A 249,312-nucleotide genomic window follows, 5' to 3' on the forward strand; every position below is an offset into this window, starting at 1 on the left:
TATTATAAGTAATAACCTTTAGTTATTATGATATTGATCTCATTTAAAGATTTTCTGAATTTTATCCTAAAATTCACTTTATACCATTTCAAAACCCTGCTTATTTGCCACCACCGTGACTAAAGCAGGTGAAAGTAAGCCTTGTTTAAATTTGCTTTCAGACAGATTTTTCCATTTTTCTGCGAGACAGACTATGTGTCAGCATCGTAAGCTCTGAATGTGGCACTAGAGCCACCCAAAAGCATGTATTTAACAGCTTGCTTGCCACAGTCTTATAATGGGTCATTATGAATTTGATTTATGATGAGGTTTAGCCACTTAAAGTTTCCATCATCAGCTGATCGCACATTGCACATTCTCCAGAGTCTAGGCCGCAACCATGCAGCCTCATCGTCACCTCATTCTCTGTACACTGGACAGGCCACTAGACTAGAATGACACTACTTAGGGGCCAATTAGAGGGTAATCAGGATGTTTAAGCATTTCGAGAGGGTGGCAAAGGATAATTGCAAAGACCACAGTGCAGGGACCGTCAACATGCCACAGAGTTGCTCCAGACCCCGCAGTAGTGAAATCAAGACCTGGCTGCAGTTCAATGCGGTCAAAGGCATGTGTGTGGAATGTGGGACCCATCTGTTTAGGGCCCACTTCTCTATTCAGTAATGTCACTCCTGGTGTTTCTCATCTACATCAGTGGTTTTCAGATTTTACGTTGGGCATCAAGTGGGAACCCGACATAGTAAAAAAAAATATATTTATTTATATAAATAAATAAATAAAAATGTCCTGACAATGTCATTTGTATTCCAAAACCGCTTGTCCTATTAAGCCTATCCCAGCATTTTTGGCCATAGGCAGGGAAACACCTTGGATGCATTCTCAGTCGAATGAACGGCTAAGGCTAAGTTTACATTTTTTAAGTGTTTTGAGATGTTTGTCCATGCTGACACCTCTGAAATGCTTAAATCACTTTGCTGTGTGTGCAGAAAACATCATAGCCACTCACTGAAATGATACAGAGAGACTAGACATAATAAAGTTCTCTGCCCAGTTTTCTAAACAGGTTTTAACTGAGGATATGTCACATAACCTGTCCATGCTGACAGAAAGTGTCAAATAAATGAACATGCAAAATCTTAGGTTTGAACATATTGCCTTTGACATTATCAAATAAGACTAATTGGAAAAATGCACCTTTACATACATTTTGCAAAACATTACTTAACCAGCTCCAAATGTATGGCTTTTCAACATGGTAAACCTGTGAAAAATCCTGTGAAATACAACTCATGACACTCAATAAAGAGCTTAAAGACTTTTAGAAGCAAGCTAAAATGTTATGGCTGCTGAAGCAAATGCATTTTTATATTGTGTTTGCTCTTGTTAAGACTATTGGTTAGATTCAGGGTACGGTTTAGTGTTATGGAGTATGATTTAGAGCCCTTAAACATTCTTTAAAACATTCGTAATCCAAAATCGAATTTTATCATGTTTCTCAATTTCTTAGGTTTCCAGGTGATGGTGACAGGGGATATATTTTTCAAGCAGTGTTTTCTTTCATCCCAGTGGCCCGTAGGACACCGACAGGCTTTAATAGGGCTCTCAGGGCCAAAATAACATTGTAACATAAATAAAGCAGCTGTGGTCCTGACTTGTTACATATACTCCTCTGTGGAGATATTTCTGACCTACACTTGGGGTTAGTGTTTAAAGCAGTTAGTAACTGTGATGTTTAGATGAAGACATGAGTCTAATCCTCTAAATTAAAGATGTGCTCTGCAATATAAACACAATCATCTGTAATAAGAGAGGACACAAGAGCCATCATAAACCATCACTATGTCATCTCACACCAGTTAAACGATAAACACGGCCATGTTTCTATTTTTGTGCTTATGAATCTTCATTTTGAAATTGTAAACTAAGAATTCCTTTGATTGAGGTGGCATGTGTCAAGTCAGTCAAGTCAAGTAGAAAGTATTTATTTCTTGTGCTGTGCTGAAAATAATGTACCTAATTTGATGTTCCTGGTCACAAATGACCATCCTTTTAAAAATTGCTTGTAAATCTTTCATTATGCTGTATTATCAGCAAATCTTGCATTCAATCTTTTTGTCAGCTTGTTCTCTTTCAGGTAGCTCAGGCTTTGTATTTCTTTTTGGAACTGACTGGTTGTAGGCCCTATCAATCTGAGCTGATGCACCTTGATTTTTGAGTGAAAAAAGAAATATTTGTGTAGAATTTTGACAATGTTTGCTCAAAAACTGAGGTGCATACACTCAGATCAATAGAGCCTGTGACCAATCAGATACAAAAGAAATACAAAATCTGTGCTTAATGAAAGAAAACAAGTTGATAAAGTCTTTATCCAAGATTTGGCAATATTATAAAGCGCAATGAGAAATTTATAAGCAATTTTTGCAAGCTAGTAATTTTTTACTGGGTATTTTTAAATGACCATTTTTGAAGTAAAATCCTCTCTGAGTCAGAATGGCTCACTGTCACTAACGTTACATTCTTAATCCTTGAAATTTCCTAAATCCTTCTTTATTATTGCATATACCAAGAACTACAGCTTTGGACATAGACTTTTCTAAACCCACTGTGGTAAGGTCTTTAATATAATGAAACCTTGAAAGACATTAGGTGTCCTTTCAAGCTTTGCTGACTATAGCCGGGTTTCCATCCAAGGTTGCGAATTTAACTTAAGCGCAAAATTGAAAATAAATTGAAAATAAATGTGGTCATTGCTTTCGGAGGTGGATACTGCTGTTTGGGGAACGCAGTCTTGTAAAGCCCCTTTTCACAGTGAGCTTCCGGATAATACATGGGTAATGTGTCCCGGCAATTTTTCCCGGATCGTTAGATTTTGGTTCATTTATTCTGATTTCCCAGAATCTGTGCGTGCATTCACACACAACCCGTAAAGGCCCTGTAACGACACATGACATCAGGATGTGACGTGTAATGTATGAATTGAAAATGCTAGGCACATTAACTTTCACTTAAGCTGGTGAACGATCTCAGCTTCAGCGCGGATAGTGACATGTGCTTCATTACAGTTTGCACATATTTTTTCGTTGCGAACGTTGATCTGCCTTCAAAACACCCGGTAAAAGTCGCACGATAACATGAATCATCACTACGACCCTTTACGTCATTGGTTCTGGCTTTTGTTCACACAGAGCTCGTTCCGGGACTGAACCCGGCAATGTTACTAGGTCCCCAACACGGGATCGGTCACGTAATCAATCCCGGGACGTGTTTGCGTTCACACAGAAGGTGATCCGGTAATTTTCCGACAATTTTCCGGGACCAACGTACAGTGTGAAAGGAGCTTAACAGGTCTGGGGGGCAATTATACAGAAATACGTTAATGACAAGACTTTGCTTGGACATTTCAAAATGACCATAACATTGACCATATCACATGACTTTTTTAATGCGCATGGAGGTATTTACTCAAATGTTTCCATCTCCTTTTATTTGCATTAACCCTTTTTCACACAAGTCAAAAACCACCTCAAGCGAGCGTAAAAATTATTTTTTTTTTTGCAAATTAAGGGATTTTTATTCAAAATTTGCCATTTCCATCACTCGTTTCCGATGCGATACTTCAAAATGCGCATAAAAACAGGGTGATGGAAACATAGCTAGTGAAGCATTGCCACTCCAGTCAAATCCCCAAATTCACACTTAATGCTTTGCATTGGCAGGCACTTTGCTCTTTTTCATGACTTTGTTATTTAATTTGACAGCAAAGCCATGTAGGGAAAGGAGCAGAGGACAACCACACAGATTCTGAAGAGGGCAATTATTTTAGAATAACTAGCTGGTGTTTTAAAAATTTATTTTGAGGTGATGCAACATATGATTAGCTAAATATAGCATGTTCTAATCAGAACTCCTCTCCGAATGCATTTAATTCCCTTCAACTGGACATTCTTTGATATGGAATGTCTGATGTTCTTCCTGGCGAGAGACAAATGGATTCACTAATTGTATTTAAAAAATCCTCATTTGAAAGATAACAAAGAGAGAATGCCTGATAGCCTGGACAATCTGCCATACTTAAAAGACATTGAAGCAAGATGATAATGGGCAGCACTGCAGCGAAGTTCCCGACACACAGACCGCAATGCTAATGATAATTGATGTCACATGTTCTCCATGCTCTTCCCAGAGACAGAAGCTTAAAGAGGAAAGCCAGATATTTGTGTCCTGTCCTCAAGTCTCCCACTTTCCTTCCGCCTTGGTGCCTTCATCTAATTTGTAGGTTGAATCATGAAAGCATTGTGATAAATGGGGGATTATGGTGGATGGACCGGGCATTAATGAAATATCAGGAGGATTAGTGGTGACATAAACTGTTGGGGGTTGCAAGGGCTCAAGGAGCCCCAGTTCTCCTCAGAAGAGCCCGTTGAGGGGTCAAGAGGAGTGTGAGTGAATTAATTGGAGAAATGCAAGGCGTGGTCCTCCTTTAATCCTCTCAACGTCTCATGACTGGCTCCAGTCCACACCCTCATATGTTTCCTAATCAGCCTGACTCACCACTGAAGCACTGGAACGATGGAAAACCGAGCGTCTGTAATGTAGTAATAACAGAGTTTGACAGATCTTATCATCAAGCCACAAGGTGACTGGTGATGTTTGAGAGGGGGCTTGGAGACAATGCATGCGGAAAAAGGGCTTCCGGAAGAGAGATCTTCAACATCAAACGACTGGCCGTGCACTTAGACGTCCTCTGTTGAGTCATTTGTTGATCTATAACTCACTCTGGACATGCTCAGTGGGGGACAAGGCTGTGTGGAGCCAGGGAGACATTATAAAGTGTTGAAGGAGACTAGATTGAGATTCATGGATAAATAATGATACAGTCCAGGTTTGGAGAATTAGAGCCTGTCCAAATCACATCACCATAGAGGGGGAAAACACATTTTTGAAACCATTGCATAATGCATACAGCGTATGTGTTATTTTAGTATCACTGAGATGCTATTATAGTTTTTGTTAATATTTTAAGAAATTAATTTAGATTTTTATATTTTCTGCTTATATGTAATGTTTTAGTATTTTTTATTTTTTTTTTTTTTTTTTTTAAATATGTCTGTATAGCGTTCATTAATTTTTATTTTAGGTTTAGTTGTAACTAAAAGAAAATGATAAATGTTGCTCAAAATAAAATAAAGTTCCTTCATATTTAATTTTCATTTTTTAGTTAACTATAATAATATTTAACACTCATTTACGACACTACACTACACACACACACACACACACACACACACACACACACACACACACACACATATATATGTATGTATAGTGCCTTAAGTATTCATCATTTTTTTCATGTTTTGTTGCCTTATGTTAAACTGCTTTAAATTACTTTTTTTCACATCCGTCTAGACTCCATAGACCATACTGACAAAGCAAAAAGAATTGTCACAACTTCGTAAATTTCTGAAATAAGTACATTGCATAAGTATTCATACCCTTAACTAAAGCACCTTTATAGTCTCAAGTTGTTTTTTTGTTTGATTCGACAAGCTTTGCCCATCAGCATTTGGCAATCATCTGCCATTCTTCTCTTCACCTCTCAAGCTCTGTCAGGTTGGATGGGGGCAGATGCGCATTGTCAGGTTTCTCCAGAAATATTTGATTGGGTTCAATCCCAGGCTGTGGCTGGGCCACTCAAGGACATTCACAGAGTTGTCTATAAGCTACCTGAGAATAAAAGCTCACAGTGAGAATAAAAGTTACGCCTTCTTTCTTTGCATGAACATTTGGGCGGCGTTATGCAAATCTTCCCAAACAGTGAGGTAGACATGTATGGGCGTGTTTAAAAGAGGTGTTTTAGGAGGGCGTGGTCGAGTCTTAACTTTTATAAAGAATATCTCTTTGGGTTTGAGACTTTAGTCTTTGCAATTTTAGGGATCTCATCTTTTCACAAACAGCTTGTAACACTCCAAAGATATAGGAAAACTTGAAATTGCATCATATGCGATTCCCTTTAAGAAGTGTGCCTTTCCAAATCAAACCCATTCAACTGAATTTGCCACAGGTTAACTTCACTCAAAGTGTAGTAGCAGCTACAAGCAATATAAATGCTCCTGAGCTAAATTTCAGTTGTCCCAGATAAGGTTATGAATACTTAGGCAATAGAATCATCAAGTGTTTTATTTTTAATACATTTGCAAAGATGTTAAAAACCTGTGTTTTTGGTTTACCATTATGGTGAACTCGTAATCCAAAAGGTTGTGAGTTCGAGTCTCGGACCTGCAGGAATTGTAGGTGGGGGGAGTGAATGTACAGCGCTCTCTCCACCCTCAATACCACGACTGAGGTGCCCTTAAGCAAGGCACCAAACCCCCAACTGTTTCCCGGGCGCTGCAGCATAAATTGCTGCCCACTGCTCAGGGTGTGTGTTCATGGTATGTGTGTGTTCACTGCTGTGTGTGTGCACTTTGGATGGGTTAAGTGCAGAGCATGAATTCTGAGTATGGGTCACCATACTTGGCCACATGTCACATCACTTTTTTTTTTTTTTTTAACTAAATTTTTAAAATGATGATAATAATATAAAGTGTGTTTATGTTCAGAATAATTTAGAATGCAAATAAATATTGTACTATTATAAAGAAATAATAATAAAATGTAGATTTTTATTACGAAAACATATTATTATTCATTAGTTATTATAGCAACGAAAACAAATAATTATTATTGAAAGTGGTAGTAATAATGTATCATATAAAAACAATATGGTACATTTTGTTAAATAGTAATACACACTTTTTTGTATCTAATATGAAATTGTCATCTCATAAGCTTGTTGTTCTACTCTTTTCATAAGAAACTAATGAAACAATGCATGAAAGCATACCGTCCTCTATACGCCTGAAAACAATTAATTGAAAAAGCCTTTCCTTACACAGCAGGAAGTGAGATTCATATTGATCATTGTAGATGGTCTAGACTCATGTTACCCAGGCCAGACTCTCTCATACGGGCTGAAACCTGATCCGGAGCCAGCATGCAGTTGGTGGCAGACCTCCTGGCACCAGAGCAGAGAGGGCCCAAACTCACAGTGCTGCAGGGAAGGCCTGTCATTAGAGGAGCTGACTCCAGATCAGTGCCGTGATTAATTATCCAGCTCGGGAGACACCTTCAGTCAAGCGCCTGTTAGGGTCGACCAAACTCTCTGGTCCTCATTACATCGCCGCTTGGCTTGTAATTTGCTGTCTTCTCTGTCAAAAGCTGTCAGAGGACCTCCAGACAAACCTATAGGTGTCTCCGCCACGTTTGGAATTCTGCTGGAATTTTTGGGATACCTTTGGAGGACACTAGTGGAGATTTATGTGCTCTGTGGTGTGTTTGTCATACTTTTAAACTACTGACATTATGGGGGGTTAAAAAGATTCATTGCACCAATTAGAGTTGGGCGGTAGTGGTGTGGGGGGGGGGGGTACCTAAGCGTACTCTTCCCTCGGGCTGAATGAAGACGATTGGCGGGCCAGATCGGGCACGAGGACCGCTAGTTGAAAAGCCCTGCAGTATACACACACATATATTATGTAAACAAAAACTTTTATTTTGGATGCGATTAATCATGATTAATTGTTTGACACCACTAATATATATATATATATATAATTATATATATATATATATATATATATATATATATATATATTTATATCCTCATATATATGTCCTCATTTGTTAGTCGCTTTGGATAAAAGCATCTGCTAAATGACTAAAGGTAGGCTAAAAGTAATATATATATATATATATATAATTTAAAATACTGAGTCATTGAATGAATCATATCGTGATTCATTCAATGTAATTTGATGTAAATCTATTCTTGACCGAAAGATACAATTCCCATTTTAAAAATTCCATGTTTCAAGATCAATGCATATGCATAGGCAGAATTTCTAATGAATGCATTGAGAAAACAAGTGAATCATTACACCCCAGATGATATATACTGTATCTGTATATATTTGTTTTTTATTTTTATTAAAAAAAGCATGGCTTTAGCAGCTTCCCAGTAAACTTTAGACCCAAAACAGACAGTAAAAGCCATTATATAATAAAATAGTTGTACTGTTGTCAGGCAACCTTCAACAACTAAACTTTGTGTTTTCTAGGAGAGCCCCCTTATAACAAGGTTCAACTGGACTTGTTTGGGACAAGTCTGCTTTTTTCACTTTACATATAACATCAAGCAGTCTATCATGGTATAAACGGTGCAGAACCATCTCAACACTAAAACAAAACAAAAACACTTGCGCAAGAGTTTTGAGTGAGAGTGTGGAGTCAGACTTGTTTCCCGTAAGGCGAGTGTCTTGAGCAGGCCTCTGCGGGTGTGAATGTCTGTGTTTGTGTCAGAGGAGGGTAATGACAAGGTTCCTTGCAGCAGATGTACAAGCCGTGCCCAGGAATGACAGCAGGACCGTCTTGTCAGTGGCGTCGCTCCTCTGAGGACCATCCGTGCAATTTCTCTTATTACAAGGCTAGACAGGGCACACAACAACCACAAAAAATAAGCAATTACATTTAATTAGACAACAACAACCCAAAGACGGTCTCGGACACAGCGCTAGCAAATAAAAGGAAGTGTGAGGCGACCGAAGAGAGTATAATGAATGATAGATCAAAGTCCAAAGCTAAATGGCTGTTTCATTAGTGGAGTCACAAAATTGCATGATTTCTTCAAAGCGGAGAGAGCAGAGATGAGATGAGTAAGATAAAGGGGAGTGGAGAGATAGAAAGAAAGAAAGAAAGAAAGAAAGAAAGAAAGAAAGAAAGAAAGAAAGAAAGAAAGAAGGAAAGAAAGAAAGAAAGAAAGAAAGAAAGAAAGAAAGAAAGAAAGAAAGAGCGAGAGAGACAGGACAGAAAAGTGAATGATCTCAGAGCAATTTTAGAGAACTATCCTTCTTGACTTAGTCACTTTAAAGTGTAAGGGTGGAAGTTCTGATGTAAAATAACTTTTAATAAAGCAAAATGATTGCCGTATGTCTGTAGATTACAAGCCAGGATGCTTTGGCAGTTTGTGCTAATTTTGTACATTTTTGAAGGCCAACCTGGAATTTAGAATCACCCTGGGTCCTTTGACAAAACCCAATGGGATGTTGTCATAAGCTCTGTGACCAACAGTGTTGTGCAAGTTACTTCCAAACTGTAATACATTATAGATTACTTGTTACTGTTATTTAAAAGTAATTCCTTACCTTACAATATTACTGTCTCAAAATTGTAATATGTTACATGACTCCTGTATTACTTTTGAGTTACTTTCTCCAAATAACTACAGAAGTAGAATGTAAAGGGTTAGTTAACCCAAAAATTAAAACTGGCTTGTGTTTTACTCACCCTCTAAGCATCCTAGGTGTATATGACTTTCTTCTTTCAGGCGAATCCTGTCGAAACTATTTAAAAAATTGTCCTGGCTATTCCAAGTTCTATCATTGCAGTCAGCGGGAGTTGAAGTAGAACAGTCCACAAGTCGTTAAATAAAGCGTGTGCATCCATAATAAAACGTGCTTCACACGGATCCGGGGGGTGAATAAAGGCCTCATATAGTGAATCCATGTGTTTTTGTAAGAAATATATCCATATTTCAAACGTAATAAACCCTTTTCTATCACTTCTGCCATCTGTCATACGCCGAAGCCATGCCGGCAGATAACGCAGCACGTATGCATTGCATGATTAGTGACAAACGCGGAGAGAGAACTAAACAAAACAAAGAAAAATGTTGGAGAATTTCGATATAAGCCAAGCGGAGGCTGTTTTTCTTTTGCTAAAGTAAGGAAACTTTGTTTCCTTTGCTCCTATAAACAAACTTGCGACACTAGCATTTCTCAGAAGCGCGCGCACTGCGCATACATGCTGCGTCATCCGCCGTTCCGCCTATGACAGATACCAGAAGTGAGAGAAATGTGTTTATTACGTTTGAAATATGGATATTTTTCTTATTTGCTGCAGGAGACCTTTATTCAACCCGTGTGAAGCACATTTTATTATGGATGTGCACGCTTTATTTGACTACTTGTGGACTGTTCAATTGCAACAACCGCTGAGCTTGAAATAGCCAGGGCAATTTTTAATATAACTCCGACTGGATTTCGTCTGAAAGAAGAAAGTCATATACACCTAGGATGCTTCAAGGGTGAATAAAACACAGGCTAATTGTCATTTTTGGATGAGCTAACCCTTCATTCTACAATGACAAAATGTACTGCAGAGCATTTTACTTCCGGTAGAGGGCAATATGGTGTAACATAATGACTGTGGGCTATCCAGGCTACGTACAATATAGCTTAAAATTTGCAAAGTGTAGGCTCAAGACAATGTAAGAAAGGATGACAGCCAGAATCACAAACGATCCAAGTCTGTTAAAAGTATGGTAGAGGTAAAGTGATTATCTGCCAATATCCTAGAATAGCTTGGGTCTATTCATATTAGACACAACAGGACTATATGTGAACTCTAATGCAATGACAAGATGCGCATACTTCCATCTCATGCATGTCTTCTGCCATCTTCATCCAAAATCATCCTGCCCTCCCACCATCGCGACCCAGGGCTTACAGCGAGCCGGGCGGAGCTAATAGCCTTGGACATTTCGAGCACAGAGGCCTAAATTATGCTGCGTTTCCTCTGTTGGGCCAGTAGCCTCGCGGCACTCCTGTACAACCCACCCTAAACACGCTTTCACTGGACGAAGTCACACACTTCAAAGTTCAACCAGCGAGAGGGAGAATAAATGAAATAATAAATCGCTAAAATGTCAAAAGTTGTCGTCTATTCTTTATTTACAAACTTGGACACCATACGCGGCTATTGACTGACCACGAACAGGAAATACAACTTACTTGAGGCATTTTTGATTCTCGTGGTCTTACTTTTTTTTTTTTTTTTTTCTTTAAACAGTTACATTTTGGGCTAAAAGTGTGTTGTAACGCAAACATTACTGAACATGTACCAAGTAAAATATTACTGAAAAATTATTAGTAATGCCTTACACTACTGCGTTACAGCAAAAAGTAATCTGTTACTGTAATGCATTACTTTTGTAACGCCTTACTCCCAACACTTGTGACCAACAACAGTTAGGTACTTACGCCTTTTCTTCATCATGATAATGTTTACAAATAAACACAGCTTTTGTGAATTTTGAAGCATAAATACACTTGCCAGAAGTAAAAAAAAAAAAAAAAAAAAAAAAAAAAAAATTAATAAGGCAATAAACAAGGTAAAAAAGACATTTTCCCTGAAAGTTTGAGTTTGAATAGTTTAAACACTACAATGTTTTAAAGACTAGTGGGAACATGAAAACAATTTTCATTTATTTTAACTTGAAGTACTAACATTTAAATTAAAACAAATTAAATGAAAATTCATAAAGAAATGTACACACAAAAAAAAAAACTAATAAAAATGACTAAATCTTTTAAGTGAAAACAGAAAATATAAAAACAAAATTTAATTCAAAATATTAACAAAAACTACAACATTATGCCGATGATAATAAATTATCACAATTTCAGAGGAAGTATCTTCAATTCTGGAGTTTTCATTGTGTTCATGAATGTTGTGAAATGCAGTGATACAGAGCAAGTAACATTCAAGTGACTGAATTATATATTTTTAATGGTTTTAGTTGATAACCCTGGTTGAAATTGCTCCTGAAAATAATGAACGTGTTTGTCAGGATCCCAGAAAACCTTCTGTTTGCTGTTCATTTAATCTTATTTGAAATATTACACATTCAACAGTAACAACAACAATCTTCAAAAGACCTTCCATGAGCATTAAATTAGTTCCTCATTAAAAAAATTAAAAAAATAAAATAAAATTGGTAACACTGCAGTATGACCAATTCTCACTCATAACTAGTTGCTTATTAGCACACCTACTGTGTGTATATATATATATATATATATATATATATATATATATATATATATATATATATATATATATATATATATATATATATATATATTAAAAATAAAAATCTAATGGCTGTTTGTTAGTACACATGAAGCACATGTTCTGCAATTCTTATATTACACATATACACATATTTAATATATAAACATAACAGATTTTCTTAAATATATACGTGCATCGTTAGTAGTGCTGGGCAACAATTGTGTGTCATGATTAATCATTGCTCAGCACTATTAACGATTAATAATCAGCAAATCATTAGTTTATTGAGGCAAAAGTCATAGTTAATGGTTTCTTAATTTTGACCTTAAAATAAAGTTTGACTAAAAATTCTATGGCTTCACCTTTTCTAGACTGATGACTGAAACCTTGTATATTGGCAATTATCGTGTTTGTTGCCATCTTATGATGAATTGCTTGTTGTATTCCTTGACTGTAAGGTGCTTTGGACAAAAGTTTCAGCCAAATAAATAAATGTAAATGTAGTAAGAATTTTTGGTTTAGTCTAACCAAGCCAGTAGTTCTATTTTCACCAATGATCAGTACTGAGTATGACAATCAATATTTTCTAGAAATATTTGTATTAAGTAAATTTTCCAGATTCTTTATATATGATGAATTGTTTTAAACCGATCAGTGCTTGAAATGCCATCATTCATACTGATAACTGAAAGGTCCACAGTTGTGATTTTTCTTTCCTACTGAAGCACAGCTAAATGCTCAACTCAGCTTTATGCTGAGAAGAGAAACTGTTCTCCACTGGTTGGCAGAGATTAAAACCGCAGTCCTCTTCTTCTGTTGTTGTTATTGCTGCTGAATCTTTGCACGCTGTCTCTGCCACTCTGCATAATACATTTGCCTGGCTTGCTCCTAATTTCCCAAGCTTCTCATCACTGTCAGGGAGTTCCTGTTTGATCTGGGAGACACCCTCCCTCTTTTTCTCTCTCTTTCTCGGCAGTCTGCAGCCTGGGAAAAGCCGCAGCGACACGGCAAACTGTCACTGGCTGGCTGAGGGGGGAGCGCTCTGAGAACATGAAAGACAAACAACCGCGGTCTGCCGCTGCACCGCTGTCGCCAGGCCTGCCCGTCTGTCTGTGGGGATCGGAGGTCGGGAGCTGGTGCTGCCGTTGCTGCTGCAGTGGGAGGCCAATTTCTGGGTGATCTGAGCTGCGCTGTTTGGTTGAGCCTGACCAGCAGGTCTGGGAACAGCCTGACTGCAGCTTTCACTGGTAAATAAAGCTAGTCTTCTCCCAGACTGGTTTAGAGAGGTTTTTGCTTTTAGCTTTCAGCTTTCAGATGGGAGACCAGAGGCGATCTTAAACATACTAACACCAACCATCTTTTTTGTCAGCAGGGTTGGACCATCAATATGCACATTCAGGCAGCTAAGATGTAGATGAGGTTGTTTCTTCATCAGAACAGATTTGGAGAAATTTAGCATTATGTAACTTGCTCATTAATGGATCCTCAGCATTGAATGGGTGCCGTCAAAATGAAAGTCCAAACAGCTGATACAAACATCACAATAATCCACACCCAATCCAAACTGATGTATCTGACTAAAATACGAGTCCTCTATCCATACTCTATGTGACGAGTGGGGCGGGGCCGAGAGCCGTGGGAACGGAGCGAGGCCGGTGGAGTGATTGGGAAATGATATATCCTCGGATATCGTCCTCTTTTGGAAGGCCAAACGAAGTAGTTTCGCTTTCACAATGAAACACACAGCGTCTATACGGCATGGCGGTGGCAGCAACAACAATACTACAATGAGAATAAAAGGCACATCTTCTTTGCGTGAACTTCTGGGCGGTGTTATGCAAATCTTCCCACATACTGACGTAGATATGTAGGGGCGTGTTAGAACGAGCCGTTTCAGGGTGTGTGGACGAGCCTCAACTTTTATAAAGAATATCTCTTTGGATTTGAGACTTTAGTCTTTGCAGCTTCACAGATCTTCTTTATTCACCAAGAGCTTGTAACACTCCAAAGGAAAATTTGAAATCACATCATATTACCCCTTTAATTGTGATGCTGAATTTCTTCAAATCTTTTCCAATGAATAAACAAGGTCATCTACATCTTGGATGGCCTGAGGGTGAATGTTCAGTAATTGTTTAGTGAGTGAACTATTCCTTTAATATGAGAAACAATGAAAAAATATGGTTCCTTGATGGGAGATGCCCTTGGCAGCCAATAAATCATTGCACAGAACACACTGTGGTTACAAGCCATGTTTATTCTTATTGCAAATTAAGCTGTATTGAACAGAGTCTGGGTACTATTTACTTTTACATTCTTGAAAAATTTGGTTCTTTGAGTCAGTGGTTTTATGAAGAAACTTTAGCATCCATGAAACCTTTCCATTCCACAAAAGGTGGGAAAAGGTTCTTTATAAAATATAACTGTTATCCATTCTTCTTGAAATCTTTATTTTTAAGAGTGTACTTTGCAAAAGTTTTGATTGGAACCCTCCAATTTAGAACCATTGGAATAAATTATTCATGATTTTTTCCCTAATATGGCCCAAAACATGCAGAAAACAGGTGCATAACCTGCATTATATGCCCCATAACATTTGAATAACAAATCTTCAAGTTGTTTCCCAAACGGACCCAGAGCATCTCAGAACAGTGATCTGTACCAGTCTGGCTGTGATGAGAACCAGAGCCGGGCAGGACCAAAGCATCTCCGGCAGGGCTTTACTAGCTTGTTTATCACCTTTTGACAGTAATAGGAAAGCAGTCATCCCTCTTTCCGCACCACTCCTTACTCTCAGACAGACCATTTATCTGCAGTAGAGCCCTATTCAGAGTCAGACCCTTGACTAAACCCCTGTCTCCTCTGTACTGTATATCTCACTGTTCAACTGTGTTAGGTGAACTCCTACATGATCGTGAAAATGACTCTGTATTAAGCTGAATGCTGCAAGACTTCATACGCGATCTGATATTTTTTTACCCTTTAAACCTGTAAGTTAGTAAATAAGTAAATAAATAAGTAAATAAGCAAACCGTCCCCCTTTAAAACTGTAAAGGATTTTCAGTATTGGTCTCAGGTTGTTGGACTCCACAGGAATGATATTACAACATATTTGATATCATTTAATGTTGGGCTTGTATGTATGTATTTAATGTACTAATGTTGGACAATAGTAGTTAGTATAGCTACAGTTACTTTACAAGTATATACAACTATACAAGAATTGTTATATAGTTAGTTTTATTAATTTTATAATATCAGAAAATCTGTATACATCTTCATGAAACCTTTGAATTCATGCACACAGTTGGAAAATGGTTACATAAAAAAAAAAAAAAAAAAAAAAAAAAAAAAATATTCTTACTTATTAGATATTTAATCCAGGACTGTAGAAAATATCCTCACATTTGGCAAAATATCACTTGTGCATGTTAGAAAAAAAAAGAAAGTATTTTCGGAAATGCTCTCACACTGGTTTTGGGCCATTGACCATTATTATTGTTGAAGCCAGTCATTAAATATAAGAATTATACTGGCAAAAAAAGCAATCCATATCTTGTGTTTTCATGAGTGTTAAAAAAAAATAAAAAAAATAATGAGGGGTGCTTAGTTGTGAGGTAAACTTCATTTTACACATTTCTGGTGTCTGAAACCACAAACATAACAGGATGCTCCCAAAACTATGTTTAAAATGTCTGGCATTCACTTGAGCTTTCAAGACCCATAACATATGGGTCAATTATCGAAATAAATGATGGCGTTTCAAGCATAGTCATCATTCGAGTGGTTTACACAAACCGTTGTTATCTTTCCACCAACTCATTCCCAGTAGTGCCGCCTGCGTGTTTTGCGAGAGCGAGCAGGCGTCAGCGTAAGTGACTGGAGCTCAGGAGACCAGCATACCAAACACAGCTGTGCTTATGCAGGGGGAAATGCCACAAACATCCGATTGCTGCAGTCTCCATCCACACACACACTCTGTCACAACGGAAACAAGCACTGTTTACTTGGAGGCTTGAGATGACAATATCATGATTGTGTTATTGAAACAGGGCTTTACAGCAGAAAATGTGGTCAAGTTGACACATTAACAGACCAAACGTATCATTAGACATCCATTAGAGACTTTTGAAGCTACAGACCAAATTAAACCCAAAGCAAGATGTAAAGGAGGATAACAAACCATGTTGCTTTGACAACTAACATTAACAATTGGTGGCTAATGCTTAAAAATTCAAAAAATAAACCAGCACTATACATTTCCCACGGTATTTGATTCACATAAAAACTTACATGTTTTAGTGGGATTAATTGTATTTTTAGCTTTTATTGCAACTAAAACCAACTAATTAATTATTTTGAATATACTGTATTGTGTTAACCCTGCATTGTGCTTACACATTGTATTGTGCTACATTGTGTGGTGCAGCATTAAATTATAGAAAATATGTTGCTAATATTGTGGAATTTTTTAGAAATGATCCAGTTTAGCAATAAATAATCTGTTAAAACATTTTGGAGCTTTTTTTTTTTTTTTTTTTGGCAAATATGCCAATGATTCAAGTCACGTCAAGTCATTCAATAAAGCCAACTCTTTTACAGGCTGCTCTATTCAAGATAAAATTACTGGATGAGTTAACCTGTTAGAAATGAAGACTGACCACCAAAAGGTAAAAGTCAGCAGAAAATTGCCAAGTAATGACTGTTCAGCCTTTATTCCTGAAAACAGAGCATTCTTTAGAGGAGCATTACAAAATTACACAAGCACTGCAGATATAATGGCATTCAGAACGATCAAAAGATATGAAATAATTTAGCTATTAATAAAGCAGAGAGCTCACAGATATAGTGCTATGGTAAATGTAAGACTGAGACGAAAACCAGCACCCTTAACTCTAATGGGCTGCTTCTTTATAATTAACCTGGGAAAGGTCACAAATCAAAGAGTCTCATACAGCACTGGCGCCACAAACGCTTCTCTTTGACCACTAATGGCTCCAGAGAGAGTATGTGTCAACAATGCTTAGCCTCTATTTTATCATTTATAATGCTAAATGGTATTATTATGCTAACATTCATAATAAACATAATTAACATTACTTCTAATAGGTGTCTATGTAATTGCCTAATCGATTGAAATTCCTTGTAAAACTGACCCACAAAGCATTTAAGCCACATTTGCAAATATATCAATGCCAGAGGTGCTGAACTAGAGGTTTTCCAAGGACTAACTTCACTTCTGAGCCATATTTGGATGTATGAAGTCAGTTCTCCTCACATTCACCCAGGTGTCCTACTAGAGGGAACCACAGTGGGGTAGTTTATAACATGAGCATGAGCATGATTTACTAATGTTTGACATCCACAAATGGACACAATCCATGAGTTCATGCAAAAATAAAACTTCTGTCATCATTTACTCAGCATCATGTTGTTTCCAACCATTAAACAGTGTTGCCAACTAACCTTTTAGACCCCTTTAGCAACTTTGGTAACGGTTCAGATTAGGGAACACAGGTGTTGGGAAGGTTACTTAGGAAATGTAATAGGTTACAGATTACAAGATACCCTATTTATGCTACACTTGACAGAATGAACTTATTCACTTTTTGAAGTGTAAAAAATTTTGAAGATGAAAGTCCTATTGTCACAAGTTCACCAGTTCAGTCAAGAGCCCAGGACTCAATTTCCCAGCATTCCCCTTGATCCAGACCTGCAACTACTTTTCAATCAGAACACTGTCAGTGTTCCTCATCCCCTCACTATAAAAGCAGTCACTCCATCATCGTCTGGTTTCATTTGTGGTTTTCCATACACCATTCCTACCACCGTGAATCTCCTGTATCATCACGTCTGGTTACCCATCTTCAGTCCTCCAGCCCATCACTTCACCAGCCTTCTAACTAGTGATGGGAAACCGAGGCTTTCTGAACCGTTTGAGGTTTTCAAGAAATTGAGCCAAAAAAACGTTCCATTACTCTAAGCTTTTAACACAGTGCGCATTAGCGACATCTACTGGTCAGACTTGGTTTCTCCACCAAATCTAACAAAACATTGTGGGGCAGAGGATGGTTTTGATCAATAATATAAAATGTACAAGTGTGTAATTATAATTAAAAATTGATGTGAGTAGTAGAAAAAATATTTTGGGTGAGCTGTTCGGGGTCTCTGAGACCCCAGCTATAGACCATGATAAAATACAATAGAGGTGTGATGTGCATCTAGTTTCTGTTTGGTGTTGAGGTTATTCTAAACTATTCTACTAAATCCTTAATAAGTGTACAAACACACGCACGACCAAGTCAATGTAAAGTCAAACACAAGGGACATGCGAAGCACCGATTTTTTCAAACCAGCTGTCCCGACCTTCCGATACTGCATGACGTTCGAAGCTTCAAACATCATCAATCACCTGGTATTGTCATTTTGATACAAGCATCGGCACAGTGTGTGATACAATAGTGCTTTGAAAACTGCACCAGAGCCTCGGTATCAATCGTCCCATCACTACATCCAACCCTTTGAACAAATAGGGCTCTTTGGATACATACCAGTCTACTCACCTGCCCTACTATCACTCTGCCTGTCTGTCCTTGACACTACGAACCTGGAAAAGAGAAAAGAGACATTATCATCAAGATAAGTGAGACCATTCTGCTCCTCTAAGTTGTACACTTATCTTAGTTTGTTTTTGTTTGCCCCTGGCTTTGTCCTATTCCGTTCCTGAAAGGGAGTCAGAGACTTTCATTTATATCCCCCTCAGTTTAGTTATGATGATTATTGAATTCTGAACTTACCTTTTTTTTTTTTTTTTTTTTGCAGGACTCCTTTTGTTGAATAAATCTACATTGAGTTACCTTACCTGTTGTTTCTACCAGTCTGTTCCCTGACAGAAGACCAGACCACATTATATGGATTATATATTAATGACTCTCCAGAGGAGTATCTGCTCCTCCATTTCCGCCAAAAAGGGCTCTGGACTCTGGAGAGTTATGTGGAGAAGTTTGTGGAGCATGTCCATCAGGTGAGTTTGAACGATTTTGTTCTGAATCACGTTTTGCTGAGTGGGCTGGATGACGATCTGCTAATCATCCTTATACTTCCGCATGTTTATGAATTGTCTTTGGTGGATTTTATTAATCGAGTCCTCGGAGTAATGGGTTCCAGTTTCTGTGTTAAAGAAGCAGAGAAAGACTCACGTGATGTCTTTCCAGTTCCATCCTATGGTGGGTGGATCGCTCCAGCTCACCCCAATCCCCACCTGAATCCTCCACATTCTTAGTCTCTACTCCAAAGTTTCCCAGCTGCTCCACTCCAGAGTTTCGAAAACAACCGGCTCCAGAACACACACTCAGCCTGATACTTTGAGGAGTTCGAATCCACTATTTTCACACTACAAGATGGCTACAGACCCCCAAACATATCCACAGTTTCCCATCATGGCTGCCAACCTTCAGTCCTCACCCATCATGGCCTTCATTGCCGAATCATCACCCATCATGGCCGCCAGTCCTGAGTCCACATACAACATGGCCGCCAACCTTCAGTCATCACTCATCAGAGCCACTGATCTCCAGTTATCACGCATTGTGGCCACCGATCATCAGTGTACACCTATCATGGCCGCTAACCACCAGGAGTGCAGCTATGTCTTCGGTTGAATTACTTGCCCACATCATGGCCAAGGAGAGTCGTTCCTCCTTCAGTTAGATTAAGTCCCCTCGTCACGGCCAGGATTGCCATTCTATCTTCTGTTGGATCCAGTTCCCTCGTTACGGCCAGGAGAGCCATTCCTTCTTCAGTCGAAAGAAATTCCAGAGTCATGGCCAGGAGTTCTGTTCTGTCAATTTCCCTTGTCATGGCCAGAAAACAACAGCCATCCAGACCAAACTGACCCAGCTCTCTGTTCCTAGCTCTGTCTGTCAGTGGATCACCAGCTTTCTGACAGATAGGCAACACCTAGTGAGACTGGGGAAATTCATGTCAAACAGCCCCTACATCAACACTGGTGCCCCTCAGGGCTGCGTTCTCTCCCCACTGCTCTTCTCCCTGTACACCAACGACTGCACCTCTAGAGACCCCTCTGTCAAGCTCCTGAAGTTTGCAGTCGACACTACAGTCATCGGTCTCATCCAGGACGGTGACAAGTCTGCTTACAGACAAGAGGTTGAGCAGCTGGCTGTCTGGTGCAGTCTTAACAACCTGGAGCTGAACATTCTCAAAACATTGGAGATGATAGTGGACTTCAGGAGAAACCCCCCTGCACTCCCCCCACTCACCATTATAGACAGCACTGTGGCTGCAGTGGAGTCATTCAGATTCCTGGGAACCACCATCTCTCAGGACCTCCCTTACCAAAAAGTAGTATACTTCAAGTTTATTTTATTAAGTATACTTAAGTAAAGTTCAAGTATATTTAGACTTTTTGTAAGTAGAAGTCAAGTATACTTAAATGTCATTTTAAGTATATTTCTGAGAAGTACATAAAACCCATTTCTGAGAAGTATATAAAAAGTAAACTAAAAGCATACTTTCCTATTTTTAGTTTAAAAGAAGTATACTAATAGCACACTTGAATAAACTTCTTTTTCGTAAGGGCTGAAGTGGGACAATCACATTGACTCCATTGTTAAAAAGGCCCAACAAAGGTTGTACTTCCTTCGCCAGCTGAGGAAGTTTAACCTGCCGCAGGAGCTGCTGAAACAGTTCTACTCAGCCGTCATTGAGTCTGTCCTGTGCACTTCAATAACTGTCTGGTTTGGTTCAGCTACAAAATCAGACATCAGAAGACTACAGAGAATGGTTCGGACTGCTGAATGGATTATTGGTGCTCCCCTGCCCACCCTTCAAGAAGTGTATACATCCAGAGTGAGGAAAAGCGCTCAGAAGATCACTCTGGATCCCTCTCATCCAAGTTACCCCCTTTTTGAACTTTTGCCATCTGGCCGGCACTTCAGAGCCGCAAATACCAGGACAGCAAGGCACAAGAACAGTTTCTTCCCCCAGGCAATCTACCTCATGAACAGTTAAATGTTCCCCACTTATGCAATAAAAAATGTGCAATATCCTTATATTTATTTGTTACTCCTCCACCCTAGTACATCCCTGCATCTCACTCTATTCTATTCCATTATCATCTGTAGCACAACTGTTCATACAATTTATTTTTATTTATTTTTTTGTCTGTATGTTGTTGTTGTCTCTGTGTACTGGAAGCTTAGGTCACTAAAACAAATTCCTTGTATGCGCAAGCATACTTGGCAATAAAGCTCTTTCTGATTCTGAAAAGCTGTTCCTTCTGCTTTGGAAAGAAATTCCCCAGTCTCGGCCAAGAAAGCCTTTCCTTTTAATGAAATTCAAATCCCTTACCTCGACTACTGTACTCTTATGGTTGTCCACTCCAGAGCGCACTCCAATGTCCGCTGCTCCAGAGCGCCCTCCAGAGCTCGCCCCAGGGCCTCCTGAATGGCCGTCGCCACCATGGCCTCCCGAGTGGCTATTGTTTTTACCGGTCTGTTCCCTGACACCTATGGGTTTGTAAAGACAATTTTTTTCCTGAGTGAAGTATCACTTTAATTTTCAACAGTATTGTCTTGTAAACCCAACCAATCTGCATCATGAACTTTAATTAGCAATGTTTCAGCCAATTCAATTGCAAAGGCTAATACTGAATGAAGGTCAAATGACCGACATGTTAAAAAAAATCATGATGCAATTTGAATAATGTGCAAAATGTATAATTTTTTTAGTTTATATTGGACTTTTATCCATCACACTGGTGAAAGATTTGAGTGTGCCAGGCACTATGTGTCTTTATTTTCACTATATATTTTAAGCCCAAAAATACTTCCTTGAAAAGTGAATGACTTTCTTGAAAATAAATGCCACTTGGTTTGATATTTTTATATGACGCAATGACATTCATACATCATATTTCATATTCATTCACTTACATTCATATCAAATAGTTGCTGACTGTTCATTGGGGTCCAGAAACTGTTCGGTTACCCACATTCTTCTAAATATCATCTTTTGTATTTAGCAGAAGAAATAAATTCATACCAGTTTGGAACAACCTGAGAGTGAACTATCCCTTTAAGTGTCCAAATACTTTTTGGCAGCCAATGTATTTCCTGTACTTGACCAATAAAGTTTATATTGGCAGGTCTAATAATGTCACCAGACCAGCTATAAATTCTGCCATAACTAGATGATCACTTTGCCAATGTACTGCAAGTTAGGCTACATCACAATAATCAGAATACAAAGATCACAGATGCTCAGTAGGAGCCCATCTGTTGAGTCATTTGAGACTGGGTAATGATGTTCGAGGTACTTTAATATGTGCTGGGGAGACTGGGTTTGGCTGGACTGACTGATAGCCTCATTAGCATTACAGAGAGATCAAAACAGACCTGATGACGGACAGAACAGCCCACTATTGTTTCCCTATCACAGCACTGATTGATGGGAGCAGTGCTGCCTGAGGATGTGAAACACTTTCTGTCGATTGTAGGCCAGCATGCGATAAAGTGTTAGACACTTTTTTGTGTGTCAGAAACATGTTGGCTTCTGACTGCCAGTCAAAAAAGTATTAAAGGGAAATTTCACCAAAAATAAAAGATTCTGTTGCCATTTATTCACCCTCAAGTTGCTGAATGGCTTTCTTTTTCTTTCTGTGGAACATAAGCAAAGATATTTTGTGAAATGTCTCCATGTTTTCTTTTTTTGTCCAAAGGCTACTTAAAAGGTTCTGATTACGAACAATCTTCAAAATATCCACAAAATGAGGGTAAAATGATGGTAGAATTTTTGGCTATAAAAAAAAAAAAAAAAAAAAAAAAAATTGGGTAAACTAAAAAAAAAAAAAAAAAAAAAAAAACCTTTATGTGGATACTCCCTTTGGTTTTCTTAATGATTTAGAGGGTCTGCTGACATTTAGACATTAAGTGCGTCTTAAGTGCCTAAATACTTGAGATATTTAAATACACCACTCCTATTAAGACTATCATTTCCAGTATAAAGAACCCATAACAAGAATAAAGCTTTCCAAACACTCCTAATAAAGACAGAGGCTCACACATCATAGGACAAAGTAATTGGGCATGTGACGTTTCTCATGGGTAAGAAATCTCAGTACAAATTTCTTTGCTTTGATCATATGTTAGAGACACAAACTAGTCAGCCGCCCAAAACTAGAGTTCAAACCTCAGAACGGGGATGTTAACGTCATTTAACCAATGTCATTTTAAAAAGCGGCAGCGGCGCCAGGCTCCGCACTGCCATGATAAACGGAGAATAAAGCGTAGAGATGCAGCGGGACATAAGCTCTGAATCCCACCGCAGTCGACCGCAGTTCTGAGCACTCAGTGTTTAACTGGTGTTGCATAGTTCAGAATCACCACACTGAGCTGGCAAGCACTGGCCTTCACTGTCCAAGGGCCGTGTTTTCCTGTGGCATCAGATAAAATGACTCCATAAAACAACAAACTCAAACTCCAGCAATTAGCTGAAGCTCAACTCTAGCTAGTAAAACATGACTGTCGTGTGGGTTCAGGAGGCAAATGGCAACATCAGCTGACAGGGTTAAAGGTCAGGGTCCTGGTTTGAGCCAGTTATGATTTATGGTTAATCATGTTCCATAATCTAGAAATTGTAACAATTTATATGGTAGAAGAGGCAAAAACATTATTGCTTATTAAATGCACACTCCAATGTTCAGTTGACCAGAACCGGTCCACTTTTTAAGCAGCCTTTGTTTGTTCCTTTCATTTTCATGACATAAAAAAAAGACAAAGACAAAAAAGACATAAAAAATTATTAAATAATAATAATAATAATAATAATAATAATAATAAATCTGACATAAAGACAAAGGTGGTGTAGGTTGTTCACTCATCATTTTCTCTTCTTCATGATGTTTCACATTTATTTCTGTGAGGAAAAAAAGATATTTTGAAGAATGAGTAAACTGTTTGTTTGTACATACCAGTGTTATATTATTATTATTGCTATATTATTATGGTTTTTATTTAGAATTTAATTATATTTTCTATTTTCTGTTTTCACTTCAATTTTATTTGTAGTAATTTTGTTGTGTTTTTTTTTTTTTTTTTTTTTTTTTATTGTCTCATTCATTTAATTAATTAATTAATTAATTTATTTATTTATTCAGTACTTCAAGTTAGGCAAAACAAAAATGAGAAATCTTTCTCTGGCAACTAGCTGAAATAAAATAAGTTTGTTTGTTTATTTATTAATTTATTCTTTTTTTTTTCATTTGATGTTTATTTTGTTTTAAGTAACACTTTTTATTTTTTTTTGGTTTAAATTTTAGTTAAGAAAAATAATAACCCTGGTCCATATTGTGAAAAAAGATTAGATTTTCTAATATATCTTGCCAATGCTTTATTGAGACATGATTCTGGTATTAACTAGACAAAAATATTTAATATCGCTAAAACAATTAAATTTATACAGCATGACTATTTCTATTGGATAAATCAGGTAGAAGCAGCTCATTAAGTTAACAATTGCAGGTAAACACCTTTTATAGTGTGAATTAAGCTAGACTTGCAGGGATAGGTTTAGTGCCTTGTTTGTTTCACTGACACTGGGGTGGGGTGGTAGTGGCAAAGGACAAATGGGTTCAATACTTGATGACATACAATGAAATTCTGTTCGGGTAAGCAAGAAAAAACAGAGAGGCAAATCAACACCCGCAGAGGGCTGGCGAGCACACAGGACTTCTGTTTGCTCTCAGCAAGCAAGCAGCGAAAGAGACGCCGCGGTTTCTCTCGCGCGCTCGGCCCTCACTGAGGCTTTTATGAGAGCAGATAGTCAAATTCTCATTTCAAGATCTGCGTTTAACCTCAGTCCAGCAGGCGCTTGTACCGCAGAGCTCCTAACTCCTCTCATCTCATTTCTCTTTAACTAGAGGCCCCGCTGATGCCGCAGTGCACATTAATACTCGCAGGCCGCTAGCCAAGCAACGCTGTGTCGAGCTCCATGGCTGATTCATTGCAGAGAACACCCAGTAGCTAAAGCACATTTAAAGCACACTGGAGGGATGGGGCATTACTCCAGGAATTAGATTTGCAGCTTTTGTACTACGATAAAACCATAAGTAACAGAAAACAGGCATAAACACAGTCATGTCATTTCTGTGAAATTTGGCCCTGTCAGCTGTACTCAGCCAAAATGAATCATGATAAAACACAAACAGGCTGCATGATAAATTGGTGCATTTAAAGTGCATCTACAAAATTTTATGCACTGTGTAATAAGCATGTTTAATCCTTCAGTGCCAGGTTTTTATTTCAGAGACTGAAATAAATATGGTTTTAACACAGTTTTTTTTTTTTATGTAAAACAAACTTAAACCTCCAAACATGGCCTCCTGCAACAAAATAAAAGATCTATATACACTCACAGGCCACCTTGTTAGATACACCTATTCAATTGCTTGGTAAAACAAATTGCTAATCAGCCAATCACATGGCAGCAGCTCAATGCATTAAGGCATCTAGATGTGGTGAAGACGACTTGCTGAAGTTCAAACCGAGCAACAGATTGGGGAAGAAAGGGGATTTAAGTGACTTTGAACGTGGAATGGTTGTTGGTGCCAGACGGGCTGGTCTGAGTATTTCAAAATCTGCTGATCTACTGGGATTTTCACGCACAACCATCTCTAGGGTTTGCAGAGAATGGTCCAAAAAAGAGAAAATATCCAGTGAGCGGCAGTTGTGTGGACGAAAATGCCTTGTTGATGTCAGAGGTCAAAGGAGAATGGCCAGACTGGTAAGAGATGATAGAAAGGCAACAGTAACTCAAATAACCACTCGTTACAACCAAGTTCTGCAGAATACCATCTCTGAATGCACAACACATCGAACCCTGAAGCAGATGGACTACAGCAGCAGAAGACCACACCGGGTGCCGCTCCTGTCAGCTAAGAACAGGAAACGGAGGCTACAATTCGCACAGGCTCACCAAAATTGGACAATAGAAGATTGGAAAATGTTGCCTGGTCTGATGAGTCTCGATTTCTGCTGCGACATTCAGATGGTAGGGTCAGAATTTGACGTAAAGCACATGAAAGTGTGGATCCATCCTGCTTTGTGTCAACAGTTCAGGCTGATGGTGATGGTGTAATGGTGTGGGGGATATTTTTTATTGGGCCCCTTAGTACCAAATGAGCATTGTTTAAACGTATTGTTGCTGACCATGTCCATCCCTTTATGACTACAGTGTACCCATCTTCTGATGGCTACTTCCAGCAGGATAATGCACCATGTCACAAAGCTTAAATCCCCTCAGACTGGATTCTTGAACATGACAATGAGTTCACTTTACTCAAACGGCCTCCACAGTCACCAGATCTCAATCCAGTAGAGCAGCTTTGGGATGTGGTGGAATGGGAGATTCACATCATGAATGTGCAGCCGACAAATCTGCAGCAACTGCATGATGCTACAGTATCATGTCAATATGGACCAAAATCTCTGAGGTATGTTTCCAACACCTTCTTGAATCTATGCCATGTATCTAATAAAGTGTCCAGTGAGTGTATATATGTACCGTATACATACATACATACATACAGGGCATACATTTATATTAGTGATTTATACTGTAACTGCAAATTCCTGTCTGCTTTGTTTTTGATTAAACGATTTGTAATGCCTATTGTAATGAAAAATGAGGAAAAATAGCCAGTTGAAAAAAGCCAAATTTTAAATCTGTTTTTCTAAATTAAGTAAGCATGATAAAAACAACAACAACAACCAAAAAAATTTGTACCATTTTAAAAGTACAAACAAAATAAAATGTTACGTCTAGCCTTAACTGTATTCTGTGAATGTGCGAGACTTCCGTGTCATTAGCTCCTGTAGGAAAATAACGAGAAAAATAACAGTGTGCAGTGAACGGTTAAACTGTTTTCACTACAAACCAATGTGTTCATAATTCAGATAATACATTAACATAATATGGTAAGACACACTAGTTTGCAATATCCAGCAGCAAAACAAGCTGTTTTGTACAGCTGAAAATAGCTGGAAGCGAATGACATCGGAAACCAGACACTCTTATGGGAAAAGTAAAGGTGGATTAAACAAATAATAATAACTATAAAAACAACTGAGGACAATGTTTCGGCTGTTGACAGCAAGTATGGATTTGTTTACGGATTGTCAACTCCACTCAACAAATGTGACACAAAGCGGGAGTTCTGACAAGCGTGCCGGTACAAACAGCACGCATGACGGCAAATGAAGGACCATACTACTTTTTTCTATAGTCCTGTGACATGCTATATTACTGGTTTTGGTGGCACGATGGCCAAGGCATATCTTCAAATGTCTGCACTGGAGCCGTGCCTGATCAACCCCTTCATTACGAGAGCCAGACTGCCAAACTTATATTTTTCTATATGCCCTGCCTTTCAGAAATAATAAAATGCTTGGGTGGGATGCCATCAATTTTTTCCCTCTCTGAGAGTATGCGGCATGTTCGCAAGTGCAGCAGTGTGTGCTTCTTTCTTTTTTTTTTTTCGTTAGGATGATCACAAACATCTTTCAAATACTAACTTGCTCTGTATGTATATAAATTACACAGGAAGAGGAACACTTAGCATATAGTTTAGGAAACCAAAAACTAGCCAAAAAATGGCTCCAAATATACACAGTTCACAAAAATAGTTACTATGTCTGGTTTCACATTGCAAGTCTCATGAATTAGGCTGCTACGCTACTTTAGGCCTTCGGGCCACAATATACGCCTGTCGCTCGTGTCCAACGAAAACAAAAGCACAGTCTTTCAGACAACAAAGGCATCAAGATTTAATAACTGCAATCAAAACAATCTTCAGCTTGACACTGAGAACTTCAGATGTATTCTCCATATTCAGTGCATTTAAAACATGACCACAAACCCATTAACCACTGACTGAGGCCAAACTGGCTGGCTGGGAGCTCTTGGATGGCGGCCAGTGGAGTGAAGGTAAAAAAGTGTGTGTGTTTATGTATTTAGTCCTTTTTAAAGACATGCTCACACACCCTGACACTTTACATTGGCTCCAGGATGTGCAGTTTAATACTTTGAAACGTTCTCTCTGTCTCTGATCTGACGGTTAATTATAGAATTTTAAATATCCATGACGCGTGGGCAGGTACCCGTAATAACATACACGCCAGCTTGTAATTATTGACTTTATTTACTTTTTGGATGTTTGTTTGAAATAATGCACTGCTGGTATCGTGATCTGGAGATCAAAGAGCTCAGGACGTTATTAACATGTGCTCATCAGGCAAGGATAATCGTTTAAAGTGTAATTACTTTGCCAAGCCCAAGATAATCGTGTTTTTCTTGCTCCTGGCATTTTTAATACTATGATTCAGATGTTAGTGTGTCCCCCAAGGGCTGTTTGATGGAAGACAAAGAATTACATCTCTATTCATATTCAAGTTTTAGGCTGATGGGTTTTCAGTTAAGTAAGGGTGCCAGCCTAATTGAGACTGACAGGAATGAACATGTTTCTTGAATCAAGGACAATTATTTTAAATTACTAATAATTCAAAGTTACATAGCTGTCAATGTCAGAAGTTTTAATAGCACAAATATAAGATTATCGTGCCACCTAGTGGAGAACCCTTTTACTGCAACAGTGGACATTAAATGCTGCTTTGATTTTCAACAATTGGACACTTATGCCCACTAGTGGCAAAGATAAGAAAAACACGTGCTTGTAGACATGAGGGAAGATTTCAAGCGTCTGTTTCTCACACAAAGGCATTTTATTATAGAAAACATTGAAAATGCATCAAACGAGTCATATGTGCTACTTTTATTGTCTCGTGTTATCATTTTTGAAGATCGACAGCGTTCATCAACATTCATTTTAAAAGAATGGACAAAGCAGAGTCAACATGGTACTTGTTCCAACGAAAGAGATAAAGTCGTACAGAAACGACAAGAGTGAGTAAATGATGTTCATTTTTGAGACAATCGCGTTTTGAAACACGTAAATACTTAAACATGCATGTATTTTTATGAAAATACATTTTCAGAGAAGGAAATATTTTCAATAACAAGTTAATTCATTTTATGGCTTCACACTCGGTAACCTCGTTGTACCTTTATTCTGACACTCCGTGATGGATTATGATAGCTAGGGTTCTGGGTTGTTTTTAAAGCATCATCTGATGAAACTAATTTGACAGGAAATTGAAGAGAGAGGATCGCTGGTTAAGGTCACAGTGGTAGCGAAGGCAATTTCAGAGATGGACGTAAGTGTGTCCATGGGGAAATTGTCTTTGTTTCCCTCTCTAGTGACCCCTGTGTATTCGAACTTTGGTGTTTCTCTGCTTCTGCCTTTAAATGTGAAGTGTGTCGTTTCTGTGCCACTAGCGGCTCTGAACAGAATCAACATTTGTTTGTTTCTGTCCAGGCCAGTTTGGCAGGTTTGTGCAAATCCAATGTTTTTGTAACATCCTGACTACTTAAATGCCTTGCAGTAGCCAAGGTTTAGTGTTTCTTTACTTCTGCCTTCAAAGCTGAAGTGTGTAATTTCATCATGATGACTGGCAAGTGAAGTGACTTTGGGCACTGGTTATTTTTTATCAAAGTTTTAGCATAGACATATTAATTAAGGGTAGACTATGGAAGATTTCCCATTTCTAGTTGTTCTTTATACCGGATTATGTTGACAGTTCATTAAACCACATTTTAAATATAGTGTCTTTAAAGAATGAATATGGATTGGCTGTTTTGTCAACAGATGCGCTACTTGCTCAGATGAAATATTGTCTTCTAGGACTTTCTTCTTACTATCAGTGTTCTGGATGTAGCTAGTCTGAGCTTCTCTGATTTAAGATTAATGACAAAATAAGTTTAGACCATCAGATTCATTCACACAGAATAAGAAGCACATATAAAATGAAAAATGTACAAAGTAACATTAAAGGGGTCATATGGTGCGATTTCAAGTTTCCCTTTCTCTTTGGAGTGTTACAATCTCTTGGTTCATAAAGAAGATGTGTAAAGTTGCAAAGACTAAAGTCTCAAACCAAAGAGATATTCTTTATAAAAGTTAAGTCAACCACACCCCCCAAAAAATGGCTCATTCTAACACGCCCCCACATGTCTATGTCACTGCTTGGGAAGATTTGCATAAGGCCGCCCAAATGTTCATGCAAAGAAAGAAGGCGTGACTTTTATTCTCACTGTTGCCACCGCCACCATGTTGTAGAGACACTGTTTCATTGTGAAAGCAAAAATACTTTGTTTTGCCTTTGTAAAAATCAGTGGTTAAGTTGTATTTGCAACACTGTTCCAGAACAGTTCAACCCAAATATTTAGTGTGCAGCACATTTTATGGAGGACTGTTTCCTGATTCTGGGAGAGAAGACTACAATGCCAGCTGTTCTGACTCACATACTAAGTAAGTTTACATATGTAAAGGATTTGCCACTGATGATTCAAACATGAGTTTTGAGCAGTGTAGAGCAGCTGTTCTCAATTCCAGTCCTCGCGCCCCCCTGCTCTGCACATTCTGTATGTTTCTCTTATCGCTTCAGACGTTTGTTCAATTTGAACGTAAGTGCCCTGCGAAGTGGACATCACAGGATATTCTGCTATGATTCCAGTTCAAAGTGAACGTATACAGTATTTTCCATTCAAAGTGCATTGAAGTGAGCAAGATGTGAATTTAAATTGTATTTACTTACAGAGGTGTATGATGTCACACTTGTCTGTGTGTGAAGACGTTGCACAGTGCAAATCCGTGAAGTGAGGTAAACTTCAACAGATTTCCCCTGCTCAGGGAGTAGGGAGCAATGAACACTGTGTAGGGACCATGTAAATGGGAACACAGTTCATGCACGGAGGTCACTTCTAACGAGCTGATTATCTGAATAAGTTGTGTTAACAAAGAGAGACAGGCAAAATATGCAGAGCTGGGGGGCGCGAGGACTGGAATTGAGAACCGCTGGTGTAGAGTAGCCCTTGTTGTTTGTCATTTCTCCGATCACAAATGCAGACGATGCAACGCAATGCGTAAAAACACAGTATAAGTCATTATAATCTGTAATTATGTCCCCACTGGATGCAACAAATGCCTCGTTTGTATTGGGTTTTATTGTTTTTTCTTGTGGCGGCGGTGTTCTGACCGGGACACGCATCACAGTATGATGAGGGGCGTTAACATTTCTGTCACACGCTTGAGGCATTCAGCCAATCACAAAGCACTGGATAGCTGGCCAATCAGAGCACACCTCACTTTTCAGACCGATGAGCTTTGTAAAAAACAAAACAAAAATAAAACAGCGTTTAAGAAAGGCGAGGCATAGAGGAGCAGCAAAAATGTACAGTATGTGGAAAATAATGTGTTTTTTGAACCTTAAACTGCATAAACACATTTCATTACACCAAATACAAAAAAATAATGTTATTTTTAGCAACATCATATGACCACTTTAATAGTTGTTTCAACTAAAGATGTTGATAGTGTAACTTCAAGCAAAATGATGTGCTTTCTCTTTTCATTATATTAATGAAAATAAGGATAAATGAAAAGGTTTTATACCAGGAATGTTTATTTGATGTGCACGTGTCTCTGCCTCGTAGAAACAGTCAAATATTCAAAGGCTGCACAATGAGAGCAGTTTCTGCCTTGCTTATAACAAAACTAAAGAATATAACAGCAACAAAAGTTGTTCTCTTGAGTTGGGCAAGTATCTGTAACAGAATGTGACCACATACCAAATAATTTTGTTTTGATATAACTTGGTATAAAAAAGCACAAAAATATAGCACTTTCAACTCTGTTGCAAGTCCATTCAAATGACTGTGGCATTAAGCAAATGTACAGTCCATAAGTGCACATTAGATTCATCACAATTATTTTTATTGATGACTATTTACCAAAAATACACTTCAGCAGACATTTGATTTTGCCTTTGAAAATATAAAAAGCACAAAAAAAAAAATGAAAGCATACAATACATCTGTAACAAAATACAAAAAAAAAAAAAAAATACAAAAAAATACAAAAAAATAATAATAAAAAGCATGAGCAACAATCAATGGGCCAGAAATATAAGAGATTTTTATGAATGCAACAATCACTGAGAAGCTCATTGTTCAGGGCCATAAAAAAGCAAATATAATACTGAATGAAAGTGCAATTTCATAATTTTATGCTGCAGATTCATCGCCCAAAAACCTTGTTCTTTAAGACAATAGAGCATCTGCATGTCAAAAGTCACAGTTTTGTCATTGGTATGTGCAGGTTATTCCAAGGCCCCATCCAGAGCTCCTCTTCATCTGACTGGGTGCGGTCACTATGTGATCCTAAAGGGTCCCTCACCTCCTGATTGTCTACTGTGGACTCTTGTTCATCCCCATTTTGTGTTCTTTCACCCCCTCCTTTTGCCACATTTGATTTTGAAGCTATACTCTCTGGGCCTGTAGTGCTGGAGGCCAGGGACCCACTAGAGGGCCTGGTTGTGAGGTTCTGTTCACCTACTGAAGCGCCTGTGATTACAGGGCTGTTTAAAGGAATTCGCTCTTCGTGTGTGACAGCAAGTTTGTCTAGTTTCTTAAAGTGCTTTCCCAGTCGTATTGGAGAGTTGAGCTTGATGTTGTTGGTGTGCACGACACGTCGTGTCCGGATTATTGAGCCATTCTCGGCCAAGTATATGCTCCCATTAATGTTGCTGTGGCTATTCACATTAGACAGGCGATTCCTGTGCGATTCTGGTGCACTTTCTTCTCCAGTTGAACTGGTCTCATATTCACGGTCTACAATAAGCTTGATCCTCTTTTTTCTACCATACTGAAAAAAAAAGAAAATGGGTGTGTAAAATGACAGCTTAAGAATAACAGACTTTTTATTTTTACACAGCACACAACAGTGGCCAAAGGAGGAAAGTCTTCTAAAAAAGGTACAAGTAATGATATAAAATTAACTGTTGATTTAATTAGTTTATTAGTAGTGTGCATAAAAGTCCATCTAATGAAAAAAAAAAAAAAAAAAGAAAAAGAAAAAATCTTTATTGCTATTTTTATAATGGCACTGTGTGATTTGTTCCATTTTTCATATATGACAAATATTGGTTTGCTTATTGGAAAGATTGTTATAAAGTGTTAATTATCAAGATAACTTAATCAGAATAAATAAAGCAGGTTTGATGAATATTCAGTTTAAACATTAGCTTCCCCAGAAGATTCCCTCCTGGACCACAACTGCTCTTCATTAAAAAGCAAAACAACCAACACACACTTAATGTCCCTTCATGAGTTCATTAAACGTAATGTGCTCATGGACCCAATGTCACTGGATTACAGGATTTTTAGAAAACAACAAAAACTAACCTAATTTTGATCTGAACATTAATTTTGAAGGGTGACCTCTAAAGGTAAGACCACAGATGAAATAGCATGCATGTTATTCAGCAAAGGTTAAGGAGAAATGCCAAGCTGTGCTCAGCGAGAGGAAAACAACCAGAAGAACTCCAACCAGACGAAGGCATTCAGAATGCCAATAAAAAGATCAACCCAAGAAATAAAGGCAATGGCCAGTCTTACTGAATATATCAGAATATAATTCAGGAGTCTCCAACAGTCTTCGTTGTGTTTGAATTAGACTCCTCATCCTCCCCGTTTACTTTAAGGTTTCTTGCTCCATCTGAAGAACTCGAACTACCACCTCTTTTTGGTGTCATTTCTCCTTCTTCATTCTCATCTATAGGTGAGAGTTTGTCAATCTCTAAAGCCTTTGCTACACTACTGCTTATCATAGAGAATCTGCTCATGCTGTGGAAGTTTGAATCATGTCTTCTCTCCAGATAATTACTGCTTTTAGACCTAGATGACCTTGGATCCTTACTTTGGCCTTCTTCAATCTGCCCTCTGTCTTCCTTATCATCCTCATCCTCCTTCAGGATGGTCTCTTCTAATGTTTTCATGTGTGTGGATGTAGTTGCAGGTTCTGAAGATGATCTGCTGCTCTTTCTCTCGTAGGTAGAGTTTACTGATTTCTGGGATGTTATGCTGCTGTGTCTGGGCCGAGAAGATCTGACAGATGATACTGTTCCTCTGTCCTCCGATTTGACATTTTCTTTTCCACTGCTATCTTCCTCTGAGCTTAACTCGTTCTCCGTCTCCGATGTTCTCTCAGTGTCTGACTCTTGCTCTGTCTCTGTTTCTTTTTCAGTCTCTGTGTCTTGGTCTGAATCTGATTCTGTCTTTGACTCTATTTCAGTGTCATCTAGCTGAGTTTTTGTTTGGCTCTCCCTGTCTGAATCAAGAGGACTCTGGTCTTGATCATCATCAGAGTCTAAACTACTCATATGTGCTCCTTCTTGGAGTCTGTGTGGATGGTAAGGTGTGAATGACATGGTACTTTCAGTGTAAGACTGTTGAATGATGTCTTTCCTGCTCCTACCTCTTTCTTGCTCACTTTCCACACTATCACCAGGGATTCTCTGTGATTTCCTTTCTGACTCGCTGAGTGACCAAGAGGTTGGGATGCTTCCATTACTCCTATGATCTAAACTCCCGCTAATGCTGCTCAGAGAGTTCTTCTGAGTCTGCAGTGTTTTAAAGATGTTCATCTGACTCAAAACTTTGCCAAGTCTAGTCTTTGCTGAAGGAATGGCTTCTTTAGTCTGGAAATAGTTGCCATCAATGACCATGCCATTGTCGACACTGTTTGAATGTTGCATTGTGATTGCTTTGGGGTCATCAGTACCTCCTCCTTTCTTCTCAGGAACTGCAATCGGAAATATTCTATTGTTCTTCCATGGAAGGTGGAATGGAGCTGGAGCTGGGCTCAATCTTCTGTCAAATATTTGGCCAAGTTTTATAGGTTCTTTGAGTGAAGGTTCAGCCTTTGAGCTGTAAGGGTGTGTGATGCCTCCGACTAGTCCAGGCAGGTGATGCTCAAGCCTTGGAGGTTGGTCTCCAAAAGCTTGTCTAGGGGGCCTTCGTGGAGGAGCCTTGCCAGGAGGGGGAGCCGGCTTTCTGCCTTGCCTAGCAACCTATTACATTGATATTAGTCCAGGTTTTTTAATCATTCAGAATTTTTAATCAACAGTTCAGATCTCCCATCATCTTTGTGACTTTACATGACCCATGTCAGCATTCCCCAATGCACTGAGAAAAAGTTTCAAGGTACAGTCTTACCCCCAGTACCACGTTGAATGCAAATGAATTAACATGACTGGCTGCTGACCTTTCAAAGTGAAGTCATGGTTGGTGTCAGCAAAAATCATAACATGATAGAAGAGGGAATGATGCCATGAATCAGGAATGGGCAATTCTGGTTTGGAGGGCTGCTGTCCTGCAGAGTTTAGCTTCATCCACAATCAAACACACCCGTCTGTAATTTCCAACTATAGATGGAGCAAAACTCTGTAGGAAAGAATCCTGAACCCTCCAGGATGGGAATTGCCAATCCCTGCTCTAGATGGTTACCCATGTTCTACAAACTGACCATAAAAAAAATCGCCCCAACCCTGCACCCTGAAGAAAATGTGCTCTTGTGTGAGGGCCACCTTTTAGACATTACTGACTGATTATGTGTTATCTGTTTACATTGCAACATCATTGAAAGCATATCAGAACATTTTTGACTTTTTTCTTTCTGCAGTGATTCAAAGTAATCAGCAGGATTTTTTTCTGTTCTAACTCCGGTTTCACACTGCAAGCGTGAGCAGCACATATTTTTTTTTTGCCGTCCATGTAAATCAATGAGTGATTTCACAATGTCAGCAGCAGTGCATGAGCGTCGAGCAGAAGCGTATCGTGAGCTGCAGCACTGGTTTCTGCGCCAGGTCTATTTTTGCTGCACTGCTCACGCTCGATTAAAGTGACAGCACACTTTTGATGGACAAAATAAAAAGGATTTCACACAAAACGTGCTACAAATGCACAGAACAACAATGCCTAGTGTGTTTTAACACAAATTGGAGTATGTCATGAAACAAAATGAAGAATAAAAAATATGTATAGAAGATTTAGCCATTTTAACTTGTTTTTAATTTTTAATTGCCATAAGTATTATAATTTAAAACATTTTATCAAACTCACAACAAACAATTAATCTTGCTCAGGATCTTAAGTTACAATGGAGGAGGCTATAAACATAAGAAATTCATTATTCATTCATTATTGACAGCTTCTGTAAATATTATATTCTGTAAATATTGCACATGTGTTCATTTACGATTGACGTGACAAACTTATGCCTTTTATTTATTTTCAGTTCCACAGTTACAGAAACGGAGCTATAGACACAATAAATGCACATGAATCATACTGACATCTTCAACATTCGGCCTAATAAAAATATTATAAACGCTCAGCATGTTCACCTTGGTTAGAAACACACCTTTTCATTTTTAAAATGAATATCTATGAACAAATAATGACTTAAACATAATATTTTCACTTAACAATTAGCTAAAATAGAATGGATATTATATTGCTCCAGGTCTTCAGTTACAAAAATGGACAAGGCACAAATGATAAACAAGGACACAAGATGAAAACAGACACAAAAAAATCTATAAATCATTTACACCTTCTAAAAAAATATAAAGCTTTAAATTACGATTGGCTAGAAACGCATAGACTACTTTTTTTTCAGCGCTACATAAATAAGAACTTAAAACATTTTGACATTCTTACTTAGGCTCACGATTAGTTAAAATCCAATGAATAATTCACATTTCTCCCAATCACTTACAAAAACGTAGCTTAATCACAAGTAATTTACATAAAGCATATTGACAGCTTTTATAATAGACATGGAGCTTATGGACACACACTGAGCTATAACTAAAAAAAAAAAAAAAAAGTATAAACAGCACGTTCTTTATTTGAGTCTGACTGAAACAACAGGAGCTGTTTTGTTTTTTACCATTTACACGCGAATCCCCATTTTAACACACTTTCAAGACTTCAAAACATTCAAGTGTATGACTGACCAACCTCTAAAGACAAATTTATAGTTGTTTTTGTAAATAAAAATAAATATTTAGATCAGCAGCAGCTACTCTGACCATGTACAAACACTTCCAGTGAGAATACTCTGACGCATCTGCAGCTGCAGTAATGCTGTAGTTACGCTCACGCTTACAATGTGAAACAGGCATAAGCGCAAATATCTTTCATTTGATTCCACTACTTTTAATGTGCACACTTCTGTTTTTTTGTTTGTTTTTTTTCTACCTTGCTATTTGCAATGCTTTTCAAGTGAAGGTCAAGGTGCCAAAAGCACTGAAACCCTGACATGAGTCATGTGTTAGGGCCTTAAGCTAGAGGCAGGATAAAAGTAACTTATTAAAAAAATACTGCATGTTGTATTGGTTTAAATTAAGAAAACAGGAAAAAAAAAAAATAATTAAATAAATACAATTTGATACCTCTGCCTCGGATTCATGTGGGCTGTAGTAGTAGCTGCCATCATCTTCCATAATCACCTCTCCATATTCATCATACATCCCTGTTGGAGAGATCAGCTTCCGTCGACTCCCATACTGAGTAAAAAAAAATATTGTATATACCTCAAACACACACACACACACACACACACACTCTCTAGTATTCCTATCATTATGGGGACATTCAATAAGCGTAAACACATTTCAGAAATTTTCATTATGAAAACAGTATAAAAAACATTGACGGCCACAGCGGGATATTTGTTAACATTTTCTCTAGTTTTAAATGAAGAATGTCATCCTTGTAATTAACCTGTGCTGAACATGGATGAAAAAAAAGTCCAAATGACAGTAAGATTAAATGAAAAATAGTGCATGATTGGATATGGGATTCAGAACATCGAGTTCTAAGTTGTCTCTCCTATTTCTTTCTTTACCCCAATTGCTAACACACACCAGTCTGGTTGACATTAGCAGTGGACAGTGCTGCTCTCTTTTTTGCAAAGATGTGACCAGACAGAGTGAGAACAGTCGCTTTCACACGGTACCGTTGTTTGCAGGTGTAGCCAGATAATTTTTGTGCTAGAGGTGCCAAGGTTGGGTCCCTTGCGTGTCCAGACCACCATTCCAATGGACCAGTCATCAATGGAGATGCTGGGCCTCACCTCTGTACCGATCCCACAGTCTGTCTGGTTCTTCATCATCTGAATCTGATGCAGCAAAACAGAAAGTGCATCTTCTTTTTAGGTGGACCTGGCTCAGGTTTAGAAACGAGGCTCAGGTTTGCTGGGCACTCTCCTCTTTATATCAACTTTCCAGACTTCACTCCTTTCAGATCTGGGAAAACATTTCAGATCCTCTGGGGTCAAGCGCGGCTGTTGCCACTTTCAACCACTGGAGATTGGTGCTTTGAGTTTTCGCTTTGATAGGTCAGAGTGAAGGCCCGCTTTAAACCGGAGCACATACCTGGATCATCGTCAGAACCAAGTCATCAACCGGGAACAAATGACACAGTGCAGGCAGGACCGCGGAGCAGGATATGTACTGTTCTCTCCCAACAGCTCAGTCACATATCTGCCAAGCATAAAGCTCAATCAATTACCAGTTATTAAAAAAAAAAATATTGATTAAGCTCCAGTCAAAAACCAGCTTTTAGAGCATGGAGGCCTTCCTCCTCTTCATCTTAGTGCTTTTCATTACAGATTAAAGACAAAAGCAATATCTAATTGAAGACCAAATGATTAAAGAGAGACTGCTAAATCAGTCACATTTTAATTTTCAACAAAACAAATTCAAAGGAATATTTACTGGTATCAAGGAGGTGTTTAAAGCTGTTTCTCGAAGTGTTGATCAGTAAGTTTCTGGCAAACATGGCCTCTTTGTTGATTCAAGTGTTTTGCAAAAAAGCCGGGTATCTTTGAGAGTAGTCTTGCAAACATCTTGGACGAGGGGCTCCTGTGGCTGTCCCAACTCCTCCCTCAGCAATTCAGCTGCATTTGCTGGACTATGCTTAAAATGTATAACACCTTCTCATTCACGGAGTGACATTGTTCGATCTTTGTAAACTGTGCGCAACGCACGGCATGCTCATTGGGTTGCTGCATGTCATATTACGGGCACTGCCCCCTTGTACAATTTCCCACTGCTCTGCAACTAAAAATTGTTCGGTCAGCATTACAAAGTGCCGTTCAGTGTTTAAAAAGCAAACGAATGCAACTTCAGGTCTATGTGGTGTGCACAATAATTTGGTTGCTTAGACGTCCAATGATCCCAATTCCACAGCATTTGCATCTCGCAGGAGATTGATTTAGACTTCATAAAGCTCCTCTATAAGCAACAATTGTTCCTACCGTGTAAGCCGGTTCAGTACCAACCTGATTACATTAACCCGAATCTTCAACAATGGCTGGTGCAATCAGTTGCCATGGCGATTGCTGTGGTTAACTTATTTTTCATCCAAGGGTCTGCTGCGACGCCCGCACTCAGGAATTTCTTTGGCGGGCAATGAATTGCACGGGGACTCACCCGGGGTCGCCTGGAGGTGGTAACTAGACTAACGTGCTCGATGGTGCTGAACTCCTTGAAACAAATATTGTACCTTAGTGTTGTCAACTGGAACCGTCATTTTTTTTTAAAAGTTAAACAGGTTTTTAATAATCCGGTCTGTTTCTATAGAGAGTTCGGGGCTGTGAGCAGACCTGAAATGCGATAAAAAAAAAAAAAAAAAAGAAAAACGCGTTATGGAGCGATTAATGTTAACGCTGACATATTCGTATTATGATTATTTTTAGTTTTTTTCTGTTACAAAACTGTATTTCAAACCTAGACCTCATGCTTTAAGCCAAATTCTTTGGCTGGAAGATTTAAAGCAAATCCAATAAGTAAGATTTAGAAACATAACCTTATAAAAAAAAAACTCCATAAAAGTCCCCTAAAAAATAAAAAAAAAACCAAACCCAAAAAGTAACATAAAAAAACAAAAAAATATAACACTGTGTCCAATATAAGATTTAGAAACGTCATGTATGAAAACAGAACCTTCGATTAAGTTTTGAGTATTCTTGGGGTAGGCAGGCTATGCAGCTTAGCCCAGTTACCCAACAAGCTTTCAGGATTATATTGATCCTTGTGAGTGGAGGAGGAGACTGCTACTGATCACATATATAAAAAGAACATAAAAACCAACAAAAAAAACATGACTAACAACAATTTTACAAAAAATATCTTTGACAATCAACAAATAACACCAATAATTCAAAACATCCATCCTAATATAGATAACTACAAACCTACAAATCCAATACTCACTAAATATAAATAGCTTCCATATGGACAACCTAGACCAAAAAAGAAAAAAAAAAATCTAAAAATATTAAAGCAAAAAACAAGAAAAAAAACTAAAAGATACCATAAAGGAATAAAATAAAGTCCTAGAAATCGTACAAACTGATTCATTAAATTCAGCAGGCTTGACACATATCTTAAAAATTTTATTTGGGCCAGCAGCACATTTCGGCCAATGAATTCACACTCACCCATGGTCATAATTATAGTAATCTTGTGTATAATAGTCCTGTCCTGGGTCAATACCAGACTCCATAGAGAGTTCCTGTGAGCAGACCAAAGAGTTATAATTCAAAGAGTGCTTTAAGCCAAATTCTTTGGGGAAGACAGGCAAAAGTACTGCCTATTACAAAGAAGAAAAAAAAAAAGAATTTCATGTAATTCGTCATTGAGCGTTATGGATATATTAGCCACTTCTTGAGGTGAATGCAAATACAATTTATATATGTTTGTCAGTCAAATTCACTTAAAGTATATAATATATAGGAAGAACATTATATATTAATTATATATACTAATATCTATAATATTAGGATGCCATATTTCATATAATAGATATATATATATATTATAGATTTATATACTAGAGCCACGATACAGCCTCAACCGTTAACAATTTGGCTGTGAGTATAAAAGTTGCAATTCTCTATAAAATAAGTGGTCTCAAGAGAGAGGGTCGAAGCAACTGCTGTTGCTGCACAGCATTCAGCAGAGAAACAGTACAGAAACAAGAGAGAAAAGGAGGGATATTACATTTCTGAATCTAGGAGAATGAATGATAGAAGATATAAAATAAGTACAGCTGGATCCACAAGTCTGTGATTACACTGAAAATAAGCAACTGAACATCTGAATTTAAACCTGAAATGTAATAAACATTTGAGAACGTCTTTGTACAAAAGATCAGATTTACTTTAGAGAAAAAAAGTTGTTTTAAATTGTGTTCATTGTTGTTGTTGTTGTTGTTGAAATTACACTGATAAAACAATTAGTGTGAAATAAAAATAAATAAAAACTATTAAGTTAGAAAAACTGAAAATACAATAATTTTTACAAGTGTTTTCAGACTTTTGCACCCCACTGTAGTTTTTAAGGAAGAAATCACTTGATTTGTTTACATGCAGAGTTTTCAAGAATGTTTTCCATTAAAAAAATAAAAATAAATAAAAAAATACTAGAGAGTTTAAAGAATTATATGGTAAAGCACTCAAAAGTTAAAGCTTACATATTTAGAAACAACGTTATAAACATTATTATTATAAAGCAGATAGATCTTAATTCATAATTAATAATATTAATTCTAGTTCTTATTTAAAAAAAAATAATATATATTATCCACTCAAAACACACTTTGGAATTTATAAAATCGAACCTCCTGAGGGAAATATACAGGTGCATCTCAAATTAGAATGTTGTGGAAAAGTTTATTTATTTCAGTAAATTAACTCAAATTGTAAAACTCATGTATTAAATAAATTCAGTGCACACAGACTGAAGTAGTTTAAGTCTTTGGTTCTTTTAATTGTGATGATTTTGGCTCACATTTAACAAAAACCCACCAATTCAACAAATTAGAATATGGTGACAGGCCAATCAGCTAATCAACTCAAAACACTTGCAAAGGTTTCCTGAGCCTTCAAAATGGTCTCTCAGTTTGGTTCACTAGGCTACACAATCATGGGGAAAACTGCTGATCTGACAGTTGTCCAGAAGATAATCATTGACACCCTTCACAAGGAGGGTAAGCCACAAACATTCATTGCCAAAAAAACTGGCTGTTCACAGAGTGCTGTATCCAAGCATGTTAACAGAATTTTGAGTGGAAGGAAAAAGTGTGGAAGAAAAACCGATTCAAGAATTTGAGTGAACTTCACAAGGAATGGACTGAGGCTGGGGTCAAGGCATCAAGAGCCACCACACACAGACGTGTCAAGGAATTTGGCTACAGTTGTTGTATTTCTCTTGTTAAGCCACTCCTGGGGTGTCTTATCTGGGCTAAGGAGAAGAAGAACTGGACTGTTGCCCAGTGGTTCAAATTCTTCTTTTCAGATGAGAGCAAGTTTTGTATTTCATTTGGAAACCAAGGTCCTAGAGTCTGGAGGAAGGGTGAGCTCATAGCCCAAGTTGCTTGAAGTCCAGTGTTAAGTTTCCACAGGCTGTGATGATTTGGGGGTGCAGTGTCATCTGTTGGTGTTGGTCCATTGTGTTTTTTTTTGTTTTTTTTTTTTTTTTGTTTTTTTTTTGAAAACCAAAGTCACTGCATCCGTTTACCAAGACATTTTGGAGCACTTCATGCTTTTTTCTGCTGCCCAGCTTTTTGAAGATGCTGATGTCCTTTTCCAGCAGGATTTGGCACCTGCCCACACTACCAAAAGCACCAAAAGTTGGTTAAATTACCATGGTGTTGGTGTGCTTGACTGGCCAGCAAACTCACCAGACCTGAACCCCATCGAGAATCTATGGAGTATTGTCAAGAGGAAAATGAGAAACAAGAGACCAAAAAATGCAGATGAGCTGAAGGCCACTGTGAAAGAAACCTGGGCTTCCATACCACCTCAGCAGTGCCCCCAAACTGATCACCTCCATGCCACGCTGAACTGAGGCAGTAATTAAAGCAAAAGGAGCTCCTACCAAGTACTGAGTACATGTACAGTAAATGAACATACTTTCCAGAAGGCCAACAATTCACTAAAAATGTTTTTTTTTTTTTTTTTATTATTATTATTTTTTATTGGTCTTATGAAGTATTCTGATTTGTTGAGATGGTGAATTGGTGGGTTTTTGTTAAATGTGATCCAAAATCATCACAATTAAAAGAACTAAATACTTAAACTACTTCAGTCTGTGTGCATTGAATTTATTTAATACACGAGTTTCACAATTTGAGTTGAATTACTGAAATAAATGAACTTTTCCACGACATTCTAATTTGAGATGCACCTGTGTGTGTGTGTGTGTGTGTGTGTGTGTGTGTGTGTGTATATATATATATATATATATATATATATATATATATATATACACACACACACACACACACACACACACACAGTATAACCCTATATATATACAGTACAGGTCAAAAGTTTGGAAACATTACTATTTTTAATGTTTTTGAAAGAAGTTTCTTCTGCTCATCAAGCCTGCATTTATTTGATCAAAAATACAGAAAAAAAAATGTAATATTGTGATATACTATTACAATTTAAAATAATTTTGTTTTAAATTTATTATACTTTAAATTATCATTTATTTCTGTGCTGCACAGCTGAATTTTTAGGATCATTATCACATGATCCTTTAGAAAATCATTCTAATATGATGATTCATTATCAAAGTTGGAAACAGTTCTGCTGCTTAATATTTTTTTCAGAATGTGTGATACTTTTTTTAGGATACTTTGATGAATAAAAAAAAAAGAAGCTATGTTTTTAAAATATAAATATTTTGTAATAACAATATACACTACTGATCAGTAATTTGGGGTCAGTAATATTTTTTTTCTTCCTTTTTTTTAAATAAAATCAATACTTTTATTCAGCAAGGATGTGTTAAATTGATAAAAAGTGAGTAAAGAAAATATATTATGAGAATATATATTATTATAATTTTTTTTTTTATTTTGAATAAATGCAGTTCTTTTTAACCTTTTATACATCAAATATATTAGACAGCAGAACTCGTTTCCAACACTCATAATAAATCAGAATATTAGAATGATTTCTAAATGATCATGTGATAGACTGGATGTTACATGTGACACTGAAGACTGGAGTAATGATGCTGAAAATTCAGCTTGCCATCACAGGAATAAATTATTTTTTTTAAAGTATATTCAAATAGAAAAACTATTATTTTAAGTTGTAATAATATTTACCAATATTACTGTTTTTTTTCTGTATTTTTGATCAAAAAATAAATGCAGGCTTGATGAGCAGAAGAAACTTCTTTCAAAAACATTAAAAATAGTAATGTTTCCAAACTTTTGACCTGTACTGTATATATTTGAGATGTTATCAGCAAGTCAAACTCCAAATTGACAGATCTAGCCTTCAGCAATTTTACAGATGAGATCTTGATAAAATACTTATTTCTTCTGTCATCACTGTCCCTATCAAATAGCATCAACTGATAAAAATGATGGTCAATAAAACTGTCTCAAGATGAGACATCATTCAAACAATGCAATTCCAAAGAATAAAAATACATACCTCCTGATGCCCGTAGCCTCTCCTGTAAGGAGATAACAGTATGGAAATAAAGTCAGTAAAAATGTTTAGATAAAACCTTGATATTTCATATCTAGAAAGTGTTTTAATTTGTTATCTCAAACTGGACTGTCAGATGTGACAAAGTCTTTAAATGTTTAGCATATTTAATGCATAAGATGAGACAGCGTTTCTTTAAGATAAGGTTTCAAGGACAATGTCTGTTAAGTTTTTGCAAGGTTGCCTCAAGCTCTGATAAATTATGTAGAACTGAGAAGAATTGAGCACGTATGTGTGGATAAATATGCAGATATACAGTAGTCTGAAACAAAACTTTCCGTGAGTATTTCACCTGGAAACTTCCTCACCATTGGATTCTCTGCAGGGAATGGGTTCCGACAGAATTAGTCCAAACAGCTGATAAAAACATCACAATAATCCACAAGACATATTTGTTTAGAACAGTTCTGGACTATTTTTGCTTTTAAACGATGCTTGATATTTGCATATTTCTCTCCTGATTCAGATTAGATGACTTTTTCACAAGATAAAGCAATGTTTTGGATAAAGGACTCATATTTTAGCTGGTTAAAAAGTCTTTATGGATTTGTTTGATGGATTTGCACCATGATGTTTTCGTCAGCTGTTTGGACTCTCATTCTGACGGCACCCATTCACTGCAGAGGATCCACTAGTAAGCACTGGTGTAATGCTACATTTCTCCAAATTGGTTCCAATGATAAAACAAACTCATTTACATACAGTATGGGATGGTGAGTATTATTATTAATAATGGGATTTGTGTTTGGGGGATGTTACTCTAGGGGTCAGTGGTGAGCACTAAGTGGCAATGAAGCTCACAGGCCTCATTGCATAATGAATCTGTGTTAACACCACTGATTCAAAGCAGACAATAAGACAATGACATGCCCATAAAGTAGAAAAGCTAGACACTAGTTCGCTGCAAGGACAAGTGGCACACTGTTTGTTTATCACTCCATGAATGTTAACACCCTTTAATGACATTAGACATTATCATGTGTGACCATGCTTGGCACGCAAAGACAACCTAAAAACAAACAAACAAACATTTGATTACACTTTATCAGGTGTGTGTTAGGAGTACAAAGGTTTTTTATGGAGACTGGCCAGCATTTCCTAAGTGGCAGGACCATTTCACTGAAAGCGTAGCAAATGAAATTCTCTCCAGGCAGCAGATCAGCAAGAGCAAATTACAGCAATTCTTCCCTGATGTGGGCATAATGAGGGATGCAAATGAAGATTTATCTCTTAACGATAATATGCGACTTTCAAGGGACATTTGTTTTGTTGACTTTTCCCTCTGGACGATGTGAGTGTGTTTGCAGGTGTAATGATGTGTCAGTCCTTGAATGAAATATGATATATTACATATGTAATTATAATTGAAGTATATAATTACATACTAATTATGTTATATAGTTATATCAAAGTCAAGGTACAACTGCATTTCCATCTCTCTTTCTCTGTCTCTTTTTTTCCCCAAAAAGGAAACTTACCAAAGCTAAATTAAACCTGCTCTGCTATATTAATTATCTGATCATCTTTTCTCAAGGTCACACAAAATAATTAAAAGATTAAAAATAATTTGCATTAGCTGGCATGTTCTATTCTTTGTGGAGTTTATGTTAATTAAAAGTAATGGGAGCCAGTACCACCAGTGATAGCATATAGAGAAAGGTATTACAAAGGCAAAAATAAAAACAAATCATTTAAAAAAGATTTTGATTATGAATAACATAACAGGATAAACATCACTAATATGTCAAGAGACCCTTCAAAAAAATCATATTTAGAATATAGAAACTGTGTATTCATGATTTGTTTTATAACTATACGTTATGTAGTTAAATGTAGTTATATTCTGTACTTACTGTTTATTGCACTTATGGTTAGATGCTAACTGCATTTCGTGGCCTTGTACCTTACATGTGCAATGACAATAAAGTTGAATCTAATCTAAAATGTTAGAAAGTATTTTAAAAGGGCTGCACAAAAAAAAATCACAATTACAATATGCAGATTAATTACATATAATCACATCAATATGTGATTAAAACGTGTTATCATGTTATAGTTTTGTAATTAAACAATTAATTAATTTGTTGACAGCACTAATTTTAGACATGCATTCTTTTCTGAACTGCAGTTTGACTTTTGCCATCTGCTTTGCCAGTGTTTGAAACGTTGACTAAACAGACAATATTAGTGACAGATGAATCTTGTTTGATTGTGCTAATTTTAACGCACAGAGAGCTTCCCTCCTCCCTCTGATTGCCATAAAGATGTTTGTTTGTTTGTTCCCTAACACTGTTAATATGTCATGATGGTACTGCTAGTCCTAATGGAACATGGCGCTACAGATTAGAAAAACAAATCATGATATGAGATGGGAAAGTATGGCTTGATGTGGGTTATCTGCGAAGAAAATTTGGGTATTTACTAGTTTTAGTAAATCATCACCATCACAAAATAAGTTCTAAATGGTTTAATACATATTAGAAAGAAAATAAAAATTACAACATTTAGTATGAAGACCAAATCGGAATTCAAAAGGCAAATATTGACGATGGTTTTTGAATCTCTTAAATTTCTTTCATATAATAAAACCAAAAGTACATAGCACACATAACAGTGAGGTGAAAAAAAGGTTGGAGTCTATATTAAGGGTCTGAATTTATAGCAGAAATTTAATAGGGTAAGAGGTTTAAAACAAAGCCTAACCAGAGTAGCGGAGTCAGGTACAGTGCTGCCCACTGTAAATGCAAGGTGCAATCATTACAGAAACAGAACATGAACAATTTTCAAAGGTCATTGAGACACTTCTGAATATGCTACAGCACAAGAACAAAAACAATATGGTATAGCTGTCTACTGCTGCAAGTCAACAATTATCGGATGTAATGGTGCGGCATCCATCCAGAAGTATCATAACAATTAAAGCTGGGATTAGGAGGACATTTGCGGAATCGAATGCAGCGTGTTTCTGTTTAAAAGAGTAAATGGAGGACATATCACCAATCAGACAAGCTCTCTCTTTCACTCACAAACATGCTGCACTAAATTGATTTAGCCGGCAATTACAAGCAACTTGACGACTCAGTTGCCTCTCAAACCTCCTAAAGTGTGCACAGTCACGTATCATAAAGCCATTTAAAATTACAACAAACTGGTTTCTCTTCAGTGCTTTTCTAATCCTTTCTAGCGAAGGCAATTTTCACATCTAGCACAAACAGTTTGCAGTGAATGCTTGCACTGAGAAAGACACATTATACTATAACAGCTGTACTTAAAAATTAATTGATACAGTCTTCATACAATAAAGACTGGCATCCTTTTTTTTTAATTCATTCTGTTTACTTTCACATAAACGACTGTGCTTATATTAATATCCTGTGCCAGATATTGCTGAAAACTGGTAGATAGTGTAAATGTGTCATTAAAGCTTTAGTTCACCCAAAAATGAAAATTATGTCATTAATGACTCACCCTTATGTCGTTCCATACCTGTCAGTTAGAATTTGTTGAAGCATCAAATATACATTTTATATTCGATGCTTCAACAAATTCTAACGGACCCTGTGATGTCACATGGACTACTTTGATGATGTTTTTATTACCTTTCTGGACATGGACAGTATACCGTACATACATTTTCAATGGATTGTCAGAAAGCTCTCATACTAAATCTAAAATATCTTAAACTGTGTTCCGAAGATGAACGGAGGTCTTACGGGTTTGGAACGACATGAGGGTGAGTCATTAATGACATAATTTTCATTTTTGGGTGAACTAACCCTTTAAGGCTATGCTAATACAATTAACAAAAGAAAACATGAGGAAAAAGAAAGAAAGAGAAATAAGAGATTAGTGCATGCAGTGTACCTCAGAGAAAAGCTTTATTGAGGACATTTATCCCATCCAGTGACAGTAACATATAGCCCAATGTTAGGGCATATGAATTGGAGAATTTCTATAAGTAATAGTGTTTTGTGTTCTAAAACATTAAAATGCCTGTATGAAGGTTTATCTCAACTAAATAATAAAACACTCTTGCAAAACTTATTAAAAATACAAAAACTTTAAAAGCACAAATATTTAATTTTGTTATACAGTAAGATGAAAGACAACGATAAGACAAAAAAATGACAAGAACGTAGTGATAAGTCTAAGGGGCCATTCACACAGGACACATTCTTGAGCTGGTGTCGCTGGCACCATACTCTACTATTTGAGGTATAGGAACACCTTGCCTATTGTCATTTCTGCTTAAGTGTGCCGCAAAAAGTGAAGCCGAAATGTTTTGATCACCCCCCAGGTGGCTGGTCCTGAATAGGTCATAAACCCTGCACTCTCCGTGTGACGTGAGTGGGACATGAGACAAACTAAATAATTAAATTTCCTTTCAAATATTTTTTTCCCAAAGATGTTTTTTGTAATTTTATTCAGTTTTACCACACTGATGTAAGTTAAAGAATTCATTTTTAAATAAGTTTGGTTTTAGTTAGTTATGTGATGCTATAAAAATGTGAGTGTGACATCATGATTGACAGCTGAGATTGACAGCTTCTCTAAACGAACTGAGGCACAAACTAGTTGTATTTACCTTATTTTAACACAAGCCTCTTGTACAGCAATCAGCAGACAAAAAATTGGAGAAGTCAAGCTAATTAGAAAGGGTCAGGGGCATGTGCTTGCGATTGACTCTGCGGGTGTGTGGGTGGGATGTAGCTCCACTTTGCTCACTACTGCACAGACTCGGGTCCCGAGTTCACTACTGCGCAGTCTCAGGTCCCAAATCAGCGCAATATGTCCGCGCCCTATTGGGACATTGACGTTTTAATTTTCTTCAATGGAAGAGAGTGGAGGTGCACCGTCCATCTTGTTTTTTTTTTTTTTTTTACAGTCTATGATTCTGCTGCACTCTAGCAAAATGCTGTAATGCTAGAATGCATCCTGTGTGAACCGCTTCTAAGACAGTAATAGCAACATGGACAGAGAGTGTCACAGGATAGTGGACTGAGAAGGAAAGCATTTCTCTTGCTCCTCCACTAGTGAGTTCATGTTTGGATTGTTCTCTGGTGCTGGTATTTCTTGTACAGGCTCCGCCTCTGACACACCAGCCTCTGGTTCGACAGACACTTGTGGTTTGGGAAGAATCTTCGGTGGGCGCTGCTTTTTATCTATTTGACTGTACATGTTGGCAATGGATTTCTCTATGTCAGCTATGTTCTGGATGTTCTTAAGGATCCCTTTGAGTTCCCTCTTGGGAGGCTCGGGCTCGGGCGGTGGTGTGGGCCGCAAGGACACCGGTCGAAGGGATTTGACTGAGGGAAGAGGAGGAAGGACGAATGGAGAAGGAGGTATGGAACGGGAAATGGTTGGTGATAAGGGAGGTGGGAGAGGAGGAGGAGGTGGAGGGGTTGGATGGGGAGGGTCTGGTGGGGATGGAGGGACAGGAATGGATTGGGGTGGGGGACTGGAAGGAGGTGGAGGTGGTGGGGGACTGGAGGGAGGTGGAGGTGGTGGGGGTTGTGGAGCAGGTACATCTGGTGGGTCTGGGATGATCTCCACATTGACCTCATAAGACTCCACATCGGGATAGGTAGTTATTCTGCTGAACTTCCGCAGCACTGGTGGAGTGGGCTTGTGACTAGGTGGAGGTGTTCCGTCACTCTGGGTAATGATTATTGCTGGGGGTCTGCTGTTATGTCCCATGACTGAAGACTGTGGGGTCTCAAAAACAGAGAGAATAATTTCGGAAGGGAGTGACCCAAGAGAGTCCTGGCCTTGCCTCTGCCTTATGTCCTGCAAGGCCTGCTGCTCAAACTGCCATGCCTGCTCTTTTACTGTCAATTTGGGCTCTGGGTCTTCGTCTACAAGCCCATCAAACCCATCAATCATCTCCTCACTGTCCTTAAGGTCGGACTTCAGCAGTTGCAGCTCCCACTGAACTGGATCCATCGCCACCCTTCTACTCCGTAGGGCTTCATTGGTCTCACACTTGTGCAACCTAGAAGGTAAAGTCCAGGCATGTCCTGAGCCTGTAGATGGGAAGCGCAGGATGGACTTTCTCAGACCACTCATGTTTGGTGAATACATGCCCAGGTGGTACCTCTGATTTTGGTGCTCAGGGCTGCTTAGGGTGCCGTCATCATGGTACAGGGGATTGGTTGTAGTAAGAGGGTTCTCGTCAGAAAGGAAAGTAATGTTGCTTTCTGACTTAGGCAAGTTGTTAAGCAGAATTCCATTAGCGTTGGACAGCTTGTGAGCAGTGATGGCATGGGAGGCAAATGAGCTAATGAGACGCTGCTGATCGCCGTCCTTCAGAACACACCTCTTAGTCCTGCTTTCAGCATAACCGCAAAAAGAGACAAAGATTGACTTAGATGATATGAACACCAAGATAGACGGGGAATTAGGAGGGACGCCAGCTACAAAAAGCACTTGCTTGGAATGAATTTAGTACTAAGAACAAAATGCTAACCAAATCCTAGGCAAACACCCAAAACAAGTTTTCACAGAACAGCGCTAACACAGTGCCAAGCTAATATCAATACTGATCAAGAGAAAGACAGCTGATAACAGTGCTAGACAACTGGAAGCAAAGGATATTCAACATCTTTGAGAAACTATCACAAATACAGCTATACCTTACTTACAGTATAATTTCTACTTGAAACTACTTGGGAAGTTGACTACTATACACTACTATATGAAACACAGATGACTCCCTACTTACTTAGATCTGATATCCAAGAAATGAGAAAGAGAGACAGGGGGAAAAGACAAATTATATGAGTGAAATTAGCAAGACGTGTAATAAAGGTTACACTTTGAAAAAAGGGAAACCTGCCTAACATTAGACACAATCATTACAGAGAAATTAGTCTAAGGGGTCTAATAATGAAAAACTTTACTTGATCTTTCGAATTAAAATGTGACATCACAACAGTTTGCACAATACAACTCTCCACATTACTGTCCATATTTAAACTTTAATGTTGAAAACCAGTTCAGTCATGATTAGGACAATATAAGTAGGACAGACACTATTATGTTATGACAAAAAAATAAGCCAGTTTAATTTTAAGGGTCAGGAAGAGGGTAGAAAATGTTCCCATAATACTAAATTTGGGGCTGGTCACCAAAACTGTCTAGGAATGTATTACAGTATATCAGATGGTTTTCTACTTATCATTCCTCTCCACTGGGGGTATATGGAAGGCCCTAGAACTGTATGGTAAAAAGTAATTAAATTAAACAAGGAAGATAAATGGTCTTGACAGTTTTGGGGTCAAAGGTTACTGAACACTTTTCCAAAAAAAAACAAAAAAAAAAAACAACTACAAACCACTTTTTGATATTCCGAAACCTTCGGGATGCAACACTATGAATATGGCAATAAAAAAGCCACATAGGATTCATTCTTCCAGAGTCCAGTCTTCATGATATTTGGGTTAGATGATCTTTAGACCATTCCTGATAAATGTGGATCTTTGATATTCCATAAAAACGTTCCTGTAACATGCTATGAAACGATAATCATGAAGACAAAAACAGGATGGGAAGCTGTGTATTGCTTTTTACTTTGAAAGCTTGTGATGTTGGGACCACACCCTGAAGGTAACAAAAGAGTTTGGTGATCACCTCAACCTATAGGTTCAAACTTGCGAACTTTTTATGGAAGGCCTGTACTTTTGCATTACCCCTAATGTGTTAGAAATCCTGGCACAGGTAAAAGAATAAATGGAAATGACCTTTACAAAAAAGGAATATTGCCATTGGGTGGAATTTTACCACCCTGAATAGAAGCCCTAGCTTTGTTAAGCTATAAAAACAGGTTACATTAAATCATATCTGTAAATCGTATAAGAGTAATACTGCAAAAACTCTGTGCAACTCTTAATAGTCAAACTAGAATTTTAATTTACTCAAATGATTTTTCCACACACTTCTTGGTCCAATCATACAACTACATTTTGTTAGATTTACTATTTAAACAAGAAAGAAAATGCCAATTTGGTTAGAAATATAGACTTAATTCATAGCCATGAATAAAAAGTAAATATATCCTGTAAAACCCATTACATATTAATAATTATTCTGAATCAGCCAGTGTTTTAAGACATTGACAAGTACATTATAAAGTGCAGAAGGTATAAAACTTACATGGTGCTGTCACCGAGTTCTTCATACAGATTGTTGGTGGCAGCGCCTCCAGATTTGCCAGTGGGAAGTGCCATTTGAATCCTGGCTGTTTTTGCACACTCTGCCTGTCGTCTTCACATGATGAAGTCAACAAGTGGAGCAAAATAAAAGCAATATCTTATATTATGAAAGATTTATGAATTATACATGCACTCACCGATCAAAAACAATATGTTTACAGAAACAAACAAATTTTTGAAACCATATAATTTTCGTCATTGCATATATTTTTTTTTTTTATTATTTATTGCATTCTTTGCATTTTTATTTATTGCAAAGGTAATATTTGAGAGTTTGATGGTTATGTTTATGTAATGAGTGCCTGTGAAGTGGTTTGAGTTTGTAATTTCATAGCATGCTGTCCTTAAAGAACACTTCTAATGTTTTTGAATAATTCGGTTTTGATCTTTTCTTTCAAAGTGCAATTTTACAAGAATGTTGGAATCAGTTTTATATCCTCGGGGGATGTGACAGCTTAGGGAACAAAAGCTATTCTTTACATAAGTTGTGTTCTAAGCACTTCTGTTCTGGTCCTGGGAAATCAACAACCCTTTATCTTTCCCTGGACATTTAGCTTTTTTGGAGTTTCTGAGACACAACAAATTAGATCAGTGGTTCTCAACTGGTGGGTCGCCGACGGCAAGAGAAAAAAAAAATAGTATGCATAAAATGGAATAAAAATAAAATGCAGCTAACCATATAATCTTTCATAGTTAGGAGTGCACAATAAAGAGGCATTTCTAAAAGGGGAAGACACTGCTTTTCAATTGTTTTTATTTATTTATTGTGGATGCCAATGGTCACATTAAATCAAATGGTACTTCAGCTCAAATTTATAGAAGCTAGTAATATTTTGGCCAACATGGACAGGTAGACAAACAAAACTATGAAAAATACAAGATGCTACCATCATTAGTGCCGTCAATGTCTTTTGTGCACTGAATTATTGGCTGTTGAGAGCATAAACATTAAAATTCAAGATGCATTTAAAAACCAAACACTCAAACTAGGTTTTTATTTATTTATTTATTTTATATATTGATATATTCCACTATTGTTGATTTACATTGTTGCATCATTGACTTTTGTACACTTAGCTATTTAGGTAGTGTTGAGTTGCTATTTGATATCCAGTGTAAAACCTGGGCCTTTAAGCCAAACCATTTGAGAACCACTGAATTAAACAATCCTCGAGAGAGGGAAATGGTTAATATATATAACCAATATATCATTAAACATGCATGTCTCAATACGATACTTACTCTTTGAATCTGAAGTTGATGCATTGTAAAAAGAAAAGAAACAATCTATATTAGACAATGACTCATAACAACATGGATTTACTGCACAGCAGTAAGAATCAGTAACGTAAATATATATATATATATATATATATATATATATATATATATATATATTGGATTTCAGCCCCAAAATGTAAAAATATTTTATCTTCTCCCCACAAATATGAATTATATTCATGCCAAACGAAACCCTCAATAATTCCTGAATGATTCTCCTATCTCTAGCACTGATCATGTCATTTTATTCCACATGGCACTGGCTCAGCTGGCACAACATGTAAAACTCGGCCCTTAACCACAGACAGCTTCTTATATTTATTTCTCATGGCCTTAATTAATCTTCTTTCACACTGAATAAACACAAGACCAGACAGTTCCCAAAGGTGTTACCACTGTGAAAAGAAAGAGTGCATATGTTCCTCTGAAATCCCAGTGGATGGAAGCTGCCTGCTTAACAGGATGTTTCAACCTTTACATTTATTTATTTGTTTGCCAAGCGGAGAAATCTGCAGACTGAATAGTCTTCCCACTTCAACCTCATTCCCACACAGGGCATAAAAGCAACACTGTGACATAACATTCCTATTAAAATCTAGCTGGAAAATATGCAATGAATCACAACAGAACAATTGGTTAATGGCTAATTTCACTAAATATTAGGGGTGTGCGATATTTATCGTCTATGAAAATATCATTATTGTTGTTTTGACATTATTATGTAGCAAAAAATAAATAAATAATTAAATAAATAATTGAATTTTAAATATTTATAAGATATGATATAGTTAAATAGGCAATATCACACAAGCAAGAGTGCCATCTTCCCGATCACGAAAAGTTGTATTGATTCTATACAAAAGTTCAACACACAAGAAGCTAATACTGAGTGAGTTACATTTTAGGCACAATTATGTCTGTTGTTTTTTTCTTATATACTCAATAATAAACACTGCAATGTTTCATTCCTGAATAAATCTGTTTTGGAATGAGTCATCTGAGTCAGTGATTCAGTGGTCAACTCATAAAGACAGTTGACTGCTTTATTTCTAAATGAATCAGCTGTTTTGAACAAATTGTTTAAATGAATGATTCAATGAATCACTTATTAAGAGAGGGGCACTTGCCACCACCTACTGTCGGTTTTAGTGTTATATTTATTTATTTAAGACAGGCCTAAACCAGCCAAGGTACCAGTACAAAAACACACTCCGCGAAAAATCCACGATATAGTTTTTGTCAATATCGCACACCCCTACTAAATATTAATATTAAATGCCATTTGATTTAATTAGATCATGAAATTTTAGGCTACACTAGACTATGGTGGCAACACTCACTGTCGGTAGGTAATGATGACGATGAGGATGGCCGGGATACAGCACATGATGATGATGACGGCCAGGGCCAGCAGGGCTCCCTCAGTGTATCCAACAGAATGAACCGCCTTCTTCACGCTCTCCACCACATCCGGCGTACGGATCTCAAGAATGCGTCCTCCGCGACCTAGATAGGGCTGGAACTCCTTATTGATGTCTAATAACTTCCCATCTAAAAACCTGTAAAAACCACAGGAACAGTCACATATAGTATGTGGCCTCGCATATGCTATTGAACTAGTTCTGCAGTGCAAGCCACGTAAATCTGGCAATGAAGATCTCATTTGCCTTCCAGCCAGTGAACAACTGAGTGAATGAATTCAAATTCATGGGCCAAACTTTTACAATAAAGTATAAAATGTGTCTTCTCACTTTTTTAGTGTAATGTAAATGTAATTTGCTGATCTTATACTTACATTGGCTACTATAAAGCACAATAGTACCATTCACCCTGCTGACAGTTAAATAAAACAAAAGACTGAATGTTGTCAGCCTAAGACCTTAGACCTAAGGAGTTTGGAAGCACATACAACAGCCTACAATTCATGATTTGCCCATACAAACATTAGAAACTGTGCTGTCTGAGCACGCTAATTACTGTGACAAAACAGACAATCTGGCTACGGATTTAACCACAAGTCTCATTTTTATGAAAAATTAGAAAATGTCTAAACAAACATAAACATATACTCCATCTGCTTTATCATGCTGCTTAGGTGAAAAATGGAAAAACAAAAAATACACTATGAATATCAGACTATCTAATGGCTAGGGGTGGGTGGTATCTCAAGTAATGCTATGATAAATGTTATACCATGTTAATTGTGTGTATAATTGTGTATGCAGGAAATTGAGTGTAAAATAAAAAAATAAAAAATTACACTGAATGGCCATTTTAACCATTTTTTTTTTTTTTGGCATAATCCAATTGAATTAAATACTTTACAAATGAAAGGTAATTAATATAATTTGATTGGTTATTTATTTATTTATGAACCTGATGGACACAAAACAAATAATGAATAAATTAGACATCAGTGCAAGCTGGTATTTAGCCGAAAACAAGCCAATAAATCCAACATGTATCATAACTAGCTGGTAAAAATGACTCATATTTCTATTTACAGCAATGACAAACAAAATTTTGGGACACAATTTGGGGAGATTTTTTTCTGCTTGGTGTTGGATTCTTCAATCCCAAATCATGTCCACTCGATGCACCATCAACATCCTTGCTTTGACATTTTTGAGACGTGTAGTGCTCTGCATTTTTGCATTACTTGTCTAAATAATATAAAGCAGTTCTTCCCATTTACTGTATAGGTGAAAAACACATCTATATTCCAGTGTGAAGGGTAGATGTATCTCTAGCAGGTAGTTGCTCAGATGTGAGGGAAAGGTCAGGAGGTTAAGAGAAAGAAGAAGTTTGGAAGGGTAAGTTGAATGGGAGGAAGCACTCACTTGAAGAGCTCCTGTCTTGAGAGAGCTCTGTTGGTCAGAGGGTCGATTGCATAAACCATCAGGTCAGATTTTGAGTAGTCCTCCTGTTCATAACCCTCGCCAAAACGACGCGCTCCAATTGACTCCACAACAACTTTAGCTCCTGGGATCTGGTCCTGGACATAGCGCTCTAAAATCCTGCATCGAAAGACAGAAAATAACAGACCGAAAACAATAAATTCACAAACAAACCAAATACATTATATCCACAAAAAAAAACTTTTAATATTTCTAAAATTCTATACAAACATGCTTTTAATGACTGTTTTCACATAGGGCACATTCTCAAAACTATGGACACCTGTTTCTAATAGTGGAAAAAAGTATTTTTCTTAAATATTTTTTTCTTGCAATTTTTGCTTTTACATCTCACAATTCTGACATCGTTTTCTCAGAATTGTGTGATATAAATGTGCAGACTTTTTCCCCAATTGCAAGTTTATCTTTCTCAATTCTGACTTTATAACAAGCAACCACGAGTTACAAAGTCAGAATTGTGAGATACAAACTTGTGATTCTACAAAAAAAAAAAAAAAAAATTAGATTTTGACGTTATAATTGCATATTTATTTCTCACAGTTCTGAGAAAAAAAAGTCAAAATTGCAAGTTATAATTAGGAGTTACAAACTTTCAATTAGGAGAAAAAAAGTCACAATTACCTTTTTTTTTAAATTCAGGGAAGCAGACATGGGTTTTAAAACAAAACAAAACAAACAAAAACAAACAAACCAAAAAAAATTCTTACATACCAAAACAAACAATTAATGTCAAAACACTGAATAAAACTTATTGTGGGGAAGTTAGAGGGATGCTGCATCAAAATATTTGTGTGCTAATTTAAGAGCCCCAAAGCCATTAATTGGTGGTTACATATCAGAGGAAATAAGCTGACAATCAATTTCCACACGATCGCTAACATGCCCAACAAACGCTAATTGCAGTAATCACCATAGCCAGAGACATAAAACAGAAAAAAATTACACAAGAGCAACAATTACTCAGTCTAAATATACCACAAGTGCTGCAAACCCCTATATTAACCATGTTTGTTTGGCTGCACAGAACAGAAACTGTTTTGAATGCAGAGGTACAAGGAGGACAAATACAAAACAAGGCTAAAATGAGTTGTGTGAGACAGTGTCACTTCAAAGCTGGTGTCCTTGTCTTCCTGTAGGTGTCTTTATTTCCCCTCAGCTCACATCTCAGAGCAGCCAGCCCTCCTCAGCCAATTACCTGCAGTGCCTCAGATCCCCCCCCCACACACACTCCTTCACAACTGTCGAGGTGAAATAAGAACATGGGACAAAAAAGAACAGAAGCTGGAATGACTCTACTTGGAGGAAAGGAACAAGGAGCAGATTTGCTGGGGAAATAGCCTGACAAGAGAGAAAGAATGAGGTGGTTTGGGAAAACTCGGGCTGTGAGTTCTGTTATCTGAGTGTGTTCCCACTTGTGTATATACTAGGAATTGAAATGTGTTTATGTCTTCATATTTGCACTGTAATATCTCAACAGGGATGTCTATGTGAAAATGAATATTTTGTCATCATTTAAACAAGTTGTTCCAAAACTGAATTAATTTATTTCTTCCATGGAACAAGAAGGAGAAATTCAAGAAATTCTGAAAAATGTTCATGCTGCTATTTTCCATATGAAGGAAATAAATGAGGATAAAAACATTCTAAAAGCATGATAAAAGTACTCCAATTGACTAATGAGCTATGTTTTCATGGTAACACTTTAGTTTAAGGATCAATTCTTACTAATTCTTACTTATTAGTTTTGTTGTTAGCATGCATATTACTAGAATATTGGCTGTTTATTAGTACTTATAAAGCACAAATTAATGCCTTATTCTGCATGACCATATTTTAGATTGACTAAATATACCACATACCTAACATAACAACTACACTTTTAAAAATGATGGGTTAAATACAACCCAGCACTGGGTAAAATATGGACAAACCCAGCAAATGGGTTGTTTTGACCCAGCATTTGGGTTACTACCCAGAAGGTTGGGTTAATCATTTAACCGCTGGGTCAAAACAACCCAATCGTATAGTGCATATATAATGAATATAGTCGAAGGCCATCAATAAACTATAGAGGATCATTTTTTATCATTTTAATTGAGAGAAAGGCAAGGATAAGTGCTATACCATGGCTGAAAGAGGAAAGTGGGGGTTCTGGTTATTCTGCTTTTGCCGCAGATGTTACACAGTGTAACTATATAAGAGGGGTTGACAGAATCAAGCAGCCCACTGATTTATCCCCAACATAAACATCTGCACCCGCAGGAGTCAAGTACTCATGCGTACATTACAACTTCAAGCGGCTTCTCCAGCTGCCATGAGCGTTGTGTTGGGGAGTATGTCTGGGTGAAGGGTGTGTTTGTATAGAACGCATTACCCAATCAGCTGATCCTTGTTTTGCTCAACTACAGTGGGCGGCACGTTGGATACGACCACCTGCATGTCCAGCTGGTTAACCACTGACACCTGGGAGAAAAGACAAAAATAATCTCTGGTTATAAAAGAGAAAATTATAGCATAGAATGAAGGCTCTGAACTGTAACATTTTAAATATATGCCATTTCTTTGATTGATGAAACTGGGAGACAGGAATGAGTTAAAAAGGAAACTCAATTAATGGCAAATCTCTGCTTACTGTACATTAGAAATAAAGAAATACATAGCATATATCAACCAGCAATTTATAGATTTGTTTATATACACTTGTGTTGTTATACTGCACTAAAAAAAAAGGATCACTTGTTTGCAGTGCCACTTTATTGGATGTTTTATATCTAATGCATTTTTAAAAAAAAAGCAATGCAAGGAAAATTCTCTCATCATTTACTCACCCTGCCATCCCAGATGTATATGACTTTCTTTATTTTGTGAAACACAAACTAAGATTTTTAGACAAATAATCAAATCTAAATTGATCTAAAAATCTTGTGGTTTGTGTTAAACCGAAGAAAGAAAGTCAGATTTTAAATCAAGCTCTGTACTTTAAGAACAGTCTATCTGGCATTAACTAAATGCCCTTACTTCTACATCTTTAACTTGCAGGTTAAGTACAGGTTGAAGATATTGAGTTCTATTGAGAGATTGATTTATGGGTTTAAGTACTGCTGGAACCCCTCAGCCCACCAAAAAAATCAATGCCTCTTTTGCATCAGCTTTGGACGTTCTTCAAGAAAGCTTACAGGGACTGCATTTTTCTAATCAAAATCAGCTAACGGAGTTGCTTCTGCTGTAAAATCACATGATGGATTGCATCTCAAGACAGATTACTGATTTAAACTATAATCAATCTATTTAAACTGGCTTGGGATTGTGTATTTAAAGTGTGTTATTTCTTTCCTTCTTACAACACCAGAATTGCCCTGATTCTGATGCCACCTAATCATTCTGGGTCCTTGATCAAATTCTATGGTACATATTTTTGACAACATTATGATTATTATTATTATTATTATTATTATTATTATTATTATTATTTGTCTTAATTAACCCAAGTAACATTTATTAAAACAAAATGCTGTTCTGGATTTGTATCTTTAACCAGGGACTTTCAAACTGAGGGCAATAAGGGAGTACTAGGGGGTCCATGGAAAAGCAAAAACAGTGGGTAAAAACTCTAAAAAATATAATAATAAATAAATAATTTAATTAATTAATTAATTATTTAAACAAAATTAGTAAATCAATCAAATAAATATATTAACAAATAATTAATTAATTGAAGTAAATATAAACACACTATATTAAAATAAATAACAAATACTACAGTAATTATTTAAATAAATATAAATAACTATTACATCTCACAGTATAGTACCATATTGAGCAGAAAAAAATAATGTAATGTAATAGAAACTGTTAGACAACAGTAAAAATAAAATTTTTTCGCAGTATAAATTGAGTCTTCACCCAAGGGGGGGCTTCACCCAAGGACAGTCTTATTTGGTGTCTGTGGCTTAATTCCACAGATGTGAATGAAAGTGAAGACATGATTCAAAGTTAAGTTCAGAGAGCCAGATGCCAAATTTATGACTGATTTAGTGAACAAGGAATCAAACTGACAACTTCATGACTCTTTTTGTGAGACTTTTTTTGATTCGTTTAACAGAACCTGCTCAAAAAAGTATCTTTTTTTTTCACAAGTCTGTCATTTGAATGAGAAATAGACACTCAACTTTATGCTGCTTGATCACATACGTACCACCACTTGAGCGCTGCTGCTGAGTCCCTTCCCGTAGTCATCGGTAGCAACCACGTCAAATTTGAAGTAGGAGCGCCGCATGTTTCTGTACATGATGGCTGTCTTAATTACTCCTGTGAAGGGCTCAATGACAAAGCCATCTTTCCCGTCAGTAGTTGGGGGGATAATCAGCCTGTACAGCATGGCACTGTAATTCCCTGTGTCCTTATCCACAGCCTGTCAGATACAATAGAGCACAGACATGCTAAAGAGAGGAACAGCCACAAGCTACTTATCACCTACAACACTCAACCTCTGCCGTCGCATGCACTTCCACTTCTGGCCTTTAAGGGGCGCTCCAAGCTCCAATTTCACAGCACCGGCGTCACTTTGGCTCCGTCTCAGCTGAACATTATAGCACTCCATTGCAGTGACAATGATTTATAATGACTTTTTACAAGAGAGGGGAATGGGCGGCTCCACGGACAGCAGGGTGCCCCAGATCAGGCAGAGTCATTAACACAAATGAGACTTTTTCCAATATGCCTTTGAGACCGGTTTCAATAAATACAGTAAGTGTGTATTAAAAGCCCTTGCAAACAAAAGGTCCATCTTTTAAATGGTCGTTTAGTGAGTCTGAGCATGGACAGAGTGCACAACTCAGCGGCAGAAACCTTTGATCGCCTCTGTGGCGCAGATCTTGAGTTGAAACTGTGAAATTGAATTTGTATTTTAACAATAGTCTCCTTTTCTTTTCTTTCTTTGCATCTCTATCCCAGATGAAACTCATGGAACATCAAAAAGTTTCTCAGCAATGTTTCTCAGAAGGCCGCTATTTTTCAAATATGTATGGAAGACCCGTTTCAATGGACACAGTAAGTGTGTATTGAAGGCTCATGCAAACAAAAGATCAGTCTTTTAATTGGTCATTTAGTGAGGCTTAGTGTGGACACAATGCACAACTGACATAAAACTTTGATTATCACTGTAACAGAACTTGAGTCGAAACTGTAAAAATGAATTTGCATTTCCACAAAAGACTCTTTCTCCGTTCATAATGTTTCTACCTTAGATTAAACTGGAGGAATATCAGAAAGGCAATATTTTCTTAGAAGGCCAATATATTTTTTTTCTAATAGACCCATCTCACTTAATACACGTAAGTGTGTATTAGAGGCATTTATCGAGGCTGAGCGTGGACAGAACACGCAACTTGGAGTCGAAGCTGTGAAATCGAATTTGTATTTCCGCACAAGTCTCTCTTTTTTTTCTTTCTTCTTGTTTCTACCTCAGATTAAACTTGAGGAACATCAGAAAGACAGTGTTTTCTCAGTATGCCAATAGATTGCTTAAACTAATTATCAGATCAGGACAGAACAATGGATGCAGGGCTAATCGGAGAAAGCGTTTCCACAACACAAAGCAGTTCTTTCACAACATCCTTGTCCTTAGGGTTGGCAGGGCTAGGAACGGTTTCAATTTTCTCGCCTTTTTCCTCCTCAAAACTATTTAAAGAGGGATTTCAAAAGTAGATTAGTCTAATCTACGAACCCCTGAGCTGCTTGAACAAAAATCCATAGTAAGCGATTTCTGCGACACCTGAGAAATGGACAAAATGCGTAATTGTGTATGTCAAGGCAGCTTCGACTTCATATCTCAGATGTTTCTTTGAGTAAACAGGAGACATTGATGATGGTAATCTGTATTCACAGTGAATGTGACCCTATAAAACCCTGGACTTCTGCTGCGTGGCTTAACTCAGTCTGGCTAATAAGGTCTCCTTGAACGAATGCAGGACGCCAGGCACCCGATAGCATCGCTGTCGCTGTTCTTTTAGTCTGTACATGAACTTAAGGCAGGGTGAAGCCATATGAGGTGAATCCCTGTCTGAGGGACAGCATGTGGCCCGCATGTCTGATTTGAGTAACACTGAGGTAATTACATGGACGACTTTTACAGGTTGTAGTTCTGAGGCCAGAAACGTACTTACTGCACGCAAGTACGTAAATGTAGACACTTGTGGAATACATTGCAATTCTGATACCACAGTAAAAATTAATATATGATTTTAAACACTTTGAAGTGAAAAGTAAATTAGCCTTCAAGAATATCTGAAGAAAATAAAATTTTAATTATTCAAGACAAGAAAACCATAGTATATAAAAAAAGAAGAGAGGAACCAATTACAAACAACTGAACAAATAAAAACAACAGAACAAAGACACTAATGAAATCAACAGTGCTTGGGAGTTTGCTGGGTGTTTAACACAAATAAACGGTCTGAAACTGAAAAAAAAAAGTAATTAAATGGAAAAATTTAATTATACACAGATACTTAAATAATTGTTAAAGGGGGTTTGTAATTAAAATGAATAATAAGCTTTATGTATGTTCAGAAGTGAAAAACCTATTAAAAAGTTATCCATCCAGGAGCTGTTGTTTGATTTATATTACTGACACAATAGAGAGTGACAGGTCTATTGTAGAAACATTAGGAATATACTGCTACTTTTCAAATTCCTAGCACTTCTGTACACAAGAGATAGTGTCAAATCTGTGCCATTAAACTGGATTACCAGTTATTATTTACAGTAGGTATTTAGCCATAAACGTAAAATTTATGAAACTTTTACTATGCCATGACAGGAGTATTTATTATTATTAATATTATTTTTACAAATATCTGCTATAGTGCAACACTTCAATACTGAGAATTAAACTGGTGTATTATAAATCACACAGAAATGTATAAAAGCATTGGCAAAAGTCATTGTTAGGCAGAAAAGTACTAGTAAAGACAAAGAAAACAAAGGCAGAGGCACAGCATCTGGAAAAGGACAGTTTGTGCTCTAAGAGAAAGCCTGGCTGATTTATGAGGATCTTTTCCAGAGTATGCGGTGCCCTTGTCCGTGCTTTTGACAGTTGTGTTGAGATCTGTATCAGCGGGCCACCGCAGCCATGACATTTTAAAAGCTGTCTCAAGATGATCCAATCTTTTAGACCCCAGCTGGGCACACTTAAGCTCCTCAGTCAAGACTAGCAATCTGATCACCCAGAGAACAACACCTCACATGGACATAGGAACCGACTCACTTCAACCACCAGCACAGGGGAAAACTAGCATAACACATCCTCTTTTCTATGATGAATTCCTAGCGTTTTTCCATTCCAATCACTTAAAAATCATTCTGATTCAGACCAGTTCACTACTGAATCATTCAGGCCAATGTGAATCAAAAAGAATCAAAATAATTAAATTTTGCAAACAAGTTTTTTTCTCTATGCAAGAGCAATAGCAAACCACTGAAATTTCAGAAAAATGTATATTCACCAAAGACATGCCCATGACTTTTACAATTTGATTAATATCCATGACTTTTCCAGGCCAGGAAAACACACTTTTAAAACTCCCTGATATTTCAGGTCTTCCATGACCGTGAAAATGGTTGATTTTCTCCTGTTGAAGAACTGAATTATTATTCAGTGCTGTGCAGCTCGGAATTGCTTCCACTGGTGTTGGACTGACATTTTATCACATGTGTAGGAACCAGTCAATTAAATTACAATTTGCTTTTAATCCTGCTCCTGACATTCTGATGCAATACGCATCACTTAGTGAACAGATCCTTGGCTTATCCATGTGAGTGCTATCTGAAGCCTCGTGGATAGAGTTACAATCCTGCGGGAGAAGACACTTTACCTGGACCTGTAAAACAGAGGTGAAGGTCTTGGCATCCTCTGCAACCCCACCGAGGTAAAAGGGCTTAGTGAACTCAGGAGGATGGTCGTTCTCATCGTGCACATCGATGAAGACCTTTGCTGTGTTGCCTGAAAAAAAAAAAAAATTCACTAAATTAAAAATGATGATCAAATGAAGTGAGGAAAAGCATACAGAACATCCAAGAATATCTTATAGCATGGCTCAGTTTTTTATATACAGTAGCTTTTGAAATAAAAAAAAAAAAAAAGATCAGTGAAATTTGTGATTTTATATTTTGATAGACATGTAATAATCATGATCAACAGAAGAGATAGATCTTATCTTCTGTATTGAAACACATCAGAGTCAAAATGATTATGGAAAATGAAAGATTGGATGGAGGCAGCTCTGAATGCGAGCTTGCAGTCAATTGAATGATTAGCAGAGTTTAATCGGACTAAATGATTGGATAATGACACCGTTTCATCAGATGTCATTTTTGATTAAAAATTACAAGTTTAGTTTTACATTTATTAGTATCATTATTATTATCATCATTTAAATGCATCGTTCACAGTAAGGTCCATTATATGCATTTAGAAAATAGGATGACATTTTGACAAATGCAGTCAACATAACAGTAATTCATTTTTTTTTTATGTCTTAATTAAAACATAGCTTTTAACTACAATGAAGTAAATATCAAGTCAAAACGTGTAAAAAAGTATGATATTTTTGTATGATTTCTCAATTCAGAGGTAACAAAAATGGCATTAAAACTTTTCAACTATTCATGTGTTTAAAAATACCTATTTTTCATGCCAGTTCTCAAAACATGCCTCGGAGCTATTACAATCAAATTCAGGAGATCATCAAAACTCTGCTCTTCACACGCAGTTTTGCACATCTAAGCTGCTGAAGTACATTTCTATATGGAGCACAGCATTTCTTCATCAAGTCCTTCAAGACTATCATCTGTCACTTCTCAAAGTAAAAGGCAGAGTCATATTTTGTGGGGGTATGAGAGCAACAACACGATTTATCATCTGACAGACTTCAGCGCTCATGTGCCAAGGGGTTTCCAGAACCTTCTGCTCATTTCTGCACAGTCACTCCGAGTGGAGCGCTGAAGCATCACAGCGCAGAGCAGAAAGGGGGCCGTTGACCACTGGATAGCAATGAATCCAACAACAATGAATAAAAATAGGAAATTAACCACCTGAAAACATAAAGGAAGTATTTTAAATAATATATTGACTTTTTGTAAGGCTTTTGTCTGCTACTACAATGTAAAGTCATTAAATTCTCTTTATTTAGAGACTTTTCTCAGCGAGATATTGATCTATGAAAACATTATGATTAATTATATTAATTAACCTGCATATGATGCAATTAATTTGTTTTAAATCAATTCAAAACCCTCATATTTGTGTGATTTCTCCATCTAGATATTCATGAGACCCATGATGTCTTATTTAAAACAAGGACCTGACAGCTCTCGCAAGCACACTGACAAGATATAATTAATTAAAACTTGCATTAAACAATCAATTAAATCCACTAAGCTGACAGATTGACTGGACGCAACTAATCTTTTGATTTTATCACCAGGTTTGCGTACTTGGAATATTAAATGAGAAAAAAGAAATCAATATCCATAGCTGTCTAATCTGGTTAATCATGAATTGCTTTTCTCAAATAACGATTTTCCATAATCAACTCCACATGGAAAAGATGGACAAGCAGCCGCCCATCCCCCATGTTAACGGAACACGAGATGACAGGAAGTCATTTACACATATTTTTATTACACTGAGATGGCATGCTGGGAAGGAGGTGTTTTATTCACTCCAAAATAAAAAAGCAAAAACTCTCTGAACAAGCTTTTAAGCCACATACCATGTCCCAGGGTCAAAAGCAGACCCATACGGAATGTTCTTTATTTCGGATAATTTGACTGATGTGTTCAGAAATGTGTTCGAAAATTCCTTTTAACACATTTGATGGTTAAATCTGTTCTGAATTTGAGTTAAGTTATTATTTTAGAGTAAAAGGGTAAAGGCCAGTTCACACCAAGAACAATAAAAGGAAAGATAACTATAACTATATTAGCGTCCACACCAACAGATAATAACATTCTGTTTATTATACGCATGAGCTGCAGTTTTAATCATCTCTATTATAGATCAGTGGTCATAACCCTTCTTTTTTAATGTTTTGTTGCTCTGATATTTTCCTCTTTTTTTATCTTCTATTTCTCTCTATATATAATCAATATGCTAATATCCATCCTGTGCACTCAAACTGAGCGCTCTCTTCTCTCTCATTCATAACAAGACACGTCCCTTACTGCTGATTGGCTACAAGAGTGTTTTGGGACATGGTCAAAAGCGTTTTTCAAAAATTACTTAGTGCACCTTTAAATGCTTGCACTGTTTGACTGTCAATGTTTAATCATTCATTAGCCGAAAAAAAAAAAAAAACCTTCTGACAGTGATTCCATTGATATTGTTGCTCTCTTTCATTAGTTGTAGTGTTAACTTCTCATAGAGATTCATAGTTATCCATGGTATGAACGGGCATTAAAAGCAGCCTCACTTTTGGATGGGGCTCGTAGGTTGGATGACACCACCCTCATGGAGTCGGCTTCCACACGGAGGACGTAACTGCTGTTACTCTCGTAGTCCAGCGGCTTGGCAGTGCTGATAACTCCAGTGATGTTGTTCACAATGAATTCACCTGTGGCAACAGGAGAAAGACAGCAGGTTTGTTTAATTGCTGTTTTACAACAGCTTCACATCGAGATACACACAGAGTCAGAATTATGCATTTGCATCCTTACATATTTATTATAGAGTAGGAGACTTGAGTGTCTGAAAAAAAAAATATAATAATAATTATTTGTGGAAAATATACACACTAGCAAACTGATTGCAGAAATAATATACTTTAAAATAACATAGACCTACTTAAGTGTAAATTGAATTGAATGTTTTTGGATGCTTAATTGCATGCTATTTATAATTCATTTACAACGTGCTGTAGTTTAAATTCGTCTTAAATGCAATTTGTTCTACTTAAAGAGTGCTTTTTGACCCACTTAAGTAGGATTTAAGTACATCTATATATGTAAATTCATAACTACTTTTGTTTTTGAAATATGGCAAAAGTGTACTGCCAAATACTGACAAGCATTTATAATAAACTAAAATATACTTTTGTATATCATAAATTACACTAATAAAAATGAAGTCGCAATTTAGTATATTTAAAACCAAATTAACTTGTTAATTTGTATTAAATGCCAAGTTCTGTCATGAAACTCTAGATGGCACAGGCTGATGGGTCATTAACGCAAACTGATGATATTCCCAGCATTAAACTGCTTGGCACATGCTGATTGGTTCATGGTGCATATGCAGCTAATAAGCTTACTGCTTTACATTTAAAGGGCTGGTTAGCATTCACTGGAGAATTTCGCAGCACGCTTTCAGAGTTCCTCTGAAACCCTCCACCTTCCCCAGCTCCACCTGTATAAATCTTTTACGGGTTATTTTATGTTATCCATGCTATTCATGTCTTAAATACTGACAGCACCATATTGGCGCATGTATTTGCAGTATCTAGTTCCTGTACTTATAATTATACAATAATCTACAAGAACAGCAATAGCCTAAAGCAGCAGCAGATCTTTTTCATCAAGACCAAAATACATTAACCTTGCCATATCCATTACCATGCTAAAATCTTCAGAGAGTTGTAAACTAAATGTAAAACAAAACGCTACAGTTAAAAGTACTTTAGTATGTTAGTCATATAAGTGAACTTTTTTAAAGCACGACAAAAGATTAAAACAATGTTTTAGAATGTAGTTTAAACTTTTATTTTGCCATTTTTACAAAGTACACTTTTTTAAAAGTATACAAAAGTGTGTTAAGAAACACATAGTCATTGAAGTGTACTTTAAGTACACTTAAATGGTCCTATATTTAATTAATTAATTTATTACCTGGAAACACACATTCAGAAGTACACATTCAGTACAGTTAAGCGCACTTCTTTTTCACAAGGGATGAAATGAAGTACCTTTCATTTTTAAAGCATTCTCTAGGTTTTATTCACAGGATTATCCAAAACAGGAATTCCAATATGGTTCTTTACTATATAAACAATTTTCCCATTGCCTTTACAGGGGTCAAAAACCGACATTGTCATCTATACCTTCACCATAATATGACATTACTCAATCAGTAATTCTTGGCTCGGCTAAGTCTAGGTCTTACAACTCATCCTCTCCCCACTTCTGTGTAGCGTGTCGTTAATGCACTTAGCTATATTGGGATTTCAGGTCCAGAGTGCACTACCCACCTCTTGAGTCTCATTAACATTCATAAAGGATTAGCTCTGATCTTGGGTGATGTCATCGCATCAAACGCCTTGGATCCAGGCAGTTTGAAGGGTGGAATGATTACCTTATTCTTCCTGGCTTTTTCTAGTTTGCGCTAATGAAAACAGCCCTTTGATTACATATCTACGCTTCTTGATTCTGCTTAATGAGAATGTACCGAAACGATTTCCCCATCGCTTTAAACCAGCGCCAGATGTTTTCAAATGTGATTTCGGCTGAACACATTCTGAACAGAGAGGATTTAATCACGCACACCTCCCTCTTCCTGCTCTCGCTTGCTCTCCAATGACACACAGTAACAGGAAGTGCGCTCCTTCAAACGAAACCTTCTCTCTCACTGAGCTTTTGATAACTTGCAGCTGACAGCCACCTAAGAAACACCGTCTAGGAGTCTGCAGGCTGTCATTATCCAGAGCTTGATGTCTTACAAACTATAATTTATTACAATACAATAATATCTAGCTCATAAAAGACCAGTGTGACATTTCCCACAATCTTGTCTTTTGTTTTGTTTTTTTCCCTGAGGTTTCTGAGCAGGGAATAAACCATAGTCTGGTTGAACTACAGTATACTCTTGTATGTATGAGAACTGCCAGTGATGGTTTAATTGCATGCACTTTCTGGATCATTTTGGCACCTTATTCTTTAAACAAATTATGCAAATCTGGTTTACGCTCACCGCCCTCATTTCCATCGATGATGGAGTAGACGATGGTCTGGTTTATGGCTGCCGCCAAGATGACTCCTGCGACCGTTCCCACAGGGACATTTTCGCTGACCGGAGAGAACCTACACATACAAAGTGCAATGCATTAATGACGAATCACAAATCATACACAATAAAACAGTGATTCTGGTGGGTCATGCCACCAATATGTACCAAGTTTACTGTGAATGTAAAAGTAAAATAGACCAAAAGTAACTATTTAAACTATTTTAAATTTTAATAATATTGTACAATATTACAGTTTTTACTGTATTTTTATCAAATTAGAGAATCCTTTCAAAACATAACTTTTTATGCTCACCAAGGCTGCATTTATTTGAAAAAATACAGTAAAAACTGTAATATTGTACAATATTATTAACTTTTCATAAAATAAAATTCTTAACAATCTCAAACTTGTATCTATTTAAATTGTACTAATGAATTATGTAAAGAAACAGAACAATAAATAAATAAACAAATTAATTTTTCTGTATAAACTGTATATGCACTTTTTTGGCATTGACCTTGGCTTTGCTAACTCTTTACTATATGAGCTACAGGCAATGTTTAAAATTACAGTACAAAAGCCTGAGGGTAAGAAAGGTTGGAAATGGGCATTCAAAACCGTGCATTACAAGAACCGCTGAAACTGCATATAAATTAATTGACTAACAATCTTTTTTTGCTGCTTGATATAAATGCACAGGAGGCTATGCAGCACTATCTAACTGAATTAAATTTACACATATAGGTCTGGCAGAGAATCAATGGACAGACAGCATGATTACTTCACAATCTGAAATCAGGCGCTCAGCTTACCTGTTTCATTTTAAAAAACAAACTCAATTAATTTGAGCTGTTAAGGATTCCAGTTAATAATTACCAAGACAAAATTCACAGAAATTTAATCAATCAAGAAGTTAACTGGATCACAGTGTTAATTGGGCATCCTACACAGTTGCTAAACTAAGCAGAATAAAGAGTGTTAATGGAAAGCATGTGTGGGAGTGAGCAGATCTTTACCTCAGATAAACCCAACAGCAGAACTGATCCGTAATGAAACATATGTTCGAAATCAGCTGTCGCTTTCCAAGCACAACATACAACATCACACTTCAAATCATATTTTAGAACCAGTGGGTGAGAAAAGCATGATTTGGACTATTGACAAATAATCATTTTGAAAGACTTAGGAGTCACTGTGGCTTTCAGAGACAGTGTGGCACTTTTTCCTTCTGGTATTAACATTCACTTCATGCAATTTTAGCACAAGTGGGCAGTGCTAGTTTGGGATCAGTTGTAGCGGTATTTGGCCATACAATATTGGGTTCGGGCACCAGGGGTAAAAACCATCACAGTGATTAGTTCAGTTCTGATGTAAACCTGCACTATAATATGTATTATTAAATCAAGACAAGGAACAACCAGGCAATAAGTTGTAACTCATGTCAATTCCAAAAGGTGAACAAGCAAACAAACAACAACAATAGTTCCAGGCCAAGGAACATTTACTTTACCTTTTAATACCTTACACATTCATAACAATGGGTGATTTATTTCAGAGTAGATAAGCATATAAGTCCACAAAGTAATGATCAAACTCCAAAATTAAAAAAATAAACCTTATGAAAACATAATAAAGCATTTAATTTAGAAAAAATGAAAAAGAAAAAAAAAAACTACCTTTTCAGATTTGAATTCATCCACACTATAATACGCCTCAACTAATGCACATTATAGTAGACTTCAACATATGCATGTTATTGTAGACTTCTGCACGTGCATATCACTGATGACTGTCACACAGTAACATATATCTGTCATTAAAGAACTTGTTTTCAAAGCAAAACTGCAAAACAGCAAAAACTGTTTTCAACACTGATAATAATAAGAAATGTTTCTTGAGCACATTAGAATCAGCATATCAGCATATTAGAATGATAGCGAAAAGATCATGTGACACTAAAGACTGGAGCAATGATGCTGAAAATTCAACTTGGTCATGACAAGAAAAAATACATTTGAAAACATTAAAAATAGCAAACAAGCTATTTTAAATGTTATATATAAATTTCTCAATATTGCTGTATCACATGAATGCAGCCTTGTTGAACTTCATGTTAATGTTTGTTTTCAAATAGCTTATTAAAGCTACTAAAGTTAATCAGCCAAAGGCAGCGAGTGTTTTTAAAATTATTTTTCATGTCAATATTGTTGTTAATATTCCTTAATTACCAATTTTGTATGTGTGCAATCTAAAAGGCCTCTGGTGAATCTAATTAGTAAATTCCTGCCTGCCTTTCATTTTAAACAAATATTAGTTATTAAAGCAGCATAAATTAGATTTTGGAAATTATTAGCTCCAGAAAGGTGCATGTTGGTTAATAATTGAGGAATGATGATTAAGAGTTATAACAGTTTGCCTTCACTTTTGTCAATTGTACCTGCCTATAGTGAGAAAATTGTGCAGTGTATAATTCAACTGGAATAATTTAGCTAGGTCACAGGAAGAAAAAGAAGAAAAAAAAAAGAAAATATTATTTCAGTATTTCTATTTCAAAATGTAATGTATAATGCATTTGAATTTTCAAAAAAACATCTAAAGACTCATCTTTTTCGCCTGCACTTAACTAACTAATATTAGTACTTTTTTTTTTTTCTTTTTCTCTTCTATCATATGCCAAAAAAAAAAAAAAAAAAAAAAAAAAAAAAAACTGGCTACATGTTCTGTACTAGACTAACTGAGACTTTTCATATAAATTGTATACCGTTGTTGTTTTCTCGTTGATCTGATGGTTTCTACTGTTCTCATTTGTAAGTCGCTTTGGATAAAAGCGTCTGCTAAATGATTAAATGTAAATGTAAATATATATATATATATATATATATATATATATTTTAAAATAGAAAAAATATATAAAAATAAAAAAAAATTATTTATTTTTTTTTTTTTACTAAATCTAACAAATATCTTAAAAATTGTAAAAAAGATAAATAATATATATATAATAAAATAAATACAAATAAAACTTGGACTCAGGTAATATTCATTCATTCATTTTAATTTTCTGTGGACCCCCAGCACACTTTCAACAGTAAATTCATCAACATATGTGAAGAAAATTGCATTCATCAATCCATTTTAATGTTATTTTTAATGTTTTAATGTTCTTTTTTTACACCATCTTCAATGGTTAGTCTCTCTATTCAGTCTTCTTGTTTCGACCTCAATCTTTTTACCCAACCCAGTCTTTTTTACTCACCACTGAACATCACTGAACAACATCACCATCACTGTATGCACCTACTCTAGGTGTCCAGCTCAGCATGACTCGTCCCCTCTAGACTCCAAAAATCAGCACTTAACACTGGACAAAAACAAGCCAGTGTCATGACACTGCAAAACTACCAGCCTCTCTTCAAATGAAAAAGCCTTTCCGCTGCTTTCAAAGGTTCCGCCTGCAGATTAGCCGTTGACCTTTTCAAACTATTTGCGATCAGTGCGTTTGGCAACCGTGTGGCATACTGTGTCTGTCCTTTCCAAACAAGAGGTAAAGGGCAAATTTCCTTCAGCTGAACTTAGGGTAGGGAGGCTTGCTTATCTTCCTTCATTCAAAAGCAACTTTCACTCAGGCAGAATACATTAATACTTAGATAGCCGCACATTACATGCACAGCCAGTGTACAACAAATGGGTTTGTTTGCTCCTGGATGGGTTTACAAAGGGCAAATCTATCTTCCCCCAGAGTGTAGTACTTCACTAAGCAGATCTAGACACCCTCAGTGAGGCTAAGTGTGGATTAGGAATGTCAAAAGTGACGGCAATTTGGTCGATCCAAAAGTTAAATAAATAAATAAATAAATAAATAAATAAATAAAAATAACAGTGTAGTACTAAGTTTCAACTTAATTTGGTACCCACTGTCTGTCTGACTGACTGACTGACTGGTAGGTTCTTTTCAGCACTTATAATCACATTTATTTGTCTAAATTCCTGTCTTGTCAAGATATTAATGTAAGGGGAGTCAGTAAGATTAGTACATGAAAAAAGGTGGAACTAAAATATCCTTTAAAATATAATTTATTTCTGTGACGAAAAGCTGAATTACCATCAGTCATTACTTAGTAAAAAGTGTCACATGATCCTTAAGAAATCATTCTAATATGGTGATTTATTATTAGAATTATCAATGTTGGTAACAGTTGTGCTGCCGAATTTTTTTTTTTTTTTTTTTTTTTTTTTAGGGGGGGGGTTACAATATTTTTTCAGGATTCTTTAATGAATAAAAAATGTAAAAGAACAGCATTCATTCAAAATATAAATATTTTCTAACAATGTAAATCTATGCTATCACTTCTTAACAATTTAACACATCCTTGCTGCAAAAAAGTTTTATTTTCTTTAAAAAAAAAGAAAGAATAAAAATGTACTGATCCCAAATTTTTGAACTGTAGTGCATATTGTTAGAAAATATTTATATTTTAAATAAATGCTCTTCTTTTTAACTTTTTATTCATCAAAGAATCCTAAAAAAAGTATTACAGGTTCCATAAAAATATAAAGCAGCACAACAGTTAATAAATCAGAATTGATAATAAATCAGCATATTAAAATGATTTCTGAAGGATCATGTGACACTGAAGACTGGAGTAATGATGCTGAAAATTCAGCTTTGCATCATAGGAATAAATTCGATTTTGATGTATATTAATATTAATGCAACCTTGATGAACAAAAGAAACTCTTGTAAAAAACATAGCTATATGCCATGGAGTTTTCGTTCATTCCATTCATATTTATACTCCACAGTAGCGTGTAGAGGAAATGTGGAGACAAAATTTCCTCTCTGAGTTTGGGCATTTTTTCATCTAAAATAAATTTATTGTCCGCTTAATATTCAAGCATTTTAATGCCAAATAAAACAGCATTTTATCTTACATTTGGGGCTATCAATAAGAAACCAAAATTATATTTATATGACAATTTTTATAAACATTTATGGATTAAAACTAATGACACACAAATACTCATCAAGTTATGCATTTTTAAACATTTTCACATTCTTATTCAATTTATTTTGGAGGGCAGTGCTGCCCCCTTGCCTTTTCTGAGATTACACCTGTTATATTAATATTTCATTTGAAGAGCGTGTTGAAAAGCATATTAGTTTTAGTTGTGATATTAAAGTTGGTTTTGGGAATCATGAAATTTCACTGGTATTGGTATCGACTACTGAAATTTTAGTATCACCACAACCTTGATAAGGATATCATGCTTGAGGGTCAATGGCAAAAACCGACAGATGAAGACATGAGAGGAGAATAATAATGAGGGATGGTGCTTCGAGATGATGTGCAAATGACATAAAAGCTGGTGAAGGCAAAGAGAGATGAATAGCTCCACTTGAAAGCTCGAGCAGCTATAAACTCTCAGCTGGTCTTGTTGAAAATGTCGGCCTCATTTACATTACATAGCATACTTACAAAAGTTTACTAATCACATGCACAAGTGTCCTGAAACAAGATAAGGGTGTACGAGAGATAAATTATTGAAAAAGCTATGAATATTTGATGAGAGGCCCTGGTGAAAGAAACAGACAAAAGCAAATCTGGTAAAGCATCGCGGTTTGATTGACCCGTTCTGGGATAAAAGCAACAAAAGCTCATTGAGATGATTAATGGGAAGCAGGCCTCATGGCCGCCTTCTATTCTCTCTCAAACGGGTGACGGACAAACATAGCCAGAGCTCTAAACTAGACTGCGACCAGAAACAAAGGTGCAGGGTAAGTGCAAGGAGAACAGAACATCTTGAAGAGTTGTATATTAAAGACATTAAATAGCTTTGTTTATATAACTTCAAGTGCTGCAAGGTCGCAAACTTTTCAGAAACAATACAAATGCGCCATTTAGCTGTTTTATGGCCCTAATGGAAGCATTACTTTTAATTAAGGGAGATGATATAGTTAATTATTACACAGCTCTGTGGAATACTTGATTCTGATTAGTTAGTCATGCCATCCAGCGGTATGTTATTCCCAGATAACAACCGCCAAATTGAAAAACACACCACTCATCCGTGTTCTACGAGTTATCTTGACTAGAGGGTCAACCGATTGATTTCGGAATTACGTTTTACCCTACTAGAATTGATGCCGGAAAGTTATCATATTCATAAGTGCAACAAGTCATTTGGATGTGAAAGTAGAAACATGTTGAATTCAGACGAAACTTCTGTGCTGATAAATGCTGTGTGTAAATGCGTGTGTTGATCCGACAATATCCTCCACGATGTCATCGTTCATGGCCAGAGCACTCTTAAGAGGTTAGGAGCAGCAGGCTGTGTAATATGTGTGTCTTTTATTTTATTCTTTTATTTTGTTATCACTATGGCCATTTGACTTATAGCAGTGTCCAGTGTTTCCTATACATTAAGTTATTTGTGACAGCTCGTCACTATATCAAAACCACCGCAAATTGATTTTCCTAAAGGCTTATACTTCGTTGAATAAAATGAACACTTCACATTTCAGAATTAAAATGCAGCGTGGTTGTTTTTATATGAAAGTATCTTTGAAAAGAACCGACTGTCTTCAGAAAAGCTTCAATCACATCTTAATTAATTACAGCTGTTAATGCCTGATAAAGTAGTGTTTGTGAGCAGTGCTTATTTGATTACAGCTGTTACCAGGGAAACCGATATATCTCTGCTCCAACAGCGCCTCCTGCTGGCAGAGAATTAATTTTGCAGTCTGTGGGAAACACTGGTGTCTGTCAGTAAACATAAACAAAAAGCGTGCTTCAGAATTTTTAAGCCATGTATTATTACTTTAAATTGGGCTACTACTACTATTACTATCTTGTACCCTGCAATAATAATTTGCTTAAACTCACTTTTATGAGATGAATGGGAAAAAAAAAGAAAAAGAAAATTGGCATCATACATTGGCTGCCCTGATTTCTAAATATCTGCATTGGCATCGGCCAGTGAAAAACCCATATCGGTCGACCTCTAATCTTGACCGGTACTACTTGTATGTTTATATGCGAGTCACTCCACTATCGTTGACTGGCGCCATCTTGTGACTGAAAACACCACCAAGTATTACAATGGAAGACTTCACAATTAATTTCAACATATATGGTAAAAACAAATCTTTTTAGCCATGTAATAAGCAGGGTAATGTACATCCAGCTGGTTGTTATCTCACAATAAACCCCTTCCGGCTGATACAAGACCCCTCCACTTCGCGTCGGGGTCCTGATCACCCTATTGGGGTTTATTCTGAGATAACATCTGGCTGGATGTACATTATCCCTTACGTGTCACAGTGTGTGGATGCTGACTTTAAAAGGAAAATTTTGTTTTTGTTGACAATAGGTGTTGATAATTTATATATCTGCACAAAACTATAATTCGGAGGGATGGGCGGCACATTATAAACAAGTAGGTCTATGCTGGAGAAAACTATCATTAGCATTGACATTCATCTCTATAGCAGTTGCTTGGCTGCCCCCCACTGCAGACAGACTGAATTCAGCCATCTTTACTAATGGGAACTGCAGAACTTTTTGGCCTAATCATCTGATCTGTAAATGGCATGTGATTTATTATAGCCAGCAAAAAATGACATCATAACTGTAGAGACTGGATTATGGCACCACAAGAAAGTTCATTCACTAGACTACAAAGCAGACTATTTCATAGCTTTAAGAACCCTCAATACATACAAACATACTGACTATAAGTTACAGATTTTTTATGGAAACTTCGAATGATGTGTTCTGTGTGCCAGATGTTTGTACTTGTATTGTTTCTTAAAAGGGTCATAATTTTTTTTTACATTTTTATTTTGGACTGTACTCTGTGTTCTCTGAGGTCCACTTATAATGATTTTTACATCTAAATTACTTTAACAAATCCCCCTCATCAGAATGCTCTGTTTGAATAGGCGGGACGGATTGTAGATTCTGAAGTAAACATCCACTGCTATGATTGGCTTGTGTATGTTTGACAGACAAAGACTGTTTTTTTTTTCTTTCACTTCACAGCATCTTGTTGTCTTCAGAGCCATCGTTTGGTTTCTGCATAGACCTGCGAGTTCGCCTCCCTTTGTAAACACTGTGCGAATCGGTCGGCGGGGCTAAAAGGACACTGTTGTCGATCTTCTTCTGTGGAAGCGATGCTTATCCACACTATTACGTCATAGAATAGAACATTCAAAAAGCAGTTGTTTTTGCAGATCACCTTCAATATAAGCTGTTTTAAGGCTAACAACAAAGTTTTGAGTTTTGAAACTTGGACAAGGTTTTTAATAGTACAATGACCTCTTATATGTCAAAAGATGGTTTTCTTAGTTCATGACCACTTTAAAGTGCCCCTATTATGCCATTTTTATGGTTCCTAATATTGTTTTGGGAGTCTCCTACAATAGGATTAAATGCATGCAAGGTCAAAAAAAAAAAACCACACTTTTGTTTTCTCAAAATATGCATTTAATATCACCTAAATTTCCAGCGTTTCTCAAACGATTCTTTCGAAGCAGTTCAAAGATTCAGTCTCTCTAAACCCATCCTTTCCATGAGCCTACTCTGCTCTGATTGGTCAGATGGCTCAGTCTACTGTGATTGGTCTACGGTACACATCTAGTGTCGGAAATGATACGCCTATTTCAAGATTTCTGTATTTTGAACACTACATAGAAAATATAAACATCTATTATTTATCATACTTACAGTTTGTGATTCAGTGGAACAGTTGGTCCAAATGAACAGGATACTGATCTATCTTTCAACAAAAAGCGTTTTGTGAATCCCACTTTGAACTCCCCGAGATTAGAGAAGCAGTCGTCAGTAGAATGATGTGTTTGTAGGCGGGGTCAAGTTATTCACAGCCGGCCAACGTAGAACATAGGCGCGCATTATGCAAATGTTCTACCCGGGTGGGATTCGAAATACTAACGACTCGTTTCAGCTGTACAGAGTCAATTCCTTATTTTGGAAGATAATAACTTTACTTATCGTGCACTTTCGGCTTTACAACTTTGTAGATCGTTTACATTCACATACAGCTACATTACATACTGCATGAAAGGCAATATTGGAAATGGCATAATAGGGGCACTTTAAAGTTGGCATGAAACAGAAAGTGTGGTCATCTGTTCTTCCCTGTTGTGCTTGTTGAGTAAATTGTCATTGTCATTGGCTATTTTTTAATAGGTATAAGTATTTTGTAAATATATATATTTAAAAATATTTTAAAGCATAGTTCTTTTTTTTCATCCTGATCAGTTAATATTTGCACATTTTGTAATAGTTGCATATTAGTCATATATATATATATATATATATATATATATATAGCCTATATAAATACTGCCTTTTTATTACTGCGTTACATTTTTATTGTTTTTATTCCTCTATTTTGTTCAAATCATTACCTTTTTTTCAGATTTTAAAGCAAGAATTTACCATAAAAGTAATGAAAACTTTCTTTTAGTTGTTAGTTAACAAAGGATTTAGCATACCGCATCTCAACAACACCTGAAAGAACAGCATCCAGGACTCACCCACGCAAATACCATATCTCCAAAAGCAATTCAAAACACCCAAGCATCGAAATTAATGTTTTGAGATGATGATAGATTATTTAGCACAAGCACAACTGGATCTCACCAAATGAAATGTCATTTTGCATAGTCCTAGATTACATGTTTGTAGATGTGTATGCTAACTACATTGTGATGATGCATACCACAGAATCTAAAAGACATCTCAGTTACTTTCATTATCAAGTCAACAGCATGCCAGAAGCAGTGGGGCTTTACATGTTAATAAGCAGCACTGTGCTAATGGTGTGATTGTTTGTTTGACCCTGAGCTGGTAGGACGGCATAAAGGGACCGCCAGTGTCTGCATACTAATCCTGCAGGTGCAGCAGAGACGGGGAGTCCCGCACCGGCCAAGCGCTTCCATTACCTCTGCAAGACTGGAGGTGAAGGCGACAGGAGCATCAGAAAAGAGCTCCACATGTGGCTAATTGGAGTCCTAATGCAGCAATTCATGGCAGATTACATTTCAGCAATGTGATGCTTCAGCTCACATGAAAGCGATACACTGTACAACGACCTGACAGCGTAACAGCTCTTCAGATCAAGGGATGCAATCGTCAGCCGGCACTCCAAACTAAACTAGTCTCAAAACTTGCTGCTCTCCACCTGCGAGCCCAACGCTTTTGAACTGCGGCGAGGAGCAGGTTATTGTTCGCAAATCTTCAAAAAAAAAAAAAAAAAAAGATACTAAAAGAAGACCATCAAAGTCATTTGTTTCTGTCGAGAGAAGACCTTGGTGGTCTCTAGTGCTGTCCACATGACTTTACCCACAGAAACTAATCATACTTTTGTTCAGCAGCGAGTACAAGTGCTGCTCATTCACTGCCAAATGAAGCCGTGTAAAGAGGATCCCAATCTGCACTCCAGCATCGAAGATGATGGAGAGAGAACTGTAGCCGCATGATCGATGGTCTCATCACATATCCACATAGAAAGGCACCCACTAGTGTACAGGACCCCGAACTTTTGCAGAGGCCAAATAAATTCTGCATTTCTAAATACATTTACACTGGAATCACTATTGTGAGTAGAATTCATCAAGCACTTGAAAACTGAATACTGATTCTAACACTCAGCAGACAGAAACGTCATAATTTGTGTCAGGTCTAAACAAATGACACAAAACCAGAAAGCTGAAAGTAATGCAGGACACAGTTTAACCCTGTGATGTATGACATATTGAAATATATACAATATTTTTTTTGTTGTTTTTTTGTTTATTTGTTGAGTATCATATTTGATACATCAGGATTTTATGGCTCATGATATAGTGAGAATATTTTATTCAGAGGTCAAAACTGAGCCAAAATTTATAATTTGGTGTAGTTTTTGATATTTATATGGCCATAAAGAAGATGAAATTCTGTTAGCTTCTGTTAGTTATTTAAATCAGATATTTTTATATATAAAAAATATAGACTACTTTTATAAAATGCATATACATATCTGTTGTCACTTTTCATCTTCCAATAATGTATTTTTAAGATGATATTTAAAAGCCTCATTTATGATTAAAGTTCTGTAACTTTTATTGTGGCGGCAAAACATGTAATGTAATGCAATGCAATTATGATTGAGAGATGAGCAAATAAGTGCATATTTGATTCTCACACTATTTTTCTACAAAACGATGCATGGATAATCAAGTTAACCTAACTTGCTTCAGTCTAGCAAGTGTTCATCTTGAAATATTGCTAACAATATAAAAGTTATTCAGTAAATTGTACAGTAAAAATACATTTTCATAATTAAGATTTTTAGACATTAAAAGGCTTCTTGCTAAAAAATCTATCAATCAGATGAAAGAAGACAGAAGTTTTGGTCTTGTCAATAATTTAGATGTCTTAGAAATTTCTGCATCAAATATGTTACATTTAGCTTTATAGAAATTATTAATGGGCAAAATAACAGTAAAAATAAAACAAGGTTGCAGATTGACCCAGATTACACTGTTTCTGTCAGCTTCACACCTGCTATGAACCTTTTTTTTACCAGAATTGAAAGCATGACACTCAGGACACACAACATCTAATTTAAACATTTGCAAACCAACCTATAGTCTCAGGTTTATCTTGAGTAGCTTTAATGTGAAATCATTGTTACAAGATTCAATCAATATAGGTGAATGCACTGCGGCATTTAAACATGAATGTTTTTAAAGCCCTTCTTGTAAAGAAGTGTGAGATGCCTCCTGCAACCAATTTTACTTAATCTACATAATCTAATGTAGTTTAGAATGAAACAGGACAATCAATAATAAACAAGTGGACTTGATTGGATGAAATGAAACTATTGGATCATCATTCAGAATGGAGCAAGATGGTTGGTGGGCAAAGAGATTCTTAAAGAAAATAATTGTTTATTGAGGCAGAGTAGGTAGACTAGGTAGAGTAGGTAAGGTTTGTGGATGGTAAGATTTGTTTTCATATTTTTGAAAGATGTTTCTTATCCTCACCAAGACTGCATTTATTTGATTAAAATACTGTAAAAACATATATTATGAAATATTATTACAATTTGAAATAACTGTTTTCACATTTATTTGTAAAAAATGTATTTGAATATACATTTAATGTAATCTATTTCAATGATGACAAAGCAGAATTTTCAGCATCATTACTCCTATCTTCAGAGTCACGTGGTCCTTCAGAAAACATTGTAATATGCTAATTTAGTGATTTTTATAAATATAAAAAAACAGTGCAACAGTTATACTAAGAAACAGAATAAAAAAAGTAAAATAAATCAGGTATCTGATATTCTGCAATTCACACCAGGGGGTCGCAACAACATTCATTTCATAAGCATATTCAGTGCAGATAAAGTTGATTCTAAGCATTTTTTTCATACTGCAAAACTAAAGTGGAAAAAGAATTGATACAAACATTCACAAAGTAAATGATACAGTGATGGGTGTGATTGTCAAAATGAAAAACAGAAGTGGCAGGGTGCTCGGCTGGTGATTTAGTAGAGTCACAGAGATTCATTAAGCATTTTTATGAGATTAGACGTGCTAAAATGCATAGCCTGCACATTTTAGTAGGAAAACATCAGAAAACTCTATGGCTGCTAACAAGCATGCCACAGAAATACAGTGCTTTGTTTTTGTCTAATTATCTTTTTATGCCATAATTTCACTCTTATTTAGCCATTATCAAATATGCTTTGTTTTTCATGCAGTGAAGGGAAACATTTTGGAGTGCCACCCTCATTATAACTGAATGCAATGCAAAAAAGACACAATATATATAAAAAAAAATAAAAATAAAAAAATTACAGTGAAACTAACAGACTTAACTTCCTAAAGAAATAGTGCTTTTTACCTGTGCAAAAATGTTTTTATGTGTTAAGGGTTTATTTTTTTTATTTTTCTGGTCTCACAGCCTGGCTAAGTTGGACAAGTTATTGTGCAATTGGCTGGCAAGTCATTCTTCCAGAATGCAGAATAGAGCATGTTGCTAACAATGCCCTAGTCATAGGTTTGATTTTTAGGAAATGCATACAGTACATTGATTATACCTTCAATTCAATGTAAGTTTTTTTGTATAAAAGTGTCTACCAAAATGCATAAATGTAAAACCATTGAATTAGAGTGTTGCAAACCAGGTTGTTGGCCAGTAAAACACTCTCCCAATGTCTATCGCTTTTTTGGCATGCTTATTTGTTTTTAATTTTAGAAAACCCAAAAGTGATATTTCTGGTGACTGTAAAGGGCCTTACATACCAAGAGTGAAATTAGTAAGCCTCAGGCTGAAGAAAATACCCCTGCCTCTGCACTTACTCATAATTTCTCTCAACATGGGGACAGGAAAGGTGTCAATGAATAAATAGGAAAACAAAATAACTTGAAAAAGTAACTCAGATACTCTGTCTTAACTTGAATTAGAATGCAGAACAGTATCACAGTTGCACCAGCCTAACATTCGATCGTCTCTCCTGCATTAACCCTATAACTGCCGGTGCAGCACAATAAACACCAATTTCACAATGATTTTAAAGTCTGTGTGCTACACTACATTCTATAATTATTAAACGAAGTATTTAGAATAACATCAGTATACAATAATCGATACATTCTTAGGAAATAGTGGGTTCACAGGTAATTATCAGAACTACTTCAGTAAACAGTAATATTGTGCTTTACCTGGAAACCTAAAGCTGCACTAGGTATACATCACATATTAGCACAAAAACTTTTTTTGAGCACTCAACTGAAAATGTATACAAAGTATCAATCGTACTTAAAGGTTATGGTTCGGAGAGCTTGTTAGTCCAAATTAAGAAAATTAGAAGCCAACGAAGATAAGAGCCAAGACTAGAGAATCTGTCCTTGGTAAAATGACATGCACACAACAAAAGGTTTGAATTGTATTTCTGTGGTATCCTTGAACACAGCGTCTTCTTAAACATAATGTAAGCACACTAACTAGGGGAAATATTTGTAGGCTTGTTAGACTCTGTTCGTATTTCGCGGGCAGGCGGGGATTATGCAAATGTGTTACCCAGTGACGTATACCGTAAACAGGCAAAAGATTCGAAATATGATGACTCGTTAAGGCAATTAAGAACAGACTCTCTCTTTTGAGAGACAATATCTTTATTTATCATGCACTTTTTTGATTAACAACTTTGCAGATTGTTTTCATTTAAGGATATCTACATTATAAACTGCAAAAGAGATATTTTTCAAAAACATGTATGACCTGCTCTTTAAATAACAGAGAGTGACAGCAAGATATAGATTTAACAGAAAAGTGAAGCTACACCTTTTTTACAAGATCATCAAACAACAGTGGTAAGTCAGAATCATTTATCAATCACAGTGAGTAATATATTCTCCTGCTATTTGCACTGCTTGCCACATGTACATTTTATCTCTCTTTGTCGGCGACGAGGGATACACGTGTTAAATGCAGGGAAATAGTTAGGCTGACAGAAAAGATTTCAGAACTAGAGACTCACATCCAAACTTTAATTGAGGACAGTAAGAATGTGAGGGCTGTAGATACGGCTTTGGATACAACTAGCTCATGGAGTCCTGTACATTGTTTGGTTCTGGTTACAGAGCCTCCGCAGCAGGGCGACTGGGTGACTGTGAGGCAGCATAGTCGTGGATCAAAACACCACACTTTCGTTCCGATCAAAACATCAAACAGGTTCTCCCAACTCAGTGACGCACCCACTGAGAAACCTAATGAAAGTGCTGTAGTTATTGGTGATTGCTACATTTTTAACAATATTTTCAGTATTCCTCAAAGGGCGAACTTCAAGTATGGTGTGGTGCTTCATATAACATTATCCAGGGAAACAAGTGTTAATGATAAATCCCCTATAATATCTGTACTGGTTACTTCATATAACATTATCCAGGGAAACAAGTGTTAATGATAAATCCCCTATAATGTTTGTACTGGCTACTGTATACAGGCCACCAGGGCTCCATACAGACTTTATTAAATAATTTGCTGATTTTCTGAGTTAGTGCTTGCTGCAGATAAAGTTTTAATTGCTGGTGATTTTAATATCCATGTTGATAATAAAAAAGATGCATTTGGATCAGCATTCATAGACATTCTGAACTATGTTGGGGTTTTCTAAATCAAACTATAGATTTAATACTGATTTAATGTTTAATATGGAGGAATGGCGGGAAAGTACCCTATCCTACAGAAGTGGTTCTCAACTCCAGGCCTCGGGACCCGCTGCTCTGCACATTTTGAATGTTTCTGAATCTGACACACTCAGTTCAGTTCATGGATCTCTCTCCTAATGAGCTGATGATCTGAATCAGGTGCGATAAATAAGGGAGACAAACAAAATGTGCAGAGCAGCGGGTCCCGAGGCCTGGAGTTTGAGAACCACTTACGTACTGCGTGGCGGGAAAGTACCCTATCATACAGAAAAGCATTAAAAACTGCTAGATCTGATTACTTTTTGTCTCTTTTAGAAGAAAACAAACATACCCCCAGGAATTGATTCAATACAGTGGCTAAATTTATGAAGAATAAAGCATCAACAGGTGTTGACATTTACCAACAGCACATTATTAATGACTTTATGAACTACTTTTCTTCCAAGATCAAAACTATTAGAGATAAAAAAATATAACCATGCAGCTGTCAGCTACAGTATCACATCAGATGGTGCGCTATAAATCCCCTGGGGAACAATTCCACTCATTCTTTACTATAGGAGAGGACAAATTTTATGAACTTGTTAAATCACCTAAACCACAACATGTACGCTAGTCCCTATTCCATCAAAGCTCATAAATGAGGTGCTTCCAGAAGTCATAGATCCTCTTCTGACTATTATTAATTTGTCACTGTCATTAGGATATGTTCCCAAAACCTTCAGACTGGCTGTTGAGCCTCTCATTAAAAAACCACAACTTGACCCCAAAGAACTAGTTAATTACAGACTGATCTTGAATCTCCCTTTTCTGTCAAAGATGTCAGAAAAGGTAATATCCTCACAATTATATTCCTTAGAGAAAACTGGTATCTGTGAGGATTTCCAGTCAGGATATAGACTGTATCATAGTACTGAGACTGCACTCATTAGCATTATAAATGACCTGCTCTAATCATCTGATCGTGGTTGTATCTCGCTTTTAGTGCTACTGGACCTTAAAGCTGTGTTAAACAGTATTGACCACATCATTCTTTTAAATAGACTAGAAAACTTTGAGTGGACGTGCATTAGCATGGTTCAAATCGTACCTATCTGACCGCCATCAATTCATAGCAGTGAATGAAGAGGTATCATATCAATCACAAGTGCAGTATGGAGTACCTCAAGGCTCAGTACTAGTGCCATTACTTTTCACGTTTACATGTTACCCTTGGGAGATATCATCAGGAAACATGGTGTTAGCTTTTACTGTTATGCTGATGACAATCGGCTCTATATTTCTTCATGGCCCGGTGAAACATACTAATTTGAAAAACTAATGGAATGCATAGTCGATATAAAAAAATGGATGACAAATAATTTTTTACTGCTAAATTCTGAAGAAAAAAAAAAATACAGATGAGTTAATTATCTGACATAAAACCTCTGCATGTAATGACCTAGAACACTGTCTAACACTTTATGGCTGCTCTGTCAATTCTTCATCATCAGTTAGGAAACTAGGTTTGCTATGTTATAGCAATCTTTCATTTGAAAGCCACATTTCTAGCATTTGTTAAACTGCATTTTTCCATCTCAAAAATATATCTAAATTACGACCTATGCTCTCAATGTCAAATGCAGAAACGATAACTCATACGTTTATTACCTCAAGGTTAGATTATTGTAATGGTTTATTGGGTGTTTGTTCTGCACGCTTAATAAGCAATCTCCAGCTGGTCCAAAATGCAGCAGCTAGAGTTCTTACTAGAACCAGGAAGTATGACCATATTAGCCCGGTTCTGTTAATACTGCACTGGCTTAATTAATTATTAAACATTGTACAGATTTTAAAATCTTGCTAATTACTTATAAAGGCCTAAACGTTACAGCACCTCAGTATTTGAGTGAGCTCTTATTGAAAGAAAAAAAAAAGTCGTGACATTCGCAAAGTATGGTAACCCATACTCAGAATTGGTGCTCTGCATTTAAGCCATCCAAGTGCACACACACAGTAGGGAACACATACCATGAACACACACCCGGAGCAGTGGGCAGCTATTTGCTCCATCGCCCGGGGAGCAATTGGGGGTTCAGTGCCTTGTTCAAGGGCACTTCAGCCATTGGTATTGAGGGTGGAAGAGAACGCTGTTCATTCACTCCCCCAACCTACAACTCCTGCCAGCACTGAGACTCGAACCTGCGACCTTCAGGTTACAAATCAGACTTTCTAACCATTAGGCCACAGCTGCCATGACCTCCTTCAAGCCGGAGTCGAACCAGTGATCTGAATCTTATCACGCCAGACCATGTATACTTGTCTGGTTGTTTAGCTGCATTTAATTCTGAGGAATTAAATTCAGTGTTTACCTGACTATGAGAAGTTAGATATATCACTTTCGATATGAACTGTATCACAATCCAGACCGTGTATACTTGTCTGATTGTTTGATAGCATTAAATTCTGAGGAATATAATGACATTTATCTCACTTTGAGAAGTTATAATATATATACTGGAGGGGCTGCTGGGCCTCACCCAGCACGTTTACGAAGTGCGTGGATGCTGCTCAAATGGCTCCACTGTGACTGCGGGGTATCCGCATACTAAATTATATCAACGATTGGTTGATTTTAGCTCAATCAGAGCAGATGGCGGTTCGATGGAGGCTACATTGCCCACATGGGGGAGCTGGGTTTGAGACTGAACACCAAGAAGAGTGTATTTTCTCCAGTTCAGAGAACCACCTATCTAGGCATAGTGTGGGATTCGACCACGATGCAGGCACGTCTGTCCCCTGCTCGTATCGAGTCGATCCTCACATCAGTCAAGAGAGTCAAAGAAGGCCAGTCACTCACTGTTAAACAGTTTCAGAGACTGTTAGGTCTGATGGCAGCTGCGTCCAACGTGATAACTTTTGGCCTGCTGTACATGAGACCCCTACAGGGGGAATCCACTTCGTACTATCAAGGTCACGCGGTGATGCCTCCGTGCCTTAGACATGTGGAAGAAACCTTGGTTCTTGAATCAGGGCCCGGTGCTGGGAGATTCTTGTCACCGTGTAACGCTAGCGATGGACGCATCCCTCACCGGTTGGGGTGCGGTCATGAGTGGCCACCCTGCCCGCGGTCTGTGGAGCGGTCGCCATCTGACATGGCATATCAGTTGTCTAGAGATGCTAGCTGTGCATCGAGCATTAAAATACTCCTCCCAGATCTGAGAGGTCACCATGTGTTGGTGCACACCGACAACACAGAAAAGCTCTCTTTTCACACATATCAACCAGCTGGGAGGATTGCGTTTGTGCCCCTTGTACAAGCTGGCACACCAGATCCTTCTGTGGTCCCAGGACAAACTTCTCTAGCTCAGAGCAGTATATTTTCCTGGGAGGTTGAATGTTGGAGCAGACATACTGTCGAGACAGGGGCCGAGGCCCGGGGAATGGAGGCTTCACCCCAAGGTGGTGAAGCAGATATGGAGAGTTTTTGGACCTCTTTGCGACTCAAGAGACATCGCAATGTCCCCTCTGGTTCTCTCTAGTTCATCCAGCTCCTCTCAGACTGGACGCTATGGTACAGACCTGGCCGAGGCTCCATCTGTATTCCTTTCCCCTATCGCTCTGCTCCCTAGAGTTCTGGCGAGAGTACGCCGGGATGGGGTTCGGCTGTTATTAGTAGCCCCGTTCTGGCCAGGCCGAGTATGGTTCTCAGATCTGGTCTCGCTCCTCGATGGCTCTCCATGGGAGATACCGATCAGGACAGACCTACTCTCACAGGCGCAGGGCACGATAATTCACCTTCGCCCGGAGTTGTGGAAACTGTGGGTGTGGCCCCTGAGGGGGCACAGCTCATAGCATCCAGTCTCTCAACCGAGGTTGTTGAGACCATCCTCCAATCCAGAGCTCCCTCAGCGAGGAAACTGTACGCCCTGAGGTGGAAACTCTTCACCTCATGGTGCAGAGCATGCCAGCTTGACCCAGCTAACTGCTCAGTTGGTATAGTTCTGGAGTTTCTACAAGCCAGGTTCTCTGCAGGGTTGACCCACTCCACCTTAATGGTTTACGTGGCGGGCATTGTGGCCTACCATGTCCCTCTCGGTGGAAAATAAGTGGGAAGACACTGGGTTGTGCTCCTAAAGTTCCCTCGGTCACACCACAACCGATAGTACTGCAGACCTTCTGCCCTCCTCCCTTCCGGGAGTCTGACCAGAAGAAGCTAATTGTATGTATCCAGCTCGAGCGCTGAACACATACGTCCACAGAGCTGCCCTGTGGAGAAAGATGGACCAACTGCTGGTGTGCTATGGTCCCCCTAAAAGGGGCTTTCCTGCATCTAAGCAGACTCTTAGTCGTTGGATAGTCGAGGCTATCAATGTATCCTATGAGTCCTCTGGTCTTCCCCCGCTGTTGGGAGCCAAGGCTCACTCCACACGGGGTATGGCGGCCTCCAAGGCCTTCTTAGCAGGTGTATCCATGCTGGACATCTGCAATGCTGCGGGGTGGTCCATGCCCTCTACATTTGCAAGATTTTATGGCTTAGACATGCCAGTTACTCCAGGCGCTTCCGTTCTCTCGTCCTAAGCTGTGCTCTTCGGATACACACTAGGCAGGGATTTGGTTGTCTGGCAGCGTGGGCACCTCGTTCCCCATAGCGTTTCCGACGCAGCTTGAGTTCCTGAAGATGAACGTCTCAAGGTTATGCATGTAACCATGGTTCCTCGAGGCCTGCCGGCACTTGCTGGTATTCGAAGCTGACGCCAGCTGCGCGGGATGTGCTTTTATAGCTTCCTGGTCGCTAACGTCACCCCGCCCGTGAAGTCACACTCTTCCATTAGACAGATTACACACGATATTCAGAGTCGCTCACGCTAAGCGCGTTCCCCATAGCGTTTCCGACGCTTTTTGCTATAAAACAAATCTTATTCTTCTTGTTCTTATTATTCTTCTACCAATCAATAGCTATATAAATTAGTGGTGCATACTTTTTCAAGCAATGTCTCATGCTACTGAATGACTGTATTGTGAGCAGGTAATTATTGACACAGAGTTATCTCAAGTCCACCCCTAGATGATCCCCCAAACCAGTTTCCTGAACCACCAAAACCCGGAAGATCAGAGGAGCTCTAACCAGCCTTGTGTTCACCAGACTGGGGCAACAGACACCTAGCTAATGTGTCCGCAGGCAGCAATCAAGAGCCCGCGGAGGGCTGCGTCTGAAAGCTATTGTTATTCTCACTGTGCTGCAGAGCTACTATTAACTATGACTTTTCTGCAGCCCTATAGGACACAACATTAATTCAGACCTTCGGCCAAGTCTTTTCATCTCTATGTTTCGATCTCTGTAGCTCTGGAGCTCTTATCAATGGATAAGGATGTTATCAAGGCCATTTTTAACCCCATCGGTCCTTGTAGCTCATCAAAGTCTGCATATTACTGGCACTTCACTATAAAGCTGTTAATAAATAAAATTTTGATCACAGATCCATTCACAAAGGTGGTGCTGTTTTCTTCTGAATGTACCGTACAGATGAATAGACTGTATTCAGTAAAATAAGCTTCAATGTTTTTATCATTAAATCAATCTGGGCAAACCGGTGCAAGTGTTATTTGCCTCGGAATTCATCTGAATTAAACTGATTACCCCTTGTGTAAAAATATATTAAATACGTAATTTAAGAAAGCAGCAGTAATGCATTCGAATGGAGTGCAAATGTCCTCTGAGGAAACAACAGTGTGTATAAAACAAACTTTACCTTGCAGCTATTATACATATTCATAAAGTCTATGATTAAATCGATGCTGATGGTTTTATATTGAATAAAACTACCTGAAAGGGGTTCTTTTTGTGGTGCTTTGCTGATATTGACCCTATTTACTTTCAAAGTACATGTTCATGATCTTATTGTGCATGATCCACAGGTGAATGTTAATCCAATATGAAAAAAAATTGTTTTTTTTTTTTTTTCATAATCCTCAATCAAAACAGGATAAATGACTAGACAAGACATGAAACCCTCAATAGAGCATAAAACTACATTTGTTTGATTTCAAGTGAGCTTTCTGGTCATTCCGCATAAAAATAGATAAAATTTCATGCCTCACAGGACCATAAAAAAAAAAACATATTATAAAACTCACAAATAAACTGACATATTTTGCATTGCTGTTCGCCAGTATCTAACTTTCAGATTTCAAGCACGGTTTCCAGGTGACAGTACTCAACCTGTTGATGATATTCTGGAAGTCTACCGCAGTTGCAGAACAATATATCACAGCATGAAAGGACAGGGCAATCATGTTTTCAGGTGTTTGCTAACCTGTACTCCTCCTGCGTGAACACAGGAATGATGGACGGCTGCAGGACAGTGATCTCCACCAGAGTCTTATTGAACTTCACCGGCTCCCCATCATCATAGGCAATAACTGCCAACTGTTTGGAAACATGAGAAAATCAATTTTAAGATAAATAAGGGGGACTTAGAATCAGCACTGGGTCAAGTTCTGTCTGAGTTTTAAAAGCCAGTTTAGAGATATAGATTTTTTTTTTTTAAGTGTGTGTATATGTATATGTATATGTATATGTATATGTGTGTGTATATATATATACTGTATACACACACACACACACACACACACACACATACATATGTACATACTGTTCATATACTGCAGTTTAAAATCTTGCATGAAAAGACTTTTAAAATTATTGTTCTTTCTCTGTTTGCAAAGGGGGGCAAAATCTGTTTGCGAATGGAGCAAGAAAATTAAACTGCATTCAATATGTTATCTGAGACATTTACAAGTCATATACATGACACAAGTCTTATGTCTGCACAGTGGCCTTGTGGGGAAAGCAAATGCACCAATTTATTGAGAAGTCAGGCCCATGTTCCCATCCTGGTTCCCTCTTTCTTTCTTCCATCGATTTCCTGTCGTACTTCCTTTATGTTTACCAATAAAATGGCAAGATTTTTTATTTTTTTTTGGTTTGGTTTCTTACTATAAGGATGTTAATTTATTTTTATTTTTTTTTACTGGAAAACAAGTCAAATTATATTAATAAAGGATTTCAAATCTGCTTTCTTTTTGTATGACAATATCATCCCATAAAAGACAAAAATGAGTGTATAAAGCAAAACATTAATATAAATCATTTTATATAATCAACACATTTAAAATTGAACAAAGAAAACTGTCTTATCATATGCTTTCCTTGTAAACCTCCAATTCAATGAGAAAAGTGAGTCTTTTCATATCTCAAAAGCATTTTGAACTTGGGCACAAATGAAGTTATACAAATGGCAGATAATAGAAGCAGATGAAGATTGTTGAGAGATTACTTGACATTATGTTCAATGTCAACGAATGTGATTGTGCACATGGACTGATGTGCTACTGCTTTAACTGTTGTGTGTCATCTATTTTCATTAATGTGTCTGTAAACATCTAACATCTGGGGAACCTACTGTATGGCCAGAAAAGCTTAAAACCTGCCTGAATTCGGACCATTAATAAGAATGAGTGTATCTGAACTGACCATTGAGTTTTGTTCAGAAAGCACTCTAATGTATCAGGCGGTGCAGCGATTGCATCTAAATCAATCTGTGAGATGCATAAAAATGATCGACGGCTAGTTATGGCCTGCGGATTGCTAGTTGACAAGCCCTGTGTTAAGAAAAGATTGTTGTGCACTTACACTGAATTTAGTGTTGGGCTCCTCATTCAGATTGACCCTGGTGAGAACATTGCCAGAGTTCTCCTCCACGTCGAAGATACTAGTGCTGTAAGGAAACTGCTCCAGATCCACTTTATAGTGAACCCGACTGGCCGCTGTACCCTGAAAGATAACAAAAAAACTTAAAACAGAAAACAAAAATACCCTTTCTGCCCCAACTATATCAATATTTTCAATAAAAAATATAAAATAAAACGGTTTTCAAAAAGATAGAATGTGGTCATTATATAAATAATTCACAATGACTGCTGAATTATTTGATGCAAAGCACAAATTTTCAATGATGCAATGGTAGTTTTGTGTTTTCTGTTCTGTTGAGGCTACACAATTACATAACTTTTAAGCAGAACAGATTTTTGAAAACTAGAAATCAGAATCATAAATTGTTACAGAGAAGAACTGAGCATCATACATCAAACAGCTGAAATTCACATACTACCAGCCTTTCAAGTCGCTCTGAACACAACAAACTCATTTAGAAATATGCACCTAAAAGTATTTTTTTTAGGAGATAAGTCACAAAAGAACACAATATGTGTTCTAAAATTGGCTCAAAATACCAAACGTGAATGTAAAATAAAATAAAATAAAAAAAATCATGATTTTGATTGGCTGGCTCTGATTTTGGGCAACACAGTCGACTTGTCCAGACTATAAATCGAGGCAAAGATCTGTGCTAAACTGCAAAACTGTGAAATATTGTAAACATTTGGAAGCAACATGGACAAGTAATATGGCACTCTAATGCAGTTAATCCTGGAATTACTTATAGTTGCGTGGTAGAAAATTAGCATGGAGTGCTTGAGAACCAATCAGAATGAAGAATTCAATTCTTGAGTGGTATAAATCAAGATTTCAAGTCAAATCTTCTAGGTGTTAAGTTGCAGGCATGTTTAAACCTAAATCTTTCAAGCAATGGTCAACTTAAATTCTGCTGCTGAGCACTCTTAGCAGGATTCAAATGAACCTGACAGACTCAATTTGCTTATTTTATTCTGTCCCACCTCCCGCTGCAAATTTCATAAGTTATGAGTATGTGAGATCTGATGTGCAGCATTGGCCTGGGGACAGAAGGGTTGGTAACCCCGTTGTGATGGAGATAATTACGAGGGTGATTCCAGGTGAGAAGTGGAGCCTGCGGGTGTGCCTGTCCTCGTAAAAATGTGTTGAAAAACCCATCCATCCACCCACGGGTGGGACAGCACCACACATAGTGCCGGTCAGGGCATGCGTTTTGGTGTGAAATCAGACTACAAATGGTTTTTCAGCTCACTCCTGTGTCTTCAGGGTGTATGGAGAGGATTTGAGTCATGGGGCTTTCGAAAGCACAAGGAGTTATACCACACTGTGTTTTTATCAAAATAGCAGATCATTTACATTTCCTCACTGCTCTTTTAAAATCCTGAGGAGTTTGATTAACATCATTCTCATTTCCTCCTTTTTTTTCTCCAGTCACTTTGCTTTAATATTTTATGTCTTTTCAGTTTGAAGACACTCTATAATTGCTAATGTGATTGCAATCATACCCAGAAAGAGTCAGTGCCTTTTTTTTAACACAATGTATTAAGGAAAGCGTGGCAAAGACATATTTAAATATGATTTATTTTGGTGTGGGTGAGGATGGCTAATGAATAAAACACGCTGATGGGCTTTAGGATATATCAGATGCAAGTATAAAGAGCCATCTGACAGATGCTCAGAGAAAAGGGAAAAGTGGAGAGAGTTGCCAGAACCACATTGATAGACAGCAAAACAAACCTGGTCACCAGCGGGCTGAAGAGATATTATAAATAAGAGCGGCTTTTTGCGAAAAACAAAACCATTATGTGCCAGTACACAATAACCCTTGAAAACGATGTTTGCTGAATGATTGCTAAGCAGGATTGAAAAAAAAAAAATGGTTGAATCTATATATTTAATTCGCCAAGATAACATGCAAAAAACTATCAACGAGATTGAAGTGATTTACGGTAATGCACTGCTTTGGATGTGGTCAGAGTGATGACTTCTGCCTGAATATGTGCAAAAGGCTCTCTCAGCCATGTATTAACTGGCTGGGAAGTAATATGCTGTCAAATTAGCTTTGAAACATTTGCTCACTCAAAGATTACCATGTAAAATATTAATAGTGATAATGTTAATTGCTTAACGTGCAAGACGATAACAAAGCCTTCACATGAGAAAGTGTTTCACATGAGAAAAAAATACGGCAAATTAGTATGTAACTATCTAACTTAGTGAAAATCTCACAGAAGCAATCTGTGTGTTTTGAGCAAACAAATGGCAGGGCTGAACTATGGGTAGGGACTAGCTAGAGGCCTCCAAAGCCTCAGGGTGCATAGTCTTAGACTGCCAAAGAAAACTGAACCAGGGCCCTTGGCTCATTAACGGCAGGCTAACTATTAGGGCCCCCTCAGGCACCTCAAAATATATAATGCGAGCTGACCAATAAGGCTTCTGCTTTTACAGAGTGAAACTAGTGACAACTAGAGCTCCAGGGTCCCTGGGCCCGACAGTGTATACAGGTTGAGCTGGCTACTAGGGCTCAAGCGCACATAAAGTATACAGCATGAGCTGATCAGTAGTGCTCCAGGGTCCCTGGATCCCTAAGTGCATACAATATGATCTTATCACTAGGGCTCCTGGAACCCTCAAAATATACAGTGTGAGCTGAAACAAGGGCTCCAGGGCCCCTCAGTATATTCAGCATGAGCTGACCACTACAGCTCCCAGGGTCTCGGGCCTGTTTGTGTTTGGGTATACAGTTTAAACAGACTACAAGGCCTCCTGAGTCCCTCAGAACAGGCCACGGGGAAGTCGTGGCCTAACGGTCAGAGTGTTGGACTTGCAACCCAAGGGTTGCAAGTTCGAGTCTCGGGCCGGCAGGAATTGTAGGTGGGGGGAGTGAATGTACAGCGCTCTCTCCACCCTCAATACCACGACTGAGGTGCCCTTGAGCAAGGCACCGAACCCCCAACCGCTCCCTGGGTTTGTGCATAAATGGCTGCCCACTGCTCCGGGTGTGTGTTCACGGTGTGTGTGTTCACTGCTGTGTGTGTGCACTTTGGATGGGTTAAAAGCAGAGCACGAATTCTGAGTATGGGTCACAATACTTGGCTGTATGTCACGTCACTTTCACTTTTTCACTTTTTCAGAATATACAGTGTTAGCTGACCAATAGGGCCCCTGGGCCCCTCTGAAAATACAGCATGAGCATGTCTCTAGAGTTCCAGGGCCCCTGGGACTTTCAGTGTACACAGCATGTACTGACCACTAGGGGATATATATGTATATGTATCTTAATTTGTCTAGCCAAATTGCTATTGAACCATTGAATAGGATTGGCACACTGAATAGGAAGTTGGGGTTATGGTTGAAGCTATTATATGCTCAGGGGCCTCTTGGGACCATGATCCAGCCAATCACTTGGAGATGAGAGTGCTCTCTCAAGCTAGCCTGCAATTTTAGAAAGGTGTAGAAGTCGCATATGTCTTGAAAAACATGGCAACCGTGAGAAACACACTAACTCAATCACCATCTGCTTCAGAAGACCTCAGGGACAAGGGACACACAAATACACCTGTATCTGGACCAATGAGTGCCAACACAGGTACAAATCCAGGCTCACACTACCACAACAGTGAAAAAAACACAGAACATCCTATAAGCAGATACAAAATACACTGAGGAGTATGTATACCCCGAGGCTTATGAAGGGGACCGCAATTAAAACTGTCCACAACAACACGTGTCTATCTGTAGAGCAAATCAGTTATTTTAATGGGGAAATGTCTTTCAGTCTGGGATTCATAGATTCATACCACTGTTTAAACAAAAGCTGTTTATAGGATTTTGTTAATTCCGCATCACATTGAAAACATTATTAGGCAAGATGGTAAATTAGAAAAGTAATTGAACTCTTGATAGCGAAAGCCCAGTAGACTGTGATTACCCTGCCCTCATTAAGAAATGCGACTTTCTAATGATACCAGCATTTCTGAATGCGTAACGAGTAATCACAAGCAGCATAAGCTTTGATATACATGATTTACAGCCTTGAAAAGGACATTTACTGATACAAAGTCTTATAAACTTTTTTATCGGGTTTTCATTTTGTTGCACCAATCAACTTCACCTAAAATTCTGACCAATAATTTCCTTGATTTTTCTACGACTTTTTAATGATTTTTCCATTATTTTATGGCAAGGATTTTATAACAATCTCTTAAAATAAAATTTAGGCCAAGAAATACTGAAAATTACAGGAAACATTGATGATGAATACACATTCCCATGACTTTTCCTTTATCTTTACAGATTTTCCAGGGCAATTGAACCCTTGCAAAAAAAAAAAAAAACCTGATGTTATATTGCATTCAATCTGTGTTTTCGTCAAAAACATGTCAGAATGGCCTGCAACAACATGGAAGTTTTAAGATAACAGAAGTTACAGTTCAAATGACTGCTTTCAAGTAGCAAAGAATATTTTAAAAATGTTTAAAATGTCTTACAAGTGCTAAGTGATTTAAAACCGTGCCCTATATTCCTTAGTAGTGCTTTCCTGCCTAAATTGACCCACTGAAATGTCATTTATGGCAGGAACTTAGAGGTTGTGTAGCGTCTAGACTCTGACTCATGCTAAAAAATATAACTGGCATTCAACATCTACCATCTGCAACAAAATGCTCCAGCTCCGATGAATGATAACAGCTTTCTGCATGATCTGATACAGTGAAGAGAATAAGTATCCTTCAGTTTCAAAGACAGATAAACAGTGTCGCTTGCACAAATTTACCTTGCTCCTGTGAATGCAATGAGCTGACATTTCGCCATGTGCTATTTATCAGAGCGCTCATTAATAAAGACCTTATGTATCGCTCAACTTGACGTCGAAGTCAGAAATTTAATTTAGGTTTAGCGTCACAGATGTATGCTCAAATAATTATTTGTTCAAATCACTCATGTAGTCCCAGTGGTAAGCAGCTAACCTAACTTAATTTTTCAGTAGTGTGACAGCAGTTCAGAGTGACAGAATATCATGTTATACGGCATCAATTTAGAGCCACATTTCACATACAAGAGCAATGCAACTGCTCTAAAGTATTTTTGAAATTTAATTTAATTTAATTTAATTTAATTTAATTTAATTTAAAGATTCACTGAGGCTATTTATTATCATTAAGTATCATTCAAGTGTGGTCACCTGTTCTTTTTTATTTTTTGGAATTTCTGTGTTCCAGTTTGATGTTATTCATTTAATTAAAATCCATTGGGTTTTTTTTTTTTGGTTATTGTTATATATCAATGTGTAATTTCTATTATTATAAAAATACTATAGTTAAAAGTATATTTATTAGCTTCAATCTATTCAGCTATGTTTGCAGCTTGACTTTATTATTTAACCATACGCAGATTTTAGCTTAGCAAGTGACAGTAGTTTACAGTTTACTGATAAAAACAGTCCATTAACCAACTGTACAGTATAACAGCAATATACAAAGTGACAACTGCTTATTCTCATATGGATGTGGTGAACTAGAAACCTGAAGCAGTGTTTTATACTGCAACTGATGACGTGCTAGCATGACTGTCAGGCTAAATTCAATTTCCAGTCGCAGCTGGGGCTGCTGGCCTGCTTTGCCCCTGACCAGTCTTGGCATGTGTGCTGAGTTATGGGCTGAATCGAGAAGCACAATTGATCTTTTTTGAGGTTGAGGTTACTGAGAAGGTGAGGGCACAGAGAAGCATTGCATCTGAACACCTCCATGAGAATATGCATTTGGATTGAAGGAGAATGAAAAAAGAATAGCATGAAAGAGCAAGAGAGAGGTAAAGAGTAAAGCCAAATTAACAATAATAAGAAGAAAGGTTGTTGTGTGGTTGCTACATGAGATCTGTGGTAAAGGTTATTATCTTTAATAAAAACAGGCCGTATGTTATATATTTTTGTTAACTAATGTCAAAATAATAATTAATAATAATTAATAAATATAATAATAATAATAAAAAAATTATCTCCAATTATTATGTATGTGTGCTGCCCAGTTTATTGACATGTACGTGTATGTGATTTTTCAGGGAAAGTAAAGCTGGAGGAGAGCAAGCAGACCAGCTGCTCCTGGAAATTGAATTCAGACAGACAGTCATGCTAGCATGTCATCGGTTGCAGTATTAAAAATAGAAGAAAAAACAAAAAGAAAGAAAAACATTCTGGGGTTTGCTAGATCGTTATAAGACTAAGAAATTGTCACATTGTACAATGTAAAATAAATATGAGTCTCATTTAACTGATTCAAATCTGGCAACCAAATGTTAAATCTTGCAAACAACAAAACAAAAAAAAAAAAAAAACAAAACAAGAAAACAAAACAAAACAAAAAACAAAGCAAAAATAAATAAATAAATACTATAAAAAACAAAGTAAAAAACAACAACGCAAAACACACACACACACACAAAAAAAAAAAAAAATCAAAGGGGAAAAACAGAACTAAACAAAGCATAAAACAATGCTAAAACAACTTGAAATTGAAAACTAAAATACAAAACATAACAAACACACACATTGGTACATGTGGTTTACAGGGATTCTCCATAGGTATAATGGTGTTTATACTTTACAAACTATTTTCTATCCCCTTAGCCAACCCTGCTCTTAACACTACCCATTACAGAAAACTTTTCGCATTTTTAGATAAAACACCTCTAAGTATGTTTTTTTTTTATTAAGCCTTTTGGTTTACAAGGACAGGAAATGTCCTCATAAACCATATTCATGTTGTATTACCTATGCCATTATATACATTTGTGTCTTCATAAACCATATAAACCTATACACAAAAACACATTTTCAATACTGTAGTAGCCAGGGGCTATATATGTGTATGTGTGTGTATGTGTATATACAGTAGGTGGCCAAGTGTGCTTTCTACCGCCGCGAGCGCTGCTGCCACCGCGTCTGCAAAGTGCATTTGCAGCTTTTGACCGCTGAGTGGTGCTTTAACCACAAGTCATCAAACAAACGCATCAAAGCACATTTTCGAAAATAGCCGTCAGCTTTGCCTCGCTGGTGTGTTACATTTGACGGCTGCAGTCAGAGGAAATTGAAAAAAAAACACTGTAGTTCAAATATTTAATATTCACAGATGAAACTTTAGTAGCCTACTTAATAAGTTATGTTAATTTCTTAGAATGAATAAAACAGAATAAAACGCACACATACTTTGTTATTCGTTACCTCTCATTTATTTTGACATATAACTACTTGGGGAAAAGATATCTTTCTGTACACTGATTAAAAAATTGTTGCCTGTTTTATAAATTATTTCCATTATTTTAGTAAAACATGAGGCACTGAATAATTTCGCTCCCATTATTTAGGCCAAACTAAAACAAGAAACAAATAAATTAAACCTAGCCACAATTTAGCTAAATCATTGAAACTGAAAAGAATGGATGGATTAATAAAATGTCCTCACGCTTAAACTCCAGTTCTCTCATTATAATCAACAAAGTGCACACAATGTAAAAAATAGCTTCATTAATTGACAACTTCAGTGATTTTAAAGGGAGCCTACTTTACTTGCATTTATACAATTTAAGTAAAACTCAATAAATAAATAAATAAATAAAATGAAGGAGTGTATTCTATTCCTTAAAATATCAGAGTGCAAGATTTGCACGGCGCGCATGATGCTGAGTGCGACGCACAACATTTACTCTTATTTGTCTACATATTTTTCCTTCATTACAAATCTTTTTTAGTTTTATTTTATATCATTGCAGTAAAAAAAAATAACAATGTAATGCATATGCAAAATGTGAAACTGCAATCTTATTCGCAGTCTATAGCATTTTATAATTATTTGTACAATAATATCTAACTTAACCTGCTTTGTATCTTTATTATTTAATCTAAAAGAGATTTATTAAAACAATCAAAATCAACGAATTGGAGCGGCCTCAGCCGTTAGATCATTTTAAAATGTCAAATAGCCTTTAAATTACAGGTTATAACTGCATCTGTCTCAGTTGTAGACTTGTGAAGATTTATTTTTAATGCGGATCCCATACTGTAACCTAAAAGAAATGTGCTCTTTTACTATTCATATTCAAGCGTTTGTGTGGAAAATTATTGATGTGCATGCATGAAAGGGAAGCACCCTCGCGATCAATTTTTTTTTTTTTTTATTTCCTCCCCCTTTTTTCTTGATAATGAAATAACTTAAAACTGGGGTGTCTTACATACATGAGAAATATGTCTAGATAAAGCTTGAAATGTTTACTTTTAAACGAACCAATTCAAAACCAAAGCAAATACTCCCTGATTATGCGCATCCTATGGAGATGAGAGTCAGCACCATCAATTTCATCTTGCAGCCGACAAGAAAACATTAGTTTATTAGTATATTGATATTTTATGTTTTGAGAATGGTCAACCCTTCTCCATTCTGCAGATATTGTTGCTTCTGGTTTGTGCAGTGTAAAACACTGAAAGTTTACAAAATGTTGTCTGCCAAAAACTCATGTCTTTTTTGTCAAGTCCGTAATGCACGTGCATTTCCCAAATCTAAAATACCCTATAAAACACGTTCATAGAGGGATACTTTTCTGATGTCTGGACTCTGTTTGGGATTTAGAAAAACATAAAGAGATGGTTCAATATATTGGTAATGAATACGTTCTAACATAAAATAAATATCAGGTTTTGACTGCGAATGTCACGTCAGTAACACTGGAATTGCCTGATAATGAAACTAAAAATAATTAGGCCTATGTGATGTCAAAGCAGCATAGGTTAAACATTAAGAACAAAAGTTTTTGTCTCTTTGACAGATGCGCGTCTCTTTTGCCAGTTTGTTGTCTCTCTCTCAGAAGCGCCTCACCTCTCCTGAGATAAAACAAAAACATATCCTATTATATTGTATGTAATACTCTTTAGGCCTATGCTGTTGCAAAAATTGCAAAAGCCTAACCCAACAAGGCATGAAAACACTTTGTCTAAACCTGCTCTGCAAGTTTGAAGCCCTCATCAGACATTGGCCATATGAAAGAGCAAGAGAAAATTAATGGTGTAACATAAACCAGCGAACTGCAGAACACATCTGTATTAATCATGGATCATAATTTAATATTCACTTGTGAGTGCAGTTAAACAGTTTATTAGGAACAATCAAAGCTGACTTTCAAACTGAATTTTTTGAATCATACTCCAGTCACACAATCCTTCAGAAATCCTTTTAACAATCTTATTTTCTACAAAAAAACATTTATTGTTATTATTATTATTATTATTAATGTTGAAAAGAGCTGAGAATATTTTTTTCAGGTTTTTTAGGGGGGATAAATTGAAAGAACAGCATTGTTTGTTACATTTGTTACAGTTACATTTATTGGTACATTTATATTATTTACATCAAGCTTTTGAATGGTATTGTAGTGTATATTGTTATCGAAACTTCATAATATTTCACCTGATTATACATTTAATCAGGAATTATAGTTTGGAAAAAGTCTTTGGGAAAAAGTCTAACTAGTAAAATGTTTACACGTTATGTGAAAACTAGTACAAGTACATAAATAAATAAAAAAAAAAGACTTACTCATGTTTATAATCTCTGCTGAATAAAGTGCTTCATTCTTTTTTTCTGAGGAAATCCAAATCTCAAAATCCTCAACCAACATCAACATCTTTTTGGGGTGAATTATGTCTTATTCCTCTCATCGCGAAGCAAACAGTAAAATAAAAAATAAAAACTTGAAGAACAATCTCGCTGCGTTGCCTTCTGTTGTGTGGGCGTATTCAAGCCGCGCGCTTCAGTGAAACATTATAATTTGAATAGCACGCGCAGCGCGTGGGCGTGGTCGCGTTAGAAGATAATGAAGGGAGACGTGAAAAACAGACATCGCGTTGTTTTCATATGAATTACTTTATCACAGAATATTTGTTTTCGGCAGCACTTGTTTAGTTTAAAAGTAGAAATGTCAGGATTTCTATAGATATATCTCTCATGTCTCTGTGTTGAGTATTCACTGAGTTACAGTTCATTTTAATGACGCGTTGGTAAATGAAGATCAGCGCAGACAAAGGCTGCAGACAGCACTCCTTGTTTGTTATCTTTATTTTATAAATGCACAAAGTTTTGTTGTTATTATGTCTGTATACAAAAAAAAGTAGACCCTTTACAGATTCGATTGATGTATTGCTCTTATCTGTACGATCAAAACTGAAAGTGTAATTTAAGTTATTTTCGGGGTTATCAGGAGAAAATACCCCTAATCGACTTCAGAGGGTTAATATATTATTTTATTATATATAAATAAATAAAAAAAAACACAAAATGGGATTTGAACCTGTGTTGCTAAAATCACTGACTAACTTGATAAACCAAAATTCCCTTCTCCAGACACGCTCTTCATTCATCTCACTTCGCAATAATAAAAATAACCGTGTCATTAAGCAGATAATATTTGTGTGTTTATTATAGTGTTTAAATGCTGATCTTATATATGAATTAGATCTAATCAAAGTTTAAGGAAGGCTTTAAGACCAAGCGGAATCCTCTGCCAGCTGCACCCGGTTCACAGCGAGCGTGACTTGCGCTAACTGCACCCAGGTTCACCTTCCGCAAGTTTTGATTTTACAAAATCAGTTTGAGGCGAATGCAACTTATTTATCATGAGTCCAGCATTTAGCAAGGCAGGAAAACATTCAGTCTACCTGAAGGAAGATGTATTTCATTGTAAGTTAATGCTGTTAAATACAAAGAGAGAAAAAAATGCATTGAAAAAAAACAAACAAACAAACAACAACAACAACAACAACAACAAAAAAACCTAGCGTAGGCTATTCTTAAACTTGGACCTCATTATATTGAAGTATCAATCCAAACACCAGAAGCAACCTACACTCTCTTTAAGTGTTCTTTCATTGAAAAGTATGCATTTTTATTCATTCACAGCCTATATGGTTGAAATAATATTTTAGTTCAAAACTTTAAGAGGCATTGTTTAAAAAATGCTTTATTGACTGACGTTTCATAGACCTTCAGGTTTTATATATATATACTAGATTTAACTTGAATCTCAATACTATGAAACTGACTTTAAAATCTCAAGGAGTTTATAAGTTGAAACGGGTGAAAATGTCACAGTGCATGTCAAATAGCCTAAATGAACTTGTATCTTGTATAGTAACAGAAGACCTTGATTGCATGTTACCATGAAACTAACAGGTTCTGCGCCAGAGCGCACAAAGTGAATGTGCATGCACAATTTTTAGAGGGGGAGGAGGCTTTTTTGTTTCTTAAAGTCATTTTCAGATGCAATGGAAAAAAACGGGATAAACACAAACATGAAACTTGTAAATAGTTAACAACATAGTCAAGATTAACCCAGAGTAACAAAATTTAACCGATGAATTTGTTAACCCACAGTAACAATTTTTAACTGATTAAAACACAATTTAAAAACACGCTAAAAATAAATTACGTTTTTGAGTGGAAAAAAATATGTCATGTATAAGTCACATTTTATAACATTCAGAAATAATAACAGCAGGCCTAATAATGTTATAATGTACCAACAAGATATTTTTTAATAATAATAATAAAATAATAATAATAATAATAATAATAATAATAATAATAATAATAATTTAAAGTGAAACATAAGGTAAGGTTGGGCTTACCTCTTTTATCTGGGACAAATCCAAACGATTCCATATTCGTGATGTTGCCCATTTTGAAGCTAAACTATTATTCATTAGGTAAAATAGGCTTTGTAGTTCACGTGTGTTTCAGTATCGATGGAAAAAAAATCATAATGAGCAAAAAATATGCCAAAGTGGACCGCTGCTCACGCCTTATGGCACAGTGAACGGCTACGCTGTTTCCAATGAATGTGCACGTGAGGCACCAGCACGATCAAACAGCTGAAACAGAAAATACTCAATTTTTGGTCACACAGTAAAGTATTCAGTATTCAGAAAGTATTCAGACCCCCTTAAATTTTTCACTCTTTGTTATATTGCAGCCATTTGCTAAAATAATTTAAGTTAATTTTTTTTTTGTTGTTCATTAATGTACACACAGCACCCCATATTGACAGAAAAAACACAGAATTTATATATTATATATATATATATATATATATATATATCTATATATATATATATATATATATATATATATATATATATTTCATATATATATTTCAAAAAGTTAATTTCAATCCCTGTAAATATCTCCAGTTTGAGGCTGTCTACACTGGGCGTGACAAAGCCACTGTTGCAAATCATTTTGCTCAATATTTTCTGGGATTTTATCGATAAAGATAATTAGTCGATATTTTGCTGAGTGTGTTATTGTGCTGATATCTTAAGTACTACCATGGACAGCTGACTCCTAAAGTTTTGATATTTTTCATATTCTGTGGTCAGTTCACAACAGTGATAGAAATGAATCTTTTCCCATGTTTAAATTGATTTTTACCTTTTTTGGGCATTTTTACCTTTATAAAGCCATTTCCCCCCCTAAAAGTTTACATAATTTTTTGAGTCAAATTCTAACATTTAATCAGTCAATTATAATAATAAATATATACATTTTCTGCCCCCATATCTTGAATTTTGTGATCATTCTTAATGCATATTAATAGACTGAATTATGCAGTGAAAGAATGCACTATAAATGTGCATGCACTTTTGAATGCTTGTCATTGGAAAAATATTTGTAAAACCCTCAGACATAAGGAAGACCAATAGCACTTATTTAATAATAATAATAATGAAATAAATAGAGATATGAAGTTTGGATAATTTTCCACGGCACATCTGACTGGACGACTTAGCCCACCCCTAGCACTGCCCCTGGTAGTAGCCCTGGACCATGGTTGTGTAAAGTACATGCCGTTGTGTGAAGCTGGTTGTGTTTGTGTGTGATTGTGCCTGTGTAGGGTAGGTAGAGCTCTGGGGTTTTATGCTGGAGACGTGCCAGGTTGTTACACACTTGTTGGGCTGGTGTAGCTGCCTCTTCAGTTAAACACACACACACAGCTTGGAGTCTTTTGCTGCTGTTTTGTCTCCTCTTATCTTTGTTTTATTGTGCTTAGCCCTTTGAAGTCATGCCACATAGTACACATTCGCTCATTGCACAACACAGTCAGACCTATTCACAGTCACATCAGGCACGACCAATAGCGACTGTCAATGACACTCAAGTTTAATCATTAGAGACTTAATGCTACACCTGATACTTCAGTGACATTTTGTAGAAAAAAGATCAAGGTGACTTTTTTCTTGTGAAGAATGTTGTTTGAATTTCGGCGTAAAATCTCATGTGTTCTTATTGCTATTAAGCATCTGTGTATGATGTGTGTATGAGCGAAGAACTTTGATTTTTCAAACTTTTATTCCTTAAAGGAATAGTTTGTTGCTTGGAATAGTTAGTCACAGAAAATGTACCTACTATCAGGCAATTCCAAGATGTAAAGTTTTTTTTTTTTTTTTTTTTTTTTTTTTTTTCTTTCATTGCAATGGAAATTTAGTATTATATCACTTACTCACCTGTGTATCCTTCTGCAGTGAATGAGTGCCATCAGATTGAGAATCAAAACAGCTGATAAAAACATCACAGTAATCCACACCACTCCAATACATCAATTAACATCTTTTGAAGTGAAAAATTGGATGTTGTTAAGAAACAAATCCATTATAAATATGTTTTTAGCTTCAAACTGTTGCTTTTGGCTAAAATATGAGTTGTCTATCCATAATATTGCTAACACATTGTCGAAATCATGAGAAAAATATGCACAGATCAAACACTATTTACAAGCAAAAACAGTCCAAAACTAAATATATGTTGGTGGATTTTAATGTGAGAGGACAACCGCGGATGGATCTTTTTTTTTTTTACTGGAGAAAGTGTTATTATGGATTATGGACTCATATTTTGGTCAGAATCAATGACTTTAAGTTAAAATGCCTTCATGATGGATTTGTTTCTTACAAACAAAAAGCTTTTCACTTCGCAGATGTTACTTGATGGACTTGAGTCCTGTGGCTTATCAGTGGAACATTGTGATGTTTTATCAGCTGTTTGGACTCTCATTCTGACGGCACCCATTAACTGCAGAGGATTCATTGGTGAGCAAGTGATGTACTGTAGTACTAAATTTCTCCAAATCTGCTGTGATGAAGAAACAAACTCATCTACATCTTGGATAGCCTGAGGGAGAGTACTTTTTTTTAATTCCTTGAATGAAATATCTCAGGGATGAAAGAACACACATAATCAAGCCAACTCACCCGTGGGTCCAGGTCCTCAGCGTGTACGGTGGTCACTATGGTCCCCTTGATTGCATTGGGCGCCACCATTCCCCGGTACAGCATTTGACTGAACACTGGTGGGAAGTCATTCATGTCCTGCCCAGACACAGAACATCAAACTCAGATTAGTGACTTGACTCCTGCTCTCTTTGCCTGCCTACAACCATAATACTCACCACCACACCACCCACCATCAACAATCCAACAACAAAAAAACACTAAGCAAAAATGGCATTTATTCAATAGTAGATCATGTAGTGCATTAAGGATGTGTCACAGTGCTAGGTAACCGGGGACTTTTTGGGGAAAAAGTTGGGTGAGACATTATTATAGCCACTGAGAGAGCGCTAAAGCCAAATGAAAAGGGTACTAGAGTGAATGAAGAGGCAAAGCTAAAAATGGGGTGCTAATATAATATAATGGAGTGCTTCTGGAGCTAAAAAGTTTTATTTATTTTCTCCATAAGGAAATTCATTTTTAACATTGGCTTTTAAAAATTTCAGGTTAGATACAACCATGCCCTCATAAGTAAAAAAAAAAAAAAAAAAAAAAAAAAAAAAAAAAGGAAAGAGAGAAAGAAAGAAAGAAAAAAAAGTGGTATATGGGAGAATAATGTATCTGTCAATGATTTCAGTCCTACAAAACAATTAGACCAAAAAAATACCCTTTATTTATTTATTTTTGTGGTTATTGTAGCTAAATATTTGGATTGCAGAAATTTCTGTGCATTTATGAAAAGTGCTTAATTAATTTTATCAAATAAAAACAACAACCAAAAAAAAAAAATAATAATAATAATTACCATAATGGTGCAGTCACATCAAGTAAATTTTGGCTCATTTTGGTCTATTGTCAACATTTCAGGATAGCTAAAAAGTGATATATGGTTCTCAATGTGATTGCAATTTCATTAAAATAGTTTAATGGCAAATTTCCAATGAATAGCTACATTACCCATAATTCTAAACAGCTATCCACCAAAGTCGCTGCTCTAGAAATTAATCACTGCAAAAAATGAATCGGTCGCAATAAGCTTGTTTCATTGTGAAGCAGACACAAGTATTTCTGATGGTTGTGGTGGTATATCTTGTCTGTATTTGTGGTAAAACTGCTGCTTAAGACATTTATTTCCTGGATGTCAGATTTTCGAATTATTCAATTTTGTTTTATTCAATACTCGGCCATCTGTATTTGCTAAGTACAGTAGGGTCATTCACTCAGAATGTGTTTTTTCCTTCAACTGCTATTGTTTTCCATTGTATTTCAATGTAAATGCGCTAGTCGACATCTTTGAAAGTGGTAGCGAGTTTGTTTACGGTCTGAAAAATACGTCAATGAGCCACAAAAAAGGTTTTTTGTTTTTGATGTTTTTTATTTATTTATTTATTTTATTATTATTATTTTTTTTTTTTTTTTACTTTGTGCTATGTCACTGTGTTCCTGTGGCTCAGTGGAAGAGCATTGCATCAGCAGCGCAAAACGTTGTGGGTTTGACTCCCAGGGAACATACACACTAGTAAAAAAAAAAAAAAAAAAAAAAAAAATATATATATATATATATATATATATTATATATATATTTTTTTTTTTAGCCTTAATGCACTGTAAGTCCCTTTGGATAAAAGTGTCTGCTTAATGCGTAAATGTCATTCCCCGCTTTCGTCACCTCAGCTGCCCCCTCATCAGTGCTGCACTGGGTGCCGGCTCTGCTTACAACACTCTAAAATATTTAATATATTTGTAAATACTTCAATATGTTGGCATAAAAAAAAAAAAAAAAATGTATTTTTTTTTTTTTTTTAATATATGTATATGTGTTTTTTTTTTTTTTTTTTTTATATTGTACTTCTTGACTATAAGTAAGTTTTATATTGTACCGTCATTTACAATATAAATGATGGTACAATATACCATCATTTATATATACAATGGTACAATATACCATGATGGTTACTCAATATTGCATGGTTTAATGTACTAAAATTGTATGGTTATTTTAATAATAATAATAATAATAATAATAATTCAGTGTTTGTAATGTTGTAGAGCTGTTTGGTTCATGGTTTATAAGTTTTTATACAATACTTTTTCAAACCTCTGTAGAGATACAGTACTTCCGGATGCAAGGTTGCTTAAAGTGGGTGCTCATTTTGCGCAGGACCTTAAAATTTTTTCAGCAAAGTTATACTGTATGTGTGAAAGATACATCAAAGTGGAAAAGTGCGGTTGGCTCACATTAATGCTGATGATACGGGTGATTCTGGGAGATACAAGAGACACAATGCGATCTAATACACTCAATAGAGCAGCCGGCTTTGAGTCCAAGGAGTGGCCAGGCGGGTTCAGGTATCCAAATTACACCTCCCTTCCATGTCAATCCCTACCCTTTGTCATTCCTGTGAGAATGTGCTTATTCAAGGATGTCCTTGAGTCCCGATTACTGACTAATAAAACTTTGCTATTGCTCACATCCCTAAAATAAAAGGTCCCGATGAAAGTACTTTGGAGTGAAATGTATTTTTTTTTGCTCTTATTTTCCAATCCCACACATCTCTGTGTGTCTTCTCCCTCCCCAGATGAAAAATAAAATCCGTCAAGCCTTAAAGTAAATCTGCAGAGTGCAGTGAGTTCACGATGGTCGCACTGGGACCGTTTTCTCCATCAGGGTGGTGCCTTGGGGCCTCTATCCCATCATAATCAATCTGATATCCCGAGTCTACATGCATCAGGTAGCACATTCATTTCCACTGTTCACTTTTTTCATTTTCCACAGCAACTAATTATAAATTAGCCACACCATACACAAAAGGAAAATTAAGAAATAATCTCAACAGAGAAACAATTAGGGGTTCTTGGGAGACTGTAGAGGATGTAATAAGTTGTGTGTTTCCTTGCATGAAAATGCTTTTGCTTTTATTTTTCTTTGAAGCTGAAACCTATCAAACTGCAGGTGGTTTGGTAAATGAAATAAACATAAAAATCCTTGTAATCATTAACAACTGGTTAAATGTCTTACAGTGCCCCGAGTCTCTTGTCGAAGCTTGACCAGAGAAGAATATAACATTCAGATGAATAAGGGAAGCTACTTTAAAATTGTGGGTTTACAATATATAAGCTTCTCATTATGTAGTTTAATTAGTTAATTTATCCTTTAAAAGTTTTTCAACAATAAGTGTCTAACTACATTGAAGCAATATCGTATTAAATGCAAACTAAACAACATTAATTTACCAATCAGAGCTGTATTTACCTGACAGATAAAGGAACTCAAATTGGGTGACAGTGTTTGAACAGTGTTTTTACACTAAATGCAACTAATAAAACTATGTATAACCATTTATATAACCTAGTTGAACACTGTGATTAACAAATAAACTATACATTTCACTTCCATTCACTAAAATGAATCATATCTACAATGTGATTTATGAGAGAGAGGACAGTTAAAGAGATAGTTCACCCAAAAGTAACAATTCTGCCATCATTTTCTCACCTTCCTAACCTGTATGAGTTTCTTTCTTTCTTTCTTTCTTTCTTTTATTGAACTCAAAAGAAGATATTTTGAAGCATATGGATGTGAATACGAATAACCAAACAGTTGATGGTCCCCACTGACTTCCATAGTATGACACTGATTATTATATACATTTAGTCATGCACACAAATCTATATATTTTTTTTTGTCTGAAACCAAAATTAATGTTTTCATTTAAGCAAGTTTGAAACCAAAACCTTACAACCTTGCAATATAATTCCCAATCTCATGGATTCCACCTGTGAGAATGTGTTGAACAATGGTAAATGTGATCCCACAGTTATGATAACGTTAAGACATTCAATTACTTTGAATGTTGACATATGTTCTCAAAACTACATACAAAACAAAAATAGTCACCCATATTTGTTCGTGGGCAGGTCATGTATGAATTCAGTTATGTCTTGGTTCAATTCTCTATTCTAAGAAATGGTTCACAGGTCCCCCAAACAAACAACATGTTTCATTGGAAAACAGTCACGGTGGCCTTAACCACCACAGAAATACTGTACCTCCGCAATGATTTATTTTACCCACTTAACCAACAGCAGCATTTCCAGCGGGAGCTAATTGACATTCATCCAGTGTGTGGAACTTAATCTTCTGAGACCTTACAAATCAGCTGGTTACACAACTGAGGTCTTGTGGACCTAATGACCATTTCAGACATAATACAGTCTCTAGCTGTCAGTGTCCACAGGGCTAAAGAGCGGCTACCGAGAAATCACAGGATGCCAACAGTTTCGGGATATATCCCGCTAAAACGTCCAGCTTAGATCAGTAGGAATCTCCATGCGGGCCGAGTTAGTACATAATAGCTGCCTGGGGGTATTACCAAGAAGGCAGTCGACTGAAAAGACTTGATTTTATGGGGTTTGGTGGGGGTGAGATAGATTAGTCAAGGAATTGAGAAACATAATTGAGACTCTCTTACCAACACAGTGACGGTAATAGAGGCCAACCCCGGTGGCATTTTGCCACTTCCGCCATCCATAGCCTCTACCACAAAGTTCCATGTCGTTCCATTTGGTAAGAGTTTCTCGAAATCAAGTGAGTGAAGGACCCTCAGCTCTCCGGTGAGAGGATTCACTGCAAACAGCTCTCTGGCCTCCTCGGTCCTGATACGGTACGTGATGTTCGCATCCAGATCGGGGTCCAGTGCCTGTGTGAGACAATCATAGTGACCAAAAAACTTTGGATGAGTTATTCTAATCTCGGCATTAATTAAACTTATTCTGAATAAATCAAATTACATTCATGATTTAAATGAATCCTGTAGTGACCCTGAAGCTATGAGTAAATTAGAAATATGCTTCACCGGCAGCCAGGCACTGAGCTGTGGGAACTCACAAATTAACCATTATGGCAAACTGAACAACATCTCGAGAGGACACAGGCCTTTGGAAGGTTCTGTAAGGCATTGTGTAGCTCCAGAGGATACAATTGTGTCTGGTCTTGTAGTACAGTGGTTCTCAACTGGTGGGTCGTGATCCCAAAAAATGGGCCGAAGGCCTTTTCTGATTGAGTCATGGCCAGCAGCAAAAAATATTACTAAATGCAAATGACAACATGCACTTAATTGGCTCATTGAAAAATCATTCCTGGGACAACATTTCTGGTGATCATTACATTGCGTCATGCATGTTTCATAACATTTTCAAATTCAAATGTTTTGTGAGTGGCCCTAAAATGCATTCAGTTTAAAAACAGATTAAGGTGAATCTAGCAACATTTGATTAAGCTGGCTGTTTACATATTGTGGCAGTTCACCAATGAAACACTCATTTAGTGGCTGGAAAGGTTAATGCTCTATCGCATTTGAAAATAACATACCACCTACACTAAACCCTAACAAATAGTGTCAGTAAAAGCAAATGTGAGATAAAAATGCATTGGCTGAAACAATCATTGTATTTAAGCTTGTTTCTATAAGTCTTTTCTCTTTTGTGTTCAACAGGACTTGTAAGTACGTATGTGCTCCTCATTGCAAGTGTAATGCAGGGCTCTAGATTAACTTTTTGCACTGGTTGCACTGGTGTGCCTAACTTTTTTTCTTAGGTGCACCAGCACAAAAGTTAGGTGCACCCAAATTTTCGACCACATCACATTTAACATTGCAGTTTTACAAGTTCACTTTCTTTTTTAAATCGCTGTCCATATAGGCAATATTGACTTGTAACAATCTGGACAACATAAAGTTCTTTATTTGAAGCACACTTCTACAAGAAAGGTAACTTACTGAAAAATTGTTGGTGCTTAAAGTGCTTCAATGACCTGAAATTTAAACTTAAAACATCTCAAGATAAATGAAATAACAAGAAAATCTAAATTAAATGTTTTAAGGGCTTCAAACTGAACATCTCATGGCTCAATGTCTTATGGACTATCCTCGATTGCAGTCACATGCCCCTCGGATTGCCAACTCCTGTAGTTTGGCCTTCTTGATCACACAACAAAACATTTTTTTCAGTGGATACGCCGTCATTTTTGCACATAAAGGTAAGAGTAATACATCATTCGTAACTGCAAAGGGTTTTTTATTTGTGTGCACTCAGAATATCAACAAAACGTTGTGCTTTTATAAAATAAAGAAAACAAACACAATATGCTTTCTCCATCTCGTCTTGAACCGAAAAATGAGAAAACTCAGTGAAAATGAACCAAAACTCAGTGAAAACTTGCCTCACAGACATGATAAATATATCTATAGAAAGCTTTAAATGATTACTTAACAAAATAAAACAAATAGAAAACAAAAACTCATTAAAAACAAAAACAATAAATAAACACTCACTTCTCTCTAAAGGCGCGTCTGAGGAGATGGCGAGTAGGGCTGTGCGATATGGGGAAAATATCTAATTGCGATTTTTTTTTAACAGATATTGCGATTGCAATTTGATTTGCAATTTTACATTTGCAAAGTCAAGCTTCAGCTCAATATTGTCAATAATGTGCAGCACAGTATGAGTATCATTACCCTGCTGAAAAAAAAGCAGAAAATCTTACAGTTTCCATTAAACCATTACAAAATTCCTTTTTGTTTTTTGGCATTATTCCAAGAGGAATTACTGTTGTTCTATTGGTTGCCATCTGCCATGTTACATCCTACCAATAGAATCCATCAAATAGACACCATTATAGTTTACATTAAAACCAATACAATTCCCATTATAACCCTGAAATCCATTCAATTTTCAATTGTGTTTTGGGAGGGGTTCTATATTTTTTTTATTTATTTATTTATTTATTTTTTCAGAAGACAAGATTATAACGGTATAACTACTTTTACAGAATTAACTTAATTACTGAAATTCACTGGAAAGATTTGTTTATTTTTATATAAATAAAGAACTGTGTTTCTTTAGTCAATCATTAAAGTATTACATATGTTAAACTGTATTTGGGATTTTAAAAACAAGTGGAAAATGTGCTGAATGTTTAATTTCATCCAAGTGAAATTAGCAGTTAGACTGAATTTACATTCGTTTTAAACGCGGAGCCAGGCACGAGTCAACACAGGTTGCACGCGTGCGTCATGCCTCATCCATACTGCCAGATGTGCTCGTGGAGATTTGCGGTGCAGGGCCGTGCGCCAATATAACTGAGCGTTACGAGACAGGCTGCGTGAGTGCGGCAAGTATGAATGGCTCGTCCTTGACGCGTGTTACGCACCGCGTGGGGAAGAGAGGAGCGAGTATGAGGAGCTTTAAGAGACATAGGCTGTGTGTGCGGTCTTCTGAATTGGGAATAGCGAACATGCAATAAGGGATGCTCTTGATATACATTGTGATACAGCTCTGGCAAATGACCTTTTTTTTTCATTGTCTGTCGTTTCGAAGCTTAAGTTACATAACATTTTTCTTTAGTTTTAATTTGCCTAACTATTGATCTGACCCTGTAGATGCCATAATCCCACTCTGTCTCTCTCCCGCTGTTGGTTTTTTGTTTTTTTTTTAATGGTGGGAGTTTACGCAGATGGCAAGAGCAGTGCTGACTGGGGAGAACGGAGGTGCGCTCACTCTATTGGTTGGTAAGACTGCCACTCAAGGCTGGCAGTCATGCATATGCTCTGGAACAGAGTAATATCGTAGGCTTTTGCGATTAGCAAATCACAATGTCTCAAATCGCGGTTTTGAATCAATAAAAAAAAACAAAAAAATAAAACTTAATCACTAATTGATAGACGTCTAAAATATAAAAGTAAGGAGAAGCCTAAAACAGGCGGGAGGTCTGAACTATGATGTGAAAATTATCCTGAAGCCCGGGTCAAGGGTCGTAAAAAAGTCGGGGTCCGTCAGGCTCGGGCTGAAATGCAGGGCACTAGTGTCTGTTGTTTAACCACAGGGAGACTTTCAGAGTAGCTGAGACTTTTTTTTTCCCTCGAATGGCTGCGACCTCTGATTTTTTTTTAGTCGCACCATTGAGAAATTAGGTCTAGAGCCCTGTAATGGTGAACATGTTGCACATGTTGCACATGTATGGACACGTTGTATGGTACAGAGCCATGAAGAGGTTTTTCCCCCTTTTTTTGGGGGGGGGGGCATATTTATCACACTTAAAAGATTGAGATCATCAAAGTAATTTTAATATTACGCAAAGATAACCCGAGTAAATACAAAATGCAGTTTTGAAATAATTATTTCATTTATTAAGGGAAAAAAGATGTCCAAACCTGCCTGGCCCTATGTGAAAAAGTAATTGCCCCTTAAATCTGGTTGTGCCACCCTTTGCAGCAACAACTGCAATTAAACATTTGCGATAACTGGCAAAGAGTCTTTCATATCGCTGTGGAGGAATTTTGGCCCAATTTTCTTTGTAGAATTGTTTTAATTCAGCCACATTGGAGGGTTTTCGAGCATGAATGGACTGTTTAAGGTCATGCCACAGCATCTCAGTCCAGACTCTGACTTGGCCACTCCAAAACCTTAATTTTGTTTTTCTTGAGCCATTCAGAGATGGACTTGCTGGTGTGTTATGGAATTACTGTCCTGCTGCATAACTCAAGTGCGCTTGATCTTGAAGTCACAAACTGACGGCCGGACATTCTCCTTCAGGATTTTCTGATAGAGTGCAGAATTAATGGTTCCATCAATTATGACAAGTCGTCCAGGTCCTGAAGCTGCAAAGCAGGCCCAGACCATCACACTACCACCACCATGTTTGACTGTTAGTATGGTGTTCTTTTTATGAAATGCTGTGTTGGTTTTACACCAGATGTAACGGGACACACCTTTCCAAAAAGTTCAACTTTTGTCTCATCAGTCCACAGAATATTTGCCCCAAAATCTTGGGGATAATCAAGATATTTTTGATTATGTGAGACGAGCCTTTATGTTCTTGATCAGCAATGGTGTTTGACTTGGAACTCTCCCATGGATGCCTTTTCCCCCAGTCTCTTTCTTATTGTTGAATCATAACACTGACCTTAATTGAGGCAAGTGAGGCCTGCAGTTCTTTAGATGTTTTTCTGGGTTCTTTTATGACCTCCTGAATGAGTCATCGTTGCACTCTTGGAGTAATTTTAATAGGCCGGCCACTCCTGGGAAGGTTCACTGTTGCTCCAAGTTTTCTCCATTTGTGGATAATGGCTCTGACCGTGGTTCGTTGGAGTCCCAAATCCTTAGAAATGGCTTTATAACCCTTTCCAGACTGATACATGTCAACTATTTTGTTTCTCATCTGTTCTTGAATTTCTTTAGATCGCAGCATGATGTGTTGCTTTTTAAAACATGCTTCATTTTGTCAGACAGGTTCTATTTAAGTGATTTCTTGATTCAACGGGTCTGGCAGTAATCAGCCCTGCATGTGGCTTGTGAAATTTAACTCTGAAATTTAACGCTTTTTAAAATAATGTGGTTAATCACAGTTATTTCATGATTTAACAGGAGGGGGGCAATAAATTTTTCACGTGGGCCAGGTAGGTTTGGACAGCTTTTTTCGATTTAATAAATGAAATCATCATTTAAAAACTGCATTTTGTATTAACTTGCAATATATTTGTGTAATATTAAAATAAGTTTGATGATCTGAATCTTTTAAGTGTGATAAATATGCAAAAAAATAAAAAAGGAAGGGGGCAAAACCTTTTTCATGGCACTACTGTATATGTCCTCATGCTTGAAAAGTAATAACAAACCTACACAAGGTTAAAGAAAATACCATCCAGATTACATTAATGTGACTAAATATGGTCCCCTTCTGGAACTCGAGTTGCATTGAACGCTTTGGGAATGACCCCGGTGAGACCACGTTCTGAAGCATGTGTGAAATCAGTCCAACAGAAAGGTGAGACATCATGAGCGGGGGTGACGTGAGCAACCAGGAAGCATAAAGGTGCACCCGGCAAGTGCACATGTTAGCTTCTTCCTCTTCAGCGAGCATGTCTCTGGTGTGTGTGTGTAAGCAAAAGCACTCAGTCAGTCAGGAGAATCTTTGCATAGAAAGCTAGGTCAAAATGCCTAAGTGTAAATCAAAATCTTTGGTGAGCGGAAAGTGTTTCAAGTTGTGTGTTCCTCCCTGCGCACGCTTTCTCTCAGGTGGGGATACACACGATTTGTGCGTCGTCTGTTAGGGAGCGAAGCATGCACAGGCAGCCCTTGAGGGCTCCATGTGCTCCGTTCCCGGATGGTTCGCGATCCTGCAGGGTCCGGCTGTTATTGTGGGAATCGAAAGAGGATTTAGCAGAGGGATTCAAGACGGGATTCAAGACACTCAACAGCTATATCTCCCCACCCTCAGCATCTTCCCTGAAGGCCTCGAAGCTTCCCACCAGGCCAGTAAATCTGACATCCAGCCTGGTTGGGAAAGCTGATACGGCGGCATGTCTGCACACTATGGCAGGGTTGCAGGCGTACCAGGCCAACCTGCTAAAAGACCTGGATGATAGGGAGGAAGAGGAATCTGACATAGTCGCCGAACTGCGTCGGGGCACAGACCTGTCGCTTTAAGCCACCAAGGAAATGGCCAGAGCCATCGGGCCCTTCCATGGCAGCACTGGTGGCTATGGAGTGACACATGTGGTTGAATCTGTTTGAACTACAAGGCAAGGACAGATTCTTCCTCCTGGATGCCCCGCTAATGCCTTCTGGCCTGATACTGTTTTTGAGAGGTTTCAGGAGGCGTAGAAGCAAGCGGTGGCATTTCAGCGTTTCCTCTCTCGCTGCCCCCAGGTTTTTGGGACTGCTGAGTGGGAGCAGTCCCAGCCATCTAGCTCCTCATACCACCAGACCCAGAAGCAGAGCATCACAACTCGTACCCCCCTGCAGAAAGATCAGGGGGCGGGGCGACGCTTTCTGTCAGGGTCCTCTAAATAGAAAGCAGATCTGCGGACTGTTATTATGTCCAAGAGGACCACATACTTCCATGTATCCATCCTTCCTCAACACAGGAAGTTCCTGAGGTTTGCTTTTGGGGCGAAGCATACCAGTATAGGGTTCTGCTGTTTGGCCTATCTATCTCACCCCGCACTTTCACGAAGTGTGTCAATGCTGCTTTGGCTCCGTTGCGACTCCAGGGCATCTGCATACTCAGTTGCATCGATGATTGGTTGATATTAGCTCAGTCAGAGCAGATGGCAGTTCGGCATCAAGATGTCATCCTCACCCATATAAAAGAGTTGGGGTTACGGCTGAACGCCAAGAAAAGTGTGATTTCTCCACTACAAAGAACCACTTATCTGGATGTGGGTTGGGATTAGACAATTATACAAGCACAGTTGTCTCCTGCTCATATCGAAGCTATTCTCACAGCCATGAGGGAGTGAGAGAAGGCCACTCACTCACTGTCAACAAGTATCAGAGACTGTTGGGTCTGATGGCAGCTGCGTCCAACGTGATATCTTTTGGCCTGCTGTACATGAGACCCTTGCAAGTTCACGTGGTGATGCTTATGTGCCTTAGACATGTTGAAGAAACCTTGGTTCCTGTCTCAAGGCCCGGTGTCGGGGCTCCTTGTCATCATGTAATGCTAACAGCGGACGAATCCCTCTAAAACACTTCCTTCCAGACCTAAGTGGACATCACATGCTTGTCCGCGTAGACAACACATCGGTGGGCTCCTACATAAATTGGCAGGGGGGGTTGCGCTACAGGCATGGCTAGGGCATTTCTCTACCCGAGACCCGGGTATGTCCCTAAAGTGCACAATTCCTCGCTGGGTCCCGTTGTACTGCAAGCATTTTATCCTCCTCCCTTCCAGGAAGCAGGCCAGGAAAGACTTAATCTGCTCTGTCCAGTGTGAGACCTGGACGCTTACATTAACAGAGCTGCCCAGTGGCATAAGGCAGATCAGTTATTAGTTTGCTTTGGTCAACCTAAGAAAGGGGTTCCAGCGACCAAGCAAACCCTGAGTCAGTGAGTGGTTGAGACCATCACAATGGCCTATGAGTCCTCTGGCCTCCAGTTGCCATTAGGGGTCATAGTGCACTCAACTAGGGGTATGGTGGCCTCCAAGGCCTTATCAGAGGACGTGGCCTTTCAATATGTTTGTGCTGCGGCAGGCTGATCCTCTCCGCACACATTCATCCATTTCTACAGCCTGGACCTGACATCTACCCCAGGGTTCCAAGATCTCTCATCTTGATGTACTTGCCAGATACACACCAGACAGGGAATTGCTCGTATGGCACAGTGGGTATTCTCGTTCCCGAAGCGTTCGACGCAGCTTGAGTTCCTGAAGGGGAATGTCTCGAGTTTATGTAACCATGGTTCCCTGAAGGGAACGAGATGGTGCGTCTCCCTGCCATACTCCCGCACTTGCTTCCACAGAAGCTAAAATGTGCACTTGCTGGATGCGCCTTTATGCTTCCTGGTTGCTCACATCACCCCGCTCGTGACGTCTTGCTTCTCTATTGGACTAATTTCACACATGCTGCAGAATGTGGTCTCGATGGGGGCGTTCCCAAAGCATTCAACGCAGTGTATCATTCCCTTCGGGGAACCATGGTTACATACGTAGCCTAGAGATGTTCGTTTTCATCACAGTGAGGTGATTTATTGACTGCAGCACTTAGAAACAGACAAACTATATATATTAAAAAAGAAGTCTTAAAAAAAAACACACATCTGGATCACAAGTAAGTAGATTATTGTTCAGCAGGAGGAATTTGCACTCATTGTCACTCGCTGCATTGAGAAGTGTAAAAAAAAGGGAAAAAAAAAATCCTTGTTTGAGCAATTCTGTTCTGTACAATAAAAAAAATTGGTACTATGCTACTAGATGACCAATGTAAAATCTGGGTCCCTAACTGAATCCAGTTGAGAACCATTGAAGAAATGCTTGTATGAGATGCAGTTATAGTGCATGTAGCTACAATGGCCAATTATCAGAGAGAGACTTTTTAACAAGCTTAAAGGGATAGTCCATCCAAAAAAGAAGACTCTGTCATCATTTCTTCGTCCTTATGTCTTTCTTCCATAGAAAACACAAGAAAACATATTGAAGAATCTTTCAAATCTCACCTGTGCATATGATAGTCATGCATTAAAACGTTACATCGAGGATTGATGTCAATAATGTTGAACACATAACTGCATCATTTGACAGAATTTTGATCATTTGTCTGAATGAGATTTTTAAGTTAAACTTAACTTTTTTCACCGGAGAAAGCAATATTATGGATTTAAGCCTGAAGCAATAGTTTGAAGTTAAAATGTCTTGATGGATTTTTTTTCTTACAAACACATTTTTTCGTGCTTCAGAACTGTGGACTACTTATGGATCATTGTGATGTTTTTATCAGCTGTTTGGCCTCTCATTCGTATGGCACCCATTCACTGCAGAGGATACATTGGTGAGTAAGTGTAAAGCTAAATTTCTCCAAATCTGTTCTGATGAAGAAACAAATTCATTTACATATTGGAAAGCCTGAAGATGAGTAAATTTTTAGCAGCTTGAAACTTATGAATGAATTATATATTCACAATAAGATCTTTGCATTTAGAAAACAGATTTTTATTTCTTTGCAACTATTTTCTCCAAAATTCCTCATTCTGTGTTCCATAGAAGCAAGAAAACCAGTACAAATATTTTTCATTCTCAGTTCATGATAAGGCAATAACCAATGTAAATTAATTTAACAATGATTAGTCTTGTAAAAAAAAAAAGAAAGAAAAAAGATGCATTTAAAGAACGTCTTCTAAGCAGGCTACAAAAATGTTATGGATTTTTCCTAATGGTCTCTCAGTAAGTCAGGTTAACAAGCTAAATATTCCAAATAAGTTAACCAGCCAAGAACCACTTTACAAATGTAAAACATGTCTGACTTTTCAAGTTAGGATATAACATTAGCAAAGAAATGTTTTCCACAGGCTAATTTCATGGAGTCTTGTTTTTGATCTGGCTGTGTTTGATGTGTTGAATATGCATGTGGCATGTGTGCACATGTGTAACTTGTAACTTACACTGATATTGAGGATTATCATGCCCACCCGGCTGTTTTCTGGCAGTGTGATGTGATATGCAGGCTGGGAGAAGGCTGGACTGTTGTCATCCACATCCAGCACTTTGATGGAGAGTGTGACGGTGGTCCTGCGAGGGTCTTTGGCCCCATCCGAAGCCTGCACAACCAAATCATACTGAGCCCTTTCCTCACGGTCCAGAGGCACAGCTGTGAAGATGCTGCCATCAGTGCTTATCCTGAAGAGATCTTTATGACTGACCAGTTGGTAACGGACTTGCCCATTAACGCCCAGGTCCAGATCAGTGGCCTGGATGAGAACACACGCATACATTTACATAGATATCTTAAAGAAGACATACATAGACAAAATAATATGGATATTTGACAATTACACCTGATGTGCTTGCTGGACATATTAAACCTGACTTGAATTTTCCTAAATATTCCCAGTTATTTCTTTTAGTAAAAATTATCAAGAGATTGTTGGGCGTATTTCATTTCCATGTCATGCCATTTGCATTATGTTTTAAATGATTAGATTTAAACGTATATACTTATTTATATCAGTGAACAAATGTCTTCAATAAGACCCTTATGGACAAATTTGAGGGTTAGTAAGTTGTGAAAGAAGTCTCTTATGTTCATGAAAGTTGCATTTATGTGATAAAAAACAGTGAAAACAGTAATATTGTGAAACATTATTACAATTTAAAATAACTGTTTTTTATTAAGATAAATACTGAACTGTGATTTATTCCTGTAAATTAAATTTCAGAATCATTACTCCAGTATTCAGTATCACATTATCCTAAGTTGTGCTGCTTAATATTTTTATGGGAACTGCAAAACATTTATTCGATAAATAGAAAGTTCAAAAGAACAGCAATTTTAAATTTAACTTAACCTTGCTGTAAAAAAAAAAAAAAAAAAAAAAAAAAAAAAAATCAATCTATAAAAAATTACCCCAATATTTTGAACAGTAGTGTATGCTTTATAATTTTGGTATAAAAGACATTTTGGTAACACTTCAGGTTCAGTTTGGTAAAATAGCTTTATATCATGAACTACAATGCTTTTACAGCTTTAACTAATTAATAATTAAGTTAATATGTTAATTTCAACATACATATTATTCATGTTAGATAAAATATAATTAATCAATATTATTGACTGATATCATTTGAATGATAAATGTTACAAAGTTACATTTGTTAAAAAAAATGCAATAGCAATGAACGATAAAAGCTTAATAACAGTTTGACAGATTAATAGTTGCTATGTAGTATTGTTGTATTGTTTGCTTTGTGAAATGCATGTTGAAACCCACTGAAACGGAATTGTCTGAAAGGGATAATAAAAGTACTATTACTAATACTAATAAAAGCTGCAAAAATGTTCATTGTTAGTACAAAATCCCCATGGCATTCCCATTACAATTTTTAAAATTCCCTCATATTTCCAGGTCTTCCGTGACTGTGGGATCCCTGCCCCCCACACAGAGAGAAATAACCTGCCCATATGGCTGTGAAACAATAACCTTAGTTTATAATTTCAACACGTCACCACATGGAGTCACCAAACCACACACACCCCTAGAGACACCTGCTTCATCAGCAGGGTGATGAGACAATCAACAAATACGCCAGCAAGATTTGTGACTCCCTGCAGTGGTGCAGACAGGTGCATGGTGTTGTTCTTTGACATTCTCATGGCAATTATCCCCACTCAGCTCACAGACGCCAATAAAAAGCCATACTAAATCATAACAGTACAGGAATAGTTCACCCAGTAATGAAAATCATCATTGTTTGTTCATCCAAACCCATATGACAAGCTTTTAGGCTTCAAAAAGGATGCAAAGGCACTATAAAAATAAAAAAATAAATAAAAAAAAATCATAAAAGTAGTCCATATGACTTCTTTTTGTTATTTTTGATAGTTGTTTTTGTTAGTTCTCATTAACCTTCATTGTATGGAAAAGCTAGGATTTCCCTCAAAGTCTCTTCTTTTCTGATTCATGGAAGAAAGAAAGTCTAACGGAATAACCTGGGAATGACAAATGGACCATCAATAAAGCGTCTCTTTCACTCTGTAGCCTCTCAAGTTTCTCCATTTAGACAGGCCTTAAATATCAGATTTAATGGCATCAAGCAAACTCCCAACTGTGTTATCCACTTCTTATCCGTTCAGCACTTGTGCATGAAAGTGCCTCATTGACACTCAGGCAAAGTGCTTTTGTTTCTGATAAGCCCTGAAACTGGCTGCTATAAATTGTACAGACGTAGATAGAGCAAATGCTGTCTTTCGCCAAAGGGTCGGGACTAAACTCTTTTACTACCGCCAAAGCTGAAACCCAATGACAGTCTCGACCCTTTGACAGGTCTTTGAAGAGCCACATTTTCCAAGTTTAAAGGAACAGAATCCAAAAAAATCAAGCTCGACGATATGTATTAGTAAAGGGATAAAAGCTTGCTTCAAATGTTCCTTTCATTCCTGTGAGTTACAGTGATGTCTTCTATAATTTGAGGTGTTTCATATATAATTAAGAGATAAATGCTTAAAGAAAATGTCAGTGACACAGACGGTTAAGAGAAAGTTTTAGCACACAGTAATTGAAGCGGCGGTGACAGCGTGCTTTCTAAAGCCTACCAAGCTTGTCAAAAGTAACAGTGAAAGTGAAAAGTTCAAGATGTGGCCTGTTCTTCAGTTAGAAAAAATGAAACCAGTCCAAAATAATTCTAAATAAGACACTTATTATGGCAATTGAAAGCCTTTAACAGCTCACAGCATAACATCTACAGTGGCTGCCACTTTCATCAACAATGAAATTGCTAAGAACAAAATTGTTTTTGTTTTCCATATTAAAATACTTTCCCCAATCCCAGTTAAATATACAGAGACAACTATAAGTAAACCGTGTATCTGTTGGTTTCACATATAGCATTCCATTTACCAGTGACCAGAAGATGATGTATAAGGAAGATGATGTGCAATGCACAAAGCATATGTTTTGCAGGTGTGTGCAAATGCTTTCATAAACAGGTTTTATTATCAATATAAGAACTCTGAGTCACTGATGCATTTTCTTTGCAAAAAAAAAATAAAAAAATGCTTATCATTAACTGTGTACATCTCCATTACATTTGCATGAAATTATACATCTGAATTTCTGCGAAAACAGTATTCTCGATTTTCACAAGCTAACATTTAACATCAATTGTCATTCTGTTGCACTTTTTGAAGTAGGAAGTTGAAACTGATAACTTGATTGCCCAGCATCATTTTTGGCAATGCGGTTCAAAACACTGCTGGTGTTAAAACTGCTTTAATAAATAAGTGAGTGAATAACAGAATACAATGTTCCAGAATGAATGCATGAATGTACAGTATGCATGGATGAATGCATGAATGAATAAATTTAATTAAAAAAATATATATAATGTTTTAAATTATTAATAAATGTTCCTTTATTTCATATTTTTATAAAATATTTTGTAATAATTTTGTAAAAAATTGGTTTTATGTATACATGGAAATTGTAACTTAATTACCCAACAGCAATTTAGGCAATGCAGTTCAAAAACAGCTGGGGGAATTGATAAATAAATAAAAGCAATGGGCTGTTAGCTATGTTGTCTTTAAGGTCAAGAAATCTTTTTCTTTCATTTGCTGCACTAAATGAATATCATTATTTTGGTTATTTGGAAACACTTAGGTTAACTGCCCTCTGAAAATAAGGCTGAAAGAAGAAGAAGGAAAAAAATGGTAGGAAAACAAACATTACATTTACATTTACATTTAGTCATTTAGCAGACGCTTTTATCCAAAGCGACTTACAAATGAGGACAATGGAAGCAATCAAAAACAACAAAAGAGCAATGATATACAAGTGCTATAACAAGTCTCAGTTAGCCTAAACACAGTATACGTAGCAAGGGCTTTTAAATAATATAATAAATAAAAAGAAAACAGATAGAATAGAATAAGAATAGAGCAAGCTAGTGATAGAGGTCTTTTTTATAATTGTATAATAAATGAAAAGAAAAATAGATAGGATACAAAAAGATTAGAAAGGTAGTTACATTTTTTTTTTTTTTTTTTTTTTTTTTTTTATAGAATTAGAATAGTGAGCGAAAAAGTTAGAGGTTCAAATAAAGATGGAAGAGATGTGTTTTAAGCCGATTCTTGAAGATGGCTAAGGACTCAGCTGCTGGGATTGAGTTGGGCAGGTCATTCCACCAGGAGGAAACATTTAATTTAAAAGTCCGTAAAAGTGACTTTGTGCTTCTTTGGGATGGCACAATCAAGCGATGTTCACTTGCAGAACGCAAGCTTCTAGAGGGCACATAAGTCTGAAGTAATGAATTTAGGTAAAGGGGTGCAGATCCAGTGGTGGTTTTGTATGCAAACATCAATGCCTTGAATTTTATGCACGCAGCTATTGGTAGCCAGTGCAAATTGATAAACAGAGGTGTGACGTGCATTTATTTTCGGCTCATTAAAAATTAATCTTGCTGCCGCATTTTGGATTAATTGTAAATGTTTAATAAAACTGGCTGGAAGACCTGCCAAGAGAGCATTGCAATAGTCCAGCCTGGATAGAACAAGAGCTTGAACAAGGAGTTGTGCAGCATGTTCGGAAAGAAAGGGCCTGATCTTCTTATATATATATATATATATATATATATATATATATATATATATATATATATATATATATATATATATATATATATATATATATATATATATAAACATATAATAAAGATAGCATAACGGAGATGGTAGAACTTCCTGTGCGTTCTTTATCACATGCTAAGGTAAGCAAAAGCTGGTAATGAAAGCATTCATCTTCTCAGTAATCAATTGAAAGTTAATTAAACTTAAATATAGGGCACAGCAGAAATACCACACGATGCTAGCTCATGTTTGGGCATGTGTTGTGATGTTTGTCTTGTAAAAACACAGTAGGAGGTCATAAAGAATGCAATTTTTTAATTAACGTTGCAATTTTTTAATGGAATAGCATGCTGAAATGTGCTTTCTTAAATATATCACCTGTCTCTGTGATGGCCCTAGACTGTGTTAAAAAATAAATAAGAAACAATCTGACAACATGCCACTATTGTTTAGCCAATCAGAGGACTTTGCACTGACAACCACATGAAACCAGTCAAGCAGACTAACCTGGTTGTGGGCCCACTAGCTGATTATCAGAAAGTTAGCGAATTTGTTTAAGGCATTTCACTCCAAATGCATCCAAAATCAGGCATCATGAAATGGTGATCACTAAAGCTTTGTCCTTAAAGAAAACATGACATTAAAATCCCTTCTGACATGTTAATGCACTTTTCTGGTCTTAATGTGAATGATTCCACAGTCTTTGTAATCTCTGGTCAAAATGTAATAACTTGCAGTACTTTTAAAACAACTTTCTTTTCAACTGACATCATGGATCTCTCTTACTTTTTAGCCTCTTGCTATCAACAATTTGACTCCATTTTTCACCATCCAATCAATTTTGATTTACAAGACAATGAAATACTCAAAAGTTTTCTTTTGCATTTTTGAAAAAAATTGCGTACAGATGACAACATTGTCAAAACGATCCTCAGTCAGACTCTGTATTGGCGATGTCACTTTGTAAAGAAGAACTTTGCACCTGAATACCAATGGATTGTATACATCTATAGAAATATGCATGTGCATGATGTTTTTGCAGTTTACATGAAGATGGTAATGGAATCGTCAAAAATCTGCACTCGCGGGTGTCATTTAAACACCCACTAAGTCCCTTTTTTTCTAGCTGAACATACTGTTTTTCTTGGAAAAACTTTAGAATGTGCAAATAAGTGGGTTGTAAAAGGCGTTTCGCATTGGCTTTATGAAGGATGATTGCATTTTCAGGCAAATAATGGCAGAAAGACAAGTTTTCACTATGTTTTCTAATTAGCAGTCATACTTCACACTAATATGTAGCGCCTCTGATAACAACAGTTGCCCACTTATTTGTCTCACTTCTGCTCTGAGCTGAAACCATTATGAGGCGTATTGACGGAATGCAGACAAGTACATCAAAGAGAAGGCTGGCAGAAAATTAAGGTGTCTGCTACTGCCCACATCAAAATGGCAAGTACACGAGTTCATAAAAAGCTTTCTGATGAAAAACAAGCACAAGAATATGGACAGCATGTCAACTGACGAGTTCTCCAACCGCAGACAATGAGACGAGACTCTCTGGCCTGAACTTAAACAACTTCAAACAAGTTTAAATTTCCCATGCTGTGGCGTATTTGGAGTCATTTGAAATGAGCACGCCGGCCAGGTGTATCAGCAGTGATGCAGGCTCTGCTGTGATAGCACTGATAGAGCTCTGTGGGCATTTCTCTAATGATATGGAAACCTCTGCTGCTCCAAGTTAGCCGTAGGGGATGTTTAGCTAGCGTTAAGCTTTGGACCATGTCCAATGTGCCTCGCTGGGAGACGTGTCAGGAGCTCCAAATGAATTCAGGACAAGTGAGGGTTTGTAAATGAAGCTTGTCGTACTGCGGCACGCACACAAATATCACCTTGTCGAGAGGTGAACAATTAGCAAAAGCACTGGCGTTGTAAAAGTGTAGGGATTTTGCTATACCACAGCATTAATATTTGTGCAAATGTCAGTGAGCAGGACTTATTCACATTAATTACACGTGAAAAACAGGGAGTAAAATATGGAGTGGGATGTGTCACAATTCTAGATGTCAAAGTGGGTTCAGAGTCTATGCTAAATGTGAAGCAAAAAAAAAAAAGATTTACAGTGTATTGAGTTATTTTGCAACCTTTGTGCAAAAAATAACACGAGCAGTGCAGTCTGATTCACAAACAAATGGCTCTAATAAGCCGATTCTTTTCGAAGAGTTAAACATACAGCTCAACCACACAGTTCAATAAAAGTAACCATGACACATATGAGTTGCCTTTAATAAATCAAAAAGATACAGAGGAAGAAGTGTTACTGTACCTGATTTCCTGAAATTTTTGTTGTACTGAATAGTTTTAAAAGACAAGTTGCCAGTTTGTATGTTTAAAACACTGTCCTGTATAATCATTACCATTAACAAAGACACAATTCCCTTCATATGTTTAAGGGAAATAGACATTACATCGCAAACAAAGCCAAATGAATCAAACTGAATCAAAACTGGAATCTATATCAGTACCAAGCCTGTTTAAAATATTAGCTTTAGCGTTTTGTACAGACTCTCTAAGCAGACATGGCGATGGAAAAAAAATATAAGAAGGGAGTAAACATACTTTTGTACTGTCTTGCAAAAGTATTGCGATTCCCTGAGAAACTTTGCGTTCTTTTGCAAAACATTTGCATTCTTTCACAAACTTATTGCGCTGCCCTGAGAAACCCTGTGTTCACTCGTAAAAGCATAAAAGTTTTTCGGCCCATCTCATATTATTTCCACCACAAATTTTTTGCAAGTGAACACAAAGTTTCTCAGGTGAAAGCAAAAGTTTTGTGAGAGAATGAAAAAGAATATAATTTTATGTCCCTGTAAGGGCCACATAGTGGATCTGGATTTACAGCTACTACATTATGATACACACACACACACACACACACACACACACACACACACACACACACACACACACACATATATATATATATAATGTGCATAGCATGATACAGCATCCCTAGAATGCAGGAATCAAAAGCCCTGGAAAATTATGCCTGTCCATCTCATGAGGTCTGACGTATATTTATCTGACGCGAAGTAGACATGTTTAAGGAACGCTCTGCTTATAAACAGTCTGCCAGCGCATTAGCCTGTGATTATTCTGATGACAAAGTGCGGCTCTATTAATCTAGACCACTAATTACAACTCTTCGCAGCTTAACAGAGCCCAACAAAGCTGCTCATTACAGGACGTCCCCGAAGGTAACAAATTATTTAAATTACATTTCTTTAATTGGAAAATCATAAACAGTGGAGCGGGCAGGGAATTTGGCGGGTATGCTGCGGGTGTATGCCAGCTGGGCGAGCGATGGGGAGAGAGTGAGATGAGGGCTCAAGAGGGCATAGAAAGACACTCCAGCTGCTGGCGTCACGCCGACACCCCAGCAGGCATTGATTAACACCGGTCATATGAGACCACGGAAGGGACTGAAATCCTTAAATAGAACTGTACAAAAGAACAGTCAAGCTCAGTGAAAGTAACCATGATGGATTTAAAGGAGCAGGCCTATGATTTGAGATTTTGTAACTGTAACGCAAATTGTTTAGGAGGAATCAGAAGCAGAAGTGAATTATTTAGGGTTAGGGGCTTTTTGAATCCCTAACCTTAAGTATGAGCAATAGTAATAACATTCCATGATTAATCAACTGGGGAAAGTTTCAGTTTCAATTGTTTTAATTGTCTTCATGAACTGGGATTAATCAACTGAAAAAAACACTATATGTTTATATATATAATATTTTTTAATAATAATATCCCATATTCACCGTTCACCTATAATGTCTTGCCTAAGATGCAGTCACATTTAACATTGTTTAGTAATTTTTTTTGCAGTCAAAAATCATTTCAATAGAAACACATGCAAATGGGAAAAATAGGGTAAAATATTTCTGAACACAGATTTTGCGACATTTTTACTCTCAAAATTTTGCTGTCTGGAAAAGGTGCACAAAAACTGGAAAGTTCCAGAGAACCTTTAAAGCTGCCATTCAGAAAGCTGTACACAACTCCTGCCTTGCATTTGTTAATTATTTTGGTTCATTTGATTACGCCTTCAGGTCCACAGTTTAGTATTATCATCTCTCACATTTCACAAAATCAAAGACAATAGCTTTGTATGAAGAATGGCTCAGAGATGATGATTTTAGTATAAAATATAGTGTATAGTATATACAAAATATTGTGTGCAATATTACTGTACTTTTATGGAACTTGCATGTTGCTTTTGTGTCTTTTCTGAAACCTAAAATAATAACAGGTTTAAAAGATGCCTTTGCAATTCAGTTTCATTTTTCATGTGTTGCAGAAAAAGTCATGTGGGTTTGTAAGTGAAACAAGGGTGGGTAAAAGACTTAGAATATTCATTTCTGGGTGAATGACTCATTTAAGTCAACAACAAGTGATGAGAGATCAGAAAAGTATAACCACAAAGTTACACTCTTAAACTCTGTAGTATAAACTTCCAGATTTCATCTTCCGTGACTCCAGAGGGCAGAAAGCAGCTGCAGAGCAAATAGCTTAGAGATCAAACAGCAAGGAGAACAAGTAAAAAGAATTTTGAATGTGTTTGTGGTCTTACCTTTACTTGACCCACAAAAGCATTTGCCTCTTCCTCTTGAACTGTGAGATTAAGGGGAAGCAGAGGATCGAACTCAGGGTCATTATCATTGACATCAGTCACCATTATATTCACCGTAGCGGTCGAGGTCTGAAAACAAGAAACCTTCAGGTTACTTCAATCGTTACATAGACACCTATAAATAAAAACTTTCCAGAGTTTCAGTCAGTAATCCAAAGATGTCAACAAATCTGAAATGTGGACCATGAGGCCTCTGTGTGATTTTATCTGGTAATGGACTGTCTTGGCTTTCACAAATAATTATCCATTTCCACTGATTAATTTACACAGAACTTTCGAAATTGATAACATATTTGCATTCATCATCAAGCTATGAATGGGGTCTAATGAAAAATATCCACAGCTGTTGAGCGGATTAGTGTTTCAGAATATAGATCGCCTCAACAAATTGATGGCTGCAACCAAATTAGCATGCTGGCAGGGAGAATTCCATCTACTCAATAACAACAATTAACCATCTATATACACAATAATTCACAAAGTGTCTCATTTTCTAAAGATGAGGAATGGAAACATAACGTTTAAACATTCATACATACACAGCAAACATATAATTAGCATACCCTTTACTGTTACACATTTATTATGCAAATATTGTTTGACATGATTATTTTAGGGGAACACTGCAAATGTGTGAAACTAAATAAAACTACAATGAAAACATAACATTATAGTGCTATAATATATATATATATATATATATATATATATATATATATACAGAAATGTAGCAAGGACATCGGTAAAGTAATCCATGTGACATCAGTGGTTCAACCGTAATTTTACGAATCAACAAGAATACTTTTTATGCACAAAAAAAAAATAATAACAGCAATTCTTCTCCCCGAGCTACCGTCTCCTAACATAAACTACAGTAAACAAGAACGCAATCAGCGTTGTTTACATTCAGCCTGTGCACCCTTTCTACTGAAAGTAAATAGCGCTGATTACGTGGATTACAATTTTGGGGTACACTCCAAAAGATGGTAACTCGGGGAGAAGAATTGTTGAATAAATTATGGTATTATTGTTTTCTCTGTGCACAAAAAGTATTCTCATAGCTCCGTAAAATTACAGTTGAACCAGTGATGTCACATGGACTATTTTACCAATGTCCTTACTACGTTTCTGGACTTGGGAACTTTGCAGTTGCATTGCTGTCTATAGAGGGACAAACAGCTCTCTGATTTTTTTCAAAAATATCTTAATTTGTGTTCTGAAGATGAACGAAGGTCTGACGGGTTTGGAACAACATGAGGGTGAGTAATTAATGACAGAATTTTCATTTTTGGGTGAACTAACCCTTTAATCTTAAAGTTATGTTAATTTTTTTTATTATAAAGTTTATAACAACATAACTATTTATAATTAAAAATGTCAGTAATAACCATTCATTTAATGTATTAATATATTACATACAGTAATAATTTACAGTAATGACTTAATTTTACATGTATATAATGCCATAATCCAAATTATCCTAATGGTTCTAAAATAATTCTCATCAAGATAATAACTACACTCTTAAGATAAAAGTGCTTCTTGATGCCATATAAGAACCTTTTTGTCTAAATGGTTCCATAAAGAACCTTTAACATCTGAAGAACCTTTCTGTTTCACAAAAGGTTCTTTGTGGCAAAAGAAGGTTCTCCAGATTATAAAAGGTAAGAGAGAGATGGGTTTTTAAAGAACCTTTGACTGAATGGTTCTTCTATGGCATCGCTGTGAAGAACCTTTTAAGCACCTTTATTTTTAAGAGTGTACCTTCTTGGTTTTGATTTTGGGCTTAAATAAAACACAATAAGTTATGTTACTGACAGAAACAAACTGTCCAATTGGGACTAACTCAAGATGTGTGTGCGCCATGCAATGTTTTAATACAGTATTTTCAACCACTTAGAAGAAGCACATTGTCAGAGATAGCCAAATGGTTATAAAAGGAGTTAGGCACAAGGCATGTGATTGTTTATGTCTTCTTTCTCACTCTCTTAAAACAGCAAAAAAAAGTTTACATCAATCAATCAATCAATCAATTAATACCTTGAAAACTTTTGACCACTTATATTTTGTCTTTACACAAGTTATAGACTTGAAACACACACACACACACACACACACACACACACACACACACACACACACACACACACACACAAATAATATGATTTTATGATTACTGTGAACAAATGTTTTTGCAGGTTTTTGTAGTGTAACTTCAGCTAGGTCCAGTTCAGAAACACCAGTCAATTCAAATTAGAGTTACACAGTCTACAGTGTGAAAGTTTTTTCTTAGAACATTTCACATAAATGATTGCTTCTCCTCCTACCAGGCCTTCAGATGCTCTTACCAGACTGCACAAATGACAATTATATAACGAATCAAACAAGACAAAAACTATTGCAAGAACGATCTGACAAGCGAACAAACAAACAAGTAAATGGATAAACAAACAAAAACAAATTAACAAACAAGTGAGTGAGTCAAGCTTTTCTGATGTTCTCACCAGGTTGCACAAACAAACAAGCAATAAATAAAAAAAAGTGAATCAGGCAAACAGATCAGCAGTGTATCAGTATGATCTATCATCAAAAACAAACTTCTTTTTGTGAAATGTTTTGCTCAAAATGTGTAAATGTGTATTTACATCCATATACACATGGAAAATTTGGATAAATAAACAAGCAGTCTTAATTCATCATAATAAATAACTAATTCAAACAAATAAAAGGCAAGCAATCCAAAACCCAGCATACTAAAGACCAAATGAAAACCAGAATGTAGGAGTGTTTCCCTCGCAACGTAGTAGCTTAGCCTCCTATCAGATCATTCTGCATCCACTTATGTTAGAGTCAGAGTCTTGTCTTTTTACTTCCCCCAAAAACATAAAACATTGGGGGGGTCTGGTGGGGGACGTGCCAGCGAGGAAAACAATAGTCCATAAATTGGCAGAAGGTTTTTCCCCTGCTGCTCGGACTTATTTGTTAAAGGTTTAAATGCTGGGGTATTTGGCAGATTGGTCCTGTAAATTTTTCATGTGCCGGCAATAAAGCTTGCTGAGTTTGCACTATGCTCAGGGGGTAACATAAGGTAAGCTGATCCTGAGCTGAGATAAATGCACACAAGGTAATTCCGTTTGTCAACAAACAGGTTCACATCTTGTGATTAGGAACTGGAAGGGTATCTTTAATCTTTAAGAGAAAGACTATCTTGGAACTACATTCACAAAATGTATTCTAGTTCAAACACTCACTTTGGACAGTTTGGTTCATATATATATATATATATAAGTGACAAAAAAAGTGACGTGACATACAGCCAAGTATGCCAGAATTCTGCATTTCTGCTCTGCATTTAACCTACCCAAAGTGCACACACACAGCAGTGAACACACACACACACACACCGTGAACCCACACCCGGAGCAGTGGGCAGCCATTTATGCTGCGGTGCCCAGGGAACAGTTGGGGGTTTGGTGCCTTGCTCAAGGGCACTTCAGTCGTGGTATTGAGGGTGGAGAAAGCGCTGTACATTCACTCCCCACACCAACAATTCCTGCTGGCCCGAGACTCGAATTCGCAACTTTTGGATTACGAGTCCGACTCTCTAACAATTAGGTCACAACTTCCCCATATATATATCCCGAGTCAAGCCCAGGGCTCCTGTTCCCATGTCCAGCCCAGAGAGGGCTGCAGTTCCCATGTATGGCCCAGGGAGGGCCTCAGTTCCCGAGTTCTGCCCAGAGAGGGCTGCTGTTCCTAAGTCTGGCCCAGGGAGAGCCACAGATCCAGAGTTTAGCCCAAGGAGGGCTCCTGTTTCCACGTCCAGCCTAGAGAGGGCTTCTGTTCCCGAGTCCAGCCCCGAGAGGGCTTTTGCTCCCAAGTCCAGGCCCGAGAGGGCTTGTGAGAGGGCTTGGGCTAGTTCATTAACATTGTTTAGTTCTATATTTAAAGTGTTGTCTGTTCCTTGGCTCCTTTGTCCAGTGTCATCTATGTAATGTGGATGTTTTCCTAATTCTCTGAGTTCTCTGCGTTAGAGTTATAATAAATGTGGTTTCCCGATCGTTCTCCTGGCTCCTGACAGATAGGACTAATATATATATATATACACTGTATATGTGCGTGTGTGTGTGTGTGTGTGTGTGTGTGAGCCTTGGCACAAAATATTGAGAAAATCGCTTTTAAAGTTGTCCAAATTCAGTTCTTAGCACTGCATATTACTAATCAAGTTTTTATATATTTACAGTAGGAAATTGACTAAATATCTTAATGGAACATGATCTTTACTTAATATCCTAATGATTTGTGGCATAAATGAAAAATCTATCATTTTGATTCATACAATATATTGTATATATTAATATTTTGTATATTTTGATATATATTATTATTACAAAAATAGGATTACATAATCAAGAACTTGTTGAAGTACATGTTAATTTTGCTGATTTTCTTTATTTTTCATATATTTTCTTTCTTTCAATTTGATATATTTTCATATTCTTTATTCTTATTGCAATGTTTAACCTAAAGGGATGGATGGATGGATGGATGGATGGATGGAAAAGGACCGAAAACATGTGGGAGAGATATCACATCAGCACAGGTGTCTTAAAGAAAGGCATGAAAATGTATGAGATCTTACACCACGGCACAGGTGTCTTAAAGACAGCATTGGATGGATGGATGGATGGAGGATGGATGGAGGCTGAATGGAGGATGGATGGATGGATGGATGGATGGATGGATTGATGGATGGATGGATGGATGGATGGGATGGGATGGGATGGGATGGGAGGGATGGATGGATGGATGGATGGATGGATGGATGGATGGATGCGGATTGAAAGGGAGCTAATACTGAATTGTGCCCACTCCAGCAAAGTTAATAATACTTTGTGCCAATAGCCAAATGTCCATATACACCAGACAGACGTCTGGCTGTATCTGTTCCTCTAAGAACAGACTGGGGAATGAAGAAATCTTTCTTTTGGACTTTGTGAAACTGTCTGGCTCTCACATCACCCTGTGCAATGCAAAGAGCAGCCCGAATGATCTCAGCAGGCACAGAGGTCAACTCTGAGTGTGGCCCAGGGCCCTTAAAAATAAACCAATTTTCCCAACTCTCCTCTGCAAAAAAAAAAAAAAAAAAAAAAAAAAAAAACTGTTTATTAAATTGGCTAATGACCAGGTGGTTTAGCAAAGGTCACTGAATTTTAAAAACCTTCCAAACCGCACCTGCTCCCCCAGGCTTACATCTCAACTTCACCCTTGATTTTTAGCCACAAGTGAATCAGAAAGATCATCAAGGGATAGTTGTGGGTAAATGGGAAGATGGGAATGAAACCTGCTGCACTGTTTTCTCATCTTACTTTCATAAGCTAACCACACAGGGACAGGAAAGAGAAGAGATCACAGCTCTGAGAACTCTGCCAATTAAGATGTTTTGAATTATTCCAGGGGTTATTAAAGTATTGGAGTCACCATCATTTGTCTGTAAAATCTACGCTAACGTGACAATAAAGGCAAAGATTTTCTTCTCCGATGTAGCATAATTTCACCACCTGACAGTCACCTTGACGGTTCAGATATAAATGGAGACCATTGTGCTTAAAGCCGGATCCTTATGCACTTTCTTCCTGAAGAAGGCGAGTGATTATCCTTGAGTTTGGAGGTGAACACGTCACATGTCCTTGAAGAGGGTTGTAAATCCAGGCATCTCTTTTACTGAGGAATACTAAGTGAGATTTTCACCGTTGGTTCATCCAGTAAGGGAAATAGGCTCGATGAGAGAGTGAAGCGAAAGAAGGTGCTTCATAATTAAAAAGATCGTTCAGCTCGTTTATCTCCATCATTAAGGCATAATAACTCCATTGTAAGATGCACCTCATTTTCCTCTATTTAGATCAATCACTGTGAGCCCTTTGTGAGAGTGGAGTGCACAGGAGAGACCAGTCGCTAGTAACTGCTAGGAGACTCACCCCATCAAAGGAAATCAAACACTTTTGCAAAAGAACGAACAAATGAACAGATGAATGAACGAAGGAATGGACAAACAGCAATCAGTGAGCGAAGATATAAAATTCATTGATTGTTTGGTTGCACAAATGAATCAATTGCAGACTTCTCTTTACTTTGATTCTAATTCTTCTTATCATGCTTTCTTAAAATTATTTTCATTTTCATAATTACATTTATATACTCCTGTGTAATAAGCATGAAAACAAACAAGAAATCAAACACTTGAAATTAACAAATAAAAAAATAAAAAGCAATCAGTTTGATTGAATGAATAAATAAATCAATGGTAGGGTTCTCTTTTTTCTTTTCTTTTCTTTTCTTTTCTTTTCTTTTCTTTTCTTTTCTTTTCTTTTCATATAAACATAATGCCATATATAATATATACTGTAATATATTCTTTTTCAATTTTCAGCATTACAAATATATATACTGTAGTACTGTTATAGCACTACAAAAATGAACAACATAATAACTATAGAACTATTAATAAATTCAATAAAACAAACTGTTCAGTGTTCATGGTGTCTAACGCATTAATGCTAGTGAATTGAACATTATTTTAAGTGTTTTTTAAAAATATATGTATATTGTCGTTATGCTTAAACTGCTGTTTGGATTGATTCAGATTTTTTTGAATGTTTTTGGAACATAAGAAAGTCTCTCAATTAGAAGTATCTTATTATCACCAAGGCTGGTTTTATTTGATGAATAATACAGTAAAGACAGTAATATTGTGAAATATTATTGCTATTTAAAATAATTGTCAGAATTGTAACAATTGTTGATTGTTGGATATATGTAAAAATTTAATTTATATTTAGACAATGATGACACTGGAGAAAATTCAGGTTTACAGGAATAAATTACATTTTAAATATAAATATGTATTAATAAAAAAAAAAAAAAAAAAAAAAAATATATATATATATATATATATATATATATATATATATATATATATACACTTAAAATAATGTTCAATTCACTAGCATTAATGCATTAGACACCATATATAGTAGTGTATATATAAATATATAAATACAACAAATCGATTAATGAACAAACAGCAATCATTGAGTAAAAGAAGAATTTGAGAGTCTACCTGACTGATGTTAGTCATTAGGCATTAGCATTAGTTTCTTTCATTTGTGATTATGTACATCCATGCAGCCAGTAATGACTATACAACAATCCCAGCACACTTTATGACCATTTCTACCTCTAGTCTGCCCTTCTTACCACTAACGCAACTTATTCTGCTAGACTCTGCCTGCCATGTTGTACTGTGTCTATGCGATGTCTGTTTAAGCAGAAGATTCGATTACGAGCTTTTGAACTGCAGCTACAGAAGTTTTCATCTCCAATTGTGCATGATGGATCGACAGGCTTCAGTCTTACCCCATCTGGTTTGCCATCGGAGGCCGTGACCGTTAGCGTGTAGTGATCCGTGATCTCTCTGTCCAGCGACTTCGCCAGCAACAACAGGCCAGACCTGAAAGCAAAGATGACATTGAAAACCTGTGGATCATAGAGCCCAGAGGTCTAAGTATTTGACTTATATTGTGGCTTTAGAGGGCAAGCAAAAGTTAAAGACAGAAAAGGTGTTAAAATTCACACCATGTGCTGAGAAAACAAAACTGGAAAATGTCATACGCACAACAGGCCACAGACAAAATCCAGACAAAATGAATAATTTTCGGCTGAAATTAGTTCATCAAATATAGGCTGGATGGAATTATGTGCTGCTGAATGAGACAGCTGGGCAATATATTCATTTCTTGCAAGACCTGGGCCACTGTGAAAGGCTGAGGACATTTTACGTGTGCCTGGGGGCGATTAGGACTGAATTAATTGTTGTCAGGCAACAGCAGCCATGAGTAAAACATTGTACCCCATTCAAATGAGTTCTAGAACAGGGTGCATTTGGTCACACATTTACATTTGTTTACATGGTAATGCAAGTTTAACTAAGAACTTGTGGAGCAGTGAGTTAGAAATCCTGTACACCAATCCACGCATCATGAAAGTTGGGCTCTGTGTCTCCTCTGCGTCTCTCCACATCAGCCATTTTGGAGAATTACACTCTTCTGTGTCAGCCGCGCCGCAAGGATACGTTTTCTACATATATTTACGCTGTGATTTGAAACAAAACAGTGCATCCTTGTGGCGTGGCTGACACAGAAGAGCATAAGCATACAGGTCATTTTCTCCAAAATGGCGCTACGCTGATGTGGAGAGACACAGAGGAGACAAATTGTTGAATAAAGTCGTTATTTTTGTTTTATTCGCGTACAAAAATTATTCTCGTCGCTTCATAACATTGCAGTTGAACCCCAGTGGCAGATGGATTATTCTGACTATTTCATACTTTCCTGGACCTTGACAGTGTAACTTACTTGGCAGTATATGGGACAGTCACAAGCCTCCTGGTTTTCTTCCAAAATATGTTAAATTGTGTTCTGAAGAATAACAAATCATATAATATTTAGATAAATACAAAATTAATAAGATAATTATAAATTAGAATTTATTGAGATTTATTGGAAATTACTGAGATGCTATTGGCATGCAGTTTTATTACTTTTATACTTTAAATTTAGATTTTCATAACTAACAAATTATTAAAAAACAAGAGTACTTAAATAGCACTGACATCAGCATGCTTTAATGCCATCCACGTTGTTGTTATTCATGATTCAAGGGTTTAATTCTTTTCCATCATTTGATGAATAACTACTGTCCTGGGGTGTGTTTTCCAAAAGCATCGTTAGCCATCTATGGTCGCAAGCTCCGTCGTTACCAACATAGTTCAACGATTCTGTGTTTCCCGAAACCATAGTTCAAAACAGCTCTCGACCTGTGATTAGAAGCATAGTTTCTTGTTAGCGAGGGATATGGGCTTAAATAAATATGACCTTGGGCACAATAAGCAAGCTAACATGCAGTACGATCTATATATTGCATTCTATCTAAATATAAATGCATTTTAAAGGGGTCATATGATGCGATTTCAAGTTTTCCTTTCTCTTTGGAGTGTTACAAGCTGTTTGTGAATAGATAAGATCCCTAAAGTTGCAAAGACTAAAGTCTCAAACCCAAAGAGATATTCTTTATAAAAGTTAAGGCTCATCCACGCCCTCCTAAAACACCTCTTTTAAACAAGCCCCTACATGTCTAGGTCACGATGTGAGAAGATTTGCATAAAGCCAACCAAATGTTCACGCAAAGAAAGAAGACGTAACTTTGATTCTCGCTGTAGTATTGTTGCTGCTGGCATGTTGTGGAGACACTGTGTGTTTCATTGTGAAAGCGAAAATACTTTGTTTGGCTTTCCAAAAGAAGACATGACTAGAAATCAGTTGTTAAGTTATATTTACAACACTGTTCCAGAACAGTTCAACCCAAATATTCAGACGTGTGCAGCAAATTTTATGGAGGACTGTTTCCTGATCCTGGGAGCATAGACTACAATGCCAGCTGGTCTGACTCACAGTCTGTAAGTACGTTTACATATTTAAAGAATTTGAACCTGATGATTCAAATGTGAGTTTTGAGCAGTCTAGAGTAGTGCTTGTTGTTTATCATTTCTCCAATCACAAATGCAGAGATGGTTTTATGTTTATGGGGCAATGCAACGTGTAAAAAGACAGAATAAATAATTATAATCAGTAATTATGTTCCCCTGGATGCAACAAATGGCTTGTTTGTAATGGGTTTTATTGTTTTTATCTTGTCGTGCTGGTGTTCTGACCGGGATACGGCATCACAGTATGGCAAGGGGCGTTACATTCCACATTACACATCAGGTGCCATGTTCAATACAGCAGCATCTTAGAGATGTCTAATCGGTAAAATAGCAGAAGTTATTCCTCCACCACATGCTTGTGATGTCATTAACAATGGCCCTATGTTGTTGAACTAATGTGGTTCAAATGACGGAGATGCAACCGTTTTCGGGGAAACAGTCGTAACTAGCTAGTTCGTTTCAACAACAATGCATGGTACTATGGTGGTTAATCAGCATATTATGTCATTGGGCGGGAAACACACCCCTGATCGATAGAAAAGGAACACAGATATCTCTTTAAAAATAAAAATCCATTTACTTTCTGTGGTCAGTAGTTTGATGTTAATTGAGATTTGTGGCAACAAAGTACTTCAATTGAAGGTCTAATTTGTGCAGAAAAGATGAAAAATAATTTGGTTTCAATACAGCATATTAATATTTCAGCACATTGAATGCCTTTTTAAATGGACAGTGATTGTTTAATGAATAAGATGGAGTGCTGTAATACCATATGCAAAAGTGCCACAACTATTTAGTGAATTGGCCCTTTCATGTTTTGAAACAGCCAATCATTCTGTCCTGACACAATATGTCCCTCAAAACCCCCAGAGGATCTGTGAGACTGGTGGACACTGATGCAGACAGTCATGCGTTCTCCAAATAAAATAAACAAATTCAGAGCGGCATCTTCAAGGCTCCAGAGGACCTCATGTATATTCATAATGCATTCACTGCAAAGCATCGTCTGTACATGTCTAAGAGCATGCTCGCACCCTAAATTAGTCCCCTACTGAACAGCATCAATTGTAATGATAACCAGAGAATACACAAGTTTATTATTGGTATTATAAGCAGCAGCTGCAAAGACGAACAAAACCAAATGGGCTGGTTATGAAAAGCCATTTATATCCGGTGATTCTGAATAACTGAAAGGGAACATAATTTTAAATATTTAATGTCACAAAACAATAATTATAAATATTATCATTACAATAATCAATTATAATAAAAGTGTTCAGATACAAAAATACAATTATTATTATTATTATTATTATTATTATTATTATTATTATTATTTTAATAAAAGTGTTCAGAGACAAAGAGACAGAAGTTCATTTTGCATCTTACATTAGACATAATAGATTTGAATAAATGCACATAAATGTATGATTCCCCACAGACGCACATCAAGAATGACAAATTCAAATTCAGGAATTTGCCCTCAAGTCATGCTGAAGTAAAATAAATACGATATATTGAACACTAGATAAATTCTGAGTAAAATGTAGAAAAATGCTAAGCATATTGTGCTTTGTGTAGCACCTAAACTCTGCAGATCCTTCTGAGGAAACCCAATGTTAGAAATGAGTGGATTAAGTTTTAACAATGTCTATTATTATTCATCTCATGAACAGTTTAATGAGAGTACTGTTTCAGTGCAGATTGTTTTCTGAATATATCACAACGTACAGTAGTTCTGTTTTCCAAACGCACAGAAGCAAACATGTTGATTAATTCAAATGATGAGAAAAAGGTAAATAAATAAATAGTAAGCATCAGCAAAGCATATTTTATTTTATTTTATTTTATTTTATTTTATTTTATTTTATTATTTTATTTTATTTTATTTTATTTTATTTTATTTTATTTTATTTTATTTTAGATATCATTGAATCAACCTGGTATTAAGTGTCTTAAACTAAAGGTAACTAAAGTTGAAGACCTGAACTATCATGCCTCATATAAAAGTTATTACACATATCCATTCCCAAAATAAAGCAGGTGAGTTGGCACTTTAGCCTAAGCTAAGTTAAGAATATCTAAAATCCATTTAAAACTCTTACATCTCCTTTGCTTGAAAATCATTTTAAACTTTTCTGAATAATTCCACTTTAAAATTCCATTTCGCTTACTTTATAAAAGGATAACCCCACACTTCCAGCCCCCATGAAAGTGCTTTTTAAACATATACTTTATATCACCATATTCACCCTCCAGCCAGACTTTTCCAGACTCTACAGTTACACAATCAACTCGAACAGACAGCTCTATCGTAAACTCCATGGGGAGCAGAGGGCATTGTGGGAAGGAGGAGAGAAAAGGAAGAGACGGTAACTGTGAGAGATATGCTCAGGTGGTTCAACAAAAATAGCTATATTTGTTTTGTTCTTCATTTGCTGCTTATTGAAAGAACAGTAGCAGTTCATTAGAAGTGTATCCTGGTTGTGATATCTTGCTTAAATAACTTGAGAAGAGGATCAGAAGCTTTGCTCCGGGCTATGATTGAAATGCCCTTTGGTACACTGCACACTGCGGAGCATAACATGCTTTACTAAATGCATTACTAAAGAAAGAAAGTGTGAGATATCGGCCACTTAATGTTGTTTACACGTTTTACGGAGTTCTAAATCAAATAAAATGGATCTGAGGTTTTGCTATGAAAACATTTTGGGACATTTGGCCCTTCACTGCAAGCAAATGCTGAAATGTCTTAAGTTGCTATTTGAAATGGAGGAATTAATATTTTCATCACTCCTTTTTAATTATGTATCATGTTTGTGTCATAATGTAATCTGCATCCAGTGCATGTCAGGACGTGGCTGACTCAAGCACACAAATATTTCACAGAGAAAAAGCTTTTGTTTCTCTGTATTTTTCAGTGAATGCAAAGCATTGTGTGAGTGTGTCTATGTCTGAATCACAATTAAAATATCTTCTCTGCTTATTCAAACCCCAGAAACTATGGATTTTGGCAGAGCAGCCTTTTTCCGGCATTTCAAAGTGAGCTTACGTTTGGGAGACTTCAAAGACGTTGTTTGGATCTCCTCTCAGGATGGTATATGTAATGGGATCTCTTTCACGGTCGGTTGCCTGAAAATGACAGAAAGCGTTTTTGTGTTACACTAATTCAATTATGACGAGAGAGCCTTCAAACTTTGCGATCAGGAAGCACAAAATTATTCTGTATTTTGGCAGCTGACATATGTGGATGTATATTATATACTGTATATTCTAGTGAAATTAATGAATTAATTAATTTAAATTCAGCATTAATATTTGGTAAAATGTATATGAATACATTTTTATAAACGTACAGGTCAAAAGTTCTGGATCTTAAATAATCAACAGTTTTTAATGTTTCTATTTCATCTTTTTTTTTTTTTTTTTGACAATAATAAGAACCCTTATGTTTAATTGAGCACCAACGTTAATGAAAAAATATGTGAGCAAAAAATCACCAATCATTAGATCATTAGATTCTGAAGGATCATGTGACACTGATGGGTAAGTCACCTGTATGTTGAGCAGTGTGGCTCCAGTCCTCATGGCCTCACTGACCTCCAGGTTGTATATGAGTTGAGGGAAACGGGGAGGACTCTGGTTGTTGGGGGGCAGTACTTCGATATACACCGTAGTGATGGAACTTCTAAAGGAACAAAAGGAACATGATTTATATTCCTTTATTTGACAAATGTATTAAGTGTCTCACTCAAGGGTATGACGTGATAGCTAATGCATCCCCTCCAGCTACTAACTATGCCACACCAGCCACAAAACGATCAGAATGCACAACACGTTTTGACATATAATTTCCTAAAATGCTATGGCTCTGTTCCAAAATCAAGTGATCTGACTAAATAGGGAACACAGTAAGGCCCCACAGGCACTTCTTACACAAAGGCAATTTCAAAAAGAAGAGATTCCATTATCACACTGCCTTGTAAGAAGCATTATTTTAACTATAAGGCAGCATTGTATGCTGTATAATAATAATAATAAATATAATAATAAATATTATATTAATATATAATTTTATATATATATATATATATATATATATTATATATATATATATATATATATATATATATATATAATCTATTAAATATATATATATATAAGCTTTAATCTATTAAAGGGATACTCCATCCCAAAATGAAAATGTTATCATTATTCACCCCCATGTCGTTCCAAACCCGTAAAAAGCTTTGTTAGTCTTCGGAACACAATTTAAGATATTTTGGACATTTATACAAATCAACGATTTGGCAGCGATCAGCGATTTGGCAATTCTGAGCATGTACGCAGATGGCGTACGCTCTTTTGTATCAGCCGCGCCACAACGATATGTTTTTTACGTGTATTTACGCTTTGGTTTGAAAAAAAACATCACATCGGCACAGCGCTGCTGGCACAGAATTGCCAAAATGGCACTACGCTGATTTGGAGAGACACAGAGGAGATGAATTGTTGAATAAAGTCGTTATTTTTAATAACTCCTGTCGCTTCATAACGTTACGGTTGAATCACTGATGGCAGATGGACTATTCTGACGATGCTTTTTATACTTTTCTGGACCTTGACACTGTTATTTATTGAGACTGTCTATGGGACAGTCTCAAGCCTCCCTACCTACCGGTTTTTTATCCAAAATATCTTAAATTGTGTTCCGAAGACGAACAAAGCTTTTATAGGTTTGGAACGACATGGGGGTAAGTGATTAATGACAAAATTTTTGGGTGGAGAAACCCTTTAAGTAATGTTTACAGAATGTTCTTTTAACTTTATTACTATTTTATTTATGTTAAAATAAATACTATTTTATTTATTTTAAAACATTCACCTTTAAATAAAGTTATAATCACAACATTAATACTGGATATTTTAATATTCTTTTGAATATTAAAAATAAACGTTAACAATCTTAAAATTTGGGTGAAAAAGTTGTACGAAACATTTTTTTTTTTTTTTTTGTAACCTTTAAAAAACATTATAATCACAAAAAGAAAACTGGATATGTAGTCTTCTTGGAATACTAAAATTAAACGCTAATATAATGTTATATTTTGAGTGAAAATAAAGAATGGTAGAAGAGTGTAAGAAACATTCTTGTAACCTTTAAATATCAAGATTATAAAAATAATGTTATAATCAAGAGAAGAAAACTGGACATTTTGTCATTTTAGAAACATTTCAAAACAACGCAGTGGCTTCATAACCTAAATTTGTTACCTGGTTATAGACGCATCACATAAAATATTTTTGACTTAAACATACACTTTCACTTGGTTTCAGTTTTATAAACTGAAAGATGAATCAAACTTATTTACTGTAATCATGAGATGCAGTCGGATGCTGTTGATTGAGCACATGCAGCATTTTTGTATAGACTCTAATATGGATTTTTTTTTTTTTTTTTTTTGACAAAGAAAATCACCATGAAGCTTCCTCCAAGATCTGAACACTTTTCTGTAAGCCTAGCTAACAATAGCAGTCCAATTCCAGGTTGTTTTCTGGATGTTTAGTGAAAACCCAACCTGGTACTGTCATTGTTTTATGACACATTGTATCAAGACACTCATCAGTGTGCCTAATGCAAATTAGATCGGGGACTATTTTCGCTTTGGAAATGTTCCAGTATGATGAATTTGATGCCAGCACTCTCATAAAACTTTAAAAGAGAAAAATACGAGACGAAAATAACTATTTGGTTCTCACAAGCTCAACCGCCATCTGTCCAATACATGTAATAGCACACCTGCTGCCTTTGGCTTTAACCATAAACCTCTCTATCTACCTCGATAAAGTGGATACACAGTTTCAACCAAGTATCGCTCTGTGGAGAAGAACTTCAAATTTAGGTTGATTTGTTGTGAATATTAGATGCTTTTAAACTTGTTCCCGAACAGCAAAGTGAAACAATGCATTTCCTGAACTTCTCTTGCCCCCGTTCTATTTCTGCTTCATTCCCCTGTATTGATTCAGCAGTCAGCAAGAATTACAGAGGGCAGCGGCTGCTATGAATTGGACAGGAGGGGAGGTAGCGGCAATTAGAGTGAACAGCCCTTCATTTCCGCTCTTTCAAGTGTCAGCTGGACAAGAGCAGGGGCCAATATTGGCAGTGTTCTTGGGGATATTTCCGAAGCAAAATCTGTCACCCTGTGGCACTGTATCGATCTCAAACAGGGCATGCGAGGTGGAGTCTTCTGTTAGAGAGTGAGAGGAGCTGGGTTTGCAGCTGATTTACCTTCTCTGGGACGCAGGGCCATTGTCGGAGGCCCTAACGGTGAGGGCGTAGGAGCGGCCCACGGTCAGGTTGACACCAGGCAGCACTGTGATCATTCCTGTGTAGTCATTGATGGTGAAGTGTCCCTGATCCCCTGCCAAGATTTTGTAGTGCACCAACCCATTGGGACCCTCATCAGCGTCCACTGCTGTCAGCTAAAAAAATTAATTGGAGATGTTACTTCCGAGAGGACCTGCAAAGGTGCTTATTCACGTTTATCAATGTCCAAACTTCCTCTTTGGACCAGGCGGAGTCATGAAACCTGCCAAGAACATGTCCGGGTCATGTTTGCCAGATTTCAGCACATTCAGCAACTGACTACACTAGATTATTGGTAATTGGTCAATAATAATAATAATAATAATTATTATTATATATACGTTATACTATTATATAATATATAATGTATACAGAGACAAATTCTTCGTACATGTCCACATACAGTACTTGGCAATAAATGTGATTCTGATATATATATATATATATTATATATATTATATATTATATATATATAATATATAATACATATATATATATATGTACTAATAAAATAAAACTAATATAATAATATAATATTTAATATATAATACATTTTATATATTATATATATTTATATATATTATTATTATTATTATTATTATTAAAATTGTATTTTAATAATAATTTATAACAATTATATAATGTAGCACAGCTCTTTCTGACTGATTCTACAGACAGGGAGAAAAGGATTTATTTCAGAAACTTTATGAAGTGACAACTGCCAGCATACAATGGAGCAGTTAACCTTTTACACGATACAACTTGCGCTTTTTAATTTTGACTTCTGGGGTTAATCTTTCAGCATGTCAGAGCAAATCTGCACTCTATTCATGTTCTGATTGCAAAGGAATCAGTTATGCACACATTTCCAAAGAAAATTCCCATTAAGACAAAGATTAAACAGAGATCTGAGCAATTATTGCAGCAATAAGCCCCTCGTGAATGTGGGAACTACAGCTATTAATTAAAATGAATGGATTAAGGGTGAAAAGCTCTGCAAAAATGATTTAAACATTTCTAAAACAAGGTCAATATATTTGAGCAGTGAAAATGTATAAAAAACAAACAAACATATTTTTCATATATCCATAGTTAATTTTCTTGATTGTATTTTCTACTATATAATGTAAAAAAAAAATATATATATATTGTCAGACAACAAGGCTTTAAGTAAATCCACTTTTTTTTTTCAAGGATGCTTCAATGTCTTTCTTGGAACCCCAGACAAATTGCTGATAAAGATATGATTTTACTGCAGTGAAAGAGTATCTTATTGATTACCTGTAAGATTGTGTCCCCAGGCTGAATATCTGTGTAAACATTCACGCTGTAGGAGACGTTGGGGAAGGTAGGTGTGTTGTCATTGGTGTCAATCACAGTGATATCAACAGTGACTGGAGAGCTCTCCTGAACTCCATCTGAGGCAGTCATCTACAAAAGAAGTAATCAAACTGTTAATATCAAAACTGCGAGATAGAGAAAGACACTTAGTGCCTTGAGAAGAACCACATTTTGTTCTTAATTTTAAAATTACACATTGTGCACAGATAAATCATTGCAAATCAGCCATTTTAGAAAAGGAAAGCTAAAAGCAAAATTTGAAAATTGCTGCTAACTACCTATCAGCAAACAGCTACTGTGATATAAAAGGCAGATAGCCTCGTGCATTTTCCCTTTGCGTATTGTGATAGTAGAAGCCTAGCCAAATTATTCAAATGAATGCTCTTGCGTGGAGAGAACAGTCCATTGGCGGTACTCCCAACTGCCTCACTAGCTGTCAACTAGACTAATGGGATATCACAGAGAGGTTGTGGACTGCACTGTGAGAAGGGCGAAGTGTTTCTGTCAACCTCCACATGGAATAAAAGAGCTGAAGCTCGAGCACAGAAGGAGGTAGTCAAGTCAAATATCATGAATAAAAGACAACACCAATGAAAACATGTTAATAACTGATGGTCGGATATGGTTTATTTTTATTTATTTATTTATTTTTTTGCTGGCAATGCAGATATAAAGGTGATAAAGGCCTATATAATCACAATTTCATTTAAATAACACATTCAGAATTTCTACAGTCAAATTTAAATTCATGTAACAAAATATGTGCTAAAGTAATCTGAAAGAAATAATTCTGAAATGAATAAATTTTTAAACAAAAAATCAAAACACTATATAAAAAAACAAAAATACAAATAGGATTCTTTAATCCTATTATAGTAATTTTTTCACAAAAAAAAAAAAAAAAAAAAAAAAATAAAAATAAAAAACACTTTCAAATTTTCACTTTCATTTAAAAAGACCAGGTATTGTTTATTTACCAATAAATTATAATTAATATAAACACAATTATGTTTGGACTGTTATTCATATTTTTTTTTTAAAAAAGACCAGGTATTGTTTATTTTTTTTATACAGTATAATGAATATGACATAGCGACAAACAACTGGATAAGCATAATTAGCAGCATTATTATTTTTTTCTTTATATGTTTAGATAAGACCTACTTGAAATACATACTTGCTAAATGCAGACAGTATATGAATAAAGTAATAGCACTTGCTGTTCAATTATTAGACCGAACTGTTAAACAAAGACAGTAAACTAATGAAGATGGAGAAAGGGCACTCATGTGCTTGGTATTTTGTCATTAGCACAGCACAGTATTCATATACTGTTCATATGCACAACGATTTATCAAATTGTGTGAAATCTGCACACACAGTTCACACATACACCTTTAAGGCTGATTTATACTTCTGCGTCGGAACTACACCGTAGCCTACGCATAGATGCACACCCTACGCCATACCCCTACATGCACCTCTCCAAAAATCTAACAGAGGGTCAATTCTACGCGGACTGCAAGCGCTGTGATTGGTCTGCTAGAACCCCTTCCTCCATATGTACTTGAGTTTGGTGTGTGTTTATAATGTGCACTTTAATACAACAAAAAACAACACCTACCTACAGTAGTTAAAAACAACAAAAAAACAAGTGTCTTATCATTTATTATACTACATTATTACAGCATTATACATCAGTAGTTGTCCGCAACAAACAATGTCGATCTGCCGTGGTACAAGTCCTCGTGGAGATTGAAAGCATGCCATATCTTTTCGTTCTGTTGTTGTCTTCTTTTTGTAGTTTTAAATAATGATTTCATGATTTGATATTATTTGCCGCCATCATGGCTATAATGCTTTTCCGATGAGCTGCTTCTTCTTAGGATTTGGTCGTGGTACTGCGGGTTACACCAGCAACATGCCTATGGACACTGCAGACTAGCAGTCTGCATGTGTACTGCACGTCGACAAAGACACAGAAGTATAAATTAAAACTGACACACAGCCTACGACGTAAAGGCTATGGCGTAGGTCCGACGCAGAAGTATAAATCAGCCTTTAAATGTGCCTATGCACTAATTAGTTTGTCCACAATGTGGCAACACTCACTCGGGCTGTTGTTTCACAGTCGGAAAAGATACAGGAGAGACAGAATAAAAAAACAGGAGCAAAATATTTGATACTTTTTTATTGTTGTTTTCATCACCCGTAACTTCTGGAGAGAAATAGCGCAGACACTGGACAAGGATGAAACTTTCTAGTTTGTTAGGAGACTTTCTAGTCCGACACTTTCTTTTGATGCCTGACTTTCTAGTTTGCTATCAAATGAAGCATACTTTGAAAGAAAATTTTACATTTAACAAAATGTAAACAAAATGAAGTCTACTATGACGATAAGTAGGATCTCAAAAAAAAAAAAAAAAAAAACAGCTGCAAGCGCAATAGTCTGTGTCATTTCAGAGAACAATTTCCTCCAAATTAACCGCATCCTGGGTACAACAACGTGGCCCAACAGACTCGTTTAAACAAGTGAAAACAATGTTTAATGGCTACAAAGATAGGACAAATGAGATACTTGATATTCCACTGCTCTGGCAAACAAAGTTCATCTTGTCGCAAAACAGATAATGGCATCTCTAAGCAGCCATTTGTACTGTATGTGACACTCTAGCCTAACATGGCACAGTAATATCACCGGCGGGACCCCAACTCTTCTGTTCCCTTAGACGAGACCAGCTGGTTTCAGTTTCTGAATGAATCGGCGCTCAGCGGGCATGAGACGCAGTGCAGTGAATGTTAAGTCCTGCAGCCCACGTCCCATGAGCCGACCGTGACGCACGTCAGACTGAGAATCAGCATTCATTCCCAGCGCCCACCACAATTTAGTGTTCTCATACCATAATTACACACTCCTATAGAATCGGGAACAAAGGTTTTTCAGCATGAAAGCATGGTGAGAAATGTCTAGTGATAAGCCCAAAGCATACTTTGGTTTTTACGTGTATGCTAGGGCATGCGTACAATGCATTCCCTATGCACTTTTCTATCCACACATACTCTGTACCCATCTGTTTGTCCACAAGGCTGTTTTTTCACAGTTGAAAAACAAATGAAGGAGGCATAACAACAACAACAAACTACTGTGGCCTATTTCAGGAAGCCGGTTGGGGGTGGGGGTGATGAATTGCTTTAATTCTGGTTAGAGACTGCAAAAAAAAACAAAAAAAAAAAAACACCTGGATTAATTAGCTTTGAGCAAAGTCACATACATATATCTGATGGAAATAAAGTCACTCCCACTTTATCTCTTATTCCAATTTAAAGCAATAAACAGTGAAAGCTAAATTGTCTGCAAAATATATATATTAGGGCTGTCAACCGATTAAAATATTTAATTGTGATTAATCACATGATTGTCATGAGTTAACTCATGATTAATTGCACATTTTTATCTGTTCTAAATGTACCTTAAATTGATACTTTTCAAGTTTTTAAAACTCTAATCAACATGGGCTTTGACATATATAGATGCTTTATGCAAATGTTTGTTTATTATAAGTGAAACCATAGTCAGCATAGAGTATAAAGATTAGACATGTTTCATAGGTCATAGATGTTTTTCAAATAACTTGTTCATGTCTATTATACACATGAAAATAAAAGAACATAGAAATACCAGGTTTCCATTACTTCTCTTTTTCTTTGCACTGAGCAATTTACTTACACAAGCCTGTCTACATTATTTGCAGGACAGGGCAACTCACTTCTGAACATGTAAAATGTACATTTATTATTACATTTGTTTGCCTCTCTGTGCCCACATACTGTAATTTGATGCAGCCAAATTCTCAATAAAACTGATTTCATTGTTATATTTTACTGTTTCTGTTGTCAGACAACCAAATTAATATGAAATAGTGACTGAAACCCATTAAGACGACTACACCAGCTCTCCCTTCCAAGATGCTAATCTGCACAAAGATCCCAATTTATAATTGGGCTGTCATGTGATGAAATCAAATGCACAAGATAAAGATAATAGCTGTGCTGTGATTTTGGCTATACTTGCATGTAAAATTAGAGAAGCAACGATCTGGGCTGCGTTTCCCAAAAGCATCGCAAGCTTAAGTACATTTTACACCCAATGAAACCAGTGGAGCTACGATCAACTTAAACTTACGATGCTTTTGGGAAACACAGCCCTGTTTTAACTAAAAGCGCTGCTCCTCTCAGCCGCTCGCTGAAGAGAGATGTGTTATGTATTGTTGCTAGGTGCTTTTTCGAAAAAATAAAAATAAAAAAAGTCTCTGAATCTAGCGACAAAGTCGCTAATTTGGCAACACTGTCAGCATCTCCATTTCTGCAGCTACGGGCTAGTCAATGGGTCAAACAGGAAATGTGTGCTGCGTTAATCGCGTGTTAATAAAATTATAATTATATTTATTATTATTTATTTTATGTTGTTATTATTATTATTATTATTATATTATTATTATTATTATTATTATTATTTATTTATTATGGTGGAAGGAAGTAGTTCTGCACATATTTATTATAATTATAATTATAATAAAAAGTGATATTTTGAATTAGTAACAGAGGCTTGGGCTCAGCTGCTAAACTATCAAACATATATTTTAAACAGTAATTAAATCAACAAAAAATACACAGTTTTTAAAGACATTCCATTGTTGGTTTCTTATGCATTTACACACTTGTGCCATCAAACTGTTGTATAAAAGCAATGTACGAGCAATATCACACAAGTAGCAGTGCAATATAGCTGTACACCACCACTCCACTCATCCGATATTGCTCATATATATATATATATATATATATATATATATATATATATATATATCTACAGGTCCTTCTCAAAAAATTAGCATATTGTGATAAAAGTTCATTATTTCCCATAATGTAATGATAAAATTAAACTTTCATATATTTTAGATTCATTGCACACCAACTGAAATATTTCAGGTCTTTTATTGTTTTAATAGTGATGATTTTGGCATACAGCTCATGAAAACCCAAAATTCCTATCTCAAAAAATTAGCATATCATGAAAGGTTTCTCAACAAGCTATTAACCTAATCATCTGAATCAACTAATTAACTCTAAACACCTGCAAAAGATTCCTGAGGCTTTTAAAAACTCCCAGCCTGGTTCATTACTCAAAACCGCAATCATGGGTAAGACTGCTGACCTGACACCCTCAAGCGAGAGGGTAAGACACAGAAAGAAATTTCTGAACGAATAGGCTGTTCCCAGAGTGCTGTATCAAGGCACCTCAGTGGGAAGTCTGTGGGAAGGAAAAAAGTGTGGCAAAAAAAACGCTGCACAACGAGAAGAGGTGACCAGACCCTGAGGAAGATTGTGGAGAAGGACCGATTCAGACCTTGGGGGACCTGCGGAAGCAGTGGACTGAGTCTGGAGTAGAAACATCCAGAGCCACCGTGCACAGGCGTGTGCTTTTGGACCAGAAACAGCGCGCAGAAGCGCCTGACCTGGGCTACAGAGAAGCAGCACTGTACTGTTGCTCAGTGGTCCAAAGTACTTTTTTGGATGAAAGCAAATTTTTGCATGTCATTCGGAAATCAAGGTGCCAGAGTCTGGAGGAAGACTGGGGAGAAGCAAATGCCAAATGCCTGAAGTCCAGTGTCAAGTACCCACAGTCAGTGATGGTCTGGGGTGCCATGTCAGCTGCTGGTGTTGGTCCACTGTGTTTTATCAAGGGCAGGGTCAATGCAGCTAGCTATCAGGAGATTTTGGAGCACTTCATGCTTCCATATGCTGAAAAGCTTTATGGAGATGAAGATTTCGTTTTTCAGCACGACCTGGCACCTGCTCACAGTGGCCAAAACACTGGTAAATGGTTCACTGACCATGGTTTTACTGTGCTCAATTGGCCTGCCACTCTCCTGACCTGAACCCCATAGAGAATCTGTGGGATATGTGAAGAGAAAGTTGAGAGACGCAAGACCCAACACTCTGGATGAGCTTAAGGCCGCATATCGAAGCATCCTGGGCCTCCATAACACTTCAGCAGTGCCACAGGCTGATTGCCTCCATGCCACGCCGCATTGAAGCAGTCATTTCTGCAAAAGGATTCCCGACCAAGTATGAGGTGCATAACTGAACATAATTATTTTGAAGGTTGACTTTTTTTGTATTAAAAACACTTTTCTTTTATTGGTCGGATGAAATATGCTAATTTTTTGAGATAGGAATTTTGGGTTTTCATGAGCTGTATGCCAAAATCATCAGTATTAAAACAATAAAAGACCTGAAATATTTCAGTTGGTGTGCAATGAATCTAAAATTTTATCATTACATTATGGAAAATAATGAACTTTTATCACAATATGCTAATTTTTTAGAAGGGACCTGTATATATATAAGTCCATAATATATATAATATATATATATATATATATATATATATATATATATATATATATATATATATATATATATATATATATATGCCTAAATGCATGCTTTAGAATATGTATAACTTTTAAAATTGCTTGACTAACATGTTCTCTTTTAGGTTTTTTTGTGAACCTATAAACGTTATTAATGAAATAAATACAGTTCAATCACTTGCATTAATAAAGTCAGATATTTTCTTTCAGCTGCCATCTCAATTTTTTATGGCAGCAGCTGTTTTTTTTTTCCTGCCTTGTAAATATATTTAAATTCAAGCAAATCTCTTAATATTCATCAGAGAAGTGAATCATGGCAATTCTCTCACAAAAAAAGTAAATTTAAACTGATGCACTCCATGTTTCATGTGATTGGCTGCTTGCTGCAGAAGTCACACTTTCAGATGCACAATATATAAAGATAATCCTAAAGTCTGAAAAAAAAACCTAAACTATACAGAAATAGCAATACTAAACTACCAAACCTAATCTAAAGCAGCACTGTAAACATTTAGTTCTGTTAACTCCAAAGACACCGATATACTTCAAGCAAAATAAATAAATAAATAAATAAATAAATAAATAAAATAAAACTGACGTGACTGTGTAATTTTTTACAAAATCAGGCCAAAACGAAGTTTGTTTAGAATTCATATAAGGAGTCAGAATCAGCTTGCAAAAGCAAAGCTTCCAAAACAAACAAAAAAAATTGGTTTGTGGCGACTACGTAATAGGTAGTTGTGGCTCTGGGTCTCCACCCTCTTTTACATGGAACTCTTCACTGATTAATTTCTTCTGTTGAGCCCTTTGAGATTAGATGTAAAACCATGAACACACTGGAGGGAGAAATTATTAATAGTAGAAACTGAAGTAGTAATTCTAATTGAAAGTAGCATTGTTCACCAACAGTATACCGCTGCAAAAGTATTTCAAACTTCTTTTTACCCCTAAGTGAAGACTGAAGGTGAAGTTTGCTGGGAGTTTATCGAAGCCTTAAACCTAGACTCTGTTCATCTGGGAATCAGGCAGCCAGGGGACTGACAGACCCTTGAAGATGGCTCTTCATAGAAGATAAACCAAATAATAAAACATATTTTAATTCTTGGGTGACCACACCTTTAACTACCAAATTAGGCCTTTTCCATCCCTCAACATCACAACCTTCAAAAACATATCAGCCAATATGATATTACAGTAAGAAACCCAAATAATTTGTAGTGTGTTCAGATTGTCTAAAAAGTAGTTTGGGCTGCTCCCCTCACTGTTGTTTGCTGTGAGTCTGTCACAGAGACCGACGTGATTCCTCAGGACACCTTTTTCAGTGATATCTGTCAGGTAGAGACTGTACACATGTCGGAGTTGTGGCGCTCATGTGGTAGATGCAAGTTTGATTCTGGCATGGGGAATGCAATTATCCGATCCCACTCCTCTCTGCTCACAATTTTCTGTCTCCTCTTCACAGTATCATTCTAACAAAGAAGCTGAAGCTCCTGCAATAATAAAAAACAGCAAAAAAAAAAAAACATCTGGACGGGCAAATATAACACTGAAGCATCATTTTGCAATGTTTTGGCTGAAACTAGCTAATTTGGAAGCTGTGACATCAAAAAACAGCAAATAAGGACATGTTTAGAGTATGCTGTACTTCAACAAATATGGTGAAATTGGAAACTTGCTGTTGCCACAGAGACAGTGTTACCCAACTTTACAAGTGAAATCAATCCTAGAGTCATGACATCATCTCAGCGAGGTGCTTCAAGAGCTGAGCTTATCACATGTGCAAAGTTTGGCACGTCAAACTAGACAGCTCAGACATCTCAGTTAGCTCCAGGGTGCCGCTTAGGTGGAGTCCTTCATGTCGGTCCCTTCTGCTTAAAAACAAATTCAAGGACGTGCACCTCCAGTAAGAGTAAGTGAGCTGCATTACTGAAAGGCACCATTACTGCATAAGTTATTTCATGTATATATGCAGAAGGAAGCTTAACAACTACTACTGTCAGAAAAACTACTGTCAGATAGATAGATAGATAGATAGATAGATAGATAGATAGATAAATAGATAGATTTAAAATAGAAAGCTGTTTTAACATTAAAATATTTTCAAAAAATAGAAATAAAAATTTGGTAAAATTCCTTTTAACAATATGTTATATATTCTGGCTTTGTAGAAAATGCTGCTAAAAATGTTAAGCATGTATTGACAAGCGAGTGTGCCAACACGTACAATTGCAGCAAACGTGTTTCCATTTACCAGGGAGATGCAATTGTGTATTCTTGTGTAGGTCATAATAGTATGACCCATACTTCCACAATTTCCCCGGTCCTAAAAATACCATTGTTCTCTCTCATTAACAGGCCGGCAGCACTATAATACACTCCACTGTATCACTGTAATATATGTCAGGGACTAAAATAACCATGGACGTGCTCAGCGTTAATTCAGATCCATTCACCACCAAGCAAAAATGTGGAGAAAACAGCAACCACCTACATGTCACCAAATTGAGCTTTGCATATCTCTATTGTACAGTTTGATAGGCAGGGAAATATGGTGCCTTTGTGTGAATTGCACAGCAGGACCCTGGGAGAATTACTGATGGCATGACTGCGGTGATCTGCAGTGTCCATGTGACCTGATGCAGCGCTCTGCTATCCAGCATTGTGAAAATAAAATAACAACATGTTCACATTAGAAATTTCAAATTATTTGTCTTTATGGCTCTTCACACTTAAAATATTTTAACCTGGGTCATTCTAAACCCTGAGTAAACAAAGTCCTGGGTTATCTTGTTTCATGTTATATATTCCACAGTTTACCCAGGTTAACAGTTAATCCTGGGTATTCATATGCTGACAATTCACACGTTCTTATTTAAATATTTGTGGCGTCAGTGTCACTGATTGGACAAATGCAGCACATTACCTGTTTACATAACGGCTCTAGCGTTTATAACTCTGAATAGACTTTTTGGTGGAATATGAACATAGCTTTCAATAAATCAGTACAACAATGGAAGAAAGTTGGCTACTCAAAAGCCATGATTTATGTATATTTGTCTTTTTTTAATGTATTTATTTATTTATTTTTCTGCTAATTACAGTCTCTCTGATGAATCATGGGTACATCGATATGCCTCAAAACATCATATAAATATTCCTAATTCTCATTTATTAAACAAAACCATGTTCCTCTGCAAAAATATAAGGCCAGATATTCTGTATTGTGTATTTTATTTCTGCAAAGCTATTAAAATATAGATTATTTTTCCAAGTTAAATAAATAAATAAATAATATATTGGGGACTCTGTGTGATTTGTCACTGACCCACATCACGTCCTTCAGTAGAGCCACTTGCAAAGAGAATCTATATGACCGCATGGCTTGCACTTGATCAGAATTTCTTTAGTGCAGTGTACAGTTTTAAAAATAACCCCAGAGTGAAAAATCGAGTAGTGTGTGGAGAAGCGAATTTAGACAAAGTCCTTCACATGAAAGCTGCAAGCCCCAGTGACAGAGAGAGAGGGCTAAGCAGGCTTGTCAAGGAACGGTGGCACGGAGCCCTTACCGTGAAGACATAACTCGGCTGTTCTTCATGGTCCACGGGCCTCAGTAGTGTCAGGTAGCGTGCGATCCCACTTGGCGTCACTGCAAAGATGCTGTTGTAGTTGTCCAGAGAGATGCGCACCATGGGATCTTTCGTCTGCAGTGCAAATAAATCACCATAGGTTCCCGTGTCAGAAGGCAGAGACATCAGAAGATAGAGCATGCTGGGAATATGACTATACAAATTGCTAAGGATGGGGAGAAAACACACTCATAAAACCCAGTGCATTAGAGAAACATACTGTATAACGGAGAACTCCAGTCAAAAGAGAGATAAACAACCCAGCATCTTCTAAAAGAAATTTCAAAAGCACCAACTTCTGAAGTTTAAAACACTGATATCTGAGATATCAAAGTAAACGAATAAGGAACATAAATATCTAAAGAGATTATACAAGAGCAACAGTATTACAAGAAACCTTCATGCTTATGAAATCTGCAAAAATAAAGCATTTGAGATGTTAAGTATCAGCACTGAGGTAAAACACAATATTACCATGTAAAGTTTGGAATAATACATATTTTTCTAATGTTTTTGAAAGCCTTTTATGCTCACCAAAGCTGCAGTTACTATGATCAAAAACACAGTAAAACAGTAATATTGTGAAATATTATTACACTTTAAAATAACTGTTTTAAATGTACTTTATTCCTTTGATGCAAAGCTGAATTTTCAGCATCATTACTCCAGTCTTTAGTGTCACATGATCTTTTATTTGTCTTTAATGTTTTTGTTGTTGTGCTTAAGATGCAGTCACTTTTTTGATGGAAAATGAATAAATTTTCATATAGTTATATTTTCAAAGTTACTTTTGATTGTAATAATATTTCACAACATATAGTTTTTTTTTTTCCTTAAAAAAAGTGCTTGAGTATGAGATACTTAAAAATAAATAAATAAATAAATTAAATAAATAATGCAAATACACAAGCTGCCTATTTGCTGAATCATGAACACACTGTGGAAAAAAAAAATTGTATTGTTTTATACAGTTATGATTGTGTGAGAACAACACTAATCACTTTAGAAATGTGTAATGCTGGAAATGCTGGGATTTCATGTGGTGCCTTCCAGCCGTTATCTATAGGAGCTTTTTTGCAGTTTACACCAGCTGAAATTCCCCCAGTGCTACAAGCCATGGAGACTTTTAAATCAGCCATTATGCCCTTGCAGTACATAGATTTTTCATACCACACTGTGCATTATGCGGATGCTGACCTCTTGAAAAGTGCACAGAACATATATTTTTGTGTGAGTATTAATTGCAAAATGTTTTCAATGTATTTCCTTATTTAAGGGAACACAAATAAAATGTAGCAAATATATTTCATTTATGTTACAGCAGTACTTCTCATTAACCTTAGCAGTTTACTTTTGTAAAGCATCCCATTTGAATTGGATTTAAAAAGAAATGAGTGATTTCACCATTATTTAATGGTAAGCACAATAAACTGTCATCTAAGGAAAATACTTGCATTTGTATTACTTTACATTTACATTAATTTATGTAACAAGGCTTATGCAATGCTATACTTTAAAAAAGCTTTAAAAAAACATGCTATAATAAAAATTCTACAGTAAAAAGTAAAAAAAAAACTGTTATTAAGTTACCTTATCATAAATAGTGAAAAAAGCTGTAAGTGGTTTAACATCACTTTACATGTAATTTTACAGTAAATTATTGTCAAATTTATGTTTTTTGATGCTATCATCCTGACCAGTTCATTAACAGTGTAAAAGTTAGAGGCAGGACTATCTGATAATATAAATATTAAACATTAAATGAGCATTAATATAAAAATATATTTTAGCAAGTACACTTATTAGCACACAAATAACACACTTCAGATTAAAATGTTTGCAACTCCACTAACAATTCCTTATTATGCTCCAACACAGTCGTCCAAATTTACCAATTTATTAATGAGATACATTAGATCAATTTCCAGTCTGCCCAAAATGTAAATGAAAATCAATAAACAAGATGCAGAGCAGTAATCATGCAAAGCATTAAGCAAATTGAACGATACAAAAACACAGCACAGCGAAAATGAGCGAAGAGAGAGAAGGCAAACAAGGGCTTTTCACTTCACACATCTGTTGTTAATTTCATTAATACCTACAGGCACATCACCGGGATTCAGCTTTACATGGGAGACAAAACATATGCTTGACATTAGAGCATTTGCCATCTGTAAGACTTATGGGATTAAAGAGATAGTTCACCCATAATTTAAAATTCTGATGTTGTTTAATCAACCTCATGCCATTCCAAACCTGTACGACTTTTTTTTTTCCTGAAACATAAAAGAAGATATTTTACAAAATGTACATGCTGCTACTTTTGGAATAATTACTTTTTTTTTCTTCTTCTGTGATTGAATTTTCAGCAGCTGTTACTTCATGCCACATGATCCTTCAGAAATTATTCATTTGGTGTTCAAGAAAAATATATAATTTTTATCAAAGTTGAAAACTTGTCTGAAGTTGAACGCAGTTTATGCTGCTTTTGTGATACACTACCATTAAAAAGTTAAATAAATAAAAACAACAACAATAATAATAATTTTATTCAGCAAGTACACATTAAATTCATCATAATTACAGTAAATAATAATATATTATTTAAAATGTATAACATTACAAAATATTTCTATTTCAAAAGCTTCCTATTTATCAAAGTAGTTTTCAATAAATAAATATTAAGCATTAAAAAAATTTTCAACTTGTAAATAATAAGAATCATTGCAGCACCAATAATAATTCATAAAAAAAAAAACACCAAATCAGCATATTAGAATGATTTGTGAAGGATCATGTGACACTGAAGACGACAGGAATAATGATGCTGAAAATGTAGCTTTACCACCACATGAATAAATTATATTTTAAAACATTAAAAGAGAAAACAGTTCTATTAAATAATAATAATATTCCACAATATTACTGTTTTTACTGTATTTTTGATCAAATAAATGCAGCCTTGGTGAGCATAAGGGACTTCTTCCAAATAAATAAAAATAAATAAATAAATAAATCATTCCACACTTTTGACCAGTAATGCACAAAAAATACTAGTACAGCCTAGAGAGAAGTAGTATGGAAACTAGCTGCATGAACATTCTTAAAAATATCTTCTTTGGTGTTCCACTTATTTAGAACTATCTGAGGGTGACTAAATGATAGATATTTCATTTTTGGCTGCACTGTTCCTTTAAAGTAAGAGATGTTAGTCAGAGTTCGCTATGTACTAAGCACTTTGTCTTTGCCATCTATAAAGCAGTGATAATTGCAAAGAGAGAACACTCAGGAGAACATTAGTGCAGCGTAAGCACCTCCCCAATAAGTCTCTAAGTGCGAGCCTCCGAGACCATATCTCTGATGCTGTTTTCAATTTTAATTTGCTTTTCTAAATGCTCCATAGAGCAGGAGCTTTGGTTAACTTCAGAGGAACATTTCTATACACACACAGACACACACATATCCCTCAGGACATGTGAAAATGATTGCCGTCTGAGCACCAGCACAGAAAGAGAGACTCCTCACCTCCTCGATGTCGTTATCCAGGGCGATAATGGCGAGGGGGGTGGAGAGATTGGCACTGCTCGAGATAGTTGTGCCCAGCGGAGCAGACTCAGAGATGAATCCATGATAAGTGGCCACCTGGAAATACGGCGCCTGATTGTTCTCATCAAGCACCTCAATGTGGAGATTAGCGAACACCGGGAGAGGGTGTCCGTTATCCTGCTCTGCCTAGAGAAAAGAATGCCATGAGTTGAGAGATTCTGACTCTAAGATGGGATACTGGTGTGAAACACAGCCTTTTTGGATTATGGCATGCTGCACATATTAGAAGAGCAATGCGATAAGCCTCTATGGGCAAACGCGGGATTAACACTATCTACAGACTCGCCCCTCTAAATTAAATAAAGACCATGGCTGATTAATTCAGGTCATTCCCAAACTTAATTCTCTCAGAGTCTGGCATGCACCCAAGTGCTCCGAGCGCCTGAATATTTAGTGGAGTAACTATTGCTCGAATTCCTACCACACCAGCGGCATTCACTTACAAGACTTTCACCTATATGAAACTAAAATAAAAAATTAATTTCTGAAAATTCTGAACAGAGGTCTTTGGATTAAAATGTCATGGATTTTCAAAACTGCATGGCTTAATGGCTCCATGCAGATCTAAAAGAATGCTTGTATTGTTAAAATGCCACACTTTTTAAAGTTGACTGAATACTGTACTAAAAGTTTCCAGCCAAAATGTATTCTAGTGTGGCACAACAGTAATTAGTGTAGTCTGATTACAACACAAATGACTCTAATAAGTCAGCTTGTTTTAATGAATTAAAGACATACAGATTTATAAACTGTGAAAGTTAAATCAGTTTAGTTACTGACTCATTGTTCATATTACATGTATGCCACACTTTCTGAAGTTGACTAAACACCACACTAAAATAACATTGCTAGTGAATCTACTTAACTCTAACGAGTCAGTTCTTTTTTTAATGAATCAAACAGTTGCAGGGTAGCACTTTATTTTACAGTCCTGTTCCTCATGTACATACTATGTACTTACTACAGTAATTAAAATAACTATGTAATAACTAGGTACTAACCCTGAACCTACCCCTAAACCTAACCCTAACCCATGTAGTTACCTTGTATTACCAGAACTTTCTAAGATAAATACACTGTAAGTACACTATAAGTACATGTAAGTACACATACTGTAAAATAAAGTGCAACCCAAATAACGAGTCAGTTCTTTTTTATTGAATCAAACACTTTTTTTTTTCACAACACATTTATTTATTTATTTATTTATTTTTAAACACAAATTAATCAAATGTTAGTTCTAATATATAGTTAGGAATAATTATTAGATTGCATTTATGCCACCTATTAAAACAAATGCAACAGGTCAATACAAAGTCAGTGCAAACAATATTATTGTTTTGTTTTTACTTAAAATGATTTATTATTGAAAGAATTATCATTTTGCCATGAAATTACATTTTCCCCTAAATATGTATACATAAAAAGTACTAAAAATAGTGATTAATGTAACTTTTAATGCAACGATTCTGAACCAGAATTGTTAAATTCTTTGCTATTACTATTTCTAGATAGACTCTTAGGTTATTGGAGACATTTAATACCATAACTGAACTGAAAAACTCCCTCCTCTTGCATGGTGTTTATAATCACATTTTGCAAACTATTCTCACTCAAACTTTTAGGGAAAATGTGTTTGAAATAAAGACAGAGAGAGCTGTTGGATACCTAAAACTGGTGACGTTGAAGTCACATGACCGTGATATAACTTGTTGATATCCAACATTTAGCTTTTGACGTCTGACAATTATATTTACCGTAGGCTTCAAAATTCATAAAAACTGTTCATTTGTGAACTTTTTTTGGTCACAGAGCTTATTTTCTGCAATAACTGCTGGAGAAATCCATCTGTAATGATGTGCATAACTAATACTTTATCAGTTTTGGTGCAGTTGACAAATATATAAAAGTTAATAAGCTGTAGGCTGCCTTCCTCAAGTATAAGTACAGATGAATTCAGTCCTGCTCTAATATGTGAGTGACTATATCTTCACTCTCACATTAGCAACCAAGAAAAATTAACTTTAGCCATTTGAGTGACAGCAAATATTTCTAGACAGCTACAATTTAGGCTGAAGGGCAAGTTGAGAGTGGCATTCTGTCAAGGAAGGGAAGACAGACTGAGAGTCAACAAGACTTGACAGAACTGTAAATATGAATGAATAGACAACATCTAGTGTGATAAACACGTAACTCATCAGAATATGATATTCATTGCATCAACTAGATTACCTCTCATGCTTAAATTGAAACCTTGCAGGCATTTCTGTGGAATGCATGAAAATAAGAAATGATGTATAATATTTTGGTGGTGTGATGTATACTTGGCTCACTGCGAGGCATTATTAAAGAAATAATTAAAGCTACAGAAATATATTATAATTCTTTCAATAAAGCTAGTCTCAGAATAGTGAATGCCCAGGTTCTGCCCACACAGACGGTTGACTGACAGTCTTATGCATACTAAACATAAAAATGGCATGTTGCTAAAGTTCTGCGTTTGTTCTAACACAATGACATTTTTAAGTGTGGCTTAAAGGGATACTCCACCCCAAAATGAAAATTTTGTCATTAGTCACTTACCCCCATGTCATTCCAAACCCATAAAAGATTCGTTCATCTTCAGAAAACAATTTAAGATATTTTGGATGAAAATCGGGAGGTTTGTGCCTGTCCCATAGACTGCCAAATAAATAACAGTGTCAAGGTCCAGAAAAGTATGAAAAGCATTGTTAGAACAGTCCATCTGCCAACAGTAAATCAGAGACTCTGTGTCTCTCCAAATCAGCGTAGAGCCATTTTTGAGAATATGAGATGCTTATGCTCTTCTGTGTCAGCCGTGCCACAAGGATGCACTGTTTTTTTTTTTCTTTTTTTTCAAATCAAAGCATAAATATATGTAGAAAATGTATCCTTGTGTCACGGCTGACACAGAAGAACATAAGCAGCTTGCGTATAGCTCATATTCTCCACGGGGAAGTCGCGGCCTAATGGTTAGAGAGTCGGACTTGCAATCCAAGGGTTGTGAGTTCGAGTCTCGGGCCGGCAGGAATTGTAGGTGTGGGGAGTGAATGTACAGCGCTCTCTCCACCCTCAATACCACGACTGAGGTGTCCTTGAGCAAGGCACCGAACCCCCAACTGCTCCCCGGGCGCTGCAGCATAAAAGGCTGCCCACTGCTCCGTGTGTGTGTTCACGGTGTGTGTGTGTGTGTGTTCACTGCTGTGTGTGTGCACTTTGGATGGGTTAAAAGCAGAGCACGAATTCTGAGTATGGGTTACCATACTTGGCTGTATGTCACGTCACTTTCACTTTCAAAATGGTACTACGCTGATGTGGAGAGACACAGAGGAAACAAATTGTTGAATAAAGTTATTTTTGTTTTATTCACGTACAAAAATTATTCTTGTTGATTCATAACGTTACGGTTAAATTGTGTTCCGAAGACGAACAAAGCTGTCACAGCTTTGGAATGACATGGGGGTAAGTGATTAATGATAAAATTTTCATTTTGGGGTGGAGTATCCCTTTAAGTGTCCATATAATTTGGGGCCACTGTATGCCTGATGCATTACAGAATCCAACTGACAGATATGTGTAAACTGATGAATTTTGGGATTCTTTCAGCGTACGGACTACGTGATTGGATTTTGAGGGGACTCAAATGGGGGCTCAGCCCCACTGCTTTTGCTTTGAAACTGAGATCTTGACTGGCAGGCTGACATGCTGTTGTCACAATAGGACTGATTTTTATCTGTGTGGTGCCTCAACTGAAATTCCCTTAGGAAAAACTCTGGAAGTTACTCTGTTGCTGATCTTACACTGATTTGCAGAGGCAAAACTACTGTACCTGGCAGTCTGTGATACAGTGTGAAGAATATCATTCATTTGATCTTGTGTACAGCAGTACATTCAATATATCCTACCCATCTAACACTTTAGTTTGGTTGTGGGAACATTAAAAAGTACAACAGATTGAATAAAATATTTCTTTCTAAAATTCAATTAAAAAAAATAATATATATATATATTATTCTTCCATAGTAACAGATGTATATTCTAGGAACAATAACTATCAATGTATTCCCATTTTTATATATTTCTTATTGTTGTTGTTGTTGTTAGACACACACACACACACACACACACACACACACACTGTATAATATCATAATAATACTACTACTATACCTGTCAGTGTTACAGTTTGAAATATATAATTAGTTTCATTATTATTATTATTATTATTATTATTATTATTATTATTATTATTATTATTATTATTAAATAAATACATACATATATACATACATATACTGTATATTTGTGTTGCTTCATATAAGCTTTACATATAGAGAATGGTCTACATATACTTAATTTGGTTTTCAGCACACTCTACGGTGTGTGGTTTTATTGCTAATGGACTAATTGTGCAACTTAATGCTGTGCTTGTTTTTCACATAATGGAAAAGGTCTAACTGCCAAATATATACTCTAGAACTGTCAGTGTGAACGACCGAGACCAACCGGCCAATGGAGTTAGTCTGGCTTGAGCAGTCACAGGAAACATGTCTCCTCTGTATATTCTACTCTTTTCAAATAAACCCTGCTACGCGCATAAACTTTAAATAGGGATAGAAAAGAAAGAGTGTCAGAAATAGCAAAAAAAAAAAGAACAAAACCTGATTTCTAAAAAAAAATACTTCTCCCAGAAATACAAATCCTGTCATCATTTACTCACCATTATTCTGTTTCAAACCTGTAAGACTTTCTTTTCACAAAGGAGTTTAACCATGTTCACGCTTCTCTTTTCCATACACTGAAAGCAGGCAGTGGCCATGGGCTGAATGCTCCAAAAAATACATGAAAGCACCAAATCTGCATGAAAGTATCATGAAAATGCTGCATATGACTAGTGCACTACACTCTTCTGAAGTCATAACGTAATCTGTACGATGAACAGACCAATAGGTAATGTAAGTCTGAAGATTTTGCAGTTTCTTGCAGCTCTCAAATTTAATTCATGCTTCTTTTGTTTTCCACAGCAGAAAATCATATGGGCTTGGAACAATGTGAGTAAACATTCTCAGGATTATCCCTGTAGTCCAATAGAACTGAATCAATAAACACTCATGAAGCCATAGCAGTATCGCTGTATGCAGCTAGTCGTGTTCTCTTTGATTCTGAGAAGAGCTACGGGGTTCAACAGCCAGTCCATGCCCACCTCACGCTTCCCAATGTGAAAAGGCTGACGGCATGAACAGTGTTCTTTATGGATCATCACCCTGTATCTGCACAGACTAACATTCTAGACCCTGATGTTCAGTTTCTACACTCATGAACATGCTTGGCTCAATTCCATAATTTCCCCTTCTGAGATCTGCATCATTTCTAGTTATGTGGTACATTTTCATACCCCTGTCATATATGTCTTAACAAATTGGAAAGAAAATTAAAATCATGATTCACAATGATAGAAATCATATCAGATATTGTTATCATATTACAATTAAGCTTGAACATATGAACCATGTCCAGGGTGCCCAGACATTTTTTTTTAACTAATAAATGTTCATAATCACTACAAATTTCATAGCTATCCATGATAACTGGATACATTTATTTCTAAATAAAGTTATAAACATAAGCATTAGGGGTTTTTTTTCAGTCTTTTAGAGAATAATTGAGAAAAATATGTAAAAATGTCTATGATCTTTCCATGACTGTATATGTATGTATGTATGTATCCATAACAATAATAATGAGATTTCTTTTTTTTTTATTTACTGTTGTTTGACATTTAATTTTACTGAGCTTCCATTCATTCATTCATTCATTCTTATTTATCATAAATAATGTTTTTTTTTTTTTTTAATCTCCTGATGTTTCACATTTAATTTCACAGATTTTCCATTCATTCATTTATTTGTTTCTTTTATTTCTTTTAGTTAGTTATGGCTGGTCCGAATACCATTTTTTTCAGCTTTCAAGCTTCGGTAGTAATCAACACCAAATATTCGAAGCTTCGGAGGGAGGGAGGGGGCTGAACATATTCTTTTCTCAACACCGTGTCTACACTGGATGTGGCGCGGCGTGGCGGGATAAATTCCTGACAGTTCATCCAATCCACTTCACGAGTGGCGGGTTGCTGCAGACCCAAGGGAAAAAAAGTGTCTTGCAATGTCTCGTTTTGGTGCAATATGGGCACGTGACACATTCCTAATTAATAAACTTTTAATAAACTACAGAACAGAGCGAGCCGTAAGTGGCGCACCTCACACGGACAGGGCTTATAAGCTCAGAGAGCAGACACTGCACTAGTGATACAAAACACACAGGTCTGTTAAGAACAATACTTTTAATATAGACAAATTATTATTATTATTTATGTTTTTTTTATGGCTACTGTATTCGCAAGTATTTTCCAAGCGAATTAACTACATGTACCATGTGTAAAATTACTGATTAACATGACGGATAAAAGCAGGTGTTTTTGTTTATTTATTTTTTTACACTAACAATATACTATAGGCATACTACTTACAGAAATTAGGTGATTTTTCTAACTTGATGTGAGTTCATAGGCCTACATGATTGTCAAGAAAATCAGTGAAATATATATATATATATATATATATATATATATATATATATATATATATATATATATATATATATATATATATATATATATATATATATATATGTATATGACATTTAATTTCACTGATTTTCTTGACAATCATGTAGGCCTATGTACTGTATGCCCCCCACCCCCCACGCCTATGTTTGACATTTAATTTCAGGGATTTTCCTTTCATTTATTCATTTATAATATGAATCATTTTGTTGTTGATGTTGTGGTTATTACCTTGATTACCAAGTCCAAATGCTGGTACTGTTCCCTGCTGATGGGTTTCAGGAGTTGAAGCTCAGCTGTGGTTTGATTCAAGGAGAAATACTCTGCATATGATGCAGGTTTGCCTAGAAAAACAGAAGACTGAAGAATAAATGAAGCAATTCATAAGACGAATGACTTGCATTCAAGAGTTCGGCACTGAACATAATAACTCACCAGGGCACCATGGTTTTGAGGCTTATTCAGTAACGTATTCATTTTCATAGACATACTTCAAACAGAAAGGCAAAATAAACCCACTAATGCACTTCCTCTATAAATAGTGGCACACAATATCGAGTGCTTTGTTGATAGTTAAAAGCATAAGGCTGCTATTGCCGAGCCGCACTGCTATGACCTACAATATGTTCTGACATATCCCTGACTGGAGGTCTAACCATTCTGGTGGTGCGCTTTAGTTCCTCGGCTCAGGTCGCGAGCACCGTTGTTCCCTGAGCCCGCTGCTGCACTTCCAGGTTTCATCTCAAAGCACAGTGGGTGGGCGCACCTTGCCCGCGGCATAAATGCATTTGACTCCCGCTGAATTTCCGACCCACCGCTCCGCTTTGCCTCGCTTGGAATACCACTGTTTCCTGCACAGTGTGGCCTTGTATGCTGGTAGCGACTCAATATAGAGTACAGAGAGCCTGACGGGAACTTACCGATGAGAATGGAGTACAGGATTCCCGGGCGGTCTGATGGAGGCTGGATGTTTCTGTCTTGATCCACAGCTTGAATGGGAGGAGTCACGTTGACAGGGTTTACTCGGCCCTGGAAAAGAGAAATAGAGAAGATTGCATTATTTTCACTGAGAGAGAGAGAGAGAGAGAGAGAAAACTTTCTGGAAATGTTCACTTAGTATTCATGTTGATTTTGAAAAACTTGAAAAACAAGAAATGGTGTAAATATAATGACTTGATAAATATGCAGGTAAAAAAAACAAAAACAAAAAAAAAACACTATGACAACATGTGAGCTTCTTAATATTTACTTACATATAAATAGTTAAGTAAATATTTAAAGTACTGCTCCGGCTGGGTTTTCATGGTATGTGTGTGTGTGTTCACTGCTGTGTGTCTGCACTTGGATGGGTTAAAAGCAGACCACAAATTCCGAGTATGGGTCACCATACTTGGACACACTTCACTTCACTTTACTTCACTTCCTTTAAAAAAAAAAATTCAAGATTAAATTTTTTTTAACAAACGACATGAAATATTAATTGAGAAAACACTTTTTTTTTTAGGACTTTTTAAAATACTTTTTTCATACATGATGGTTGCACTACATGACTTTGTTGGTCACATAACATGAGACAATTTATTACTACTAAAATTTTTAATAATTTAATAATTTATTTGATAGTAATTTATTTATTTATTTGTTTGATAGTTTGTTTGATAGTTTGCTTGTTTGTTTATTGTGTTGGTTGCACCACATAAACAAGCCACATAACTAAAACAAACAAACAAATAAATAAGATTATGCCAATATTATGCTAACTATTTCAGTTTTCAAGAATGCCATCCTTTTTAATTAGTTTTTCTTCATTATATTATCATGACAAATTATATCAGAAATATACATTTGATATCTACCCCCCCCCATGTCAAAATATCAAATTTAGAAATTAATATCATACTCAGAATAGGTGTAATCAACTTAGTATAATGGTATTTATGCCATTTAATTGCAAAAAATAAAATATATATATTTTTAAATCTATTTATATGTAGATGGACAAGAAGCATCAGTGACCAATTTGTCATTTTTCCAATTAGAAGACACAAAGCATTTGGACAATGCACACATGGACTAGTAAACAAGTAAAATAAAAAAAAAGAAGAAGATGATACAACATAATACAATGATACAAGATAAACAATAATGACACTTTATTTCTCTGTTGTGGCACAGTAGCAATAAAGGCATTTTGGTGCTGTCATGTAACGTCATCGCAACATGTGCATTTGCAAATTTAGAGGAAAGCAGATGGTGAGGGGAGATCCACGCCACATAAATTTATCAGGGAACAAAGTGGCAACACAATGATCACATGTGAGAAGCTGCATCAACATTCCTGTCACTTGCTGCAAATGAGCTGCAGATGTTTGTCTGCAGAATTCAAGGCCACATTTCCCCTCTCTTGTTCATGAGCTCCAGAGACCCATCTTCCACATTTCCTGTGCCTGAGGGATAAGTAAATCTCCCCCTGCCTCTCTCTCTGTCTCAGCCATAATATCACCTGTCAGTAAATATGCTCATCTATAATTCAAGCCGCCTCTGGAAAATGACAGTGTTACAGTTAGTGGCGTGGGTGAACTCAGAGACGCCTTGGTGAAAATGATGCTGCCAGAAAACAAAAAGCTGCTTTTGCAAGTCAGCAAAGAGCAGGGAGAAACTAATCCTCAAGACAGCTGTGCCAAAACTCTCTTCTGAAAGAACATTTGTCCATTTGGGTGGCAGGATCTTGAGACGAACACTGACAAGCAAAATGCCTGACACAAGCTTAAAGTCGTGGCAAAACTGAAGTAACTTGAGATCTTTTCTTCTTTCTACTGTGACGTATATCCGAGGGCGGGGACTTGGTTCTGTTCCTCAATTTGGCAGGTTACTTTTTGTAAATTATATTCACTATATTCACAATTCTTGGACAAGTTCATTTAAGCTAAATCTAACCAGATTTAGTGCAAATACTGAACTTATGAGTCATCGTGATATATTAAATAAAGCCTAATTGCACAGCATCTGTGCATATCTAGCTTACTTGAACAAACCCGACAAATAACGACGTGGTGGGCGCACTGGTTTCCTTTGCATTGAAGCAATAATGAAGAGTCGAAAAATGACTTAAGACAGAACCCATTATGATCAAGTGATGCTGTCTACAATGGATGTGGTGCGACAAATCCCAGACAGTAAAATGATGCCTTGTTCTATTTATGATTCACTGACACAAAGTTCAAGTGATTTGCAATGCCCGGTTTGACACATCCAGTGTGGAGAGCCGCAAGCTGTTGGTTTATTTCTGAATTTTTTTTTTTTTTTTTTAGCAGCCAATTTAGCAGCCAAATTGGCTTATGGGTGAAAAAGTTAAATTCAGATCCTGATAACCAACATTCTTCAAAATATATTTTTTTTGTGTGTTCAAAAGCTTAAAGAAATTCATACAGTTCTTTAATCGGCCATTGTGACCCCAAACTCTCTCACAGAAGAAGAAAGCCATTATGTTTACAAATGTGACAATGATCGCTTATCAGCAGAGGTGTAAAGAGAGCCCGAAACTGTACTTGAGCAAAACACTAGACTACAGAAACCTTACAGCAAAAATTACTCCATTACAAGTTACAAGTCACCAATTCCAACATGACTTGAGTATCTGATTTTAACAGCACTTAAGTATTTTTACTCAAAAGATCACTCAACGATGCACTAGTCCTCAACACTCAATAGACAGCACCTCAATACCGCAATAAAACAAGTTAAATGTCAACAAACATCAAAGTCTCAGAAAAGCTCAAGTACTCAGAAAGGGAATAAGTAAACCAACATCCTTCAAAAAGGTCCCAGCCATGTCCTCATTTTATATTTCAAATGCATGAGATTTATAACTACCTACTAATGCACTTATGGTACATTCAAGTAAAGTAGCCTATTTCACTTCATTAATAGCAAAAATAAAAAGATACAGAAAAATCAAAGCCCCCAAGAAAAATATAACAATTAATTTGCAATAATAAAAAAACTCATGAAAAAAGAAAAAAGTGTCATGTAAAATGTAACAAGTAATTGCATTACTTATCACAGATGTAGTGGAGTAAAGAGTACTGTCCATATATTTATAAAAAGATGCACCCAAGTAGAGCGTAAAAGTTGGTAATATCTTTGATACTCAGTAAAGTAGCCAAAAAGATACTTAAGTACAGTAACTAATTACACTGACTAGAATAGTTTATACCACTGCTTAACAGGATCAACTAAACACTGGAATTTGAAAAGTACATTAAGTTCACAGCACAGACTCTTGATGACTGATGAAATTACAGTAATTTATGCCTCAAAAGATATAACAGTAAGTTTTTACTCACTAATCTGAAATGAAACATCATCGCGAATTATGAATGTGACCTCCGGGGGGCTAAGCTGGGAGACACAGCAATTAGCTTCCAATTTCAGTGGCAAAGAAATTTTTCAGTTGCAATATTATAAAAAATAAAATAAATAAATAATAATTGAATTAAACATTAAATTTTGAAGTAGGGATACTGAAACTGTTCTTCTGTTTCATTGCTTTAGGCACTCTTATTTTTAAGAGTACAGGCAAAAATCTAAATGTGGCATTGCTTAGAAACGTAAAGTAGCACACATATTCTCAACAAGCCACAAATATTGCACACATTATGCACCAAAGTACCAGGCATAGTTTTAAAAAAGAACACTACTGAAGAGAACATCGATTTACAGAACTGTGAGTCTATGAAACATTATAAATAAACTCCAAAATACACTGCAAATTACAAACACCAAATTCAACGAGGAAAGATAAGATTCCAGACCCAAAGTTAATTTTTCATTTCAACAGAACAGAACACGCTGCCCAGTCTTGGCTATGCTGCATAAAAATGGTAACTGGACAAACAAAGACATGTATTCCTCCTAGACTTAATAAGCAGCAGCAGAAAATCAGCATGGTTAAGATTTATTTCTCATGGTTGCCTTGTAATTCCCAGCCCCTGCAATTATAATGCCTCTGACAGCAGTAAATCACAAGCTCGTGGGGTCTTCGCTGGGTGTGATTACCCATAATACTCCCTCAGTCATCCATTATGCACACAAATGCTGCATGTGTACAGTCCTGGGAGAAAATACTCAAGGGAAAATGACTTATTTACAGTAATATATTCGATATTACTTATGTAAGTCATCATAAGCCAAAGTAGCTCACAATTCATTTGAATTTGTCCTTGAAAAACAAAAAGAAAGAAAAAAGAAAGAAAGAAATTGTAGGCTGTAATGCAGTGAGCCTTGCTTCATATCACCTAGAGCTATGTATGTTCACATGAACATGAGTATCAATATTTTGAAATGCATAAAATTATTAAAGATAAATATAAACCACATACAATAGGCAAAATTGTAGATTTTAGAGTTTGGGACAAACTTCATAAGACATCTTTTAAACCCAACCTCCTTTAAATAGCAACACAAAAGACTGCATTCCAGTGCTGTCTTAATATTATTTATATACTTTTTGTTAATATTTTTAAAAAGCTTTTATTTTTACATTTAAATTTGAGTAAGTTTTAGCCATTTCTTTATGTTCTTTCTTTCTTTCTTTCTTTCTTTCTTTCTTTCTTTCTTTCTTTGGCTTTCATTTATTTCAAGTTTAAAAATTTAGCAATTAGTAAGTACTTATTTTATCTCAGATAGTTGTCCAGGCATTTTTGTGTATGTGCAAGTTTTTCATTGTAATATTTATATCTTATATTTATATTTCAGCTTTATTTCATTTTTATTTTTAATAGTTTTAGTTATAGTTTTAAGGTAAAACATCTTTATTCATTAATAGGTAGAACACAAATTGTGCTGTAATTACTGTAGGACCTGATCAAATACCTTTTATAAAGAAAACTAAAGTGAATTATTTTCACTAATTTGCAAAAAAAAAAAAAATATTTGCTAATTGTAGAAACAGACAACAAGAGTAAATTTCGGGGCTCCATATTGTGTTAAAGATTAATTTTGTTATTATATATTGATAATTCCAGAGCAAAATGGATGAACCTTGTTTGAATCCAGCCACTGTAAAAATACAGATATACACACAAATATTAAGTTGCATAACAATGGCAAAAATGCAAATTATTAAACTATATTTTGTTGCTTTCATATATCATATATGTGGCCATAAAGTTTTTTTTCTACTTTTTTTTTCTCTCACAGTTATTCCGGTACCCAAAGAGAATGGGAGTTTGGTCTCATTCAACAGCTACACAATAGCGTTTTTTTTTCAGCCATTTTTCCTAACCTGACATAGGTTGACAGCCAGTAATATTAGTGACTGACAGCAGAACAATAACCCGCGACGCAAGCTCTTATGTCACATGTATGTCAGTGACATGACAGGCAGCTAATTGTGGACTGTTGTTCTGTTAATGCAGCACTTATCAACTGAACACACTCTAAACATTCAGTCATGACCCTTGAAAATTGCAGGTAGTCACTTTGGTTATAGAATTTGGTTGTCACTTGCTTTCATAACTGAACTTTATATGAGCCAAACTGTATTTAGCTCTTCTAACAGTACTGACAGGTGTATAGTGGCCCATAGCATACCTAACTGAATGCTAACACTTTTCCCTATACAAGCTCATGCAACTGTCTGCTGAAAAGTGTCATAATGCAATTCAGAATGTAATGCAATTCTCAGCATTACCATATTTGGTGCTATAGTAGGATTTAATTCAGTTTTTGTTGTCGAATCAACTACTGTAATGGTTGCACAACAGTTTGAGAATCTTATAAACATACACTCAGTGTTGAGGTTAACGCATTACAAGTAACACATAATCAGATTACTCTTAAATTTACAAGAAAATACCTGAGTTACTTTTTTTCAAATTAGGCTTATTAATTTCACGTTTGGTGTGAAAGTTGCCAAAAATTATATTGGCAAAAAAAAAAAAAAAGTCACCAAAAATATTTGGCAATATTATATTTTTCAAATTTTCTTGAAATGAAAAATATAACTTCTGGATTTTTTGATATTAAAAAACAAATAAGCAAGCCCACCCAACTGACAAAAAGTAATGCAAAAGTACTCTTGCTCACCAAAGCTGTATTTATTAAATAATTATTTAAATTCTAATAAACTGTTTTCTGTTTTAATATGTTTTAAAATGCCATTTATGCCTGTGATGGCATATCAGAATTTTTATCATTACTCCACACATGTTCCTTCTAACATGCTGATTTAATGCTTAAGAAATATTTATTTTTATTACCAATGTTGTGTTGCTTATTTATAACCCTGAGTCGACAATGTTTCTGGCCTAAGTGCCCAGGGGGGTGAGATGAGCTCGGTCCATATGGGATCTTTGAACTGGATCTTTTATTACAGCAATTAATGAGGAACGTGATTCATTACTGGCGTTTTATTAACCTCCCACCATGAGCTCCCAACAGTGGGCTGCTGAAGAAATAAACTGGTCAAATCACCAAATTAGAATATCAAAAAGTGTTGTCATCCCTGTTCGCTGCCCTTTAGATAAGACTGGCCTGAGTCCAGGATGGTTTTCCACAGAGAGTCCACATGCACCATCTACTCCAATATAACACATTCAGACCCATGTTGGGATTAAAAAAAAAAAAAACTTTTAATAATCTGTCTGTTGCCTGCAAAATAAAAGTTTACACTGTAATTTTTTTTTTTAATTATTTAAATAAAGTTATTAATAAAATTATTTATTCTTGTTTTATTGTCTCCCAGTAAATTAATGACCATTTTTAAATTCATGATGTTGATGTTATAAATAATAAATATATATACAATTATAGCATATACAATTACTATATGGATAGGGTTAGGGTTTGGTTTAGAGTTACTTGCATGTAATTATGCATCATTTATTGTTATTATAATAGTAAGTATATGTAACATTTAACAAGGACACCTTTTAAAGTGTTACCAAAAAATACATACACTCACTAGCCACTTTATTAGATACACATTGCTAGTACTGGGTTGGACCTTCAGAACTGCCTTAATTCTTGGTGGCATAGATTCAACAAGGTGTTGATGATTTTTGTACATATTGACATGATACTGTAGCATCATGCAGTTGCTGCAAATTTGTCAGCTGCACATCCATGATGAGAATCTCCCGTTCCACCACATCCCAAAGCTGCTCTATTGGATTGAGATCTGGTGACTGTGGAGGCCATTTGAGTAAAGTGAACTCATTGTCATGTTCAAGAATCCAGTCTGAGGGGATTTAAGCTTTGTGACATGGTGCATTATCCTGCTGGAAGTAGCCATCAGAAGATGGGTACACTGTAGTCATAAAGGGATGGACATGGTCAGCAACAATACTCAGGTAGTCTGTGGTATTTAAACGATGCTCAGTTGGTACTAAGGGGCCCAAAGTGTGCCAAGAATATATCACAGACACCATTACACCACCACCACCAGCCTGAACCGTTGAGACAAGGCAGGATTGATCCATGCTTTCATGTGCACCCTATCATCTGAATGTCGCAGCAGAAATTGAGACTTATCAGACCAGGCAACGTTTTCCAATCTTCTATTGTCCAATTTTGGTGAGCCTCCGTTTCCGGTTCTTAGCTGACAGGAGCGGCACCTGGTGTGGTCTTCTGCTGCTGTAGTCCATCTGCTTCAGGGTTCGATGTGTTGTGCGTTCAGAGATGGTATTCTGCAGAACATTTTTGCAACTAACTGTAAATTTAATAACTATTGGACCATTCTCTGTAAACAGTCTGGCAATTCTCCTCTGGCATCAACAAGGCATTTTTGCTGATCACTGGATATTTTCTCTTTTTTGGACCATTCTCTGTAAACCCTAGAGATGGTTGTGCATGAAAATCCCATTAGATCAGCAGTTTTTGAAATACTTAGACCAGCCCACCTGGCACCACAACCATTCCATGTTCAAAGTCACTTAAATCCCCTTTCTTCCCCATTCTGATGCACCACATCTAGATGCCTAAATGCTATGTGCTGCCATGTGATTGGCTGATTAGCAATTTGTGTTACCAAGAAATTACCAAGAACCAAGAAACAGGTGTAACTATTAAAGGGTTAGTTCACCCAAATATTAAAATTATGTCATTAATGACTCACCCTCATGTCGTTCCAAACCCGTAAGACCTCCGTTCATCTTCGGAACACAGTTTAAGATATTTTAGATTTAGTCCGAGAGCTTTCAGTCCCTCCATTGAGAATGTATGTACGGTATACTGTCCACGTCCAGAAAGGTAATAAAAACATCATCAAAGTAGTCCATGTGACATCAGAGGGTCCGTTAGAATTTTTTGAAGCATCGAAAATACATTTTGGTCCAAAAATAGCAAAAACTACGACTATATTCAGCGTTCTCTTCTCTTCCGTGTCTGTTATGAGCGCGTTCACAATACTGCAGTTTAGTGATATCCGGTTCGCGAACGAATCACTCGTTGTAACCGTATCTTCTTGAACCAGTTCACCAAATCGAACTGAATCGTTTGAAACGGTTCGCGTCAACAATAAGCATTAATCCACAAATGAATTAAGCTGTTAACTTTTTTAATGTGGCTGACACTCCCTCTGAGTTCAAATAAACCAATATCCCGGAGTAATCCATTTACTCAAACAGTACACTGACTGAACTGCTGTGAAGAGAGAACTGAAGATGAACATCGAGCCGAGCCAGATAACGAACGAATGATTGACTCGTTCTCGAGTCAAGAACCGGTTGCATAGGTTTTCGGATCACTAGTAGTGATGGGAAGTTCTGTTCTTTTCCGCGAACCGTTTCTTTCAGACAGTTCGATTCAATAAACTGGTTGAAGAAAACGGTTCACCAGTTCTTTTGCGCTCAATGTAATGACTTCATTGGCGATGACTGCCCTTGATTCAAGCCTTCGGTTTACCCCGCGCTCATAACATTAGTAATCAGTTCAGAATCAATCATCAAAAGAACCAGTTCGGTTCAGACGCGCTGTGTGTCAGTCTGAATCACGCATGCGCAGTATCATCAGCTCCTCGGTTCTCGAATCGGACGCGTCCGACAGAAATGGTTCTTGACTCGAGAACGAGTCAATCATTCGTTCGTTATCTGGCTCGGCTCGATGTTCATCTTCAGTTCTCTCTTCACAGCAGTTCAGTCAGTGTACTGTTTGAGTAAATGGATTACTCCGGGATATTGGTTTATTTGAACTCAGAGGGAGTGTCAGCCACATTAAAAAAGTTAACAGCTTAAGTCATTTGTGGATTAATGCTTATTGGAGACGCGAACCGTTTCAAACGATTCAGTTCGATTTGGTGAACTGGTTCAAGAAGATCCGGTTACAACGAGTGATTCGTTCGCGAACCGGATATCACTAAACTGCAGTATTGTGAACGCGCTCATAACAACAGACACGGAAGAGAAGAGAACGCTGAATAAAGTCGTAGTTTTTGCTATTTTTGGACCAAAATGTATTTTCGATGCTTCAAAAAATTCTAACGGACCCTCTGATGTCACATGGACTACTTTGATGATGTTTTTATTACCTTTCTGGACGTGGACAGTATACCGTACATACATTCTCAATGGAGGGACTGAAAGCTCTCGGACTAAATCTAAAATATCTTAAACTGTGTTCCGAAGATGAACGGAGGTCTTACGGGTTTGGAACGACATGAGGGTGAGTCATTAATGACATAATTTTAATATTTGGGTGAACTAACCCTTTAAAGTGGCCGGTGAGTGTATATAAATATTACACATATATTACACATACAATACAATAATACTTTTATTATGTGCATAAATACATAGATAGATTTTAGCATTTAAAACTGCAGAACCCTCTGTGATGGTGATAGAGTAATGGATGCCATCGATACATGAAACGCTAATGCCAAAAGTAGAAGATTACCTAATCATCACCATTACAGGATTTATGAAACAGCACCTGGATCACAACGAGAGCTGCTTTCTCATTTCCTTTCAGCTGTGTGGTGAAATGGGGAAAAGCCATTACAGCAAACCTGCGCGTGTATGCTCAATAATCATCCATACGTGGGAATGGAAGAGGACTTCAAATAGCCAAAATGGCCAGTAGACTCTGAAAAAAAGCTATTAATTTCTTCAGCCCTGGATCCCCTTATGTGGCATTTACACATTGGTTTCCCCAAAGGTATTTGACTTGGTAGCTGCAGTATCCATTTCAGATGGCCTACGCGGGGAAAAGATGGCAAACGCGAGACAGTCGCCACTTGAAGCTGGCCTTGCTTGACCTTTCATGTTGTGTTAGGAGTGGAGAGGCTCTCAGAGACCGAATAAAACACCTGTCAGACATGATCAGTTTGTCTAGGTGAAAGCACCTTCCACACGCGATTCTGATGTGCAGGAGAGCAGCAGATGTGTCTCTCTTCTGTAGATTTGCTGAGAGAGATGTTGTCTCTCAAAAAAAAAAAAAAAAAAAAAAAATTCAGAGAAAAAAGAGAGGATTGAGAGGATGCTGTAAATTTGAGGTTAGGTGTGTTTGCATGCATGTATATTGCAGGCAAGCTGTGTGACTTCATAATTCACAATATTTTGGTTTATGTGGAGTAATGCTAGCTAATGCTAGGTAATATGAAGGCACATTGCAAAAAATGATTTCCTAATCAGTATTCTTTTCCTTGTTATATATATATATATATATATATATATATATATATATATATATATATATATATATATATAAAATGCATAATATATATATATATATATATATATATATATATATATGAATAAGACATCTAGAAAAAATGCATATTACATATCCAAATATAATTTTATATATTGAACATTTGCCAAATTATTCGCACCATGATATATGATTTTTGTCATATCACTCAGTCGTACGTAAAGATTTCTTTTATTTCCCTCTTTCGGCTAAATTTATTCTCCAAATGTGCCATTTTTTTAATCTAGCCAGAACATGGGCGAAATAATTAAGTACATGAAGTACTTCAATTGGTCTGTAGCAGAGGGGCTGATATACTCCAGGAAGCACATCACGAGATAGCGCAGTAGGCAGTGAGAAAAAGAGAGAGAAACAGAGAGGAGTGAGGATGTGTTAAAAAGAGGAGTGTACAGACAGAGGGGGACACATGGAAGTGAAAAAGTGGCGAGCTGTGGAGTGAACTGACCACCTGAGTAATGGCACACAGAGCAGAGTGCAGCTCCTCTGACAGCTGATAAAGGCGGCTGAGCTTTAGAATACCTAATCACTGGCCACGCACAACACAGCTCCTCTAAAATGTATCCTTGGATGCATCTGCTGGCTCGAAGTCAAACGGCTCCAAATGTTAAAGTAAACATGATTTAGAGCACCTCTTTGCTCACTCTGGCTGTCAGACAAGCATGGATAGGGCAAATGGGCTGAAAGAGCAAAAGCGCTAATGTACTAACACTACCACAATGAACAAAAAGCTTTCAGCTTGCTTTTACTATGGCTGGGGAAAAGAAAATGTGATACAAAAGTTTTATGTTTTATGCAACTTCTTTTTTTTTTTTTTAGATAGAAGGTTCTGGGACTTTCTAAGCCTAATTAACAAATGAAAAAAGTGTGAACGATAAGGAAATAACTGAAAACTGAATGCTTCTGCAGTGAGGAGTAGTAGTGCTAAGAATTGTTTTCCTTGTTTAAAAAAAGTTTTCTTCAGTACGCTGTTAGCAAGCTATAAGTTTTACATTTAAATTAAGACCATTTAATCAATGAATCACTATCACCTCTCGTGTTTGAAGTGTTAAACTAATTACCTGTGAATTATCTGCCTCGTAATGCTTTTAGCTTTCCGTGCTTTCAGCACTATTAACATATTTTGCAGACTGACAGCTTGACTGTGAAAACACACTGGGTTTTATAACAAAGAAAATAGTTATTATCCATGAAGAGATTTGCTAGATTTTTATATTTGAAAGAAGAAAAGAAATATATAAATCTGAATCTCTTTAATGCAGCTTCTTTAATGTGTCCAATCAAAGTCTTATGCAACTTATCACATGCAAAACACATTTCTTTGTATTACATAAGGCTTATAACCCAGCAAAGTTATATTTCTTGAACAACCAATTGGCGCTGCCATGATGACCTCATAACTTAGTTTGTCCACGTTTTAGATCTCATTTTAAAGTCATATATTATATATTAGTCTATAAAAACAATATCAACTTAATTGTTTAAAATATCATTTAAATGTGAGTTCAAGTTCAATATGCTGTTGTTTTTTGCTACACAAATACACTCTTAAAATAAGGGTCTTTATTGGCATCTATGGTTCCATGAAGAACCATGAAGCTTTCTAACATCCATGGAACCTTCCACAAATTATTCTTTATTGTTAAAAAATGTATCTATCAAGGAAATATTTGTGTAGAATAAGACGTTCCAGAAGAAGATCTATGCCACTTGCCTTGCACAGAAGAATGGAAATTGTGGTTTGATTGTGATTGTGGCTTTATCAGTTAAAATGTTGTCCAAAAACAGTGTATGTCTTTCCATTTTATAAAACCATAATGCAACATGAATGTAAAACAATCTGGTGACTAAAGGCATCTGAATCATAGGGGGAAAAGGTTGATAGAGAAAGAAATTGAAAGAAATACTTGTTCTTGCTCTACTTGCAACAAATTTCTGCTCCACTCATCATCTCAACTGTGAAGCAAGGTAGAATGACTATATTGGTACAGGAAGGATTTTTATGTTATTTTATTTTTTTCTGGTAGAAGCTTTCCATCATTGAGGACCAAATTAATTCCAAAGTGTATCAGAAAAGTGTATAGTGGAATATTAAAGCTCCTGTCTGTGATGCAAAACTTCAAAGCTGAGTCAAGCAACATGGCAATAACTCAGTATAAAGAAGTATCCTGAGAGCAGAGTGACTAAAAAACAGAGGAAATTTCTTGACATCAATCCTGCCCAAAGCTGTTGCGTTACCAGAAGCAGACCAGACGAGCAAGATGTCCAAACAAATGTAACGGCTAAAATTAATACCAAAAAAATGGAGGTTCAATTAGATCCTTTTGGGCTATTGGTTAATGTTAACTAACATTGTTTTAGCATTGTTTAACTGACACTCTTACGCTTTATACACTTATACTTTTATTCTGGTAACTCTCACTTTTCATTAACTCTCAATAAATAAAATTAAGTTCTGTCCTACCCACTACATTGATTTACCCATTTCACTCGTAAACACATTACATTATTGGAGAAAATAGGTTACGAATGCAGCTACACGCAAAAAAAAAAACAAAAAACAAAAAAACAATGTGCAATATTCAAGTAAAACATAATTTCACTTTGTTGAGAGTTGGATGAAAATAAATCAAGTTTTCAATACATCAACCAAATCTGAAGCTAATAGAAATGCTGATTTAAGGTTGTATGCCCCATGGCCATAATTTCATGTTTTGAAAGAAGCATTTATCACATAAGCCGGGTGGCGATATCCTAGTGCTCAAGGCTCTGCGCTGGTGCTGCAAATATTGCAGGTGCAATCGTAGATAGGGGTGACCCGTGAACTGAGTTACTAAAAACCCCATCACTACTTTGCCCTTGAGCCACACAAAGTTTAGCACAAAAATAAGACTTTTGTATTATTTACACTTTACACTTGCATTTTGTTGCATACACATTTACTCTCACTCACAAATTATCCCTTAATCATCTCATTTATCTATATTAAGTTTCACTTCAAAAACTCAGTTTTGTTGTCCAGTCTCATTCTGATGATTGTTTGAATCCGTTTAAGGAGTCACTCCCTCATCAAATAGGTTATTGACTTATTTTTTGTTCCGCAAGTCATTATTTCCAAAATGTCCAACTCAAAATGAACTAAAACATGTCAAATTTCTCATGAGACTAAGTGATAGAAAAGACTAAAAGAATCAAAACACTGTAGAATCGGAAATGATTGCTAGATTGCTAATCATTGCTAGAAGCATGTGCAATGCAAAGCCATTTGGTCTATAAAGTAATAGAGATGTTCTTCAAGACCAGAAATGCAAAATACATTTCAGTCAAACTACACACCAGTGCCAGTTAAATTCTTGGGCTGGAGCAACAATATACGAGGAGACTTAACGTAACTACTCAACGTAAGACACAGTTGGAAAAGCACAGGATAAGGAACCGCTCACCGGATCTGTGAGCTCCAGGATGCTGGCGCGGTACGTAAGAGGTCTGCAGTCACGGGTGTTGTCTACCAGGCTGCAAGGCAGAAACATTGGGCCCAGGTCATCCCCGTCCAACACATCCACTGTGAGCGTGGTGGTGGCGGTGAGCCGGTCCTTTGGGTTTGGAGCTCGGTCCTAAAGGGAAACACAAACTTTGGACTTAGGGATGGAGTTTGAATCCAACAAGATTCCAAACTTACACACTAGCCAAAAAGACTCTCCAGTCAAAGGCAAAATAAAACATTTTACTGACAGCCAGGAGAAAACTGTGCATCTCACTTACTCTTCCAACCCCCCTCACTTCAAGTCCTCCATTTTTTTTTTTGTGGTTAATTTTCTTTGTTTTACTTGGAGTGAAGTTGAATGCAAAAGGCATTTCATGTCGACATCAAGTCCAAGATACTGAAAGGTGTGGTCACATTAGCAAAAGTTTGATTAATTTTTCCAGGCAAATAAGGTCCATTATCTAATTTCTAAAGTATAGAGATGCATCACAGCTCACACATACAATAAGTCCCTTTCAAACCAAGCAGCTTTCTTTCGGTCAAGGTGGTGAATTCATGTGATCAACTGGAACTTGCTGCAAAATATGTGTAGAGAAAACTTTCACCCTCACACAAAATTCCCATTTGTGTAAATTCCGGTTTAAATGACTGGATTTCATCAATGAAAATTAGCCACTCCTAAAGACATCAATTATACTTCAAGTATCATAAAAATAGTTCCAAGTCTTCTAAAATCTTCACCTGAGGAACTTACTGATATTTAAGTCCAACCAATGAGATCTAGCCTCAATTAATGGCAAAAACATGGCATGATGTGTTTAAAGGCATTGTTTCTGAATTGAACACCTAATGAGATTTGAGAGATTTGGAGGAGATTTCCAGTGAATAAAAGCTTCAATATCAGACTGTTCTTCACACAAAGTTCTCAAACAATCTCATAAGAAGTCCTTTCAGTTGTATGAACTACTTTTTAGTTCTTTTATTGAAACATTTTTGAGTTTGGCAGAGAAAATTACCATCTACTTTTGTTTTATGGACAAAAGAAGCTTGGACACTCTGTCTAACATCTCAGTTTGTGTTACACAGAAGAAAGAACAAGACATACAGGGTTGGAACGACATGTGGTTGAGTAAATCTTTCATTCTTTTATCTACTGTATCTCTCCTACTGTTTCTCCTTCTCCTGCACAGACTTACGTTGGCCTGAATGATGACCAGGTAGCGTGTGATCTCTTCATAATTCAGCCTCTCTCTCAGAACCACTGATCCAGACAGGGTGAGAGGGATGTCGAATGTCCTGTTTGTGGTCTGTGGAGTAGAAAAAGGTAGGTCAAAAGGGTTTCCCTCTTAAAACACAAACATGCACACAAAGGCTCTCACACTCCCAGCCTCATGAGATATTCATCATCTATCTGCTTCAGTAAGAAGAGAATGCTGATGGGATAAAACTGCTTGACTTTCAAAACCTCCTCACCCTTTTTAGCAATGTAGGTGGAGATGTAAGACGTTAAAGGGACATGGAGACAGGAGGCTCCTTACTCTTTTGAAATCAAAAGTGTTTGATGTGTAAATGGTGTAAAACCTTAATTAAGAAGTGAACATACAGTAGTACTCTTGTATAGCCAGACCACTGAATACCAGCATAAAGTCTTGTACAATCTCCCGGTTATTCCAGCCAAGAATCACACACTTAAACTCAGTTATCTTCAGAATATAGCAGACCACGTGAACCTAGGTGTATGACTTTTATTATTTTGTACGGTGTGGTAATTTGTTTTTAGTTAAATCCATATTTGTTTTATAATGTTACTTAAAAATGTGGTTTGAAGTGTTTAGCTCCTCTCACTCCACTTATGGTAATAATGCTGTTCATTAAGAAGCAGTATGAAAATGTCACCAATTTGCATGTGTAATACCACCATATTCATTTAAATGATTCACTGAAGCAATTTTATTTGCATTTCACGACATGCAAATTCTCTGCTATATTTTATTTGGTGGATTTATTGCTGTTTTGTCAGAATATTTTCATGTTGCTGAACTGTGCTAAATGATGCTTGGCAATAATTGATGATGCACAACAATGAATACACCATGGTTTAGGTTTTGTAAGGTAAGTAAGTAAGTAAATCAACTGAAAAGCACCAGTCGGAAACTCTCTGTGATCCATTTTGCAGAGCAAGACCATATTAAAAATGTATAAAGAAAAAAATAATAATACAAATATGTGATATGTATGCATGTTCCTCTAAAATTAAACCTGAAAATAAAACTACTGCTGTCAATAAAATAAAAATAAAATAAAACAATACAATTGTGATTAATCTTATGTTAAAATATATATCTGACCAATTGTTATAAATGAGAAAAAATGGGTTATAATTTATTTTAAGGTGTCTTTGTTACATTGTAATTACACTAATAAGTACAGAGTAATTGTTTTAGTTGTTTGTAATTATGCATAATTTACTGCTGTTTTCATTGTAAATACTGCACATGTATAACAAGGACACTGTAAAAATAAAATGTTACCGACAATTGTATTAAGAATGACTTAAGTACTTAGAATATTACTATAGGCTACTACTAATAGCCTAATAGCTAATAACTAATATTGTTACATACACATGTTATTACTCAAATTATATTTTAAAACTTTAGTTAATCAAAACAGGAGTTTTTTTTTTTACATATAGTCATTTTAAGATGTATTTATTTATATATATTTTTAAATAATGCTCTCTCTCTCTCTCTCTCTCTCTCTCTCTCTCTCTCTCTCTCTCTCTCTGTCTGTCTCTCTCTTTCGCACACACAAACACACACACACACACACACACACACACACACAAAAGAAAACAAAAGAAAATTGAAAAACACATACCGGATCTTTAGGGTTGTACTGAATGGTGTATTCAATTTGTCCGTTAGGACCATCATCAATGTCAACAGCCCCATTGTTCCCTGTAAAGCCTGAGAAGATGGTGGTTCCAACAGGTGTTAGCTGAAAAAGATAAAAACACATTATGGAGTAAAAAAAAACAATTTAAGATCTTTAAAACTGCCTCAGTTGGCCGCCCATCAGAGTGAGTGCGTTTTCATCCTGAGTGATTTCATCATCATATGCTTGATTCCTGCTGCTGGACCATTGTGTTAAACAGCACTCCTCTGAGGAAGAGTTTGATGGACAAGCTCTTGTAAAGTAGACAGCGCTCGTTCTCTTCATCGCTCTCATTTTGGCTGTCATAACGAGGTCCTGCTGTGGTGCGGCTCTCAGAAGTGCGAGGAAAAAGAGGAAGTAATGGGTACTAGTCTGCTGCGGAAGCTAGAGGCACCTGGGAACTCAGATGTTAGTTCCTGCGCCGCTACTCTGACATTCTGACAAGACATATTAGAGGGGAAAAAAGACAAATTCCTGACAACAAAACTGGCAACGAGACTTAAAATGCTTCGGAGAGCCTTTAAGATGAAAACACCCGCCATCCTGGTCTGAAGAAATCTCTCTCAGATTGCTGTCATAAAGAGGTCATGTATGGCTATCACACTGAGATGTGAAAAAAAGAGTAATTAAACAGCCTGCGATTCAAAATGAGCTCCTAGAAACAATATCCTGAGTGGATCTGACAGTGTCAAATAGAGCACAATTGCACCTCTATTAGCATATGTTCCACTACAAGTGCCATATAGCGTGAGAGAGGAACTAACATAACTACATTCTTTCTCAGAAGTGTTGTGGTAGCTCAGTTGCTTTCAAAATAATGAGCTAGTGCTACATCGCTATTTTATTGTCATGATTATTTTTTTTTACACAAGCAGCTTGAGTGAAAATAACTTTAATAGCTTCAGTTTAGTTAAACTACTTTTTTGTTAGCAGCTTGTGGTAGTGTCAAAGATAGTCTTACTTTTTTTATTATTATTATTAGTCTTATTATCACTGGAGAAAGCATAATTGTCAACTTGGATTACGTGTGTCTTCGTCGCCAATCACAACCTCAACGTCATTGAATTTGTGAGAGTCAATCGTTATTTACGGATAATTAATATTGTCAGTGATTTCTCTTATAAAAACATTATATATATATATTTTTTTTTAATGTAAACTCTAAAACAAGATTACTCTAAAAATAATGTTTTAAAGCAGACTGTTGATGATTAGCCAATAGGCAGCTGATTCATAAAAATGATAAGCCGTCTTCCAACAAAAGCCATTTATTCAGCATAGTCAAGCCTCCTCCACTTACATTCATTCAAAAGAACACCTCTGGCCTCCTTCCCTGATGTACATTCCATTGCATTTTTTTTTTAGCTACCCTTAGAGGCTTGCCTTCAAGCAGCTTTGGAGGGGTACAATGGAGCTAAAGGCACACTTTAAAGGGACTTTTCCCCCAAAAATGAAAATTCTGTGAGCATTTACTTAACTCATGTGGTACCAAAACCCACAAGACTTTCATTCAAACTTTGAAACACAAATTAAACAGATGCAGACAATGAAACCTAAAGATTTCTCTCCCTCCACTGAAAGTCCAAGTGACCAAAGCTTCCAAAAAATGTCATAAAGGCATTGAGCAGTTTAATCCAAGTATTGCTTTACAGTATGTCATGAACATATTTAATTAAGAATATTATTTTACTTCAAAATTGAGTTTTTATGATCAATACTCTTACATATAATCTCAGAAAAAAAGGTACAAAAGATACTGTTACTGAGGCGGTATTCTTTCAAAAGGTACACCTTTGTTTCTTATTTTCCCCTAAAGGGTGCATATACCTTACAGGTACATACAGGCATTAGTACCTAGGGATGCAAAGATGTGGAAAATGTCCAGTAAATTTCCAGAATTTTATTTATTCATTTATTTATTTGGAAAATTTCAGAACATTTTGGAAAATTTTGGACTTTTACATTGCAAATTGCAAATTGCAAATGAACGTTTGCATTGCAAACAATGGTATTGTCATTAAATCATGACAGCATAGAGTGTTTTTACATTAACTCATCAAAATAAGTTAACTTTAAAATCAGTTTAATGTATTCTAAGTTAAAATAAAATCAGTTTAATGTATTCTAAGTTAAAATGACTGCAGTTGTTGACTACTTAAAAATGTAAGGCAGCAACTTTTTTTTTTTTTTTAACTGTGTGGAAAGTTTCAGTGACAGCTGTTGTACATTTTTTGAGTTTTGTGAGAGTGTAGACTGCATCAAACATGGTAAAAATGGAAGTTTCAATCCAGTAAATGTTCATCTTGAAATGATACCAACTATGCAAAACTTATTCCACTTGTTTACTTCGTAACAATGAAAGATTTCACAGCAAAAAGTCATACAAATAGACATTTTTTACAATGATACTACAAGACCTTTTACTTATTAAAACAGTATAATCTACTGTATCCATCAGATGATGGAAGACATGTTGTACATTGTGCACAAAGTTTTTTTTTCAGCAAAAAATGTATCATACCGATCATTTAGAGGCCTTAGAAAATCATGTTTCAAATATGGTACCAGGCTTTATAGCACTGAAACACTGACGACTCATCTTGTTCAATCAAACGATCTCTTGAATGAGATCGTCTTTTCTGCTCTCACTAGCAATAGCAAGCAGCAAATCATGATTCTTGGCACTGACATAAATAAAAGGCTACAAGCAAATACAGTCATGACTAAAATGGTAAACAACAGCCATCAGCTTGACAGTATTCACACAACAGCACAGCCACTTTTAGCTTACTGTTTAAGACATCCGATCAATCTCAATAGCTGTAGGGCAAAAGGGCATTAAGTTAGTGACACTGATAAATGGAAAGTTAATCTGAATTTCTCATAGCTATAACTTCACGGCATCTGCAGCCACTCAGTGAACACGCACAACCCTTTAGCCATTTAGACAAGCTTGCAATTCAATCCACACATCCATCAAATGCTTTTTCCCCAAAAGTATTATTTACTTCACCGTCTTTCTTAAACGCAGCAGGCTGCTCAGCACTCGGCGGACTTATATAGTGCACTCTGCAGTGCTTGTTGACTGATGGACTGAGCTGTTAGTCCCCCTTATCTGTGCGTCAGTCAGCCGTTTCAAACTCCGGTTGAAATCAATAGTGGGCAATACAGCTTGCTGTTTTTTGAGGCCACTCGAGAGGAGGCTGCCTGCCACTGAAGCTGCCTCCTAATGAGGGAAATCTCTACTGACAGCTCTCCGGGGAACAACTCTCAATTAGCTGAAAGCCACACATTCTCCATGCAGTCGATCCAATGTGAGAAGATCTCTGGAGACCGAGGCAGCATTCCTACAGACCCTCCATGACACTACGTGTTGAATGTTCTCAGAAGCTAATCCAAAGTGATGGAAAAAAAATAAAAATAGGGCTAATGGATTTCCAGAAACGGACGCCATTTTTAACGGTAAAGATTTGAGTCATAGAATGTGACGTATCGTGACCATAATGGCAGGCCCACACGAAATCTGCAGCATGAAACTTCACCAACTGGCATTACTGTCATTCACAGTCAAAATGTTTTACATCTCATCTCCTGCCCTTTGCGTTTCCTTATTTCGGACTAATTTATAATGAATTTGAATACATTCACTTGCATTAGTTTGAAATGTTCCATCTAGTTCTGTCCATATCTTTGTCCTTTAGACACCTGGAAAATGAAGATTCTGTTTCTCAGGGCTGCAACTGTTCATGGCTGTAGCATGTTCATCATATATATATATATATACTGAAATATATATATATATATATATATATATATATATATATCTGAAACCTGTATATTGGGTGTGTGTGTGTGTATATATATATATATATATATATATATATATATATATATATATATATATACACTCAATATACATGTTTCAGACAGCGCATACAAACCCAATCAGAAATCTCACCTCTATTACTGTATAAAGAGGACTTACAATTTCTAATATAGACAGTATAATTTTGACAAAATAATGTAGTACTTTACATTACCGGTTAAAAGTAAAAAAAAAAAAAAAAAGTATATTATGCTCAACAATACTGCATTTATTTCATTGAAACAAAAAAAGTTATTATTAGAATAATTCATAAATATTGATATAATTAATTACAATAAATAAATATAGAAATCATAATTATGATTCTTATTAATATCAATGTTGAAAACTATTAGTTCTGTTTAATATTTTTATAGAAAACATTTAGGATTACTTGATGAATATAAAGTTCAAAAGAACAGTGTTCATTTAAAATAGATTTTTTTTGTAACATCATAAATGTTTTTACTGTTACATGAGTATTAATTTATTTTCTTAAAAAATAAAAATCCTTCTTACACCACACTTTTGAATGGTACTGCATCACATTTTCATCACCAAAAAAATATTAAGATAGATTAAAATGTTAAGAAACAGAATTACTAATTGTTAATTAATTATTACTACAAACAGACTATTACTAATTATTTGGATCAGTATTCTAAAGTGGAAAACATGATAATTCTCTAGTAATGACTGAAATCATTGTAAGCTTTTATAAGCTGAGTATAAGAGACTTACAATTATATTACAAACTTTTGACTGGTAGTGTATACCAGAATACATGGACTTTAACTTCTTTGAATTAGGAAGCAAAAATAGAGGGGCAGAGTATATCAAGAAAAGTATCAGCCAAAAGTGTGCATACCGAGCAACGGTGTAATGGGAATTTACAATACAGACATTATTGAGGGAGGAAAAACACAGAGAAGCTAAATAAGTCACAAAAGGTGACTGGCAGATTTACTCAGTGAGCTACAGCACTCCTGGAGTAATTACACAGCAGTCAATGACAGAGACACGTTAACAGCTAAATGCTTCAGCTCCAAAGCCCACAACTGCAATTAATTTACCGCAAAATAACCCTGTTGTGGGTAAACCATCACACTGGCACAATCCACTGATTGAATTTCCAATTACAGCTGGCAAGTGTTCAGTTTTAGCTAAAGTAGCTTACTTCTGCAAACTTCTAATAATGTGTGCTCCAGAATGCTGGTGACATCGATGCTCTCCAGAAAATGTAGAAAAGTAACTCATGAAAAAGTCATTACAACTACAGAAGAAGAACAAAAGAGGCCCTGCTAAATAGAAACTCACCTCATTGATCGCTACATAGTAGCGCGGCTGCTGAAAGCGTGGGGTGTTGTCGTTTCGATCCCGTACGACTATCCGCACCTCATGTAGGATCACCGTGCCAACAAGCTCATTAGTACACTGAACCTGCACCACAATGGACTGAATGTAGGAGGGAGGCTGAAAGAAAAAAATAAAAGAGACAAATCGAGCAAGTTCATTTGCATGGTGTGCATTCAGCAGACCAACCGAAAAATGACAATTTGCTTGCATTCTATTATGAAGCCCATTACAAAGTACATGCTGTGAACAACAGATTTCCAAGCAAAAGAGAGGAACTTTTTTGTTTTATCATAGTTCTGATTGAACTAAAAGACCTCTTTTGGACAGAGGGGGTCCAAATGTCTGAGACTACCAGTGGATTTATTTATTTATTTTTTCATTGCAAGTTATATTATCAGCTAAACAATTTTAAGATTTTAAAAAATACTAAACAGGTTCATGCTTTAAATGTTTTGATGGATTTGTTTCTTACAAACACACAGCTTTTCACTTCACAAGATGTTAACTGATGGACTGGAGTGGTGTTGATTACTTGTGGATTATTGTGAGGTTTTTATCAGCTGTTTGAACTCTTATTCTGATGGCACCCATTCACTGCAGAGTAAGCACTGCACTAGTGAGCGAGTGATGTAATGCTAAATTTCTCCAAATCTGTTCTGATGAAGAAACAAACTCATTTACATCTTGGATGCCCTGAGGGTGAGTACATTTCCAGCAAATATTCATTTTTGGGTGAATTATTCATTTGAAGGTAGAGTGTGATTTCTGCACCACTAGCATTCAATGGTTGTTTCAGACTTGTATAGCAAATAATTACATCTCGGTCCAGAAGTCGTCCGGTGCTGTTGAGATACAGGCGTTGCTTGACCGGGTCCAGAATGACCCAATAGTTGTGGTTGTCCCGTAAAGATAAAGAAATGGTCCTGTCAGGGTCTTCTGCTCTCCCATTTATCTGCATGTTCTCCACCAGAAGGGTTCCTGTGATAATAACATACAAACATTTTTATTTGCTCACTGTTGTTTCATTTAAAAAAAAAAACCTTTGGGGCATTTCCCTAATCATTTAATTCTGCTATTGACTAAAAGTGCATGATTTACTTTTTATTGCCACATGGATGAAGATATAATTAGGCACTATAAGAAGATTTTTTTTTATTATTATTATTTGTAAATGCTACTGCTTCTGTTAGGTTTTAATATACGGTTTATCCTGATTAAAGCTTTAATACACTATGCCAACAGCTTGCGCATCCATGTATAATGCTTCTCATAGCTATGTGAAAATAAGTGTATAAATGAAACAGTTCATTGTTGGAGCTGAGCTGATGATCTGAATGAGAGAGAGAGAGAGACAGGGAAAGAAAGATGCAGAGCATGTGCAGAGCAGGGGGACTTAAGGAACAGGATTGAGAACCACTGCTTTAGAACACTGATTTTGAAACTTGTGAATCCATTAGAATCGTTAGAAAACAGAATTGCGATTCATATATGAATAGATTTTTATGTGCACACCTAGTTTTCTCTTCCTCTTCTCTAAAGCAGCACAACATGGCCTCGCCCCCTTTACTGCATGTTCCTGGGGGCGGGGTTTATTTGGGTTTGTGATGTAACGAACCCGGGAAGTAGCTCGTTGTAGCCACTACGAGCCACTTTTGTATCCATTACACTGCCAGAATTTTAAAAGACGATATCTCTGTTTGCATTGAACTTTCAGGGCTGCAACATTGCAGATATTGTTCATGCTCAAACAGCAACATTACACACTAACTAATCACAATCAACCACACCTTTAAAACATTAACTTTAAACATAATATCACATAACAAACTACATTTTATAAATTATAATTAGTACTTTACATGTGCTATGTTAGTCAACAAATCAAAATAAGTGTATTTCTTCAAATCATGAAGTTTATTAAAAGTGAAAGTTTCAAAGTAAATCTTTCAATTTGACATTATTACAAAGCACTTTTTAAAAATGTACACATAAAAATGTGTTGCTCCCCGACCAACACTTTATTCACAAGTGTCCTTGTTACACGTTACATAAATTGTGCATAATTACATGTAAGTAACCCTAAGCCAAACTCTAATCCTAACCCTAATCATATAGTAAGTACATGTAGTTAATTAATATTACTCAGAACGTATGTATAATTACACTGTAACAAAGACACCTTAAAAAGTGTAAGCTTTAATTCATTAATATTGTATTATGCAAGTACAATTTATTAAATATACTTTTAAGATCTGATGTGCGATACAAGTGCACATTCCATATAATTAAGCACACTTCTTTCTTACAATGTCATGAAATGCTTCACTGGTGTCTATTTTATTTCTGCTAAAGAATTTTATGGGAAGCATCTAACATGAAATTGATCATTAAAAATGAGAACTCTCTCAAGCTACCGAAGAGCAATCTCTCAGTAATTAAAGTGATCTGATATACGTATCTAACATATTCCAAAGCACACATCTAGCATCCAGGTGTTATGTGGGTTTAATGAGAGCTCTTTGACTGCAGCATGTGATTTAAAGCACCTGACAGCATAAGAACACACTGCACACTGCAATCAGCTCACTGCATAGAGCACATCACACTCACTTCAGCCTTTCATTTCAAACAGCTGTAGGACATTATTAATTCAAACTAAATCCTACAGGAATTCCCACACTGAGTTGTTGTTTAATATTGCTTGATATGCTTGGTTTGTATTGTAAAAAATTGTAGACAATTTTTATGCAACTACAACACACTCATAATTTCCAAAGACACATAACAGGGTCTACAAAGCTCAAACCTTGAGCAATGGAAAATAAACTAAAATGGCCTCATAAATCATCTTGTTCCTGCTGCTAACATTTGGAAGGGTTTAATGTTGAATGAGCCAATGGATGCCTTGGATACACCTAGTTGTCATGCATTAAAGTGAAGCAGGATAGTTAATCATATGAGCAGCCATCTCAGGAGAGTCATCAGCCCCAATGATTACTGAGCATAAAACAGCCAGGGAACACAAGTCCTTTTTAAAAGACCAAGTACATCTAGATGTGTGAATACTGTAACACTATAGTGCTAACATCATTTACTTTCCTCATGCTGTGAGTTGCTTGGTGGAAGACCTTTCATTCTATTTGTATTCTACACTGTTAATAAAATCCTTAAATGCTGTCTTTTATGATGTTTCTAATTACTTGCAATAACCCAAAGTATAAATAACAATATGTTAATTTCAAGTTGTTCATGAACTTTATTATTAACTGTAACATAATACATAATTGGAGAAGAACTGTGAAGTTGATGCTCATTGTTTTAAGCAAAGTGAGTAATTGAAATCAAAGACAAATGAACTGTAACCTCTGCCTCTTTTAACTATGTGCAGCTAAATAAATAAATGTAACAATCTGCACATTAAGACACTGAAACTATTATATATATTATATATTATATATATAAGTTAATATCAGCTCCAGTGGACCCACATCTTTTATAAAGTCTAAATTAATTAATAATTAATTCTAAAAATATTATTTTCTTTATTAACTAACATTTTTTAATTAATTTTAGCTCCTGGGTATAACTGTCTAAAGCCGCCTTTCCACTGTCTCCGATGAACCACAAGGGACAGAACGGAAGTCATTAATTTCCAATGGAAAGTAGTGCGGAAGCTGCGTGAAGTACCGATCATATGCGTATGTGGAATTTTCGGATCCAATTTGAGCTTTGGATGCGTTCAAAAATTTGAACTTCTGCGGCTAGACAATATGCGTCTGCCCGACTGGATGTGATGTATTCTAATTTCTGTGAAATGGTGCTTTAGAATAATTATGGCAGAAATAATTATTTTATAATTATTAAATCATTATTTACATTGATTATCCCCATAAAACCTACTGTTTGTATTTGGGGGGGGTTGGGTCATTTGATTTGTGTGGATGCATTCATACATTAATCATATTAATTAAAATTATTAATTTTACCATAGTGAATATGCCACCGAGGTAACGGTTGCTGCACGACCAGTTTGAAAGTTCGGCGCGACTGCCACTAGAGGGAGAAATGCGACAGTCGTGTCCGAATGTTGTGTGCAGTGAAAAGGCCGCGTAATGATGATTTTCTTTCATTCTTTTCTTTCATTTCCCACTGAGGCGGACAGTATGTGTTTCCTGTACACTTGAGTGGAAAAATACAAAAGAAAAATCACAGTTTGACAACATACTAATGATATTCCCCAGCACGCCGAAGCACTAGAAATGTGTTCTTCTCCGGCGTGTTCTTATCACCCTCTCAGCGCACACCTACAGCTCTTTCGCACTCTTCCAGGTTGCTCGTAAACACTTCTCCTCCCCCCTCTCTCTAAAGCTGTGTCTCTCAGCATGCGGCCAGATGGTTTTCTATGTCACACCGATGGGTGATGAACGCGTTCTGGGCGAGCGCTGGGACGATCTCGGGAACCGGCACGCCATTCCCTCTCTTGGCTGTCTCAAACAGCAGTGAGCCCAGTCATGGACGTCCCTTGGCAGCTGGTTTGCAGCAGGCCGTGGCCCTTGCAAGCTGGCAACACACCTGTGCAGGGCAAGCTGGGTGATACTTGGCACAGCAGGCTGAGTTCTCTGCTCACACGTTAATATGCGTCTTCCTCCTTTCCTTCATTGTTCTCACTGTTCTCTCTACAGGGTTCCACCGCGTCCATCCAGCTCTATCATTCCTGGCCTGCCAAAGCAACTTCCTGTGTTCTTCTGTACTCCAGTGGTGTAAAGAGACTCTCTGGGCACAGGAAATCTGACATCCTGTGAATGCTTTATCACTCACACAGATAACGGTGTAAAAAAGAAATATACTGCACATTTGTTCTCATTCCCTCAGTTTGGAGACCAAATGGTAGTTTTATCAGCTATTCTTGCTAAGCAGAGTCGTTGCTCTGACCCTGACCCAGATATTACAGCCTATGAATGTCATTCATACTCAGGGCGTAGAGGTGGCTTTAACATTGATATGGACGTCTAAAAATCAATCAAACTATACAGGTCACTGTGTTTTCATCCGGTTCACAGAGAACTGCCTATTACTACTGACCAGTTCTTAATTTTATAGTATTTTACCACTATATTTATATATTGAAACAAAACAAAAAAATAAAAACAATACACTTTACCCAACCTAAAAAAAAATAAATAAAACATAAATTACAAAAAAAACAAATATTTATTATTTAACACAAAGCAACAGACATGTACAAATTTTTCATAATTTATGTACAGGCTGAAATTGAAATGTTTATTTTACAGATTTTTCTTTTTTGATTGATTTTTATTTCACATTATTTTACACATTTCACTGCTCTCTAAGATATCAGCATATGCTAACAACAGATGCATTATTTGTATTTTGAAAGTTCAGAAAAGTAACTTAAAAGACTACTATAAAAATTTATTATAAACATCAATAAATAATTGAATAACAAAAAAAAAAAAAAAAATTAAAAAAAATAATATAAAAACACTTTTAAATGTATTTACTTATTTTATTGTTTGTTTGATTCGTCATTTAATTTAAACAAAATAAATCTTCTTGCAGAACTCTGGTTTTATATATTTTAAATCACTTCTCAATGCTGTTTGTAGCTGGTCTATCTAATATGTTCTCTACACTGCCTCTCTGTCAGTGGCTCATGTAAATATGTCACGGCTTAAACAAAGCTTAATTCTCACAGTCATGTGCTAGACCTTAGTAACTAGGTTATTAGTCATCCTAGTAACCTACTAACCCAACACATAGCTTACAGGAAGGGGGCAATGTCTTGTATAAACAGGTTAAAGAGCTGGTTGTCTGGTGCAGTCTCAACAACCTGGAGCTCAACACACTCAAAACAGTGGAGAGGATAGTGGACTTCAGGAGAAACCCCCCTGCTCTCCCCCACCATCATGAACAGCACTGTGACTGCAGTGGAGTCATTCAGGTTCCTGGACACCACAATCTCTCAGGACCTGAAGTAGGACATTCATATTGACTCCATTGTGAAAAAGGCCCAGCAGAGGTTGTACTTCCTTCGCCAGCTGAGGAAATTCAACCTACTACAAGAGCTGCTGAAACAGTTCTATTCTGCCATCATTGAATCTGTCCTCTGCACTTCAGTAACTGTCTGGTTCAGCTCAGCTACCAAATCTGACCTCAGAAGTCTACAGAGGGTTGTCCGGACTGTTGAGTGAATCATCGGTACAACCCTCCCCTTCTATTCAAGAACTGTACTTATCCAGAGTGAGCAAAAAGGACTGGCAAAATCACTCTGGGCCCCTCAAATCCAGCACACTTCCTCTTTGAGCTGTTGCCATCTGGTCGACGCTACAGAGCTCTGAGCACCAGAACGACCAGACACAGGAACAGTGTCTTCCCCAAGGCAATCCATCTAATGAACACTCATTCTGTTGCACTGCAGAAGCAAATTCCTCGTATATGTAAACATACCTGGCAATAAAGCTCATTCTGATTCTGATTCTGATTCTGATATAACCCTAGTAACTGGTAATTTAATCATTAAAGAAAATTAAAAAGAATTTAATTAATTAAACACAACAATAAACTTACAATATATATATTTAATAAATAACAAATAAATTAATATTTATATTTATATAAACAAATTAGTTAATAACAATTTAAATATTATACCATTTCATAATTCAGTATATTTTGACTTTGGGAGAGACACAAATCTATCATCAAAACCCAAATCAACACCAATCCCAAAGTTAATGCCAGGCTAAAGTTGTCTTTGTGTGGTATGGCTGTAAGAGGATAACGATATCTAGTAAGGTCAGAATCAATTATCAGCTGACCCTTTTAGCATTTTAGAATGGATTATTAGCCATTGGTTATTAGCACCTGAATGAATGAAAGACATTCCGACATTACAATATGTTTCTGTAGGACAATGATATGTCAACTAGATATTTTTGTGCAAGAATTTTGCTCATGCACTTACATTTAACATTTAGAAATAGCAGCATGTTAATTTATTTATTGTTTTTTAAATAAATAATACATTTGTCATGAGATAATAATCCCTTCAACGAGGGATGGCACTGTAATAGATTTTTTCTGTGTGAATTTACACTAGATAAAATTAAAGATGAATAAAACTGCAGATCGACAATGCATAGTGTATGCTCTGTACAGTAACTCTTCAAAATTTTAACAGAATTCACAATGCTGATAGAACAGTTTCCAATGTTACTGAATTATGAGACAAAAAGATAAAAAAAAATGGAATACCATAAAAGTAGAAATAATTCAAAAATCAGGCCAGCATTTGTTGATACTGCTCGTAAATACAACTAGTTCATTCATGTGCTTGGAACTTATCTTATTTATCTTTTCAGCTCCACATGTAGGGTAAAGGTGTATTAGGTTTATGTGTATTAATGTGTATTAGGCACAGTGTTTGGTACCAAAGGAAAGGTGTGTCATTACTTATCAAATCAATCAGATTTTACATGAAAGAGAGAGAGAGAGAGAGAGAGAGAGAGAGAGAGAGAAACGCACACAGAATGAGTCACTGCACTAGCATGAAAAAAAAGAGAAAGAAATTAGCTTTAAAACTTCAAGTCCATATTCATGCCCATTATAGTGCTATTGTTGTTCCTTCTGAGGGATTTGAATCCCAAACATGTAAAGAATTGATAAAGAATTGGCATATAAATATTGTAATGCATTTCTATTACCAATATACTGTTTGTGTAGCATCGATAAGATTCAGCACAGTAAACGTGCACAAGAACGCTCTCTGAATCTAGAGTTGGTTGTGATTCAACTAAACCTTTCATAACAGTCAAGATCAAAGACATACTAAACCATCTCCAAAGTTGTGCATCCTAACAAAGCTGCACAACAAACACTGTTCTTCCAATTCCCAACTTTTAACAAAAACATGATCCTCATAACTAAGAATTCATACTTTGTTTGTACTTCCCCAGCCTCTCGAGTTGTGACTGCAAGGCTACATTTCTGAAACAGTAGTAAGCTGAAACATTTTTCTTTTTGTGGAATAAAATAATAAAAAAAACAAACAAACAAACAAAAAAAAACATTTTGGTGGGATGTGAAGTTGAGAAGATGCTAAATAGCCTTGACTCCCAGAGGCAGTCTTATGTTACCCAGCGTGCTCAAACAAAAACCTTAGTGTGATGGTTCTCATTTGGCTCAGTCCTCAAATGTCACACATACACAAAAAACAAAAAACAAACAAACAATATATATATTTAGAGCTACACATTCCAAAAAAGTTGGAACAGGTATCAATAAGAGGCCGGAAAAGTTAAATGTACATATAAGGAACAGCTGGAGGACCAATATGCAACTTATTAGGTCAATTAGCAACATGACTGGATATAAAAAGAGCCTCCCAGAGTGGCAGTGTCTCTCAGAAGTCAAGATGGGCAGAGGATCACCAATTCCCCCAATCAGAAAGGAGTTTCTCAGAGAAAAAATGCAAAGAGTTTGAAGTTATCATCATCTATAGTGCATAATATCATCCAAAGATTCAGAGAATCTGGAACAATCTCTGTGCCTAATGGTCAAGGCCAAAAAACCATACTGGATGCCCGTGATCTTCAGGCCCTTAGACGGCACTGCATCACATACAGGAATGCTACTATAATGGAAATCACAAAATGGGCTCAGGAATACTTCCAGAAAACATTGTCGGTGAACACAATCCACCGTGCCATTCGCTGTTGCTGGCTTAAACTCTAAAGGTCAAAAAAGAAGCCATATCTAAACATGATCCAGAACCGCAGGTGTTTTGTCTGGGCCAAGGCTCATTTAAAATGGACTGTGGCAAAGTGGAAAACTGTTATGTGGTCAGGCAAATCAAAATTTGAAGCTCTTTTTGGGAAAACTGGGACGCCATGTCATCTTGACTAAAGAGGACAAGGACAACCCAAGTTGTTATCAGCGCTCAGTTCAGAAGCCTGCATCTCTGATGGTATTGGGTTGCATGAGTGCATGTGGCATGGGCAGCTTACACATCTGGAAAGGCACCATCAATGCTGAAAGAGATATCCAAGTTCTAGAACAACATATGCTCCCATCCAGACGTCGTCTCTTTCAGGGAAGACCTTGCATTTTCCAACATAATGCCAGACCACATACTGCATCAATTACAACAACATGGCTGCGTAGAAGAAGGATCCGTGTACTGAAATGGCCAGCCTGCAGTCCAGATCTTTCACCCATAGAAAACATTTGACACATCATAAAGAGGAAGATGCGACAAAGAAGACCTAAGACAGTTGAGCAACTAGAAGCCTGTATTAGACAAGAATGGGACAACATTCCTATTCCTAAACCTGAGCAACTTGTCTCCTCAGTCCCCAGACGTTTGCAGACTGTTATAAAAAAGAAGAGGGGATGCCACACAGTGGTAAACATGGCCTTGTCCCAACTTTTTTGAGGTGTGTTGATGCCATGAAATTTTAAATTATCTTATTTTCCCCTTAAAATGATACATTTTCTCAGTTTAAACATTTGACATGTCATCTATGTTGTATTATGAATAAAATATTGAAATTTGAAACTTCCACATCATTGCATTTTGTTTTCATTCATAATTTGTACAGTGTCCCAACTTATTTGGAATCGGGTTTGTATATATCTCTAGGCCACTATATATATGGTTTCTTTATATATATAAATACAACTAGCTCATTATATATATATATGTAGTAACAAGTGCGTGTCTTCAGATGAAGCAAACCAAAATAAAAAACAAAAAAGTTATAATTACAAATGAGAAAAACAAAAAAACAAACACATACATAGCTTTACCTAACTTAACACTATGATACAGAAACAGGTGGGGAGTAATCAATTATTTAAACAAGAAAAGGAACATGACCAAATCAGGAAAACTCAAAAGAAACAGGAGAATAGAAGTCCATGATTGTGACATTACTCCCCCCTCCCGGAAGGCTCGTCCTGAACCGTAACACCCTGGAGGTTGGTGCAGGACAGGAACGGGGTGGAGTTGAGGAGGACCTCCAGGGCGGATCTGGAAACTCGGGCAGCCATGGCAGAGCTGGAGACTCGGGCAGCCATGTCGGAGCTGCCTCCGAGGCCGCGGCTCCAACCCCCGTCTTGGCCTCCCCCTCAAAAAAAAACAATACTTGTCCCAAAAAAAAACAATACTTGGGAAACCTTACAGGGCTGAACTCAGGGTCTGGAGCGAGCTCTGGGGCTGGAGCTGACACTGGAGCGAGCTGGGGTTTAGAGGCCCTCCCTGGGCTCGTCAGGGGATCGGGAGCCCTACCTGGGCTTAACTTAGGAACAAGAGCCTCTTCTGGGCATAACAGGGGATCGGGAGCCTCTTCTGGACATAACAGGGGATCGGGAGCCCATCCTGGGCTTAACAGGGGATCGGGAGCCCATCCTGGGCTTAACTGGGGATCGGGAGCCCCTCCTGGGCTTAACTGGGTATTGGGAGGCACTTTTGGGCTTACCTGGGGATCGGGAGCCCCTCCTGGGCTTAACTGCCAGAACCAGTGGAAACACAGGAAACTTATGTGGTGAAGGAGGTTCAGGGAAGTGCTCTAGAGGAGAAATCTGGAGGTAATGCCATATCCATGATACTATAGCTGGGGGCTGGTGATGAAGGGTGATCTGGAGGAGAGGGCAAGCTGAGGGAGATAGCTGAGTTCGGGAGGCTACTGGGGTGGTTGGGTTTGGGCAGGCAGGAGGAGCTGTTGAAGTGGTATGTAGAGGTTCCCGGCACGGGGTGAGAGGGCGCAACACAGCTCATTCCTGCCGGGACTGATTTTTTTTCCCTTATAGTCACCATATATATAGTGGCCTAGTGGTTAGAGAGTTTAACTCCTTCCCCTAAGGTTGTGGGTTTGAGTCTTGGCCTGGCAATACCATGACTGAGGTGCCCTTGAGCAAGGCACTGGGTGTGTGTGTGTGCACTTTGGATGGGTTAAATGCAGAGCATGAATTCTGAGTATGGATCACCATACTTAGCTGTATGTCACGTCACTTTCACTTTATATATATATATATATATATATATATATATATATATATATATATATATATATATATATATATATATATATATATATATATATATTTTAAATAAACTACATCAGTTTGGTGAAGTTATTATTATTATTAATATTATCTAAGACCGAAATCTATTATTTTTTTAAAATATTTTTTTAATATAATATAATATAATATAATATAATATAATATATATATAATATAATATAATATAATATAATATAATATAATATAATATAATATAATATATAATTTTAATGTACCATGAGTTTCCACTAGCTCTTCTTATAACATGCATAATTCAAATACCTGCCTGTTTACTTCACCACAGTAATATACTGTATTATACAGCTAAAATTCACTTTTGCACAATGCTGGTGCCAGAAATATTGACTTATGGAACAATTTCCCTGTGACCACCTGGGCTCACCTATGCCAACAACTGGCTTTATCCTCTAAAGCATGCAAGCAGACTTCAAGAGTTGTTTACCTCTACCGTCACCTCAAATCAGTCCGAGAGCCTCTGTAACCCAAACCCAATAAAGATCTCACCTGGAAATTGCATAATAGCTGTAGCTTCAGATGCCTCTCAGTCTGCTATTGTTACAAAACCATTCATATAGTAAAGGTGTAGTGGAGAAATGTTGAAATGTAAGACAAGCAGGGCTGAGAAACACTAATCTAAGGTTTGCATTGACATACATTTCTGGTCAAACAGTCAACTAGTAAAAATGAGAGGCCATGCAAACCCTAGTGTTTGGTGGTTGTCAGTGATGAAGTGGCTTTGGGAAGGACTGTAGCTGCTGAGACTGCTTATTTCCCCTATAAACCTAGAAATGGCCTGGCGGGTTGTCGTTAGAAGAGATGGATGTAGGGAAGGAGGTTGTCCAGTGCCAAACCATGATCCACACTGGTGGGAAACACTGAAGCTAGCTAGGACTAGGGGTGAAATGATGCATTGACATAAACAAAAATACATTGATTTGCATGGAATGCATCAACGCGTCTTCAAGACTTACAGTCAAATTCTCATCAAACCAACAAAACAAAAAGCACCTGTGTTAATCGTGAGATGTTTAGTGTATAATAAGATGTTTATATATATACATACATAATATATATATATATATACATAATATTTTTTTTTTTTTTGATAAGTTTATGCTATGGTTACCTGAGTTAGAATACAGCTGTAACTGCATCTGTTTGTTCATTCAGATATGTATTCAAGCAGCTGTTTCAATCTGCAGAACAAACAAACCATTTCAAGACTTACACCAGTAAGCAAATGCTATCGTCAATCCCAAAGACTGACTCTGAACTCAGCCATCATGGACATCTGTATTTCCGGTAGATGGCTTTTAATTCTTGGTGCTTTATTTTTATTTATTTACGTATTAATGTTGGCACTTTAGTTTTTAATTATTTGTAAGTTAAGTATCCGAAATTGTTTGAATAAAACATTGAAAAATTCATAGCAAAAGTTGCAGGAGTTGCTTATTTATTTAACTAAAAGATTAATCAACTAACAATTGATTAACTAAAAAATAATCAATAGATTAATCGAAAATCATACGCAGTATAATCATTGCAGTTTCCAGTTGAAATAAACACTAGAGGCAGTAAAACTCTTACACATCAGTATTGCTTTTCACACAAATTATGATTTACAGGCCTAGAGTTTTGATTAAGAAAACATAATTTTGCAAAATTCCTTTCACAATTTTTCCTAATTCCACAATATTATGTTATGAATTCAAAACGAATTTATCAGGCTGCTAGATCTGAAAACTGATACTTTTGAATGTTATCATCACATATACACCTTCAAATGTATGGGCAATATGATGTTGCACTTGTGAAATGAAGTGTTCCAGAATGAATCCTTTGAAACTACAGTTCAACAAAACCTAGTTAAAGCCTACATAGAAAAAAAGTCAAAATAGTATGGTTGCATCAGCAAATGTCAGTTTTCATATCACTTTTTCTTTCATCAATACTATTGGGCAGGTTTAGGGTTTGGTGTAGCGGGTAGGTTACTCCTATTCTGAACCGTCACAAAAACGTAAATAAAAACGTAGCCACGGTCACATTTTAGTGCCACTCACTTGAAACTGCCACAAAACTTGCATTAAGGTATGTAATATCAGTGTTGCAAAAGCATCGCCACAAGCAGTTGTTTACCCAGAGCCTGGGTTGGAAGACCTCCTGAACAGTTGATGGTTGAGACAAACAAATGTAGGCAGCTCAGTAGGTCTCAGCCTCAAAGACAGAAACGGATGCTGGTCCTAACTCAAAGACAAGGACAAAACTAATAACTAACATAAAATCAAGCCCAAAAATTTACACAGTTACATAAAGTATGAGCAAATCTACAATCATGGCCAAAAGTTTTGGCAGTGACATAAATTTTGTGTTTTGCAAAGTTTGCTGCTTCAGTATTTGTACTGTAGATTATTATATGGTATACTGAAAAACAAGAATAAGCATAAAAGTTATAAAGGCTTTTATTGGCAAATAAAAACAAAAAAACATTGAGTCAACATTTACAGTGTTGACCCTTGTTCTTCATAACCTCTGCAGTTCGCTTTGCCATGCTGGATATTAGCTTCTAGGGCAAATCTTGACTGATGGCGATCCATTATTGCCTCATTAGTTCTCAGAATTGATCACAATCTGTGGGCTTCCGCATGTCCACTTGCCTTTTGAGGACTGACCACAGGTTCTATATGGAATTGAGATCCGGGGAGTTGTCTGGCCACAGATCCAAAATTTCAATGTAATGATCTTCGAGCCACGTCTTTATCACTCTTGCTTTGTGACATGGTGCTCCATCATGCTGGAAAATGCATGGATCATCACCAAATTGCTCACGGATCATTGGAAGAAGTCACTCCTGCAGGACGTTTTGATACCATTCTTTATTCATGGCAGTGTTTTTGAGCAGAATTGTGATAGAGCCCACTCCCTTGGTTGAAAAGCTACCCCACACATGGATGGACTCAGGATTCTTCACTGTTGGCACATCACAGGACTCATGGTAGCGTTCACCTTTTCTTCTCCCAACAATCGATTTTCCGGATGTCCCAAACAGTCAGAAGAGAGCTTCATCAGAGAAAATAACTTTGCACCAGTCTTCTGCTGTCCAATCCTTGTACTCCCTGCAGAATTTCAGTCTGTCCTTGAAGTTTTTCATGGAGAGAAGTGGCTTCTTTGCTGCCCTTCTTGACACCAGACCACTATCCAAAAGTCTTGGCCCCACTATACATGCAGATGCTCTCACACCAACCTGCTGCCATTCCTGAGGAAGCTCTGCACTGGTGGTGACATGATTCCGCAGATGACTCCTCAGGAGTAGATGCTCCTGGCGCATGCTGGACACTCTGGGGCGTTCTGAAGACTTCTTCACTGCAGTCGAACCTCTCTCCTTGAAGTTCTTGAAGATCCAGTAAATGGTTCTTTCAGGTGCAATATTCTTTGTAGCAATTTCCTTGCATGCAATGCCATTTTGATGCAAAGCGATGATGCCTGCACGTGTTTCTTTGGAGGTAACCATTGCTAACAAGAACACAATGACTGGAAACACTTCTTCCCTCTTTTTATAGCAATCAGTCTGATCTTACAATCTAATTAGTATGATAGTGATTAACCTGACTAGAACTAATTCACACTTCCACATGTGCTACTGATATGATTAGTCAATTAATGTTATCTGGTCATTTTGTGTCAGGATCAAAAAACAGTGAAAAGTTCATTTTTTGGCCAATGAAGCTTTTAGCAACTGCATCTAATCACTTAATGTTATTAATGTTAGCTGGTCATTTTGTGTCAGGATCAAAAAACAGTGAGAATTTGTTTTGTTTGTGTTTTTATTTTTTTTTATTTTTTGTGAAAAGTTAATTTTTTGGCCAATGAAGCTTTTAGCAATTATTTAAATTGCATCTAATCACTCTACATAATAATCTAGAAACAATGTGAATGAACACCACAACAGCTTAAGCAGCAAACTTTGCAAAACACATTTATGTCACTGCCAAAACTTTTGGCCATGACTGTAATCATCAAGCAAGGGTCACTTCGGTCAGTTTTGTGGCTCTAATTGGATGCAAAGAGGATGACCAGAGAGCACACGGGACGTTTAACAAGAGCCAGAGGAGAGCACAGTCAGATGAAGATGATGAGTTGATGCAAGGCATGTCGAAAGTCAGGATATAAATGGATGCCCTTCCACCCTTCATCCTTGCAGCCGAACAACAGGTCAGCTTACTCTCAAGAGTCCCCTAAAGCCTCCAACAACCCACTTCTACCCTAACACCAAAATCCCACACGTTTTAGACTATCTAGCCTAGATCAATAGTCTTCACTTAAATGTAGCCATAATTACCTACCAATCCAAATTTTCCACCTTTGTCTTCTCGGCTATTGTGGAACTTCAGTCTAAACTTGGCTTGGTCACCCATTGAGCCACCAACTTTATCGAGGTCTGACAGTTAATCTATCCTGCAACCCATGCGGTAACCTCCAATGTCCGCTTGATCAACATCAGGGTCCTCACCCCCGATACATAACATTCACTGTACAAAGAGGAGCACAAGAAAGTAATGCGGTGCTAATGTAATAATGATCATTGTGTTATGGTCTTCAATGCCTTATAGGAGTAAACAATGCTGAGAGGCTCCTCATGTAATTGTTTATTTTTTTCAGCAAAAGTCTTTTCAGTATCTCCAGCCATTTGAAGAAATTGCTGAGACAAGTGCTAAATGAAACCATCCTTGAAGTTACAGGTTGATTTGTTTCCTACCACTGGAAAACTCATTTATTCCATTTAAGTGCATCAGCAGTTACAGGGGCATTGTGTATTTTGATTGAAACTGGTAGTATATGAGCAGTTTTATACACAATTCACAGATATTTCATTCATAAATGAGTTCCATCAAAGCAATAGCCTGAGAGATGATTATAATAGTGCTTGAAATCTCACAGGCTAAAATGAGTCATTTGTAGGTGTAATACATCTAAAAAAAAAAAAAAAAAAAACCTTTTGAACTTTTGACTGCTAAATCAAATTCACCAACATTCAATAAATAAATAAGGTTAGTTCAGGTTGTAAAATGGCATGACTACCCATGAAATTAGAGAATTAATAATTCACGATGCTTGTAAAAAGGGCTTTTTTAACTTTTTATGTATTTAAATCATCTGAACAGCTATTTGGTCTCAGACCCTGACCCTGTATTCTGGACAAAGCACAACAAAATGGAACAGAATGCAAGCTAATGTACCTATTTTTAAAATGATACACTCATGGAGATCCAACCCAATGGCCAACAACTAAAATTTTTTACAATGACCAAGAATTAAAAAAAGTTCGAACATGCAGCCCTTCGACAGACAGAAATCAAAAGCATGCTTAAGTTGCTTCCCTTTTTTAATTTATTCCCTTTAATGTACCACTATTACAGCCATCAGTTTAAAAACTCCAAAACTAGTCAACGTCAGCAGTCATTTTGTCAGTTATTAAATGACTAATTGGCCATCTTGACCATCCTGAGTAAATGCTGTTTAATATTTTTACTCAGTACTTATCCATGTTATTATATTGTAATTATAATGTGTTATACATGTATTGTAAAGTGTGACTAAGTGCTTTGAACAAAAGACAGAAAGAAAGAAAGCGAGAGAAATATATGTCTCCTTAGAGCAAACATTATCACTATTTCCCGGTGACAACTTTGATTACAGTTTGAGATTTCCAAAGTTGACACATTTTTAGCCAAAATGATGATCTTTATGTGGCATAGCTTTCTAGGAGTTTTAAAAATAATATGGGGATCTCTGAGACGGGAGGATAAAATGAGTGAAATTGGTGAAAAACAGTGCATTATCTGTAATTTGAGGTAAAGGTAGCATCTCATTGCATACATTAAGGAGGATAATACTCTTGGATGAATATGATTACTCTTTACTCTAATAATTGCATAGAGATTCACAGCTTTAGGAGAGAAATTTCAAGGTAAATTGCAAAAGAAGAGATCACTACAAATCCTGACAACTTATAGAAGTGCTGAAATAAGCCAAAGAGAAGTGATTTTCCTTAATTTGAGCAAGCAAACACTTCTCAAATTTCTGGACAAACACTCAACTATTTCATCTATTTCTGCAGTGATGTGGTATTGAAGACAAACAGAGAGAAGAGATTCGCTCATACTAAAATCAAATTGTATGCTGAGATAATCTCCAAACACTGAAAAATACAGACAGAAACTGTCAAATTTATAACACTTTCTGCACTTGGTTTGAGCTCTCTAAGTTTTTATATATTTGCATATAGAAACTTAAAGAGCTCAAACCAAAGGCTAGTACCACTTTGAATACTTAAATATATATTTTTTAAATATGTTAAATTATGGTATCATTATATGTTAAATTATGAAATCAAAATTTATCTTTTTTTATCCAGATTTTTGGAATACTTCTTACAAGAAAATACTATTTTAGTTTTACTACTTCAAAATATAATGTTTAATTTAATGTGTTAAGGGCTGTTTCTTTACATTTGTTTGTAAAATTTACTAGCAATTTATAAGCAAAAATTGTGCTTCCTGCTTAATTAAAATTACCTTTGGTTGCAAAAGTTATATTGGTACCGCAATAAACGAATGGTTCTCTAAATCTGTCTTTCTAAAAGGTTGTTTTTTGTTTGTTTTTTGTGACTAGTGGGTCAGCAGGAGTGTTGACCCTCTTTTACACCTGTAAGCTGTTCCAATTATGTTCAAAGGCAAATGCAGCTGTCAACTATCCCCTAAAGCCTTCTTATAGCACCACGGTATTTGAGCACACATTTACAGAGAGCAGATGAAGAGAGGATGAAAAGACAGTACTTGAAAAGGCCCGTCAAAGTAGCAGCGTACTGTACACCATCTGGACATCTGCACCCTGGTGAGGTGCACCATGGGAGGTCTAAGTTAAGTGTGAAGAGAACAAAAATTGCTTTCATCAGTGCAACATACACATTGTTTTGTCCAAAAAATGTTCTCCAGTGGATTTGAGCAAATCTGTTCACATCCATCACTGTCAATTAGCACACAATGAAGGAAATCGCACAGGAGAGCTGTGGCGCTTTTGTACACTGTATTTAAATCTTCCTCTTATTAACTAACTACCCACAGTCCAGTTTAACCACGTAATGACTGCTCTGAGACAGCAATTTACATATTCGTGGTACAGTAAGTCATTTGTCATTGAGCACAAACACACTTCTTTTAAATGTAAATTAAGATCATTACCATAAAATGATGGCAAGAAAACAAATCTTTGTATCTTTGCATGGTCAATGCAACCTGAATCTCAAACAAATGACTCTTATGAACCAGTTCTTTTTAGAGGATCAAAAACATACAGCACAGCCAGTGTAGTCTGATTCTCAAACAAATGGCTCTTGTGAACCAGTTCTTTTTGTGAATCAAAAATATATAACATAACCAGTGTAGTCTGATTCACATACACAATTGACTCTTTTGAGCAAGTCCTTTATCTCAAGACCAATCAGACCCATCAAGACTCAAACTCATTACATTTCACTCTGCTGAAGGCTTTGCTGAACTCACTTAATCTGTCAGAACAGTTACTGAATCAATATCAAGTTTCTATCAGTGATGAAATATAATACAAGTCAAGTCGCCTTCATTTCTTGCATTTTTTTTTTATACAATAGAGATTTTCAAAACAGCTTCACAATATTAAACAGGATCAAAAATTGCAAACAAATGCAAACTTTAAAAATTAAGCAAATCCAAAATTCTACTATAAAGCAGCTGTAGCAAGACAATAGTGTCATTATTCAGCATCATGGTTCAGTTCAGTTCAGTTCAGTAACTGTATGTTCATTCATTTTGAAAGAACTTCAAATGAGAAATAAGCAAAATACAATAAAATGATTATTCAGCTTGAGTCAATTCAATGTTGATTCATTATTTATATTATTTATGAACAAATTAAATTCTGTCAACAATCATGTCATTATTCAGATCATTTCAATTCAGCTTGTTCTTAAAAAAAAAAAAAAAAAAAAAAAAAAAACTGAACTCAATACACTTAAAGGGGTCATATGATGCGATTTCAAAGTTTCTTTTCTCTTTGGAGTGTTACAAGCTCTTGGTGCATAAAGAAGATCTGTAAAGCTGCAAAGACTAAAGTCTCAAATCCAAAGAGATATTCTTTATAAAAGTTAAGACTTGTCCACACCCTCCTAAAATGACTCATTTAAACACACCACCAGATGTCTACGTCACTGTGTGGGAAGATTTGCATAACACCACCCAAATGTTCATGCAAAGAAAGAAGGCGTAACTTTTATTCTCGCTGTAGTATTGTTGTTGGCACCATGTTGTGGAGATGCTGTGTTATGTTGTGAAAGCGAAACTACTTTGTTTGGCCTTCCAAAAGAGGACAATATCCGTTTCGTCATGTCTAGAGCTGATCCGTGCTGGTTGCTGAGAAAATTCATCAACTTTGTGCTGTGGATCGCCAGGATCGGCTTTGACCGTGGACAAAGTGGAGTCCAGCCTAGGGTCGTCACATGTGTCCTTCATCGAATCTGCCATGCCGTTCTCTAACCCGCCAGCCGTTCCTGACTCAAGTCCGCAGTGTGTGACGCTGTGTGACGCATTTTATGGAGGACTTTTTCCTGAACCTGCAGACTAGCCTACAATGGGTCTGTACTCAAAGGCTGTTCTATAAAGTGAGGCAGTTCCAACTATGCAAGGGCAGTCTGGTGCTTCTATCTCACAGCCTGTAAGTACATGTTTTATATTTAAAGAATTTGCCACTGATTATTCAAATGTGAGTTTTGAGCAGTGTAGAGTAGCGCTTGTTGTTTGTCGTTTTTTTGTTTACGTGGCGCGATGCGCAATACGCAACGTAACGCCTAAAAACACAGTATAAGTCATTATGATCAGTAATTATGTCCCCACTGGATGCAACAAATGCCTCATTTGTAATGGGTTCCCTTTCAGGGGAACTTCGAACTGCGTCCTCTAGGGGTCGCTATGGGGAACACCTCGTCGTGATCCATGTCTGAAGCATACATTGAAAAAACACCAACGAGTTGGCCGGCGACAGCCTCTGAAGTCACTACCGGCGCGACTCTAAACAGGCACCGGGAGAACACGTCATTCTCTTCTTCGTCTTCACTGACTGTTTTGTTTGAAGCGTGCATCTGAAAGAACCGGTAAGAGCGCTCTTTCATCTGTCTATCAATTCCCCTTCCCTGCGTATGTAGAGCTGTTGGAGGTTATGGATTGCGCAGGTTATGGATCGCGCCACGGCAATGTTGGACTTGCTATGAAAGTACTCTAACAAGGTGACGCCATGAGGCCACCTCGATGAGCATTATCTTTCCGACCATAGCCCTCCAGCTCAGGTGAGCCTTCCATTTCTGGCTGATCTCCATACAGAGATCAAAAGGAAATGAAAGAGGCCGTTTTCTTCTCGCATCCATCGGTTTCAGCATAAGAGTTTTGCCGACATCGAGGCGATGCGCGAAAACGGCTATGAGAGGATGCCCCCTGTAGAAAGAGCTTTCTTTCTGCAGGGGAGACATCCTCTCTTAGCCGAGCTGCACCGCACCACAGGTCTCTTTCATGGCTACCAAGCAGGCCGCCTCTGCCATGCGCAGGACTATGGTGGCCATGGTGGTAGAGAGACTTCTGTGGATGAACCTGGCAGACATCGGGAAGAAAGAAAAGGCTTTCTTCTCGATGCTCAGGTTTTGCCTTCTGAACTTTTCAGTATTTCCGTTGAGATGGAGATCGAGAAGTTCGGGGAGATGAAGGCGCACTCCGCTGCTTTCAGATCCTTCGTTCCACGAAGTTCCAGGTCTGAGCCCGAACAACATAGGGGTCCTGGCCTGTCTTGATCTGAGAATCAAAGACGGGCACAGAAGGCTAGTGTCGTGACTCGTGCTCCTCCCCCACCTGCAGGCAGGGGTAAGAGGAATTGTGGGTCACAAGGAGGTAAGCAGAACCTAAGGGATGTGATCCAGACGAGGCAGCGTTCTCATCTGAATCAGAGTGATACCGAGGTATCTACTCGTTCCCTTTAGGGATTTTTAACTTCTGCTTTTATCCTCCCCTTCCTAATTCCCCTGTAACCACCAGTTCTCCACCTGATCGAGGTTAGGTGGAAACTTTGCACATAACAGTCTCCTATGCTGGACCTATAATGTTTTTGGCTGGTTCTATGTTCATAGCAAGCACCTTACTGATGGTCCGGACTAAAAGGAGGCGCCCCTTGAGCGGGCTCCAGCGCAGGAGGGTGGGAGAGTATAAAAAATAACCCTTTCTGTATATACTTTTGTGTAAATTGCTGGTGGTTATGTATCTACTAATAAACTCTGTGAGTTTCCTTTGCAGTGCTCAGTTACAGTGTTTACTAAACACTCGTCAGCACCAGCCATCCGGCTTCATGTTCCGGTATTAGGCGGCTGAGATAACAGGTTTCTGTGGGAGTCTCCTTGATCATCAGGCCTGGCACAGCACTGCAGGGAATTTCATGGATGTCCGGCCAGGTCACCCTGAGGGGTCTCCTGGCCGCTTAGCTGTGCTGTCGCATCCAGCGGGAATTGAAGGTGGCAGTTACAGAAGTCTTCTTATATATGCTGCCTCAGGTGATGCTCCCCTCGCTAGAGGTTTGCAAAATTTGAGCTTGCCTCTCCCGTGTGGTTCAGCGATGCTTAGGAACTTTTAGGTACACACGCTAAGCTCTGTGTACTTTCTGACAACCACATGGTGGTCAGTGTGCACGTGAACACTTTGCGCACTTTCTAAAAATCCATGTATTGGTAAGTGTGCGCGCAAGACTCTGCGCACTTTCTAAAATCCTGCATGGTAAGGGTTACGCGCTCTGCCTCGTTCCCTTTATTGAGATGATTAGACCTTGGTTCCTTGGGCTCCATTCAGCCAGTGTGTATTTGTTTATACACTTCAAGCATCGCTTCCCTCAACATGAGGGGCTATTTGGGTGATTCTTGTGGTAGTTTAGCAGCGCTCCCCCTCTCCAAGAAGGGTCGCCTATGAGCGCGCTACTATGGATTCGGAGTTCTCCTCTCATATGAGACTGAGTTCACTGTTTTTCCCCAGAGCGCTGCAGCATTATTTCCACAGAGTTGAAGACTCTCAAACATACTGTTTTGAGATGCACCATTCCATCTATGAGCTGCTCTATCAGAGTGCCACGAGAGCCCCTCCTTAGAACAGTATTTGAAAATCCATGCTATGGTAAGTGTGCATGTGAAGTCTTTGCACACTTTCTAAAATCCACACTGTGGTAAAGTTCGCACGCTAGTATTCTGCGTTTTTTCTAAAATCCTATATGGTGAGGGCTACGCGCGGTTCCTTCGTGCCCTTTCTTGAGTTGGTAAAAGCCCCGTTCATCTTGGGCGCCACTCCACCTATGTATCCTCGGATACCTATCTAAACAGGGTGTTGCTACTGGAGATCTGTTGAAACAGCTCCTTCAGCAAGCTTTTGCGAGAGCAAGCGGTAGCCCCTGTGTGACAGGCAAGACTTAGTATAAAATGCTAGGTTCTTAGCCGTATTCCTTTAAAGGAACCTTTCCTTATTCCAAGCCTTCAGCTCTACCCCGGCCGAGGCCCTAAAAATTAAGTTGGGTATGTAGATTAGGCCTTTGGCCGTAAGGGGTACTGTCACAGACAGCCGTCTAAACGTCCCAGGGGCAACTCCCATGGAAATGGTAGAGTTGGTACTTAGTGTTCGCCATGATTCTGGCCTGCAATCCCCTCAGCATGGTGGCGTGGGTATACTGTTCCCCATAGCGACCCCTAGAGGATGCAGTTCGAAGTTCCCTCAGGTTATGAATGTAACCATGGTTCCCTGAGTAGGGAACGAGACACTGCGTCCTCTAGCTCCCTGCCATGCTTCGGATGCAAGCTTCAGACGAAGAAGTGAATGACGTGTTCTCCCGGTGCCTGTTTATAGTCGCGCCGGTAGTGACGTCAGAGGCTGTCGCCGGCCAACTCGTTGGTGTTTTTTCAATGTATGCTTCAGACACGGGTCACAACGATGTGTTCCCCATAGCGACCCCTAGAGGATGCAGTGTCTCATTCCCTACTCAGGGAACCATGGTTACATTCATAACCTGAGACCTTTTATTGGTTTTGTCTGGTCGTGCCGGGAGACGGCATCACAGTATGTTACGGGGTGTAACATTTCCGTCACACGCTTGAGGTATTCAGCCAATCACAACGCACTGGATACCTGGCCAATCAGCGTACACCTCGCTTTTCAGAACGATGAGCTTTGTAAAAATCGATGCGTTTCAGAAAGGTGGGGCATAGAGGAGCAACAATAATGTACAAACCCGACTGTCTTAGGTCTTCTTTGTTGCATCTTCCTCTTTATGATGCGTCAAATATTTTCTATGGGTGAAAGATCTGGACTGCAGGCTGGCCATTTCAGTACCCGGATCCTTCTTCTACGCAGCCATGATGTTGTAATTGATGCAGTATGTGGTCTGGCATTGTCATGTTGGAAAATGCAAGGTCTTTCCTGAAAGAGATGACGTCTGGATGGGAGCATATGTTGTTCTAGAATTTGGATATACCTTTCAGCATTGATGGTGCCTTTTCAGATGTGTAAGCTGCCCATGCCACATGCACTCATGCAACCCCATACCATCAGAGATGCAGGCTTCTGAACTGAGCGCTGATAACAACTTGTCCTCTTTAGTCAGGATGACATGGTGTCCCAGTTTTCCAAAAAGAGCTTCAAATTTTGATTCGTGTTTAGATATGGCTTCTTTTTTGACCTATAGAGTTTTAGCCGGCAACGGCGAATGGCACAGTGGATTGTGTTCACTGACAATGTTTTCTGGAAGTATTCCTGAGCCCATGCTGTGATTTCCATTACAGCAGCATTCCTGTATGTGATGCAGTGCCGTCTAAGGGCCCGAAGACCACAGGCATCCAGTATGGTTTTCCGGCCTTGACCCTTACGCACAGAGATTGTTCCAGATTCTCTGAATCTTTGGATGATATTATGCACTGTAGATGATGATAACTTCAAACTCTTTGCAATTTTTCTCTCAGAAACTCCTTTCTGATATTGCTCCACTATTTTTGCCACAGCATTGGGGGAATTGGTGATCCTCTGCCCATCTTGATTTCTGAGAGACACTGCCACTCTGAGAGTCTCTTTTTATATCCAATCAGGTTGCCAATTGACCTAATAAGTTGCATATTGGTCCTCCAGCTGTTCCTTATATGTACATTTAACTTTTCCGGCCTCTTATTGCGACCTGTCCCAACTTTTTTGGAATCTGTATCTCTCATGAAATCCAAAATGAGCCAGTATTTGGCATGACATTTCAAAATGTCTCACTTTCAACATTTGCTATGTTATCTATATTCTATTGTGAATAAAATATAAGTTTATGAGATTTGTAAATTATTCCATTCCTTTTTTAATCACAATTTGTACAGTGTCCCAACTTTTTTGGAATCGGGTTTGTAAATTATGTGGAAAATAATGTGTTTTTTTGAACCTTAAACCACAAACACATTGCATTAGACCAAATACACAACATAATGTTCTTTTTAGCAACATCATATGACCCCTTTAAATTAATCATAATTTAATCAAACTAAATCAGAATCAAATCAATCAAATCGTAAGCTTGTGAACAAGAACCCTCACAACTAAGCACTCTAAGCAACTAGCAACATACCTGCAAAATTGGGAACTGCAACACGCAAATTGCATTCAGCATGCATTTTATGGACATGTTTGTGCTGTTACTTTATTGCCATAATTCCTTTAGTGAATCAGTACCAAAACAGCAAAAATTGTGCCAGTAAATGTTGCACTAAGCAAGCACAATTCATTTTTAGAAAACTGTCCACCTCATATTTTTAAAGTTAAACTAAGCAAAAACAAAACAAAACAGACTTGAATTTCATGATTAAACTCAAATGCTGTTCTGAATTCTGACCACATTCTTTCAAAACCTTGTCCTTCATTTTAGTTTAATGAAATGCGGATAAAAAAAGAAACCAATAATATAGACCTACCATTTGGACTCTCCTCATCTATGGCTACAATGGTTGCAGGCGGGCCTGTTCTGGAAAGCTTGCACTCTGAAAAGCAAGGGCACAGAATGAATGGAAAAAAGGAACAGAAAAAAAACATCAGAATTTCATCAAGTCTAGACTGCAACGTAACTCATACTAAACAAGACATTTCAATTTCAGCTCACATTAAGTCACACAACCTGCACATAAAAAAAGGATATACGAGTACTGTAACCTATCCACTGCTGGGACCGGGAGGGGCACAAGTCAAAGATAGATTTAAAAAATGACTTCTTTATGTGTATAGAGAGAGCTGTTACCACTGGGGTTGCGAAGGGTTAATAGAGTTGTGCTCTCATGCCTGATGAGAGAACAAAAGAGAAGGAAAGATAAGATACATCGTCTTACCCTCATACTGCCAGTCTGGAGTCATAGATAGTGTCATCGGCAGAGAGCAGGAGAATGATGGAGTGACAGAGAGGTTGGGAGAGACAGAAGAAAAAAGAAGCACAAAATCAAATTTTCCTCCGATGCTTGTGAGATAAGACAGAGGAAATAACCAAACAGAAAGAGACATATACATGGAAAAATTCAGAAGACATGTAGTATTACTAGCAAGTGGTGTTCACTCGAGTACATTTATTTTCTGGTGGTCCTCAAGATGACCGTGAATTTGCAAAAGTAGGAAATGTTGCTGGAAATGGAAATTATGAGTTAATAAGTTAATAACTTAACCCTGAAAACTGACTGGTTGAAAGAAATGATGTTGAAAATGAACACCAATGAGGACATTGCTTCAGGAAAAACCAAAGCAAAGCAGACCACAAATGGTTTTGGATAACATTCCTGTCAAACATATACAATCCTAAACTCACTCCTAAAAATTAACAACCCCTAAAATCAACATAGGCTATCTGGAAAAACATTCCTCTACCTACATTTTTGCAAAAACTTGCAAATGCATATAAGTCACTGCACTTTCCTGTTGTAATTAACACTAGTGGCAGTAAAACACCAACAACTTGTTTTCCACTTCACACAAATTATGATTATGGTGCATAATATCAATTATTTAAGACTTATTTTCAAACATTTGAATCCCGATCCCCACTGGTTCTAAATTATTTAATTATAATACCAACTGAAATGTTGATTCATGAATGTCCTACTTGGCAAAATCATGGTTACAAAGTACAGTAGCTGGAAATCAAAGTGTCCGTGATTTTGCCAATTAGGACAAAATGTACCTAGATCTGTATCAAAAAATGCCATCTCTGTTGTCAGGAACAATTATATTAGTGTCAATTATGTCTTTGTTGTTCTGCTGATGTAGAAATTGCATCAGACTAAAACTGTTTTGCGGTCCACTTACATAGGTTTTAAGAAATGGGACTTGTTTACAATCATTAACCTTGTCGGTCCTGAAACAAAATGACCTTAACTGATTGGGAGTTGGGGTGTGAAGAATTCTCATCAATCTGTCAGTTGATTTTAGAGTTAATGGTTAAGGTTGAGGGTTGGGATAGGATTATTATCATAATAGCCATCAACTCCCCAACCATACCCTTAACCATTTCAGTCTACAAGCACAGGGAAAATAACAATGTTCTTCAAACCCTTATGACAATCAGCTGGATGAAAATGTACTCCTATCCCAACCCCCAACCTTAACTATTAACTCTAAAATCAACTGACAGATTGATGAGAATTCTTCACACCCCAACTCCCAATCGGTTAAGGTCATTTTGTTTCAGGACCGACAAGGATAATGATTGTAAACAAGTCCCATTTCTTAAAACCTATGTAAGTGGACCGAAAAACAGTTTTAGTCTGATGCAATTTCTACATCAGCAGAACAACAAAGACATGATTGACACTAATATAATTGTTCCTGACAATAGAGATGGCATTTTTCAGATCCATGGCCTTGCCATTAGCAAATGTTCTACAGACAAGTTGCATCTTGATATGACATGAAAAATCATACTTTGACATTTCACTGTCAAAAGAAGCTGCAAAAAAGAAAAAAAGAAAAAAAAAAAACTCTATAAAACAAAACAAAAAAACTGACTAATCTAACAAATGTTGCTTTTAGCTTCAATGTAGACCTGCATTTTGCTTAAATGCTGTATTTTACCCCAGCTTTGCAAGAACTGACTATCCGCTCTCTTGATTTACAGTGGCAAGCAATGAGACAGTGCTACGCTGCAGTCCTTGAGTGACTGATTTGATTAACATGCTCCTTCACGGTAGGCATGACGAGATCTACGACTGCCAGTGGTTGCTGTTGTTAGCAGGAGGAATCCGGTCTCAACCCGCTGGCTTTTCTCCTCCCTGCACACCTTTGTCTAAAAAGGAATGGCAAGTTATGAGAAGACGACAGTAGAATATAAATCACACAAAAACGACACCATGAATTCTGCAACACAGATCAGTGATTATGAACAAAATGGGAGCGCTATACAAAGCGGGGGCAATTAATTGTCCCATTACACAAAGGTCTATAGTCTAAAGTGCAAATGGAGGTCAAGTCTACAGTAAAAGTTCTCAGGATTGGTTTTCTGTGTTATGGCGACAGCCGTTTGTATCTGTGCTTGCATCTCCAAGGCCTGTCTCTGGCCTGCTGCTCATGAATTAGAGACTGATAGCATTTGTGTGGCTTTACGTAACATCAGAAGTGCTGACACATTAAACCGAGGCAAGTCGGTCTCTCTTAGCAACTGGGCCTATGATGGTGAGCAGGGTTTCAAAGGAAAGACCAACTATCTGGTGTCGCCATTAAAGATTCATGGCTGTGGGGGCCCTTTTATACTAAGCATAGGAAAACCATGACTCAGGCAGAGACGGAGTTATTACCATTGATGAACTTGGAACAAATGGTTTTCCAAATAGCACCCTAGACCAAAAAAAGGGTAATAAGCTTTTATTTCCTTAGTTTCTTTTAGCCTAGAGGTGACCTAAATTTCTCTCAGCTTCAGCAGAGGTGAGAACTCTACCACAGCATAGAGATTCTGTAGTCTCTGAAGTTTGAAAACAATTATGACTTTCTTAAAGGCATAGTTCTCCCAGAAGTTAAAATTGTTAATCAAATACTCAACAAAATATGAGATTAGAAATATATGAATCATATATACTATAAAAAAACAATATAGGAAATACTTTAATTTATTACTATGCAATTACTAATATTTAAACTAAAATTAAAATAAAAATGGAAAAATAGAAAATAATATATTTTTAAATGCTAATAAAAAATAATACGCTGATGATACTAAAGTGACACTGGTCCATACAACTTGTGCACTATATTCCATGTTTCTAAAATAATCATTCCCATTATGTCTTAGCTTTGCTTGAGTAACAAATCAAATTTTAGTAAAATTTTTTTTTTTCATTTTTGGAGCTTAGTTTCCCCATTTCTACCTTCAGTGTATGGAAAAGTGTGACCATTCTGTATAATATCTCCTTGTGTTCCACACAAAACAAAAGCCATGCTAGAATGATATAAGGGTGATTATATGAAGAAAGAAAAAAGTTAAGTATGGGACCAGATTTCACAGCAAAATCAAGGGTGTCAAAGTGAGACTCTGAGGTCGGTTTTACGAATGCCTTAGATAAGATAACACACCTCTGAAAGCTTGGAGAGGAGCCAATGGGAGTAATCACAGAAGAAATCAATACTCAGCAACAAGCAACCACACAGGAAGGAATCAGATCTCTGAAGAGCCACAAATACAGAATGTGAACATTTAAAAAATTTTGGTTGCCCAGTAAGGTTTATTGTAATTTTCGGTATGTTTATATATATATATATATATATATATATATATATATATATATATATATATATATATATATATATATATATATATATATATATATATATATATGTATGTATGTATGTATGTATGTATCTATATATATATATATATATATATATATATATATATATATATATATATATATATATATATATATTATGTATGTATGTATGTATCTATATATATATATATATATATATATATATATATATATAATTGTATAATTGTTATTCTTTTTAGTGTACTCTTTGCTTTAATCAGTACAAACAGACACAAAATCTACCTCAATATCTAAACTAAACACTTTATTTGCCATTTCTCCCTTCTGCTGTATAAAATGTAAATAAGCATTATTACATAAACACATGCAAAAAGCCTATAAATTATAACGGCTTCCATGAAGCACCTGAGACTACTCTGATCTGACGGCTTTGTAAAAATTACTCAAGATGTGATTACAGACGTTAACAACTCAACGCAGATTGAATTATCTCAATGATGATCATACATGTTACATGACACCGACTGGGTGCAAACAAGATGGAAACAAGAAAGACTTAAAATTTAAAACACTTTACATTTCATATCCAGTTGTGTTCTTTTAAAATTTGTTCTGACCACATGGCCAGGTTTAACACTAATCAAAGGATTTCGCTGCATAAGGAAAGTGCCTATTATTCATTATTTTTATGTCGGATGCCATATAGATGGAAAAAGTAAATACACATGTATGCCTGCTCTTGAATCACTTGCATCCGTGTACCTACTGGTATGACTGCAGCCTGTTTGAATAACAGTGATTAAGGATAATTCATCTGTAGTGTATGAAGATGAATAATCCCTTCATCTTGTATGGGTTGTGAATGTTGCACAGTAGGTTGTATGGAATATTATTTTAAGATCTTTTTAATTGAATTTATGGCTCTACAGTATATATAGTGAAGCAATAAATCTATTTTAAACCTGAACATAATAACTATGCATATCTCAAGATTATGGAAGTCAGTATATTATGGTAATGGAAGATTAAGGAAAACAGAAGATAATTGAACAGTATATGGTAGGTATTATCAAATGAATCCCCCCATAACAATTCGGACATCTTTTGAGAATTAAGTGTTGTGACATGTCAAACCAGAACACTTTATAATATATTACAATATAACCTTTACAATAAGCAAAGCTGTCAGCGGCCCAATAATTCATAACATTAGTGGTCTAGTTTGGTTATGTCGCACTATTTAGATTCCCTGGGCTGCAAAACTTACAGTTTATTTAAATGACAGTTACAGTTTTTCTCAGTCGCTTTGGTACATTTCTCGAATCATCCTTGACATTTGCAAAACAATGAGTGCATTTCTCAAAACAACTCGTACAAATAGCAAAACACCATGGATTAGCTGCAAAAGCCAGTCTCTTGCTCAAAATCCTTAGTTCATCTCTCAAAAATAAATATCTGTGTCAATGAACATGTCAGTGCCATCAAAATGACAAGGCCTTGTGTCACTGTGTACGGATAAGACAGTCAAATTACTTTGTCATGTTGTCAATATAACAGTGTACTCTGGAGGGATGTTCTGATGTAAACTATGGCAACATTTTGGATGACAGTTACTGTATTGAACAGTATACCATATGCTTATGTATGCTTTATATCCGTTTCAAAAGTACAAATTTACACATTACTGTATGTGGGATATTGATTGAAAGAGACTGGATAGAATTCCTACTTACACTTTTACTAGTGGTCTGACCAAAAAACAAAACAAAACAAAAAAAAAACCCAAAAAATAAAAAATAAACCCTTTACAATGTTATTGTGATATAGAAAAGGAAAAATAAATATGGGCACAAAGATGAAAATAAAAAATAAGTCCACTGTCAGAATTTGTAACTCTTGTGTTGTCCTCTGTCTATACACTATATGCTTTCCAACTGAAGATTCATGAGATGAACCTTTGAGCTATTTCAGAGAAATGCTTTATCATTGGTTTATCTACATTCTCTTTATCTAGATTCACTTGCACAATGCATGCCAAATTTACAAAAAGTCTAATAATAATGTGTAAAATAAATAAATAAATAAATAAATTTTGCTTGGCAGTTTATGACAACTAGATGAACCATTTTGCATTCAATGACTTATACAATGAACTAACGACTAGATGTTCTGAGGGGTAAGACTACTGCACAGAAAACTATATACAAAATAATACATTTTGAGCAACATGACATTAGCAACTGATAATGTAGGAAACTGCAGATAAATGTACATAATCAATTGCATGAATGTACAAAAGCAATCGCAACTTGCTCAAAAGAATGAGAAACTGGTTTTATGATGTGTATAAATGACTAGATGATGTGGAGGTTGTACAAGTAGTTTTGAGAATTTCATTTTTGATTTGAGAAATGCACCAAAGTGACTGAGAAAAACTGTAAGTGGTTGTGTAATCAGATTATTTTACAAAATGTTTCACAATTCATATTCCCTTTATAATAATTGTAAAGCAATTGCAAATGCTGTCATCAGTGATTTGTGCATAGTGACAGACTGCTTGCGGCATTTGTGAAACAGTGTGTGTTCTATGTAACAGCAAAAATGTAAGAAAATAGCACCCGAATGTCAAAAGCTTGACAGCAAAACAGACAATTTAACAAATAAATGGACTGATTCCTAAATCATTGCCTCCAATTATGAGAGATGAGAGATCACTGTTCTAGACTATTCAAGCAAGTATATTGTTTATTCTTCAATTATGATGGATGGACGGACAGATAGATAGATAGATAGATAGATAGATAGATAGATAGATAGATAGATAGATAGATAGATAGATAGATAGATAGATAGATAGATAGATAGATAGATAGATAGATAGATAGATAGATAGATAGATAGATAGATAGATAGACAGACAGATAGATGGATGGATGGATGGATGATGGATGGATGGATGGACGGACAGACACATAGATAGACAGTGAGACAGAGACAAACAAAAAGACAGACAGACAGACAGACAGACAGACAGACAGACAGACAGACAGACAGATAGATAGATAGATAGATAGATAGATAGATAGATAGATAGATAGATAGATAGATAGATAGATAGATAGATAGATAGATAGATAGATAGATAGATAGATAGATAGATAGATAGATAGATAGAGATATGATAAAGATAGAAAGACGACAGACAGATTGACAGACCATTTAGTGTTATTTATTTTTTTCCAGGTCATTTTATTCACTGGCCCCTGGACACCTTGCATTTTCTAAAAGTGGCCCCTGAGCTGTAGAATCTGAGTTTCTCTGGTAAATGGTTTTATTGCCCCAGGGTTTATGAAGAAACTCCAGAACAATAAAAGGACAGTGCGATGCGGGAATGACATCCACGTCAACACACTGCAGCACATGGCTGCTTGTCCAGCGGGACACATCCATCACAGCTAAGGTTAAAGATCTGAACTTCTACCTACTGAGTGGGATGGATGTCTCCACTGGGAGCCATTCACTACTATCTGCTGATCGGCCCTTTTCACGTATCCTATACGTCAATCTGCCCTTGTGCTTAAGTCACAGCACTCAACAGAAAATAAGTGTGAAGATTACTACGCTCAGCAAAAACTTCCAATCAATTTAATTTTTTTTTTTTTTTTTTTTTTTTGAATAAGAAAGTACAAAAGTGTTTTCTAATTTTAACTGAAACCATTCTGGGTTTTACTGCATTCCAGGATGCAGTGATTGGAAGGACGGTATGGAGAGAACTGCAGTGATGGCACACATACAATAATGGACTGGTTTTTGCTCATTACTTTAAACCACAAGCCAAATTTACTTTAAATTACTTTTAAGTCTTTATATGAAGACTGACCTCTTTTGCACTGAAAAATCTCTCATCAACTCCAATGGGTCTGCAGCATATTATGCATTATGAACAGCTCTGACCTGATACAATATAAGCATGTTGACTCACATCGTGTGGCGTCCCTGAAGGGAAACATTATTGAAATTCTAATGACCTCTGAAATGTTTAGCAATGAAGCATGCGAATTCGTATAGCCTGATGAAAAATGGATGAGATTATATTTCTTGGAATGAATCTTGCCCTTGTTCTTAGTTAGCATTCAGTGGACACCATGCGTAGCTGACCTACTCTGGCTGAACCATGTCCCTGAACAGAGCGGGCACATCCGAATCTTCAGGGGCGAGAGAGAGCAAGCACTTGAGAAGCTGGACTGTCGAACTCTAGTGGTCATGGTTCAAATGAGAATAGAGTGTACGAGGCCAACTCCACTAGCAACTTTAGCCTGTTAGCCACACTGCAATATGGGAAGTGTCAGCTGTTCAGTTCAAGTCCTCAAGAGTAAGAATCCGCCAGAGAACATGCAAAATCTAATGGAATCAAAACATAGTGGACCAAAAGGTCAAGGTTGAAAGCATGGTCCTCTTAGCAGCTGCAAATAACCTGCTCCAAAAAGCATGTTTCTCAATGGAAAATTAGGCATTTATTTTAAATAATATGCCAGCCGAGCTACTGCCATCAAGATGAATGGGAATGCTTAGAGATAGCTCTCTCTAGACCTCCTTGTAATGGACAGGAACCTCAGGAGAGTGAAACATCATTTGAGAGATAAAGTCAGGAAAAAGTAGAGTCTGCTCTCAGAATAACAGGATGACAGTAAATGATCCTCACTGTTGGTTTTTGCCTGATTCTAAAGCTGCTATCAAGCTGAATGAGTTCTGGTGTATACTGGAATGCAGCTCCGATTCATTTCAGCTATGCCTAAGAGCAAAATGAGATCTACTGTATATTTCAGAATATAAGTCACTTTTTTATCATCTAATATATATATATATATGTATATATATGTGTGTGTGTGTGTGTGTGTGTGTGTGTATATACATATATATATATATATATATATAGCATTCTCTCGCAAAAGTATTGCGTTTCTCCAAGAAAGATACTTTTTAGTTCTCTGATAAAACATTTGGGTTTTCTAGTATTATCTCGCAAAAACATTTTCCTTCTTTTGCAAACTTAGTTCATACTCTCACAAACATATTGCGTTCCACTGAGAAACTGCGTTCTCTGAAAACAGTGTTCTATCGCAAACACAATGCATTTCCACAAGAAACTCTGCATTCTCTTGCAGACATTTTGCATTCACCTAAGAAACATGTTCTCTCGCAAAACATTTTCGTTCTCTTGAAAAATTGTTGTTCTCTTGCAGATGTTCTGCATTCCCCTGAGAATCTTTTACAATCTCTTGTAAAACGTGCAGTCTCTCGCAAAAGTATTGCATTCCTCCCACCTCATAATAAAATTCAACCACAAAAGCTTTGCAATTGAATGAGAAGTTTGTTGGGAGAATGCAAAATTTCAAGAGAATGCAAAAGATTTAAAATATTTTTCCCCTCCCATTTCATTTTACGTTTATCACCATGTAGCCTTAGGGGCTTTATATATTTCAAAATAATTAATAAAATGCAATTAACCTCAAGCATTCAAAACATGGGTTTAACTACCACACACTGGTAGTTCCAGTTTCTCTTTGAATAAATTTAGGTTTAGCTTTTATAATAAATGTTGTTTATAATGAATGTAAAATTTATGTTTGTTTTTTACTTGTATTTTTTTTTTTTTTATGTTTCGAATTCCATACAACTTACCTGTTTATTTGTTTTTTCCTCTCAAAATAAAATAAAAAATGCAATCTACTAGAAAATATGGCAATGCATGCCTGCTCTGTATCACCTTGAACTACCACAAGAAACTCTACAATCTCATGCAAACATTAATCAAACACCTAAAAAACTCTACAATTTTCTTTGAAAGATCCATTTACAAAAGTTTCCACACTGGAAAAAAAGGTGGAACCAATAAATCAATGTTTAGTCTGGAATATCCTTTATCTTCATTAAACCTGGAGGTCAAATGCAAATTGTCTTCAACCCAGACAGACTAATTGTAGGATAAATGTATGGCTTAGTGATGTTGAAGTAATACACTGTACGGCCAATTCCAGCTCGAGTTTGGCTACTCCTGTCATTTTGGTGAGGACAAAGAGTAAATCATTTCTATATGGAGTTCACTTTGGGCACAGGGGAAAATGTCATGCTGGAACAAAAAGGGCCCTTCCCAAACTGTTGCCACAAAGTTGGCAGCCCATAATTCTCCAGAATGTCACTGCTTGGTGCAGCATTAAGATTTAAAACATTGTACAGCTTCCAAAACCATTAAGGGAGGAGTCCATCTACTTTTGGCAATATATTTTAGTTATACATTCTAACAAGCTTCTAAAAAAATAAACACCAAAATAACCATAAACAGTCTGTAACACTTAAAGTTTCCAAAGTCAAAATTTACTGGTAATCTTCCCTTATAGTGAGATCTTAACTGCAGAGACTATACAGTGAAGGCTGAATCATGAACAAATCAGTTCAATATGAAAATGAATCATTCAAATGCTTCATTGACAACCAGCTCAAAAGAATGATTCATTTAGCAGTTCTGGAGGTGACAGCTCATTGGAGAGGAAGATATTGGTCCCAAAAAATGTTATGAGGGTCAGTAAATAACAGAAAAGCCTTGTTTGGGGTTAACTATTTATTTAACACTGTAGATAAGAGGAAAAAAAAATACTTTTTTGTACCCAATTTTGTACCCAAAAAAATGACATGTATAGAGTGTGTTCAAGAGAAATAAAAGAAAGATTACTGATTTGAAGACTGAGTGAAAAAGCATTTTCCAACTCTTTGCAGGTAAGGGATCAATATATAGAATTTCTCCACTTTCATATCAGTGTGCTACATCGATAAAACACTAGGAAGAGCACATCTAAGCAACACAAAGGAAATACATTAAATTCCAGTGGTGTCCGATGTGAAAGGATATGCGTCATCATAGATTGAGTGAGAAGAGGGTCTACTGTGCAAATTTCCTACATGAAATTAGAATCTATCATACTGCCATCCCAAGTCATTATGGTTTCTGCAGAGGTGAACATTTCCTACTAGTAATGCATATGATACAGTGCAGATGAAAAAAAATCAAACAGTGTGTAACATTGTAACAACTGATGCCTGTGTTATATTCACACACATTGACTGTTACAATGTTACACACAGTATTATTTTTTTTGTTTGTTTTTTCTTTTTTGAGCAAAATGCGCCTCTTTGAAATGAATCACATTTTACTGCTACTTTTCAGTATTTAATTATTTATATTTCTAATCAACATTTCTCTCACATTGCTTGCTTTTTACTGAGCTTGTTGCAATGCATTCTGAAATGCTTCATATTCATGCTGCCTACCTTCTGGAACATCAGGAGTGCGCCTACAGAGGCAGCTCACCAGTTTATGAAGCAATCTTATGAGTTTTGGAAAACACAGATATCATCATCTAAATTTGATCACTCCAAAGCAGGAATATTGAATATGCCAGACAGTCAGGAAAATTTGTGAGGGAGAACTTACCATCTGAATCTTGAGAATAGCTAGCAGCGGTGAGCAGAAGAACACCAATGCCGATTCCCAACCATTTAAAGAGCCACGACCTCTGGCGCATCTTCAATTACAGCATGCTCTCCTGTGAACATAAAGAGACAGATTACGGATGAAGTGCTTCTCTCGCATAATGGCGGTTGCACCATTTAAGACGCATGAGTAATAAGTCGCATAATTGGTAGCCGGTGCATTTCTAGACAGACCCCAGGGGGATTCAGATGCCAAGTGACCGTTTGATTTTCATCTCTTTGAGAAAATTATTTACCGTTTGTCATAAAAAGCAATCCCAAGGACTTTGAAGTTTACTCACTGAACATTATAATTAATTCTGGTATCAAAACAGACAATGAAAGTCAATTTCCCAGCCATAATTACCCGAGTCATTTTACATCATAAAAATAATAGAGTTTGGCTTTGGGGATGTTGCATCAAACTGAAATCCTTGGTAATAACAATGGGCAGAAAGCATTTGCTGCACACATAACCTTTCCCTTTGAAGTGAGCAGAGAGATAGATAGCGTTCTTCTTGTGAGAGATATAACAACCCACAGCAAAGTGCAGCTTTGAAGTTTGTAACATGTCTGAGGGGTCAACGAACTCCTTCCTGGAAAAGACTCAAAGACCAACATGCTTTGACAGGTTTGGATGGAAGGAAGAGATAAGCTTTGCTCCTAGAGGAATAAGGTCAATTTATTTATATTATGACTAATCAGAGGAGACCGAGTCATAAGTGAATCTTACAATGATAAGAGTCTCCATCATCTGAGAGAATATAGATAGTGTGGCCAAATCAATAGCAATTTTTAAAAAAGGTCCATTTTCTTGAATGACGGAGACAATAGTGCTCACAAACACTGATTGCTGAGAGATGATTGTGCCTAATGTTTTACGTTTTTTCGACAACTTTTCCATTTCATCAGAAAAAAAAAAAAAGTTCTAAACAAGCATTGTTTTTGAATAGGTTTTCGGTTAAATGCCTGAAATAGTTTCTGTGGTGAACACAAGCTCAAGATCTTTTTACGCTTTATTCTATGACTTAAAATAGACCAGTAATACCCCTTGTGATTTTTAGAGCTTTTACATTTCTTGAAAGAGGCAGGTGTTAAGTGGCTAAATGGGACTAAAGAGGTTTTTGGAAAACTTAAATGTCATCATGCCAAACAGGTGAACTCATACACTCATAAATCTGCTTTTACATCATCAGTGTGTTTATAATAAAATATAATAACTCAAATTTTCTGGGAAAACCTTAATTATTTATTTATTTATTTATTTAACTAAAGACTAAAAAAATTGGTCATTAGATTTATGGGGCCATAAATTCTAAGGTAGCTCTAAGGAGTTTAATTGTGAACAAACAAGTTGCGTTTTCATTAATTGTTATGATTAAACAAACACATTTAAATCATTTTCTAAACCCACTAACACAAGAAAAATATAAAAAATACAATACCGTCAATAACACCTAACACACTTAACACTTTTTACATTTTTTTAAAACTCTTTCAACAACTGCTTACACACAAAATCTTTACTGGTCACACAATTTCTGAAACTTGACACTCAAACACCAGAACCATACAAAACATACACTAATTCTCAGCCTTTACCTCAGTTTTCAATTTCATAAAACACTTTTTGCAAAACACAACACACATTGTCTATGTAACACAAAAATCTAACAGGAATTAATATTATGGCAAAGTTGTCTGCAAATGTTTGCTTTTGAGATGTGTTTGGGATATTTTGAATGCAGTGCTTCATTTTGCAAGAGATGTGAGGCATTTTGCACTTGGGGAAGTCATGGCCTAGTGGTTAGAGAGTTTGACTCCTAACCCTAAGGTTGTGGGTTCGAGTCTCGGGCCGGCAATACCACGACTGAGGTGTCCTTGAGCAAGGCACCGAATCCCCAACTGCTCCCCGGGTGCCGCAGCATAAATGGCTGCCCACTTCTCCGGGTGTGTGTTCACGGTGTGTGTGTGTTCACTGCTGTGTGTGTGCACTTTGGATGGGTTAAATGCAGAGCACGAATTCTGAGTATGGTTCACCATACTTGGCTGTATGTCACTTCACTTTCACTTACATCATAAATTTTCAAAATGAAAAAAAACAAAAAAAAACAAATCAATATATATAAAAAAATTTAACAACTGATGCTATAGCAATATTTTTAATAAAAGTTTATGACTATAAATATATGACATTGCAGTACTTTTTTTTTTTCAATCTCCTAGTATCTGACTATGTTGGCCCATATTAAGAAACAGGCAGGCACAATTACGATTCTGACACTGTGAAATTGCTGAACTGATTTAAACCTAATAAAATGTGTTAATGAGAACAACAGCCTTATTGGTAACTAACAGCATAATCTAGTTAGCCTAAATATTTTATAAATAGCAATGAATATTAATTAGAAAACAAAAAAATGAATATTTAAAACTACCAAAAAATGTATAACTATTTAAAACTTCATGAAAAATAATAAATATTTAATCAAGAAACACATGTGTGGAACTTAAATGTTTTTATTTTGTGAAAATTCTCTAGGTACAGATTCATATGGGTCTGCTAATAATCCAGGAAAACACACACACACACAAACTTGGTTGCACAAAAACATAATTGTTATTTTTCTGTTTTCAGTTCTGTGCCATGTATTTTTTCCCAGTACTCAGAATTGGTGATACAAAAAAAAAAAAAATCATTTGACGTCACTGACAGATATACTGCGTGAATGCAAATAAGAGCATTTCCAAAAATAAACAATTGACATCAGATCCGAATGAACATCAGCTCAGCACAAGCTAGTCTTCGGCATCTGTAATACAATCTTGACAAATTCCTTTAGGGTATCAGGACATGGCTTTGCAAAACACAGAGGCTATTTTGAAAAGCCAGAAACAACAAAAATATAATGTGTTGTCTTCCAGATATCAAATCACATCAGCAAATCCAAAGCTACTTGATGAAAAGTTCTATTGATGAGTGAAAAAGAGACAAGCATACAGAAAGACAGAGAGAGACATGTACTTTCAAGCTTTTCGACTTGTACTACATCAAAACCCTCAACACTGGAGTTGATCATTGCACTGCCATGCTTGCCGACTATCATTATGAATGGTCTTTCTTCTTCTGAACTGAAAGAGTCTTTGGAGACACAAATGTAATTTCATCCTCTGTTGTCAGGATGGAAGTATATCTCTCCCCTGTGTTCCTTAATATAAAGGTCTTCCTCTGGACAATCAATGAGAGATGCTTCAGTGCTACGTCGTGAGAATGCAATGGATTGACGGCAGACGCATGCAAGGGGCGAGTTCTATTAGTGTGTTTCCTTCTAAATTTCTTTTTGGTTTCGAGAAATTAGACAAAATTGAGTGCAGCCTTTTGTGTGCAGCCTTACAATCAGTGCACAATAAAGCTACGGGCCTCCAATAAGCTAATGGTCTAGAATGGCACTCTCTAGTTGAACCCTAATCTCTGAGAGTAACTGAAACAACACCTGCTTGACTTTGTAAAGGCTTCCCAGAGCCACAATTTCACAAAGAGGAGCTGAACATATGCTGCCTTCAAATCACGTCACTTGTATAGACAGACAGACACAGTATGAGAGAACAATGCATAAACAGATAGATAGATAGATACATAGATAGATAGATAGATAGATAGATAGATAGATAGATAGATAGATAGATAGATAGATAGATAGATAGATAGATAGATAGATAGATAGATAGATAGATAGATAGACAGATAGATAGATAGATAGATTAATAAAACGGCACACCGATATATGGCACGACAGACAGACAGAATTATAAAAAGAATAATAGAACAATAGTTAGAAAGATAGACAGAACAACTTAACGATAGATAGAATGAGATAATGATAGATACAGAATGACAGAATGATGAACAAATGAACGAACAAATGAATGAACAAATGAACGAACAAGTGAACGTTAGATAGACAGATAGATAGATAGATAGATAGATAGATAGATAGATAGATAGATAGATAGATAGATAGATAGATAGATAGATAGATAGATAGATAGATAGATAGATAGAACTACAGTACAGGCCCCATGAAAAAACAGGATATAGTCTCCATTAATATTAACCAATAAGAAAAGGATTGCAGCTTGTATGACTTTATTCTCGTTTTCATAGTTCATTAGAGGCCGTTTTTGGAGTTATTTTAATGGCAAATGTTGAGAGTGCATTATTGTAATACGAATCTCTCGGCTTGCAGCAGGCTTGCTCTCCCATATAGAGATCTTGGCTCTGCGCTCCCTCAGATATTACATGTGTGCCCTCAAACTTTGTCCTGTGTACACGCGAATAAGTGCTTATTGTAAAAAGGTATTTATTAAATAATTTTATTTAGTGAAGCGCAACCCTCATAGAAAGAATGGGCCTCATATAACACAAGCAGAAATTCATGTAAATCGTTCGTAAAGCTGTTCTGACATAAATTTTCGGAAAATGTTAGTTGGTACGAAATAAATGTACACTTGCTCCTTACCATGTGTAAATTGTGCGTATACATTCTTTTTGGCAAACTGATGACACTGAATTTATGATGCACTGCCATCTTAATATTTTACAAGGACGTTTGCTCTGTTTTTTATTTATTATTTTATTTTTTTTTATTTTGTAGCTGAGAGTTGATAACTGTTTAGCTTTGGGTAAAACACACCACTTTTCACTTGTCACTTTTACCCAGCAGTCCAATCAATGGAGGAGGGGCGGGACAAATACTACTCCGACCAATCATCCTACTTGCACAACAACTGAACAACAATAGAGAAGTTAATATTGCTGGTTACTGCATTTTTATATTCAGTAATATTCTTCAAAATTAGATACTAGTAATACGTTACTGCCAAGGATATTCCACATCATAGCAACCAAGTGGACAGCTGGAAAAATGCTGTGCCACCAAAGTATTCTCAAGTACCACCAGCTGGTCGTTTTAAGAAGAGAACCTGACATTTTTTCAGCTGGCTAAAAACGCTTTGGTGCACACACGTTATTGAATATTTATTGTTAGGCACATGGCCTATTAGTCTTTTTTGCATTTATGCAATATATTGGAGCCAAACCTGAGAAAGTAGACCAGAATATTCCACTGCATTTCTGGACACACGATATGCGTAGCTGTAATTTATATGTGGGGATTATGCAAATTGTGAATAATAGTGTCCTATTTGCGAATGATTGGAATTAATTAACATGCACATGTTTAACTATCAAATCTGATGTGTACGAGGCGTTTCTGAATCTGGAGGACAGTTTTCGGGAAAGTCTGTTTTACGCGCAAATTACTCAGAATTTGCTCCTATATTTACGAATGTTTCATAAATTAGGCCCAATGTGTGTACTAGGCCTATTTGGTTACTAAATAAAGTATCTGCAGTCCGTGCGTTTCACTTCGCAAGATAAATTTTGTTTAGTGAATTTATCAAACACACCATCTCACGGAGTATACTCTAGGAAAAAAATAATAAAAAACAAAACCCAGTATATATATAAATATTATAATTATTACTAATGGAGTAATGAGAATGAAATATTAGAAAATATTAAATATATTGCGTATGTGTATGATAACTTAGCTCAGTTATGTGTGTAAATGGCGGTAAAAATGTGTTTTATATAATTATAGTAAGAAACATCCCGTTGGGGTGGGGGGATAGGTGGGCGGGGGTTGAGCACCCACAGACAGAAACACAAATCGCGCCTATGGACAGAACAATAGTTAGATAAAAAGATAGACAGAACAGCACAGAGCGATATATAGAGCGTTAGAATGATAGACACAGAATGACAGAACAATGATAGATAGATAAAGCTTCCTGAAGAATAAATCTCATGAAAATTTGCCTCAAGATGGTTGTTAAAAGACACAGGGTAGAAAGACAGAATGCTGCAGCAACCTAAATGAATCACAACATGGGGAACAAAAGCACAACTGCCAAAAGCTCAATCTCCTATTATATGATTTTTTTTTTTTTTTTTTTAACAATTCCTGGCAACAAGCAAGACACTCAAAGAGCGATAGCACGTTTATTAGAGAATTGTGGGTAATGGTAATATCAGTCAGCCTCAATGCTGAACTGAGTAGGCTGGGATTCTGACAGAGATCAGTAAGGTAATGGGCCACACCGAACCTGTCAACATAGCTAATCCAATACACTCTGTGTTTCACTGACCGTGGAACAGTACACCATTACTTTCAGCCACACGGCAGCTAGAAAACAACAGTCAGGACATAATGAGGCAGGGGCAAAATGCAATGTGATGGAACTGCAGGAGGCAGTGATTTATTCTGCCATGAGGAAATTAACATACTGTTCATCCACTGTTGTCCACAATAGACTTGATAGTTTTTGCTTAGCTGTAGTAAATGTATGCACATTTAAATGGACAGTTTATCCAAAACTAAATTTAATCTCCCTCATGTCGTTTCAATCCTGTGTTCCAATTTTTTTTTTTTTTTACATGCAACAAAAGATGAGATATTCTGAACAATGGTTAAGCAGCTTTTTTCCATTCAACTATGGTTCATCCACAACTACTATCAGACTTTTATTAGAATTACCTTTTGCATGAACTGTTCCTTTAAGGCCTGATCTCACCAACGGTGTTTTACTGTCCATTAGATGAGTGGCTGAATCAATCTTCTTTCATTATCTCTGGTGTGAGGTAATCAGGCCGTGTGTGTTTTTAGAAAGACGGACGTCATCTGCCATGGCAAATGAACAAAAATAAGTCTTTCCTCTGACTCATGACTTATTCTCACTAATGTCTTTTCGCCTTGTGATGAGTTACGCTTCTTGAGCTGTCATCCACTTTGAAGTAAAACTGTTTTGCATTAGGATGGGGATAAACTATTAACTGGTTTAATCCACATTTGGTGACAATTTCTTTTCATTCAAAAACACAAGAATTTATGAGTTACTCATGTGGATCTTCTGAGATGAACAATCACAATATGGGGTAAAAAAGAAGCAAATTAACTGACTATCACCTATGGTTGGCACAAAAGTATGTTTATGGTTGAATAATTCACTTTCTTCCTATTCCGTGATTAATAGGGTAAAATATGCAGGGTATGTGCGCCAGTGTGTGTGTGGTGTGAGAGTCCCTCAAACACAAGCTGAATTGATTCTTTCCTTGCTTCATCCTGTTTCTGAAAGTATTCATGGGGTAATTTCCTGAGATGTTTCAGTTCAGCTCACTAAAATCAAGGATGAAAAGGGAAAGTTATGAAAATGGCTTCAAAACGGACCTCTTCTTTTCCATAACAGTTTTAGGCAAACTAAACCGGTCACTGATACATCTAAATACCACAAATAAAATATATAGGGAAAAATCCATCTTGGTAAACTGATAGCAGCTTATTCTCCAAAATAATGTTTTTATTGTTTATTTATTTAATGATAACTGATGCACAGTTACTGATCATCTAAGCGAGACATTATTAACTTCAACTCATTTGGGAGTTTGCACACTATCCCTGCAGAAGACCATAATCAATCCAGCTGATTCATTATAACTATAGTCAAATGCCATGGTACACAGGAAAAGGAAGACAGACTCTTTAATTTTCACACTTTTTTTAGCTCAAAACACAAGCATGTAAATAAAATTATGGCAGGTTTATGACTTATTATATGGTGATGTCACCCGGACAAACAACTGCACATTAATGGATGTGAAGGATTAAATTATGCATCCAAACACACTATCAGTAAATTACAGAAACACTTCACTTAAAAAATTACAATTTCTATTATTTGCTCACTCACATGCCACTACTGATACTAAACACCATTAGTCACATGTGCATATATCATTTTGAAATGAATAACAAGAATATTTTCAGGGGAAGATATTCAGTGAATAATTATCATATGGCTTCTAAAGGTGTACAATAATGCTTTTTTTTTCACCATAGTCACTTTTAAAAACCATTATGTGGATAAGAGCAGTGTGACAATTCTTTAAAAAACAAATCTATTTTGTGTTCCATAGGGGGGAAAAAAAACACTGCATACAGGTTTGGAAAGACAACAGTTCACCAAAAAAAAAAAAAAAAAATCTGTCAATGATTTCCTACCATGGTGTTGTTACAAACCCATAAGACTTTCATTCATCTTTAAAAAAGTTATTTATAATGAAAACTGAGAGACCTCTGTCCCTCCACTGAAAGTCCATTCCACTAAAACTTTCACTAATCAAAGTTTATAAAGGCATCCTAAAAGACATCCTTTAATCCAAGTCTTCTGAAGAGACACAATCACTTTATATGATGAACAGATTTCATGTACTCTTTAATTTACATATAAAATGCATTAATTCTCTGCTCTAGTATGTTTCCTAATCTAGTCGCTTCATAAAATCGTTGCATTTACATGTGTGCGGATAGCATCTGCTAAACGCATACATGTAAATGCATTCATAAATACAACTATTGATCAGCGTACATATATACAGTAGAGCACATAAATGGATCAACAGAATCTGTACTATGTGTGTGCATGTTTGTCATTATTTGTGTTATGAAGATGAACCAAATTCTGAAGTTCTGAAGATTCACAAAGTAAATCCCAAGTTCTGTCATGAAATCTTTGAGAAATTCTACCTCAATATGACACAATGGCATCAATATTCTCCTGCCATAGCTGATTGGTTTCTTTTTGTATCAGCAGCCAATGAGCTTGCTGCTCAACATTCAAATACTCGACTAATGCTTGCTGTAGCAGTTGCAGAGCATTTCAGAAGCCCTCCACCTTCCCCAGCTCCACCTGTATATATCTGCTATAGGGTGATTTATTGTGTGTTATATATGAGGGTTATTTTATATGTTATGTGCAGGAGCAGCATTTCTGTGAATGTATTGGCAGTAGCAAGTCTCATTACTTGCTCTGCTGCTGCAGCGTAGCAAGACACAAGAACACTGCCATGTACATTACCATGCTAAACTCCCATAGAGCTATCGTGACAGAAATGAAAGAATTTCATTTTTGGTGAACTACAGTATCTCTTGAAATTGAGCAAATAATGACTGAATTTTCATTTTTTGGGGGGTGAACCATCTCTTGAAGTGCCTGTGAACAATTATGTGGACATCTTTTGGCTAATTTATATGTGGATTTTAAGCTTGTGACCTGCAAAAGAACACTGGCAAAACTGTTTTTCGAATTTGTAAATACAACAAAGATATAGTAACTGGAGTACGGCTTAAGAGAAAATACTATATCTATTAAATGCCATGTGTTTCTCACCACTTCTTTGTAATTATTTGTGAAATATACTAGCAATTTGTGAGTGAAAATTGTGTAACCATCTTTTTTCTTTTTTTTTTTCAGTAAGAAATTAAAAGAAGCTATAAATATTAAGTTCTAATCTGACAAAAAACCTACCAAATGTCTACAAGCTGAGAAGTATTTAGTCTTGAAAAAGACCTGCAGTCCACTAAGCCTTGACAGAATTCAGCCCAAGAGCAAATGCAAAGCCACCGTGGGTTCTGTCAGAGGGCGACCTCCATCAGAGGGTCAAAACTCTCTGTATCCCCTTCCAGGTTTAGCCAACCCCAGACGGGTCAGATGTGTCAAACGACATTTCTTTCTAATGACAGGCTCACTGTATCCCACAAGCCCTCTGCGATACTGCCGCCTCCAGTCAGTGTTTAGACCAGGTGGCCGAGATGAATTGGAGGGCTCAACGTCCCTGAGTGTCTGATTACAGAGGCCCCATTTGACGAGGGTGCTCCAGCTAAATGAGCATTTACTATGGTTGCCTCAGAGCAGGATAAATCCTATTAGCCAATGTCTTTAATGAGACAGCCAGAGACAGTGAAACAATGATGGGCAGCCTAGCAATGAATCAACCCACGCAAAGCACGACGGGTGGGGAGGGTACGCTGAAATATACAGAATCCCAAGCATGAAGGACATAGCTAAAAAGCAATGGATGCTTGGCTTTTGGCCACATTGGCAATTTCAAAATAGCCAATATGAATTCACACACAAAGAATTGCTAGGATATATGATAGAAATACAGAAATGTTTTCTTCTGTAGCCTATTTGGAAATTATGTTTAAATATTTTTGTCAGCAGAGGAAATGGGTTGGATAAGCTCTTTTAATTTACTGTAACACCTATCCACACATGTCTATTTCTGTAAATATTTAAAAGCTTCTGTTGGCCATATTTGCTGCGCATTATGTATGTATGTTGCCATGTTCATTTATGTGTCGAAGATGAACAGAAGGTTTTGGAATGATGTGAAGGTGAGTAACTGATGATGTAATTGTCATTTTTAATAAATTATTCTTTGAACATAAGTAATTAATGTCAAATTGACTTTTTTTGGCTCATTTTATTTGGATTTTAAGCTTTGAGCTTATTTTCTGTATTCTACTATACTGTAAGGAAATTGTTTAAATATTTTTGTCAGTGGAAGTAGGAAAATCTCATTTAATTTAGTGCAAAACCCACCAGCAAGTTTTCTCTGTAAATATTTTAAAAACTCCTGTTGACCATATTTGATTAGCTCTATGTATGTGTGTTGAAGTGTTAATTTGTGGGAACAAAATGATTTGGAAAGACAATTGGGGTGACTAATTGATGCCAGTTTTCATTTTTGGATTAACTGAAGTTATCTTCTGTATTCTTCTACACTGTAAGGAAAGCGTTTCAATATTTTTGTCAGTGGAGTAAATGTGGTTGGATAAGTTAATTTAATTTACCATAAAACCCACCAGCATGTGTCTGCTATTTCTGTAAATATTTAAAATCTTCTGTTGACTGTATTTGACAAGCTCTATGTATGTGTGTTGAAGTGTTCATTTGTGCTTTGAAATTGAACAAAAATGGTTTGGAACAACATAAAGGAGAGTAATTAATGACATAACTTTAATTTCTGGACAAACTATCCCTTGAAATGCACATGAACAAGTATGTGGGCATCTTTTTAGACAGTTTTATTTGAATTTTAAGTTTGTGACCTGCAAGAGTGCAATGAAAAAGTCTAATAAAAATCAAATAATAATAATAATTTTCTAAGGTGTATATTAAAAAAGAGAGAGATCATTGTTTAACTATTTTTGTCGGAAAAGGAAATAGGGATAAGGTCTGATAAGATCATTTAATTTAGCGTTAAAGCCACCAGCACATGTCTATTTCTGTAAATATTTAAAATGGGTAAACACGGCGTCATGGTAATAGACCCACTGGGTGACTCACAAGCTGTTGACCTAACCTGCAGCACAGAGACAGACACCATCACAAATAACATAGGAGTTGAGGAACATGTGGTGGGGTCAATAATTAATGAGGAAAGGAGGGGTAGAAGCCATACGTGCTCCAGAGGAGGTTATCACTACAGAAGACCAGCAGCTTTTCATTGTGTTCACTTGGCATTTAATGTTCCTGTAGATCCACACCAGCTCCTTCTATATGGTCTAACTCTGTAATTCATCACCAGTATCGGATCACACTGACATATCTATAAGAACACTAAGACGGGGAGGTTCCCCTGAGTAAAATTACATTGTTCAGAAGTTGATTTTTTTATAGCTCAGGAGACTCTCAGTTACAGTAGGTTTCAGCTTTGTTTGCTTTGGATTCTTCTTCTAAAATTACTTGAGAATTAAATTTTGATGTAAATGAAATAAAAATAAAATAAAACAAATGTGGATGCCATAGCTCAGATCGATTGGTCTTTGAAGAATCTGATAAATGTTTGAGTTCATACTGACATCAGCCTTTGGAGTTTGAGACATTGTTGTGTAGGCAACATACAGTATGTGAGAAAACTATGAGCTATTTCTCTGACAAGCAAGCCATCTCAATTTAATTTCATTGCTATTTAGGAGTAAGAACTGAGATATTAATACAATTTAATTTTGGGGTTTTGACCAATAAAACTACAAAGATGTTTTCTTCTTTTCAGAATGCTGATTGATGATAAGTCTGACATCAAAACTAGTCAAAAGAACAGAACATCTCTTTGGTTCGGTGGAGGAATGCTTAAATTCAAATGTTCAGAATGTCCCTCATGTTGTAACACCTAAATGAATTGGTTTTATTCAAGTCAGTTTCTTTAATATGAGTAAATCAAGCAAACGTCAGTAGGTCACATTAACAGAAGTCATTTTCAAGGGTCAAGTCAGGTTGAAAATACCGCCTCCTTTCACTATTAAGGCATTATCGTTAACATCAGTATTAAACAGTTTTAACAATAACTAGTAAGAATGGCAATTTGGTGGTAACTGGTAGATTTTGTTAATGATCATTAACTAAATTTACCAGTTACCACCAAATTGCCATTCTTACTAATTATTGTTAAAACTGCCACCATTATCATAAAGAAAGGAGATTATAATGACAGCATTAAAAAATATATATATCTCATGTTAACTGTATGATTTTACAGTAGTAGCAATATAGTACTGTGTATGGTTACGATAGTAAATACAACGATTGAATGCAAGTCAAACTTTTTATGCGCACTGTTGTTACATTTTAGATTGCAATCACTGTTTGAATGAATCTGATCGATTTCTATTTTACTTTCGTTAAATAAATTAAATGCGGAGGCAACAGATTGCGGGAATGTGCGGCGTAATAGGATGAGCATACGGTAATCCGGAGTCCTGTAGACACATCACTCACGTCAGGCTGGGAAACTGTGTCAGTCACTGTATCAAAACCACTTGCCGGTTTTCATCAATAAATCTTCCAAATGCAATCGCTAGCACGTCAACGCGTCCTGTGTGCAATTCACAACATTTCCATGCGCCGTTACGCGCCAAGAACCTAAGATACTACACAACCCGAGCCCCAAATGTGATTCAGAGCAGCCGACCCAAAGAGAAATAAACCCTTACTTAGTCACTCACCTCCTCATCCAACGACTTGTCAACCATCGGAATAACAATCCAAAAACTGAATCGCTTTGCGCGCAAAGTGTCACTAACTTTCCTTGACGCGCTATTGCGCAGCGATTGAAGAAGCGCAGAAAGTCTTACCGCGTGAGTTGTAAAGCCATGCAAATCCTCCTCAGACGGCTGGAGAGTATCAGAAACTCCTCAGTGCCGAACGCATCCCGAGCAGTCAGGTTTAGGAGCTCTGCTGCCCTCTGTCTTTAATTCACTCCCGAGGACAGCGAGGATTCCCACGCAGAGAGAAAATATCATGAAGTTGGGTGGCAATGCGATCCAGCCTCTGTGGTCTCCTCCGCCTTAATGGCAGCCATCTATTTTAAGAGCTCAAACTGGTGAATACGCACCTGCCGTGGCGTGGGAGTAATCTTATTAGAGCGCAGAGAGCGCATGGCCACCCACAGGAAAGAAAGAAAAAAAAAACGATTGATATCTCTTTAAGATCTCAAATGTTACTCATACCAATGAAATTAAATAAAGAACAATTCGAGTCTTTAAGCTTTTCAGATTTTTTTTTTTCTTCTGAGAAACATAAGTAGTCTTAAACTGCATTTCAGAATGATTTCATATCAAATTCTCCAAACGCAAAACGATATGTGCTATTTAGGCTATACTCCTGTTATTTTAATAGATCTAATCACTTAATTTCAACAAATGTCATTTGTTTCCATGCATTTCTCCTAAGGAGATCAAATATATACAACTGATTAAATTGACAATCCGGGTTTGATACAAGTTAAAGCTGTGATATATATATATATTTTTTTTTTTTTTTTTTTTTTTTTTTTTTTTGTCTGTGATTACCATTATTTACATCGTTAAGCTTATAATAGCAATTTATATTTTAGAGAGTCCAGACGGATTTCGCGGGAAATAATAATGGCTACTTCAGTCATTTGGTTGTGTCGACATCATGTAAGAAAAAAAGTAGACTATATATTTTGGGTATGCCATTTATTGGGTTTGGGTTCAGGAAAGGGACAAGTTATCAGCTTAAGCTCAATCAATAGCATGTTCGGCATAATGTTGATTACCACAATCTATCAAGTTATTTTTTTCACACTAAAATCATGTTACCATGGTTATAGTTTACATCTTGTTGCTATACATTCTTAATATTTAAGGATTGGCCATGTTTACTTCATTTGTAAGTGTCTCACTCAATATTTTGTGCTTTATATAAAAAGGTGGGCCAATTCAAGTTTTTTTTTTTTTTTTTTTTTTTTGTGGTTATCAACATTACAAGTATTTACCAACATTGCAAGAGCAAGTGGTTCATTAAAGAGTCTCTTAAATGAAAATTCCTCTCAAATGTTCATGCACTAGAATTAGTCACTGTCGGAGGGAAATTGGTGTCTAGATATGATCCAAGACAGTGAGAGGATTTGGGAGGGGCTTCACTGGGGTGTAAATATAGCCCATGAGTTAAACGCAGGTCTGCATTAAGGCAGGGAATGCTATCAGTCCATCTGTTCCCTGAGTGGGATTACATTAAATCCTATTCAGCCCCAGTATTAAGAAAACCATCCACCAAGAGGCCATCAAATGGTCTACCAAGGAGAAAGGGAATTTATAAGCTGTATGAGGACAGCTCGAAAGATATAGGCAACTTTAAACAAGCACGCTTTAGGACACTCATGTTAATAGGATACGAGATCAGTCAAAATTGTATTGTGTTGACAGAAACAGACCATAATACACTTCAGATTAAGCCGTGGAAAGAGTGTTTGCATACTGATGCATCAGAGGCATAGTTATTAAAGATGCTGTAAGTTAACAAAAGGTTTTTTGATTTTGTCAGCAATAATAATGAGACGAAAAATTCACATTAAGATGATAATCAGTTTTTTAATTAAAACATACTGTTGATGAAAATGATGAGAAAGATATTAAAAGTTTTTAATGAAGAAAAACGAGGAAGAACTTGCTTTTAAAATAGTGCATCAGTCAGTAATGTCAAGGATTGACCCGCTCTGAAGCTGAACGGTGAAAGAACACCGGTGAACTTAAGCAGTTCGCTAGTGGGATAATGAATTCACCCAAAGACATCCTGTAGATTTGAGATTAATAATAACATAATCATAAACTTAATATTACAACTTGTATCTGCACAAAATGATGCAAATTAGAACGGCTGTAAGGCAAGACTCCAAGGTTGGGAAAAATAAATAAATAAAAAAGACTAATCTTTAACAAGTTTTCCATTACATTTACCAAAAGAATCCATATTAATTTTGCATTGATCCATTTTTGGAGTTTGCACAAAAAAAAAAAAAAAAAAAAAAAAAAAGATGTGAGAAGTAAGATTCAGTTTATGATACATTTAATTCATTTCTATGGGATTCGCAAACAGTTATTAAATGTTGCACAACTCAGTGTTGCAATTTAATAACATCAAAGCACAGATGATCCCAGTTTACAGTCACACTTTAGGCAACATCAAAGCTTTAGAGGTCATATCTTCCCACGAATCTCTGTGTAAATGCACAAGTTATGTGCTAGAGAATGTGCAGATTTGAAAACACTGTTTCCATGGAAAATGAATAATTACAGTATAAATAATTCATACTATTGTATTAGAATAGTGTACTCAATGCTTTAGGCGTTGCAGTTTTTTATCAACTAAAATATTTGCAGAGTACAATTTTAGTCAGCATAAAACTGATAAAAGTTACTGAATACGTGCAAGGAAATATTAAATTGATCAAAAGTGACAGTAAAGACATTTATAATGTTACAAAATATTTCTATTTCAAATAATTGCTGTTATTTTGAACTTTCTATTCATCAAATCCTGAAAAAAAATAAAATAATAATAATAATAATGGTTTCCACAAAAATATTAAACATAAAAGCTGTTGTCAACATTGATGATAATTATAAGAACCATTATTAATACTTGGGGACCAATAATAATTGATAACAATAGTGCAGCAAATCAGCATATTGAAGGGATTTCAAGTGACACTGAAGCTTGAAGTATGTGAGTGATTCATAACAAAGTGATTCATTTTTTAATCACAGGAACAAACAATCTTTCAAAATATATTAAAACAGAAAATTCTATTAAACTGCAATAATATTTCAAAATATTACTGTTGTACTGAATTTTTAATCACATAAATGCAGCCGTGGTGAGCACTGAAGAGACTTAAAAAAAAAAAAAACAATAGCAACAATAACACAACAACCACAACAATAGTAATACATTTAATTACTCCAGATTTTTGACAAGTTGTATATGATTAAAACTAAACAAAAAAATCTGTAAAAATCTATGTGTGCTGTGTGTGTATTGTGTTTGTTTAGGCGTTAGACAATCGAGAGCAGATGTTCAGCACTTTCATGATCTGAAAATATGCTCTTCATTAGGCGTAATAGGTGATTTACAATACACATCTGTTCATTAAGTGATGCGTTTCCATTATTCCAGTGCTTATGATCTGAATACCAGCTCTTGACCATAAAAATAAGCTTGCAGGTATTTGAGGGCCACTGTCTGATGCCAGGTGTTCAGATGTGCCCTTAAAACCCAAGCTCAAAGAGCTTGCAATACCTCTCAATATGCATATTTGTCAAAGAGATGCATTCAAATGCGTAGTCTGTAGTGCAAAGGCTGCTACAAAGAGGCCACTCTGGCAGAAAGACGGATGGATTCATGCACAGCACCAACATAAAAGAAGAAAAAAAAACATTGCAATTACACACTGCCACAAAAAAACACTTATAGATGCTAAATAACCTAGCTGCAGACATAGTGCAGCCCTTGAAGTGCACTTGAAGTGTTTGACATGAGGCGTGTGATGTTATTGCATTCAAAGATGACTTATCCTGTGTGTCTGAAAGCTTTTGTTGTGCTTATCACAATATCAATTCTCAAACATTACCAGCCTGCTATTTTCTCCACAGCCTCGTAGAGAGACTCATCCCCAGAGAGACTCGTGAAACCAAACAGCCAATAAGGTCTTGGCAGTCTGGTGCCAGAAAACACTATTGAAAACATTTTGTAATGGGGTTTATTCAAATTACACCGCCTCAGTAACTTTCCCAGCTCCCCTGCTGCATGTCAGAGGTAACGAATAACTAATATAGAAGACGATATGTGTTTTAAGGCCTATTGGTCCACCTGCTTTACCGGCACATGCAGTCAGAAATCTTGTTGTCGAAATTCAGCAGCGATTCGCGCTAATGAATGAGCATGCATTTGTGCTCGGTGTAGTAGAAAAAAAAAATAGACTTCAAATAAAATCAGGTCTTATGTCAGGCTGGCTTGGATTAAATGGTTCATTTCTTTTGCCTAACACAACACAAAAACAGCTTAGTACTGATCTCTCATTACTTCAAACTGTAACCATATATCCATCTTTGTTTGCCTAATTACTTTAGGGATCTATATGTAGCTTAATTTCATTTGGACACATGCCCAACTTGTGCAGTTCTGCCACTACTTTTCCTTTCCTTTATGCCAAAATAAGTAAGATGAGAGGGAAAAGAAATTACATATCAACATACATATGGAAGCGTAACATAATTAAGATATGAATTTGTGAATTAGTATCATTTTAGTTATAATCTAGTATTCAAAATTAAGTAAAACACAGGAGGGTTAGAAAATCTGGGATCCAAAAACTGGGTACAATGTCTGTGTTAGGGGTCAAATTGACCCTCATTGGTTTCCATTTAATTTACCAATAAATGAGCACAATGAAAAATAATAAACATTCAGGTAAAGTTACAATAAAAGATTTCTGTTTTCTGCCTTACTCTTTAGTGTTATTCAAAATGTTGATTTTTGGCAAGTTGCATGCAAATTGCAGAAAAATCATATAAATGTATTGATGTAGAATGTATTTATTTATGTATTTATTTAGCTGCAAATACAATTTACAATTGAACATTATTACTATTATTATTATTTTTATTAGAAAATGCAACTGCAGTTTTGAGCTCATTGTATAAGAACTACACTTTATTTTAAGGCCCAGTTCTCACTATAAAATAAAGAGTTACCAACTTATATATTATTTACATATTATTTCTATATTAAAATAAGAGTGGCTACTCTTTAAGTGAAATAAAAAACACTAATACTGGCCATGTTAGTTTGAAAATAAAGCAAATTCAAGCCAAATTCATTGTGCACTGAATGAACAATACGATTATAGAGCTGGTTTCTCCCTGCGCTGTCCATGGTGCTGAAAACAATCTCCTCTGCAGTGGAGTCGGGTAAAACAAACAAGTTGACATGTTTCAGATGGGCTTTGAGGAGAGTCTCTCAGCTTCTGCAGTTCAGATGGGCTTTTACATTGGGTGGACAGGAAGCTGTCGTAAACACATAGGCCTCGCTCTTCATAGATGAAAAAAAATCATTATTTCCCAGTTTTCATAAAAAATAAATAAATACAAATAAATAAAATAAACCACATTGTTCTGAACCATGCATTAAAAAAAAAATCTAAATTTTTATTTGTTTAAAATACAAGCTAATATATCAACTCAGAGAGAGATCTGGGTTTTTTGTTTATTTTTAATTTTATAATTTTTCAAGAATAGAAGATAACTGGCATTCAGACTCCATTCATATCATTTTCTGCAGCATCTAAGATGTGCCCTTACAACTGAATTGGGTCTTTAACATCCCTGAAACAAAGACCAATGAGACTTCATAAGCCCACTGAAACTTGACATATGAGCCCCCAAAGCACAAGGACGACACTAACGGACTTAAGGGAGGAGGATCTGTTTAATTTGACACAAATGAAAGAGAAGACAGGCAAACACACCTACAAAAGCACTAACCTTACCTCTATAAAAAACATTTTCACACTTTAATACATAACAAATATCTAATATCTAAGAATGACTGAATTAAGTTGAAATTTAGCTTTTCCACCACAAATATATTCAAATATAAAGCAGTTATTTTAAATTGTAATGATATTTCACAATATTATTGATTTTACTGTATTTTGAAGAGATTTTTTAAAAAACTTACCAACCTCAAACTTTTTGTTGAACAGTACTGTATTTTTATAAAACATTTTTTTTTGCATAAATATTATATTACTGTAATTGTTAAAAACAACATTGCAAAATCTTGTAAATAAATTATAAAAAGAAGGAAAGTTAATAAAATTTTATTTTGAATTATACAAGTTTTTTTATACAAAGTGCATTTTTCATGCCATTATGAAATATTAGATGCATAAAGCTGAAGGTAATTTACATAACTTATTAACTGTGACAGTGGCAATGAGACAAACCAAAAGATAGATTTCCTTTGATATACTTTACACATGATTATTCAAAGTTGTGAATACAATAAGATTACTGGCATATGTTTTTTTTTTTTTTTTTTTAATAAGAAAAGACAAATTCACAACACATACATTCACATACATTCTGGTGCCCTGAGACACAGTATGTGAGGGGCAGCTTATGAAATCTGTGAGCTCAAGTCCCAACATGAAATCAGCCAATCAAGTGATTTGTCCATAAAACCTAAAGGTCACAGTGCAGTCTATCATCACATTACTAATTGTGCTTCTTCTGGTGATAGATTGAAGGCTCCGGGGTCAGCAGTGTGACAGATCGCTAAACAAACCGACAATCTGCTTCCAAATGTCAAAACCACTATTAAATGTGGAGAGCGCATTACACTGCTGATGCTCACAGATAACTGCAGCCCCTCTATTAAAATGTGAAGTGGGTTATTTTGTGTTGTTAAAGTACAGTTTCTTATTCCATCTTAAATGTGGTAAACAACTGTTATTAAGCTATATTTAGTATTATCAGAACATTGCTCTCTTTGTTTGAGCAGCCTGGCCAGATTAACATACCATACCAATAGAGTGAGTTTGAATTTGAGGCTGACCAATGACAGATAGAGAGAGTGTGAAGAAATTTGATGTTTAAAATTTTTACCTTAAAAGGCGATTTTTCTGAACTCTATACTCAATTTTGAAACTTTACTTGACTGGGGACTGTATGATTGAGTGGTTTCACACTGGGGAAAAAATATTAAATAAGAGTGGTTCTTCTATCAGACTATAAAACCAAAGGCAGCAAGAAGGATTAGAAGGAAGTACATTCCTGCTAATCAAAGTTATGAAAATTTTTGAGATTTCACTGCATCAGATATTTCCATCACAATTATAATGAACATGGTTTGGCCGTGATGCTGATGTAAATGTGAAATGCAGTCTTTACGTAAACATTACGAAGATGCCTGAATCTGCTTACAAACAGTCGGCCAGCAGCCCCATGCAATTCTTATCATATTATATTAAAATGGTTGAGGATTTGGCCTATGTGAACTCAGATTTTCTCTAATCTCTAGAAAACCTAATTTCTGACCTACCTCTCTGAAGGCATAATTAGGAATGATTTATGTTTTACTTGCCAACTTTTCTCAGGAAACTTCACAGCCTTAGAATCCACAGATTGGAGTCATCCATAGAAACTCAAATGACACAAAAAATGTGAGTCTAAAAGTTTGTGGGAGCTAAAAGTCATTACTGTGATCCTGAAGACGCTGCAGAAGGGTGATTACCACAGATTACTTCCACCTGCCTGTAGCTCTGGTCCGTGGCACCTGAGAGACGACATGCCCGCCGCAGTGAACTTGCACTAATGAAGCTAATTACAAGTGAACTAGAAGGACACTACAAGGTCCTCTATGAGAGTCTGCTCCTCAGACAGCTGATGGACTTCAAAGGGGGTTATTACAGCATACCTGCTTATCCTAAACCACTCCGCTGGGCACTGTGTCCAATTTATACACTGCGTATATGGCAGTGAGGATTTGTCTGAAGCTGATTAGTAATGAGAGGGTATCTTAGTGAAATGCAATTAAAAGTTAAAAAGCAACCATGTAATTTTAGCTTCCTCCAACAAGTCTTAGAGCTCTTCAAGTTTCGTGGAACTCGTACTTGAGTGTTCTGTATCGCAAGTGCTGTGCTGTACCGGGTGAACCACCGAGCAAGTTTACCACATCAGAAAAGGCATACATGTTGGTGCCAATAACCTTGTGGGCAGTGTGCCGACATACGGCGTTGTTGCGCTCCGGGCTCAAGGACCTTTCCTGATTCTGTCCCCCTCTCTCTCCCACTTTGCTTCCTGCCATTACTCTACTATCCTATCAAAATAAAGGCAAAAAATGTCAAAAATAAATCTTATGTATGCTAGGGGTGTCGCGATATACTGGTATTGATGATAACCGTGATATTCAAAGCAACAATTATCGATGTCGTGTTAATTTAGTGTGTGACGATATACCGGTATTAGCGATAACCGCAATATTTAAAATGAACAGTTCTCTTATGATAACACCACATGTTAATACTCCAGCGCCAGTACCTGGTTGAGCTCCTAGGTGGCAGTATTGTGCCTTAATGCTGACACCTGTCACACAAGAAGAAGACGCAGCGCTGGCAGTCAGAGTAAGTTGCCATTAT

The 249,312-nt window shown here is 36.6% G+C and overlaps 2 protein-coding genes across 6 annotated transcripts; both read right to left on the reverse strand.

Moving 5' to 3' along the window:
• Positions 1-33,409: 33,409 nt before the first annotated feature.
• LOC109091144 (clumping factor A-like) lies at positions 33,410-38,375 on the reverse strand. The gene is made up of 3 exons (XM_042734713.1): positions 38,367-38,375; positions 37,949-38,104; positions 33,410-34,994 (listed from the first exon to the last, which is right to left on the reverse strand). Exons 1-3 carry the CDS (start codon positions 38,373-38,375, stop codon positions 33,561-33,563), a joined length of 1,599 nt encoding a protein of 532 aa, XP_042590647.1. The 3' UTR covers positions 33,410-33,560.
• A 9,913-nt stretch (positions 38,376-48,288) lies between these two features.
• On the reverse strand, positions 48,289-241,167 carry LOC109063877 (protocadherin-15-like). 5 transcript variants are annotated; one of them, XM_042735017.1, is made up of 35 exons: positions 240,944-241,167; positions 227,869-227,980; positions 216,966-216,980; positions 216,558-216,623; positions 192,228-192,388; positions 191,372-191,527; positions 186,133-186,252; positions 184,449-184,559; positions 183,212-183,382; positions 168,980-169,088; positions 168,291-168,403; positions 161,339-161,545; positions 157,754-157,888; positions 147,691-147,840; positions 146,332-146,525; positions 143,598-143,730; positions 143,095-143,174; positions 137,915-138,008; positions 130,439-130,567; positions 121,130-121,435; positions 111,664-111,891; positions 107,174-107,290; positions 92,827-92,967; positions 91,448-91,560; positions 69,883-69,992; positions 67,394-67,534; positions 64,796-64,923; positions 61,117-61,332; positions 59,296-59,384; positions 56,844-57,020; positions 55,344-55,562; positions 53,965-53,973; positions 52,664-52,774; positions 51,234-51,239; positions 48,290-50,837 (listed from the first exon to the last, which is right to left on the reverse strand). In XM_042735017.1, exons 2-35 carry the CDS (start codon positions 227,957-227,959, stop codon positions 49,496-49,498), a joined length of 5,688 nt encoding a protein of 1,895 aa, XP_042590951.1. In that variant the 5' UTR covers positions 227,960-227,980; positions 240,944-241,167; the 3' UTR covers positions 48,290-49,495. The 5 variants fall into 5 exon arrangements, with proteins under 5 accessions (XP_042590954.1, XP_042590953.1, XP_042590952.1 ...); XM_042735016.1 differs by having other exon boundaries at positions 240,815-241,167; XM_042735020.1 differs by lacking the exon at positions 216,966-216,980 and having other exon boundaries at positions 48,289-50,837.
• Positions 241,168-249,312: the final 8,145 nt, after the last annotated feature.

This window comes from Cyprinus carpio, chromosome B12 (assembly GCF_018340385.1).
Source record: "Cyprinus carpio isolate SPL01 chromosome B12, ASM1834038v1, whole genome shotgun sequence".
In the NCBI taxonomy this organism is placed as follows: Eukaryota; Metazoa; Chordata; class Actinopteri; order Cypriniformes; family Cyprinidae; genus Cyprinus; species Cyprinus carpio.

Excerpts from the sequence above, each read along its gene's own strand:
- LOC109091144 (XM_042734713.1), bottom strand. Across the intron at positions 34,995-37,948 it reads GGCTACACCTGCAAACAACG|GTTGCTAGGCAAGGCAGAAA; the intron begins GTACCGTGTGAA and ends TCAATGTAATAG.
- LOC109063877 (XM_042735017.1), bottom strand. The coding sequence starts at position 227,959 with ATGCGCCAGAGGTCGTGGCTCTTTAAATGGTTGGGAATCGGCATTGGT. Across the intron at positions 168,404-168,979 it reads CCTGTACTCCATTCTCATCG|GCAAACCTGCATCATATGCA; the intron begins GTAAGTTCCCGT and ends CTGTTTTTCTAG. Across the intron at positions 143,731-146,331 it reads GGCCCTGCGTCCCAGAGAAG|AAGTTCCATCACTACGGTGT; the intron begins GTAAATCAGCTG and ends TTGTTCCTTTAG.